This window comes from Drosophila hydei, unplaced genomic scaffold (genome assembly GCF_003285905.1).
Source record: "Drosophila hydei strain 15085-1641.00,03,60 unplaced genomic scaffold, DhydRS2 tig00000063-arrow-pilon, whole genome shotgun sequence".
NCBI lineage: Eukaryota > Metazoa > Arthropoda > Insecta > Diptera > Drosophilidae > Drosophila > Drosophila hydei.
The window spans coordinates 5,305,786-5,594,143 of NW_022045657.1; the positions used below are offsets into that span (position 1 = coordinate 5,305,786).

At 37.9% G+C, this 288,358-nt stretch overlaps 25 protein-coding genes across 47 annotated transcripts; 14 read left to right on the forward strand and 11 right to left on the reverse strand.

Annotated features, from left to right (window-relative positions):
* The first annotated feature begins 15,551 nt into the window (after positions 1-15,551).
* LOC111593594 (39S ribosomal protein L40, mitochondrial) lies at positions 15,552-16,469 on the forward strand. Its single transcript, XM_023306450.2, has 3 exons — positions 15,552-15,658; positions 15,727-15,957; positions 16,023-16,469. The coding sequence occupies exons 1-3, from the start codon at positions 15,633-15,635 to the stop codon at positions 16,333-16,335; spliced, it is 570 nt and encodes a 189-aa protein (XP_023162218.1). The 5' UTR covers positions 15,552-15,632; the 3' UTR covers positions 16,336-16,469.
* Positions 16,470-16,623: 154 nt separating this feature from the next.
* On the reverse strand, positions 16,624-17,719 carry LOC111593593 (prefoldin subunit 3). Its single transcript, XM_023306449.2, has 3 exons — positions 17,514-17,719; positions 16,992-17,386; positions 16,624-16,932 (listed from the first exon to the last, which is right to left on the reverse strand). The coding sequence occupies exons 1-3, from the start codon at positions 17,598-17,600 to the stop codon at positions 16,827-16,829; spliced, it is 588 nt and encodes a 195-aa protein (XP_023162217.1). The 5' UTR covers positions 17,601-17,719; the 3' UTR covers positions 16,624-16,826.
* Positions 17,720-17,920: 201 nt separating this feature from the next.
* Positions 17,921-21,715, forward strand: LOC111593609 (importin-9). The gene is made up of 5 exons (XM_030222812.1): positions 17,921-18,268; positions 18,336-18,977; positions 19,035-19,453; positions 19,696-21,033; positions 21,101-21,715. Exons 1-5 carry the CDS (start codon positions 18,115-18,117, stop codon positions 21,617-21,619), a joined length of 3,072 nt encoding a protein of 1,023 aa, XP_030078672.1. The 5' UTR covers positions 17,921-18,114; the 3' UTR covers positions 21,620-21,715.
* Positions 21,716-21,756: 41 nt separating this feature from the next.
* On the reverse strand, positions 21,757-24,220 carry LOC111599419 (sodium-coupled monocarboxylate transporter 1). The gene is made up of 8 exons (XM_023315069.2): positions 23,815-24,220; positions 23,549-23,614; positions 23,215-23,489; positions 22,908-23,157; positions 22,460-22,840; positions 22,206-22,402; positions 21,944-22,127; positions 21,757-21,893 (listed from the first exon to the last, which is right to left on the reverse strand). Exons 1-8 carry the CDS (start codon positions 24,172-24,174, stop codon positions 21,843-21,845), a joined length of 1,764 nt encoding a protein of 587 aa, XP_023170837.1. The 5' UTR covers positions 24,175-24,220; the 3' UTR covers positions 21,757-21,842.
* A 968-nt stretch (positions 24,221-25,188) lies between these two features.
* LOC111599417 (peptidyl-prolyl cis-trans isomerase-like 1) lies at positions 25,189-25,990 on the forward strand. The gene is made up of 3 exons (XM_023315067.2): positions 25,189-25,371; positions 25,431-25,479; positions 25,535-25,990. The coding sequence occupies exons 1-3, from the start codon at positions 25,298-25,300 to the stop codon at positions 25,931-25,933; spliced, it is 522 nt and encodes a 173-aa protein (XP_023170835.1). The 5' UTR covers positions 25,189-25,297; the 3' UTR covers positions 25,934-25,990.
* Positions 25,977-28,200, reverse strand: LOC111599416 (neither inactivation nor afterpotential protein G). Of its 2 annotated transcripts, none has more exons than XM_023315066.2 (5): positions 28,032-28,200; positions 27,844-27,903; positions 26,516-27,786; positions 26,235-26,446; positions 25,977-26,175 (listed from the first exon to the last, which is right to left on the reverse strand). In XM_023315066.2, exons 1-5 carry the CDS (start codon positions 28,048-28,050, stop codon positions 26,034-26,036), a joined length of 1,704 nt encoding a protein of 567 aa, XP_023170834.2. In that variant the 5' UTR covers positions 28,051-28,200; the 3' UTR covers positions 25,977-26,033. The 2 variants fall into 2 exon arrangements, with proteins under 2 accessions (XP_023170834.2, XP_023170833.2); XM_023315065.2 differs by having other exon boundaries at positions 27,844-27,978.
* Positions 28,201-28,663: 463 nt separating this feature from the next.
* On the forward strand, positions 28,664-36,442 carry LOC111599418 (zinc finger FYVE domain-containing protein 26 homolog). 2 transcript variants are annotated; one of them, XM_030222841.1, is made up of 8 exons: positions 28,664-29,033; positions 29,121-29,204; positions 29,262-31,082; positions 31,149-32,457; positions 32,523-34,210; positions 34,269-34,527; positions 34,585-35,812; positions 35,873-36,442. In XM_030222841.1, the coding sequence occupies exons 2-8, from the start codon at positions 29,130-29,132 to the stop codon at positions 36,315-36,317; spliced, it is 6,825 nt and encodes a 2,274-aa protein (XP_030078701.1). In that variant the 5' UTR covers positions 28,664-29,033; positions 29,121-29,129; the 3' UTR covers positions 36,318-36,442. The 2 variants fall into 2 exon arrangements, with proteins under 2 accessions (XP_030078701.1, XP_030078700.1); XM_030222840.1 differs by having other exon boundaries at positions 28,664-29,204.
* A 183-nt stretch (positions 36,443-36,625) lies between these two features.
* LOC111601447 (D-aminoacyl-tRNA deacylase) lies at positions 36,626-37,373 on the forward strand. Of its 3 annotated transcripts, XM_023318022.2 has the most exons (5): positions 36,626-36,636; positions 36,699-36,753; positions 36,807-36,897; positions 36,954-37,186; positions 37,249-37,373. In XM_023318022.2, the coding sequence occupies exons 2-5, from the start codon at positions 36,711-36,713 to the stop codon at positions 37,356-37,358; spliced, it is 477 nt and encodes a 158-aa protein (XP_023173790.2). In that variant the 5' UTR covers positions 36,626-36,636; positions 36,699-36,710; the 3' UTR covers positions 37,359-37,373. The 3 variants fall into 3 exon arrangements, with proteins under 3 accessions (XP_023173790.2, XP_030078716.1, XP_023173791.1); XM_030222856.1 differs by lacking the exon at positions 36,626-36,636 and having other exon boundaries at positions 36,651-36,753; XM_023318023.1 differs by lacking the exons at positions 36,626-36,636; positions 37,249-37,373 and having other exon boundaries at positions 36,651-36,753; positions 36,807-36,901; positions 36,954-37,028.
* Positions 37,374-37,401: 28 nt separating this feature from the next.
* On the reverse strand, positions 37,402-38,229 carry LOC111601446 (probable ribosome biogenesis protein RLP24). The gene is made up of 2 exons (XM_023318021.2): positions 38,060-38,229; positions 37,402-37,965 (listed from the first exon to the last, which is right to left on the reverse strand). Exons 1-2 carry the CDS (start codon positions 38,138-38,140, stop codon positions 37,471-37,473), a joined length of 576 nt encoding a protein of 191 aa, XP_023173789.2. The 5' UTR covers positions 38,141-38,229; the 3' UTR covers positions 37,402-37,470.
* A 197-nt stretch (positions 38,230-38,426) lies between these two features.
* Positions 38,427-42,732, reverse strand: LOC111601484. Its single transcript, XM_023318072.2, has 5 exons — positions 41,279-42,732; positions 40,425-41,108; positions 40,234-40,366; positions 38,777-40,176; positions 38,427-38,716 (listed from the first exon to the last, which is right to left on the reverse strand). The coding sequence occupies exons 1-5, from the start codon at positions 42,504-42,506 to the stop codon at positions 38,532-38,534; spliced, it is 3,630 nt and encodes a 1,209-aa protein (XP_023173840.2). The 5' UTR covers positions 42,507-42,732; the 3' UTR covers positions 38,427-38,531.
* Positions 42,733-48,558: 5,826 nt separating this feature from the next.
* Positions 48,559-51,917, forward strand: LOC111601481. The gene is made up of 3 exons (XM_023318070.2): positions 48,559-48,815; positions 48,916-49,069; positions 51,254-51,917. The coding sequence occupies exons 1-3, from the start codon at positions 48,670-48,672 to the stop codon at positions 51,614-51,616; spliced, it is 663 nt and encodes a 220-aa protein (XP_023173838.1). The 5' UTR covers positions 48,559-48,669; the 3' UTR covers positions 51,617-51,917.
* A 2,313-nt stretch (positions 51,918-54,230) lies between these two features.
* On the forward strand, positions 54,231-56,331 carry LOC111601400 (beta-catenin-like protein 1). The gene is made up of 4 exons (XM_023317943.2): positions 54,231-54,328; positions 54,396-55,844; positions 55,978-56,173; positions 56,231-56,331. The coding sequence occupies exons 1-4, from the start codon at positions 54,299-54,301 to the stop codon at positions 56,314-56,316; spliced, it is 1,761 nt and encodes a 586-aa protein (XP_023173711.1). The 5' UTR covers positions 54,231-54,298; the 3' UTR covers positions 56,317-56,331.
* Positions 56,250-60,604, reverse strand: LOC111601401 (succinate--CoA ligase [ADP-forming] subunit beta, mitochondrial). Of its 5 annotated transcripts, XM_023317945.2 has the most exons (12): positions 60,526-60,600; positions 60,388-60,463; positions 59,729-59,832; positions 58,989-59,141; positions 58,766-58,928; positions 58,426-58,693; positions 58,291-58,293; positions 57,700-58,124; positions 57,466-57,635; positions 56,703-56,811; positions 56,400-56,648; positions 56,250-56,331 (listed from the first exon to the last, which is right to left on the reverse strand). In XM_023317945.2, the coding sequence occupies exons 2-10, from the start codon at positions 60,454-60,456 to the stop codon at positions 56,766-56,768; spliced, it is 1,401 nt and encodes a 466-aa protein (XP_023173713.1). In that variant the 5' UTR covers positions 60,457-60,463; positions 60,526-60,600; the 3' UTR covers positions 56,250-56,331; positions 56,400-56,648; positions 56,703-56,765. The 5 variants fall into 5 exon arrangements, with proteins under 5 accessions (XP_023173713.1, XP_023173715.1, XP_023173714.1 ...); XM_023317947.2 differs by lacking the exon at positions 58,291-58,293; XM_023317946.2 differs by lacking the exon at positions 60,526-60,600 and having other exon boundaries at positions 60,388-60,478.
* On the forward strand, positions 60,601-62,075 carry LOC111601402. Its single transcript, XM_023317950.2, has 5 exons — positions 60,601-60,677; positions 60,729-60,940; positions 61,006-61,567; positions 61,616-61,868; positions 61,936-62,075. Exons 3-5 carry the CDS (start codon positions 61,034-61,036, stop codon positions 62,052-62,054), a joined length of 906 nt encoding a protein of 301 aa, XP_023173718.2. The 5' UTR covers positions 60,601-60,677; positions 60,729-60,940; positions 61,006-61,033; the 3' UTR covers positions 62,055-62,075.
* Positions 62,076-63,300: 1,225 nt separating this feature from the next.
* On the reverse strand, positions 63,301-66,836 carry LOC111601507 (maternal effect protein oskar). Its single transcript, XM_023318101.2, has 5 exons — positions 66,286-66,836; positions 65,465-65,900; positions 64,558-64,943; positions 64,098-64,479; positions 63,301-63,718 (listed from the first exon to the last, which is right to left on the reverse strand). Exons 1-5 carry the CDS (start codon positions 66,812-66,814, stop codon positions 63,613-63,615), a joined length of 1,839 nt encoding a protein of 612 aa, XP_023173869.2. The 5' UTR covers positions 66,815-66,836; the 3' UTR covers positions 63,301-63,612.
* A 4,901-nt stretch (positions 66,837-71,737) lies between these two features.
* LOC111601416 (tight junction protein ZO-1) lies at positions 71,738-175,348 on the forward strand. Of its 14 annotated transcripts, XM_023317979.2 has the most exons (15): positions 71,738-72,328; positions 112,650-112,725; positions 129,865-130,402; positions 158,377-158,546; positions 161,184-162,737; positions 162,803-163,442; positions 166,440-166,673; positions 166,918-167,540; positions 167,991-168,142; positions 168,211-168,310; positions 169,292-169,526; positions 169,593-169,914; positions 169,973-170,105; positions 171,364-173,525; positions 174,810-175,348. In XM_023317979.2, the coding sequence occupies exons 1-15, from the start codon at positions 71,779-71,781 to the stop codon at positions 175,031-175,033; spliced, it is 7,713 nt and encodes a 2,570-aa protein (XP_023173747.2). In that variant the 5' UTR covers positions 71,738-71,778; the 3' UTR covers positions 175,034-175,348. The 14 variants fall into 14 exon arrangements, with proteins under 14 accessions (XP_023173747.2, XP_023173749.2, XP_023173755.2 ...); XM_023317981.2 differs by lacking the exon at positions 166,440-166,673; XM_023317987.2 differs by lacking the exon at positions 171,364-173,525 and having other exon boundaries at positions 174,810-174,884.
* Positions 175,349-176,079: 731 nt separating this feature from the next.
* LOC111601505 (armadillo-like helical domain-containing protein 3) lies at positions 176,080-178,758 on the reverse strand. The gene is given in 5 exon segments (XM_030222903.1): positions 176,080-176,690; positions 176,747-177,327; positions 177,387-177,761; positions 177,857-178,575; positions 178,626-178,758. Coding segments are annotated over 5 exon segments (2,139 nt in total). The 5' UTR covers positions 178,680-178,758; the 3' UTR covers positions 176,080-176,280.
* Positions 178,759-178,894: 136 nt separating this feature from the next.
* On the forward strand, positions 178,895-179,895 carry LOC111601506 (ubiquitin-conjugating enzyme E2 N). The gene has a single exon (XM_023318100.2). It carries the CDS (start codon positions 179,153-179,155, stop codon positions 179,606-179,608), a length of 456 nt encoding a protein of 151 aa, XP_023173868.1. The 5' UTR covers positions 178,895-179,152; the 3' UTR covers positions 179,609-179,895.
* A 358-nt stretch (positions 179,896-180,253) lies between these two features.
* On the forward strand, positions 180,254-181,475 carry LOC111601418 (iron-sulfur cluster assembly scaffold protein IscU). Its single transcript, XM_023317994.1, has 3 exons — positions 180,254-180,439; positions 180,618-181,125; positions 181,185-181,475. Exons 1-2 carry the CDS (start codon positions 180,353-180,355, stop codon positions 180,993-180,995), a joined length of 465 nt encoding a protein of 154 aa, XP_023173762.1. The 5' UTR covers positions 180,254-180,352; the 3' UTR covers positions 180,996-181,125; positions 181,185-181,475.
* LOC111601419 (vasotab) lies at positions 181,470-182,530 on the reverse strand. The gene is made up of 3 exons (XM_023317995.2): positions 182,383-182,530; positions 181,675-181,869; positions 181,470-181,617 (listed from the first exon to the last, which is right to left on the reverse strand). Exons 1-3 carry the CDS (start codon positions 182,408-182,410, stop codon positions 181,559-181,561), a joined length of 282 nt encoding a protein of 93 aa, XP_023173763.1. The 5' UTR covers positions 182,411-182,530; the 3' UTR covers positions 181,470-181,558.
* A 1,260-nt stretch (positions 182,531-183,790) lies between these two features.
* LOC115482795 lies at positions 183,791-185,631 on the forward strand. 2 transcript variants are annotated; one of them, XR_003944132.1, is made up of 3 exons: positions 183,791-184,561; positions 184,640-185,153; positions 185,232-185,631. XR_003944132.1 is itself a non-coding variant. In XM_030222874.1 (2 exons), exons 1-2 carry the CDS (start codon positions 183,991-183,993, stop codon positions 184,882-184,884), a joined length of 816 nt encoding a protein of 271 aa, XP_030078734.1. In that variant the 5' UTR covers positions 183,791-183,990; the 3' UTR covers positions 184,885-185,631. The 2 variants fall into 2 exon arrangements, 1 of the variants encoding a protein (XP_030078734.1); XM_030222874.1 differs by having other exon boundaries at positions 184,640-185,631.
* Positions 185,632-185,676: 45 nt separating this feature from the next.
* Positions 185,677-186,771, reverse strand: LOC111601472 (S-formylglutathione hydrolase). The gene has a single exon (XM_023318057.2). It carries the CDS (start codon positions 186,652-186,654, stop codon positions 185,797-185,799), a length of 858 nt encoding a protein of 285 aa, XP_023173825.2. The 5' UTR covers positions 186,655-186,771; the 3' UTR covers positions 185,677-185,796.
* Positions 186,772-186,850: 79 nt separating this feature from the next.
* LOC111601470 (E3 ubiquitin-protein ligase RNF113A) lies at positions 186,851-188,243 on the forward strand. The gene is made up of 3 exons (XM_023318056.2): positions 186,851-187,086; positions 187,153-187,888; positions 187,965-188,243. Exons 1-3 carry the CDS (start codon positions 186,978-186,980, stop codon positions 188,203-188,205), a joined length of 1,086 nt encoding a protein of 361 aa, XP_023173824.2. The 5' UTR covers positions 186,851-186,977; the 3' UTR covers positions 188,206-188,243.
* A 23,885-nt stretch (positions 188,244-212,128) lies between these two features.
* Positions 212,129-213,528, reverse strand: LOC111601545 (opsin Rh3). The gene has a single exon (XM_023318181.2). The coding sequence runs from the start codon at positions 213,491-213,493 to the stop codon at positions 212,351-212,353; it is 1,143 nt and encodes a 380-aa protein (XP_023173949.1). The 5' UTR covers positions 213,494-213,528; the 3' UTR covers positions 212,129-212,350.
* Positions 213,529-221,506: 7,978 nt separating this feature from the next.
* Positions 221,507-223,008, forward strand: LOC111601448 (another transcription unit protein). Its single transcript, XM_023318024.2, has 2 exons — positions 221,507-221,559; positions 221,614-223,008. The coding sequence occupies exon 2, from the start codon at positions 221,659-221,661 to the stop codon at positions 222,991-222,993; it is 1,335 nt and encodes a 444-aa protein (XP_023173792.2). The 5' UTR covers positions 221,507-221,559; positions 221,614-221,658; the 3' UTR covers positions 222,994-223,008.
* Positions 223,009-288,358: the final 65,350 nt, after the last annotated feature.

Below are 288,358 nucleotides of genomic sequence, written 5' to 3' on the forward strand. Positions count from 1 at the left end.
CACAACAACAACAACATTCATCAAAGCATGCAAACACATAATATACCAAAATCCAAATGGAAAAAAATATATCAACCAAATATTCCTCAAAACAAAACAACTTTTCGAAAAACAGACAAATTTCGGCCCATCATGTGCTTCGAGGCGCTCATCAGCTGGCATTAGAGCCCAGCCACCGATTCCCTTCACGCCCCTAACGCCCACTCGCTTAGATTTTGGCCGGAACTTAGAGATTAGAGTCGGAAGAGCACCGCTTTATATAGAACTACTACATAATGCAAAACTTTTGGCAAACCCAATGATTAAGCAAAATTTTAACAATAGTCGAATTTTAGCTAAAGCAAAATTAAATCGAACCAACCATTTTGTAGGCAAATGGCCATATATATATATATATATATATATATATGTGTGTATGTGGCAATTGCCCAACAGAATCGTATGCAATTCGGCGAAATTATCACAAAATTAAACACGTATAAACGGTGAGTTTCCTAATCTAATACAAAAAATAAAAAGAAAAATTGAAATTAAATTCTTTATTGATATCGAAATTCAAATTGAAATTTTATAAAAAAAAAATTAAGATGAAAATTAAAATTCATATTTAGATTAACAAAGCGTACAAACATAAAATTGATTACATTGGCTAAAACAAAAAAATACGAAAATAAATGTACTTTTATTTGAATTATTTTGTTTTCGTTTCTTTTAAGGTTTTCATTTCACACTTGCTGCAAGAACACAAAAATCGAAATTGAAAATTGAAAACTGAAAATTGAAAAAAGCTCGTTGATTGTTAATGCCTTTACAAAATTTATTAAACGAAAATGAGTAAACTTTTTGGCACTGAAGTTGACTTAAAAAATTTATTTAAATACAATTGTAACTGATTTTGTGATAAGACAAACAAAAAAAACTAAAAGAAACAAATCGAAGAAGGAGAAACATTGAACTACATTATTGTTTCGGGAAAACCCAATATGGCGGCAGTGTGTGGACAGTGGCCACGCCCACTGGCCAAGCATGCCGCCATACGAAATTATTGATTGTAGAAATAGTTAATCTAATCGAAATTGAAAATTTTTAACAATCCTTTTAGGCAATTTAAGGCGTATTAACAATAAACAAATGCTGCAAACAAAAAACTTTCGGCTAACAAAAAAACCAAAAACTTTAGGCAAAATTTTTATAAATTAAGCAAGTCGAAATACAACAACAAAGGTTAAAAAATTACCTCGAGATGAAAACCAAAAGCCAAAAAAAAAAAAAAAAAAAAAAACAAAAAACTCAAAATTGAAAACGAGAAACAAATTTTATATATTTGCAAAGTTAAAATTCTGTTTCCATTTCAGTTTGTCAGTTTATTTACTTGAAAAATAGATCGGTTTGTGACAATATTTCAAAAGCGGCATCAATGGTTTTATATAGTTTGAGCCATTTTGCCAGCCCATTTGCTTGCGTACCAGTAAGAACAACAACAGCACATACACACAAATACAAGCATACAACTACAACTATACAAATACTATATATAAATTGACATACAAACATACATACATATTTCATACATTTATACTTACATACATAATTATACTATAAGTGAACAAAAAACAAAAGGCATATTAATAATTGGTTAATAAACAAAAGTCATTGAGAAAAAAACGAACACAAAAAAAGAAAAAAAATATCGCTTGCTTTTTCTTTACAAAATTCCTTCAAAGTTTGGCGATTTTTTTATTTTAATTTTTTGTTGCATTTGCAATTTTCGGCATTTTATGAAAGCAACGGAATTGATTGGCCTTTACCAACACTACAACAACACCACAAACCAAAAACCAACTCACAAACCACAACTAAACGGTAAGCGAATCATTATCATACAAAACTATTATCGCAGCTCAAGCGGGCGTTCAAAAAAGCAGGAGACAAGCCTTTCAAAGCAACTTCACAACTCTTTGGCAGCAAATCTTTCGAAGCGCTCAAATTGCGTTTTGTTTACTTACACACACACACAGGCATATAGGTAATTGTGTCTAGGTGCTGAAGATTTTGGTGTTTAAAATTCTAAAAGAAATATATATAAGCAAAGAATAACGAAAGCCATAGCCTAGAGAAAAGTTTTAAATCATTTGTAACTGCTTTTTTGAGCCTGCACAGTACACATATCAAGTACAGTTTACAACCTGGGTAAAGGGAGAGGCCAGGACATTAGCAATACATAAGCATCGACAACAAACACATAACCAGCCAGCCAGCCAAAGCCAGCCAGCCAACGACTACAAAACTACAAAACACGCACTGATAGCAGCCCCGTGGCGGCATCAGAAACGAATAAAATATATGAAAAATCAGCCAACCAGACAGGTAACAGGTAACCAGGTAACCAATAACCAATCAAACAGCGATAAGCCTAGCTGGCCGCACAGTGTTGGTAAACGCACTGTGCGTCAGCAGCGACAGTGCTGCAAAGCAGCGCATTCACAGACCGAAAACGAACAAGCGAAACAATTTTATTTACTGATTAACTGCATGAAGCACAGCAAAATAAACTTAAAGCATAATGAAAAGAAAAAACTACACGTAATCTAAATACAAAAACAAAACAAATATATAAAAACCAAAACAAAAACAAAACAAAAATATACTTACTACACGTAAACGAAATAACAAAATATAAATGCAGATGCAGCCATATGCAATTTTAACTAGATTTTAAAGCATTATTACCGCAAAATACCAAAATACCGCAAAATATCGAAATACCGCATATACTGAAATGAATGAAAAGACAATTGGACAACTTTGTATATAAAAAGCAAAAGAAAAAAGCAAATCACATTTAAAAATACAACTACATACACGTAATTAAATATTACTACAGTTTAAGCATAAGCAAACCTAAAGCTGAACCTTAACAGCATAGTAATACATACCCGACCCCCCTAAGTCCCCATGCCCCACACAAATACCAAAATCAAACTCAGCCTCGGGCAAAAGGCAATTCTTAAACACAGAGCTTTAATGCATTGAAAATGCGCGCAAATGAAATTTTTCTTTTTTTTGTTTCGAGTTTCATGAGAACATGTGCCAAAGTAACCAACAAAAGATACAGATACAGATAACAGATACAGATACAGATACAGATACATCGAGCAGCAGATACAAAAGTATCTTCTACTACAGACTTATATGTATATCAAATAACACTTTGGCCAACAGGAAGAGCGAATGAAATTCCAAATCATAACGATAATGATATGTAATTGCATTCTATTTAGGTAAGTTGATTAAACATCCTTGTTTTGGAAAACATCTGATCACAAAATATAATGAACACAGAAAATGAAAAATTATACAAATTTGCAGTTTAGGTAAAATCAAGCTAAAACCAAAAAAAAAAAACAAAAACAAAAACGATAAAAATCAAAACGAAAACGAAAACGAAATACTTAAAACGATTGCGTTTTTTTAGTAGCGAACGCGATTCACAAAATTCTAAACCCCATTTTGACCGAAAGCAAAAACCAAAAAGAAAACAAAAAGTTTTGAGAACACCATAAAAAAGAGTTTTTATCACTTATTTGGCGTAGAGTATCAGAGAATACCAATTTATAGGCGCAACGCGCCGATTTTTTAGTTCCCAACTGCAATAGAGCAGCACAGCTGGTGCATACTTTTGGCGCACACTGTGCTGCAACAAACGGATTAAGTTTAAATGAACAAAATTTTTGCAATTACCAAAAAATAAAAAACGAAAAGAAAATTTGAAACAAATTTAAGCATCCTAAGTTAACGAAGTTTATGAAAAAATGATGTTAAAACTTTTGGCTTATCATAAAACAATGAAAACAACAACAAGAACAACAAAGTTAAAATTCAAAATTCGATTGATATATATATTACACACACACACTAACACACACACCTACACACCCATTGCTGCACATGTGATGCAAACAACAAACAAAAGAAAGTATAAAAATATATAAAAGTTGCATAACATTGAATAACACAATAATCTTAATAAACAACAGAGAATAAACTGAAACAATTTCAAAAAATTACAAATAAATAAAAACAACATTTAGTTTTAACAGCCAACAATAGCCAGGGAAACATACACAACTCGTATGTGATATTTTTGAGTTAATCTCTCATTTATTTTTACTGTAACGCATATACAACAACAACAAGCCCAATTCAATTGTGACAATATAAACGAACAACCAAATATAATTAATAACAATAAAAATAATAACAACAAACACACACAGCACTTCCAGCAGCAACTTCTTTTGGGTTGTCTACACATATCAAAAAAAAAAACGATAAAATAAAATAAAAAAAAAAACAGAAAAAGAACTCACTAAACAAGCCCAATAAGAAATCGTGTTGTTTCCTTCAGTTTCTTACAATATCTTTTAAGCCATCCTCAGTTCAAATTCAAACGTGAATCAAATGATATTTACCCAATATAACATATATATATACACATAAAATATAAAATATAAAATATATAAATATTAAGTGTTTATATAGTTGAATTTTCAATGACGAATTTTATGCCACAGTTTCATTTGCAATAGTCAAAACGTGCCAAGCGCGCGTACCGGGATAATTTATAGTACAATGCAACAAACCAACAAACAAACAAACAAACAAATACATACCAATAAATTTTTATAAAACTATTTATATTTTTATACTAAAAAAGAATGAAAAACAAAAATCGAATATCGAATCAAACATAACAACAACAAGAACAAGAACAACAACAATAGCCAATTAGCATAATAAGCCAAAACTTTTAGTTCACAATTGACAGCAACTATTTTTCGTTCACAATTTAACAACAGCAACATTTATGTTTTTAGTTGAAAATGAAGAAGAATAAGATGAGCTGACTGGCCAGCTGGTCCAGCGAGAGGCACAAACCATAAAAACTTGCTGCATGCCACATAAGGCAGTCGCAGAGCAGAGCCCCAGCCCAAGCACAAGCACATGCCACACATGAAATTTACAATAGAAACTAGAAGAAAGCCAATCGAAGACTGAAAGACTGCAAGACCCAAAAGATATGCCTGCCTGCTAACAACAATTCAAATACGAAATATACAATAACAAAACACATTTGCCTAGCCCGTGTGCTTGTGCCACTCAAGGCGCTCGGCGCTCGGTGCAGTGCGACTGCGTGGCAGCCTGTTTGCGTTTGCGTCTGCCTCTTGCCCACTGGCCCAGCAGCGAAAATATACAACAAAATAAGTGATAAAAAGAAGAAAACAAAACAAAGAAAAACCTTTTGTTTGACAATTCTCTTACGAAAAACTGAATCAATCAATTGATATGAACCACAAGCATTGCGTGCGTTGAACTGTTGTTGATTTCTGACAAGACACGAGTACAGGAAGAAGCAGAAGAATGTGGCGCCAGCAACAGAAGATAAGTTTCTGCAAAACAGCAAGCTCCTTTGGTTTACTCTCTCTCACACAAATACACAGCAAACAGCGAACAGCTAACAATAAACAATAAACAAGCGATAAATTGAACAAGCAATTCGATATGTGCGCCACAGCGAGCCACAGACAATAGCCCAGTAATATTATTCTTATTTTCTCAAATGGTCGTCCACTTTCTAATTCCCCGAGAATTAAAGTGGCGCCAAAAACCAAGCCGTATCAACAGACAGTACAACCAAAACAAAAGCAACTCACCATTGGCCACCACGAATCGAACAAATGATTGAAACTTGCGAAACGACCTTCTGTTGCCCATTCACAATAGTAACGAACAGTTATCCATGTCTATATGTCTATATGGATGCTATATTGTAGCGCCGCCACTGTCAGAAATCGCCTCAGACGTTTGTCAAAATTCTACAATAATTTTTTGTAAAAACTGTAGGAGCAAACGAAAAACGCAATTTTATCAAATGATATCCATACGATATATATGTATATATATATATGTTTATATATATATATATATATATAATTTATGATAAACAAATTTTCAGTTTCTTCTATGCTTTTCCGTTCTTGTTTTTCTTTCGCTTTTCACTTTTGACAAAAGCGAAAAACGTAGCCGACACGCCCACTTGGGCGTGTGTAAAATATGTATAAAAAAGAAGAAGAAAACGAAAAACATAATAATAAAGCAACAAACAAAGAAAATAAGTATAAAGTAAAAACAAAAGAAAACAACAATATTTATACAGAGACTGCAAACAAATGTGATCAGATATTTTATAATAATATAAGTTTACAAGCAACCGCTACAACAAGTAATAAGAAAGCCAAACAAAAAAACCAAAAAATATCTCTAGTATTTACTGCAATAGCGAAACGAATCAAAACAAAGTCGAGAAGAAACAAAACATCCACTAAACACAACAACAAATCGCAACCTTGTAAGCAAAATGTAAGTCAATATTAAAAACGTAAGTGAAACAAAACAAAAGCGAAACAAAAAATATTTATAATAATATTTTTTACAATAGCATATACAAAAACAAAAAAACAGAAAATAAAAACCAAAAAAAAAATCAAAGACAAAAACAATCTCTAAATATATAGCAAACGACAAACAAACCGAGCGAGAGCCGCGGCCCAAGCGCAAGCCTGGGCAGCCAAGCTACTTGCGCAACAGTTGCCTTTCACAGAAACAATTTACCGTTTAAGTTAAAAATAGTGAAATAGACAAAACCAGAGTGGCAGCGCCAGCGACAGCGATGCCACATTTTCAAACCAGCTTTCAGTTCACCTCGTTTCCTTCAATACAACAACAGCAGCAGCAGCGGCAAAGGCAGCGCCAGAACCACGGCTGTTGCTGTTCTCTTAGTTAACGGTTCATACAAAGATTATATTTAGTTGTTCAGTAGGAGTGGAGAAGCCAAGCAAGCGAGTATAGAGTACAGAATAATGATTAATTAGTGGGAAGCACAAAAAGCAGCAACGAAGCAAAACAGAAACAAAAACAATTTAAATCTATAAACTTGAGATAGAAAGAATATCAAAAAAAAAAAACAAAAATATGTAAGAAAAAACTAGAAACTTTTTATGAAATTTCGTATCTGTTCTATGAGTTAGATTCTGTTAGCTGAGTATACATCAAATATATTCCGTTAATACAACAACAACAACAATTTTTGGCCAACATTTGACTATGATTTTGCGCGTTATCTACAAATTCAAATGACTTTTAGTTCTGAACAATAGTGCCGGTAATATTAATGATATAAGTAACTATATACATATATACGAAAGATATATATATATATAAATAATACTATAGATGTTGTAAAATGTATTTCAGCATAGCTAACTAATGTTCTAAATGTACACTGAACAAACACAATGATATGCAACACACAAAGAAGAAAATAGAATCCATTTGCGCTCAGTTTTCATTTTCTCGAATAAAAGCATTTCACAGGCAAGTGATTAAAGATCGCCCCATGCCCTACAGCTGCCCAGGCCCTACACACCCACCCACACACACACGTACCCACACTACATGTATTCCCCACATATAAGCATCATGCCCTACATGTCCTATAAATATATATAACTTATTAACTATATAAGATGAGTAAACCAAAACAAAACCATTAAAAATAATACTATTGGTAGTTGCTATTTTAAATATGTATTACAACAGATAAACTAAAGAAACAAAAGTCAGCGATCATCACATATGCAGAAAAGTATGCTATGAATGATGAGCAGGAACCATAAGCCAATCAGACCCACAGCGACAACAGAAATAGAAACAGCAACAGTCAGAAATGTTCCAAAACAAAAACAAACTTAAACTAAATATGATATTTCTATGCTTTTTTATATGAAACACGTATACACGAAACGTATACGAAAACCAAATGAAAACACAATTGATATATATCTCAAATCGGGCAAATAGAACAGGCGCCGCCTTTAGGTTTAATTTTTTGCACATACACACACAGCAGTAAAAACCAAAAAAATCAATGTATGAAGAACTAAGCGTACTTAATTAAAATTACATAACTACAAGATAAACAAATAATACAAAAACAAAAACAAAATAAGATGAAGAAGAAGAAAAGAAAGCAGAATAGCAATGCAAAACAAAAAAAAAACGAAAAACAAAACCAAAAATCAAACATAAATTTCTACTCATAGTTTAGCAGTCGTAACTCATTTATTTTTCAATTAACTAAGCCAATGGACACAAAGCAAATTGCATATAGGACATAACTTACATAGTTCGCCAAAGGAAAACCGACTAAAACTAAACTAACACTAGCTCACTAACTACAGCAAATAGACATTTTCGCCAGCCAACAACAACAACAGCAACTACAATAACAACAACAACAACAACAGCAACAACAACCGAATGCCGTTCAATCAACAACAGCTAACAACAACTACTACAAGAAATCAGTTATCAATTAGCCAAGTTATAATTTGTTCAAGCTACTCACATACATAACATACTCCAAACACTATACAACGAAACGAACAACCCAAAAACCCACAAAACAAAAACCAACATAAAAAGAAATTCATTTTAAAGCATACTTTTAACGGGTATACACGTAATACTGTAGAAACTACTTAAATATTTAGAGTCTTTGTATCAAATTTCGATCAGAGGCAATTTCAGCAACAAGAACACATATTTGAGTACGATATAATAATAATATATATATATATCTATATAAATATGAATATAAAATATTAAAATTTCGATGGGAGGAGCTTTTCGGCAATATGCTCAAGTGGTATCGATGATTAGATGAATCCCTTCTAGGAAACAGTTTCGACCAACAATATTTCGGCTTTACCAAGACGACAACAACAACAACAAAAACACAAACACACACAAAATATCGAAGAGCAGACGACTTTCGGCATTAGTGCAGAAGAAGACGAAGAAGAAGAAAACTTAAATATACAAAAAATAGTTCCAGGGGGAACAAAACTCTCGGCAAAGACTTTGGCGTATGTTTCGGAACAACAGAAGACGCAAAAACAAAACTCTAAAATGACAAATGACAATTGACAAAATACGCGCTGCGAGTGCTTTGAACGCCTGCCAAACACATAAAGTTTTCTGGCCAACAAAAAAATTAAGCTTTAGGTATAAGTGTAAAATTAAATATAAAGATATTTCGGTAATGTTCCTATATATGCATACTAATATATAACCATATATATATATGTGTATATATTACAAGGTAATGAACAAATTGACAATTTTGGACAAACACAGAAATTCAGCATTTAGCATTTTGGAATATAAACAAATAAAAGCAAAAACAAATTCGGCGACAGGAAAACCTTTGTATTTGGCAGGCCTTTGCAACACTGGCAAGAAAAGAAGAAGAAATATAAAAAGGATATAAAAAAGAAACCCAATAAAAAATAAATAAGAACTTAAATAGTTTACAGGCAGCATTTTATAAAGCAAAAAAAACTTGTTAGTTTTCGTTTCGAGTTATGTTCGACAATTTCTTATTTGACAACTAACAACAAATTCAAATTTGTACTTTTCAACGACAACAACACAACAACAATGAATAACGCGTTAAGACCCAACAACAACAACAAAATGAAACAACAACAAAAACAAATGATAATGACAAAAACAAAAAACATTTAAAAAAGGAAATGAAACGAACAAAATTATAAACTCTCGGCCATGTTTGGATAATTCTCTCTCGGTGTAAAAGTTCAGGACAACAAACAAAAACAAAAAAGAAACAAACAAAAACAAAAAGAAAAAACAAAAGCTTAAGCAAAAAAATAAAGATTCTTTAGACTTTAGGCAAATGATAAAAAAAAACTCAAAATCCAAAAATTATATGCAAAATTACAAAATTTTGGAAAACAAAATTTCGTAAATCTAAATCTAAATCGTAAGTAAACTAGCAGACGGAATCAACAGAAATTGAAAACGGGAAACACGTGAACACACTAAATTCACAATCTGGAAAAAGACAACAAATTGAAGACGATTTCGAAAACGTGTTGGAAAATATCAAGAAAAAAGTACAAGCTTATTTTAAGCACCTTCGCGCCTTATCTTTAAGAACATAAAAGAAAAACAAAATAACAAAAAGCAAAAAAAAAAACCAAACGCAACTTTAACGACATAAACTTATATTTAAATACATTTAACAAACAAAAAAAAAATCGAAAAAAAAAAACAAAAAGAAATGAAAAACTGTAAATTTTATATAGCAAAACAAGCGAACGCAACTTTCGATACAACTCCTGGTAGTTATTGCATGAATTAATTTAAGTCTGATATCAAAGAGTGCGCATTAAGTCGAATTTTAAATTTTCAGTTTCAATCTTCTGTTTCCCATTTTCGTTTCGTGGAAAATCTGCCTTAAATTATGTAAGCAAATAAAAGAAAACAAACGAAAGCAAGACAAGTCGAAGAAGTCGGCAAATGCAAATTGGCATTTGCTCATGACATGAACAACTAAATTAAATTACCAAAAATACAAAAGAAAAAAAAAACAATGTACTAAAAAACACGATGAAAAACAGCAAAATTCAAAATCGTCGTCAAAAGGCGCTGCAGATTTCAAAATTCAAAAACCAAAAACAAAAATCAAATAAATTTAACAAAATTACGGTTTGAAGCTCAGATGAAATTGCAGAACAACCAAATCACAGAACCACAAAAAAAAAAGCAAAAACAAAAATTAGAAAAGGTTTTCTCTACTTTATTATGCCCAAGCAAAACAAAAAAAGACAAAATAAGAAAAAAAACCAAAAGTAAAATGCTTAAAATCTTGTGTTATTGAACCCTTTGTAAATGTTTAGGTGTATAAAAAGGAAATATAAAGAAAATCATGGACAGTACTTAAGTTAGATGTTGATGAGGCAAAAATTTATAAGAACGTAAGAAATCTCTATGTAAAAATTGTAGACAAGAAAATTATAAAAAAAAAAATCGAAAATCGAAATTCAGTCCCTAACAATTAGTTCTAATAATGCGTATGTATATCCACTTAGACATATGTAATATATGTATCTATTAACGAATATAAAGTGTGCCCACGTTTCGAATATTTCCGTTGATTAACTTTGTGAAGAACTCTTGGGACTTGTGCTCGATATTCCTGTACTTATATATCAGTTAGGCAAACCGGTTTTAAGTTCTTATAGACGTTTCATCGGCCTTTTCTTCGGTTACTTCCGTTACAGCATGGCAATAAAAAATTTAAATAATTCACTTATCTACCCGCAATCCGCAGTACAGAGACAGAGATTTCATTTGTATAGCAGGCCAAAGTCTGAGCAGCTCTCAAGCCTGAAATAAAACCAAAAGTGCAAGGCAGTAGCCCGAAGAAAATTAAAAAAAAGGGGCTCAGCAGCCTGCACATCCTGGACATCCATGACCGATTTGCAACCAATAGCACTGAAGGCAATACAAAATTCAATACAAGCAAAAATGGTAAAAGGCAACAGATGCAGATGCAGAAGCAGAGCAAAAGACAAGGCTAAGAAGACAAGTTTCGAATCAAGGAATTTCGGTAACATTTCGAACCAATCTTTCGGCGAGTTTCGAACAACTTTCGATTACTTAAGCTTTTGTTGTTAATTTGTTATTTTGCGACTACGTCTCCACGCACACAACCACAAGGAAAACACCAATCAAGATCAACAACAACAGAAACAGAAAGTGATAACGAGTTAAGCAAAAGTTAAAAGCAATTTTTGATATGGGGCCACAACGTCCGATCTAAAGTGCCTTCATGTAACAAAAGTAAAAACCAAAAAAAAAAAAAAAACAAAAAAACCAAAAAAACAAACTGTTAATTTTTTATGTAACTAAAAAACAAAGGAACAAAAACCAAAAATGAAATTACTAATAAAATTGTATAAAAAAGAAAATTGTAAAAAGATAAAACAAATTTAAAAATCTAAGCGAAAAACAAACAAAATGAAAAGGCTCCAAATAGACCAGCATTCAAGCAAATACCAAAGCTGTTCAACATACTTGGCCTGACTACAAAGTCTCTCGGGCAATGCGGAACGAACGAACAACCAACCAACCAACCGACCGACCTATTTACTCAGCAAAAATAAGTATTTTTATTTAATCAACGACAAAATTCGACAAGGAATATCGAAGCGCAAATCCTAAGTTCCGTCATAAACAAAATTCCCCATTAGCAAGTTGAGATTGATTATCTAAGTAAGCGATATACATACAAGTACATAAACGTGTATTTAGTTATAGTATGTAAACGAAAACAAAAACCAAAATTAACACGAAAAACGAAAATAAGTATGAAATTAATGATTTAGTGTTTAGAAATGAAAAGGTTTGGATATACATTGACTACTCTTACGAGGCATATACCTAACACATATAGCGCTGAGTTGCTCATTAATAAATGTATTACTTTCTATCCCACACGTACACACACACACGTACACAAGACACTGTACTACATTTAGTTTAGATCTTAGGTGGATATAAAAACAAAAACAAAAAAATACATACATATTTAAAACGAAAGTTAAGCTAAACGAACGATTGCAAGAGAACTAAGAACGGCATACTTAAAGAGGCGGCAATAAGCTATAATGCAACTAAATTTAAGCTAAAACTCAACTACCGATACGCAAAAACAAAAACAAAAACAAAAAACCAAAAAAACATATGATAAAAATAATATGAATGGAGAAATTGAATATTTGCATATGTGTGCATATAAGCAAAAAGACGCATCTACATATATTCATATATAGAAGGTAGAGGCAAGCAGTGCGAACAGCAAGCAGTGCGGAGCAAGCAGTTCACTGAGAACAAAACTAAAAGACTAAAAGGAAACCAATTAAATATACGAGTGTCCCTTTTGTGCTTCTTTCGCCCATTTCACACACACATACACATATACACATACACACACATATATATATATTTGCATTATTCAGTTTAGAATATTGAGTTGTGAGTTAAAACATACTTCGAAACATTTTTAAGAAAAAACAACTAGCGAAAATTAGCAAAATTTAAAATTTACAATTTATGAACATTAATTATTATTAATTTATGAATATGCATTCATTTAAAAGTGTTTACACGCACACACACTATGTATATATAAGTATGTATGAATACTCATTTATCGATTATGAATTACGAATTACGATTCACAATTTCGGAGCTCAACACAAAAATTAACAAACAACCAACATTAAATTTCTTCTTTTTTACATTGCGTATACGTAATGTGAATGGATCGGAAGCAGGAACGGAAGTAAATGTGCATGGGTTTTGCTTAGAACCACTTTAAATGTATTTACCATTTTCGGCAACCATTTCGACATTCCAAATTTCCAACCTTTGGGCAAAAGTGAGACGCATCGTTTTCGATTGATAGATGCCAAAGTCTAAAATTTATAACTTCAGAGCCAAGTCAAACGAAATCCAACTGCAAAAATAACTTTTATTTAAGTTTTACAAAATGAAAACCAAAAGCTAAGTCAAAAATCAAACATCTTGAGTTATACAGCAATAGACCGGAATTATTTCCAAGAAATAGTACAAACAACTTTAGAAATAACTTTTACAATGTAATTATAAAATAAGCGGTAATTAAAGCGCTCAAAAATTGCCAAAAAAAAAACTAAGTGCTGAGGGCTTCAAAAGAAACCAAATTAAATATTTGAAACCAAACAGAAAATTCAATTTTTCAATATGAAATTGGCAGATTAGAGCGCTGTTAAATAAAAAAAAACAAGACCCTCGAAAACATATACGATTATATTATATTTTAATTTCAATTTAAGCACACAATTTGTTGTTTTTGTATTTTGATTATTACTAAGCGGAATTGAAAGCCAACAAAACATAAAAAATAACAACAACAAAGCCTGGCACTAATAATATATTTTCTAAATTCCAACTTGACAGAAAACACTAACAACTATACAATTATTGTATTTCATTTTGAAATTTCGAACATCATTTCAAATGAATTGACAAACTTAACGTACATACACACATATGTAAAACTTACTTTCAACACAACGTGGAAAGGCAACACACAAAAAAAAAGAGATCTGAAATATAAAAAAACTAATGGCAAACAATTTACATTTATAAGTATATGTAATAACAATAGACGACATAACCCTCTATGAGACCCTCCTCCCTACAAAGAGCAGAAATACACACACCCACACTCACACACACAATAACTATTTACCACAATGGAAAACAAAATAATTATGAATGTAATACGCAAGATGCATAAATGAAAATCGAAAGTTTCACAATTCAATGATGATAATGACTGCGTATAATGCATCAATCATGCTATATATTAAATTTAATATGATTAACTCATTTCGAAAGCAAAAATCGGAAATCACAAATATCTATATATGTTTATATATATATATATATATATATATATATATATATATATGTACGTATATGGTATGATTTCGATTTCGGTTTCAGTTGATATTCGCTTCCGTTTCTTACTCTATTTTACTCACTTTTGGTGTACATTTTGAAATCTTCGAAACGTTTGTCTGGACCGTAATGCAGGAACGATCATTCATGCAGACTCGCACAAAATTTGTAATTTTCTCGTAAGACAAAAATCGACAATTTGGTTTTTTATTTCGAGACAACATTTAGAATAAACAAAACATTAAAAAATATAAAAAAAATTAACAAAAAAAACCATAGAACGTAACGCAGCATTAACTGAAAAAAAGTGTAAGAGAAAAATTTAAATATTTGGTATATAAGCAAATATGATTACATAAATTTATATTTATGCAACAATGTAAGGAATGAAAAACAAAAAAAAAACAAACAAACAAAGAAATAAATGCATGAGGGGAAGGCAAAACAACAACAAACACTAAACTATAATATAACATTTTTAATCGAAAAACCAAAACCAAAAAAAAACTACTTATTTTATTGAAAATTATGTAAAATTTACTAAAACAACAAAAACACATAATAAAAGTATATTGTTTATTTTCATCTTTAAAAATAAAGTTTTAAAATCGTATAAAAATAGTAAAAAAAATTTCGTTGTTTTATTTGATACGGAGAAGTTATGGAACGTAATATTTTCCATTAAATGTGAGATGCGAAACTAAATAAAATACTTAAAGTTAAAAGAATCGCTAATATATTGCAATGTAGATTATAATTATACCCTGATCCCATTGAAAATTGGAAATCAGGGTATAATGGTTTTGTTTTTTAATTTAGAATTCTGTTCGTGGAAATGTACTAAAATATTTGTGGTTTTCTAAAAAAAAAACAAATATTTATGTTAATACTTCAACAGACTAGTAAAAATGCGGAAATCAATACTTATTATTGTCTACAGTAGACTACATTTCTACATTTCTACAAAAATAGTCGGCTTCAAATATTCACATGCGCCAGACTTAGATAACCACCGTTATTTCAAATATAAAAGCGAAATGGGTGGAAACCCTTCACGTTACCCAAGCGTTGCAGCCCTGATCATATGTTGGTATATCGATAGTCGATAAAACAAATACTCGGTTGAACACCATACGGGAAGAAGCAGCACATTACGCAAACAGTGTTTCGGCTTTAAGCTTAATTGTTTATGAAAAATGTCGCTTGTCAGCGTACTTTCCAGGTAATTAAACAACACTCTCAGTAACCAGCTTTATTTATAAAATAGACATACATTTCATTCACAAACAGGCTGACTTTACAGAGCAGCGGTGTTGCCTCACGTTTCCTGCACACAACTCCAGTGCTTTGCGCCGAGCCCTTGAAGAAAAAGAAAAAGCTCGACCCACAGATCATAAAGCAGAGAGAAGACCGTAAAAAAAAGAAAATCGAGAAGCAGATACGCAGGCTAGAGAAGAATGCGCGACAACTAAAACCGGTAGAAGAGCTAGAGGTGCCTTTAGAATTAATCGACAACAAGGCGTAAGTTGATTGATTCCGTGCGCACATGTTCCAGTGAGTAATCATTTGGCTTTTTGGTTTTATAGTCAACGGGAACGAAAGTTAACACCCTTGGGCGCTGCGCAGCTGGAGCAGCGTGCACTGCTGAAGAAACAATGGGCCCACTACAAACACGAAGAGAAGGTGGCAGATTTTCAAATCATTGACCGCTTGGTCCAATCACAAAACAAAGCGCTGGAGGAGCTGCGTCTTGAGTCCGAAGAGCTTTACCAAGCGGCCATACAAGTGGACCTGAAGCTACTACCAGTATATGTAAAAGGGCCAGTCGCAACGCCTCCTATCAAAGACTATGTAAGCCCTGACGGCGACTACATACACCAGGCAATGAAGTGGGAATAAATAATTTACTTATTTAGGTAAAAAGAACATTTGTTATTTTAATTAAAAAAGAAAACCGAATTAAATGTGTAGTAATTTTTAAAATGAATAAATGACGGCAAAGGCTAGTCGAAGTCAACAAATCCTGCTCCTGATTCCATCATCTGCCTTTTTGTGGAATCTCAAGAGGCACATCACGAAACATTTAAATATAGAATGTTTCCACGTTCATTAAATACTAAAGCTTAATTTCTGCATTGAATGTATTTATTATAATCGAGAACAAGAATTAAACAAGTGAAAAATGCAATTGCGTCTCCTTTGTGATTTGTAATATAATTTTGAAAGCACTGCGAGCTGATTATATCTTTTTAAGTGTTTTGTGTTTTCATCGGGCATCAGATATCAAAATTATATATTTTTCAATAAATAAATAATATATAAGGGACAACACCCGATTTACCTTGTGTAAGTTCTTGCTTAATTTTTTTAAAGTTTTTTTTTAGAGTTATCTAGGAAGGCGTATTACTGGCGTTAGTTTTAGCTTCGGCCTGCCGCTTTTTAACGCCCCAGTTGTAAACTCGCGCCATGTTAACCTCGGTTGTGGTTATTTGATCTCTGTGGAGAGGAAAAAATATATCAGTGCATTGCACGACAAATAGTATTAATCAACGCACCTGAGAAAGTCCTGGTCGTGCTCGACAGACTTAAGATTGCCCACAGCGGATGTAATATTTTGCTTTAACAACGATTCCGCTTCGTCTAGGGGATATTCCAACATAACGCTAGCGCCCAACCAAAGATAAACCGTTTTTGTTGGCGGCACTAACGTTTTGATGAAGACCTGATCACTGAGCAGAAATTGCGTTTCGCGCTCCTCGTCCTCTTTGCGCAGCACATTGACCATTTCCAACGAACGCTCCAGATCGGGTATTTGAGATTTTAGCTTGTGACGGCGCGCCTCTAAGTTGTAGGCCATGAATCGATATTTGCCATGCTGTTCGTCTAGTCGTTGCAACACTTTCTCACAATTTTCGTTCTCGGGCTGTGTCATAAATGTATCAATTTCCTCCTGCAAAGTGAACACGATTGATGATTAATATGGAATATTTTCTACAGCTGTTTTTGGCTGAACGCAAACTAGGTTAGAATTTCAATTGGCCCATCAATGGCCGACGATGCCTGCAATTTTTACTTACTAAAAATATTGCTTCTGGTATCCCCGCGAAAGTTTTTTGGTTTTCCGGTAATTTTGGCATTTCTACTGTATCCATAATACCCGTCATATTGCTTTTATTTCCTATTTATTCTTATAAATTGTAATAAATTTACAGCAGGTCAAAGGCGGCAGCAGCAGAGCAATACGATGATTATAAGAAATAGTGCTGTACAACGACTGTAAAACACACTTATACGGAAAGTATTCTATAGTTACTACTGATATCACATGCTGCAGAACTAAAATAAATTTAGCATATATAGTCGAAGATGAAAATTTCTATACTACTAGTAAATTTTTATAGTTACAAGTATAATTATAGTGACTCACCATTTACCAATATTCGATTTCAATTTGTGACAACGATAACAGGAAACCGGTGCTGTTCTTTTTTTAGTTAGAAAGTCACTGTGACTATAAAATCATCGCAATATTCAACTTTAATAATGACAGTGTTATAAAACAAACCAAAAAGGTTTAAACAGAACTTACAGCAGTTCACATGTGCTGCGATCTTCTGCGGCTAATATCATTGCAACGCTTCTGTGCATTCTCCGTATATTTGAATTTGATACTTTATCATGTCGAACAGCGAAGTTGGCGTCGGTGCGGTACGCGGTGGCGGCGATTCTGTAAAACAAGCAATAATCGAAGAGTTGCAGAATCTTTTAAGCTCGGATACAACTGTTTTGCAACAGGCGGAAAAGCGTAACAAGCAATTGCAATATACTGAAGGTATGCATGCAAATTGGCGGGCAAATGAAGGCGTTGTCTACCTGATGCTAATAGTTTTAAATTTCAGGGTATGGAGTCTACTTGTCAGAGATAATAATGAATCAATCCCATGAGTTACCATTGCGCCAAATAGCTATTATAATGCTGACGCGATATGTGGAAAACCATTGGACAGATCTGGAAGAAACGGATAAAGCGAGTGGACATATGGCCACCGAACAAGCCAAGCGCACAATTCGAAATATATTGCCAAATGGCCTGTACGATCCCAACTCTAAAATACGCTCATCGGTGGCACACACGATATCCACAATTGCGGCCACAGACTATCCACATTGCTGGGCAGAGCTGTTTGACATTATAGTCAAATGTCTGGGAGGCAATGAGGATTCCATACATGGAGCTATGCAAGTACTGCAAGACTTTACCTACGATGTAGAACAAATCAAGGAGCTAGGTCCTGTGGTCATACCCGAGGTATATCGCATTTTCGATTCGGAGCAGAATTATTCCATTAAGACGCGAGTTTCTGCGATACGAACGTTGAAGCAACTTTTCATGTCTATCTCAGCGCTGATAACTGACAAGCAAGAGCAAAGCTCCATGATGAGCTCAATTCTGTCAAATTTTATGGACAAGCTCGTCCACTATCTCAGCATGAATTGCGGCGCTGGATCCAGCTTTCTGCTGCGTTCCGAAATCATAAAAGGTAAATCATCTTTTAATAATGTTTCATATATAAATTATATCATTTACTTATTTGCAGTATTCACTTATCTGGTGACTGATATGCCGAAGTATATAAATCCATTTATGGAACGCATATTGCCAATTATTTGGCAGTTGCTTACACAAATAGCGGAAACTTATGTAAAAGTATCTGTCAATCAGACGGAAGCAAATCCCTTAGCAACCAGCGACTATGAAGAAGAAGATGAGCAGACCAATTTCCAAACGCTGATAATACAAATTCTTGAGTTCATTAACTGCATTGTCACCTGCGGCAAGCTGCGTGGCAATATTAAAAATGTTCTTGCGGATTTAATTTACATAACTATCGTGTATATTCAGCTCGGCGAGGAGCAGCTCGAGGACTGGCAAGAGGATCCAGAGAAGTTTGTTGACGACGAAGACGATGGCGGCGTCGAGCTAACTGTACGCATGTGTGGCCGTGATGTTCTGCTGGTAAGTCTCCTTTATCCATTAATATGTAATAATATCATTAATAACAAACAATGATTGTAATATCAGAAGGTGCATGTTTATAGTAAATGATGTCTTTAATATGTCTAGAGGTATATTCATTCGAATTGTTTGTTTGTTTAACAAACAAAACTATAAAATTAAGTATATGATGCTATAAATATTTGACTCGACTGGTTGGTAACTTGATAGCTAATATATTTATACCATCTAAACTATTCCAGGCCATTAATGACGAATTCGGTGTGAAAGCCATACAACCGTTGCAGGAAGCTCTGGGGCGCCACTTTAGTGTAGCAGAGGCGGAGAAAGAAGCAAACAATCCAAATTGGTGGAAAATTCATGAAGCTTGCATGGATGCTGTTCACGGTTTTCGCGACATAATACTCGAGGGGGATTCCAAATTTGATTTGCTTAACTATCTGACAATTGTGCGAAATTTGTTGGTACATCAAGAATCGCCTCATCTGGTCGGCCGCGCCCTCTGGACCCTCAGCACGTACTCCAAGTCGGATCTGTATAATCCGCAGATGATAATTGAGATTTTAGATGTAACGCTGTGCAGTCTATCGCCGGATAAGTCACACATTTTACGCATCAGCGCTGTTCGCGCCTTGCACGGGTTTCTTCAAGCCAATGAAAATGTTGAGGGGGAGAAACGCACACTGCTCGTCTCCAAGCTGCCTGGTTTTCTAGACGGTATCATGACCCTAGTGCCTGGCTGCAAGGCGACTGTTCTAGCGCTGATAATGGAGGCTCTTACGATGATGGTCAAGTTTGATGCGGACTTTGCATATGCGGCGCATCCTAAAATCACACCATTGACCATCGCAGCATTTCTTAAGTATGCAGAGGATCCCTTTGTTTTGGAAAATGTTCAAGATCTGATCAAAGCGCTTTGCCAACGCAAAGAGTGTCTGGGACCGCTGCAAGAGAAATTCATACCGACCATTGTTAGCATACTTGCGTTGCAAGGTGAGCAATGTGGCGAGAAGCAGGATATTGCTCTGGATGTGCTTAACACAATTGTCCGGTACACGGAGCCGCCGTTGCCCAATGCTCTGCTGGAAAGTGCATTTCCCGCCATGATCAACTGTGTCCTGCATACGGACGATCACACCGTAATGGTTGCCGGCGGGGAGTGCCTGCGTAGCTTTATCAATGTTTCGCCGGAGCAGATTTGCAACTACAAAAACGGCGAGGGTGTCAACTATGTGATGCAGGTTGCAACGGTTTTGCTAAATCCCATGAATGCCGAGATGACGGCTGGTGGCCAGATCGGTCGACTGATTATCACCATAATCACTAAAATGGGCAGCATGCTGGGCCAAACAGTCGATATGCTTCTAAAGGCAGTCATTAGCAAGATGCAGAACCTCGAGTGCCTGAAGGTCATTATGAATTTGGTGCTCATATTCGCTCATCTCTTCCTTACCCAAATGGATGCGGTGCTTAACTTTTTGTCTACGGTTCCCGGACCCAATGGCGAGCCTGCTTTGCAATTTGTTCTTACCAATTGGCTGTCACGTCAAAATTCCTTCTTTGGGGCATACGAGCGCAAAGTATGTTCACAAATAATCATCATAAGCTGGAAATGAAGTCTAATAACATTTTTATGATATTCCTCAGGTTACCACCATGGCGCTCTGCAAGCTTTTTGAATATGGCGTTGCCACGCAGGATAATCGTCTGACGTCCATAACGTACAAGGAACTAGTAGAGGAACCGAGCGGCGATCGCATTCGCACTCGCTCAGTTGCGTCGAGCTATCAAAAATGGGTTACAATTCCCGCACTTGTAAAGATTTTTAAAGTTCTCATTTCCGAGTATCAGCACTTTCAAGAAGGTAAAACAGATGCGCCACTTACAGACTCTGAGGATGAAGTAACCGAAGAAGATGACGCTCCTGGCAATGCCAGCAAACCGCGCTACATTTCTGACTTGTGTTTTGATTTCGACGAGGACAATGTCGAGGATGAGCAAGTGCTGCAAGTGCTGCTGAAAGAGTGCAACTACACGGGCGACATTGGCGAAAATTTACAAAAGTTTCTCACCAACTTTACTCAAAACGAACACTTTCCCACGTTTTACGAGCATCTCAATGAATCCGAACGGCTCATTCTGCTGACTAAGGCACAGCAAAAGTAAATTAACAGTCTCCAACGCAGCTATATGAATTCTAAAGCGCATGTCTTACAGCCCATTGTGTTAATCGTATTTAATATTTGTTATAAAGCATTTAATAAAAAACCTTTATATTTGTAACGTATATCTGATTTGCTTAGACAATATATTTTCACTTAGGTATGTATACAATGTATGTATATATTCTTTATATGTATTATATTAGATTCGATCCAAATTGAATTTACTAAAGAGCGACCTCGTCGCTGCGCAGCTTGTGTTGAAGAGGAATTTCGATCTAAAATTAAATAATTATTTCCTGTTTTTAACGGAAAAATTTGTAGTTACCTTTTGCTTGTCAGGATTACACTTAAAGAACTTTCGAATACAAGGCGTAAGCAATACTGGATCAACTTTATTAGGATTATTAGTGCCAAAGACTAGAGTGCTGAGCAGTGAAACGATTATGGTAACCGAGGCGCCTAGAGTTGTATACCACATATATGATATTCTATACAAGGGAAATATATCCCTGAAATGAAAGAAGTATTGCAGAAGAGCTGTATAGCAACACAGCATAAAAAACCATCAGTACTTAAGAGCCACTTACTCTGCTGTGGGGCCATGGATATGGGTGGCATTGGCAGCGCTGGAAACCAAAGCAGCTGCATTGAAGCTGTAGCTGCACTGATCAACGTTTAATGGTTTTGTTTGATAACGAATGGCGCCCGATGCAATGGCCCACTGAGCATTTAGGCTGACCCAAGACATGACAAAAACTCCAACGCAGCCGCCGAGAATAGCGCTCTAGAAGAATATAACCTGCTTTGAAGACGTCAATCAATTGAAATCAATTATACACACATTTCCATTGATCCAGGGCATAAGTATGCCAATTGTGAAGATGCCAAATAGAGGTCCATTAGTTATTGACTCCAGGCTCATGGTGAGCTGCAGCACAGTTCCCATATGTTCAACCACATAGACGAGGGCCACACAAAGCACTCCAATGCCCACGACCACCAGGCGCATGATCCAGTTGGTGGCTCGACTTGATAACGGTTTCTTAACATAAGGTTTCACAAAGTCCTCGAGGACAACAGCGGACATGGAGTTCAGACACGTGGAGAGCGAGCTCAAAGCTGCACTAAAGACACCCGCAATAAATAGACCCGTCATTCCAGGCAACTCGCCCAGCGTGTCCATCACAAAAAGAGGCAAAAGTTGATCACGTGCCTTTGCCAACTGTGGACAGAGGTAAATGGACGATAAAAATAATTTCGCGCAAGCAAATCTAGAATGAAGTACGTGCTTTGGTGGTAAGTGGATCACAGTTTTGATATGTGGCATATATGAGCAATCCGTTGTAGCCACACAAGGCCATCAGAATCAAAACTCCAACACAAAAGATGACCAGAGCCTTGCGAGCATCTGCTAAGGTAGGCAGTGAGAGATAGCGCTGAATCATGTTCTGGGACACGGCATTGGTCTGCGTCCAGTAGACAATGCCACCAACAAATAAGCACCAGAATGTATGACGCACTGTGGGATCAATGCTGAGACTACAAGCAATTTTATATTCTACTGGAAACCTTTTAGCTTAACTTATTTCAACTCACTCTGGGGCCTCCAGTCTATTTGAATGCCAAGCGCGTTCTACTACAACACCAGCTCCGCCAATATCCATGCTTCCTTTGATGGCCACAAGAGCAAGGGCGCCCAACATGGACACCGCCTGCACCACATCCGTCCACACAACAGCCTTCAGCCCACCCATGCTGGTGTAGAATACACAAATGATGCAGACAATCGGAGTAATGGTGTGCACTCCTATTCCAGTTACCTGGTTAAATGCAAGTGCCGGCACATAGATCACAATGGGCAGATATGCTACCTATAAAATAATTTGGATTAGATTTAGTTTGTTAGTAAGAGTTTTCCTCTGATACTCACATTCATAATAGCAAACATAATAGAACCAAATAAACGAAGGCGACGATCGAAACGTACCTCCAAATACTACAAGAAAAATAATTGAAAGAAAAGTTCGTTAATTTTTTATTATTATTAAATGAGTGATAAAAATTAAGTGGTGGTAGTAGTTGGGATGGAAATGAATGGGTGTAAAAGTATATTTACAAAGTACGGATGCTTAAGCCGGAATAGCTTTATTCTCTGATATTCTCTATCTGATGTCTTTTATAGATATTTTTGCTTACCTCATAGGTGGACGTAATGTTCAGGTCATGGAAAACGGGCAAGTAAAAGACACCCATTACAATGCCCATGCCAACCACTCCGAAAGATACATATAGATACTGCGTACCGTACGAGTACACCTCGGTGGGCAGTCCAAGTAAGGTTATGCCAGAGATGAAGCTGGCCACCAGTGAGAAAGCAATGGGCACTACCAGCATTTTGCGGCCACCTAGCATATAATCATCCTCGGACACGGATTTCTTCATGAAACCAAAGTAAATGCCAATGCCAATGCATAGCAGAAACATCGCCACAAAAGCGACATAGTCTTGCCATGCGAATCGCTGCAGCTCTCCCAGAATGTTTTCAATGTTATGCATTTTGCGATTCGAGTTCCCGAGTCCGGTCAGACGTCTGATCTTCCGCAGTGACAATGTGGACTAAGTCGAATTGTGATTACATCTGTTTGTCTGTGATTCACTGAATCAGAGGGTTCCATTACTAGCAGTAGCTGTGGGCGCTAGTCGGCGGCTCTGTGATTCAATTCAATTTTGCTCAATTGTCAATTGTGGGGTAATTTAGGTTCCGGGCAGAGCACAAAATCCACACATATGAGTTTATTTTAGCTAATCAGTTGGCGTGTTTTATACTTAGAGAGCGTTGCGACACTGTAGCGTCCAGTTTCAATATTTTAGCTCTGACCTTACATTCAAGTGATTTAGCTTTATTTCTGGATAAAAAAGTGTTGACCCCCAAATTCTATAAGAAATTTGCATAATGTCTATTTCTCGGTTCCCAAACAATCAGAAGGTGCAGTATACATATATATTTTTATTAAATAAATTAAGTTATGAGAATATTTATTTAAATTTATTTTTATTAGTAGAATATACAGCTAATGACATTTCGTTATACTAAGTATTTATTTTAAATGACCTGGGACAATTTCAATTTTCAACGTGATAAAAAAACTGTTTGAAATAAGAACTCGAAAATTAACCAAAGCTACAAAAATGTGTGTGTGCCTGATGCTCATAAGCTGTACATAAGGAATACATCAACATCAATAATTTACTGCACGAGCTCAAAAATCCGACGAGAGACGGGAGCTTAGTATAGTGCACTCTGCGTTATTCATATCTGTGTGCGAATCAGAGATTTAGTGATTTCATTCCCTTTATTTGATTGTTAGCTGCTCTGTGATCAATTTGACGACTAATTTGACTGTGAGGAATACATAATATTCACACACCTGTACTAAATTAAGCATGTACTGGAATTCAGCTTGAAAATCTTCATAATATACTAATAAAATACTATAATAATAGCAATACATTTCGTACTTAACGGAATTTCGTTCCCAGTCCCACAAAACTATTATCGATAAGCATATTCTAATTGCATATTATCGACAACATATCAGTTTACCGCCACAAACTCAAGAGAGCTGCAGAAAAAATATTTATTTCCTTTCTTTAACAACTAATATAGTTATAGCTTATAATGTTAGCCAATCCTTCAGGTGGCAGCGTGCCCGACAAGGCGTGGCAACCACATTTCGTAACTCTTGAAACATCGTGAGTATTGATCACCAATAACCGGCAAACGTTTATGGCACATTGGTTCTAATTTTTAGCATGGGCGAAATAACCGTGGAGCTGTACTGGAAACATGCACCAAACACAGTATGATATTTTGGCATCAATTTATTCATGAATTAATGACTTTTTATAACTATAGTGCTATAACTTTGCGGAGCTGTCCCGGCGCGGATATTATAACAATGTAGTGTTCCATCGCATTATTCGCGATTTCATGATACAAGGCGGCGATCCAACGGGTACTGGCCGTGGCGGCACCTCAGTTTATGGAGGAGAATTCGCAGATGAGTTGCATAGTGACCTTAAGCACACTGGTGCTGGAATATTGTCAATGGCGAACTCTGGCCCAGACACAAATGGTTCACAGTTCTTCATTACGCTGGCTCCCACGCAGTGGCTGGATAATAAGCACACAATTTTTGGACGTGTTTACACTGGTATGGAGGTAGTGAAGCGTATTGGTATGGTGGAAACTGATAAGAATGATCGACCCGTGGATCCGCTTCGAATTATTAAGGCCAAAGTAGAAAAACTGTAACACAATACTACCGAATATTCAATAAATATTAAATTAAGGCATTGTAATAACAAATTTGGAAATAACCATTAGCTAGTATTCACAAAGATATTTTTTTAATTCAATCATTTTGGAGCTCGCTTTTTAGTATCCACGACGCTGCGCGCATGGCAATAGCCGCAATGACAGTATTTGGATTTCCGGAAATTGGCCGAGGCAATACACTAGCATCGACAACACGTACGTTGGATATTCCATGCAACCTGGTTTTATTGATATTAAACATTAAGACCTATTAGATAATCTTATGTAAAGAAATTACCTTAATTGCGAGTCGACGACTCCGCCTAGAGCACAACTGCCGCCTGGATGATGTGAGCCCAGACCTATGTGACGCATAAGACATTCCAGATAATTGTCCGATGGTTGGTGTTCAAGAAAATCTCTCTTGAATGGTCCAAAGTTAGCACACTCCTGCAGTTTGGGCCAATGAATATGAGGTCTTAATTTACTAAAAGCGGAGGATGTCACAACCTAAAAAAAGTTACGAAATATCTTAGCAGCTTACAACTTGTAACTTGTAAGTTGTAAACGAGTTGTCACCTTTACAGCATTTCTTATGGCTGCGATGGTACAAGCCACATCATGATCGTTGCTTAAATAATTCGGATCAATTAGGGGATTCCTTCGCATCGTTTTATGAAGCAGTGAAACAGAGCCCCTAGATCTCGGTTGCAAACAGCTGGAGATGACAACAAAACCTTCTTGAGAAGCATTATGATAGCGTGGGAAAAGTGCCCGAAATGCCGAACGCTTGAAGTTCGAAATAGACATGAGTGCAGTTTCGTCTATGGCGCCAGCGCCAAAGAAGGTAATGCCAAAAGGCGTCGGTTCCTCGTAGCCAGCTACATGTCCAAGAACTCCAAAATTCCCAAAGGAACCAGTGCCTGAATTCAAATAGTTAAACAGGTTAATGGGACTAAGCAGCGAGCGCTGATTAAGAGTAGGTCCGATAATGCCTATAGAAACAAATAGGGGCACATTAAAATGATCGTGTAATCCCTGACCCACCAATGGCAAGTGATGTTCCACGGGTAGTCCCACTTGCTTCAACATTTTGGTGTCACCGATCCCAGAGGCCAAAAGCAGTTGCGGACTTTGGTACGCACCCGCACAGAGCAACAACTCACGTCGAACTTTTATAGTAAACTCGCGCTCTTTGTTGTGCTCATCTTTGATGCCCACTAGAACGGAGCTGGCTTTTGGATTGGACGCTGATGACAGCTTTATACGCTTTACTAGTGCCTGGGGAAGCAGACGAAGATTTGCGTTATTGATTACGGGAAAAAGAAATTGTTGTAGCACCGAATGGCGCAGGCCGTTCTTTATGTTGTAAACAGAGCGTCGAAATTGCCAAGGTTCATGAATCAATTCCATCGCTGCTTCGTCCAAAGCTTCCGATAACAAGGAGTATGTGCGCGGTATTTCAAAAAGCTCTTCCTTCTTAGATTTGGCAGCAATCATAAAAGGTTTCACGTCTGTCCAGCTCCAATCACTTATGTTGTGCAGCTTATGCCATGAATCAAAGTCCGGACCATGTCCATCGAAATGTAACATATAATTTAGATTGGCTGATCCACCCAAGCCCTTGCCCCTTGGCAAACACTGACGTTGCTCAAGCAATCCTTTGGACGAGTGCTTCTGAGGCACCGAAAGAAAAGACCAGTCATTGATGCCCTTTTGTTGAAATGTTGTTAGCAGAGGGATTCGACTGAGATAGCCGAAGGAGCCACCAGCCTCGATAAGCAGCACACTTTTATTGCTATGCTTGGCCAGCAGAGAGGTAAGTGTAGAACCAGCTGTGCCAGCGCCAACTAGAAGAGTGTATTTTGTAGCGTATATTCCACTGCTCCGACGAATTCACAACTTACCAATAACATAATCAAACGCAAGTTCAATCCTCTCAAGTTTTAATACATTTGGAATGTTTTCTTCATGTAATTTACAAACAATAAACAACAATGCCGAGAAACAGCCAATGACAATGGCGCCAACACAAAAAAGTTCTATAATATTAAACTTATATATAAATGAGATCAAAGAATAATAGAAAACTTACTTTGAAAATGCATTCCCATGTCGTGCTAGTGCAACAATATGATGAAATAGCACTATCTAGTTAGCAAAGCGCACACAGAAGACTGAAAGTTAGCCGCCACAGACTAATCCAATTATAGTCCATTTGTGGGTGCAGAAATGACCAGCTAACAATTTGAATTCAAGCGCGATTGCTGTTACTTATCGATTTATCGGTGTGGCTCTTTTTCGCTCGTACACAATTAATAATGAAATTCATGACTTGAATCATTTTATTTACTTAAGTGCATTTACAGATGGTGCTTAAATTAATTTATGTTTTCTTTAAATTAATGTTTAAGTTACATTGATTTAAGTTGGCATACTATTTGATTAACAGATACACTTTTTATATTTCAAAACTAAACCGGAATATAATAAAACGGCTTCTAATATTCAAAATGTATGGTCAGTTTTCATGTAACAGTATATCTTACTTTTGTTGCTACTTCTAAGCCCAATACCGTGCAACCTAAAGTTAAAAATGGATATTTGTGCGAAATTTTATAATATGCGTGTTTTGCGAATATCAAACTATTAGAAAATGGACTATGAGTAGTTTCAACTATCTGTATAACGGCTAAGATGCTGAAGTTAAAAAATTGGTTATCAGTCGGAGTTTTGTGTGAATGACAAAGTGTTAGCAAATTGTGTTAATTGCAAACAGTTGTTCAATGTTCATAATATTATTTGTTTGTGATTGTGTGAATACATATTGAGCTGTTTATCGCTTTCCATTGTTATTGAGCGCTCTAAGCAGCGCTTTATTGAATCAGCGCTGACCACGGTAAAAATATGCAGGCGTCGCTTATCTCTTGTTATGGTACCGCCAGCGAAAATCAACTTCTCACCCCCAACAACAGCAACAACAACAACAAGAGGACAGCAGCTGTTGCTGGTGTAATAAAAACAAAAGTGGCTCATCGAACAATAGGCAGATACAATCAGCGAATGATTCGTTGACAGATGTACATAGAAGCTTGAAGTAGGCAGTCGCCAGTGTGCAATGAACTCTGTTTAATGCATTGCCTTAAATACATTAAAACAGCCCTTTCAAACACTCAATCAACAGGTAGCCACAATGTCACTCCAGCAGCAAACGGAGCTGCAGCAGCTACTTGAACTACTGCCCAGCGAAGAGGAAGAACTGATACAGGTGCAAATGCGCTTAACAACATTCTATTCATGTTTATTAATCATTACGTCTTTATAGTCCTTCATCAAATGTCTTGGTGGAAGTGGTGCCCAGTTGCATCAGGAGCGCTTGCAGAGTCTGCTAGTAATCTCTCCATATCCGATACTTCAAATACTACACTTGCTATATAATCAGTCCAAATTCTACGTGGGACGCATTGTTAGTGGGGCGTTGAAGCATATGCTGGATGATAATAACACATTCATCTCAACTTCAGCTTCGACTCGTTTCTTCAGCGTACTGGCAAACGTTCCGCAACAAATATTGGAGACGACGCAATCTGATCAGAATTTGATAGAACATATTCTGAATGATTCCTTATGCAACAATGAGTACTTGATGTTGGCATTATTGGCTCGTCAAGATCCACAGTTGATAAACACAGTTTTGCACAAGCTACAACAGCAACTGGAAATTGTGTGTACCAATTCAGCGCCAACAAGTCTGCTTGTGCTGCACCTGGCACTCAAACATCGGGAGCACTTTGTACCCAGGGTGTGTCAGCAGCTAAAAAATTTTGAATGCATTCGTGATCGCACATTGCGAAATAATTTACTCATTCTCCGTTTGGCCAATGAGTTTGCACTGAGCACACAGACATTGGATGAGCTGGCTCAGCTGGATCAATCACTAGCTGCTTTCGATGTAGCTGCAGTGCCTGCTGAGTTGCAGCCTGTGCATCAATTCTTCTTTGCAGACTTCCAACGAATCGGTTTGCTGCTTAAGTTTTTGCAACAGCAGCAGGATGGGAATGCCTTCAAGACGATCAAGGTTAATGCACTGCTTCAAGCACCGGGCGTGCTATCGTTGATCTATGAGCATGGCATAGAGTGTGATAAGGAACAAGTGATTCAGCTCATTGAGCACACTTACAAATGGCAACAGCAAACACCAGCGCTCAAGAACGTACGCGTTGAGGAGCTGGAAATCTGGAGCTACTATACCGCTTTATGTCATGTCTACAATGTGATATTGGAGCTACACGATACCACGGTGAGGGATCAATTACTGTTGCTCTCCACTCAGCTGCGTCAGCTACGTGAACTGGTAACACTCTCCTCACTCCTAGAGGACATATTCCAACTAGTTTTCCTGCGATGGGAGCAGCTACAAAATACAAAGCACACTGAATGCGACGACGACGACGATGAAGATAACGATGATGATGAGCAGTATGTGGACGACGATGCGACGCCAGCACGCACGCCTAATGTCAGCAGTGCGCAGAAACGTCGCTACGGTTTCATCTGTCGGGGTCCAGCTTTGTATGCACTGTTCAGCTATCTGAAAGGATTCGTGACTAAGAAGCTACACACACAGGACTTCAAGTACGCCACAGAGGAACAACAGCGGCGATTTCAACGTCTAGTGGATGCCATCAGTGAGGCACTTTGGAAGTTCAGTGTTCTACAAAAGATTGATCAATCACTGATGAAAACAAGTCCAGCTTCAGGCTGCCTCTTTGAACACGAACAGATGTTTCAGCTGATTCAATTGCATAGTCATTCACGAGAGAAGGCATCCAGCGATGATGAAAGCAGGGAGCGCAGCTTTCACGCATCCAGTCTAACAAGACGGAAGTCACGTAAGCAAAGACGCGCGGCCAGCTTTAGTGGAGCGGCTGGTAGCTTATCAACTGAGGTGCTAACTCTTGAGCAGTGTCGCGCTCGTGCTCAACAGCTGCTGTTGAGCGGAGGTGCAAGCAACAAAGAACCGCAGCATGCTGCGAAACAGTCATTAGAACGCTCCATCATACCAAAAATGCTAAGTACGCCTGAACAGTTGGCTATTATGGCGTTGGCGCTGAAGAACTTTAATGATGTTAAATACATTATAGAGGTAAGTTAAGTCGAGTGCTTGAAGTTAAGTTATACAACAACTAGAATTGTTTTACTCTGTTTATAGACCTTTCATCTGCAACACACTCAGCTGAGTCGCGAGCTACAATTCATGGAGCATCAACAGCTAATTAAACAAAAACTGGCCAATATCTATGCAAACTACGAAACATTGGCTGGCGAAGCCAATGCTACCAGCAGCAACGCTGCCACCACAGTCGAACAAATCAAAAGTGTGGCTGCTAAGGGCTTTGAGCTATCCAAAATTATCAGCGTGGTGGACAATTTTGCACAGTCGCAAAAGTTGCAACACAGCGCCGAATTGAAGGCACTTTTACAACGTCACTGCGCAAATGGTCAATATGGCTTCCTCCAACAGTTTCAGGAGCGCAATCTCAACGCCCTGATTGTCTTTGATTTGATTATAAATCTGCGCTTCAATCGCGAAATTACTGGCAATCTGCTGCTGGTTATACGACGACAGCAGCAGCAGCAACAGCAGCAGCAGCAATCTGCGACTAATAGATCTCGTGAACCCAGTCCGAGAGAGATGGGCGCCATGTACTTATTGGGAAATCTCTGTGAGTGCATGCGTCTGCTCGAGCACGCTGGTCGTCAATCGGCACTTAATGAGCTACTTTGCCGGCACAGCTATGCACTGAGGCCAGTAGCGTTGGCCTTGCAGCTACAGCGGGAGGCCGTCTTTACAACACTCTATCAAAAGGCCTCGGCAGATTATGCGCATTCTCAGGAGCTGCGCGCCCATTCAGCGCTCTTTCAGCAGCTTAAATCGCGACAGAATTACTACACACGCTTTTGCAGTTACGTGCAGCAGCTGTCGCGTCTTCTCCAGTTGCGCGATCCCAATCTAGAGTATCACAACACTCAGCTGATGCGTCATGATCCCTACCAAGTCATTGGCGAGCTGATTTACGAGTGCAACATCACTCCACTTGAGATTGAAAGCAATGTCGCAGCACTTCATCTGAATCTTGTGCATGTCATAGCTCTAAACATTTGTCCACAGTTGTTGGATGGCGGGGGCAAAAGGTTATCACGTTCGGTGTCGCCTCAAAAACAGGAATCAATTCACAACTACATTTCACAACACAACCAGTTGCTGGCACAATTACTGCAGGCAGTGCAGCTGAGTGCACTTCCAGTAATTAACGAATCCGAAGCGGGCTTGACCTTTAACTGTCTGCGGCAGTTGATGAAACTGCCCGAAATAGAGACGCTTGCGCATATGCATCAAGACAATCTTGTTATGGCTGCTCTGCATGCCTACAAAGTAGACAGCGCTACATTGGCGCAATTGGAATGCGGCAAGGAACTACAGCTGCGAATTCTTTTGCTAGGCATTGGCGGACAAGCTGGTGAGTCGGGAATGCATTTAGTATTTATAGTGGCAGCAAGACTTTAACTCTTTTTCATTATTCAGAACCAGCGGACAGGTTGAAGACACGCATAGATAGTTTAATTAGTGAACTGATTGCAGAAGATGCTCGACACATACAGTTAGCTTCGTATATGCAGGATTTGGGACAGCGAGCTCAGCTGCTGCAGCAGCATTTCACCAAAATATCTAGCAGTCAATTAGCAAAAGAGCTAATCGAGCACACGCTTCAGCATCGATCGGCGGCACTTGCTATTCCTCTACAGTTGCGCACTCAACTGGAGCACACGCTGTCGGATATTACGATATATGCTAGAGTATCGGCGCTCCTGGAATTTGAGAGTTGGCCACAGGCCTACGATTTTGGTCGTCAAACACCAAACGTCATCTTTGAGCAGCTGCTGCAGGGGCGACACTATGAGCTGTGCTATGAGTGGTGCCGCATGGTGCAGTTGACGAATGCAGTTGGCCAGCAGCGTGTCTGCCTCCTCACACTGTTGGATTCATTCCTAGAGCTGGGCGATGATGATGATTTGGATACACATTTGATACGCATAGCGGAGTTATTTCCAGCTACGGTTCTGGTCAACTTTCTGGACACCCATAAAGATAAGATGCGTTCTCTACCACTCTTGCAGTGGTTGGTTGACTATTTAGAGGTAAACGCACGCGACTCGCGTCCTTATCTCAATTATCAATTCTCGCTGGAGCTACTACGGCAAATGCCTAACGGAGAGCGCCACCATTTCTGGCCTCTCTTGCGATATCCGTTGCTCATTATCGAGCAGCTGGTCATGAATACGCGCTTTGAACTGCTCACCAAGCTGCTGGAATCGGCACGTGCAAAGCTGCTGCAGCGCATGCCTTTGGGACCCTGTGTCTATTGCTTTGAAAAGCGTGGTCATGCTTACGATGTCCATAGCACTGGTGCCACCGTCGGTAAAAGTGGAGACAAGATACGCTTTCAGCTGGGTCAGACGAATTCGGAGGCTTTCATACTGCTCAATTTCAATTCATATCAGCAAGATCATGTGGTCAGCAATGATTGCCTAGATTTGTTGTTGCGAATTTATGCCAGCAAGGCATTGGACTACCAGATAGCCAATGTGCGCAGTGGAGTGGCTTCAGAACCGGGCTCCTTGGGTACTGACGTCCACAATTCTTTAGACTCGCTGTGTGGCGCCTTTCAAATGCCTCAACAGGCGCCAACTCGCGACCAGTGGATACCTGATGAAAATGCCACCCACTGCATGTGCTGTCGCCGTTCCGCTTTTACAATGCTGATGCGTCGCCATCATTGTCGTCGCTGTGGTCGTGTTGTTTGCTATGCCTGCTCCACTCAACGTATGGCCATTCCAGAGCTATATGGGGATGTGGAGGTACGCGTTTGTAATGAATGCTATAAACCAGTAATTGCCGAGAAACCGATAAACGTCCAACACGAAACGCATGCAGTCATTCCACGTCCTGCCATAGGCTCATCGGACGTCTATAAGTGGTGTCTAAGCGGCATCATTACACATGACAAATTATTGCGCGAGGAGTTCTGCTATGAGCATGCGCCCAGCGTGGCACTCAGTCTGTCCATATTGAGACATCATTTGGATCAGCGGCAATGTGTGGACCTGTTGCTATTTCACTGTCGGAAGCTGGAGAAACTTATTGTGCCGAATCCAGAGGTCGACTACGAGCTTGTAGCTAAAATGATGAACCGCCTGGCATTGGCAGCGAAGGTAACTCGCAAAATATCACATAATTTCGATTTAGTCCATGATTGTATTGCTTTCGAAGATCCTCGGTGCTCCTGCTGAATTTGAGACCATTCGTGAACATTCGGAAATCATCATGGCCGTGGTACAGCAGGGCTGCGAGTCGCTAATACCAGCAGGACCACTGAATAATCATAGCCTACGACAATTGGGCGACGCTCTTATCGAGTCAGAGCACTGGAAGCTAGCGTTGGATGTGCACTTAAAGTGGGGCTTTGCTACCACTGGTGTGATGGCTGCCCACGGGTTGGCCTCATTACGTGCCGGTTGCTATGATGCAGGTGACCAAATCTAGTTGTCTCCTTTAACTACTCACTCCATAATCAGATATTTTTCAGCACGTGAAAAGTTTGCGCATTGTATGACCCGGTTGTCCACCGATGAGCAAAACAGTTGCATATACAAACATATTTTCGGAAAGGACTTGAAGGCAGCAGCATCGTTACCATTTGCCAAAACCAAAAAGCGTCCGCAGCGAGGACCTGCTCTACTACAGGAGATTCTCCAGCTAATTGCATCAATGCCTCAAGCACAGCCACAGCCGGAGACTCTGCAGCGTGCATCGCTCATACGTAATTCAAATACCTCACTGGCCTCGCTATTCTCGCGGCGCCGAGAACCGTACGTGGCGCAGACTCCATTGCGGGAACCAGCACTAAATGTGATTAACGCATTGGCCAATCTGAAACACATAGCCAAGGGTCAATATGGTGAGCCGACTGTACAGAATTCCACCGAGGATAATCGTCATTCACGCGCATTTGAAGAATCTCTTCATTACGTGTTTACTTATGGCAGCCACACAGACATTCTTCAATTCTTAATGCAGCGCGACGAGCTACGCTCAGCTCTACGCTACTGGCAGCTTCAGCAGTTGGAATCGGAACTCTTCATACAACATATATTCCAGGTATCACTGGCCGGTGGTCGTTTACCGGCGCTGATTGAAGAACTACAGTGGTTGGATTCCGATACTCATTTAAGTGCTTGGCGCGTACCGCTATTGCAGACATGCCGATACTTGGAACAGCAGCAACAGCTCAATTCCCTGTACCAATTGCAGCTACTATTAAAGGATGCTGTTCGCGCGAGCATGACTTGCGTAAAGTTCTATCCTCTGCATTGCGATAACTTTCAAAAGTTGCATGCAAATGCGCAACATTTGATGTCAGCACACATGCACCTGCAGGGTGAACTGGACCTAGCCCAGTGGGAGCACCTTCAGCGTGAGCAGCAATTAGCTGGGAGCAGACGTACCAGCGTTGTCAGCTGTAATGCGAGCACCACTTGTTTTGCTATGCAATTAGATGCACGTACTCTAAATGGCCACATTAATACGATACGACGACAAATAGAATTGGTTAAGTTTTTGGCGCAGTGCGAACGAGAGCAACCGCCAGTTGGTGGTATGCTGTGCACATTACAAATATTGAAACAGATTCGACCAGAGGCACCTCGCGGTACATTGCCCACATTGTTTGATGGCTCTGCCGAGAAGATTCAGCTGTGCATTTTGGTACTGTTATGTGGCAAGAACATAGACGAGGGTTTTGGCCTAGCCTACGGGTAAGTAGATATTTTATTCTAATTAACCATCGATTGCATAGTTTATCTTTTCTTTCGCAGCATCATGCAAGACTTCAAGTTGGCGCACATGAAAGTGTTTGGCGCAACTGCCAAATATTTGTCAAAAAATCAACGCCTGAGCGAGGTAGATCGTCTGTTGGACTGCATAACTAGCAACAACGGCAACAGCAGTAGCAGTGCTTCGGATTCGGATGAGCTGCTCTCGATTGCCGTCAATGCTGCTGTGAACAGCAACGAGCCAGAGACCAAGCATATATTGGACAAATTGATCAAGCGCATTGGGAAAGTGGAGCTGCGCATATCGTCATACATTTATATTGGTCAACTTAAGTCAGCTTACTTGTTAGCCAACAAACACGATCGCCTGACAGACATACGTAAGATCTTAAGACAGGCGGAGATGACGAACCAAATACATATTAAGAAACTGTGTGAGAAAAAACTGAATATAAATTCAACTCCAATGTCGCCAACGCCACTGTGATAAAAAAATTTAATTTGGCAATATATAAAGTCTAATTTTGGTAGATAAATATTATAAAACTAATTGTAAAAGAATTGATTTTAAATCGTTCCGTAAACCAATGCGTTGGTCAAGTATTTCTTAACCCATTGCTCAAAGACTTACAAAGTACCAATTTATATTCTTATATTTATATATATTGCCAATTTATTGTCTTTACCAATTTATTGTAATAGTATTTAATTTTTATTGTTTATTAAATATAAATATTGTTATTCAACCAAACCGCCAAGTGAATTCATCGATAAACTATATCGATAAATGGGACAGCTGAGTGCCAGTAACTATAGACCATATTGGCATATAAAGTTTAAGAAGTTTTTATATATTCAACTTTTAAAGATTTGAAGCTTGATGCGTGCTGTAATCCAACGTGTTAGGGCCGCCAAAGTCACGGGTAAAGATACATTTCCATCGATTTAATTTAAGTCTAATCTGGACAACTTATAGTTCTGGATGACCTGGTATCTAATATTGGACCTGGACTCTGTGTGCTTGTGGGCATCAAGTCCAGCGATACGCTAACAGATGTAGAATATCTGTAGGTAAATATATCTTAATGAGACATTAAGTGGCGATTTTTGATTGAGACTTTAGCGTGCGTAAGATTCTCGCACTGCGGCTGTTCGAGAATGAAGGAAAACGTTGGCAAATGTCTGTCAAGGACTTACAGCTGGAAGTTCTGTGTGTATCCCAATTCACATTATATCATCTATTGAAGGGCAACAAACCAGACTTCTCTGCGGCCATGAAAGGAGATGATGCAGAGCAGCTCTATAATCATTTTTTGAATCGACTGCGTCAGTCATACGATTCCAGCAAAATCCAAGGTAATATTAGTAGTTTATAAAAATATTCGCATTTTAAATTTGAATTTGTTTTGTTATGGTAGATGGAAAGTTTGGTGCTTATATGCAAGTACACATAGAGAATGATGGCCCCGTTACCATTGAATTGGAGTCACCACAACCGAAGCAGTCCGAAGAATGTGTAGATAAATAGAAATGGTAGTTGTTATTAAATCGATTTCTACAAATATGTGCTACGGCATATTTTGTACATTTATTTTCCGCAGTAAACTTAAAACTAAAACTATATCAAATGTTTTGAATTCTTAAGACTCTAGCATTTCTAGGTCCGCCTCTGTCATACCCTCCTCGAGTCTCTTTTCTAGCTCGCGTGCATCTACGTAAGTAATCTTCTCTTCGGGCAGATCTTCGTCCATGAGGGCGTCCTCTTCAGCCTCTTCCTTGGCACGACGTTCCCTCAAGCCAGCGGCTGGTGAACGTATAAGCGACATATTTCGTTGCACGTCCTTAACGTCCATTTGGATCTCAACTTGGCGGCCCTTACGCAGACGTTCCATGACAAAGTGCTTCTCGCGACGCTCCTTAATCTCTGTAACCTTCTTGATTGCTGTAATTGCCTTCTGCCAGGTATCCCGATTGTATTTGATGGGCACATTGCGGCGTTTCTCGAACTCGAAACTAGGATCAATAGTTAACTCCTTTCCGGCCGCCTTACGATGTGCCTTTGTCCATGCTACCTTACGTGGGTTCTTCTTCTTCTTAAAGGCCTTATGACATTTTCCTCGACAAAATTTGAAGATCTAGAAAAAGCAAAAGCATATGGTAAGAATTATATATTGTATGTTTACGCTCATTCGAATGCGTCTAGATAAACCGATTTTAATTGTTACTTACTTTGCAATCATTGCGGACAAAGTGTACCCCATGTCCAGGATATATTTTGCTTGAACAAAAGTAGCACGTATCTATGCGCATTTTTACAAATTAAACAAATAACTTGTAAAAATAAATCGCACAACTATCAACACGTGTGTTGCTAACGAAGAGTAGACGCAGAGCTGCACTCGATTGTTCCCACAATTTTCGATAGTTGTCGAGCGCAATCGACATCCAAAAATACTTTCGATAGCTCCACAGCTGTTTTAATTTTATTTATTTATCATAGCTTTGACAAGGGAGTTAATTAATTTAAATATTGTTTTTGAGTCATACGACTTTAAGCCCTTACATCCCAATTCTATACTACATAAACATCTTTCTGGTTTTCAAACAAAGCATTGTTATTTTATTCATATTTATATTCATATTCTGATAACATTTAGATGGTTTTTAAGGTACATTTTTACTTAAAATTGTCATTTTTAGTTCACGCTTGCGCAACATCGGTTGACGGTTCTTGATTCTTTAATGCTTGCTTCATATTAGCCACCTTGTTAAGATTAGCAAGACGTTTTAATGTTTCCAGCTCCTTTATAAACGTTGCCATGGCCTCTTTCGTTGTTGACATATTTGCATCTTTTAAATCGGGCAAGGTGTCTTCCTTTTCCAGCTCTAAAAGATAAAGAAATCATTTTAAATAAATATCGAGATTTATCAACAGGAAGTAGCTACCATCCATTTCTCCTTCGATCTCATTAAGACGATTCATTAACAACGACTGCTGTATCTTAACGTGTTCTATTAAACGGTATTGGCACTCTTCTGGGTCGATTGCAGCTTCCGGTTGCGGCACATGCGGCCAGTCTGGCTGTTCGGCCTTTGGACGCTTGACAGGAGTGGTTGAGTTCTCAGCCTGATCTTCGTCCCACTTCTTGGCCCACAGATATAGTTTGGGGTGGTAACGATTGCGAGCAATATTGATTTTTACTAACAGAGAATGCATGGAACGCTTAGCATCTAGCAAATTGCCCGTAAGCGTGTGTGACCGTTTTAACAACTCGAACTTCTTAGATGTCTGAGGGTTCGGCGTATGATACCCAGCAACAGGCAGTTTGCCTTCGAAAAGCCAGTCCTGATCATGCTTGAAACGCATCGATTCGCGTACTCGCTGCGGATTGCGGCAAATGTAGCAGACATATTTATCCGGTACGTCCGATTCTTTAACAATGCCATTACAAGCACCATGCTGCCAACAAAGGCATAGTTCACATTGTATCATGAGACCATCCTCTTCGCCATATTCACAAATGCAATTTATGATTTCTTCCTGCCTCATGCGCACTATACGTATTAACTCGCCGTTCTCCTTAATGTACTGTGGCGTATGGCTGGTCAACTGGGGCGGCGGTGGCGCCAATGCTGCATTTATATCCACCAGATCGTTAGAGGATGGTGTTGACATAGCATCGATTATAGGCGAGCTAGCCGGCGTTCCAGAGAGAGCTACACGGCGTTTCTTGGCATCATTACGAACATCTGGTGTGGGCGTAGTAAACGACTGTCGGGTATCTTCGTAATCTCCTCCAGAGGCTGGTGAGTTAAGCGCAGTATTTGCCGTAGGCATATTGTCATGCGCGACATTTGCATAACGACGTTGTGTGCGTTGTCGGCTGCTTTTACGGGAGCCAGACGAGCGCTTGCTGGATGATGGACGCGAACGTTTGGCGGAGCGGTTTGTTGCGACTGGTGTAGTCACTTTAGTCGACTCCAGTGCTGCTGGAAGAGGCGAAACGTCTACATTCGGTGGAGGTACAACATTTGCAGCAGCTTCCGGAGTGCCACTTGTTGGTTGTGGCGTACTTTTTGGTGTCGTTGGCGTCTCCGTTTTAGGCGATGACAACCGGTTGCTAGGCGAAACAATTGGCGAGCCGTCACGAATTGTTGGCGATGTTTCCGTAACAGCTGGTTGACGTCGAAAGGATCGGGATTGCTGTAAATCTTGTTGGTGCATCTTATTAAAGAACTGTTGATTCGGTATTTGATTCTTCGGCGTCTGATCATTCTGTTCAATCGAAGACGGATGAGTGCGTTTAACAGCCAGTTCCTGCATCTTCGGGCAGTGACTGAAGTGTCTATAAAAATACAACAATAAAAGTATATAAATATTTTATAATTAACCTGTAACTTACTGTGCTAGTTCCTTATGATAATGTCGTATGTGTATTTGCAGAAAGTCCTCTTTGCGGCAAGTTTTACCGCAGCCTTCACTGGGGCACACAAACAAATTATCGGTTATCTGTACCTTCAATCCGCCAATAAATACTGAAATACAGAAAATTAATTAGCCAGAATTCGCTTTGTTTTTGCACAGTTTACGCACCGTAACCGTCTTCAAGTAAGGTGCCTTGCTCATCGACGGGTAGCACAGGGGTTGCATCGACTGATTCAGCTGCATGAGCCGGTGCTTCATTATCTGGGGCACGTGGCGACGGTGACATCAATTCCGCAGGAGGTATCAGCGAGGCAACCGGTGTTTCCATATACTGACTGTCCTCGCCTGCCCCACGACGTGTGCTCAATGGTGATATAGGCGTTGATGAGGACGCAGCTGTCGATAGCTTGTTGTTGCTAAGTTCCTGTGACTCTGTTTTTGATGTGTCCAGGGACACGTCCATTGGCTTCGGCTTTGCTGGCTGTTGTGGACTGTAGTCATGCGTATAGACGTAGGCATTAATGTCTTTCGCTCGCCGGCGATGAATACTAAAATCGTACACATCCGGATTATAGACCAGACCCTGTGACTCCAAAAACGCCTTTAAATCAGATTTGGAGCGAAAACGTTTGCCGCTGGGCGACACTAAAATGACATCCCATTTTCCGAGCACATTTGAGCGTTGGTACATATGTTTGATCCAACCAGGCGGCAATCGCCAGTCGTTCACAATGACCGTCGGCTTCTGGTGCTCGCCGACAATCAGAAAACCTTCTGAGCCAATTGGCTGATCATTCACCCAATGGCATGTCCATTCCCCATCAAGTGGTATTTCCGGCAATCCCAAAGCCGCTGCACAGTTTAAAAGAAATATAATGGTGTTAAGATAAAGGTTAATAGATATACATAAACTTGTTTTCTTTGTTACAATTCAGAGCAACCTCAGAAACGTAACTGGCTCAGAGCACGAAGCTTACACATAGTTAAAGGAAAGCGTTGTGCGCCAGAATGTGTCTACATACCCAAGTCCAAATTAGACATGTCTAGCAGTGGCCAGTCCTTGCGTTGAGGAGTCACCTTGGCTTTCTTGTTGCTGCTAGAGGCACTAGTACTGGGCCTTTTTACAGTAACTGTAGCTGAAGCAGAGTCTGTTGATTGCGTCTCAACATCTGGTTCTATGTTGGCCGAGAGTTGGCGTGGCAATTTATTCATGTGCACTGCACGAACATTCTTTGTGTACCCATCATCGAATAGCACCTCATAAGTGTCATTGCCCAGAAGCTTTTTGATGGTTCCCGGAAATTTTCGAGGTCCCGACCAGCGCGCCATGCACTTCTCCTCCAGCTCGAAAATGGGAAGAACCCGCGAACTGATACGCTGTCGTAAGCGGTCCGATTTAAAGGCGATCCATTCTTGATAGCTGCCGCTTGTCGACGGTGATACCTTTAGCTTGTTGTTGCGTTCGAATCGTATCAGTAGCGTTTGCTCCGTTTCATTAACTTCGACAATGCGTGCTGGCAGCCAAGCGCCATCGACGCTCAACGCCTCTAGACGAGCTCCAATTGTCAGGTTTGTGGGTGAGCCGTATTTCGGTGGCGTATTTGAAAGGGGCGAAGACGCGTTGCTGGCAGCAATAACTGTTTCATTGGCCGAATCAGTTGAAGCGGTTGTTACCTCGGATACAACAGCTGTGCTCTCTGTAGATGGCGCAACAACAGCGGTGTCGACGGCGGCTTCCTTTGCTGATTCTTTTTGACTGCCTTCAGACTCTGCTTCAGCTTCAGCCTTAGCGGCAGCCTCTGCTGCTGCAGCCGCTGCAGCATTACGTTCCGCTGTCTCTGCTAATATTTGGGCAACAATCTGGTCAACAGTTGCCTTAATGACGTCTTCGTTATTGGCGCTGTTCGCGGCACCGCTTACACCAGCACCATCCACCGTCGCCTGTTGCAAGGCCCGATGATCAGCCTCTATCTCAGCGGGCTCCATCTTACCCCACGGAAATACAGTGGGAAAGACGCGCGGCTTCAACAAGTACTTTCCATTGCGTATAGTATTAAAGTCGAGGCGTCGAAAATGACGTGAGCATACAAGCACACTTTTTGTGATTTGCCGGTCCAGACTTATGCGGGAGTTCTTGATCCAAATGGCACGAATGACGGCGTCCATCGGGAATGAGTGGTAGGTCACGCCATGGTGCTCAAAGAGACGCGACGTAGAGGGGCATTCAGCAACGCAGCAGCGGCGCCCCATTATAACTCTGGTTTTACTTGCAGGTTTGATTCGTTGGTATATGAACCACAAACTTTACACCAATACTGTTTTTTCTCACGTTTATTTCAGCGAAATGCGCAATATTAACAAGCGTGTTCTGACGCTTTTGTTTTTCAATCTTGACTAGCTTACTGCGATTATGCCTGAATGATACGTACAGTTTTATTAGTATTATCCTGATTGTGCTCTTAATATATTTTTAAACGCATTATTTGAAATATATGCATGAATTGTGTTTGCAAGCGATCAGTTTCTCATCTTTATAATAGATGTTAATTATGATTACTTTATTAAACAAAGTAATAACCAATTGAAAGTGTTATTCCATTATAATGATGTACAACATGGTTGTTATTCGATTGTTTGTGGAGGTCGGCTAATTAATTCAGAGGTGAAGTGCCATAGCAATAAGCTTTGCCAAGACTGCTGTTGTGGCATACAATTTTAAATTTGTATTTGCCTAAACTATATCTATGTTTATATTAGTTTACATTTTTAGTTTATGGTAATACTAATTACAATTTGAAATGCTCTCAAATGCATGCACTGTATTTTCGCACAAAATAAGTGATTCGCCAATGATAATTGGCTGTAAAAGGTGCAACTAATCGGCACTTGTATGCACTGCTGCATATTAAAAGTCTCATAAATATGTGTGCCACATAAGAAATCACATGAACCAAGGAGCATTGTGCAGCGGCAAGGCTATTGATCACCTATTTGAAATGCAATTATAGTTCGAATTTGGGCTATCATACGTCCACGTCCGCATTGAGGTGACGCATTGCAAACCTTTGGAATAAAAAGAATTACTCAATTCTGTAGTCTAAGGAGCCACTCACCTATACATATCCATTTACATACATAAGCAATACGTTTATACATGTATAAATATACATATATATATATACATATGGGTAAACATACAGATATACATATGCATATACCAATGAGCAGACATTGTCTGTGATAAACATATTTTTTATAATATTTAATTGTTCGCTGTAATTAAAACAGTGCCAATAGCCATTACTATGCATAACACAGATATGCATAGGCTTGTATGTGTGTATGTATATTAATATGTACAGTAACGCGCAAAGTTTTTGAGTCGGTGGCGCCCGCTGCTGTTGGGCGTTGGTCAGGTGCCAAAAAGTTCACGCATAAAGTTGACACACACACATACAACAGACAGCCTTGGCCTCCAAAATAATATAAGTACATAAAGAGATACATATATAATAGAGACATATCTACATATATATTTCGCATATGATACATATATTTATATAAACTAAATATATTATATATATAAACAATTTCATATTTATTGATCGAAAAATGGTCAGAAATTTTTTAAAAATTTATTTATTTCATAATATACTTCGGATAAAAATTTAAGCTCGTTAAGGATGGCATTTAGATCTCAAGTTCATATTTAATGAACTAGTTTAAGATCTTAAAATCTACCTGGTAGAGTTTCTTCAGTCTCGCCGATCGTTTAAGAATCATCCAAACCTCACTTAACTATTAGCAAATATTGTAAATAAAAAAAATTTAATTTGTCAAAATATTTACACTCGTGCTTTAAGATCTTTGAAGTGCACAGAGCTGTATACAAATCAGACCCAGAAATTCGTGTCTAATGTCAGGTATTTTATAGAGCTAAGGTCGTAGAGCCATTGAATCATGCGCCAACCTACATTGTATGAGTTCCCCAAATCGAAATTAGCATAAGCTCAATGAGGTTTATAGAAGAGCCAAGAATAAATACTAAAGGCTCCGAATCAATTACTACATACAAACGTACATACATATATATATATATATATAAGCATTATATTTAAAGTCCCATCACGGTGTGAACATAAAGCAAACTTTAATTATTATTTCTTTATAGGCATATGTCGCTGACATAAATAATAAGTAATGGCAATTGACGCTGTTGTTGTTGGATCTATGGCCCATTCCGGCTGTATCAAATATGTGACATTGACGGGGCCACGAGTTGGCCAAACAGACAAGCCAATTGAGGAAAATCCAAAGGTGGGCTCATTATATTTTTACATAATAATTTCACCAGTTATGAGAAATGAATTGAGCGCCCCGGCACGCAGCACCCGGCATCTGGCACCTGGCATTTCTTTAAATATTGACGCAAACTATTCACAGATCTCAAAAATAGGTTGGCTGCACCTGTCGTACTCTCTTTTTGCGCAAATAACTGGCAGGTAGCAGCACACAGACAGCAATAATTAAACACTATGCAAGCTGTGCAAAATATTTTTAATTTCGATAAAAAAAATTAAATATCTTAATAAAACAACGCGACGGCTTCACTTTCTCCTTTAACAAGTACATATTTACATTTAGCCAACTCTTTGGTAAATTGGCCAACCCCAGATCACTGGGACGACAGTCCGGAACCCATTGCGTAAACATGAGGTAATTTTTTATAGTAAGCAAGCAAGCAAGCCCAGCCTCTCGATCTGCACAACATTCAAATGGAATACAGAAAGATTTGAAGACAACCAACTCTTAGCCACAACAGTAAACGTTACTATTGCTATTTATTATAATAATTTGAAGTTTTCTTCTGTTAGCTATAGTATAATCGCTGCTGACCCAACCGAGCAATTAAAATAAATATCATGTAATTAAGTTGTTTGTGGGCAAACTTGAACTTGTTGAAAACACAACTGAAAACTTCCGAAAAGCGTAAAGCAAATGGGAAATACGAAGCTTAAATACTCTCTTTAGCTTTATAGCATACGATATAGCATATCGCTCTATACAGATCAACTATTGCCATCAGCTGGAACTTTCTGAACTACTGAATATCGTGAGGCTATAAAAAGTTTATATAATAACAATATTTATTTTGGCCAGCTCAGTGACAAATGTCAGATACCGTTAGAATTATAATGTATTAGGCATCGCTTACAAAAAATTCGGTCAGTCGGTTGGGAAAAGACACGGCGACGTGCTCACAATGAGCGGCATTGCCTAAGTTCAAAAGCAGCCCATCGCACGTACAATTTGATATTACAATACTCTCCGAATTTCTCAATACAAACATAGATGTTTTTATGAGCTCACACATAGATGCAAAAGTTTTCAAACAAAACGGAAAATCGATCCGAGACCTTGCATAAATTAGAAAAACAAATTTAAAAAAGTAAAATTACATAATAAATAATATAATAATAATAAACTATAAAATAAATAAAAAATAATAATATTATTAAAAGTATTAACTTCCCATTATTTATTTACTATTCAAGAAATATGTTTATTTGGCAACTTATTTATTTTTTACTCATTTCCTTAACAATTTCTCCGAAAAATGTAATGTCAAAACAACTCAACTCATAAGATGTAAAAAAAAAAATAAAATTCGAAATTTGGGGTTTGCCCCTTGTACGATGCTGTGTAGTTACATTTCGAATACGTTTAAACATATTCAAACATGGGCGAGGCATTCACTCTCACGTATTAAGCGATGATTCGGAGATATTTGTAGCTGAGCACCTGCCGGTCGCCTTTGGCAGCTGATGCAACTGTGTTGTCCAGATCTGCAATGCTGATATATTAGATTGCCAAAAGGTAGTCCACATGCTCTACGGCACGTGAAGCAGAACATGTAAAAATGCCAAATCGTTTCCTACCTTTTACTATACCCTGTAGACATTATACGAGCATAAGCAAAGGTATTTTCGTCGCCTTTCACTCATTTATTGACTATATATATTTTGTTGCAAACTCTCTGATTAGATGAACTTCTCAATTTCCATAAACTAGACTATAAAAGCTAGAAGTAAAGCCATAAATCTTATTAACCAATCAATTCATTGTAATACTCAATCAATGTAAAATGAAATCGATAAATATCGATAGGGGTTTCGATACTTTTAAGACCTACAGGCAGACTTGCAGACAGATTAAAGGTATCTCATAAGCGGCTACATGCATTTCCTGGCTGGACACTCCCTTACTGGAGCGCTCTTACTTGTGTATTTAGTTGTTCAGAAAAGACGTGAATACGTCCAAAAATGTGGCTCACAGCGGGGCTGGGTCTGTGTGTGTTCAATTTTGGCCTTTTGCTTTCGGCTTTCGGCTGGTGAAATTTCGCCATTGATGTACTCGTCGTGGCTGTCGTTATTTTCTTTGCCGCCTCACTGACCTTGATCTGGCGATGGAGAGACGCGACTTGGACCTCTGATGAGCTGTGGACCCGAGCCCAAAATACTGCAGTTGCCTGCGTCATTTTTTTATGCTTATGCAATATCACGTGCACACATAAATATGTAAATCTTCTGGTTGTTTATGGCCATTATGCAATGGCCAAAAACACTTGTTGGCCCGTTAAGTTAATTCGACTGGGAGGAGCATGGGCGCATGCCCCAGACGTCAGTCGAACCTCAACATCTCTTATCAGCATTGATATTGTATTAAGATATATTTATCATTTTTAATACTCGCTAATAAAGCTGTCCTGTTCTTGCTGTCCTTTTGTCCTTCTGTATAGAAGGCAAAGAATTTTGCTGCTATTTAAACGAAAGACTTGGCGCATAGAGAACTAAAAAAGTTACGCACGTTTTTACAGTTGACAAACCAGATAGATGGCTGGAAAAAATATATAGATGTTATAACTGCTACTATCAGGATTGTGACCTATAGCTTTAAAATGCTTAGTATAAATTCCATTACAGTTTGGGATTTTTTGAAGTGAGACTCCAAATTTTAAAAATATACAGAAACGTAAAGAACTATGCCACATAACAGAGCCTATTGGAGTTATGATCATTCAATTTTCCAAGGTGTCCATTGATGATTTCCTACAGTTTCAAAATGCAGTGCATTTCGTAACGATCTTCCAAATATTTTTCATGGAATATTTTTATACTTCATGTCAACATATTAAGAAATTAAATAAAATATTAGAAAACAAAATAAATATATTATTTTTATATTAATTGCTTAACACTTATTATTAAATGCCCAAGTTAATTAATTATTATATTTATTAATTTATTATTATATTTTATGTGCTAATGTTAAATGTGAAAATATTTGTATAAATTATGCTACGATATAGATAATAGTAATATAATAATAATAATAATAAATCATTTCTAATAAAGGATTGTTGACAACTTTATAAATAAAATGGAGGCTGAATAATTTCATAACAACTCTCCCGTAGTTTCTTAAGCGCGTGGCTTCATTTCATATTTTTATAGATATCCATAAATAAGCGAGCCATTTAGCAGTTGGCTTCCTAATTGGAAAATGGCAAGGCCTGCGAGCTCGTGTGCTCAAGACTGTAAGCCAAACGTGTCACCTGTGACTTTCAGTGGAATAAATTTGGACAGCTATTTGGGTTATGTAATGGCCGCAGCAAATACAAGCCAATAGCAGAAAAAAGTACACCAAAATCTATGCCAGCAAATATACTTTTGAAACAAATACAAAAGTCGAGCAGCTAAAGCAGAAAAAAACAAAAAAAAAATGCATTAAATAATGTAAAGTGAGAAAAAATAACGCAAAGTCAAGATATATGTATGTGTGTATGTATGCACATGGGCGAAATTGTCGTGCGTTTGATGGATTTTCAAGACGTGGTCGTGGCTTATTTGTGTAGCTAATTATGTAGATGTGCTGGTTGAGGCGTCGAGTAAATAACGAAAATTGGCCAATGCGCGTATTCGCACCGCTAAGTGGTGCAAAATGATGGGCGCAAACGCATCTATTATGGAACTCCGTCTCTGACTACATACGATCCCCGTCTGGTGGAGTCCGAAAATATTTGTCAATGCAATCGACAGGTAGCCGGCCACTTAAAATTCAGCATCGTAAGCGAGGCACCTCCAAAAACATTTTCATATATGAAAAACCCCGCACAAAGTGAGAAAACAAAACAAAAGTGAAGAGCCGAAGTCAGAGCCGAAGCCGCAGTCGCTGCCGAAGCTGCCGCTCGCTCATATATAAGACCGGGTGTTACCGAAATATTTGTGTCATTGCAGTTTCATATAGTCGATCGGTCGGTTGTTGGTTTGTTCGTCGCGAATAATATCGAAAAATTGGAAAACGAAAGTGCGTGGGTGCGAGTGCAACAGTTGAGATCAGAGACATATTAAAAATGAAAGCGTTCATTGTCGCCGGTGTTTGTTTGTTTGGCCTGTTGAGCCTTGGCTCGGCCCAGTTCCAAAATGGACGTCTAGAGCCGCCAAATCCGCAGCTGTGCGCCCAGCGCATCATACACGAGAAGACACCCGATGGCAAAGGGTGAGTCGATCACTTGATTCCCAAACGCATAATCTCTGTCCATAGCTCTACGCAGTGAATTGGTATTAATCTCAATCATATTTTGTACCCACTTCTTTAGCTACTTCTTCTCGTGGCGTGACCCGCAACTGAAGGGCGTGGAGGAGGATTGGTTAACTGCCAGAAATTATTGTCGCAGACGCTGCATGGACTCTGTATCGCTGGAGACCAGTCTGGAGAATGAATGGATCAAGCAACGTGTTGTGGGCGAAAATGTAAGTGAAAATGACAAAAATGACACAACTTAAATGTTCCTTAAAACAAAAAACTTAGGCAACAAACTTGAGTGATGTTTTACATGATCTTTATTAAGACATCACAGTTATTGAGACTTGTTACACTCAACTCAACTTGCATAGTCCTTAATACAAAAAACTTAGGCAACGAACTTGAGTGATGTTTTACATTATCGATACTAAGGCATTGCTCCAGCTGTTGAACTTTAGTTGATTCAGTCATTTACATATATACATAAATGCAACTCATTGTTCAGGCTGACAATAAGAAACATATAAATATATATAGATTACAAGCGAATGTCTAAATATCTCAACGGCTATACATATGAATATTTCTTTTTGTTACGCCGCCACGACTGTATATCAATTGACACCTTTAATTTAACATATTGCCCACAACTCCGTCAGACAAGTCAAAGAAATTGGCAACAATTTACGATGATTGCTTTATGCGTATCAGCTGAAGTTAAAGTCTTTTGTCTGAGTTATGTCATTTTGGGTTTTGACAATTCGCACGCTTTCGCAGTGGGGCAGACACATGCTAATGTTGTTGAGCGACGTTTAGATGTCGCCAAATCGTATTATAAATGTAGATTTCATTACTACTTTGAGATTACAAACAAATCGACTTGTGCTGACCAAGTTCAATGCAAAGTCATTTGGCAAACTTTCTCAGCGATTCATCAAACTTTGCAGTCTCTTTTGCAGCTGGCAATTTTGTTGTTGTTTTTGTTGTTATGCTTGTCTTACGCAACCAAAAGACAGACAGGTAGACAAGTGTCAAATTAAAGAGCTGTCTGTAACTCTGCGGCTGCTGACCAGCGGCCGGCCGGCAGCGTCTCCGGCAGACTTACGTGAGAAAATTGAAATTGTAATGAAAACGAAAGTAAGTGTAAGGAAACAGCAAAGGAAATACAATATAGCAGTAAAAACAAACCAAACAAAATCAATATGCATTGTAAAGAGGAAGTGCTGTGGTTAAATGTTTCCATTGCCAATGCCAAACAAAAGACTTAGGCAACAAACTTGTAGCAATTTGTGAACCATTAATTGTATTTGTGGTAGACAGTGGTTAAGCGACAATAGACAATATATCTATATATATATATCTATAATATATATATATATATATATATATTACCTAGCTCTTCGATTTGGGTCTTCTTTGTTTTTGAGAAAGTTCTTCTGATAATGTTCAGTTATCTGATCGGATTACAATTGAGAAGACTTTATGGCCTTTCTTTTTATGACTTTTCGTGGCTGATAAGCCATGTAGGTTTCCAACGCTTGCTCCACTTTTACTTTTTATCAGATATTTCGAGCCAAACATTTCCCGTCACAAATTCAAATGAGGTAAGTGCATCTGTCGGCTTCCGCAATGTTGCAATTGATCGATTGAACCTTTTACAATTACAATGCTGGCGCGGCCCGCAGCAACACAATGCAACAACAATTCGATGCCCATTAATTTGTAGCTTTCCGCTCAGTGGACTTTTCCAAAGGGCAGCATTAAGCACTCCACGGCAACAGGTGTGTGTCTGTGTAAATACATGTATTTGTATACTATATAAAATAAACAGTTTTATGGCCATTCGGGTGAAAGTGACTGATGAACATTGCTGTTGCTGTCGCTGCCTGTGGCTCTCTTGTAACTGATGACAGCCGCGAACGAAACCAGCCAACGGGTGCGGCCACAAAGGGCGCGACTTGGAATGAGCTCGCTTTCAATAGCACCATAATAGCTGATCACTGCCTCACTGGCTGGCTGGCTGGCTGACTGGCTGACTGCCTGGCTGGCTGACTGGCTGACTGCCTGGCTGGCTGACTGGCTGGCTGGCTGACTGGCTGTCTGACTATTGTTACTGAGCTCAAGCCCCTGTCGATGCTTAAATTTCTACCAGCTGTAATTGGTGCCAACGCATTTTCGTGCGTACCGCAAAAACAAACTAACGGAAATCTGATATGGGCTGGTGCAATGAACTTGAACTAGCTGAATCGAGACCTATAACTAATTGAAATCTATGTCTAGCTTTATAGTACCTCAACTACTTATAGGTCATATAAAGTCTATAATTCCAAATCCTTTTTTTGCATTCCAAAGTTATTTCTTGTACACCTGTTGCCGCTTCCACTAAATGCAAATGCTTTGATTTCTTGCAGGTGAAATATATTTGGACCAGCGGTCGCTTGTGCGATTTCAAGGGCTGTGACCGTCCCGATCTGCAGCCCACAAACATCAATGGTTGGTTCTGGACCGCCACGCTGCAGAAGTTGGCTCCGACCACAGAGCGCAACCAGGGCGACTGGTCGCCCACCGGCGGCATTGGCTTGCCCCAGCCCGACAACCGTGAATTCAAACAGAACGGCGCACCCGAAAACTGTTTAGCCTTGTTGAATCAATTCTACAACGACGGTGTCAACTGGCATGATGTGGCCTGCCACCACAAGAAGTCCTTCGTCTGCGAGGAGAACGATGCTCTGCTGAAGTATGTGCGCTATACGAATCCCAATCTGCGCATCTAAAACGCTCAAGCTCAGGCGGAAGTAGCAGCTGGAATGACGTGTGGAGTTGGAGCCTCGAGCAGCGACTTCAAATAAACCAAAAATGATATTTTTATGTAGCTACCACATATGTCCATATGTATTTGCATGCATATATACATGCATACGTATGTGTATGCAAATGTATGTGCTGCTGTGCGAAATGATTGTTCGCTTTGGTGCTGCTCATGTACTCTTTGTTAGTTACTCTTTGAGTGTCTTTTAAACTTCCGGCTATCCTAAATGTCTTACGTATTTGTTGTAACATCTTTTCCAGTTTCTGCGCTCTTTCTCATCAATTAGTTTAATTATTAACTTTGTATTAATTTATGATTTTCTTTAATTATAATATAACATTCAAAACGACGAGTAAAACTCACAATGTCTTTAAATGGTAATAATTTAATAGTGATTTTGAAAAGAAAGTCAGACCAAGCAGTTAGCGTTACTGCTTTACAAATGTCTTATGATATTAAATTATGTTCTGGAATTATTTGGAGTTCAATTTACTATTATATAGATAAGGCTTAAATTATTAAATTTTAGTTTAGGTAAGTAAAAAGTTTTAAGAATACAATATAAACAAGTGTAATTGGGTTTGTGTGTAAGAGCATTTTATATATTTTGAAAAAGTTGCGCCATTACTTGGTCCTATATCGATAAGTTTTGATTGATTTAGATTGTCAGCTTGCCAGTATATTTTAGTTTTTTTATTAACCTTAAAAAACAATAACTCAACGAACTATTTCGATGTAGGTGCGATTGCTTAACAGATTCTGGCTGGGCAGCTTATGTTCAGCAAGGAGAGTGCAATCCGGGACTCTATTGCGTACGTTGTTGTGGTTGTAAAACAGAGTCCGTTGATCGCGACTCGGATCCCCGAACGTAATGAGATGCGGCCGTTGTACTTGGATTTCAGTGCCGTTATCCACCTGGATCCTTGCGGACCCGTCGTTAAGAATGATGATTCCATCATCTACGTGGGTGATTATTTCCAGGTTGCTCGGCTGGATTTCACAGGTTGCTGCCGTGCCACCTGCATGGAGCTCTTTGGCACATGAACTCTCTAATGCCAGACGACCAAAAGGTGGCTCCAGGTGAAGCGGTTGCAAACTCTGCAGTGTGTGGGTTTTTCCATCGCATTCGGCTATGACGTTGTCAGGCAATCGCAATATGAAATTCTTGTGAATGACGGATAAATCGTAATTTTTCTGCAAGCTTGTTTAATATGATTTAAATCCAAAAAAAAAAAAAATTTTTTTTTTTTTTTTTTTTTTTTTGTTTTTTTTTTTTACGTTGGCGCCAATTAATATGTTGCTGGTCCAGCGATGAACTAGGCGCAGGTCCAGCGTTGATCGGGTATTTATAGTCTTAATCAATAAGTTGCTGGTCCAGCTATGAGCTAGGCGTCGGTGGCAGGTCCAGCGTTGATCGGGTAATTATAATCTTCTTATGATGATTATGTTGGAGGGTTTGACTTCACCCCCTTTTCTATTAACTGGCCTTGTGGCTCAGCAATGATCAGAAATATAACAATTTGATTACGGCGGTGTGCCGGAGTAGTGCGGGTTTATTCTTCAAACTTCAATGCAAAACTGATTTTTAGCTACATAGAATATTTCACTTAAGCTAAGCCAAAACTCGCATCACACCACAATGTCATGGTCGGCAAGCCGACTCAGCAATCTTAGGCAATAACGGAAACTCTTGCAGTAAACAAAAGTATCTGGTTACCGCCGCTGACCATTGCAGTTATAGCGCGCTGATACAAAGTATGCAGTGTCGCAATTGCGAGGGCTGTTTCTTAACTTACGAAACACGCGATAGCGAGGGTTGGTTATAAACTTATGAAATACCCTATATTAAATGTTATGTGTTAACTTACATGCATACGTATGTGTATGCAAATGTATGTGCTGCTGTGCGAAATGATTGTTCGCTTTGGTGCTGCTCATGTACTCTTTGTTAGTTACTCTTTGAGTGTCTTTTAAACTTCCGGCTATCCTAAATGTCTTACGTATTTGTTGTAACATCTTTTCCAGTTTCTGCGCTCTTTCTCATCAATTAGTTTAATTATTAACTTTGTATTAATTTATGATTTTCTTTAATTATAATATAACATTCAAAACGACGAGTAAAACTCACAATGTCTTTAAATGGTAATAATTTAATAGTGATTTTGAAAAGAAAGTCAGACCAAGCAGTTAGCGTTACTGCTTTACAAATGTCTTATGATATTAAATTATGTTCTGGAATTATTTGGAGTTCAATTTACTATTATATAGATAAGGCTTAAATTATTAAATTTTAGTTTAGGTAAGTAAAAAGTTTTAAGAATACAATATAAACAAGTGTAATTGGGTTTGTGTGTAAGAGCATTTTATATATTTTGAAAAAGTTGCGCCATTACTTGGTCCTATATCGATAAGTTTTGATTGATTTAGATTGTCAGCTTGCCAGTATATTTTAGTTTTTTTATTAACCTTAAAAAACAATAACTCAACGAACTATTTCGATGTAGGTGCGATTGCTTAACAGATTTTCTATCGATTACACCCAACGATATATTTGGGTATTTAGAAAATACTTTTGACATCGATACATTGTACTATCGATGTGAATTGCACGCATAGCGTTGATGTTTATTGAATTTGCTGGTTGAATATGGATATTGGCGAACTGTTGGCGTTTAAGGTAAGTACGTGCAATAAGAGGATACATGATGCACTAACGAGTCCCTTATGCTTGTAAATAACATCAGCCCGAGCAGACACCAAAGCGACCACATGAGGACGACGATGATTTCGCGCTGCCCGAGCCGGCGCCTAACGATATTGGAAAACGGGGCGGCGGCGGCGATGAAAAGGCCAAGCGAATGCGTCGCATTGCGGATGCCAAGGAAACAGCCAACTACAAAAAGCTACATGAGGGAAATTCGGGCTCAGGGTCAGCCGGCAGTACATTTGAATTTGATCCTGAGTTGACGGAGGAGGAACGCCTCAACATACTGAAATATGTGGAGAACGAAGATGCAGAAGGCGATGTACTGGACGAGCAAGGCCTTAAAAAGTTAATACTCGTGTTTGAAAAGCGTAACCTGAAGAACCAAGAAATGCGTATAAAGTTTTCTGACAATCCAGAGAAATTCATGGAGTCTGAACTTGATTTGCACACAGTCATACAGGAGCTGAAAGCAGTGGCAACAGTACCAGATCTTTATCCCTTGTTGGTAGAGCTACACGGCCTGCACAGTCTCCTAGAGCTGCTGGCACATCAGAACACAGACATTGCCGTTGCTGTTGTCGATCTGCTGCAAGAAGTCACAGACGTCGATATTCTGGGCGAGAGCAGTGATGGAGCAGAGTCATTAATTGATGCCTTACGAAAGGAACAAATCTGTGCATTGTTAGTTCAGAATCTGGAACGCCTTAACGAGCAGGTGAAAGAGGAATCTGATGGCGTACACAATACGCTGGCTATTGTAGAGAATTTGACCGAAATTGATGGCGAGTTTGTGCGCGAGGCGGCCACACAGGGTCTGCTGGCCTGGATACTTAAGCGACTCAAGGGCAAGTCGCCCTTTGATCCGAACAAATTATACTGCAGCGAGATATTGTCCATACTAATACAAACGGAAAACGAGAATCGTCTCCTGCTTGGTACACTGGACGGTGTCGATGTTCTGCTGCAGCAGCTAGCTATATACAAACGTCACGATCCCGCCAGCAATGAGGAACAGGAGTATATGTCGAATCTGTTCAATTGCCTGTGCTCAGCGCTGATGGCACGAGAAAATCGTGATCGTTTCCTGAATGGTGAGGGTTTGCAGCTAATGAATCTGATGCTGCGCGAAAAGAAGATGTCGCGCAATGGCTCACTTAAGGTGCTCGATCATGCCATGGCCGGTCCAGACGGGCGAGAGAACTGCAACAAGTTTGTTGAGATTCTTGGCCTACGCACCATATTTCCGCTGTTTATGAAAACTCCCAAGCGCAACAAACAGCGCTTGCTATCCGTCGACGAGCACGAGGAACATGTTTGCTCTGTGATTGCATCAATGCTGCGCAACTGCAAGGGTACACAGCGCCAACGTATGTTGGCCAAATTCACGGAGAACGATCACGAGAAGGTAGATCGTCTGCTGGAGCTCCATCTCAAGTATTTGGCCAAGGTGGAAGCCATCGACAAAGAAATAGATCAACAACCAAAGGTTAGTGGCTTATTCTAATTATTATTAGCAAGATCAATTTTATTTTGAATCAAGTGGGAAGGCAAAAAGTTAGAATTTTGAATAATTTCATGTTGTGCAAAAGAAAAATTCAATTTATAAATAATATTTTCAGGATGCCGCCATAGATGAAGATGAGGAGGCGGAGAACAACTATATAAAGCGCTTAACTGGAGGTCTGTTCACCCTGCAGCGTATCGACTACATCCTGCTAGAGGTCAGCGCCACCACTGAATCGGTGAAGCAGCGTGTCCTACAAATCTTAAACTTACGAGGTGCCTCCATGAAGACTATTCGAAGCATAATGCGAGGTAAGAAATAATTAATATAATATATATAAATATGTTAAAATCCCAATATCATTGTAGAATATGCTGGTAATTTGGGCGACGGCGACACTGAATGGCGAGAACAGGAGCAGACGCATATACTTTCATTAGTCGATCGATTCTGATGTAACTCTCTCCCTCTACATTGACCAGAGTATATGATAACATTAACTAAATAAAAAAATGTCCGTTCTAATATTTTTCTTACATTTTTAGTTTTAAAATTTAGACAACGCGTGCAGGGCTTCAGAAGTTGAGCGTGTTTTGATTGCATGCTCTCGCCTCAAGCTAATTTTCCATGTTCGTACAGATTATAGTCACATTATGGTTTCGGCTTTGAGTTTGTATGTGATATATTCCTTTCAATCGCTGACTTTTTACTTCTACGTGCTGTGTATGGTAAGCATTTTTTTAGTCTTGCATTGCCAACTACTTGCGCAGAATTCCATCTTGATAGCTTTTAAGTAAAAATTGACTTAAATTGACGATATTCGGTTAAATGTTTTCTAACCTTTTTAAATTAATTTTGACATCGAAATATTAATTGGGTATTTAAGTGACAGAGTGGTTCTGTTTATTTCTTTTTGCATATTTGGCCGCCTTTACCCCCCTCCTTTTCCCTGAAGAAACGTATATTAGTTGATTCAAAATATAAATAAGATAAAAGTTAAGCGATCTACAAATACAAATTATGAGTTAAGATTTTAAACAGCCGAATTACCAAATAAAGTTCTACTGTTTTGTAATATTGCATTTTAATTTAAAGCGAATTAATTTAAATTGCGTAATACACGACTCACTACTTTTTAAGCAGTTCGTAGATAAATAAATGAAATCTGTTTTGCAAAAATCACGTTCAACGTTAGGATCAACAGATCAGCTGATGCTGCTGGATTACTAATATATATTTAACTTTCGTGCAAATATCAATACATTTTTTAACGCTCTGTTTTATAGGTGCAAAAATTGTAGCTCTTAGGATTATTCGAAGTAACATAATATTATGACGTTGGTTGTTGAAAATTCGCAACAATGACGAGACAAGAGCTTATTTTCATCTTATGTGTAATAACGATTTTTGCAAAATTGTTCAATTCTTTTAATTCGATCAATCGAAATTAAATATTACTAGCTACTAAGCGTTGGGTAATAGTAGTAGTTTATAGAAATTGTGTCTAATTTGTTGAGATGTGTTTTTGTGTTCGTGTTGTCGTTCTTGTTTGTGTTCTACGTGGGCTGTATGGTTGACTTAGCCTTGTATTGGAAGGATTTACTTCTGTGCATCAGGAATCTCAAAGTTAACATCCATATTCATTTCACGAGCCAAGGAAACAATTTGTGCCATATGCACAGCCATGTCGGCGGCCTTGTCCAAATCATCTCGGGCCAAGATCTTCAATCCTGAATTACGGATCAATTCACGAGCCTCCTTTACTTTAGTACCCTACAAGCAGACATCAGTTAGTTAGAGCATATAATTGTGTCTTATGTAAACCTGTAGAACTCACCTGCAAGCGCACTACAATAGGTAAGTTAAGGTTCAGATCTTTTGCAGCGGATATAATACCCTCTGCAATAACATCGCAACGCATAATGCCACCGAAAATATTAACCAACAAGCACATGACCTTCTTGTCTGAAGTAATAATCTTGAATGCCGCCTTAACAGCCTCAGCTGTGGCGCCACCGCCAACATCAAGGAAGTTGGCGGGTTCACCACCATACAATTTAATAATGTCCATGGTGGCCATGGCCAAGCCAGCACCGTTAACCATGCAGCCGATGGTGCCATCTAGGGCAATGTAATTCAGATTGTATTTGGCAGCTTCCACCTCTTTGGGATCCTCCTGGGTCCAGTCCCGCATGCTGAATAGCTCCTTTTGACGGAATTCCGCGTTGTCATCAAAACGCAATTTGGCATCCAGGGCAAAGACTACAATTGACAATTGACATTAAACAATTGATTTCAAATTTGATTACGATTTGTATTTAACAATGGATATTTTTCAAAATTGTTTTAGTAAAATTAGTAATTTGGTAGGTTAGATATTATGTAGTGTGATTTCAAGTGACACCACATATATAAAGTTAGTACTTACAGCCTTTATAAGCCAACATCATGCAGCATTATTGAGGTAATCATGATATAGATGAATTATGAGTTAGTCAAGGAGAGATGGCAATGTTTTAGCAGAGTTAGTTAAAAGTGAAAGTTAGGCAAACCAACTACTTACAGCCAGTCATGGCATCTTCAGCATAGGGATTAATCTCAACCAAGAGTGCATCCTTCTGCACAAACAGCTTATAGAGGTTAAGGAGCATTTCGACGTGTTCGCCAGAAGATTCACCGCCTAGACCGACCTTTTCGATGATACGGCAGGCCTGCTCTTTGGTGAGTCCCTTAACAATATCAATGGGCTCATAAAGAATGGCATCGGGATTCTCTTTGGCAACTTCTTCGATATCAACACCACCCTCCTTGGACGCGATTAGTACGGGCCCCTGGTGGCAATGAAAATTAACAATAAATCGGACTTAATGCAAATTTGTGTATGAAGTGATTTTGGAACTTACGTTGAAAGCGCGCTCCATCATGACAGCGAAATAGAATTCACGACGTGGAAACTTTCTCTCGGCAACCATTACCTTCTTACAGATCCGACCAGCTTCGCCGGTTTGCTTTGTGATTAACAGCTGATCGATCATTTTCGAGGCAATTTCCTCTGCTGACTTCGGACTGGACAATAGACAAATATTATTAGTACAAGCTTTGACAAGTTATAATTATTGCACTTACTTGAAAACAACACGAACACCGCCCTTAAGGCCATTCTTAAATGTGCCTTTACCACGTCCGCCAGCAAGAACTTGGGCCTTAAGCACCAGATTATCTGTCTTCAGTTTTTTGGCTATATCATGGGCTTCTTTGCCATTCTTCGCAACAGCGAAACTGAAAAAAAAAAAAAAAAACAAAAATGAATCATCAGCAATCAGAAAGGTTATTGTACCCAAAACATAGCTAATGATGTCTACGTCAACGATGCTTATCAGAGCAATAATTCAAAGTCCATATTGTATAAAAATGAAGTGCGAATATAATCTACATAAGTATTTGTTACCTCAAAGTTTTTTTTTTCAGAAAAGTATATTTTAAAAATATAACTTTTGCCTATTAATTTTTAAATAGATTAAAATATTAAACAAGTCTCAAGAACTCTCATTGCATTAACAGCTATATTAATATTTATTGAGTACCTAATTTAATTTTAATATTTTAAAGTATAAAAACCCAGGTTGTAAAATGTATTTACTAAATTTGACCATATTTTCTTATCAACAATTCATGAGCTTTCGGTTTATACTAGAGTTTGCATTAAATCAAATGCAAATCATAATCTTATTTGATTTTTTATATATGTAAAAATAAATGATTGGAATGCAAAAGGCAAAGTCCGTGAAACAGTTGCCGGAACATTTGTTTGTACTTTGTACCTCATTTTATATTATTTATATATTTTATTTTTGCTTTGCACTTACCGAGGCGTCGGGATGTTATTTTCGTTGAGCAGCGTATATGAGACATGTTCCTGAACATTTAGGTTCCTCATCTGCTGCAGCCCAACTGGAGTGTATTTGACGATCTGCAAGTGAGAGGAAGAATATTACGGTATTAGGTAGAAAGTCACGAGTTTCTGAAAACAAAACGGGTTCATAGCATGACGCATGAAACAAACTTGAAATTATGTCTGTAGATCATAAACAAAATCCAATTTTCGCAAGCAAAGTTTAAGTTGAGGGAGACGCGACATTAACGGCAGTTGTTGATGTTAATCAGATCTAATTCGCATAGATTAAGTTTTTAATTAGTGGGCTCGGCAGCGATAGCAACAGTTGTCAAATATACCCACTGTTCATTGATAAAAACAAATTCATTGTAGATTTGTCGTTCAAGGTCTAATTATTATCTTAAACCGAGGTGACCATTGCGTCACACACATACACACGCAGATTTTCTTACGCATAAAAAAAAAACAAATTGATCGCAAAGACCGTCAGTCAGGTGGCTTTTTGTGCAGCACTCTCACGAGAGCAGTGTTCACCTTGTCAATTTGTTGTTGGATTTTACTGCTCTTTTTTGCAATTATGTAAAAGTACCACGACTAATTGTGCATTTGTCAGCGCATTAGTACACTTACCTTTGCCACTGTTTTGGGGCCTAATGTTTCAACTAAGGTACCCCCTGCACGCGCCAAAATAAAAGCCATTTTTCGTCTAAAATGTATAAAACTAATATAAATTTGTTGCCACTTATTCCAACACAATCAACTACTCACTTCGGTCGCCTTCTAATATGTATTCATTTATTTAACTTGTTATCGATTTTATTTTTAGTATATTTTATACGGGCACACAACTGTAATATATCGTCTTGTCGATAGACAGTTAAGTCGTTACTCGACTGATGCAAATCGAGTAACTTGTTAATGTGAGTATAGGTGATTTTAAATAATTCTATAGCTAACAAAATAATTTGCAGTTTTTGTGTGTAAAGAGTTCTTGTTATAACCGACGTTTTTATTATGCTGCGCTATTAGCGAATACCGTCAAATTCAGTGTCGCCTATCGGATGTATCGATATTAAGCTCGTGATTGTGTTCGTACTGACGCGCGAAATTATCAAATATAAACACAGATATCACTTCATATAGATGGCATACGGCTCAACGCATTAAGCAATTTAGTTTTTATGTACGATAACGTAACTTAATAATATTTTGTATTCACGTTTTGATAATAACGAATAATTGAATTAGATACAACTCGACTAGATGTGGACAAAATATGGATCATCAGATTTGTCAATCCTACTATATGACTTACAATCTACTGTCGCAAATGCCATATCACAGCAATTCCTCGAACTATGCGATTGCGAACTTGAGTGGATATGCAAATTTGACATCAAGTCAAAATGTACAGCATAATGTACAAAAAGAAGGACTTATTATTGAAAACCTACTTGCCCATATGGGTATGCTGAAATATCAATTGAAGTGTGAGCAGGATGCAAGAAGTGAGCAAGCATTTCAGCTGAAGAGAGTTTTACAACAACAGCACAACTCGCTTGAATATAACAAAAAGCTGACTGATATGTTGAAATCTACCATGCATGAGCTTTCTGAGCTCAAATTACAGTTGAAATCTGCAAAATTGGAAGAAACAACACAGCTGAAAGCTGTTTTACAAAATGAAAAGAATTTGATTGCGGCTAACCGAAAGCTGCTTGCTGAGAATGCTATGCTAACGGAGTCACTGAAAGATAACAAAATACAGCTATCCAGTGATAAATTAAAGCCACAACCACAAATTTCAAGGGTAAGAGCACAGATGAATTCACTTTATTATTCATTAATATTTTTTTAGCTGAAAGACAATCTAAGCCGAGCCGATTCTGAACTGCAGCAGTGCCAGGCGCAAGTGAATGCATTAACTGCAATCAACGAAATGCTAATTGCTGGCAATGAAAAACGCGACGAAAGAATTGCAGATTATAAGCGAAAACTGCAAAATTACATCAACCTCAGCCCATCATTGGTCTCTGAAACTGTGTTGGCAGACAATGCCATCGCTCAGATAAGTAGCCCATGCACTGCTCTAGGAGCTGAGAACTGTTTGGGTGGGTGACCAAGGTGATGAATGTTTTTATTCAGAAATATTTATATATTGTTTTTTTTTTTTTGAAGGCACCTGGCTGTGCGTGTCCTGTGGCACCAATGCATCAACTGTTCATAATCAAACTTATGCCGAGTTTCGCCGCCGCTTATGTGAAGTTCATAAGGAATCTATTGACCTGAATCTGTGAAAAGCATTAAAAATGAACCTATCTGGAATACTGTTTAATGAATATTTATTATATATATCTATAATATATATATATATATATATATGTATATCTATATATATAAAATTAGACTTATGCCTAAAAAGCTCTTCATCCAAAGATCTCTACAAAATTTTGATTAATTAATTGTAAACTAAAGTAATTGTGCAGATCCTTAAAGAAAATTTTATTATTAATTAAATATTGTTTGTTGTTAAAGTCTACAACTACACAAATTATAAACTAATTGTTCCCGAGCCAGCCAGAAAATTAAACAGATAATCGAAAGAGCATTAAAACTGTAACTAGTGAATTCCTTATAAATTCCTCTACACTTCGATTACATTTATCAAAACTGAATTAGTTTTGTTTGTTGGGTCGTTCACTGAGAACCTTCTCTATAGATACGTTTATAATCGCGTGATTATATAGATATATGTCTAAACCTGCGTCGGTTGAGCCCGACTGCCAAATTGTTTGTTATTGAATTTTTTATTTTTGTTTACTTTTTATTTATTCTTTTTTTTTGGATTTTACATTGCTTGTTATGGTTGGACATACAAAAAAAAAAGGTTACATCATCACATACATTTAACATACATACAAGAGAATAAATTAGTTTAATAATTGTAGTAATTATACAAATGAGCATAAGTTATTAGCTGAGTTCTCAATATGTTTAAAGTACACTGAAAGAAAGCACGCCGCATTAGCGCGCACTTCGTTTGGCGTGCTTCATATAGAGTGTACGTAATTATTTAAACTTGAAGGACGAAATTACGAAAATTGGGCAAATGCTTCACTTGAATTGGCTTTGACATAAATATGAAATCAACCGCGGTATTGATTCGCTGCCAGCCATCGAGTGAAGCAAATGCATTTTCATGACACCGACAGGGCGCATGGCTCAGATGTATAGATCCCGACCCTGTAGCACAGTGTAGGATCAGTACTAATACATGAGCATGGGCTATGTCAGCCTGATATACAGATAGAATACAATATAAATATATTTATAACATTGCAATGCTTTAGGTTTACATTTTCCATTGAACTCTGTGCGGAAAACACAATGAAAAATGTCGATAGAAAAAGAAATTTTCAGAAAATTTACAAATGCAGCTCGAAATCAAGTTGGTTATATAGCGAATGTTTGGCCAAGCTTTTGGGATAGAGTCAAAAGCAAAGAACCAAGCATTCGATATATAACAAAACAAATTGATTTCAAACCTTACGAACTTGATGATGTTGTGGGAATCACATATAACGAACAAACGTACGAACATACACTAAACACTTAACACATATTTATCACATAGATTTACGAACTAAGACAAAGACTAACACGGAACGAAACGAACATAAAACACATTAAAAACTAACATTCGAAATTTCATTTCTGTTTTAAAAACAAAAAACTGCATGCCGTCGATTGAAATGAATGTAAAACTTGAGCCTGGTGCCAGACCGGCGCTTCCCTTAGCTCAGCTCCTCCGCTCTCCAGCTCTCCAGCTCTCCAGCTCTCCAGCTCTTCAGCTCTTCAATAATACTCCAAATTCTCTTCAATCATCTGCAGCACACGCTGCCGTCCGATTTTGTTCCAGAATACATGTGGCTCGGCTGAGCCCGTCACGCTACGTGGCCCGCTATAAAATGAATATTGCAAATTGATTAGATTTTCAGATTTTATGAGAGGGTTGTTTAACAAATTTCTAGCAGCTCAAAAAACTATTTATATTAATTTTAATAAATTAATAATAATTCATGCTATAAAATTCCTGTTGCAATTTATAAGATTCTAGACGTTGTGCGAGGGTCGTCTAAAAAGTTTCTAGGCTAATAATAAATATACCAAATATATTTCGATTTATGTCTTTGTATCTTTCTTACGTTATAAGATAAATATAGAAAATTTATGAAGTTTTGTGATATTTACGTGGACAGTATCAAGAGAAGTCAACCCGACATAAATTTGATACGGACAAATATTCATTTAAACATAGCTCAAGTTAGATTCACACTTACTTCTGGAAGCAATCGAATCGTACGATGCCATTCTCGTTGATCAGACAGGAATGTATATCAATAACTTTGAGGTGTCGCCCCTCGTTGCGTATAAACTTGTTGAAGCGCGACACCTTGTCGCATGTCTGCTTGTCGTGGCGATAGTTGGCCAGCGGTGCCAGCGTGGTCAGCACAGGTACAAATCTCCGGCTATGCATCTCCTTCACCAGCTGACGGAAATCGTGCTCGATCTGCACTAACGGCCTGCCACGCATTATATCCACGGAGCCGATATTGACGATGATTTGCGTCATCTCCGGCAGCTCAACCAGTCGCAGACGTTGCCTCGCCGCATTGATCGTCTGTCCAGAGATGCAGAGTCCAGACTGCAGCACCTTCTCGTCTATTTATGGGTCGATGCGAAACCAAACACATGAGCACTCAAATATCAATACCAAGGTACAATCCATGTTACACTTACACTTCTTGAAACGGCACTTCAGCTCCATGCGTGCCAGATACAACAAGAAGTCGTCGCCCAACAGTGGAAAGTCCAATAGATATGCATCATAGTCCGAGTTGATGGTGAACATGGAGTCATGTTGCGATGGACATGACAACGTTGTTGGCGTGGGTGTAAAATCAGTTCGCCTCTTGTGTGTATACTCCTCCAGGTGTTTCAACTGCTGAACTGCTTGATGTTGCTGTTGCTGCTGCTGTTGCTGTTGTTGTTGTTGCTGCTGATGCTCTGCCGGCGAAGCTGCCTGTAACTGTGCAGGATTCAGAGTATTCGAGTAGATGTTGTGGTTGTTGTTGCTGTTGCTGTTCTTGAGAGCATTGAGCTGCGGTAGCTGATACTGATTGTTGCTGCAAATGCAAAATGAGTTGAATTAAATCAGATGAATATATAGATATATAAAAGCAATGGGAACTTATCATATTGAATTGGAATGTAACTATGTAACTATGTGTCTATGTTTTATGATTATACAATAATTATCTATTGACAATATATGTGACAGGCAGAAGGAGGCGTGGCAGATTACATGGAGCATATATGTGTTTATAAAGGAAGATCGATATAACAGCTATGCGCAGCATTAAGGGTATATCATAGTCGGGCACTCCCGACCTTTTATGCTATTGGCAAAGTTAATTTTATTTTCTATGGCAAATTTCCAAATGATTATAAGTATTTTTATTAATTTTTATACAATACTATCAGCTATAGCTAAGGTTATTATTTAAGAAATCCCTTTGAATCTTACTTCCACTGAAGTGTGATTATAAATGCAAATTGGACATATACAATTAATTGCATGATCAAAGGATTTTATATATATTATGCCCATTTGGAGTTGCTTTAGTTGCTCCTACAGTTCACTTACAGATGTTTCCAGTTGTCCTGATAGACACCGTTGGGCGCCAATGCAGCAGCCGTGGCCAGGGGCTGCAGCGTGGCCATCTTGACAGCTGGCGGCTTCTCACTCGAGTTGAGATTTGCATTGAAGTTCGACGACATTCGCCGATTGTAATGTGAGCGCCACAGACGTGGCGGCTCCAGTGAGTGCACCATGTTGTTGTTGTGGTTGTTGTTGTAGTTGTTGTTGTTGTTGTTGTTGTTGTTGTAGCTATTTCGACTTTCACGTTGGCGCTGCTGCAATATCATCTCGTGAAGATGGCGGGTCTCCTCAGTGGGCTTGATGTTAAAGATGCGCTTACCGGACTCACAGCATTCGGCCGTGACGTGGGGTATGGTTAGCAGAAAGTCTGTGATGTTGTCGTGCACCGGAAAAGCAGTGCCCGTCAATTGTCGATATTCATCTATATATATTATTAAATTAAATCATATCAAAAGATCTGATAAAAAAGGCAATAAATTTGGCTTATATATCCAAGACAAAAAAGTAAAGAAAATTTCTCTTAGAAATAAATTCTTCAACTGACTTAGTGAGCAAACGAATTTTTTCAGTTTCCACTAGACGCAGTGAAAAATGAGTGGAAAATACGTCCATTTCTAACTTTATAAAAGAAATATGTCCTAAATGGAAAATTCATTACTCCAACAGTTAAGTAACAACAAATAAAATTAGAAATGAACTATGGAGCTTAAGGTAATGTTATTCATAATAATTAATCATATATATTGAAAAAATATATATATAAAATATATGTATAGCTAAGATTTCTGGCTTGGATCGGAACTTACTTTTGATGCTCGATATCGTGATACCATTCTGGGCATTAGCCAGCAGTATGGCGCGTATTTCAGCATCAATATCGGGGTACTCGTCGCGCACCCCCAAATAGGTATTATCCATGATGGTCATGTCGGAGCCGATGGTACTCGATATTAAGGTCGATGAGAAGAGCCTCGCTACAATTTGCAGCTCCTGCTCTGCCGCTTCTGCCTCCTTCGAGCTGATGCGGACGCCAAGTGCCGACTGTGGCTGAGCTGCTGTCCGAGCACTCGCCAAAGCTTGGCGTGCTGTGAAAATCCTCTTGAACTTGCGCAAATAGGTAACTTCCTCGTGCTTAATGGAGCAGTCCGCGTGGACAAAATTGCATTGCCCAGGGCCACGTTGTTGTTTTTGCTGCTGGCGTTGGCGTTGGCGGTGGTGTTGGTGCAGTTTGATCAGCCAGTGCTGAAAACACGTGGTTAGCTTTTTTTTCAATGCCGTCAGGCGCTGGTTGTAAGTGTTCGGCACGCTGTTAAATTCACTTCTGAATGTCGCCATCGCTATGACGAAAATGAGTTCCTCCATTCTCTGCTGCTGCCATGTGCTGCACTCAATTATTCTCACGCTCTCTTTTCAGACATCTTCTTTTTTGGAGACTTTTTCGTTGTGCATGTATTGGTGGCGATCAATGTAATTTGGCAAGTGCGGGAATATATTTACTGTAACTCATGCTTTTGCTGATTTGTCCGTGCTGTAGGGTGCCTCACTAATTGAGTGCAATAAATTAAGTATTTAACTTTTGGCTTTTAGATGTACAAACATGAATGAAGAGTGTGTATGTAATAAATATGGTGTACCGCACTGTTTGATGTTAAATAATAGAGCAGTCATTTTTATATGGGAAAATTACCTACGCATATGTATGTACGTATTTATTTACCTATGCATATGCATGTACACATGTGTTAAATGTAGTACATACATATGTTTGTATGTATTAATCTAAAAGATTTTGCAAGTATGAGAATAGAAAAACTGAATTTGATCAGATTGAGTGCTTTGACTGCATTTAGCATGGGCGTGTCTCAGAATATGAAATTAAATAACATGGAGCCGTGGCATATATTTGACAAAAATACATATGTACATAAACAAGTACATATGTATGTAAGCATGTATTGCATACTGCACTGTTGGTGGCCTGTTTGCCTGTAGTAGGGAGCATCACTACATGAAATAAATTTGGAATATATTTGGTATATACATACATATGTATATACATATGTACGTGTAAGCTTATACCTCAAATTCTCTCCATTCATCTTTCGGCGTGTGCATGTTTTGGAGACTTTTGCGTGCTTTTGTTTGAATCAATCAGTGTGGACATGGAATAACTGTACTTCATCAGCATGCGTGCTTAAACTGTCTATTACTTGAGCTGGGGTGTCTCAACATTTATAATTAAGAATACTTTTTATACTTTTTTTCTATTTATTAATATTCTAGTAAAATAATTTTATAGTTTAAATAAACTTGAATACTACGTTAATAAGAATTTTTATATTTAATTTTAGTCATTTTTTAAGCTCAGAAAAGTTCTTAGAAATTAAATTTTTGCTTGTAAAACAGTTGAGGCACGTAGCTAGGCATGAATTTTTCAACATTTTGGTCGTAAAAACAAAATTACCTGGCAATTAAGTCATAAAAAAGCGGTAAACGGAAAATAGGCGAATATACAACAATTTTGGTCGATCATTTTTATGTTCCGCCAGATAGGCAAATTTTAAGCATTAGGAATATATCTTAAATACTTATTTTTAGTGTATTATCATTATTATTATGTGCGATAAGTCGCTATAATTGAAAGCAATTGCCACCTTTAGGCGTATAAAAAATTTGGATTCAGCTGCTTATGAAATGCGATGAGTTTTCTTCAAAACGCAACGAGATGTTTGGCAGCTGGTTTTTCCAGCTCTTCAAGCAGATAACGTTAAAAACATTAAGCAATTATGCTTTAATAAAAATACCACGTGCAGCGCCAATCTTGAAGTTGACTACCGTATAATAAGATACCCCTCTCTCTCCCTCCCTCTGTCTAACTCCACAGATGATTATCGAATAATTTCACCTGCTTGGCTGTGGAGGATACCAGACAGCTTTGATGGATGGTAGAGACACCCTCTCGGACAGTGGCTCACGAATCAGGAAAGAAAGGAAATACATTGGACGTCAGGGAGAGAAAGATAGAGGGGGGGGGGGGGGGTGGGGTAGCGGGCTCTTGCTTTAAGCCCATCTACCAAATCTCTTAATTGCAAAGGAAGCTGCAGCGACGTGCCAAGCGATAACGAAATGGGCATGGCACAGGAGCTGGACCATTTTCACATGTTTGCTTTTCGACTTCGATTGGTATTTGGCAATGTAATCCCCCTTCAATCTATGTGGCGTAAGGGGAAATTTATGCACTCAATTCGCTTGAGGTGTAAATCAGGAAAATGTTCAAGGAAAGTTTCGTATTGCTCACAAATATTTTGATGGCTGTAAAGTGGATTAGTTGTGCTCGGATTGAGAGGCAGGTGAAAGCTTTCGGAAATAGAGCCTTCTCTGAGGAATATATCCTATACATTTGAATCATACAGAAACATATTTGATATTATTATTCATAGCTATCAAACATGTCAATCCATCATCCATCATCACTTAAGTAAGCAGTCGGTTAGTTAATTAGCTTGACAATGTATGAGTTTTTCAATCATTCATCAAATGAATCAGTCAGTCAATCACCTAATTAGAGCATTCATTCTTGAGACATTCTTAACTAGTAAATCAAGCAGATATTTAGTCATACTATAGCCTAGACGTTTGTCTTAATTTATAAGTCAATTGATCAGTTGGCGAGTCAGGCAATCAATCATTCACTCACAGAGTCAATCATTTGAAAAGCTATCACTTAATCGTTCGGCTAGTCACGTGGGCAGTCAATTAGACTATTAGCTAGTTAGTCAACACGTTATTTAGTTGCTCATCAACCAGTCAAACTGTTATCAAGCAATTAATTACTCGATCGATTGAGTCAATCAATGGATCATTTAGTCAATCACTCAGTTCCTCATTCAATCAGTTTCTTTGTTGCTAAAGACCATCATTCAATCAAACAAGCATCAATGGCTCGCTCAATCAATCAGTCATGGAATCAATCAATTGCTCACTTAGTCGGTCAATCACTTAATTAATCATTCAATCTGTTATTCAGTTGGTCAAGAACATCAGTCAGTCAAAAAATCATCAATCAGTTACTGGGTCAATCAACTGATCAGTTAGTCTGTCAATCACTCAGTTCCTCATTGAATCAGTTGTTAACTTGCTCAAGATCATCAATCAGTCAAAACATCATCCAGCAGATGCCACTCAGCCGCTACGTCATTCAGCTGTTCAAGACCATCAGACAATCAGTCAGACCGTAACTCAGTCAATCAATCAGTTAGTCAATTACTAATTCAGTCAATCTGTCAATCACTACGTTGCTGTTCTGATAGAAGATTTGTTTGGTTGACAGATTTGCGGGAGTGCGTTGTAGCTTTATTCGTTTGCCGCCTCGACGCATGGGCGACACTTGCACGATTCAGCAAATTCGCATAAATTATGCAGCTACCCGACCATAGGGGGCGGCACTCACAAATATCCAAATAGTTGCAATTACTTAACTCAATTTATGCAAACGAACTTTGTTATTGGAATGTCGGAATGTTGGAATGTTGTGGGTGGCCGACACCTGCTGTCGCCTGTTGCGTTCGAAAGTATTTGAAATATTTCGAAAAATTTTAAATTAAATTGATTTCTATCTATTTGTTAACTGGAAAAACAGCACTTTGAAATACGATATTCGAATATATCCGCCAATTCGATATGCTAGAAACGTGCCAAATTTAAAATTTCATTTTCTCAATGGATTTGAACGTGACGATTTAATAGCAGTTTATCTAATAATATTTTTTTTTAGATTATTTGAAAAAATAGCATATTTTGAGTACTCATTTCAAATTATTTTAAATTATTTGTCATTTGTTTTTATTTTCTTTTTATTAAAAATATTATATTTTATTTATTCTCTTTTATACTTATTTTTATTTTAAAAACATTATATTACACATGTTATACATTATTATAAAATACCATGAAATTTAATTTTTTTTTTTATTTTGTGAACTATTATTTTTCTTTATGCCCCAATTAGACTTAAGAGATTTTCTGCTTTCAATTGTTGTTGTGTGGTTCAATCGTCTGTTTCCTTCAGTTATCCTTAGTCGTTTACTTTGCGGCTGCAGCAACATCTGTTACTTAAATACATGTAATTAGAGTTATTTGTGCTCATTGGCCAAGGGATTATTTTTGCTGTAAATTTCCGATAAATTCTTTACCATGTTAAACGCTTCCTGCAATTAATTATGTAGTTGCTACCATATTAACAGTTGTATATACTAAAAATTGTATATTCATAATATATGAATTTGATAGAATTACTCTGTAAACTTGCTTTAACTGTCAAACAAACCATATATAGTTTACGTGATTGCCATACGATATTCGATAGACATGCTGCTTAATAGCGCAAAGACAATTTCTTTGCGTTCCCAAAAGACAGAGAGTGAGAGATGCAAAGCAAATGCAATTACGTTTTGTTTGACTTTGTTGTTTCACACTCGCACGCTCATACACATCGCTACAACACATACTACAACAATACACTGTTATCGCTTGCAATTGCAGCTGCAGGGCAATGCAAGAGAAACAACCACAATTGCAAGCAACGAACAGTGGTTCCATAAACTGAAATGCAATTCAAAATATTAAGTTTTGAAAATTATTACAAGAAAGTATTAAAACATATTAAATATAGGTATATATAAGTTTCTATATAATTTTCCATAATTGTTTTTGTTTTAGTAAATGCATTTAAATATTCAACAATTATTATTATGCTGTAACTTTTTACTTAATTTTATCATATTTAATTATAATTATAAATCAAAAATATTTATCATATATGTATATACTGCTGCCAGTAGAATTTTAAATTTGTCAGCAGAGCTCGAACAATGTTTCACTGTGCATTATTCTCTCCGTATTGTGCGGGCGTTTTGTGCTCACTCTCTCGCTCATTCGTGCTCTCCGAGGTCTGTGTGAGACACTGTGTCGCTGTTTCAAGCTGAGCCGGTTTTTCAGTTACTTTCTGACTTTGTTGAACGAACGTTGTGCGAGCGGAGCAACGAATAAAACGGCGTAAGCGCCAATAAATGGCGCGCGTTTGTGTGTTTTTGCGTTTCGAATAATAACAAACATTATACATAATAATTTACAAATTTCAATAATAATCAAACGAATATGCATGCTAAATAGCAACAACAACACCAACAACAGTGAGTGAGTGTGTGTAAAAGTGTTAAAGTGCAATAAATAAAAGTGCATTGCAAACAACAACAACAAATAAGAAGAATAGAAAAAGGCAAATCAAACAAAACGTCAAAATGACGCGCGAAGAAGAGGAAGAAGTGCGCTTGTTACTGTCGCGTCACCAGGAGCGCATTATGCTCGATCTGGGCAGCACCGATCTAATAGCGGTGCTCGTCAAAAACTCTGTTCTCAGCCAGTCTGAGGAGGACCTGCTGCTGAAGACCGCCACCGAACCGGGCAGCGCGCCATCGAGCGTGGGTGCCTTGACGAAGCGCAAGCTCAGCGCTGTCGCCAGCAGTAGCAGCGGCAGTGGCAGCGGCGGCAGCGCCAGCGTCAGTGGCGTAGGCGGCGATTATAGCTCCAGCTTGGCTGGCTCCTCACGCAGCGCCAGTGTCAATGGCGATCATGCCCAGAGTGACAACCGCTCACTAACGCCATCTGTCGGTGGTGGCGGCGCAGCTCCCGAAGCCCTCAACGATGCGGAAATTGTGCGCGTGCAATGCGCCAATCTCATCGAAATTATTGCCAAAAGCGGCTTCGAGAAGTTCAAACAGTTCTGCTATGCCATCGAATGCGAGTGTCCGCAGCTGATTGAGGATTTAATTAACGATCGTCTTAAAAGTGGTAAGTGACTAAATTTCTAATATCCACATCCCACGCCCCACAGCCCCTCCGTTGACTTCTCCATGGCCCAAAACGTGGAACCTGTTCGGCAAACGCGTTGGCTGCTTCGCCAATCGTGATATTATTGCCTCTGAATTATGCACGTAATTCCGCTCGATCGATTCTGAAAATTTCTCGTCTCGGCTAATTGGTATTTGCGTTTTTTCGCTTCATACGGAATGCTGAATTGTAGGCGTGGCCCCGTTACGTGGGCGTGCTGTTAATAATTGATAATATCTACGATTATACGACTTTTTCGCTTTGGTTCTATGCTAATTTTGTTTATGAAGTGAGACAGGTGACACTAGAAAGCCTTCTATAGAGATCGTAGCTACCTGACTTTTAATGCTTTTTTAATCCATCATAAATTCGTAGCTTAAAAAGTCAGCATAAAATACGAAAGATTTTAATCGTTATTTTTTACTTTTCTTTAAATACATTTTTTTTACATAGAACTTTTTGAAAATCTGACGAATTAAAATAAGTTTTATTCTTTTGATTTATTTGAATATTTATCTAGTTTCTTTTAAATACAAAAAGTACAAAAGTAAAAATTTAAGATAAACTTCTCTTATTACATATATTAGTATATGAAACAAAAATGTTGTTAAAGATACTTCAGAAACTGAAATTCTTATAGAAATTCTAGAAAACAATTATGAATCCGTTTGTTTGTTTTCGGATAGTTAAACAAAAAAAATCTGCTTTTTTGTATGATAAACCGTTTTCCTTGAACGGAATGATAAAAAAACAGAGAACGTGACGCCTAGTGATAACAGACACGTTAAGATTAGTCATAAAACAAAGGGGAATAGAAATTTATAAGCGAAGTCTGTGAAGCATTACAGAAAAATGAATTTTCTTTCTATTATCTGTCTTAATAAGTTTTTCCGAGTTCCAAATTTTCTGGTAATACGTATTTTCGTTGCTATATTGGAGTCTAAGAACATATTATTTTGTGGTTAAGCACAATGAAGTTAACTTAATAATTTAATTAGCTAAAATAATTTTACAAAACTTCTAGCTAATCAGATCGCTTGTAAGCTGATACCGAGCCTTTCGAGGTAGTTCATAGATTATAGTTCTCTTCTCCACAACGTTTTCGTGTTGATCAAAAATTTGCACAGCTGTTAAACGGAAACATCGACGCGCTGATTCATTGATTCATTGACCCACAACCGAGTTTAGTTGAGACAAGGGAACGAAACGATTCCAGACCTCAATACAACATGTTCGGTTCGCATGTAAATTTCTCTTAAGAATTGTAAATTATGCCAACGTTGGCAGGGAACAGTGAAGTGAAGAACAAGGGAAGAGATGGCAGGGACCACGGAATAAAACAAAATTGAGACTGAATCGCGCAGCTAGAATAACAAAAACAACCTCATGTTAGTAGCCAGGCAAAATATAAACTATTGTTCCTTTTCTCTCTCTGCCTTTGTTGTTGTTGTTGTAGCTGTGCATGTGTATTTCCCTAATGAAAAAGCTGTTAGCTCGTACAGAAAAAAAAAAAAAAAAAACCAAAACAAAAATAATCAGACTACATACTACACGATACGTGTTCAAGAAAAAAGAAGTAAAAAAAAAAGAAATAAACCAAACAAGATCAAAAACGAACTGAGACTGTTGCAGGATAAAATGCTAGACGTGCAGATACCCTATACTTGATATTAGAGTAAATGGTTGAATAGTATTTTAATGATCTATATGGAGGTTACATATATAGATATTATTTAAGTTTAATTATATATAAAAATACATTCTCACACAAAAGTGTTTAGAAGATAATAATTTATAATTTACTTTTCCTTCTCCTAATCTGCACTACTTGCAAAACTATCTATATATACCCTAACTTTATCCCATTTTCTGTGTACTGAGTATTAAAAGTGGCAACATAACGACAAAAACAACAAAAGTTTCTGCTAAAGCCCATGGTCAATATATTGTACATAAGGCACTCGATCACGTTTTACGATTCTGGCCACGATTACAAGAAACGCGTTACGCGTGGTCCCAATGTCCATGGAGCCAACGTCAGTATGAATGTATATGTGTGAGTGAGTCTACGTTTGTACAACTGCCACAGGGTTCGTTTTTTTTTTTTTCGTTTTTCATCTATGTACATGTTTACGCTACACGTCTGACTCTGCCTGCTGGCCATTCATCATTATGATCAGCCGCCTAGCTTCATAATCATAATACTTGTGCCTGGGAGTTGTGTGCGAGCGGGGTTGACGTTTCGCTTTTCCTTCTCTTCTTCTGTTTGCTAATTTCTCGTACGTGCTCTTCTTGTTTGCTATTGCGCTGTGTCGTTGCTGCTGCTGCTGTTGCTGCTGCTTCTTATTTTGCCTCTACTTTAGGTTCTTTAGCTCTTTGCCACTGCCGCTCCCTCAGGTAGAAAGATGATGCAGAGCCAGTTCCCTGTTCGTAAATTACAATTATTTACAGCGCGTAATGCTTACCTGAGCGTTCTCTCTTCCTCTTTACGCTCTTATGCTCTCGCTGCTCGTTTCATCTGTCGGCGCTCCCTTTTGGCACTGTCTTTTGCATTTGATAATTTATGCAGCATAATCTGCTCGATGACGTTTATCGTTTGCCATTTCCCCCGCTCTCACTCTGTATTCTTCCCCTTCCTCTTCCTCCCTCTCTCTATCTATCACTATCTTCTGCTGCTGCTGTGTTGTATTCGCCCCGCCGCTTAGTCGATTCGCTTAACGTTTCCCCTGCTTTCTGTGCCGCTCTTATCGTTCTTGTACGTTGCTTCTTGTGTGTGCGTGTATCTACTCTGAAATACGTTTCCTTTTATGTTTATTTGTTGATTTCTTTGATTTCGCTTTTTTATGTGTATTTATTCTACCTCCACTCAACTTCATTATGATGTTCACGTTCACCTTTTGCTTTCTGTTTTGCTGTTGCGCATGCGCATCCTGTTTTTATGGCCGCCTTCGTTTTGTATTGTTGATGTCGCAGTCCTACTTATTTGTGCCTGCTCCCGCTCTCGCTCTATCTCTCGCGAAGTAGGTTTTCATGACGCGTTTTATTTTGCTACGCTGTTAACTTGGATTTTCCGATCGACGTCTCTTTCGTTCCAGTTACAAACTCAGGATGTGTCTGGCGCCATTAAAGTATTGGCTTTATGCTCACTGGCCGGGCCAAATAGTAGGTCGTCGTGCCCGTCCACTTGCTAGTGGTTTTTATTGTTATTGTTTCTGCTCTTGTTGTTGCTGAACTTCATTCGACAGCTTGGCTTCAGCTGTTGCCTACTCCTCTTTCTCAGTAGTTTGCAACAAGGTTGATTGGCTTGTAAACACTCTACAAACGGGTTATGAACTTTTTTCTTCTGTTATTTATGGAAATGTGCTAAAATGTTGCTGATTGCTTTAGTTTAATGGGTCTGCTGCGATATGACAGTTTTTATAACCTGAATACATTGAAAATGGCAATTCAGGGTATATTGCTGTATGCATATATATATACATATATATATATATTCATGATTAGATTTGATCTGAGAAACTTTAAATTTTCCATGTATATGCTTGTATGTAAGTGTTTATCATATGGAAAATATTCGATAATTTTTCTTGTTTTTAAGCGTAACTTGAATTCCACAAAACCTGAAGAATTTTTTGGGGATTTTTCTGTGGTTTTGCTTACCACTTACCCCAAAATTGCTTACCCCAAATTGGAAAACGCCTTTTTAAATAAAAAGAATTAAGATTTGTTAGATAGATACATTTAAACGTCTTTTATATTATCTGAAAATTGCATTCAGGAAATGCATCTCAAAGTTATTTATAAATTTCTCATATATATATCTAAATATCTATATATATATATATATATAATTTCTTGTTGTTGCTTATTATGCATAAAAGAAACATAAACGATTGGAATATAATCTCTGCACAGGTATATCCTAGTCGGGCACTTCTGTCTAGATCATTCTGACTTGTTTTTTATGTCTTATCCATTTACAACAGAATTGGTTGAAGCTGTTGTGTTTCCAGATAAGAGGAGCACAGTAAAAATGCTAATCATTTATCTGTCACATAAAGATATTATTCTATAAAAGGAGTAATAATATTGATTTAAACTCCAGCTGCTTCTGGGTGGTAAGTGGATCATTTTCATATAAATAGACCAGTCGCCTGATTACGACTTAACTTCATTAGGGCCAGTCTTGGCAAGATCTTTATTAATTTCGGTAGCCGTCAAAGCTAAAGCCTTATTCCCTCTTCCTTTGACATGAATTGTGGGCATTAACTTTAACTTTCAACTTGCAACTTCCAACTTGCAACGACGGATGATCGCGTAAGCCGCTTACCCACACAACTGTCACGCCATTGGCGTTTCCCTTGCGTTCTCCCATTTAACTTGTTTGCGTCTCTTTTACCGATTGCTCGTTTCTACGCTCTTTCGTTACAACAAATCCCCCGAAAGGTGTGACTCATGCAAAGTAACAACGATTCGGTTCTGTAGTCGATCGGCTGGGCTCGTTCCCCCAGTGCAGACTCACTGCTCACTTGATCCCAGACTGGCGTCTGTTCCAAGCAACAACTGTTCTGTGGTTGTTTTTGTTATACCCTGTAACAAAAAGGGGTTGATTGGGTGTATATGTGGTAAATTTAAGATTAATGCATCTGACTGAAAATGTACATAACTTGATGAAAGATTAGACTTATGAAACTTAAAAATAATATATTGGTATATTAGCGAAAATATGGCTTGCCTTTTTCGGATAGAATCCACAAGTTAAAAGATCAATAATTTATTTATAATATATTAGAAAACAAAATTAGCTTGATAACATTTAGATTTGCTATTTAACAACTTCTTTATTATTTTTTTTATTGTTTATTGTATAAATGTACCATTTTAAACCCATTTTACATGCTATCCCTGTAACTATTTGCACTATTAAAATGCTTACATTTACTACAGGGTATCTAATGTCTCATCATATATGCATTAACAGCGGACTTTTTAAATTTGGTTTTTTATGCTGCCTGCTGCTGCTGCTGGTGCAGCTGATAAACTTGGCACAAGTCGTTAGCCTTTCGCCAGTTGGCTGATGTTGCAGACCCGTCAGATGCAGACTTGCAGCCGCTCTAACTGTTTCGGTTTCCACTGAATAACAGCAAAAGCAGCAGCAACAGCAACAACAACGAGAACAACAGCAATAACAACAGCAAATCCGTTGTATTTACTGCATTTTGACCTGCCTGAGGAGTGAGAGAGAGAGAGAGGCAGAGAGAGAGACAGAGGTAAAGGAAAGAGATAATGCAGAAAAAACTCATCTGCGCTCACCGCATGGCGTGTAAATGCAACCTCCTGACGACATGAAATGTTATCTGTGTTTTTTCATTTTTTTTTAGTTTTTTTACATGATTTTTCTGTTATTTTTACAAGTCATTAGCTTTAATTTACACACACACACGCACACGCACGCACAGCCGGTAAGCATTTCATTCATAGTTTCGATGACGGCGTTCTGCCTCATAAAGCGCAGCTGGCGGTGCATAAAGTTGCACTTAAAAAACTACTTCTACCTCTCCTTCTTCTTCTTTCCCCTATAACTTCTTCTACTTCATTGGTCAGATACTTGATTATTGATCGTTGGATTGATCGCTTTCCGTTACGTTTTAGGCATTATTATAATTCGCTTTCAAGCTTGGTGGCATCTCTTGATATCTCTCCCTCTCCGTCTCTCTCTTTCTCACTTGTTGAAAATGATGATTGATTGGTTTGATCAAAGACTGACCCCAAATATATTGTGTATATGTTGAGCAAATGTTTGATTTAACGCTTCATTATGTTGATGCATTAAAAGTAAATAAATTCTTCAAGAGTTTCCCATAGTATTCAGAATGCATTTCAGTTAGATAATTGCAGTTCGTGATCTCAAATATACTTGATAGTAAAACAACTCAATCCATTTCTTGTTTAATATGGTTTTTTCTTTCGTTTTATTACTTGTTTTGATTTGTATAGCTTTAGCTTTGTGAAATACGTTTTTTTCTGTTTGGGCGTTTAATAGATCTGGCCTTGGTTTTAATGATATATTCAAATGAATGTTAGCCGTAACCAAAGTTTGTTTCTGTTGCTAGTTTCAGCAATTGTTTTTTTTTTTTTGTGAGTTTCGATTTTCGCTACAGTTTTCGCCATTTGGTGGGCCGTTCAGTCATTATCATCTCAAGATCGGTGCTTCAAAAGCCCACCAACATGTCTATATTGTTTTTTTTGCGAAGGTAATTGAAGAAAAGAAAGTTTGCAACAAAAAGTTGTTACTGAAATTGCTAAAAGCGAGTAACATTGCGCTCATTGTCTAGGCCCGTCCAGGTTCGTCTTTTAATGCGTGCTTTACATGGTCAAACGTAGCTGCGCTTCAATGTTGGAAAATCGCCAAATAATGATCGCCCGGCCAAGGGGAAAGTGCATGTAATTTGAAAATAATTGGAGCGTTTTCAGCTGGAAAATGGAGCAACTTAAAATTCTTGCTATGAACCGAGTATTTTACGAGTTCAAATTGTGCTTATCAGATCTTCAGCTAAACAATATGTGAAAGCTATGTAAGACATGGTAAGCTTGATGGCTTAAACCAACTTTACTCTTGACTTAATTGTCAGAAGTTCATTCTGTACACCTAACCTTGTTAGCCACATTCCTCTTCTATACCATGTATACTGACCGAAATTAGCTGGACTTTCAAGTAGAATGTGAATAATTAACTATATGAATCTTATTTTTAAATTTAGAGAAAGACATAGAGAGAGAGCAAAAATGTTGAAACAATATCTTCTTCTACCTTATCCAAAAGTATAGAAAGCAGTAGAGGTGGCATTATGATTTACCTATCTACAAATAAAAATTTATAATGATTTTCTGATCTTAACTGTTAAACAAAGAATTGCATAAAATTTAAAATCTATGAAAACTGCTTTTTGCTTTGCCGAATCTCTCCTCCCTGAAGTCCCTCTCTCAGCAGTATTATTTTCTGCAATTTCTAAATATTTATTTAAAATATGTTTTCTAAACCTTATCTACAAACCAACTGACACATGTCACATTCAGTTATTGCTAAAACGGGGATTCACAATTAACAGTACGAATATTCAAGACAGATTGAACGTTTGTTTTTTTTATTATAAATCTTTCAAATCTTCAAAAGAATATTTTTTAAACAACATTTCGAATTATTTTAATATTCAACCTTCAAGCACTAAACAAATATTATCTGACAAAAAGCAATCAGGAAAAGCAAATAAAATGCTTTTAATAAGCAATTAAAATCTTTATTGAACGCCATAAAGTTCGAAAAATTCTATAAAATCGACCGCCCATGAAAGTAACGCGATCTCTCGTTATCAGAAATTTATTTACTTTTAATGAAATCAAAGCACAAATTAAACATGGCTTTTGCTGTTTGGGTTCGTTAGGCAAACAAAGGGCGCCAGCGGGCTAAGTTGTGATCACACACACACACGTACAGATATGTATATATATATATATATATAAATGTATGTAAATGTATATGTATACCCTCACTGTTTGTGTGTGTGGTCATTGATGTTTTATTGTTTTGATATCTAAGATGCTCTTTGACACGACAGCTGTTGCCTGAAGCTAGTTGTCATACATATTCGATGTTTGAAATTGTATTCGCATAGAGGCGCACAGTGGGGCAATGTCCTACATTTCGTGAAACATCTTTGACAGCTACAACACCAATAAACCGTTTTTTACTTTAGATGACTTTAATGGAAGAAACTAAAATCTCTTCGAGTTTGAAGAACATAAAAACATTAAATAAAATTAATTTTTTAGAAATGTTGACAATTCTAAAAATATTTAATTAAATAGTTAACTCCGTTGATGAAGCTAATCAAAATAGTAAATATTTTAAATTATATGGGGAAAATATAATGAATATTTTAATGATTTTTGGACTATATAATCTAAGCTTAAAATCAGTTTAAATATTAAACTAAATAACTGCCTAAGAAATTGCTAAAAAATTAATTTTATTACATCGTTGAATTAAGTTTTTAAATTTTAAATGATAACGACAAAAATTTTAAACATTTTCTGAGAATTTAATCTGAGAACTTGACTTAATTTTAGCTTCAACTTGACAGCCTACGCATCACAGTTTTAAGTGCCTTGCCATAAATCATATAAATTGAAATCAATATGAACTGAAAGCGAGTTCGATTGACTTTGTTCGCAGAGTACTTAATTTTGTGCAGGTAATCGAATCGGAGTATGTGATCTAAGCACATTTATCTTATTCAGATAGAAGGCGTCTCAACAACTAGGGCCATAAATTTCTTTAATATGCTACGATTTAAAATTTATAGAAAATTCAAATTGTTGCTATGAATATACGCGCCATCGGACAGATCATGAACACTTCATGTGGGACGGGATGCGGCAGAGGGCGCCAGTGTGCGCACAGCTTCCAGCAAATCGTGTGCTCCTGCTCTGCTCGCATGCGAACGAGCACACATATCCAGCACATGTGCGACGTGCACTGTTTATCTCAATCATCGACAGCAATTCCAGCATGTCCATGGCAATCAGCAGACCAATGGACACTGGACGCTAGCGAGTGAGCAGGATAGAGAGGGGAGAGTGGGCAGAGGGGCGTGGCTCGCACTCTCTCTTTCTGTGCCGTCTCCTCTGGTCTGGCTGCTGACTTTTAATGAAATTTCTTAATTGAAGCTGCTTCAGTTGCCCACCAGACGCCGGCCGGACGGTAAAAATATCCGCAGACATCTTTTATGCCTTTTTGTTCTGCCTGTTGTTGTAGTTGTTGTTGTAGTTGTTGTTGTTGTTGTTGTTGTTGCTGTTGCTTTTGATTTGATCTATATTAATCAAGATCAGGCTGGCGTCTTATGCCTGGAATGGCGAATTGCCATTGTAGAAAGCGAAACGCTTGTCGCTTGTCTCAGCTGTTGTTGATTAAATTACTCAGATTTTTGTGTTTTATTTAAAAAAAACACATTTTTTTGCACTGCGATTTATTTTGGTCATGAACTCAGCTTATGCAAATTTATGGCGACTTTTTATATTTAGCTGAGCAAAATCTTGTGAATAGACTTTATTAAGTGAATGAATAAATATTTATGACTTTTTTAAATGAATAATATGTTTAAAAATAAATCTGTATATATGTTGAAATTATAATAAATATAAATGAATAAGAATAAATTTGTAAATACTTATAAATGTTTAAATTTCATCTGCTTTCAGTATTTCTTATTGCTTTTCTGTACTTTTGCATTCATAAGAATTATTTGCTTGCTAGGAAGTTGCAAATTTTAATTTATCTATAAACTCAATTTACATAATTCTGTTACAATCATAAAGATAAGTGTAACTAAATCATACTTGAAGCTTTTAATGTATAAAAGTTTTATTAAATAATTTTCGAAAATATTTTATTGGTTTGGCAGAAACTTTTGACCAAAGCAAACATTATTGAATAGGTGTACTCTTCTTGTTGTCTTTATAGTATCTATAATTAATTTAATTATGTTTTTCTCCTGTATTTGAAACTCAAAAGTGTTCAGAGTCACGTCTTAAAGCTTAATTGAGATTTGATTTGTTGAGATATGGATGATCGTTTGTAAATCGAAACTGTACAGAATTATTCAATTTAAAACATAATAAATTTATTTAAATTTTTAAATAGCTTTATTTATAATTTAAACTGATATATAATATATAAATTTAAATCTAATATATCAAGCTATTATACAAGCAGTCATTTAAGCCATTAGCTAAGTGCTTTCCATAAAGGCAGACAAAGTATTCAACTGATGCGAGTTAAGATTTTTATACATAGCATAAAATATTTATATAATTTTATATAATATTTAAATAGATTTCAGTTTGTATACACAATTCATTTGCAGATTCTAAAATGTTGTTGATCTACATTTTACAAACTAAATTAGGCAACATGCTGTTGCCTGCTTTACACACGCCCTGAATCGCAACGCTTCGTTGCGTCAGTAACAATTATTCAATGTCTACGCATGTTACCTGTCTGTTACTGCGCACCTGTGCTGGCCACAAAGTTCAGCTAACAACAGCGCGTTGATTGGCTGCTATTAGGCTTTTATACGCACACATATATACATTGTATATATGCATATAAACTAGCTAAATATATATATATTGATATAAATTGAGTTCAATTCGAGTCGTGTTTGAAATCGAAAACTAAATACAATGGCAAATTAGATATCATATTGTCAGTGATAGGGGCAGAGGCGGAGACGGGGTCGGAGGCGTTGGCTCAGGCAGAGGCGTGGCGTTGGCGTCACATTAGACGAGGTCACAGCCAGCCTCTGGCTGCTGCTCTGCCTGTGGCTCTAGCTCAGCTCACAGATAGTCGACGGCTTCAGCAACCGTGAGATATTCAAAGACTCTGCACGCATTCACGCCCTGGCCTCGCAGGAGGTGGAGGAGGTGGTAACTTGGCTGCCCGTAACTTTTGCGGCTGTGCAAATATTTTCTTTGCACGTGCCGGCCAGCGGAAATGCACAAATACAAATACAAATACAAATACAGACGCTGGCAAACTTCCGCTCAGTCGCTCGATACAAAATGCATTTTGGGGCGGATGCCGCTGGCTGTGCAATTATTGATGCAATTTTATGCGAAAGCAGACAAGCTGTTGGCTAGACAGGGGGCAGGGGTTAGGGCACAGGGCGTTGCCGACATACCCTCAACTTTCGAATCCTGTGGGAAAGTGCAATTTCTCTTAGTTCACATAATCCCCGGCATATAAATAATAATCATAATAATTTATTTATTGCGTGTCGCCTGACGTCTGCAATTGATAATTTAATTTCGCGCAATTACTGTAAATTATTTTGTCTGCTGCCGACCGCTCAGTCAATTGTTATTGCCAATTGACCACAGCTGAGCCGTCTGCACAGTGCATTGAAGGCGAGAATTTATTGCCATTATCTGGCCACTTTACGTGCTGAACAGTGTAAAGTAAAGAGTAGAAAAAGGCGACATTTGATGACAATTGCTGGACAAATAGCCATTCACCTACAATTATTGCTTAATTTATGAATGCCACCAGTGAATAAACTTATTTAAATTAAGTTAATATGTTGAAAATTTACTAAAAAGAATTCCGTTGAAGCTAAATGATCTTTTAATATAATTTAAAATAAATATTATTAAATTTTAAATCAATTTGTTCATAAAAATTAATAATTAATTAATTAATTTTTGTAACAACAATTTTTTAATACTGAGCTATATATTTTTAATTTAATATTGATATATTGTTTATGTAGTTAAAATAAATATTATTTATATAAATTTTTATTTTTCATTTTTATGAAAGATATTTCACTTTTATTACATTTTATTTGATTTATTTTTCAAAAATTGATTACTTTTATTTTTTTATCAAAAATGATAAAACTTAGTAATATATATTTGTGCGCTTTAATATAATGTCACATATATATATATTGTGTATTTAAAACAAATTTTCATTTCTTGAAATATTTATTATTTATATCAATAAAATAATACTCCATTTAATTTGTAGTTGACTCTGAGGTAAAAACATTTTTTAAAATTAAATTAAAATAGTTTTCAGAACAAAAAGCTAATAAACTGTGAGTAAACTCGTTAAAATGATTGAATATGTATTACAAGCTGTTCATTAATTACAACAAATTTAAGATTTTATGGCACAATAAACTTAAAGCGTCCCATTATGTCCAGCTTACAACTTCCGCCCACTCGCAGTTTAGTAGCCATAAGTCAAGTGTTTCCTCTATAAAGCAGCCAACATCTGCTCAACCTACGACCCAAACGCCGCGGCGTCCCATGTCAATGGTCAATTTACAGGGCTCAGACTAATGCGAGTTACATTTTCACGCCTCCCACGTGAATATCAGTTATAAAAATATAAAAACATGAAAATTAACTCCACTTGAGGAGTCAGCGCTTTGCCTCTGTTTCCATATTTGTGTATGTGTAACTACTGGCCATATTTTCCAATGCTCGCATTGTGATTGGCAGTTGTAAAGAGGTTCATTAAGGCGCTAATAACCTGCTATGCAACTAGCTCCGAATTACTCGCCAAAACAGAAATGGAAATGCTCGCAGGAAACGCCCACGCCGGCCACAAGTCGAAGTTGAGTGCCGTGTGTGGTGGCTGGCCTAACGAGCCGCAACAAGCATTTACAATTATTTATTTTTCTGTAAGAATGCAAGCAATTAGCGTATAATAACACAGAGAACAAGCAAGCATGGTAGACTGCTAGATACCCTATAGCTTAACTTACAGAGTTCTTATATAGCTCTAGTTACTTGCCTTTGCATATACATCGACAAAGAGTAAAGGGTATATCAGTGCTCCAACTACACTTCAGATAATCGATGTCTAGCTGGGTATACTTTACATATGTGTATCACTATACTTAATGAAATAATTTATCAACTAAATGTAACGGCGCCGAGAGCTATAGAAATTTTTCTCTCTTAGCAAATGTTGCGTGAAATCACAGTACAAGAAAAGCAACAGCAGCAACAGCAACGGCAACCACAATAAATATAAGCTCAAGTGTTGCATAAATTAATAAATTTGTATTTTCAACAAGAGTCGGAGAGGTATATATAGCAATAGGGGAGCTACCCTCAGCTAAATTTGCATATCAGCGGGCGTGGAATTGGAAATAATGCAGTCAAAGCAAGAAGGAAACTGCTATAAATTACATGCATCGCCTTTTCATGGCTCAGTTGACTTGGAAAACACTCGCCAAACTATAAAATTGATGAGCTAGCAGGATGGGCGCGACAAGGGGCGCGCCCCTTCAAGAGGAAGAAGAAGATGAGCCAACACGATGCATAAAAGTGATCAAAATTGTTAATTTGCGTTTTCAACGATATAAATACATAATTCGTTGGAAAGTTTTTAGCTAAGGATCGGTGGATGGGGTTCGTTTAAGGGTTAGTTAAAGGATCAATAGTTGTTGTTTATAAAAAATATAATATTTTTTTATTATATTATATGAATATGAATTTTACTCTAAAGCAAATTATTTAAATAAGTTGTGTTAAAGAAAGTTTAATTAGTTTAAAATATATGCAGTTTAAATAAACTCAATTATTTTATACAATGGATGCGATTCAAGACAAGAGAATTCTAGTTGCGATCATAATAAAAAAATTTGCCTCATCTGTAAGTATTTATGAATTTATGCAAAATAAACAATAAAGAAGCTTATTTTGTAGGGTATTTAGTAGTCGACTCTTTGGCATACATTGAAAACCCTTAAATACTTCTTGTTAATTACAACTTTATTGTGCTTAGCCTACTAATATTTTGCTGCCTGACACTTATCACTTCTGCTGCAGAAGTTGGGCGATTCTTTGATGCCCTGCAACCTATGCAAATTACAATTAGCTTGGAGGTATGCCGCGCCGCCTTCTGATGTCATTGCTGTCGGGAGACTGCGAGCAACAGATGTTCCAGTGATTGGGCGTCATCTTTGCTTGGCTGTGGGGCACGGCTTGTCGGGCTCATCAGCTAGCTGGACGGACAGGCAGCAGTCGGTGGGGCAGCTACTTGACTGCCACCTTCCGCTGTGCTGTGTGGCACCTTCGTTTAACATAATTTGTGGCTGCCAGTCATGTTTTTACGACACCCGCTCCAAATGGCAGTCACTGTGACTTGAACCAAGCGAGTGGTCAACACGACGATCCTCAGAGTTAGCCTCGGCCTTAGGCTCAGCTTCAATGTCCAGCTTCTGCGTCTGCTGTTGTATGTATCTAGATATTAATGTGAGTCCAATCAAACATATGTCAAATGTTGTTGTTGCTGTTGCGCCTTTTGTTGCCTTTGTTGCTGATGCTGTTACTCTGATGTTGCCTGTCGCCGCTGTCTGTGTTGACTGTGGCTGCCTGCATAATCATGGCTTCAATTCACTTTCGCTGCGTCATGTAAATGCACTCACCGACCACGCGGCTGCCCAAACCAACACACACACACACATACATCATATATATGTACATGTGTCTAGAAACGTAGATTTGTGTATTTAAACAACGTCAGCTGGTTGAGGCTGGAGCAGTCAGTGGCCATTTGCATGTCCCCATATGGGCGCACGTTGTTTGCCAGCACCGTCGTGTGGGCGGCTCTCGCCAATTTAGCCAAAAGCAGTCGAAAGAGACAGCAGACACACAAGCAAACACATATACTAAGTCACATGGGCGCAGGCCAACGCCAAAAGTCAAAACATTCGAACAGCCATTCATCCATTCTAGCATCGACATCGTTTGCGTTGTCATCGTGGACATACACATGTAGTTTGGCACCCACACTCGCTTTGCATATTCGATATCGATGGCGATGTGGATGTGGATGTGGATGTGGATGCCGAAAGAGTCAGGCAACAAGCTGCACTCAGCGTTAGCGGCAGGTCAGCACGTTTTTTGCGTGGTTTGATTTAGTGCGCACAGTGGTTTGAGTATCCATGAAAGTTATATAATGCGACAAATTTAATATTTAAATGAGCACAAGAAAATTGAGTTATCATTGGCAAACAATTTGTAGTTTGTAAATGCTGCAGTTGATTAACATATTCCATTTTTGATCACTTAGATCTATGCTCAAATTGATTGTGACAGAAAGACGAATCTATTTATCGTTGCTATATGATTGCTTGAAGGCTGAAGGCATTTAGCATTTAAAGAAACAAATGAAGTTTGCTTACATATGTACATATATATATATATATATATATATATCTGTATTATAAATTTCGATTCGAAATTCTATCTAGACTTCACTATTAATACTCCATTTTTTGCAGGCCTTATTATATGTAAGTTACTCCTAAATTTAAAGTATTTAATATCTTTAAAAGCAAGAATCTGAGTCATATATTTATAATAAATTGTATCGATATCAATAGAATCTAAAAAATCGATTGTTGTCGATTCTCTTGTATGCTGAGCCCATATTGCTTAGTCCTTGTCAATACTGAACAGCTGCTTAATTAAATCTTAATTGATGCCAAAACAAGTTAATATATATTTTGTTAAAAATATTTATTTTTGAAATATAATTAAAAACAAATTTCCAAATTGCCAGAAAGCCATAAATTGAGTTTTTAGTCAATCTTTAAATATTTCATTTTTGGCTATGAAAATCTAATTTGGAAAATTGCATTTCAACAACCAAAAAGTAGCCAGTGAATCCGTTTAAACTGTTAAATTGAATAATTAAATTTAGAGCAATTTTGAGAGGCGCTCACGCCACTGTGCAGCCTGCGGCAGTAGACATATTAAAACTCAATATTTTTTGCTACATTGAAGTGGACTGACGGAAATTCAGTTATTAAAAGTTGAGCAAAAATGATAGATAGGTTCGAAAAGTCAATTTGCAGCAAGTGGAAGCACAGAAATGGCGCTTAAATGGATGCTGCATCTCTGAGCTTTGCACGACTGCTGCTTTAAGATACATTCTCTTCGGCAGCTGACAGGCCACAAATTAAGCGCTATCACAATGGGAACTGGCAGCTTTCAGGTTGCTGCAACAGCAGCCGAAAATGGCTGAGAGAAAACGGAAAAGGAAATGTGCTAACGCCTGCACCTTTTGCCGCCCTCGTAACAAAACATTTTGTTTAGTTGGCATTTGTGCCAGGTCCTGGTAGCTTGCTAACGTCCTGCTGCTGGCTTGGGCGGTAACAAGTTGAAGCTTCCGCGCACGTGAGAGATAAAAATCCGGGGTCGACTTGGAAATGAATTAACATTTTGCATGTTACAACAAAAAGGTCCTGGCTCTGGCTACGGCTTCGGCTGTGGCCAGAATAAGCACACAGCCCAGCCACAACACAGCACAACAGACCACCGCCACAGCCCAGCCATATTTTAGCCACATCCTGTCTGTGCACTCGCCTTAACTCTTTTGGGCCAAAGTGTTTTAGTCCTTTTGTGTCTGTCGCATTTAGTATATAAAACATTTGCAGGCTCCAACTACACACAGCCATCCTCGCCATCTGGGCGGGGGTTAACGCCTCTTTGGCTTTAATGGCGCAACTTTAGCGTATAAGTGGTATAAATTGCAATGCACTCCAGTTCGCTCGCTTTCAGATGCATATCTATTTGGGCAGCAGTCAGGAGAAGAGCTGCGGTGCTCGTGCTAAGAAGTCGGCTTACAATTCCACATGCTGGTTACGTGTGCCATAATTTATAGTCAAACGAGCAACTGTATATGTCTGCATATATTACTGTGTATTCTTACAAGCTGTTAGCACAAGTTGTTAGTGTTCATGGTTTTACCATAAATTATAAACTGTTTGCTAAATGTTGCCTAAAAATCTAAACTTGCCCAAGTGCTTTTCAGATTTCTTGCAGAAGACGTAAATAAAGGAAACTTGGCTTATGCCTTCTGATCCATATATATCTGAATATTTATTTTTTAAATAATAAATATATTTATATTTAGCTAGAAAATAAAAATTTAATAATCTATGGCTAAAACCTATTTAAAAACCTAAATTATTAAGCTTGCAATTTGATATATTTTATAAGCTGAAAGTTTTTCATTTTCATTTATATATTAACATAGTAAGATCTCATTAAAATTTCCATGTTCGTGAGAAAATGTGGCTATGCGTGTCTCCTAATCAGCTGGAACTGGGTTTGGTATTTCACATAAATCAAGCAAATGTATCCAAATCAATCAAAATTAACTTCAAAGTGCCTACGCACTCCACATCCGTTCGACAGAGACCCAACCTTTTGTAACATTAGAGAGCAATTTGTAGAGTTTTGGGGAAATAGCCCCACAGAATGCACTCGCACACGGGCAGAGCGTAATTATTATTAATTTGTCAAGTATGTAAAACAGATGCCCTATGCACCAATGTGCCCAATGGGTCGTCCGTTGTGGGCAGCAGTCGGTGGTGCCGCGGAGGGAAAGGCGCGAGAGACAGCAGTTGCACTTACATATAGTCCAGATGCGGGCACAGCATGAAATGGTTGTTGTTGTTGCTGTTGTTGTGTTGCTGTTGTTGATGTTATTGCAGCCACGCGCCAGTTGGCAGGCTGCATCCCGTCCAAGGGCCGAGGGGAGAGTGAGCGGCAGCCCAGACAATTTTCAATGCAAATCAAAAATGGGCTTTGCGCTGGCATCTGTGCTTCGGCAGAGACAAGTGCAGACAACATCAATTCCCTACAGACTATGTACTCTATAAATATATGTGTGTATGTATGTATCTACAGATATCCAAGCGAACCAAATTTGTCTGCCGACTGCCTTTGGCTCTGCATTTGCCGCTGTCTCTATCTATTTTTATATCCATTAAATGCATTTGTGCACATTTCGAAATCGTGGCACATTTACATTTCTGCTTCGATCTTGTTTTTTATGTATTTATTTTTGGCTTGGTTTCTCGGCTGCTGTTTGGCTCGAAGTCGAATCCAATTGTATTTTGATTTTGTTTTTGCCGTTTGCACTGAGCAGACAGTTTTTTGAATGGAAGCGCTGAAATCTGGACGAAATGTTTGATTCGCTTCAGCAAAAGTTCAGCTGCGTTTGACACAGTGAAGGTTAGATGTATAGATATAGAATAGAAGTATATATATATATTTATGTAACTGTATATCTTAATCTTAATACTTACTTTAAAGCAGAATTGAACTTTGAATGTAGCAAAGGCAGCATAAAAGTAGTTCAGCCTATCGATAAGCTGCTTTGACTCTAATTAAATAACAAACTCAGCTACAGCTTGGACATCTGTTAGATTTTTTAGTCATATTAATTTTATCTTAATATCCAATGTGAAGCTCAACGGCTGGCGATCAATGTCAAGCCACATTGGCTTATCATTAATTGGCTTAGAAAATCTGCAAGTCTCGGCACCAATTACGTGGACTGCAGTCTTGCGGCTTATCTGATCTGCTTTTATGCTTATCTATGTGATTAAATTCAGAGTTATTTTTATGCCTGTGACTTTTAAGACAATTGCGCTGCATCCTTCATACATTTCAAGTGCAATTGGTGTCATTGTCCTTGTGCAACGTGGCGTGTTATTTGCCCAGTTAACCAGGAGCCAAGCCAACGAAGCCGCACACGTTGCCTTTGTTTTCAATTTATATATGTATATATATATATATACACCATACTATCTGTTACATACAGAATATATATTTTTAGACTGAAAAGTAAATAAATTTGCATAGAGTTAACGCTGTGTCGCAGTTGGTGTAGATAGCTGGCCCATGGCATTAAAGGATTACGAGGCTTTCGGCGAGTGCTTAAGCCGGAGGCCAACAATGGCTGCACATAATCCTGTTAGTTTATTTGCCCGGCACAGAGCGGAGCAGCGCAAATGTCAAGTGGGGGACAAACAATATGGTAAACATAGACGCTATAGACAATGCCAATGCCGATCCTAGACAATGCCCTGCCAGCTGCCAGCTGCCAGCAGACAAAATGGTAATGAAGATGAAGTCATACGAACGTACGACTGTCGTATATTATGTTATGTGAGAGTGTATGTGTGTGTGTGCTGGATAAGGACAAGTGACAAGTCATGTTTCGGGCGAGAACTCATTAAAAATTTTAAAAAATGAGACAAAAATTGTAGACAATTTACACACAGACTAGTCCAGGCCAGGCCATGGTGAATCCAAACAATCATGAATTTTCAAATGCCAGCAAAGGGCATCATATCCTGTGTCACAGCCAAGACCATTAATCTTGGCCATTGTTTGACCAGTTGCTGGTGTCAGAGTTTATGCATTATGCAGCCTTCTTGGCTGCTGTTCAGCACTTGAAAATCGATGCATATCGAGTAGCCCAGCCAGTCAGCCAGTCGGCCAGCCAGCACCACCGCCGGCACCACTAGCTTTCAACTTCAGCTGGCACTTACTCCAGCGAGAGCTGGGACGAGTGCAAAAATGCAACCAAGCGTAAAATCAAATAAAACGTCAACCTTCCCCGGCGACCGAGTGTCACTGAGTTGGTGGGATGTGCGAAGGGCCAAAAGGGCCAATGCCGCCGCCGCCTGTTTGACAGTTTACCATTTTACCAGCTTGTGCCGTCTGGCTGTCAGGCCCACCCGGCGGTGCGTTGGTGGTTTGTATAGCAACATCTATTGCTCGCTTGCCCGTTTGCCTGTTTGCCCTTGGCCCCTGGCCCCTGGTAGTGCCGCAGCCCACGTTGCACGTTGCACGTTGCACGTTCAAGTGTCAATTGGTTTGCTCGGTGGCCACTTTGTTGAGTGCTTACTGTGGCAGGCGCGGTCCGACGCGTGCTCTTTGTAGAGTACGCTTCAAACTGCTCTGACTCTCGTTCACTCCATTGCATCCACAACTTGGTACATTCCAAGTTATTTTAATATGCATAATGGCGGCTTAAGCGTACATTTCTAACTTGAGGTTTTGCGGTTCTTACCGGCTCCTTCATTCAGTAATTCGATAAGTGGGAAGCGTACTAAAAATACTTGACATATTAGTAAAGGTGGGCAATATTATACATTTTAGATTAATCTAAATTTTACGAACTGATTAATATATATTATATTATATAATATTATATTAATATATATAATATATATTATAATTGAACAGTTACTTACTGTTCACATTTCTGAAAATTCTATTCAACCTATTAGATACAAATTAATTCATAAATAGATCTTGCAGAAAATACATAAAAAATGAAATTTAAAAAACTAAAAATGATTATTTTTTAATAAAATGTTCTTCAAAATGTTAAAGCTTAAGTATTAAAATTCAATGAATTTTAATTTATTTTCTTAAAGCTAACTACAATTTTGAAAATATTAAAACTTTTTCTTTTCTTTGTGCAACTTGCAATATAATCTCCATTTTCCAACGATTCTCTAAACAGCTCTTCACATCAAGGCCATGTATTCTGAAGTGTATTTGGAGTTAGCTCGATTTACTGCTTTGTTTATAATATGAAGCTCAAGTGGCTTGAAGTATTTTATGGCATTTGGATGCACTTGGATTGCATTGTTTTCCAATGCATCGACTTATTTCTGGGTGCAAGTGCCGAAAAGCCACTTTATCGGCTGTGGAAAAGTGTTTTTTCTTCTTTCATATGGGAAACTGGGTCAATTGCCCTTGGCTATTTGGTTTTCTTCATTTATTTTTGGATACAAAAAGTTGTGTTTATGTTTTCACAGAACCTTTAAAATCAAAGCAATCCCAGGTAAAATGTTCATTGACAAGACACGGCAGCAGTTCCCATCGACACTCAATTCCGCTGGGAATCGAATGCGTTAACCCAATTTCCATATACATAAACACATATAAACGTTCTAATGCTTTTATATTTATTTTATATATTTTTTTGTTTATTTTCAGGTATGTATAGAGCTCGCTGGACGTTTACTTTAATGGGTGGGTGTGTGTGATTCTATGAGTAAGTAAAAATGTTGGCATTCAATTAGCATAAAGTTCTGGCAGCCACAAAATGTCAACAGCTCTATCAAAACGATCAACACGACAGCGACGCGCCGAGCTCCTAAGTTATGTGGCTCTCGGCCACAAATTGGCAGCTCGAGCCTGTGCTCGAGTCCAACTGTGTAGCCGGGTTCACCTGTTGCCAGTCGTCGTCGGGCGGCTTAACAAGTTTTCAATTTGTAAACGCGCGTGCTTTGAATACTGCCAAAGACAAACAATCAACCAAGGCAAGCCGTACCAAGCCGACCAAAGCCAGGCCATGTGGCAGGGGCAAACCACCCGAATCCCAATCCGAGTTTCAAGTCAACTCCAGGCCAAGTGAGGCACGCGCGCATGCGCATTTTGCACAAATATGGAGGTGGCAAGAGGCCAACCGCAAGACAGCAAACAACAAACATTTTTTCATTACGCACCTGATCGGCCAGTCCAACAATACTTATGAGCCGCTGTCCGTGCTGGACCTGTTCCTGGCTCCAGTTCAAGTATTTAGTGGCTACAGATACTCAATTATGCTGCCGGTATGGCAGCTGCTGCTGCCAATTCATTTACCATTTACCTTTAACTGCCAGATTTGGTTGATACCAAGCGATTTTCACATTTGCATGAACGCATTTAACGATCGCCTCAATATTTTGTTGCTCAACGCATCATACAAATAGAATTGAGATTGTGCCATATAAATTACGGGAGAGCCTCATTTGTAATGCCTCTGCGTCATGGCTAGTAAATCGTTAAAACATAGCCTCCCATTTTATGGCTGCACATCACGGCCGACGCATTAAATCCTTCTATTCCATTGGAGCTTATCAATAAGCGGACCTGCTGTTCTTTATGTGCGCAATATTCTCTGCGAACAGCCAATTAGCTGTCCACTTAAGATATGTGCTCATAAGATAAATTTTCAATATTGGTAAAACCTTGTTTATTGACTTTAATATAATTATTTAATATTTATTATTCGTATAATTTCAAAAAATAAATTTAAAAGAGAAATATATCAAACAAAATAATTTAAATAAAAATTAATTTATTTTATTTAGAATTAAATATATTTCGGTTAACATCGATTGTGTTTTCTGACAAAATATAATTTCGTAAATGTTTTTTTAAGTCACAAATTTCTTTTGACTTTATTTGTTCAAGTTTTTGTACTTGTTAAATAAAGATTCCTCTGTTAGATGAGTTAAAATAGTATTTGAAGAAAAGAAAACATTTTCTAAAATAGAACATATACTTGTGTTAATTATACATGTAATTTATTAAATTATCATTATCTATATATCTTTATTTATTGTTAGTTAAAGTTATCATTAAGATTAAGATTTCTTTATATGAAACAACTCTCTTACATCACTTAGTGCCATTACCATAACAATGACAGAAAAAGCTAGCAAATTGCTTGATCGAGCAGGTGCTCTCTGCCTTACAAGGCCTCGAATACGTCATAAAAATATCAATTTATGCCACAGTCATTTAGAATTCATATCGCAATACAGAAGTCAATTCAACTGCTTTAAATGGTTTTCATTTTTCAGATACTTTATCTGTGGGTTTGTTCTGGCACCTATTGTAAATGCCGGCAGCACGAGAAGCCCTGCCTGAAAGCCTCGAACAATTTGAGTCGCTATTGTTATTATTGTTACGTATAATTTGCATAGTTTGTAGACTGTAGACTGGACTGGAGTAGAGCTTTGGCCATTTTTAATTCAAAAAATTTATTTACGACTTGATTTATTGTAGTTGTTGCCGCTGATGTTGTATAGCTACTATTATTTTGTTGATTATTATTGTTGTTCTGGCTTTGTTTTCCTCATTACCAGCTTCATGTTATTGCTGCACGTGTTTGGCTTGAATAAAATTGTTTGAGGCAAGTCAAATATTTTGAGTTGTGGGCTGGCAAATGGCCAATTGGTCGCTATTGCTTTGAAGTCCATTTACGATGGCCTGACCGTGGCTCCAGCATTATTTGTACAGCCAAAGGTAAAAGTCATGAGAGAGTTTCGAATATTCAACTCAACATAAGCATCCGTTGCAAAAAAAAAATAGAAAATTTTTGTACCACAAATGTAATAATTACATAATTATTAATAATAACTTAATAATCATAATTACATACATTTTAGGCAGTTAGTTTCAGTTCAACTCAGGGACTTAGGGTCAAGCGTTCGATAGGCAGCTTTATATATTCAAAGAAATTCAAAATTTGAGTGCTGGACATATTTATTTTATATATATATTACAATTATTATTGAGAAAAAGTTTAAATTGGGCTCATATTGAAATATTTAACTTAAATAAAAATATAGCTACTGGATTACAGTGAAATATTTAGTCTCTGGCAGAAAGACTTTTGGAATTTCCATAATAACAACACAAAAGTTTTTTAAATATTGAAGAGAAATTTGTCATTTTTGGCTAAATATATTAATATATTAACTAAATGTTAGTATTCAAAAAATATTAAAAAGTAAAGAAAACTGATTTTTTTGAAAACAAAATTCTTTAAAAATTTTGAAAATGATTAGCTAAATATGTTTTAAAAATACTTCAATAATTTGCAAAAAAAAGTTATGTTAAATAATACCAAAAATTGCACAAAGAAAACTCAACTATTATTTAAGCTTGAATATTTATAAAGTTTGTGCCATTAGCAAGAAAAACCTCAACAAAATTCCATTACAAGTCGAGCGTAACTAATAACTATATCAAACTGCATGCCAGACATACAAGAAGTTGAAAATTCGAATTACAAATGGAGTTTCGCATGGGCTATAGTATTACACGGATCGTTTACAAATTGTTAAATAACAAATTGATTGCAGTGGCCATAGACAGCCGGGCAAGTCGACATAAACAACTGAGCACGTTAATAAATCATTTTTGACCAAAATGAGCCACCCTTTTCTCCAATGAGCTGCGCGTGCGACCATTTTTGGTGAAAACCAATCGATCAATAGACCAACTAGGGGCTGCCAATTGGTCAAGTTGCCAACTAGCCAAAAGCTGCCAAATATGCCAAAATGCAGGTGGCAAAATTAGACACAAAACACAACATCAATATAAAAAAGCAACAAAATTAAAAATATTGTGAAAATTGCGCAAAATGCAATAAAAATTGTTGATACTCGTTGACGAATTCTGAAGTGTATATTGGTTTTTGCAAAATACGACATGCTTTAAATCTGTATTTAAAGCTAAGGACTTGAAGTGTGGCATATACTCATATACTCATGTGTCGTCTTGTTTGATATAATGTTAAATTATTTTGAATCTCCACGATACGAGTATTCTGCAGTCGATTACGCCCGATTTATTTACTTGCACGTTTTCAATTGTATTTTTGTTTTTTTTTTCTTTTTTTGCTGTCCATTTTTGTGGCAAGCGACAAACAAACTGACAACGTCAGCAATTTGTTTGTTGCGTATGCGACGCAATGTTTTTCTGTCATCGATATTTACACAGTTTGCAATTTCGCATTGTGTGCCAGATTTAGTTTGCATTGTTGGCAAAAATAATTGAAAAGCCGGCGCCACAGAGTCTTGCCAAAAAATGTATTCAGCCAGAAAAGCGCAGGAAAAAATGATGGTCAATGTACGCTGGAAAAAAAGAGCAAAAGAATTAAAAACACATAATAAAATCATAAAATCGTATTTATTTATTTGCGTTAGTTTGGTTTTGTTTATTCTTAAATTTTATTTTCTTTTTTTGTGCGAATAAACAAATCAACTTCGTCTTCATTATGTCTAATGACTTCAGCGAATGACATCATCATCGCTTCGTATTTTGCTCATTGTTGTTTGGCTTTAAGTGGAAAACAATTTCGCTGGCCCATGTAAGGCCGCCGCAGTGCCCCGTCGTCTGCACAATATTAATCATGACGCCTGGCTGAAATGCAGCGATGCAAAACATTACGCAAACCCCTCGCCGATGCTCAGCCCTGCCGTGCTTTACCGTTCCATTATATACCAATTTGATAAATTTATCGCACCCGCGCCGGCGTGTGATTCGAATAATTGCTTTACAATTTGCCGTAGCTGTTGAGATGTTAATAAAAAAAATAAATTAAATAATATTATTGTGCCTGTGGCATACAAATTTGTTTGATGTATTACATTACACGCTCACATCTGTACAGATATGTTGGCCAGATATCAGGTGTGGCTACCAAGTATTTTGTTATACATATCAATCTGATATTCTGAGTTATGGCTATGCCCAGTCCAAAGTCAAAGCCAATGCCTTGCGGCACCGAGAACTAACACGACAGCAAAGCTATCTGAATGTGCCACGTTATATTTTATTCACTTTGTCTGCTGTAATAAAGCGAAGTTTAAGTTTCTACTCACGTTTGCAATTTTTGGGCATTTTCTGTGATTATTTATTTTTTTATTAATTTATGCCTGTTTAAATGCGACAATAATTTGTGTAAATAAATATTGAATAAATATTTCAACATGTAATAAAACAAAAGCAGCTACCACTAATATACTTAATTTAATTATAAATTAATTAATTTTTTTTGTATTCTGAACTAAAGGTAAAACTTTGTTGAAACTTTGTTTAATTAGCTAACAATTGGAAAATGTTTTATAATTTAAGCTAATTAATGGGTATTAAAATTTTGCGTGAAATGCTTTGAAAGGTGCTCACAATCCGATTATAGTTTTAAGCGCATTAGTTTGAGCTGTATTTAAATATTTCTTTTGATCAATATCATAATCATCAATCATTATTATGCCGCTTGCTTCTATTTTGTTTGATATTAAATCTAATATTATATCGAAATTCAACATGCAGCATGAACTCGTGGAAAATGGGTTTAAAATAAAATAAAATAAAATTTTGAAGATATATTTTTGTGCAGGAGCCGAGTATATATAGCTACAGACTGGCATGGCATGACTGCCATGGTTCATAGAAAATGAATCAATATACTAGGTAACAAAGGATAGGGATTTTGAATGGAATGTATATTATATTATTGTATACCATTTGCAGTTAGTTTTCTTCTGATTAAATATTATTATAATTTTCTGAAGCAGAATTTAAAGACCCAAAAATCTAGAGAAGTCAGTTGCCCTAATCTAAACTGAACTAAATTATATTTTTTTTAAATATATGGTATTCAAATCATTATTAGTTGTTGTTCGAAACACCACTGTTCGCATATATATATACATATATATTTTATTATATATATTTATTTTTATATATGTTTCTACAACGTTTGTTCCATGTAATAGTGCTTGATTATGATTTTATATAATCTTACAAGCAAGATTTAAATACCTGCCCGTATGCACATACATAACATATTTATTGACACTCCTCTCTTGGGGATTATGGGCACGTCATCTGCGATGCGCTGAGGCAATGCGCGACAACCAAAGATTTCTACAGCTTTGGATGAAGTCTTGAACTCATCGTTAAATTTTAAAATTTATTGTAATTTTGTGAAGGGCATAAAACAATTTGACACTTTCGCATCAAAGGCTTTTTTATTTATGACGCTGTCCGCAAACATTTTGTGTAAACTCAAGCGAAATTGAAAACTTGTCAATCCTGTTCATGCTGTCGGGTCATTAAGTGCGAGGCGGCTTGCGTGATTTCCAGCGAATTGGCTGAGCTTAGCATTTAGCTGAGATCCGTTTGCAATACATCGATCATAAAATTGGCTAAACTCGTCTTAATTAGTTGCCATTTGATTTTCGTATTCCAACCGTACACAAAGACATTATTTTGAGCAGAATACGAGCATTGTTTTATGTATATGGGCACGCGCAGCTCGAGTTCTGGGACTTTGAACCCTTAAATCTTAACACATAACAAAACACCTCATAAATTTTATGGGCCAAACAAGACAAGAGGCAAAGAGCTTAACGCTCGAAGCTAGCAGAAGAGCCACACTCATTAGTGGCTCAACAAAATACTGAATCAATTTTAAGAATCAAAACTAAAACCGAAACCAATGCCAAACCCAAATCCAGACCCAGCCAAGCCTCTCAAATTCGAGTCGTCGACTTCACAGTCGTTTGTTGTTTTGGTTATGCTGTGATTTTATTTCTCTTTGTGTGACCATACATATGAGACCATAAATGTGACCATTTGTGTATCCACAATACTCTTCTATATGTTTTTCAATTCTTGTGACACGCTACACTCTATTCAAACGTGACGGGCGTCGAGTCTCGAAGTCGACGGGCTGTCGCTAGAGAGCAATATTTAAAAATCAATTTTGGTCTGGCTCAGACAGCCGACAACTAGTGAGAGACGTAAGAGTGGCTTACTCGCAAGAGCTCGACTAGCAGTTACCCTGCCTTTCTATTAATATGAGTCAGTTTGTTTTTGTTTTAAGAAGTGAAATGAGAAGTTAAATCTACATTTATTAATACTGATATTAATAAAAAAGTCTAAGAACGAAACGTGTTCTGACTGTGGTTTAGAAGTTTGTTTTATGAAAGTTTTTAACATTTTATTGAGCCATCTGAGTAAAGCAGAACTGCCATGAAATCAGTCCAGTTCAGATATCAGATTTGCACTTGCTCAATAAAAATGTAAACAATTTCAATGCCTGCAGGGTATACATAAACAAAATACAAAGTAAGCACAGGGTCCAGTTGTCTGTCATAGAACTTCACCCACATAAATAAGTTCAGGTTTTCATGTCTTGATTTCCTTAGAGAATTGAAGTAGTTAAGCATGGTAATCGAGCCTGTTGCCAATACAAAAAAATAATGCCTTTGTTCGAGTCACAAATTGCGAGAGTAAAGTGGAGTACAAGTTGCAGCAGTAGAATATAATATAATATAAAGAAAATGAATGTACGAGCCATAAATAATTTACAGAAAAAATCTTGGAATATAACATAACTTCAGGCACATATAAATTCGTATTGTTAAGTGCTTCTTAAATAAGTTCAGCTTGATTTTTTTCTGCTTACTGTTTGAACTGTTTTAGCCATGTTAACGCAGCTTTTGATTGTTTTCAAAACTCGGCATAGTCAAGCTGTTTGCTCTGGCGCACCTTTCGGACAGCGCCACATACACTTTATAGATACAATGTACACACACGAGTCTTTAGATACATTCGTAGTTATGTGAAAAGCTCGCTCGTTGCTGAACTCGGTAGCCGCTGCTCGCTGGGCTGGGGCGAGTGGGCTGAGCGCCGAGATTAAATATGTTTAAATATTTATCAAATGTAGGAGCGTGCGAGACAAGTTTGTGAGTCAGCCGAAAGAACGAAGCGAATGTTGCCTATGAATGATAGTCAGGCAATGTCGGGGCAGCGCAGCTAAAGGGGGACTCGTTCTTCGAGTGTTAAATGAATGCTAAATATTTACGCTGATTTATTTGGTGCATTAGAACTGGCCAGTAAGTGGTATATAAATACTGAGAATGCTGCCATAACTCATTTACCTTTTTGGCTTTCAAGCCTTTTGTTTTTGGGTTGACTGATAGAGGAGCTGCATGTACAGATGATGCTTATCTGATTAAATTTTCTCTCTGCTGCGCATATTTCATAAAATAACCACAATAACCGCACCGGAAATGCGATATCCACAGAGAGAGAGAGAGACAGAGGCAGAGAGAGTCATGTGAATCTTTTCAGGCCATGAGACCGCACGAACTGTAAAGTGAGATCGGCCCCGATGTTGACATCAATCGCAGTCAATCAGTCAGTCACAGTATTCCAGCACACACTCATCATATTGACAAGCATGCTTCCTTTTGGCCGTGTTAGCTCTCTAATTGTCTCTACCTCTAAGCCTCTATGAAGCCAACTGTGCTACACTTTTCCCAATGCCAACTGTACAGGATGTGCGCGCCAATCTTAGCTGCCAAGCGTTGCAGAGTCTTGATATGGTTAGACTGTACACCCTGTCGTCGTCAGAGATCTGACATTCCATGTTGTTGTTGTTGTATTTCGCTTGTACAGCGCTTTCTGCAGATTTTTTAATTATTTATGCTTAAGACACGTTAATGATTTTCCCTGGAATTGCACAGATGCGTCTGCGACTGGAACTAACTCTGCTCTGCCAGTTGCTCCTGTTGCACCACTGGTTGTCTGGGCAAGTTCTAGAAATGCTCGCCCCACACATAGATACAGACGCAATTTTACGCTATGATTCGCAATGATTGCCTTTGTTTTATTGCACTGTTCGTCGCAGTTCGCAGTTCGCAGTTGACCTGTAAACCGATTTGCCGACTGTGCCAACTGTCAATTGCCAACTGACCCCGTTCAAATTGGAAAAACAAGTTCTTCTCCAGTCAGTTGTGCTGTTGACAAGTGTCTGAAACTGAAGATTTTTATCGGTTTGATTGAATGGAATGCTGCTGCGGTTCTTGTTAGCTCTTGCCAATGAACATTGAAATGCCAGCGTTATAATTGAGAGTTAATGGCCGTACACTTATAGTAGCTTAAATACGGATTGCGATTCCAAATGAAGATGTTGCGATTAGCTATTAAATGGTATCACAGATAGCTTATTAAATTGCAATCGGACTTTGTTTTAGCTCATTATTGTTACACAAACTAGAGTAAAACTGATTTTAATCTATAGATCGGATTACTTATAAACTATGAATGCATTTTAAAGAGTTTAGGATTTTATTTATAATTTTTTATTCATCCACTTTAAGTTCAATTGTTAAATTGAATTTGAATGCATGTGAAATTTTATGATTTATTGCATTTTATTTTATATTTCTTTTATAATGATTAATGCATGTGAAATTTTATTTGATTTATAATAATTATAATAATAACCAGAATTTAATAATATAGATTCCGACTACATTATAACGTATAGCCCAAACCAATCGGAGAAGCTTTAAGTCTTTTAATATAATCATAAAAATTAGTAATAATCTCTGAAAATCTTCAAATCTACAAGCACATAGCGTCGCCGAAAAAAAAGTGACAGAGGATAGTTTGAGTGAGTTGAAAAGTAGTCTTAATTTTGGGTAGTTCATAAATTTGATCAGTGTCATAGGGACGATAAAATGAGATAGCTTTTAAAGTTTTTCATATTAAAACGTTCACAGCAAAATGAATTTAGTTTACTCTCCTGTTCGACTTGATTACACATGTGAAATTCAATAATATATGTGACTAATTGAACTGACATAAGCTCTACAAATATTTTAAATGCAGTTGCTAATTGCACATTGAAATTCTATTGAAAATTAGCGACGTGATTAAGTAAGCATTTGTGGTGCAAAATCGAAATCAATAACCATTTGAACAGAGATGCCATTGTCAATGCAATCGAATTATAAAATCACATAAGTATATTGTGAATGCATAAATCGTAATACAAATTTACACACACGCACACACTCACACTTGTATGCAGCTTGTTAATGCGCTTATATAATGCATTTAATTTTTATTATTTTTTGTTGTTGCTCGTTCTGAAGCGACTTGCACTCAAACACGACTCATCATTTGGACAGTGAGCAGATGTCAGATGCTGTAGCTGTCATTGTCGATATGGTTGCATTTGTGGCAAGTTGTGTGCAACCTTCATGGGCTGCAGCAACGCGACGCGACGCGACACGACACGACACAACACTTGGTCTTGGCATCACAATTGAAATGCAATTAACCGGCCAAGCGCAATTAAGTCAACATTTACCGAGTCACCAAGTCACCAGCAGCAACAGCAGTAGCACCCAGTCAACTTTCATAATTGCCTTTAAATGCTTTGAGGTTTGTTTCGTTTGTTTATAGCTGTAACTGCCCAAAATACAGACTTGGGCAATGCTGTCGGCAGCTCTTACAAGTTGATTTAATTACAATCAGAAGCGGGCCAAGCTCGCGGCTGCGCAACAACTTGAACCCAAGTTCAATGGAGCTGTCAATGTGCCCGCCTCGACTGGCTCCAGTCCCAAAGCAAACGTACTTAGAATTTTATTTACTATCTCTTTCTCCCTCTCTCTCCTTCTCACTGTTCTTTGCGTTTCATTTGCGCTGCGTATCATAAATAAGCCCAATGCCTAATGTCCCTCGGGTCGGGCAACTGAAACGCTTTCTTCGCACGTTCCAGTTTGATGTCGGCGTTTGCGTCTCACATTTTCCCATTTTACCATTTCCCGGCTGCAGTGCGTCGCGCAATGCGACTGGGAATGGGCCAAATTAGCCTACGTGCAATTAGTGAGGAGAGCGAAAGGCGCTGCAACGAAATTTGCTTTTAATAGCAGCCAGCGCTCGCTATGATGATTTTTTTTCTTTCATTATTTTTTGTATTTTTGCTGTAGAAATATTTGCTTGCTTTTAAAAGTAGGTTAAGAATTGTCATAATTGGTTTGCACTTTTCAATTGTCGTAATAGAGAGATTGTAATTGCTGTGATGTAGCCAAGGAACTATTTTGCAACGTTAGAGAATTGTAAGAACAGAACAGGAGCTCGCATCAATAGCGTGAGAAATAAGGTAAATAATTTCTAAGGAATTTCACTCGTAGATAATGATAATGTCTTTAAGCATAAGCTCATTGGTGTAGTTTTACTTACTCGAGTAGGAATTTTCGCCTGATGGAGTGTTCGCTAAATAACGTATCTATTGATTTGTGTAAAATTTATTTGATATATAAAAATTAATTTATATATTTGAGCTTCTTGAATTTGATCGATTATTAAAAAATATATATTTAAAAAATATAAATTACGCTTTAAAATCTGAGAAAGAAATTTAAGAACGTTTAAAATTGTTTAACCATTTTTTAGAGTCGAGTTCTGTGCGCTTAAAGTACTACGTAAAGCTTAACTAATCTTTATTTATGAGCAAAATATCATCATGCAATGTAGTTTGATGAAGCTTTACTTAAATTCAGCAAGCTTTGCTTAACCTGCAATGAATCTATGCTATACAGAGAAGAGCTCAAGCTTTAGCTAATTATATTCCCTTAATTTGAGACGTTCACAATATTTGAGACGTTCACAGTATATAACTTAAAAGTAAGCACGATTTTAATGCATCATTTGATTTTTTTTTCGATTTCTCAGGAAGCTTATGGGCTATAATCTTAGTCGTTTCAGTGGAATCAATGAGTGACTGCGTGCACTCTGCTATTGCAGAGAAGCAATAAAATTGATGATGAATAACATTTTGCTTATGGCTTTCCGTTCTGTTGAACTAAACAATATTTTCAATAAAGCGTCCGGCAGGTCACTTGCAATTGCAGCAAATTTTATTTCTTCCGTTCGCATTTCAATTGAAGTGCAACTGAACATATGTAACACAAGTGTGTGTGTGTTCGTTTTTATTTATGTACATTTAACAGAAAGTACATGAGCTTAAGAAAATGGGCCAAAAGTCGAGCAGAATTAAATTTAAACAGAAATCGAAAAATTATGGCATCAGCGATTTAATTCGCTTTAGTCGTTGTCGTCGTTGTTTTCGACATCCTTTACGTTGGCTATTTATGCGGAATGAAATTTGAATGAGCCGACAAACGGAGACGTGGCCTCTGCCGGATCCCGTGTCCATGGGCTGGATGCACTGAAGCATGCAAGGCGACAGCTGCAGGCACCGAATTTCTGTCATAGAATATGAATACAAATTCGGTTTTTTCTTCTTTCTTTTTGGTAGAATTGCAAATTTTTAGCACTAAGCTGTAGGAAAAGGGATTATTTTGCGTCACATGTGAAAGAAGTTGCGTGCAACAAGACTTGGGTTGATAGCTGAAGGGTTGTTGGACACACATGTGCCACCAGCTCAAAGGGGTGTATCAAATTTCCTCAAAATCATTATGAAAACGGTATTTGCCATAGGGGAGCACGCGACCTGACGAGCTGATTGTATCCACGGAAGAGCAGCCGGAGTAGTGAGAGGTGCACATGTACATCTCATATGTACATATATTCATATATGAATCTATATACATATCAGATATAGTCAGGCACATTGCACATCGCACATGTCGCCTGACCCCGGGCTGTGTTAGGGTTGAAATTTAAGCCAGGCAAAGCAATTACAAGTACAAACACTTGTTGTAGTCAGCTGTCAATAGCACAAGTCTGTTGCCAATTGTTGGGGTTATCCCTGCAGTGACTATAGCACGAGCTACGCTCTTTGCTAAATCTGGAAATGGAATACAAATAAATGTGTGCAATTATGAGTGGCATGGAATTGAATGCTGTCAAATCAAATATGCTTAATTTCATTTCGAATTTGTAAGCCATATAATTGAATCAACCCATGGGCGGGACGTGCTTAAAAATAATTGTATACCTTAAATTTCTAACACAAAATCTATGGAAACATAAGTCAAAATTTAATACGTCCATTTAAGTAAGTCTTTTATCTGTCTTCTGAATAATTTTGTATTTGTGTTAGAAATTAAGAAGAACAATTAATAATTTAATTTCATTAAATGCAATTTAAGTTGTGGATTTATTTCAACTAAATTATCACTAAATTTTGAGATCTGCATTTTAGAAAAATACTTATATTAAATGGCTTTAAAATATTTTAAAAATTTATAAATGCCTTATAGAAAAATTGTTTATAATTGGTAGAAATAAAGAAGAATAATTAATAATTAATATTTTTATAAATAAATTTATAGTTATGAATATATTTGCTCTGACTGGATTTATGAGCCTTGGTTTCTACAAACTTGAATCGATGTTGTGGCTTAAACTTTGATTGTGATTTATTTATAAAAGTTTAATTAAATTTTTTTCATCCTTTGAACATTTTTTCATAATGTTCTAGTCGAACTTTAACATAAAATATAATTTGTTATTGAAATATTGTTTGTTAACCTTTTAGTACTTATAAATGTATAAAAATTTATGCTTTTATACTTAAGATATCTTTAGAAACTTCAGATGCTCTTACAATTGCAAAACAAATATGAAAAGTATTTTGTTTAACTCGACAATAGACTTGTGATATTTGATTTCCAATTCTAACTGTGAGCCCTTTGATGAACTTGAACGCTTAGAGGTATTGTAACTAGATGAGCTGGGTAAGATCAATGCTCATTTGCTAAAATTCTCAATCAAGTTATATAAGCAGAGTCAAGTCAAGACAATTTGCATTTATTGCTGTCAGAAGATTTATGCCTACGCTCAATTTGTGTGTAATAAATTAAAAATATTTGGTTTTTATGTCTATTTCCGTTTGCCTTTTTAGCTCTTCCTCATGTGCTCATGACAACAACTAACATAAGTACAATGATTTGAGACCCCTTCATATTTATATGCCTACAAATGGAAGTGCCATCGAAATAATCGCCACTTTTCGTGTTCGTTTTCGTTTTCGTTCCTCTTGATGAGCATCGAATCGAGGCCTATAATGGTCGCTAGCCCAGCAGCTGACCTTCAAAAACGTAATCGTCGGCAGACGGCAACAAAAAAGTTAAGAAAAATCAACTTTAAATAGCCGAAACCATTGGCAGAACAAATCAGCGTCGTCATTCACGAAGTCATGGCAGGCAGACGATGCCGAATTAAACGCTGCCAGCTCATTCATAATTCGACAATTTTGTTTCTATTTTGTATTTATTTCTGCTTCTGAGCTTTGATGAGTTGCCGCACTTGAGACTTGACTTTTGATGTTTTGAAATATGCTTGAAAAAGTGCTACAACACTCGTACTTACTCTTGTCCGACAGTTGAAGGCGGAACAGACAGAGTTAAAACTCCAAAAAAAATATGAAAAAGAATAACGAATCTCAAATGCTAATAAAATTGATTAACATGGGGTGCAGTGGCAAACGATTGATGACTGTCAGGGCTAGAGTACGCCCGCACACTCAATTTAAAACATATCAGCGACTACATCAATATATAAATATATATACGTTATTGTTGTTGCGTTAATCTCTCAGATACTTTTGGGGCAACAGCGACAGCTGGCGTTGCGACAGACTCTGACACTTCGACATTCGCTAAGCCCCGTTTAATCTATGACATTTTATTTTGTCGCCGCATTGCGACAAATTGTTGCCCATGTTTATTTGTTGCACATTGTTTTCGGGGGCATATTTAAAACTGAAATTTGACGGCCGCGAAAGCCGCTCATTATGGCTGTGATAAATGGTTGAAGCGTGTGGCCTGCACTTAATCCGTTCGGCTTTCACAGTTCAAAAGCTCGCAGCAAATTTATTGAATTCATAAATATTTCAAATATGCATATATATATATATATATATATATATATATATATATATATATAAGCTATGCGTGTCCACCTTGATATAAGGTTAAATATATTAATTGTGTTAACTGTGCATTTCATTAAATTGAAAAAGTCAGCACATTATAAATTTGAATACCCGTTATCATATCGTGGATATATGTTACAAAGTGAATTGATTTTAACATTGCGTGTTTGCTAATCGCATAATTTCCAGAGCTTTTTAGTTGTTAATGTTACATATGAATTATGTATAGGAAATATGGGCAGACAAATGGTTTGATAGAAAAATTATTATTATTGGAGGGATCTAGGGGAATGTCATTAGTAAATGTTAATTTCTTGTCGATTTGTTTATAAATGTGGCTTATCTTTGGTATTTTACTTTCTAAACTTTATCTAAATTTGTAATTAAAGCTAACACTATTCGTGATTAAAGTCATAAATTAATTTAATAATTAACATAATTTACTTTTTTTTTCATATTTTAAATATTATAATTCTTTAAAACTACATAATTATTTTTTTTTAATTTTTTCTATCTAATGATATTCACAAGCAAATTTATTTTTTTAGTTTTCTTTTAGAGTGAGACATTTAGTTTATAACTAATAATAACAATATATATTGAATATTTTCTTATATGTAATATAGAATTATGTATAATTAAAACATGTATTCATTTTTTTTATTTGTAATAATTTTGATCACTAATTTTATTAAATTTCACATTATTAAAATCTACATTTAACAAAACTTGAATTCTATCAAATTCAATATATAAATATTGCTTTCGTATTTGTTTAAAATGCATTTTTAAAGCTGTTAACACTTTAATTATCTACTTTTCAACACATTCCGAATCAAAAACATTTTGCTGTTGATTCGTCTCGCCTTTCACACTTCGTATCATATAACTCAAATGGTTTATCTCTGAATGGTGGGCCTTTTCGACACCGATAAGTCGTCTCTTTCACTAAATTGCACAATTCTTCTCTAATTGAAAAAAAAAACAATATATATATATATATATATAACATTCGAGTGCTTGCCGCCCGGCTGGGTCTGGTTTGGTCTGGCCGGGGGTTTTCATTTCTCTGGGGTGTCTGGGGGCTGTCTCTGTAAATCGCCTTAGCCTTTAAAAATTATGTCACTTGTGGCTTTTTAGATACCATTGTTGCCGCTGTCGCAGTGCTCACAGTAATTGTTGCAACAATTGCAAAGTATATTATTTTATTTCGATTTTCTTTATTTTTTTCGCCGTTGTGTTGCGGCTGTCTCGAGTAACTTGACACTCGAAGTAAAATCGGCGCGACAGTATCTGTCTGTGGGTCTGTCCCCACTGTCTGCTCCCCTACGACTGGGTCGCGCTGTGGGTCTGAACCCCAGTTAGTTTAAGTGGTATCATATTTGGACTCGACTGTTGATTGTTGTCATATGTTTATGTTGTTATTGTTGTCAGACATTCCTTTTTTTTTTGGCATTTTTATTTACACTTCGCATTTGTGTTTCAATTGAAAATTTATTTATAAGTCTGTCTGTCGCTCTGCTTCATTATCCCATTGTTGTGTCACATTGTGTAAAGTGTTTGTTCAGTTTAATTTGTTTAATAAGATTTATGATAGGTTTAACATAAATGCTTTTACCTCTCACTCGTTGCCATCAATAAAAAATTAGTATGTTTAAATATGTTTTTGAGCGTATAATATTTTCCCACGCTGATTATTTTGTAATCAAAGATATATAAACATATATATATATTTTTTTGCCATTTCGAATAGTAATTGTAAACTTGACCCATTCCGCTGAAAACCACAATACTTGGCTGCATTTTTTCTCAAAAACCTCTCGCATATTTTACCAGAGACGTTCCAGTCATTGTGTCTGGGAAAGGCGTTCTGCCAGCCGCTCGCATCTATCACTGCTGGGTGTCTCTCGTTACATGCACAGCTCTCAATTACAGCATCATACAAATGTATATATATACAAGCTTAAATATATATATATATATATACATGTGAATTACATATGTTGTCTGCTCGAGGGCCTAGCAACATTTGGGCACCAACGACTATTAAAACCGCAAATTGCCGTAACTTCGCTCAGATATTTCCGCTTCCGTTTGTCTCTTTTGCTGTGTGTGTCTGTCATTCACACTGCGGATAATTTATCTTTCTGGCTCTCGTCTATAGTTCTGCTGCTATACGGCTAGGCTCTGGCGTTAGCTTCCACTGCAGATTAACGTCGAGTTCTGTGGTTTTATTTGCATTTAACACATGATTGCCTTTAGGGCAACGCCAAGCAATTTCCAACTCTTTGCATTGTTCTTCGTCCTCTTTCTAAGCCATGTCTACCATTAAAAAGTGTTTAAATATGTTCATATTTATAATGGTTACCTGCTTCTCAATTACCTTATATCAAATATTTTTACGATCCGTGTTATCGTCATTTGATTTACCAATAAAAAAATCGTGTAATTATTACCATAATTTAGTTTAAAGATGTTTCAATAACTGTAATTTAATAATATTATTAATAACTGATATAAGAGGTATATAATTTACAATTTACTCTCTAAATAAAACATGAAACTATGCAACTATCCGCTGTCAAATAGACACCCAATAGAGCGGTATTGTGAACTCAAAGTTGGTAATCTCTGAGAAAAACACAACAATCGAAACTTAGTTTTTCTTGAATTCATAAAATATTCTATTATATTATTTTCATGTACGTATTAAAATATTATATATTAAATCAATCAAATAGTCGTCAACAAATTTTTTAGAGAACATAATTTTATATATACATATCTATATACATATATATATATATATATATTCGTACATAAGTGAAATATCATTTACACAAAGCTGAATTTTTTACACACAATTATTATTTTTAATGTGTATTGATTTGCCTATAAAAAGATTTATTTACAGTGTGGTTTTTGTGCCAAAAGATTCAGGGCTGTGTGAAGGCTATATCATATAAATTTTATTGTAAATTATTATTAACGAATTTTGACAGCTTTGGAATACTAAATTATTATAAGACATCATTTGCATAGGAATGCTTGAACAATTTATAGCTAAACTTCATTATATTAATTGAAATGAAAAATAAATTTTAATTAGTAATTTTTATTAGCTATGCTGCAGGCATTCAATCATTCGCATGATGAATGCATTTATTTTCCTTGATGATATTATAAACCGTTTGACAGCCCAAAGCAACGCAAGTAACTATTTAATCAGATGAGAATCGGTACAACTAGTTGTAAAAACTTAAACAACAAAAGCTATTTTCTTTTTTTGTTATACTTCAAACTGAAAGAGCAACAGCCTTAAAATGTGCTGACGACGCCTTCGGGCAGATTGGGTGGCAGAACATGCAAAGTTTGCGTTACATATTCCACACCAGCGCAGCCATCTTACTGGGTAATCCAACCTGGCAAGCACTTAACTATGCCGGCGCAATGTGCAGTGTGTAATTTAACCATGTTATATACCTTTGTATGTTGTTATGTTTAAACATAGCACGATACAAGTTCAAAATCAGCATGCTTACTACTGCCAACTGGCAACCGCCCTGCCTTTGCCTTTGCCTTTGCCTATACCTTTCGACAACTGCTGCAGTTCGCTGGCGGCGCATAAATTTGTTGCATGTTACAGACGACAACAACGCGGCCATAGTTGGGTGGATACTCCATCTTCTAGGCCACCACCCCACCACCTTTCCGGCAGTTGCCCAGTTGCTAAGTTGCTTGGCAAACCGTGTGTATCCGTGAGAAATTCTATGTTGATATTCTCACGCATGTCTCTAGGATATGCACGAGTGAGTTTCAGAGGCACAGACCACTTGGCGAGTCGCTTCCAATAATTGGTGCACTATTTTCCATGAGTTTATTTTAGTTAGTGATTTTTGCGCTACACTTCAGACTCAATTAGCATGCAACATGGGAACAGCTACGGCGACTTGTCCCAAGTGGAAAGCGTGGTCTGTGGTCCGTGGTTCGTGGTCCGTGCCCGCTGTGGCTACCACATCAGGGAGGGTGCCGTTAACACTGGCAGCTCACACAACAAGAACAACAACAAATTGCAACAGGTTCAAAAACTAATTTGCATGCATGAAATCGCTAAGTGAGCCAAGACACGACCGAGACACGTCGAGGCCCCTGACAGTCACTTTCCAGTCGTCATATGCTACGAAAACCCGTCCGAAACTAAACCAACTACCAACAGCTGGGCCCAGCCCCGTCGTCAGACATCAGTCTCAGACCTCCACATAGCCATTGTCTGTCTGGCCATGCGGTTGGTCTATTGCTCTCGTTGCTCATTTGATCTTTGGCCAGACAGCCGCTTTTCAATTGAACTTGAAGTGCTGGACCAGCACGTAAGCCGAAACAAACATTATTGATATAAACATTCAAAGCCATAGATACCAACATTCATTTTCTTGTACCACTTTGTTGGTAGTTGATGTGTGTGTGACGGTGTGTGGCAAGTTCTTGAGTGTCTGCTGTCTATGATTTCAGTTATTGATTTTACTTTGATCCACATGTCTTCTGATTAATGCTCTACTTTTTACCTACCTAGTCAGGTACTCGAACTATGGCACTTAATTGGTTGGGAATGTGATATAAATTGAGAAACCATATGATTTTAAAACGGAAACGAATTTAATAAGTACAGTATACTGAACAATTCCAATTAAATATAATTTTAATTTAAATTATGCAGTTTTGTATATACATAAAAAATATTTAGTGCACTACTATTTTTATGAACACAGTTTTAAATACTAAAAACAAAATTGTTGTTTTATTTGAAAGTTCATTTTTCATAGAGCTTTAAGTGTCAAATAAAGTTTCTTTTGTACTTTAACTTTAATTTTGCACAAAATTTTGTATTCGTAACAGAAAATATTCTTTTAGTATTCTCACTTTACTCTAATGTCAAAATCGCTAGCGTCTAAAAGTATAATAATGCAATTTATATACAATCTTTATTGGGTTCAAGTCATTGTCTATTTTATGTGATTTCAAACACATTGATCTGCTCATGCAGTGGCCCTTGTTCATATGTGCACAGATTGACATTTGTCGACGAATACGAGTAGAGTGCTCCATTTCAATGTGCACACATTCGCGTCAGAGTTAGAGATACAATTGCGTTGGCTGTGGCTCGATCGAATGTTGTGTCATAAATCAAGTTATGTACAATAATTTATATAGCCGATCGTAAGGTTAAATATTATTGTGGCCAGGCAGAATTTTGTTATTGTCGTCAATGGGTGCGTAATTTTCAATGCTTGTATTGCCAACTGATTTGCAATTCTAATGATTATTTGTAATGTAAGTATGTATGTGTATGTGTGTCTGCCTCTGTCTAGGCTGCTCTACTAATTATGATTTATAAGTCTTGGCAAAGTGCCAGGTGTGTTTACCGTTGTGAAAAAGCATTCGTGTAACTATTGCACTTTTATCATGTTTTTTTTGGTTAACAAGAAGCAAAGATAAATAATTAGTTATAATTTGTATTATGCTAATGAATAAATGTAACGCCCCATTCACTTTACTCAGTGATTTGTTTTGACTCAAGAAATTACTCATAACTATTAATAAATGTCTCTATGTTTCTTACAGATGCTGCAAATATTGAGAGTAGCCCCGGCGAGGAAAAAATCCAAAAGGAAATCGAAACGATCGACTACATAGACAAGTGAGTAAATGCGCAAAAAAAAGTTCAATTTACAAATAGAACCAGTAATTAAAGAGCAAAATACGGAACCCAAATAGGTGTCAATACAATTTAATTTAGATTCAAAACCAAATCGATTCGATCGCAACTTTGACAGCCAATTTAAGTTTACCAATGACCAAACTAGTGCAGTAATTTTCAATTGCGCTTTTTGTATTCTTTTTTCGAGCTGTTCGGGCTGTGGTAAACGCCCTTAAAAAAGCATAGGAATTAAATGAGACAGTCACCAGAGCTGCCGGCAATTACGAGTGGAATTAACTTGTAGCAATTTCCAAACCATAATTGTTTACTAATCTTGGCGTTGCTGCAGTTGCCGTTTGGCTATTTTGCCATTGCCGGAACGTTGTGCAAATTGTGTATACGCCACGTTTGACCAATCCTCAATTTGACAATGCTGCAGCGTTGAGTGCTGGGTGTTGCTGCTATGATTACTGTGCTTGTTGTTGTTGTTGTTATTGTCGCTGTAGTTGTTGGTACATGAACTACAATTACAATTTGTTAGTTGTTCGAATGTGTTTCTTTTATCTCTTGGGTGGGTGATTACAATTTTTCTTAGGATACGGCTAATGGGCGCTGTGAGTTATGGTATCACATGAATATCAATTTCTGAACAACAATTGTTTAATATTAGTTTATTTGTTTGGAAAATCAGCAGATATTTTAGTTAGTTTTTATATTTTGCTCAAACATTTATGAACATATTTTAGAACCTATAATTTATCGCATTTTAGCAAAGCAAAAATTACTCATTTAAGGCTCGTCTTAAGCTTTTGGCCAAAAAGGATACAAAAATATGAGTTAATCAGGCACGAAGACAAACGGCAAACGGATAAATAACTTTTGCTTAGATTCTTGGACAATGTGCTATAAAGATTGAATTTAAGAGTTTCATTCATTCATCTGCATGATCTGCCAAGAAGTACTAAATATTATATAAATATTCTATATAAATACAAATTAAGCATATATTATTGAAGCCTTTGAAGTTTGAGTCTTATAATATATATTCATATTTAATTTAAGTCAGGCAATTCACAGAAATCTTTCGCGGAAAATGTTGAACACCTTAAATAATTGTCAATCTCTTATAAAATTTATATAGCTTCAGTTTTTACACCTATCAAATGAAGAGTTTTTCTGGCGTTTCCGTCTATTAATTATTCTTTAATTTCAAATACCATTTCGATCAAATCGTAATGCAATTGTATTTAAATGAGTATTGTTCTATTTTTAGTTATTCTGCTTTATGTTCATAGTAAATAAAGTTTATATAGAAAGTTTCACCTGCTCTCAGTTTCTCTGCTTGCTCAACACAACGTATTAACCTGATTACACAGTCACTGAGTTAAGCTTATCTTTTTGTGTTAGTCATGGAAACCCGTTCGGATGTAAGTGTGAATTATGCAGCATGTTTTTGTTTTTTTTTTAAATTATTTTATTACTTGCGGTCATGAGCACATTTAAGCCATTTGTGGACGCCAATTGGACAACAACAACAAGAGCAACAACAAGCATCTCAATGATCGCCACAGTTGTTACCATTTATATGGCCAATGAACACGGGCGAGTTTTAACTCTCGCATGCACACACACACAAACACACACAACAGCAGATTGCGCAATATTTAATTCAGTTAAACAGCCGCCAAAATCGGCTGGTGTGGCAGATTTTGCAGTTTTTACTGACACCGGCAACTTGTTAACTTTTTTCCAACATTAAATGGTAATTTTTTTCCGTCTTTCGATCGTTCGTTCGACTTGTTGTTTTTTTTTTTTTTGTGGATCATGTAGCCCGTCGAATCGTTGATGTGTTTAATACATAATTTCCTTATCGTTGCGGTCATATTTTTTTTGAATTTTCGATATATATTTTTTTGTAGCTTACCAGCCTGTCCAGCCTCTTGATTTGTGGTCGAGATTTTGCTTCTTAAAGTTTAATGACTCTAAATAATTATGACATTCAAGTTGTAGTTGTAGTTGCAGTTGTAGTTGCAGTTGTTGCTGTGCCTGTTGTCTGTTTTGCTGCATGTGTGGACAACACTTTTTTGGTTTCTTGCTAGCACTTGTTGTTGTGCTGGAAACTTGTTTGTTAGCTGCAGACAGCACTTCTTGCATGAAAAATATTGCAATCCTATAGCCAGGCAACGACATTTAATTAACTTCCCATAAGATATTAATTACCCATGGGATAGCATTCAAAGCGTATACGGATACAGCCATGCAATTTCATTTTGCAGAACAAAAGACTTAGGCAACGAACTTCTGCGAGTATCATCATATCATATATAACCCGAATATGGATCGTAAAACTTATGAATACTTTCTAATGAAAGGTGCCTTGAATGGTTTCTTTTATGAATATTAACTCCATTTTAGTTTTCGCGCTTATCTAACACAGAATCGAATTTATAATTGAAAGCACAATGAAATATAATGACTACGTCCAGCTAATTAATGCTCACATATCTATATATGGGTAAATGAAATTAATTAATATTGCACCCACAATTTGGGAATGTCAAATTAATTAACAGTTATACGTTAACGAACACTAAGTCTCGACCATGTTTAGGTGTTGGATTTCTCTAATAAATTGGCCCATTTGTTGCTTCATAAAACTGATGTCTAATGTCACTATGTAAGGCTGTTAAATCCTGGCTTACACGTAAAGCCTTTTATTAGCCATCTATGAAAATGAGACAACAACTTTATTTAGTATTATCCCATTAACTGTGATGACAGCGCGTCGCCCACACACTTGATCCCTGTGCAAAACAGAATTCGGGTTAAGTGTCAGCTAACTGCTTAGCTGTTAATGCAAACGACTTGGCCATAAATAAAAACATCATCATCATTAACAAATGCATGCGCATAATTAGAATGTTATCAGCGGACTTATCCGAAATCCGAGCAAACAAATTGAACAAACTCATCCGAACTCCTACAACTTAATGAAGCAAATGAAACGCTTTCTTTTTGATTTCACTTTCGTAGGCGCCATATCAAAATCGGAGCTTGTTTTTGTGCGTGTTTACTGTTTCTACTTTTATTTAACCGTCATCTTCGCTTTGGACTAATCGGTAAAAAAAAGTGGCTCAGAGTGAAGCGGCTCACGTATGCAAATGAAGACGAAGAGTCAACAAACACACGGTTGGATGGCAATTTGTCGCATGGCTGCCGCAGTTGTTGTTGTTTTTTTTCAGCATATATTTACACACACTTACACACAAACACATAAGTTGTGTGAATATTGAACACTTTTTTTCTGTGCGATTTATTACGAAATTTCGTACGCAAAATCCATGTGCGAAAAGACTTTCACTGAAGTGAGTTTTTAATTGCTGATATTGAAAAGATTTCGTTGCAGTCAGGATTTAAATTGTTGTTATTTTGTTGTTGCTCGCTTGGGGTTTTCACTTTTTATTAGTTTTTTGGCCTGTCCCGCTGCGACTCTACTGCCAGTTATCAGTCGACCAAGCAAATATCAAAACTTTTGCAAATAATAAGTAGTTGGACACCAGTCGAAGTTGCAGTTGCAGTTGCAGTTGCTGCTGCATGCCTTAGCGTTTGATGAACTTTTGGCAAGAGGAAACATCTAGCTATACGGGTGTTGTGCGCGCTGGTGGCATATCATTACACGATGTAACAGCGTTCAGCGCGATGAAACAGGTGTAACCAGTGACGGCTATTACGTGACGTTCGACCTGCCAGCCGATTAAAATAACAATAAAAACGACAACCATTTAAATATAAAGAGGGGCTTTATTTGAGCTTGAGGTTCGTTTTTTCATATTTTTGTTTTGTTTTTTTTTTTTTTTGTTATTGTTCGCTTTTGGCAACTTCATTTGGTAACTGGCTAAGCTGGCGGCACGGTGTTAACTGAAAATATCAAACGGTCGTCTGCTTATGGATTTAACATAACAACAAAAATATATATAAAAAACTATCAAATGACGAACCAATAAATACAATTTATAAATAGCTTAAGGCTAAGCAACTAAAGAGCAAAGTTGTTGAGCATTGTCAAGCTTGAAGAAAAAATATCTAAGCAACTGCAAAACATACCTTATGCTGTACTAAATGTGGGAAAAGAAGCCGAGCTATGAACAATGAAAATTATTGACTAATTCGCGTCATATTTTGTAATATTATATGATATTATGTGATAGTATCTGATATTATATGATGTAATATATGATATCAAATGATATATTTCAACTTAAAATTTGATTTGTTGAATGGTTTTAAGGCCAATATTGGTTGAGCATAAGATATATGTATATTGAATCCCTAAGAGCAACTTTTTTGTATAGAATATTAATTAATTAAAAATTATTTGTCCGTTTATTAATTGAATTTCAGTTAGCGGAACTCTTAAGCAAATGCTGGCAAAATTGAATCTAATTATTAAATTTCTTAAGCAAATAAATGATGCGATCATTAATCACAACGGCCAGTTGAATGCGAACTGAATCTTTTCAATGCAATCAAGCGTAAACAAAAGCTTTTCTTTTATGAAAATGCATGGAGTAGCAGTCAATATAAAAAAAAAAATAAAAAAGAAAACCAAAAACAGCTGAACAAAGAAACAAGTTTGTCGCCTAAGTCTTTTGTTTTTTGTTTTGAAAGCCACGCGCGTTGACAAACTAAACGCAATAGCCGAACAATAAATACTGCACAATGATAAATTAATATGTGAAAAAGGCAATAAAAATGTTTTTCTTTTGTCTTTTCCTATTTTATGACTATTAAAAAATGCATTTAGCGCTCTAATTAAACGTTTATGTTTATCAGATTGCAGTTGCAACAGCGAAACGCCCCAAAAGCAAAATTGGGGAATAAAAAACTTTACCAAAGCTGAAGAAAACGCAAATGTTTCAGCGCGCTTTTAATGTGTTCAAGCGACTTGCTCAATTTGTGGGCGTATCGCCACTGCCTACTTTTATGTATTTTTTGGTATTTTAATACTCTTAACTGGGATACTATAGATTTGTTATGAAATGTGCTTAGATATTTACAGAATGATAGAAAAACTTGACTTAGTTTTATTTCTTTAATGAGCAGAGGTCATATGTTGGTGTGTGCATACGATCGCTATACATAGCTGAGTTATGATCAAACTGAGTGAAGATCACACTCCCTTAAGGCTTATCAGTTTGTCTTTACCACATAATGGAGCTTTGTGAAAAATAGACTTTATTGTGAACAGCAGAAATATTCGAGCTTATGTCTAACATTTGTCTTAAAAATAAGCTAAATATAGCTCAGACATCCTTCAGTTTCTCATTACTCCAGAACTTAGTTCCCTTTCAAGACATTGCTGGGAAGTTTTATTGCATAAAAAATGCTTTTATTTGAGCAGTTTTATCGGAAGCATATAAAACATACGCATTAAGCAGCAAGAGTAATAAATCTTCGGTGTCCAGTAAGTTATCTCTTTGGCCCACCTGCAGTCATTATGATCCATTAATAAATGCATTTTATGCCATTTTATTGGCAAAAGCGACTGCTGCGGTAGACTAGTTGAGTTCTGACTCGGCTTTCACAATAACAAAACGTCGCCTACGGGGGCAGCGCATGGCACGAGCCAGAGCCTTGGCCAAGTTGAGCCGAAATGCAAAATAGTCAAAATATGGGCGTTGACTTTACGGTTTCCAGCCGCAGTTCGTAAGCTCACTTGACACATAAATTACCGTATTTTCATTATTGAAATTGGGAGCAAGGCGCAAGCGGCGTCCGAACTCCATTGACCCCAAAACAAAACGAAAAATACAATTGGCCGAGCCTAAGAATGGGCCAACAGTCAAGCAGTACAGTAATATGGCAATGTCTTTTATAATAAGCCAAGCCAAATTGTTAGTTGCAGCATTTAAAATTCAGAGAGCGTTTGCCATGTGTGAAATTAGCATATGAGTAGGAAATGCACGTGGAGCATTTTGAAAAGCAGTCATGAAATCTGACCAAAACATTAGCATTTTCATCGGCAAACTCGCAGCGTACACAAAACTATATGGATTCATAATAGACGGCAAGAGGACAGCATAACTATGAGCCGCTGGCAGCATAGCCAGGCAGCCAAGCAACCGGGCAACTGCATGGAAATTAGCCGACATGCAACGCTCCAGCGTTAGGGACCACTGCAGATCTTTGCACCTTGCCCGCCTCCTCCATTCCCCAGTCGAGTGTAGTCAAATGCGAGCAAAGAAGGGGCTACACGATAGAGACTAACTGGCACGACAGCTGTTGGCGCTGCCTGTCAAGCGTTTTGGGAAGCGGACAGGACTTGCCACTGCATCGGGACTAAGACAGCTCTTAAAACAGGGGCAGGTAGAGGCAGACGCTGCCTGCCAAAACAGCTGAAAAGACAGATAAAAAAGTAGTGTGTGTGTAAACAGTTTTTTCGTTTTTTTTATTATTATTTATATATGCCAAAGACGTGCCAACTTTGAACCAGTTATAAACAAAGAAACGGCCGGGCAAAGCCAGGTAAACAAAGCTTGCAAGTTGTGAGCTGTATTCAGCGCTGAGTTATGGCGAAATTTGTATGCCTTCCACAAATTACAAATTGGATGGGCGCTACTGAAAATGACAGACTATAACGAAGGAGCATTCAAATCAATAGTCGTTTATGCATATCTGTGTGTAGATAATGTTAAGAAAATATTAATTTAAAAAAATATAATAAACTATGTACAGTATATTTGGCATGCTATACTAAGCTGCGCTTGTTTAATGGTTAAATTTATATATATATTATATTTTTTTGATAAATTTTTAAGTATATATTTGTTTTTTTTTTTATCGAATGAATACATTTTGTTTCATTCATGCATTTGCTTAAATTCTGTTTTTGGCTTATGTTCATCTTTTTTTCAAGTCAAGTCTTAGTTTAAAAATTTGTTTTAGACAGATGAGTTTAAGTTTTAAGTTAGAATTCTGATTTATGAATATTTTGCAGAGTAAATTATTCTATGATTTTCAAAAATCATCGCTATCAATATTAAAAAAGGGAACAATTTTGTAATTCATGTATTTTCTGCCATGACACTTCAGAAAAGGTCAATTGTAAATTAACCAAAGAAGAACAACAACAACTTAAAAGCTTGCAAATTTAAAAGGTAAATCTTTTATTTTATTTACTGTATACATATTCTTATGTAAATACTTATGTAAACTCTAGGTTTAGCTCCTTTTGCGTCGCAAATAAACGTTGAGGCTAAGATCTGTTATTGTTGATCTTCGTATGGGAAGGCAGCGCATTTGGGTAATAAGTCAAGCTGACACAAAAACAGGATTAACTGCATAAGGCAGCGAGTCAGAGCGGCAGCTGAGCTACAAATCTTGCAACTTGGCGGGGCACTCGCTCAAGATAAATTGGCAACACGCGCCGCAGATGCTCTGTTCCCGATGCCGTTGTTATAGTCTTTGCCTGCTGCCGGCGCAGCTGCTCTGCTTTGGCGTCTGCCATTGCTTCTTGGCTGCGTTCACTAATTGCGTTGGCCTCTGGTCCGAGCAGCAGAGTTCAAAATGTTTGCGGTTAATTGCCTTGCAATTGATTAACTCTGAACTTTTGCGTCATTAGACGAGACAATCGGCTAAAATCAGTAAAAAGCAAAATGAAACTATAAAAGAAAACGAAAAAGAGAGAAAAGAGAATCAAAATGCCGCACCCAGAGCGAAATAGACATCGAGCCCTAAAGCAGTGGCTAATTAGTCGAAACGGTTGACGAACCCCATAAGGCCCATAAGCTCTGAAATAATTACGATCCATTCGCTGTGCAAATTAAATTGCCACTGGTTTTTTATAGTGTGCGGCAAGCGGAGTGTGGCGATAGCTTCTAGTCTGGCTAGCGTGGCCTGGCCAACAGTTGCTTTTGGCAATTTCGTGATGGCCAAATCAAAAAACTGGGAACACTGATTGCTCCCATTGGAGTCACAGCGAAAACTTGAATCATAACTTTATGACTCAATCTCTGGGCTGTGCTGTGCTGAGCTGAGCTGTGTTAGCTCCAATTTGTCCATTTCCTGGTAGCTACACCCAAGAGCAGTCGCTAGTTGTAAAGCGCAGCATTTTTAATGCTACAATTGGGGCCAATTTCGCCTGCAAGCTGCACTAGCGCTCTAGCATTTGTGCAGCAAACTTTTTGATTTAGTAGTGTGTGCCCCCATTTGGCTGGTGTCTTGGTTAATTTCTTGGAATTCGCTCTTTATTATTTGCCAGCAATTACTTTTCGAGTGGCTCCAGGCCATATTTTATCTTCAAGCTACGAATTTTTGACCAAGAAACTTTGGCATGTGTGTGAAATTGTGGAACATTTTCAAAGAATTTTTTAAGTGAAGGAAAGGATTTTTGAATATGCATAAATATTTCAATTAGAAAGGAGAGTCTAATGATAAGAAAGATATATATATATATATATATATATATATATATATATATATATATATATATATGTATATATAAAGAGGCAAACAGAAGTGCCCACGTACTCCTCCACTCTTCTCTTCTTCGCCTGCTACTCTTGTGCTTGCTCTCTTTGCTATTTTATTTCGTGCTCTTTACTATTCCAATTAAATTCTGTTTATCAAACCACATCTTCTAAGTCTTGTAATATATTTTATACTCTTCTCAACTGCTTAAACAACTCGTTTTTTAACTGCCTATGAATACATAAGTAAGAAATAGACACTTAATTATATTTCTTAAAAGTTTTATCAATATTACCTCACGCAACAAACTGTCAGCTACATTGGTTGCAAATGCTGAAAGTTGTTTTTGGTTTTTATAACTTAAGTTAATACTTTTGACGTTTGCGTGTCAAGCGCATCGCAAAGTTTTCAGCACCTCAACTCGCAAATCTTCCTTTCCATTCCATTTGGTGTCTGATGTTTTAGCAGCTTTTTGCATGAGTTCGTCGTAACACACACTTAAATATTATATAAGAAAATTAATTTTTAAACTATGCACAAATGAAAAATTGGCATGTGCTTGTGAGAGCTTGTTTGATGGGACATTCCAAATGGAGAAATAACCTTGAGCTGCGCTGGTCCTAATGAATGCGGGTATGACTGATTGCCACATGAATGCACACTTAAAGTTGATGTCTATATTGAGCTTATGTTCTTTTCAGTTATTCTTCATTAGTATGACACCATCAAGACAAATCGGAGCTTAGCTTCGCGAGATACTTTCATTAATTGTTCACTTCTCAGAGTCTATTGAATACATTTTCAACTATTTCAATTCCGTATCAATTGCATTCACTTAAGTAATTTAAGGTACTCATATAATTATCGCACTCTATTATAGCCTGCTCGCAGACAGAGACGCCGCGGGGCCTCCTACATGCAGAAACCTTTCATCAAAAACCTTTTTAAGTTTGTAATTTCAGCGCCCTCGGCAATGGAGCCCTTGAAAATTTTCTCATTATGTGAAATCAATACCAGCATTTATATATACATACACATATATATAGATAGATATAAACCTACGTATTCATTCGTTTGTTGGCCAGATCAATTGTTCAAAGTTGATGGGAAACTCGATAACTGAATAATCATAGCATCGTTGACTTTCATTTGAGCTTCAAAGCGTTCCATGTGAGAAAACCCTTGTTTCTATAGTCTCTTTTGAAGTGCTTAACAATTGAAAATGCTCTCACTCTCTCTCTTCAGTTGTATTTCGTAAGAATTATTAGCTGAGCTACGTGGAAGCTGCCTTGTCTAGTCTGCTTAGCTGTCTTCTCTCTTCTTCTCTTCTCTTCTCTTCTTTAATTTGTAGTTAAAGATGATATGATATTATATTATAATTATATATTATAATATAATTATAGCGTGAATTGTTTCATTATCAAATATATAAAGAATTCATCTTCACATATGTTTTTTGCACTGCTTTAGCTTGACATCTTTGCAGCACCTGCACTCGAATGGTTGCCAATAAAAAAGTTTTGCCTTTAGGTTAATTCACTCAGCTGATGATTAAATTCTAGCCTAAGACATCGTCAGCATAACTGGAATGCAACATAATTTAATGAACGATGTCAAATGGTTTTAACCTCTTAACACAAATTTGCAGTAGACGGAGACAAAAGACAAGCAGCAGCTGCAGATGCACTTGCAGTTGCAATTTGCAGTTGACTTTTATGAGCCAATTAATGAAATGACTCGAAACCTCGAAGCAGACGATGCAAATTTCCACTAAAAAAAGGGGAACACGAGCAAAAATTATTATTAATTTTGCAGAGCTGCAGATGCAATCGCATGCAGCAGACTCGCACGTAGGCCAGGGATAGTATTACAGTTCGTTTAGTTTGTTGACAGCATTTAATACTCACTGGCACGTGGCTCAATTGACACAATAATTGTGGGCAAATTTCGCTTCCTACAAAGATGATTAATGATCTTCAGAGTTGTAAAAGCAAGAGAAATGGCCGTTGACTCGGTCTACGACGTGAATGAGTTGCATGTAAAACTTGTTTGCTAAACCCATTTACAAAGGGTTTTTTTCAAATCTTGACTCGTCACTATGACTCATGCTATTCTTATTTACATGCTTATGGCTCAAATCTATTGAGTTATTGCCAAATCTAGTTTTGTTTATACAAAGTGTTTCCTAAATTTAATTTGCAGCCAAATTATCTATATATTAAGCTGACCCCGATGAATAAGGGAATTCAGATGTAACAGGCAGAAATATACGTGGCAGACTCCATAAAATATATATATATTCACTCATGGATCAGTACGATGAGCTGAGTCGAACTGGCCATGTATCAGTGATCTTGTAAATTACAAAAGCTACATACTTGAAATTTGTATTGGATATGCGTACAAGTTTATCTTTTTTTTCGATAGCTCATCCCTTTTCCTTATTAGCAATAAGAAACGATAAATTGGCTTCGTTTTCTAGTGTAAATCTTTAAGACTTCAAATGTACTACTGTGTAGCTTTTTTTTGAATACAAAGATTTTGTATATTTTTGATGCCTTTCCAAATTAATCAGAAATGTATTTCAAATACTAGAGACTTTTGCTATGGCAAATACAAGCATGTGGAGGCCATAATTATGCGCTTAAAATATTATTAAGAAAGGCCAAAATTTTCCAACAATGGCAATGTGCTTACAACAGGATTGTAAAATTATTGGAATGTCACCGCTTCGCAGGGCTCGAAATATCTCCTAGTAGAGCCACCACGACTAAATGCTTTTCTTTCATACTAGAATACAAGAATTGTGGGAGAAACTATATATATATATATATATATATATATAACAGGTTAATGCACCATTTTTCTATATATAAAGGATCTTGAGATACTTATTGAGGCACAATGTAACAAATTCTTCAAACTAAGCGAACCGCCTTCAACCATTTCCCTAACATAAATCATGGCTATAACGGCAATAAATCAACTGTAGACAACACTTATGAAACTAAAATGTTCCAAAAACAAAAAACTATATATATACATAAAAATAAATATTTTGGAAATGTGTTTTAATAATGCGGCCAATGCTGTTGCGCCTGTCTGTTTGGTTGGAGCATCACTAAGAGATTCTGGCCATTAAAATTGCTCTGGCAGCCAAAACATGGTCTAGGTATGTGAAAGGGGGCAGGGGCCCTAACAACAAACACATTGCCCTGCATCTGTCACTATAAATAACATCAACGACCAAAATTAATAATCATAAAATAAAGAAGCACAACAACAGCAACAACTAAGTACTGCTCTTTATTATTAGCAACCCTTTCACAGCTGCCAAAACGTGCAGCTGAGTGAGAAAATTCTCGTAAATGAATGGAGCAAAAAAAATCACACGCAGTGGAAAATCCGCCAGACAATGACAGACACAGAGAGCGTGAGAGAGAGGGAGAGAAGGAGAGACGAGTGTCAAGCGCTAAGCTGTGGCTATAATTATGGTGACAAGCAGTTGGTGCCACAATAAAAATAAATATTTCGTCTTGCCTCTTGGCGCTAGTTTTTATTTTTTTCGGCTTTTTGTTTTTGCCGGCACGAGCCTAGGCCAAAGAGACTTTTTTAACTTTATTTTCTTGGTATGTCAGCTAATTACAATTCGCCGAGCATAAATCACAGTTCGCGAAATTGCCCTAAACTGCGAAAGGTAGCGACTGTGAAACTGTTCGAGTCTGACATTTATAGCTATGGCTAAAGACTTGTGTCGATCGGCGAGAAAATTAAATGATTTAATATAATTAATTGATGTATTTATTTTTTTTAATTATAAGAAATTAAGTGTGCGTAATGGCATGGCAGCAAATATTCAATGAAACTTAGGGCTCATGCGAGAACTATAATATTTTGAGCTGTATTGTTCTGCAATTCTAACCAGGATCTCTTTGAGGTGCTTAACAACACTTTTTATGAAATTAAATGGAAATTTTTTACTTTGTGTCCAAAACTTGACACTAATAAGCGGTTTCATGGTCTTTGTGGATTAACTTTGTTTTTCAATTTTAAAAGGTATTGATTGATTAAGTGATTAAAATTAAAAATAAAATGGTTTAAAGAATATAAAATTTCAAAATAGTTAAAATACCATTATATTTAATTTAATATATAAATTAAATTAAATATAAATTGCATACATAAATATATTAAATAAACATATATGATATTTTTGTGTACGCAACTTTAATTTACAAAATATTTTTAAAATCCATTTGTTTTTATTTTAATCAGTTCTTCTATTACTTTTGACTATACATCACAGGTACACATAACGGTTTTTTCATTTAATTTATTTTTAGAGCAATTCTTGACAGAATCATCTAAATATATGTTCATATGCTTGACATTTGGAATGCCTATTATTAGTAAAGCTAATTCTAGGGTATTGCAATGTTCTCTGCACGCAACTGTAGCCCAACTGCTTGTTCTCTCAAACCCTAGCAAGTCAAACTGTGCACATGTCTGTATATAGAGTGTGCAGACAGACACACATACCTAGCGTCGCATGGTTTAATCTGGAAGATCTCTTCCCATTGCTTCAATTAATTTTTATGTTATTCGCAACCCATATAAGCGCCACGCCTTCCGGTTAGTCGTCCGACAGCCAGCCAGCCAGCCAGCCAGCATGGCATGAGTATAAAGAACAGAACAGAAGTGAATAGCAACAGAAATTGGCTTCAGTGAACGCCCGTTTAGAACTGATTTAATTGCAATTGTGCGCCGGCATCGCCGACATGCAATTGTTATCAAATACACATCGTCACCCTGCAACGGCTAAAATAGCATTGGGCTGTTCAAGATGCGGGTTAATCCCTGGCCGTGCCGCATCGAGCTGTTAATTAACAAGTGTAATTGATAATGCAACCGCAGCAGCCGAGAGGCGCTTGAATGGCTTTGGCAGTTGGTTGCACTTCTGATTAATCACACCAATTGCCAACTGGCTGCAGGCAAACAGATGTCAATAAACCATGCCACACCATGGCACATATTCCTGAACAACAGCAAATGTGGGCAACGGGCGAGTGTATGCGTGACAAGTGGAAATTGTCGCTACTCTTCGCCCTGGAGGAGTAGGCGGCGTGTTTATTTTTAAGCAAGCGCAAACATATTTTTAAAGAGTCACGGCAATTTCATGCTCCCAAGACAAGCAGGCAACACACACAGAGAGAACGAGAGAGTGAGAGAGAGACAGACAGAGCGCAGAGCAACTGTAACGTTTGACATTTATTTCGCATGACATTTCACACACGCACACAAAAAACACTCATGCGCCTAGTTATCCAGTCAAATTGTCTCAAATGCCATTTGCAATTTGGTTCCACATTTCGTTTTTGTTTATTTTTGTCCGAAATCTTTTGGGCAATTTCGTCGGCAACATTGTCTGCGTTCTCTTTCAGGCGCATTTGCCACTTCACGCCGTGCCCCGTGCGCCGCATCGTAAGGCATGAGTCTGTCGCGCATGTCGTCTCCGGGGGTGTGTGCCGCCGCTCTTCAGCTCTTCCCAGCTACAAAATTTCTTTCTGTTCAGTTTCAAAATTGCCGGCGGTCAGCGCATTTATTCTAGTCGAGCAGCTCGATAGGACAAAACAAAAAAAAACAAAAATCGTGAATAATTCGAGAAATTAGCTTCGCCTTTTATGCCGCCTATTTTTGTGGTTTGTTAGTTGAATGGATGAACGAATTGTTGTCCAAGTTTGTGTAAAAATTAGTGAAAATTAAAGCATGCATATATATATATAAATATATATACATATGCATATATATATAAATATGTATATTTAATATGCAATCAAACAATTAGTGAGCGATTCCTAAATTTAAAATAAAACATAAACTAGATTCATTTTGTTTAAGTGTTGATTGAATAAATATTTGTTGACCAATTATTAGAAAAATAAATATGTGACTAAGAATCAAATAAAAAAATAAAGATAAATACATTTACAAATATATATATAAACTAATTTTATAAAATGCATTTTGTGTAGTTGAATGTTAGCCTAAAATTGCATCATCTTTATAAATATACAGATTGTGGATCATCAAATGTGTTTTTTGGTTTTCCTGCTTCATTTTGTGGATTGAAATCTAGAACAATCAAGAGAATAATTAAAGAGAGACTTAAGGACAGTTGGGAAATGCAGTTAAAAATGTCTATGAGTCCCCATCAGTCATGATGACAAGAAGAGTGTAAAGTGCCAAAGAATAATTAATGCTTTCATAGCATCATTAAAGCGGTTCCAGCTCTTTTCCGGTCTGCAACTATCTCCCTTTTTTTATACAGTTTTATATTAATCAAGCCCATTTGTCAATATGCAGCTCTATTCATTTGCGCAAATTTTAAAATAATTGCGACAATAAAATCACCATAAACACACAGCACACTAACAACAACAACAACAATAACAGGAGCAGCAGCAATCCCTTGTAATCTTGCCATATCCGGCTGGCTGCGTGTCTACCATGTCGCCTGTCTGCCAACACCATCTGTCGCCGCATTTGCCCAGTGCTTGCATTCTGGCTCTGTGGCTCGCTGTCACTGGCGGCGCTTTTTGCATCATCATTATTATGAAAAACTCTTTGCCATGTTCATGATGGCCAGCCCGTTCACTCCCAAGTGGATAGAGGGAGCAGGGGCAAGCCCAGAGCTGAAGCCGGCAACGACGCTGGCTGTGACTCGTTTGGTCGTTTGACATCTTAATTGCTTTGTTGATGGATTTCACTGTTGACACTTTTGCTTTCTTATAAATTCTTAATGAACTCGGCCGCAGTTCAAATGTGTTTCCCAGTTACCATTTAGCACGTTGCTTGCTGCTCCAAAGTGGAGCGTTAAGTGGTTAGGCTTATTCAACTGTCAATATGTTTACACTAAGAAAAGCTTTAATAAGGTGGAAGAAAAGCAGGAAAGTTAAGTTTTGCTGCGTTTTCTGCAGAGTTAAACAATCAAAAATTAAGAACTGTAATAAATGTAACACTGCAAGAAGAAAGAAAAGGGATTGAAGATATAGCAGGCGAGGCTTACGATAATTTGATTTGCATTGGAATTTCAGCTTTAAACTATTAAACTATAATTTGTAAGTAATTAAATTAAATTAGTAAATACATAATTCCACGCCTGATAACTTAAAAATCTGGAATTATGTATTTGTTGTTCATTTAAAATGTGAGCGATTTGTCCTGCAAGAACCTTTTTTAGACATAAATTTATCCACAAATTTGATTCATTTAAATTATTTAAGGTTTAAAATAAGAGTTTTTCCAATAAAATGTTTCCCAATATAATTTCAATTTCAATGCAACTATACTAAGCAAGTATTTTTGACTTCTTTATTGATTAATTTAAATGCAACTAGTTTTAACATTAAATCAACTAAATTTAACATAAAAATGATTTTAAAGAATTGTTGCTTTAGATAAACTCAGAAAGTAATTGCATAGCTCTTTATTATCTCTCCGTCGAATAATTAGTGGCGTCAGACTAAAGTTGAACTTTGACTTGGTAAATTAAGCCTATTTTCTTTGTTCACTTAAGGGGGCTGTTTCAGAAGTTGCCAACGTGGACCCTTTTCAAACAGTTAAACATCTCAACTAGGCTAGACAATTGCTGTGTTCTTCCGTTCGCCACCTCATTAAGGCAACTTTTCGAGCACAAAACGACTTTTAATTGCGCCCACTGGACACAGTTTTTGACTAGCATAGAACGAAATAGAGTGAAGCTCGGTGTCTGCGGCAACTGGAAAAGAGTTTAGGGGTAGCCGACTTGACACATGATGAATGCGTGGGGCAGTCCAAGCTGTCTCAGCAGTCTCAGCAGCTTGAAGTCAGTCGAGCACGAAATGTGTCGGAACAAGCTTGTAGAGTAATTACCTACATGTGTACCAAACAACGTGAAATTGTCATTTAACATTTGTCAAAGGCAGAAAAAAAAAAAAAAAACAAAAACAATTCAAGAAACACGAAAAACAAAGAATCAAAATCAAATGAAAAAGTCGTGAACTAATTAAAAATCTTTGAAAGACAATAAGAAATAAAACTTTGCCGTGAGAAACGGGCGATGCGAGAAACGAGACGTGCGATAAAAGTGCCAAAAATTTGTAAACTATTCGAGAGCAATGTCACAGATCGATTATACCTGCTATACGGTGCCGGAGTGCTCCAGCGATGATGATGATGATGAAGATGTGGTGCATCGAAATGGCAATGGCAATGGTAATGACAATGGTAATGATGATGACGGAGATGAGTCGAGCGATGGCACGCTCGAGAATGTTTTGCAGTCTGATTGCACGCTGGATTCGGATGCCACAACCACATCCTCCATAGAGCACCATATCTATCGCAAGCACCAGCAGCACCAGCAACGGCACAAACGCTATGCACCACAGCGAGTTTCGATGCCAGCTTTGCGTGCCGGCAGCCACTCCAGGGAGCTGACACCACAGCTGGGCATCTATCATGATGGGCCAGAGGCGGCACCACAGTGGGGCTATTTTGTGCCATTGGCGCCCAACTGCTTCTTCAGTCCGCCCATGCAACGGCGACGTTTTAGGTGGGCCGTGTCCTCAGCTCTGCCTCACGAACTTCCCGCTCATAATCTAACAAAATGCTTTTCGTTTTTTATTGCAGAGAAAAGGAGAACGATCGCAACCGTCGTGCGGTTAGCTATGGCGGCGGCAATTCGCCGACCCACTGTGCCACCATACCGCGTGCTGCACCGCGTCGTGTGGCGCTCATGAAGGAGCCACCGCCGCCGCCGCCGCCCAAGCCCCAGCTAACGTCGAAGGCATCGCTGCAGTCGACAGATTCCTCGCATGCGTCCAGCATCATAGCCAGCAAGTATCCGCACTCTGAGTACAATCTCATACAGAAGATCGACTCGAACAGCACGCTGACTGCACCGGCTCAGTACCAGCCGCAGAATTTCTATGCCAACACCGGCACCATATCCTCTACCAATGGTGGCTATTCGTCCCTGCTGTGTCATGCCAGCTCCACGGCCAGTCCGCTTGCAGTGCGCAAGCGGGACAAGCTGCTCCATCGTTTTAGCGATGCGGCCACATTGGGGCGCAAGCTCAAGAAGAAGAAGAACACGAATCGCACCTGCCGCTCCATGACCGAAGCCATTGAGATGCTCGCCGATCCGGTCATCGAGGATGAGTTTTTTGTAAGTAAACGAAGCCATTTCTTATCAATTCCTAGATACACATACATATGTACAAACGTACTTATATGAGCAGTAAATAAGTTAGAAAACAGATCGGATCCATGCTTGGCTGAATGCTTTATTTCTCCTGTTTAATTAATGGAAATAGCCTTTGCAACTCCGTTAATCATCGATCTGTTGCCCCGAATACGTCCAAATTACACGCATGTGAAATTAGCTATGAATTGCATATATAAAATATATCTAATATGCCATAGATATAAGATATAAACATAATAGAATTACATAATAAATATATTCCTTTGGCTATTAATAGCTCTAATATCTAATTGTAGAAGATGTTTAAAGAACTTTGAAAGATTCGTGATCTGATCTACCCAAGTTCAGCTGACAAAGTATATGCTACTGAGCCTCTCAGAGAGCTGAGCACATTTTTATTCATATATAAGTTATATTTACGATTCCTTGATCAATTTGCATATATATTAATAGGCATATCTTAAGTGTGCTTAAAAGAATTGCCTATGGAAGAGCTTTTGTCTCTCTCTCTCTCTTCCTCTCATCTCTTTCATAATAGGGGGTGTATCTATATAAGCAACATAGTATATAGAAGTTCACGTTCTTTACAAAAACAAATCCGAATTCTTATCGCTATTCGTTTTGTTCATTTTTGTGTGGCTTTTGTGGCTGGAAGTTATCTCTGGGTTTATCTTCGGAATGAATGACCATTGGAACACATTCGCCCGTAGATTGCCTCTCAAATGCATGCATTCAGTATAAGTTCGTTAGTCGGGGCGTATCGAGCGACTATTCCATTTCAATATTGCGTGGACGGAAGCATAAAGCTGAAAAAAAGTTACTTAAAAGGTGATAAGGTTGCATAAAATAGAGCAAAAGAAAACTAAGAAAAGCCGAGCAAGACTTTCAGAGTGTGTTTAGTAATATATATATATATATATATATATATCTATATATATATATATATGTCTATTTACTTAACTGTGTCATGAAAATTTGTGAATGTGAAATTCCTCAAGTGACTTGGACCATTCCATTGCTCAGGCAACCTTGAAAAGGCTCTGTGAAAATTACAATTGAAATTGAACTGAACTCAATTCCATTTATTTGTATCAAATGGGGGGCGTCAAATTGAATTACGTGTTTTTTTTCAATTCTTTTTAGTGGCCCGCGCATTTTGTCATCTAATCGCTAAATTTTGAATTGGGGCCACGACGAGTGTGTTGACTGGCACTAAGCCAATAATTTCGCAAATCTAGCTTAATTAGCCAACTCAAGTTGACAGATTAGCACAGAATTCGGACGGACTTTTAGCTCTTGCCTTCGATAACGCTTTTCCTATGATGGACAGTATTCAGGAAGACGAGTCAAACCAACAAAATAGCTAACAACTGTGTCAATACTTTAGTCAGTTACCTTGCCGCAGCCAAGAGGCATTCCGGGCGAGGCGGGGCAGTGCACAGTGTTCTCGGGTTCAGGTCTGTCAGTCTGTGACGAGTCACTCGCTAATTGGATTAGCTGCGTACCTTTCCAGCAAATAATAGAAAAAGTTGTTGCAATAAAATTCAAACAATTTCAGTGAAAAATCGAACGTGCAATGTTGTGAACGTATCGTGCGCGTCGCTCGGCTATAATTCAAAATTCGCCAAACTCACAATTCCACTTGCTGCAACGGGTAACTCGAAAATTAAAAAAAAAATAATACTCTAAATATATCTACATACACATGTATGTAGTGTGTCAAGCTTAAATGACAATTATCCATTGATTTAAAAACCGCGCGCCCGAAACTTAAGTGTTACTTTCCCTTGGCTAACCACTTGAAAACACATTATTTCCTATGATTTTTGTTATTGTGCAAATTACCTCAAGGGAAATTTTCTCAACAATATATTTCCCACAGATATGCCTACATGTCATAGAATATTTTTGAAATTATAATTTCCTAGGACATTTTTGTTACATATCTCTTAGGTAATTTATATTTCCCTTAATGACAATATTGGACATTTTTGTATTTGGGGCCCGTAAAAGTATGCAACATTAAAAGTGAACTAATGCTAGGAAATTATCAGCACTAATAATCGTTGCATACTTTTGTGCTTAGCTGGTTTTAGAAATTCGTTGCATACTCTTGGGCAGCTAGCAAAATGAAGCCGTCGTCGCGACGCCGTAGTTTTAAAACGAAACAACTTCAACCCAAAGCCAATTTATATAATCCTCTCGTGCGGCATCGACCCACCGCGTATGTAAGGAATGGCATCATCGGTGGTGGCAACGGTCCGGGCACCGATGGCCTTTACCAGATTGATGATCGCGTCTATACGACCAGCAGAATGTTTATGCGTGACGGCTACATGTATCCACGCCAGCCCGGGCAGCCAATGGATCCGCGTTTTCCACTCGAACTGCACGAATTTCCGGAACAGCTGGGTGCCACTGGCCTGCAATTGGTCAGCACTCCCAAGGTGCACATTGCAGGCGAATATTTGGCAAGCGAACAGCCGTTGGAAACGGATCCGGAGCCGCAAGCAGCGGTTATGCGTCGTTGCGCTCGCCAGGCTGCTGCGGCAGACATCAATCTGGTCAATCAGGCGTACTGCTTGGGCAAGCAGCGCATACGTTCGCGCTCCCGCTCCCGCAGCAACAGTCTCGGCAGCAAAAGCATTGCCAGCTGCATGGGCGGTGGCGGTGGCGGTGGCGGTGACGTCACAGAGCCAGATCGAGAGCGTAAAAGACCCTTTATACGTAATGTGGACGATTTGCTGCATTCGCTGGGCAAACGCGATGCCAGCGTAGATAATCAGCTCGAGACCGCCTCGATGCACTCCTCCACGCAGCAGCAGCAGCAACGGCGGCGCTTCAAAAAGGTGAGTGAATGAGCCCGGGTGATCAATCAAATGGAGCAAAGGAATTTGTCAGGTCTTGCCACCATTGCAACATTTCCATTTACCTTAATTGCGATTCGAGTGTCGACTCAAATGTTGACATACTCGCCACGATTCAACTGCCGCCCCATCACTCATGCCACTGTCCAGAACGCAGCGAAGCCTATACCAAGCCCTCTCGGTTAGCCCCCAAGGCACGTCTGCGCAAAAATTAAAATTAATGATGTTCCAAATGCTGCCAGCGGCTCTCGGCGAAATGGAAAAGAACACAGACCACAGACCAGACAGTAGCTGCTAATTTAAGGCAGACACACACAAACCCGCACACACCAATGCACCTGTCAGGTGAACTCCTTGAGCCTAGCTGCAGCGCTGTTTGCTGTGGATACTTTGTGGCGGCCTTCATGGCCTTTCAGTGCGGTCAGAGCTCCATCAGCTCCAAAAATCAGCCCTTTTTCGACTTTATTATTTATGCAGTCGTTGCGGCCACAGTTTCGTTCATTCATTTCAGTTATTTTATCCAGTCTTATTTTTTTTCGACTCGTAGCATCATTAGTAAATCAAAAAAACAATTTTTAGTCTTGTTTTACGCCATTTTTTCAACTCGCTGCGGGCTGCGGCTTAGGCGTTTCCTTTTCGCTTTATTGAAGAGTAATTTGAGTTTTTGAGCTTGAGAAATTGGAATGCCCGATTTTTTTTAACTACAGTGTGTCCTGCCGCAATCAGACATATTAATATCAATTATTTGCTTATTCATATTGTTGCTAAATATTAGAGAAAATTAATAAAAAAAATTAAAATGGATAAATAATAATAATTATAATTAACTTAAAATCTTTTGTATTTAAATTAATTATGATTTACTCTTTTATTGTTTTTCAAATTAATTATAATTATTATTTTTTAGTATTTTTAGTAACATTTATAATTTATATTCATTTGTTTCATTTTCTTTATATTAAATATGCGTTTAAAACATTTTAAAAATTAATTTTACTTATGGTTTGTCTGGTGAACATTTAATTTTTTTTAATAATTAATTTATTAAAAAATAAAAAAATATATTCATGAATAAATAAATATTTATATGGCAAGGCTTAAATAAAATTATTTTTGTGCAGTCTTTAAAACATATTTTATTTAAAAAATCAATTCAATAAACTATTGAAAATAAGTTTTTGAATTATTAAATCTTTAAAACTAATATGCAAATAAATATAAGCTCGCTTTTATACTGAAAATTAAGTATATCCTAACTGAAAACTTTGTATATGACTCCCATTGCATATCTTGATCTCCTATATTACTTTTATTTTGAAAATATATTTTATGTAAATTGATATAATTTTTTAAAGTATATATATATATTACACATATATTATGACAATAATTATTATTGCAAATGTTTTTATTTTGATTTGATTCAAGAATTTCTATAAATATTCTGAGGGTAAATGAACTTTAAATTTAGACTTATTAAATCTGCATTTTATGGCAGGTGCAACGCCTTAAAATTTTGCAAAGAATTAGGTGTGAAACTCTGTCTAAAAGTTTAAAGCTTCAAGGCATATTTTGGGGATTGTGCAGCCTAAACTTTATAGAGTAAAGACTTCGACAGAATCGTTATATAAGATATACAGAGTCATAGTTTTGTTTTCGATTAATTAAGCACAAATGTAAGGAAATGTTTTTGAGTTTATCATAAATTCATTTACCTGATTCTTTCTTTAGATACACAATATAAGAGTACATTTACTCATATTGCCTGAAGCTTAAACTTTGAACCTAATCCAACCGAGTTTCCAGCAGTTTAGGGCCACTGTGCCAAATGACTCAACTTCCGTTGCGCAGAATTCCATTTAGAGTTATGCTCGAATCAACTCAAAATCAAATAAATGAAAAACGAATGAAGGAAACTTGCTAACTCATTCAATTGCTGAGGCCAGAGGCTAGAGACTTGGGCTTGAGGGTGCGAGCAGCAGCTCGGCCTGTAAGCTCTTGAAATACGAGCAATGCATTGGAATTTAAGCCAACATGTGAAATGAATTTCTTGGCAGCACGCAGAACGCTGCAGAGACAAATGCCTGGCCAGGGTTCAGCTAGAGGAAAACTGTGCGGCATATCCGTGTGGGCAGACAACGACAGTTTTCCCTGTTTTATGCAAAACTCGCAATGCAGTTGCGCTGCGTTGCCTTGCGCTGGGCAGGAGTGAACACCTCTGCGCTGCAGTTGGTCGTAAATTGAATAAACACGCAGGGCAAATCCACGCTGGCATGTGTTATGCCATTTTGCAGTGGGGAGCCGAACGACTGGCGAGAGCAAAAAGTTGTTAACTGAATTGCACAGCATTTCTAATACCCTGTACACAGTGTTATTGGGTATTATATATTGGAGATGAGGAGAGTATTGTCGATAGCATGAAGCATCACTCTGTCTGTTTATATTCCATTAGATTTCTTAATTTTAAATCATTGTTCGTCGTAATCGATAACTATCGATTTACTCTTTCTGTTTTTCTTAACATAATTCAGAAAAAATGATCATAGCATCCATACAGTTTATAGTCAGCACGGGGTATCTTCTAGTCAAGCACCATACATTTTGCTTGATTCTTCTGCTCAGCTTGCCATATTTTGTTGTATTTGCACGTAGTCACGTGCCAACGAAAAATCTGCAGCGCTTTTTTTCTTCTTCAGATACAAAATGTGTTTTTTTTCGAGGTCTTGCGGCTGCTTATTCTGAATGCAAGTCAAGAATTCCTGTTTTTTTGGATCAATCAGTGAAATAACATACAGAGTAACACATAATTGAAATTTTATATTGGGTCTCAGTTGAGACTGAGCTGTGCAGCTGAAGACGATTGTGAAGAACTTCAGAAATTGCAGCTGGAATTTGGAAACAAATTTTTTAATTAAATATTAAAAAATTTTTAATTTTATATTTTTTTTATTTATTGATAATACAATGAATAAAGGTTTTTGTTAAAAAAAATAGTTGTTAAATATATAAAATAAATATAAAATTTTAAAATGTAAAATATAAAAATATAATTTTAAAATGTAAAATAATTTGAGTCGTGTTGAGTTAGGCACGCTTTATTTTTAGAATGAATTGCAATTTGTAATTTTCAAGTGGCTTAAGAATTTTGTATGACAAATTGTGAGCAATGCATTTTAAACTATAATTCACTAATCATATATACCAATATTTACTTGGGCACTCCTAAAGCTAAAATAGTATAGCACACTCTGACAAGACAAACTCTAAATACCCTTTTACACATCAGCTCTATTGTTGATCGTGTATTAGTCATGTAATATAGTAACATTGTCGCACAGAGTTTAAAGCTTTGTTTGCTTAAAACTATATTTTCAAAATATTATTTCTGATCAACTATAGATATATAGTATATATGGCAGCAATCTTTAATGCCTAATGCCGATCTTCCCTGTTTATTATTCCACTTTATTGTATATATATTCCTGCTCTATGTGTTACACTCTCAATGTCTTTATTAGAGTAGCTCGCTGAAAGGGTATATAAAAGCGGCGTGGCTCATAAAGCTGAAAGCTAGGCAATGTTCGTGTACAAATCAAATTACCCAAGCGGCCCAAAGGCCCCAGAAACTTGTGGTCTAATGACCATTAGGCAGCTGGCTCAGACTCTGTCATATCGTAAATCCCCTGCCCACCGCCCATTTAGGCAATAATTGTGTCAAAAACGAATTGCCGCCAGTTTGAAATGTTGCACGTGCTCATTGCTGCTGCTGTTGCTGCTGTTGTTGTTGTTGTGGGCAATCATAAAAAGTAGATAAAACAATTGTTGCTCAGTACAGAAAAAGTGCATTAGGTCGCATAAAGCATTTGGCATTGGCCGTAAATAAGGTACTTAGTATAATATACGTGCTATATAAAATTAAGTTTGACTACTCCATTTTTAGATAACTTCGATTCAAGTCTCCGATAACAGCGCAGATTTTAATTGAAAATTCCGTTAATTAATGAGGAGAAAGGAGCAGAAGAGAAGAAATCAATTGCAATGCGTAAACAGCCAGAGCTAAGGCTAAAACCATTGACAATCCATGGAAAAGTTTTGTTAGATGTTGGCTTTGCTGTCCAATCACGCTGCAGGCGATTGCGTGAAGCATTTCAAATGTCTTAACAACAATGCGTCTGGCTATTGGGCTAGGCCAAGTCCGTGCGTTCACTTCTAAATAGTTTGCGGACTCGATTCGTTGCTGACTTGTTGAGCTTATAGAAATGCTTTGCTATTAAAGAAGCGGACACTGATGCTTATAGGTGCATAGGCATAAATAAATATATATATATATTTCTATATTTGATTAGCAGCTCAGCTGACTTTTAACTCTGCCAAACTCTAAAATGGACAATGAAAATAATGAATTTATCAGTCAAATTTCTAGAACAGAGTTGAATCCCAATATTTTATGCTGCGCAGTCGTTAATTACGAGTGAAAACTGTGCTGCTATCTCAGGCACTTAAAGTATCTAAAGTATTGTCGCTGGCGCACAGCAAATTCAATTGCGATAGGTTATGTGACGTGGACGTTGAGCATTTAACGCCCTTGCGGGCCGCAACCACTTGACCAGCCGCACTGACTGACTCATGGACTCATGGCAATGCATTGCAGTGGCTATAGCCAACTGTTAGGCATGTTGCTGTTGCAGTTGCTCATTGCAAATGCACAACAGCAGCAGCAGCAGCAGCCGCAGCAATGGCAAGCGAGCAACAAAGGGAGCCACATTCCTATAAATACCAATTCACACTGCTTATGCTGGCAAGTTTTTCTTTTATCTTTGATTGCAAACTTGAACACGCCACAGAGAGGCAACAACAAACACTCCTTCAACTAGCTCCTGCTGCCAGGACAACAACAGCAACAACAACATGAATCAAAATCAAAACTCGTTGCCAGTGCTGCCCATTTGGTTACTGTTGCTTTGTCGCTCAGCGCCAAACTCTACAAAGGCAGCATACACACATACATTAGGTATATGTGAGTATATCTGTGTGTGCATATTGTGAGGGCCGCCAAACCGGGTCTCCGTTTGGCCCATGTTTCAAAAAGTTGCTCGGCAACATTTTTGCCAGCATCGCGCGCATGTTGCCAGCAACAAGTTTTGTCCGTCGTCTACCTGACACATGTGTCTGTGTGCCTGAGAGTGTGTGTGTATGTGTAAAAGGTGCGCGCTGCTTACCTGCGCCCATACATACGTGTGTAGGTGTGTGTGTGTGTGTTGGGTATTTTTGAGCACATTTTACGTTTTCCACGTACGACGTTCGGCGACGGCGGCTTTTGCTTTCTTGAGCGCTCGGCGTCCATTTCAAAAGTCGACAACGTTTGCTGGCGAATGGACGCGATTAACGGATGAAATTCGCTGCTGTCGCTGTTAGCCCGTGTTTCGTTTAATATTTTTTTGTTGGCTCCGAGATCTAGCCGTCGTCGTCGTCGTGCGCTTTGATTTTTCGCTGCATTGCGGCGGCGCCTGTACTTTTCCAGCCTAACAGCAGCTCGCCCGCCCGTCTGCCATCTCCCTCGCACGCACTGGGTCATTGGCGAACGTGCCCCGTTAGCAATTGTTGTTGCGGTGTGTTATTTCGTGTCCAAATTGTTTGTCGCGCGCGTGTCTAGCGACCTGCCAAACGCCAACCGTCGCGCCGCCCGCCCCTTGGCCCAACGAAGTGCAAGCAAATTTATGCAAAAGTGCATAAAGCTAAGAAATGTGCATATTTAATATTAAACAAAAAGAAAAAAGAGAATTGCTTAACTAATTAAACAAAAGTTTTATGACACACACACACATAATTGCTAAGTTATTGGGAAATTGTTGTGCATTTTTTGGTTTTGTGTAAATTGAACGGCGCATGCGCAACGCCTGCATTTAGTTTGTGCAACATGTTATTGCCACACTAAGCAACACACACGCACACACACACAACATAAAGGAAAAAAGCCCCAACCACACTCACTCACAGTATTTTCGGCTGTTGCTGCTGTTAACATGGATATCGTCGGAACGGCAACGGGCAATCAGCACGTTCTGCCAAACAATCATTATCGACATGAATCATTGTTGCAACAGGTAAATACGATAATTATTGCTGCAAAGAGAGTGTCGATTGGCAACTTGTAAGAAAGCTGAAACAGCCAAATTGAATCTGATGAACTCCACAATTGTTTGGGGGCAAATACACTGCTTAGCAAAGGCGAACGATAGATTTATGAATGAAACTCTGAAAAGCCTTTCTTTACAATTTATTCTTGCAAGCGATAAAGAATTGTTATTAAGCATTTTTTAAATGAAATTGAAATATTTACATAAATTACATATAAATAATGAAATTTTAGTATTTTTGAAATATTTATTGAACATTTATTTAATTAAATTGTAATATTTACTGGAAAAATTCTTGAACTTACTGAAATTGCAATATTTACGAAATATTTTGAAAAATGTATTTCGTCTTTTTCAAAATTTTTAGAGTAAAAAATTGCTTTCTTAGTTAAACCAATATTAGGTTTCTGTAGAGAATACAGCTATAAATACAGCTCTTATCATATATGTTTAAATGTTAAATAAACAATCAAAACAGTTTTTATAATTAACTAAATTAATTTTAAAATAGTAAAAAGAGCGATTTTGTTTAAAAACGGATTTGTTCAAATTTTCAAATTCAACAAATTTAAGTTTCTTATTTTTTATTTTATTTAAGTTTTAAATATTAAATTACTAAATTATCCTTTTAACACTGATTTCATATATTAATTACATTAATATTATTTTTTCTCAAACTCCATATATAAAATGTCAAAAACAAATCGAATGTCAATAGGCATGGTTATTATGTTAACATAAACATTTAACTATATTTATTACTGAACAAAGAAAAACATTTAAATTTATTAAATCTTATAATGTAATTTTGCTTCAATGCTTGAACCGAGTAGTCAAGATAAGCTCTCTAAATTATGATTTTAAACTTGATAAAAAAAGGATAAAAAAACTTGATAAAAAGGAGTTGATTATCAGCATAATTTTATTTAATTGGTAAAGCTAATTAAATAACTTCTGGAATATTAACGATTTTATTTGTATGGCAATACTCTCACCTCTTAATTAAGTGTTGCTTATATGGAAAAAATATTCAAGAAGACGAAGAAGAGGAAGATAAATACCAACATCGACACGCGTTGCATGACAAAAATGTCAAGTTGCATTTTGCAGCTGTTTGCAGTTAAGTGAAACTTCAATGGGAGAAACAAAAAACACAGGCAGCAAAAACGACTTTTATGGTAGCTGCTTAAAGCCATAAAGGTTGGCAAAGAGGCACGAAAACCACATGAAAATCACTAATTGAATTTAATGCGACAAATTGTTGAGTTTGTTTCGACAAATGGCACAGCCCCAAGATTTGATTTGATTGGGCGCCAGCCTCGATATGAAACTATCAAAACAGAGACAATTTCGAATGCGATGCCAAAGGTTTGATAACCTCGCAATGTGAAGAGCTCTTTCGCTCTCTCTCACTCTGGCTGTCTCTTAGCCAGGCCTTCCACAGGCATCAATCACAATTTCACTGATAACATCGTAAACAAGCACGAAACCCCATAAAAAAAGAAAATGAAAAGCAGCCACTTTGGAGCGCTGCCAATTAACATAAAGTGTATAATTTAACAAATATGCTCAGCACATGGAAAACCAAAAAAGCGCAAAAAAACACTAAAATTATATAAAAAGTCATTGCAACTAGGCGCATGTGCAGCTGGACTGTCATTAAAAACTTTTTGGCGTTACGACTCGCGAATTACATGGACCTGTCAGCCAGCCACTGTAGCCGAGACCTCTCCACATGCCCTCCTATTACCCTGACCCACAACTTGGCTGTCGAGTAACTGCAACTTGTGCCAATAAACTCAATAAACTTGTGAAAGTGAAACTTTTTGGCGTTGACGTTTCCCAAATATATGGCTAATAATAATCAGCTACGATCTTGAGATCAATAGAGAAAAGTCTGCTGTCAATGCTAATGAAGCAGCACAAATGATGGGAAAGCATACATATTTATTAACTTATAGTTTTTAACGGACGAAAGTACTCAAAATAACTCTCACAGAATTTTATAGCGAAAGATAAGTCAGACTCGCCTTTGTAAGTCCCCAACTAGACAGGTAAACGACTGTGAGTGAGACTCAAAGATCAGTTTAACTAGTAATTATACTCTTATCTGAAGTCTAATTAAATCAAATACTTCAACTATACAAAAACAATAAACTACTTTCTGACTCATATTTGTGCTGTGTTTCTTGCAGCTCCAACAAATTGAAATGGTCTTAAGTCATTGCTTAAGTTCTCGTTTACACAATATTCGATAGCAAAGATTCTTAACTATAGACAATTGCTTACATAAATACAGCTTGTTGAAAGAAAAAATCTGGTTTGTCCAGTACGTAGAGCAATAGCTCCCCTGCAGACACTTTTAACTAGAGAAACTTGACATTGCCTGAACAAACTTGGTTCTAAAGCTGGCATTCACTTTTTATCGCTAACTCGACTCGAGCGCCACTTTATCGATAAAAAAGAACAACAACAATCCTTATGTCACATTTTAAATAATTCATATGGCTAATAATATAATGGCTATAAATTCTGTGATCATCAGCACATTCCAAGACGATTTTTATGGTCACTTTTAAATATTTTATGGGTATTAAGAAATATTTCAAAACAAAATAATTATGATAGGATTTAGCGTCCATAAACCCCGAAGTTAGAGAGCATGTTAAATTTGCTTTTAAATATAAAATCATAAATCTAGTTTATTTATGAACTTAAAACTAAAATTTCATAAAGAGTGTTAGATAATATGAATTTATTTTGAAACAAATTATAAAAGCTAGGCGATTTGTTTTTTTTTACAAAATAGTTTTGGCTTTAGCTAAAGATGCAAGCATTCGACCATTTATTCATTAATTAGCTTTTTTATTAAGTGTATTATTATATATATTTTAGTACGAACTCAGAACGCCAGAAAGCTAAAGCCTCATTTAATATGTGTAAATTTCATCTCATATATGTGCACAAATCTTACAGATAAAATGTATTTTTAACTATCTAGAATCCACAAATAGTGCAGAAATGATTTTCCTGCGACTAGATCATGCCATCGATTATGTGTCTGTCATTGTTAGGCTTATATATATTTTGCCATATTTATGAAGACATTTTGAAGCACCTTAAGCTGCAATTTATGCGCACAAATGCGCCACACAAATCCTTTAAACCGATTTCTGGAAGAGCAGTTGAGGCAGCCAACAAAAAAAAAACGAAAGAAAGAAACCGAGATAAAGCAACAATTTAAGGCAAATACAAGCGCAGAGTCCCCCATAAAGAATCTCTACACATAAAGAAACTGGTTTCACATGCTACAAGCCATAAAAGAAGGTTCGATCCGCTCGAGGAGCAGCTACAGACACACAAATATAACACACAAACACGAATTGTGTGTTTTAATGTCACTCTAAAAAAAGAAGAAAAAACAACACATTGAGCAGTCTCTTTGGCTGGAGCCAAGTTGAGTTGCACTCAAAGATAAAAGGTTTGAGAGAGCAGCGAAAAAATAAAAGAAAAGATAAATAGAAGAGAAACCAACTCACTTTGAAAGAAAGAAAAAGTCTTAAGAATCAAGTCAAGTTGTTCAACTGGTTTTCCAGGGTATAAACGATCTTTTTAAACCGGCCTCAGGCTCGACTCTCTGGCGGCTCGCCCTTTGCTCCAACCGCTCTTTGGAGACTCCCCCTCTCCGGCTGCCGTTTGAGTGGATTTTGGGCTCTCTGAGCACAGAGATGCGGGTGTTTGTTGTTGCTGTTCTGCGGTGCTCACAAGTTCGTTTGGGCACATTGATTTATATTCGTAATTTAACACCAGTATTTTGCAGCTGGCACGGCTCTCGATTCGAAAGTTATCTAACAGGCCTGGCTGCAACTGCAACGATCAAACAATTGAAGTCCCAAACCCTCTATGAACTCAGCCCTTTCCAAGCTCCATTCAAGCCGTACTGATTGGGCTTGGCCATGAAAGGGCGCCCGACCCCAGCCGGTTGCCATGTTATAATCTTCATAATTGTTTGGCATGCTTTCAAACCCCTTGCCAGCGCCTCGATTGAGCTATAAAATTGTTAATTTAGCTACTGAGTTAGTTAGTCACGTGAACACAAATTGCTTTTTCTCTTTACCCTTTAATGGTATATTTTTCTGTAGCGCAATTAAGTCTCCTATTGTTAATGGAGTTTTATAAAATTGTTATATAAAACAAACAAAAAAACGTTGATTAACTTTTTGATATGAATCAAAGTTTAAACGGAAAGAAATCATGAGTTTGTGATTTCAAAAGTTTTCAGCTGAGAAAAACTACAAAAAATTTAAATTAAATTTTCATTTTAAATTTATCAACTTTTAAAATATAATAAAATTAAATATACTACAAATCATATTATAATAAAAAAATAAATTTATTATATAAAATATATAAGATTTGTTTAACAAATATATATACATATATATATATAGCAAAACCTGGAAAATATTTCAATATATGCTAAAGAGCTTGTTTCTTACATCTTCTACTCAAGAAATATAGTGTTACGCTCAATAACAATAGTATTTTATTTGAAAAAAAAAAACATATGCCTATAAATAGCTTAAAGCAACTGCATTAAAAATAAACAATAAACAGTTGATATAGATATGATTTCACCTTCAAGCCTGTTGCTGAGGAAAAATGTCGTTTGACTTGTACCACTTCTCAGGCCTGAAAGACACTTTAGCAAGCCGCCATTCACAAATATTCACACAATAAGTATTTACTGAAACGAGCTTATTAACAACGATTTATTAACATTTTGAAATGGAAATCGAAATCTAAAGCGACAATCTTGATTAACTCTAACTGGAAACGTAACTGAAACTGAAACTGAAACTCAAATAGAAACTGGGCCTTACTAAACGGTAAAAACAAAAGCAAAACTCAACTGAACTGAGCTGTGCTCCATTTAGCCAGTTTTCAACTGCTGCTTGCATAGTTTAGCTGCATTAACAAGCGACAAGATGCAAGATACGACTTGGTGTAAAATACGCTTGAGCTGCATTTGCTTGCACTTGATTTGCAATAGTTTAGCAGAGAGATTGATAAGAATATATATATCTAAATTAGAGTTTAATAGGCAGGACCTTGAATAATCAAATGAGAGCAATCTTGGTCTCGGCACTCAATGTTAAGCTGGCTTAACTATATATTTTATAGCTGGCATAAGAAGAGTATTCAATGTTCGTTAAGATGCAGCTTTTAAGGTCTTCTTCTTGTTTCTACTGGCAAGGAAAAATGTGGTCGACGTATGGTATGGAATTTTAGTGTGACTACTGAGCTGCCAAAAAGCAAGACTCGTTTGCTTACGAAATCACCGACAAACACCAACAGGCAAACCGAGTTACTAGCACAGCGGACACATAAAGATAGATAAACACCAACAACAAACAACGCATTTTAGCCAACAACAACAACGACATATTTTGTGTGCAATTGATTAGGAAATGAGCTGCAGCATTGTCGAAGTCATGTGTATCTCTGAGATAGCAACGACTCCAACCTGCATCCACATATGAATAACATACATATATGCATAGGCTTGCCGCACCCAGTTAATAAAGCCGCAAATTCCAGACAATTGATTCATCCGATGCAGAAACAGGTTTCTGCGTAACGTCCACAAATATTTGCATAACAATTCACAAAATTCTCATATCACTTTGAAGTGCTACCAGTTCGCATCAAATCAAGCAGAACCATCAGAACATACCAGAGTTCTTATTTTTTTATGGCATCCAATCACCTGGCAGCGCATTGACGTCTTCTGCTTTAACTACTCACTTTTTATTCATTTGCATTCATTAAATGACGCTTCTGCATGATTCAAAGTTTTTATGCAATATTTTCTTTGCTTTTGTTTTGATTTTTTTTTAATTTACTCAAATTTCATTCTTTGTCGTCGCGGGGTTTTTTAATTATAATTTTTTTTGCGTGCTTTGATTACATTTATTTTTCCACTTTACTGTCCAACGTAAACAGCAATTGGCAGACGATGCGTAGCTGCCATTGTGTTGACTGTTTACTCAGTGAAAAGAAATTTCATTTCCAGCAAAAATTATAACAAAAAACTTAATTGAACTCTATTGTATTTAAGTGGCACAGTTATTGTAGAAAAGGTCTGAGCTATTCCAACTTAAGTTCAATTTGAAGTGTCATATACTCTTTAAGCATATGAATATTGAGACTATGAAAGTTTTAAAACAAGAGTCTGGCAAGGCGAGCTTAGATCTTGTTATACAATTCATATTTAAATTGATAAGAGTTTTATTTTATTAAATAAAAATACATAAATTGATAAATTAGTAAATAGACACACAGCTGTGTGCAACTGAGAATTAGATGTTTTATAACAGAATTTACATACAAACATACTTTTATTAATTTACAAGCTGTTTGCCTTAAGCTTAGGAACTGAGCACTATTGAGCTAGAGAAAGACAAATTAAGAACATTTAGTAGTTCATAATAATAGTAGGGGCTACTTAAAACATTAAAAAAAATGTTTATAATTATAAATATTATATTCTTAATATATCATAATGTCATTAGATTTGCACTTTCTTTTACTAAGCGCAAAATTAAAAAAAAAATCATTTATATATTTGTATACCAAAAATATATGTGTATATATTTATATATTTTTATCAATTAGAGTCGATATTTATATTTACATCCATATTTTTATTTTAAAATATCGAAAAATATCGTTTTTAAACATTGTTGGCTATCAATCATGAAATTAGATTAGACATTCAATATATGAATATATAATATAGACCTATATTTCATTTTAAAAATATTTGTTTCATAATACCGTTGATATGCGATATTCTAATTATATAATTATATGCACAGTTACTCTAGTTGGAACTAATAAAAGATATTAATGGACATACATAGATAGAGTTTGCTTGCTGAGAGCTGTGTTGAGTGCATCTCCAATTTGAGCACTTTTCGCTTGATCACTCTTAATGGTTTCTTCATTTTCATTTTATATCAGCTTAAGCGTTTGTATTATTCCAATTTTAGATGAGTTTTTCGTTATTTGCTTCACATAACACGTCAATTAGGCTTCATTGTTTTTTCCATGGCATCATTGGGGAAATCTCGTTATTCACACCTTCAAAGTTGTTAAAAAATTCAATTTTGATGTGTTTGCGTAGGCTGTTGGCCGCCTGCGATCAACTTTTATGACACACTTTTCCACTGAAATGTCAAAGTTAATCGTGTTTACTTTTGATGCTTTAGACTTCAACTGCTTAGCTACGTTTAGGTCTTGAATGCATTTTATATCAATTCTATGCACATAATATTGAATTTAAAATCAAAATCAATTGAGCTGCGAGGTTGAGGCTTTCAACCTTTCACTCTCGCACGTGAAAGTTTTTGGGGAACCCAACTGGAAAGCAGCTAACAAGCAATTTTATATGCAAATCAAAGAGACCCTGAATAAAACATTAGCCAGTCATCCAGCAGAACAGACCTTAAACGCAATTTAGACCCAAAACTCTGAGAAGATTCGCTGCGCTAATTCTGCGAATCCAAATTTATATGTACAATGTATGTATGTTGCTTTATTTATGTCGCTCTTATTCGCATACTAATTGAGACTCTTGTGAATTTCATTTTACATATGAGATACCGATTTCTGGCCGAACCTCTTATAGAACAACATTTGAATACAATGATTGAATGCCAAAGCTGTTTATGATTCATCAGCAACAGGCGGACAAAATACAGAGCCTTAAGAATGATTTTTAAAAAAAAGCTGACATTCAACAACGTGCTCGAGCTGAATTCAGAGCTGAAAATATAAGCACGAATAAACCCTGAATCGCAAACGTTGTCATACACTTTCATCGGGTATTTTGACCTAAGTGAAATATAAGACTAGAAATGTATATATATATAAAGTATAGTGTATATATAGCTGTACTGTAATATCTAATAAAAATCAAATATTCACATGAAGTTATAAGAAAAAGAATTTGCAAATATAATTAAATGTTTAGGTTTCTCTTTCATATTCACATTCATTGTTTGAGATATCGGAATAAATAATATTATTTTTCAAATAATTCTATATGCATAGTAAGGGCATTCACTCTTTGGCAATCAGAAAATATTTAACTCTTTCCCCTTTCCTTAATGAATTAATTAAAGGCGACCGCATTCTTTGGCATATTTTATTTATAAACCTTGAAATTTTTTATGTTTATTATTATTGCTTGAAATATTTTTTCCTAATAATGTAATTATTTAATTTTGCTTCTGTTTCTTCTGTTTTGCAGGTGAGTTAAACGTTCCATTTAAATAAATCGCTTGCCCCTGGGGCATATTCGTGAGTATGAAATCTTCATTCGAACAGCGCCTAATTGGCCTGGCCCTAAGTGCCAAGCCAGCGCTTGGACATGTGCTCCATTAGGGGCCATAATAGGCAAAAACAATTTCGAACAGACCAAATGACCAACCCGTCCAACCTGACAGCTCTGCTAGGGCTTCATATAGAGTACACTGTACTCAAACCATCTGTAGCTAAGCCCACACACTCTATTCTGTTGACTTTATATAGCAGTTTTTTCATTTTCCAGTCGAATGGATGGCAACATTTATGTAACATGGCACTTAATTGCAAACGAGCACGTTATGTAGACCTCTGTACACAGGGAATCATTGATGCGTCGACAAGTTCTCTCCTCTCACTCTCTCTGTCTCTCTGTGTCTCTCTCTCGCTCTGTTTCTATCTAATCACATAATGATAGTTGTTGAACTCCAAGGTCTATTGCTCATTTGACTATCTGGCCAACTATTTGCACCGAGCGATATCAATTATTTATTTTGCCTAAGTGACACTGCACTCATGCAAATTGAGCTTGAATCGATGTGTGGGCATTTAATGGAGCTGCAGTCGTTGCCACATAGTTTGCAGCTATTACGAATGCAAACACCATATTTTTCTTCACATTCTTCAGCTTTTTATTATTGTTATTATTATTGATCGAGTGCTATAAAGATAATCACAGACGTGGGTTTCTCTAATAATCGAAGCAACTTTGCTTCAGCAAAAACTCTTCTCTCTGTCTTTCTGTAATTAACTATCTAAGGCATGCATAATTTTAAAACCAATTAAATTTGTTATTAATACAATTAACTTAAATGTCAATCGCTATCCAGGTCATATTGCGTAGCAAACAAATTCTTAGCTGAGTCCTTTCTTCTTTTTCATCACATTAAAGGTAAAACACAAAAATTGCCTTCTTTAGTTTATTATTAGTGTATAATAATTAAAAGAATATTTTGTTGTTGCTAGTATTTTATAAAGTCGAAAATGAAGTTTTTAAGTCACGTTTAAATCACCTTGTAGGCTACTATCTAAATTTATATTAATATTTATTCATTTTATTCTATATAAATATTCACACAGCTCAACAGCATTTCGAACTATACTGCTTCAGAGCCTTTTCCTCCTGAATTTAAAATTTATATATCTCTAGCTTAAAGTGGAAGCTACCTCAATCGAACCTTATCTTACCTTACTAATCCTTTGACATCAAACAAACTTTGAAAAATATTGCTAAATTTGAAACTAAAATAGAGAGAGAGAGAGAGAGAGAGAGATAAGTCTGCAAGCTCTTTTTTTCAGATTGGCTTGATAGAATATAGTTAGTTAAGATTTAGAGAAGTATAATATATTGATAACTTGTGTATGCCTTCTACTATTAAACCCTAACCATCTCATTTCAAGACAATACATAGTCTGCTTATTTGTTGGCAATGTAATAACTCATCTACATCATTCGTCCACACATTTCTAATACTCAAAATAACATGTATAGCACGTGTTAGTTTATTCGAAACACATGTGTCTAGCTTGTAAAGTTTAACTGGAGAAGGAACCACTGAATTGTGTCGCACCACATTTTTCATGTTTTACGGTGCATTTCAGATGCTGCTCGTCATGTTTCAAGCTTGCTCCCATTTTCATTTCCTCATTTTTAGTCCTTTGCCTTTGTTGCTGTTTGCATTGGAAAATTACACAGTCATTTGAAAATGTTTACTTTTGCATAGAAGTGTGTACTAGAAACGTGTTCCGTAGCCCGAAGCATGCATCCCGTTTCCTGTTTACATTGTGCCCATATTTCCATCGCTATCAGGTGGCCCTCAAATGGAGTGTTTGCTCGCTGCGATGGTTGCATTCTGGAGCAGCTCATGTGCAGTGCACAACACGTCGTGACAAGTGAAAGGATACTGTGGACACTTTTAAGTGAGTTTTTCATTTGTCCTGTCAACGCTAAGGCAAGCCACTCAGCTGTCTTCTAAGGGCAATGCCTGTGAAAGTTGTTGACATAGGCTTAAAGCTGCTAAGCAAAGAGCTGCAAAGATGGGTTAATACAACAGAGTTAAGCATATATTAACGAGTTAATTGACAGGGCTAAAGTGTTAGTCTGTCGGAAGCACAGTACATTAATAATACTAAAGTCAGATTAACTCAATAAATTTGTCATTGATTTTATGAAGACTGAAAGGATACAGACGAAGTTATATAGGCAAGAACTTACATCAATTTTACAGCCATTCATCATATATAAATCTAACTATATCTTTGGTGATATAGAAAAATATTTGTAGAGTTTATCTTTCTCTAATCTACAATTTTATGCTATGCAGCTAGATAATTACAAAATGCTTTCAAAGTTGCTGTTTCTAGTAGACATTTCTCGTAGCTTCATAAATCATTTTTAATCACTTTTAAACTACTTCGTCTAATATGTTACTCTTTCCATTATCACTGCGATTACTCATCATATTTCAAGACGTCGCACTTGGGCCAGTCCGGCCTAATCCTGGCTGAACTGAAGTCAGATTGACCTTAAGAATGATAAGTTTGAAATGCCATTACCTACTCGCAGCTGAGGCCTATCTATTGTCTCTCTGGCTGCTTAGGAAACGAGACAGCGCAGTTGAGAGCCTCGGCAGACGACTCGAAGTACTTAAGGTACTTTGGCCGTGCCGCTGCACGCATGCGCACCATAACTCAAACACATGAGCCCGACGGCCAACCCGACTTGAGGCTTTTCAATTTTCACTCCACTGCACTTGGAAATGTGACCCAGCAGTGTCGGCGGCATCGTCATCGCCGACGTCGTCGTCTTTGGCCCCTTGACGCATGCCTCAGTGCACAGTGTGGCATTCGTCTACAGTTTCTTTGCCTCTTTGCCTAATTTATGAAATCTGAAAATCTAGAGTTTGGTAGTTCAAGCACGTACCACGCATGAAGTAGCAAACACTCGACACAGAAATGGGCATAGAAATTCTTTTCGAATGCCAGCAAATGTTCAAATCGCTATCTGTCTACTCTATCTGCCACACACACATGCACACACAGAATTTTCCTTTAAAAGCTCCACGTTTCATGCATATTGCAAGGACTTTTTTGGCAGGACATAACATTAACACGTCGCGACAACATAAAACTCATTAAATGCTATTAAATTGGCAGCAGCAGTAGCAGCCGCAGCTGCCACTCGGCCGCAACTTGCAATATGCAACATGCGACATGCGACACTTGCCTGCTAGCTGTTAGAGGACGTGCCAATCGACAATATGCTAATGCTGGCCTCACGGCCAAATTTGCCCAATATCACTTTAGCAGCCATCGCCTCGCTCCATTTGCCTTCGACTTGTTAATCGTTGCAGACAGACTCGTCTGTCATACATGAGCGATGGAACATGGAAAACTCATCCCAACTGACGTTCTTCCCCCTGCATTAGCCACAAGCGTTGTGTCCTGCCTGCTATTGATGTTAATGTCATCGAGAAGGCAGGCACACGTGAAAAGTTTTGGTTACACTCTGCCTCACCTGATGTGCATGCAAATGTGGCAGCAATAACCAATGCTTCAAATCTCACATTGGGGTGTTTCAATCTGGGAAATTTCAATAAAATAAATAAAAACTAGGCAACAAACAGAATAAAAACTAAACAATAAAATAAAAAAAAAAAAAACAATAAACGTACTATTTTTATTTTATATAAAAAGTAAAATAAAAAATACTTAAAAAGTAGCAAAAAAAATATATATATACATAATATACATAAATACAATAATTACAAATTTATTTTATAATAATCTTATTAGCAAAGGAGAAATAACTAAATTAAAAACGAAATAACAAGAAACAATTTTGCATTCACAACAAACAAAATACATAAATTTAAAAAATTCAGAACTTTTAAGAATAATTTAACACTTATCTTATAATTCTCTGGTAATTTATCTGATTTAATTAAAATAAACTACAAACAAATTTATATATCGCAAATATTTGCATAGATGCGTATTCTATAGCGCCATAAATTATCTAATTTTGTATATGTATTTATCTTTAAAAATGCTTAGCTTTTGAACTTTGACAATGATTTAATATGAGGAATAAAATAGCAGAGCGAGAGAGAGGCAGAACTTTTGACATTTAGCAAACACAACTTTGCTCACTTTTTGTACTCTGTTTTCATGTGGCCAACGGGCATATAAAAATAACAGTTGATAATTTTGATTATATTTAATACACACATGTATGTTTATTCACATAGACATGTTATTTTATTAACAAAAAGTATGCATGTTCTGCTCTGGATTCAACAAATGTTAATCCCTGCTGAAAACAGAGTATCTTAAAGTTATTAACCAATTTTTTCAGCACTTGTGCAGTGTTTAAAAGCCCGATTCGATTGAACAACCCTTGGTAGAAGGGAACCATTTGCACACAAAATGTTAACGCTTGATTGCATTTCAGTGTTGTGCGCCAAAGTCAATTGTTTATCAATTGGTCCGCATGGAAGCAAGCACTTCCTCCCAGGGCATGCCAACTGGTGTGTGTGAGTGTTTGTGGAACGTGTTGCATTGATTGTAATCCACTGTTGTGCATGTCTAGACATGTTCGTGTTTGGCCGTGTTGCTACCTGCGAGGGCCCAGCCAGAGGTACCCTAGGGCAGGCAGGCCTTTTTTCTCGTTTCGTACCTGCCTAGGGCGTCTCCTTGAACATGCCTGGGAAAAGCGTACAGCCACTAAAACGAAATAGATTAAAAAATCATTAGAATGCTGATAAATTGCATGGCGCGACGGTAAACAACGAACAGAAAAGGTTAAATCTCGGCAGGAGGTGTTGGGCAAATTAAATAGATCGTTTAAGAGCGCGCTTCTGACTTGGGTGCGGCATACCAATGATTGGGTTTAGACTGACCTCACACATTTTGACGATAACAGAGCTCTTCATGCAGCTCAAATGTCTTAGAAATAGGTATATATTGTATAGGAAGAAATTTGATAAATTAAAAGCAATCAAAATATATTTTGTACAGTTACTAAGCTTCAATTTCAATTGAAACATCTAATATTAATAGAACTAAAATTTGTAATATATTGCAATGCAGCACAGAGATGGGTTATTCTATTCAACTCCTAGATGTTCTTGCCTTGTCAATGAATGTTTTTGCTATTCAATCATACAGCAAATTCAATATCCATTAATGCAATTCAATATTCACAATTCCAGCCATATTTGTCTATTGTTTTAGCTGACTGACTGTCAGACTGACTGAGAGTGTGTGTGTGCTTGTATCTGAGCATCGCTTTTATTTTTGGCATGAAAACAAACGCTCTAGTGAACGCAGCTTCACACCAACGGCGAGGAACAACAATAAGAACTACAATAATATGAATTTCTACTTTATAGAAATTCCAGAGAGTCTCGGTATATTCATTGTTAGCACAATAGTTGATATTGGCGTAGGAAATGGCATCGAGTCGCTTACATTTTACATGAAAAACGTTCGACGTCGTCGTTGTCGTTGTCGTTTGTGTTGATGGAGTAGCTCCATTTAGGAGTGGCAACTGGCTTCACGATTCGCTTTTCATTTTGCATAAATATGCGCGACTGTCAGTTGCAGTCGCTGTCAGCGAGCCCCCTTGCTGATGATGACGATGATCATGGTGATGATGATGATGGTGATGCGGTGACGACTGTCAAGAGCTAGTAAATGAATATCTGTGCATTTATTATACTCACACACACACACACAGAAAGCACTCACACACATGCTCACTGAGTCTTTAATTCATGAAAGTTTTGCATAGTTTGCACATTTTCATTTTCGTCTAAAATTTAATTCATGGAATGCTAGCTCTGCTTACTTCACACACACACACATACATACATGTATGTGTGTTTGTGTTTGTGTACTGAAAGTGCAACTGCAATTGCAATTGCTGTTCTCTTGTTTCGTAATGGAGATCTTGAGCTTTGTCTGCTTGTCACTTGAAACGTTTAATAAGCACTCGCTTGATTGAATTAAGATTCCATTGTGTTCGGATCGGTGCGGGCGTTTAATTGAATTGAAGTTGCCATTTAATGCGCATCAAGCTGTGAACTTTTCAACTTTTGCCTCTTCAATTGCTTGACATGTAATCTCAGAAAAGCATACATACATATATATAAATATATCTTCTTCATTCATCTAATGTATCTGTGTCTGTATGTAGTATGACCTGTCGGAGAATAAGAAGAGTAGGAATCAATAAACTGCATTTCACTTTGTGATGAAACTCAATATTCCAACTTCAAATCCGAAGAGGAAACACCAAAAAACTGGCTCAGCTATCTTTTGCTTTGTTTCTTCAGTATTTCACAAGGAACTTCTTTTTGAAAAGCATTCCTTATGAATTCCAAACTCGTAGCCACACAAGTTCCACAGCATTATGTTCCACAGCACGTCAGGCCAACAATCGGAACATCTCTTTCATACACACTTTTATCAAATATTGCTATTTACTTTCGTCGGTTTGTTTACATTTTTGGCTTCGCTGCCGCTTTCCGGCCTCAATGAGAGCCACACACAAGCAAACACACAACAGGCATACAGAGAAACTCACGCACGCATACACATTCATTAGCTTCCACACACAGTTAGTAATGCAACTATAGATAGGGCAGCAGCCACAACTTCGCCAAATACGTGTCGAGTCTGTTGAGCAGCAGCAGCAGCTACTGCACGCCGCTCGCTTTATCTTTGCCTTTATTCGCTTGTTTGTTTTGTGCTTTGCCTTCGTCATCGTCGTCTGTTGCTGCGCCTCGGTTCGTTTCGCTCTCCGGTTTTGGATCTTGTGACTCTGGTCGACGGCGACTGCCATCCACAATTGTAAAATAGTTTCAAAGCGTGTTTCAAGCCGTCAACGTCAACGTTAGCCGCGAGCGGACTGCGACGGCGCGATTGACAACGACGCGAAGTATCTTTAAGATACTACGTACGAGCGAATACCTAACATATGTGCAATGTAAATGTTAATTAGTTGGCCAGCTGCCCAAAAAGCAACTCCAACAGTTCAAATATAAAATCCAAGCAAAAATGCTAATGCTAATCGATAGGCAAAGCCACTGATTCACTTAGGCACTCGTGTTGCTCTTGGATTGCGGCAGTGACCAGTGAAGCGCAGCAGCAAGGCGCAACCATTTCACTTTCGGTGCATCCAATAGTTACAGTTGCGCTCCAAATTTGCAGCTCGCTCGGTCATTGACTTCTTTTCGTGTTGTGCCCAAGAGGACAGTGCAATTGCAATTCAACAATTGTTTGGCTCTGAGTGCGATCGCAATTGAGATACTTTCGATACTAAAGTATCTTAAAGTGCGTGTGCCAAGCAATTAGCATGTAAATTCGTGTGTGCGTGCTAATTAAAGTCACCTTGCTCAGCCACAAAACAACACCCCTAAAACGCAAATTACCAAAAAAAGAAAACAAATTAATAAAAACCAAAAAATATGTTAAACAGCCGCCAACAACAATTCGGTCCGTGTCCGTGCGCTACCGGATGACGCGTATTGATAGATATTTGCCATACAGCAATATGCAAATTCGCGTCGCTTTGCCGGTTTGCCATATGCTGCTGAAATTCCTCGATAACTTTCGACTGGAAACTCAAATCTGACCTGAGCTGCAGCTAAACTCAGGATTATTTATAAATCATTAGCTCAGCGTCAAAGTGCACTTAATTATGCAACATTTTGTACCTGTGTAAATAACAATTGAAAGTGACATCAGCGGCGGTTCGCACTCTCCACAAATTCGATTTTATTATTTACCTTTTTTCATTTATTTTTATAATTACTTTATTTTTTTTTAAATTATTTATAACTCGTTGCGCGTTTGGCATATTTGTTCACTTTTTGTGGCTTTGTGTGTTGAAGTGTTTTCATATCTTGGCTTTTATCGTTAGGTAAACAAGTGAAACATAAGCTAGAAAGAGAGAAAATCCATATAAATATGTCGTACAAGTAAATTAAATGCTAAATTTAATTACTTTGACTGGCTCAAAGTTCGTACGTTGTATGAGAAACAATTTCATTTTCGTTCATTCAACATTCAAGCAAACATCAACTGAAACATTGTTACAATGAAGTTTCCGGATTATGTGCCTAACAACATGTTGGTAAGCTACAACAACAAGTGTTTTGCCCAAGGGTGTGTCTATCGCTGTGTGTGTAGTTTTTCCTTATAATTATAAGCGTTAGGCCGCATTAAATGCTCTATAAATCAAGTTGTAGCGACTTAAATTATGAATAAATCTTAGCCTTTACCCAGATAAACCATCTAAATTGGACGACAAGAAATATTTTTTATGAAGGTTGAGTTACACAAAACTTGACGCTTAGGAATTTCTCAAGTGCTCCAAACAGGTAGAACTCCCTACTCAAATAAAAAATAGAAAAAAAGCAAACAAAAAAAAAATCATCATAATATTATTTATGGGAAGTTAAAAGCGGCTTTTAGTTGTTGATCAATCTGAACATTGTGATTATAATTTGGATTTGGATCAGGTTATATATTAGGTCACTGCAAAGAAGATATTCAGCATATGACATAGTATGTACAGATATAATGTATCTTGGAAGATCTTTAACAATTCCTTTTGAGCTATTTAGCTATGAGTTGTTGAGAGCTTTAAGATATGGTGGAAATACAGAAGACTTAGCTTCGAGAGAAACTTAAATATGGAAACATAATTAATTTTAACTCATGAATATATAATCCATTAAAAATATGCCATATTACATCATATAAAGTATTCCAAAGATTTTTTTAAATATTTTTCAAACATCTTTTTGATGTTTATTTAAATCCATTTAAAAAATATTATTTTAGATCTTTTATTTTTAAATATTTAAAGCAATATAAATATATTATATATTATATATACATATTTATAAGGTTACTTCCAGTTGTCATCTAAGCCAAACAATATCAAAAGTCGGTTCATTAGAGCAAATGATATGTGTATGATAAACAAAGTTGTATGCATTGCTCGCTATCCGCCCAATTAAATTCCGAACATAAACAATAAAAACTACAAAGAAAGTCTGATTCGCCCTCGCAGCTGTTGGAGTTTTCCGCACGCCTTCACTTTGGAGCACATCATTAAACTTCAGGCTAATTTCACTTGCAATTAACTTAATTATAATTTTATCGCCCCGCTCCGCCTGAAGCGGAACTCGGTCACCATGTGTGCTGCGCACCTAACATATATAAATCTATATAAATCTTTTGTTTAGCGTCTTAGTCAAGCGGACCATAACATAAGAAAACCTAAAAAAGATGGAAAATTAAAAAGCAAAATTTACAACAAATGCGTCTTATGCTAATTTAAGGATAGGTCCCGTTGCCCACAATTTCTACACCTGCAAACGTGAAACAAAAATAAATATTTATAACTTTTGCATGTGGCCCCCACGCAAGCGCAACAAATTCTTTTTTTTTAGTTAATTTTTTATATGTGGCTTGAGGTATTTTATTTTTAATTTAGGCACACGTCGCGCACAGCCCACGTGAAATTTGTATTTTTTTTTTGATTTTGGTTTTTGTTCAGTTGCAAATGGTTTCGAAATTGGATGCGTCGCGACTACTCGTAACACTATTTATTTCTTGGCGCCCACCACTGAGTCTTGTGCATGGCTTTCGCTTTGCTTGGAATGGGGGATTGGCTCTACGAGAGTCGGTGCAGTGAATCACAGCGAATGCAGCTGAATGGGATTTATTTTTAATTGATTTATTTTCGTATTATTGGATTTATCTACTGATTGAGATCTAATTAACTTTCTGATGGATTTCAGGGTTCAGGTTCGCACATCGAATCGTAAAAAGGAAAAAATAGCCAGAATACCACCCGCAGTGAAAGTAAATGAGATTTACGAGTCATGGAATTAAAATCAGTTAATTGACAATATAGACAATATAGAAATATATTAAAGATATTTATTCTATAATAGCTTAGTTGAATCTAACACAATCGAGTTTCTATGCAGCGAAAGTCTAGAATTGTCAATTGATGTTGCTGTGGTGAAAGTCTTCGAGCAACTTGATTTTAACTTCTATATTTAATAAGAAACATTTGCTGCTTTTCAAAAACTTTTTGCCTTTCTAGCCACACTTACTCATTCATAACGTAATCGCGCTTACTCCGAAACCTATAAAAATATTTACTATGAACTCCATTATTTTTTAGTAATTTTTCTATTGGCCATTAAATGAGTTGGGGCATAAAATTGGAAAACGTTTCGACTGGGGTTAAGCAAGTGTAGTTAGTATGTAAATTGTAAAACGGAAGTCACATTTCTGAGCACTTCCGTCTCGTTGCCATGGTGGGCGCCCATCCTTAATAACTTTCAATTAAAATATATTGAAATAAATTGAAGAAACAAACACACAACCACTCAGAGAGAGAGAGAGAATGAGAGTTGTAAGCAAATTCGTCATTTCTCTTTTACACTCACACACACCAGCAACAAATATATATGTATATAATTTTTGATTCATTACAATACCTTTTCAATGGGTTTTTTTTTGTTGCTTGCAGGGCGATCGCACCACATGGGAGTATCACACAGTTTCGGTGACTCGAGTGCCCGGCTACGGGTTTGGCATTGCCGTTTCCGGTGGACGTGATAATCCCCACTTTGCCAACGGCGATCCCTCGATTGCAGTCAGCGATGTGCTCAAAGGTGGACCAGCCGAGGATCGTTTGCAGTAAGTACAAATTAATATATGCATTTTAGCCCCTGTTCAACGACCTCAACGATCCAACGACTCCCTAGAGCCCCAGTCCCAATGACTTGGCAAATATACAGCGCATAGACCCATCCAGCTGCTGTTAATGACGCAGAATATAATAATTCTGAATCCGATTCAGCTTCTGATGTGTCAGCTGTTGTCGCTCTCGAGGCAGGAAGTTAATTGTTGCGTTTGAAATGTTTTAGCTGCAGTTTCTTTGCTCTCTTAATGTGCCCTCATGAGATGGTACTCCCGCGATCTTAAGTCCATTTTAGTCTTTGTTTAGCGCATACAAACGCAAACTTTGCATTTCCTATTCGGCGAGCTCTTATCGAAATTAGTACAGCGCAGCTGGAGACAGTTTTATAGTTTGAAGATTGTACTGCTTTGATTCAGAAAAAAGTTATTAGCTTTTCGGATGCAACTGAAACTGATCTAGTAAAAACTCTTATTCCCGTTAAGCCAGCCAATCTGATGGCCTTTGGTGTATAAAAAATTGATGTATTTATTTGAAAGCCGCTTTCCTCTTTTCATTGATCGTTCGTGGAGTCTTTAAGCTGAAGCAAACCCCTTTGTTATGGAAATATCTAATTTAGTATGCTCAGCACGCTCTGACAGCCTGAGTTCATAAGTCCGGCTATTGACAGAGCATCACATCTGACATCGTTAATCTTGTGCTTAGGACTTTAAATAAAACCCAAAAAGATACAGGTAAATAAAAAAAGAGGCGAACGCTTGAAAACTTCAGATCACGTAGCTGGAGCCTTCGAATAATTAAACCAACGCCTCAACGACGGTTTTCTGGGACTGGGCTGGGGCACAACTCCTCTGTGTCGGTCTCTGCTGATAATAAAAATTCCAAAGCGTTTTTCAATAGACGCGGGGCGACCTACCCAATGCCATTTCGTGCTCGTGTGATTAAAAACTTGTCATAATCTTTCCAAAGAAACTATTTACTCTGCAGAGAACAATTTTAGTTTGCCTACCTGCCAGACGGCTGGGCTGGTGGCTGGCTGGCTCTTTGGCTGTCTGGCTGGCAATGTCAAAAGGAAAATGAAAAATCCCAAGAATAGAGCTGGAAAATATTTGTACGGCGGCGACAAGTGTAAATTAGCTGCAACATAAAAGGCCGCCCGGCCGGTACTTCAGTTCAGTGCTGAGCAGCTGCCAAAACATGTGAGCTAAGTTGGATGAAAGCTGTAGCTCAAGTCGAAGTTTCACTGTTATTTCAACTGGAATGTTTGCCCAGCGAATACCTGGCCAACTGGCTGCCTCGACTGCTTATTCTGCTTCTGCAACTACTTTTTTGCCGCATATTTGAGCAGCTTAATTGCTTAGCTGAAGGCTAGCTGGACTGTCAACGGAAAGTAAAACGCGGCACAGATCCTCTAGCTTTACTCCACATTGGCTGTTCATGCGCTCTTAGACATGTTAATTATATCGGCGCAGACATGCAATTTTCAACATTATCTTTATCACACACACAGCTATATATATACTATTTATTTTATTTTTACTTTTTCCACGTCATCCTCTTGTGTTCCGTTCCAAGAACAGTTTGTAATTGTTCAACAGGTATAGAATTGAAGTACCTTGTATATATATCTATATATGTATATATGTATATTTATATATGTGTATATATATGTGTGTATATAGATAGACCCGTACAGTCCCATTGAAATACGCTTAGACGCCCCTATATCACTCTCTCCCTCTCTCTCTCTCTCTCTGCTCTCGTGCTCATTTCGCCGCATCGCCTCATTTCACGCTCTATTCTATCCAAGCATAAACCCCTTGAGTTGCTCGTCATGTTGGGCACAGACAATTGGCTGTCTATTAGCGTATAACTCCGATCCGAGCACAACCTGATTTCTCTCTATGGCCAGCATGTAAACAGATATTTAAGTATTTACCATTGACGATCGCTACGCTCTGCACTCTCGGCCAGTCACACGTATTGACCAGCTAACCTTTTATGCTTTAAAGCGTTTTTAGCTTTGGCTACTGTGTATTTCGTTAATTACTGCTGCTAGACTAATGATTGCATAAATTTCCATTTCCAATTTCAATTCCAATACCACAAGGTCGCCTCCCCGTGACCTGCATCTGTGGGCAGTGGCTCAAAACCGATTATCAAAGTCCGGTCACGACGTCGACTTGAGTCGGTCCAAAGGTTTGACACATATTTTAATTAGAATCACGGTTGCCTTAGCCACGAAGTGACTGGAGTCAGTTGATAATAATAATCATAAAAAATATGATATGTTGATCGATAGTTTATTCCTTGCCATGAAATCGATATGCCACTTAGTTGGGCCAATTTTCTATTTCGAGCTACAGCTATTAAATTTAGTATATAGATTCATCAAAAGGGTATATAAAAATATCGTGCTTAAATATTTCTGACTGGTATAATTTACAATCTGTATTTGGTATGGAATAGTTTCCATAGAAGTCTTAAGAACATATTTAATAATTTTATTGTTTGATTGAAATATTTTCGTTTTGTATAGCGATCCTCTTTATGCTCACCATGAGTTCGCGTGAAAGTTTTGTATATAATAAGCCTTAAATCTTAACTAATTTTTCTTCATTCTCTGTTATTTGCAGTGTCAATGATCGCATTATCACAGTCAATGGCGTCTCGCTGGAGAACGTGGAATATGCCACCGCCGTGCAGGTGTTGCGCGACAGCGGCAATACGGTCACACTGGTCGTGAAGCGTCGCGTGCCACTGAATGTGGCGGCCACGAATCCCGCACAGCATCAGCACTCGCACAGCATGAGCTCCGTGGGCCTAGGCCTAACCAATGGCAGTGGCAGTGGCATGATTGGCAGCCAGGCGCCTAGCGCCGCGATGTCCAGCATGAGCCAGCCGAACTCGTTGAACTCCTCGCTGGTGCAGAGCGCGAGCAACGGCACACAGCCCATCAAGGTGACACTGAGCAAGGGCAGCAAGAAGGATGACTACGGCATTGTGCTGGGCTGTCGGCTGTTCGTCAAGGAGATCTCGACGAAGGCGCGCGATCAGTTGGCCGCCAATGGCTACTCGTTGCAAGAGGGCGACGTCATAACGCGCATACACAACACCAACTGCGCGGACACCATGAGCCTTAAGGAGGCCAAGAAGATCATCGATGGCTGCAAGGAGCGTCTCAACTTGGTCGTGCTCCGTGACATCACCAACCAGGCGGCTGTCAATCAGCTGAACAACTCAGGCCATCAGCAGGTCAATGCTAATATATATGCCACGCACCAGGCGCAGGTGTCCAGCTGCAGCAATAATCTGGATGACGCCTATCTGCCCGGTGGCGCCAGCTACTCCTCACAGAATCTCTACGTGCAGCCGCCAACGCGCACCTCCAACGGGCCGAGCATCAATGGCAATGGCCTCAGTGAGGAGAAGAGTAATCTCACGCCACGTGGACGCTCTCGCGGTCCACTCATGGACGGAGTATCGCTGCAGCAGCTGGACCGACCCGTTACGCCTACAAATGGAGGGCGTGGACGTGTGGATGAACCACCAAGGCCACCACCGCCGCGTGCCGCCCAGGAAGACTTTTATAGCTCGCGACGACAGCTGTACGAGGAGCGTCAGAGTGCCGAGCCGCGATTCATCTCATTCCAAAAGGAGGGCAGCGTCGGCATCCGGCTGACGGGCGGCAATGAGGCGGGCATCTTCGTGACTGCCGTGCAGCCCGGTTCTCCAGCTTCGCTGCAGGGCCTCATGCCTGGCGACAAGATACTCAAAGTAAACGACATGGACATGCATGGAGTGACGCGCGAGGAGGCGGTGCTGTTTCTGCTAAGCCTGCAGGATCGCATCGATCTGATAGTGCAGTACTGCAAGGAGGAGTACGACGAGGTGGTGACCAACCAGCGCGGCGACTCTTTCCATATCAAGACCCACTTTCACTGCGACAACCCCTCCAAGGGCGAGATGGCCTTCAAGGCGGGCGACGTATTCCGTGTGATCGACACGCTCCACAATGGCGTCGTCGGCTCGTGGCAGGTGCTCAAGATCGGGCGTGGCCACCAGGAAATGCAGCGCGGTGTCATACCCAACAAATCCCGCGCCGAGGAGCTGGCCACAGCTCAATTTAATGCCACCAAAAAGGAAATGAATGCCAATGAATCACGCGGCAATTTCTTCAGACGTCGTCGGTAAGTGGCTCATTGTCAACTCTCCAGATTAATTCCACTAATGAGAATCCTTTTTTGATTTGTAGCTCCACACATCGACGCTCCAAGAGCCTCTCGCGCGAGAACTGGGATGATGTTGTCTTCTCGGACAGCATATCCAAGTTTCCTGCCTACGAACGCGTCGTTCTACGCCATCCTGGCTTCGTGCGACCCCTCGTGCTGTTCGGTCCCGTCTCCGATCTGGCCAGAGAGAAACTAGCCAAAGACTATCCCGACAAGTTCTGCACTCCGCTGCAGGACGACGACAAGACCAGCAATGGCAATGGCAGCAGCAGCGCCAACGGCAACGGCAATGGCAACGCCAACGGCAAATGCCGCATCGTCCGCCTCTCCCACATACGGGACATCATGGATCGCGGCAAGCATGCGCTCCTGGACATAACGCCCAACGCTGTGGACCGGCTCAACTATGCACAATTCTATCCCATTGTTATATTCCTCAAGACAGACAGCAAGCACGTGATCAAGCAGCTACGCCATGGCCTGCCCAAGGCGGCGCACAAGAGCTCCAAGAAACTGCTCGAGCAGTGCCAGAAGCTGGATCGTGTCTGGTCGCACATCTTCAGCACGCAACTGATGCTGAACGACGAGGAGTCCTGGTACCGCAAGCTGCGCGACTCGATCGATCTGCAGCAGAGCGGCGCCGTCTGGATGTCCGAGTCCAAGGTGAGTTCGATTTGCCAATGCCCCTTCCCCACTCAACTAGTAATCAGTGCATAAACAACTTCTTGTTGTCTAGTGTCTTGTGCACACGTAGTCCCTAGTCTAGTCATAAGTTCAGTAGCATTCATAGTGTCGATGTCGATGTCGTTGTCGTGAAACTCTAATCATATTTACATACTTACGCAACATGATAACAGAAACTACTGACGTTACGCGATGTGTGTTAGCTTGTCGACAATGGTGATGGAGCCGAAACTCTCTCTGTTTAGAAAACTTCATTAGCTGAACAGAAACAGGATTCTATTCAGACTGAATAAGGCCCTTAGACTTGGGTCCTTCTAATACAGATAAAAATGTCATCTACATAAGAATATGTATATATAGAAGTCTTTACCTTACTTTCAGTTCCTCTTAAGCAAACTTGATTTAAAATTTATTTTTCTTTAGTTTCAAATTATATTTTTTTTTAACATGGCAAAAATAATTTGCATAATCACAAACTTCTATGAAGTATTTATTAGACTAGCTCGAAAACAAAATATTTATTAGAAGACAAACTTTTTTACTGATCTATAGTACAGTGAACTCTCGAAAAAAACAAGTCTACTCAATAACTAAAATCTTTTGAAGTGAATTTTCTGCTGAATTGATAATTTCCAGATCAGATCAGATCAGACTTAGATTTTTATAGTTTTATAACTTCCGAGAGTTCACTGTAATCTGATCCTACACAGACACAAGCTTAGCTAACTTAAACTCTACTTTAACTAATTTGTATTTATTTAATAACTCTTTGATTCTTATTCTACAACTGGTTTTGGTCAATATTCTAATTTGATTTTCTAACATTTTTTTCCCCTTGAAACACCAAACACAAACACCTCACATGCCCCACCCGATACATTCATGTATATATAAATATTGTTGAATAACAACTCATGTGTGGGAAGCAGCTTCCCGAATCCCCCACTGAAATGCTATTCCCTCCCTACATAGCTCAGCCCTGCAAGTTAGCTTGCTGTCGCCCCACTTCGGTCTCGGTGCCACGCTATAATGCGACTCGTCTTAGGCGCAACTCCTTTTCGCTAATCCCTCTTAACGATTGCACGCTAACACCGCCGCCACGCCCTCCGCCCATTGGCTACGATCCCGGGCAGTATATGCACGGCAGCCTTGGCTGCGCTGAGCGAGAGCCGCGTAGTCGCCAGTCCTATCCGATGGTGCCCATTCTGAAGCCCGCCTCCTCCATGCCGGGCAGCAATGGCCACCTGCTGGATGGCGGCGGCATTGATGGTGCCTCTGTCGACGAGGATGCCAACTCGCAGTACCACAGCTCGCAGCCCAATCTACTGAGCAGCAGCAGCAACAACAGCTATCACTGCCACCTGAACGGCAATGCGTTGCGAACAGCTGCCCTCCATAGCGAGCGCAGCTGCCAACGTGCCTCGGCAGGGGCCGCCTGCTTGGGTCGTCGTGCCGTCTCCATAGAGCGACGAACCACGCCCTACTACTACCACGAGCTGCTGCAAAAAAATGTTTTCGATTCGAGTCTGAATCTGCTGCAGGAGAAGGAGAAGAACAGCAACCTAAAGCTAGACGCGGCCAGCTCATCCACAAAGACGCTGCCTGGCAGCAGCCTAGCCGCTGTGGGCGGCAAGCAGGCCACGATGCCCGTTGCCAGGCCACAGCAGCGGCTGGCCAGCAGCAGTGCCAAACTGGCAGCTGCCTATGGTGGCTTTGCATCCACGAGCGATTTGCTGAGCAATGGCAACAGCAGCAGCGCTGGCACCTTGGTTGACGATGGGGCGATGGACGAGGCGGGCTTTGGGGTGACGCCAGCTGCTAGATCTTTAAACTTGGCCTTCAATAATCTTTCCAATCAGATTGCCAATTTGAATAACTTGAATAGCAACAGCAACATTAACAACAACAGCAACAACAATAACAATGCCGACACCAACAACAACAACAACAACAATGTGGGCCGCAGCAACGAGTGCAATGCATGAGAGTAGAAAACTATATATAAATCAAGTTGCCATTGCTATTGCATGTAGTTGTTTTTACTAAATATAATTTATAAACTAAATGTTGCTTTGATGTGTGAATAGATGTGTGTGTGTGCGTGTGTGCGTATGTGTGTGTGTGTTTGTACATATGCATTTGTGTGTAGTTGAAGCATGTTCAAACAGTAGAAACCGTCACTCGACGCAAGCCCATTCCACATCAACACATAGCTAAACCTATATATATATATTAATGTATCACATGTATCTTGTATCTTCACAATATTAGCTTAAGTCAATGCAAAAAGAATCGCTCAGTTTATAGCTGGAGTGATGTGTTTTTGCTAAACCATATACCAAATATTTGATATCAAGTTGCTAACTAAATGTTAATCGTTTTCATTTGTTTCTTTTATTTACATACAAAACAAACCAAAACAAAACAAAAAAAATATATAAAATATATACAATACATCATCATGGTCATTTCCTGCTTAATCATCCCGTTAAATACGATGCATATTAATAAAAAAAAATAAAAAAAAAACCAATTACCAAAAATCCTCAACACAACATCAAAAACGATCAACAAAAATAACGAAATAATCAAAAATTGTCCTCGTCCAAAACTAAAATCAAAAACATATATATTATTATCTTGTGTTCGTCCAACAACAAAAAATATATTATTATTATGTATTCAATATGCTTGGCAATTCGTACGAATTTCTATCAATCGATCAATCATACAATTTGTTATGTTCCATTTACGTTTCTTGTTGCTGTTTTACAAACAAAAAACGACACAAAACGTTGTTTGCTATTTCCCGATACTTCCGATTACCGATAACCGATTACCGATAACCGATAACAATCTCGCGCTAAATTTTGCAAAATCTCAAATATCGCTAAAAACAAATAAAATTATTTAAATCAAATTAACTTGCCTCTGCTCCTAACGTGCCTACATTTAACTAAAATCAACAAACCCCAGCCCGTCGAATCCCTCTCCGATGATTTCCTATTCCCCATGACCACATCCCGTTTATCGTATGCATCAAGTCCCGAGTCTGACTTGGAGCTAAGTCCCGGGCCATCCGCATCATTGTCGCTTGGCAATTTGCCGCAATTGGTTAAAGCGAGCTCAGATCCATCGATTGCCACTAACCAGGATAACTTGGATAGGGATAGAGACATAATTGGTGAAGGACTACCACCTCCATATACGGTAAGAGGCCCAACCAAAGTATAGACTAAACAAATAAAAGAAAAACCAAATGTTCAAGCCCATTAAAACACGACGAGCATGCGCCCTACTAAACCCACAACTCGCGCCCCGCTCAGGGCATAACATACATAGACCAAATACATACATACATACATAATCATCATCATCATCATCATGTTGATCACAATGTGTGCTAATCTATTCCGCTACCCTTCACTGCACACCTGCTATGCACTGCCAACAGGTACCCTACGATCATGGCGTACAGCAGCCGCCGAGTCGTCGTCAGACCCTCGACTCCAGCAAGTACAGCATCTACGGCACCAATGTGCCACAACAACAGCAACAGCAGCAGTCCCAACAGCAGCCGGGTGATCCCTCAGCGGGCCTAGCACGTCCACAGTCCCTGTATGGCATCAATGCACCGGATCTGCCGCCGCGCATCGATCGCCAGTCCAAGCCTGGTGACCTGCCACTCAATACATCAGGCAGCTCCTCGCGCAACGGCAGCTCTGGCGGCACTCTGGGCCGCAGCGCTCAGGAGCGGCTCTTTGGCAAGGCTGTGCTGCAGGACGATGTCCAGGCCGAGTACGTAACGCGTAATGCTTTAGTCGGCGCCGGCGGCGATACCATTGAGCGTCAGCAGCAACAGCAACAGCAGCAGGCCTCGCTGGAGCGACAGGCGCGCATGAATGCGGCCATGAGCAGTCCGGCTCAGCTGAAGGCTAACGGCAACGGAGGCCCTGCCTCCACCTACGACAGCGTCTCCAGCTACGACTCGTACAACAACACGCAACTGGCCATGCAGAACCTCGGCCGACTGGGCCCCAATGCGCCCGATGATCTCAAATCAGTGCCAAATGCAAGGTAAGCTTTTGAGCTGGATGTTAATATATAGTATTATCGGGAAACTAATCAATGCAGATCAGATCAAATTCTTAGTAAAAGAGACTAACGACTGACCACCTATCAGGACTTCATTCATCAACTAGTTTGGAGCTCGAGCCATTGAGAACTGAGAATCTTAGACAGCTCATCATCATCTGATTTTTTGAAGGTCTTTAGACTAAGCGTGGCTAGCATATTTCTTAGGCTGGGCTGATATTTGCCTGTCTTTGATATTGGATATGTGATCGTGACATTTGTTCTTAGATCTGTCATTTAAATTCGGACAACTTTAGGGTGGTTAAGACTTTGGTACTAGGGCTCCTCTCTCTTATAAAAAACGTACTTCAGCATACCAATCATAGCATTGAATTATTATTTTATTTTTCCATTTCATTAATTATAATAATAATTTGAATACACATTTTTCAGTGGTCGTCCTTTGCCACCGGTGGGTCAGCCACATGACTATGGCCGCTCCGCACCGCACGATCATCGCGCTTTCGCGGCGGCCAATGATCTGAATCGGCAAAGCAGTCCCGGCAGGCCGCTCTATCACGATATGAATGCATCCCGTAATATTGGTAAGAGTATGAGCGTATGCCATATTAATCCCACGTCTATTTAACTGATCAATTTATGCACTCTGCAGATCCACGCAATGGTGCGCCACAGCGTCCTTCGAATTTGGGCTTGGACAGCAGTCCACGCAAGCCTTTGGTGGAAACCAAAACCGATTATGGCAAATACAGGTATGTTTATTTGAGAGAACTATAGGACTCTATATCGCGCTCTCCTTAATCCTGCGTGAAATCATAAATGCAATTTTTACTTTCTCTTTCTCTAATTTTTACGCCATTTGAAACGAATCGCATGCAATTTGAAACGTTTCGTAAATATGCAAATCTTTTGTATCAATTCTATTGTCGAAATTCGCTTTTTGCCCGTCGTTGTTCAATAAACCTGTCCCTGTACCCGATCATGTCCACATAGAGGCTACCATCTGCATAGTCCCCATGCACATCAATTGCATTTCAAATACACATCGCATCGCATACAGACGCCCACGGCCCTGCAGATCAGCAGCTTAGCGCGTCTCGGCGCCTTGGATGCAACTGCAACTGCAACGGGCTTGGGCTTCTGGACTCGTAGACCCATTGCAGCGCCTCGCCTGAACATGTCGCCCATGTTGCCAATTGTCTCAGCCTACGATACACTCGTTTAGAGCGCTCACAACGAAATCAATTTCAACGAAATATTGCATCCACAGTCAATGTCCAACATAGCCACATAGAGTTTCAACGAAAGTCTGTTTATATAGAACTTTAGATCCTGACAATCGCCTGCATTTACATTTTTCCTCTACCTCTATTCGTAGTCCATTAAATCCATATCATATTCCACTGTGTATATAGAGAATACTCCACAAATTCAAAGTCTATTGTGCAATAAACGACAGCTGTATTAAAAAGGATCGTATTAGATTGCGTTTTAGTTAATTTCATAAAATATCTATTTGCATACATATCTTTATATACAATCATCAGCTAAGTTTATCATTGTTTATCACACGTCCTATAATTATGTGAACTTTTTCTCTTTCTCGCTTCTGTTTGTGCCCATCAACACGATTCATGCAATTTGTTTACACACACATATACACACACACTTGAACTATTTGTGCAAAATACCATATTCTATCACAACCCACAACCACTGCACCACAAATGCAGCCGGAACAATTCCGTTTCGGCCGCCGACTACAGCAAGCTTCCAAAAAATCCGCACGGCGTTGTGCAGCCCAGCAATGCTAACAATGGCGGCCAGCTGAATGGCAGTGCCACGCCCAGCAGCAATGGCAGCGGGCCATTCAAGCCGGTGCCGCCACCGAAGCCTAAGAACTACCGACCACCCGTCCAGAGCGGCGGCAGCAGTGGCAGCGGCGGCACCACGCCCTGGGAGAATGGCGTAAGTAGTCCAGCAATCAAATCATCTGAGAACTGTTCCGTTTACTGAATTCCTTTCGCATTGCAGGACTCTGGCTCTCCGCGTTCGCCCAATGGCTTCTATTATCCGCCCACGCCGTCCCATCATCATTATGGCCAACAGACGCCGGCGCCCGGCTCGCCGCACCAGGGCCAGCCCAGCAACGGGCACATGCAGCCGCCCACCTACGGCGCCAACAATGGAACCTACGGCCAGGCACCGCCGCCGCAGCAGCAGCCGCAACAGCAGCAGCAACATCCACAGCAATATAATCAGGCCAATGGCTACAATGGCAACAGTCACCACTATAACGGTGGCAGTGGCACCGGCCCCTACATAGCGCCACACCGTGGCATGCCACCGCCAATTGGTGAGTCGATCATATTTAGGGCATGCCTTGAGCGGGATTCTAATATCTGTTTGTACAGGTAATATACCGCCACATACACCTGAACGCCATGCTCTCGATCTGGCTGGCAGTCGGGAGCAGCGAGGCTCGGCCTTTGAATTGTATCGGAAGCCACAGATTGGCGCCGCCGTGGGGCACCATCACAACATGAGGTAAGTGCAGGTGCCGTGTGTGGCAAAATACATTGAATATTTCCAACCCAAAAAGAAACCGAGCCACAAAACAGATTGAGAATTTTTACAGCCAGTTTGGCAAGCTGTGTGTGTGTGTGTGTGTGTCAGAGTCTGTGTATGTGTGTGTGTGTATGAGTGTGGAGATTTCTTCTTCTAGTTCAATACAAAACTTTACACACCTGTTCAACAGCTCCACATTTCTGTTAACGAAAAATGTTTTTATTTTTGTTATGTCATTTTGTAATTTACAATTTTTACCACAATCAATCAATCAATCAGTCAGTCAAAGCTCTCATACTGCCAATATATATTCATAATCATGCGGTTGCTGGTCATTATGTTTAAAAGCAAACGTTAAAAAAATGAAAAAACAATTCGCAATTTTTCACAAAACGCACAGAAAACTCGCATAAATCTGAAAGATAAATTCGAATTCGATTGAAACTAGAGACGCATAAATAATTATTGTATTTTGCAATAACCAAAATTATTAACCAAAAATTCCAAGATTAAATCACATTTGCTGATTCAAAGAGAAACTTAAAAAATATTTAAAAAATAAAAATAAAAAATAACGAAAATAAAACATTTTTCGGGTTAACTTTTTACCAAATACAGTTCTACCTAGTATCCACTATCTCACGCTAGACATTTTTCTCTCTTCACATACACTTTATCATAATCTATGCTCATGCTGCGAGTATTTTTCCATTTCTGAACTATTTTCTTTAGAGTTTCAAGAAGGTTTTGGGTTCAAATAATTAAATACCATATAATTATGATTACACTTAAACAAAAAACAAAAAACTAACACCCAAAAACGACTAATTGACTTCTAGTACTCTCATAAATGTTGCTTGAGTTGAATACTTAAACATGGTAAATGGTTACATTTTTTTCATATAGCTAAAAGTTTGGTTATTTTGCAAAATCTAATAAGTATTTACTCTACTTATTTTTATTGATAATATTTGTAAACCTTTTGATATGCGCTTGTGTGTGTTTTTTGCGAAAGATTTGCAGAAAGTCGCGAGACAGTTTGCAGGGCATTTGGAATATTTATAGAAACTTTTATAGAAATGCTGGTGCAATAGCTAAAAGCAAATGCTTTACGGGCCAGTTCGAAAGAGAACTGTTGTCTTTGAACGATTCTTTAGTGTCCATGTACAGGTTTCCCTCAAATAATAAAACTTATTGCTAACCAAAAAAAAAACACACACACATTCAAAAACTCTAGCGAAATGGAGCCATACGATGCGCGCTATGATGATTATTATGCCATGCCGCCACCAGCAGCACCGGTTCATCCTCACCCCCATGCTCAGCCCTATCCGCATCAAATGCAACGTTCTCGATCCGCGCCTCGATATCCCAATGAGCGGCCTCCGCACGCGCAAGATCCCAACTACTATAGCCACTATGGTACAGGCAGTCGTGGCTACAGAGGCCACGAGGTGCAGCCTTACTATGATGAGCAGGGCATGGAGCTGGCGCAGCCGCCGCCACTGCCGCCGCACAAGAAAAAGAAGTCGGTGTTAAAGAGTCCGCTGGCCGCACTGAAGAATGCGCTGATCAAGACAACGCGACCATTGCGTCGCATGAACAGCATGGTGGAGCCGGAACGCAAGCCGAAGGGTCTGCGGCGCCAGCAGTCGATGCTGGAACGTGGCGTACAGCGGCCTTACTATCCGGACGAGTATCCCACTTATCCGGCTGGCTTCGAGGAGCGACCACCGCTACCGCCGCCCGGCGATCCATACTATCGCACGCACTATCCACAGCAGGAGATGATGAACAGCACGTATCAGAATCTGGAGAGTGAGGATATCTATGGCAATATTGCCGGCACAGTACCACGCATGCCACAGCCACCAGACAACGGCTACGGCAGCTATGAACAGTACGATCTGTATGCGAATCGCGCCTGCATAGATCTGGAACGTCGCCAAGCTGAGGCCGCAGTCGGTGGCCGTAGTGGACGACGCATTGTGCGTCGGCACAGCACCACAACGGCAGACCGTGGTGGTGCAGCACCAGCCGGCCGACGTCACATGCCACAGCATCCCGGCAACGGCTACGACCAGCAGCAGGCGCACGACATATATCAGACCCGCCAGGGTGCCTATATGATGCCCGAGCAGCGGCGGGCGCCGAACTCAGAGGTCATGACACGACGTCGCTTCTACCCTGGCGCCGCCAATGAGCAGGGCGAGGAGGCTGGGGAGCCCATGTATCAATCGCGCCGTGAAATGCAGCGCGAAATGCAGCGCAATCATCTGTACCAGTCGAAGCGAGAGATGCAGGAGCGCATCATTCAGGGCAAGCGGGATATGGAGCGGGAGTTGAGTGCGCAAAGCAGCAGCCAATCCGAGCGCAGCGACGATCGCTCTGAGCGATCCGGTGATGGCAATTACCATTCGAGGCGGGAGGCGACGCGCAGCCAGCTACGTGAACAGATCTATCAGACGCGTCGCGAGGCATTGGACAGCATGGCTGAGCCAATCTATGTGACCAAGCGGGATATGGGCAGGCCGGCGCCCATCTATGAGACGCGCGAGGAGAGCATACTGCAATCCCGTGAGAACGAAACGGATGAGAAGAAGGAGAAAGAATGTAAGACGGAGCAGGTGCAGGTCGAGATTAACGCACAGCCCGAAGAGGCGCCGGACAGCACGTTGAGTCGCTCGGACTTGCAAAAGTCCTCGGACACAGTCATTGAGAACACATTGACTGCCGCAACGGGCCAAGCGCCGCTGGTGCAAGACGAAATCGATGCAGATGAGGAGTCGCATGGGGCAGATTCCTCCGTGGAGCCAACAGAGCAGCAAACAGCTATTGAGAACAACAAGCACAACGAGGGCATGTTGGCCAGCGAGACGCAACAAAACATCTCGGATGATGTGTTCGAGGCCACCGATAAGGTTACTCCACTGCCCCAGACGACGGACCACACGGCCATCAGTACCGCCTCGCCGCGAGCCCTCCGCGCGCCCTTTCACATTTCCAATATCTTGAAGAGAACAGCGCCGCCGCCCAGTTCGCCCAGAGCCGACAGCTGCACCTCCATTGAGACGCAGTACACCTCGCAGGCCAGTCTGCCAGTGGGGCCTCCAAATGCCACCAGCACACCATTTAGCAGCAGCATGTCGCTTCCAATTGCAGGCCCAGTGCCAGCCGCTGCCAATGCGGGTCCATTTCCCAGTCTGCCGCGTGAGCCGAGCACCACGCGCGGCTTCTTCGATGCCAGCGGTGGCACTCTGGCGGACAAGCTGTGGCATGTCTCGCTCCAGATACCGCCCGGTGCCATTCCCGCTGGAGTACGTCAAGAGATTTACTTCACAGTCAGCGATCCCCGCATGGGACAGGCCGTTGGCGGACCGCCGCTCGACATGGAAAATGGTTGGTCTAACTAGCTTTTCTACACTCTCGTATTGCTCGTATTGTTCGTATTGTGTTGTTCCTCCTCCACTACCACCTATTGCATCTACAGCAACAACAGTAAGCAACAGCAACAGCAACAACAACAACAGCAACTACAGCTACAACCAGCAACAACTTTTTACTAAAGCAAATTCACAAGTTTATATTTTTTTATTTTCGTATTTTGTTTGCAAATCTTTTATTTCTTATAAATTTAATAATATATACCCATATATGCCTATTATGCAGTTATTTATTCCCTTCTAACTGGAAGAGTTTATGCTGTATCTATATAGCTATATATTTAATATTATTTAGCTTTTTATATATTTTATATGTACGTAAAGCTCACTCTGTAGTTGCTTGCATTAACTCTCATTTATTGTTATTTGTTTATACTAATTGGTGAAAAGAAACTTTGATAAACAGTTAATATATGTAAAATAGATTAACTTCTTTATACTTACTTCTCGACCTTCTCTCTGAACATTCTACATATTCATTTCATTAATCGACGAACAGTTTTGATTAAAACAATTTAATCTAAATATATCTATATGCTATTATATTAAATATATATTTTATTAAATATTTTCATATACTATATATCCTAAATAAAATAAAATAGAATTTCCCAATAATATAAAATATAATACAAATAATATAAGAACAACAAAATACAATAAAAAAAAATAGAAAAATATTTCAAGAAAAGGGAAATCGTAAAATGATTTAATTTTTTTTTAAGAATCGGATCTAAATTTGAGTCTCAAATATTTTTAATTTGCTATACATTCCATATTTTAATTACTAGAAAAATCAGTCAGATTAATCATTTTTGATATAATTTATTTTTCATAAGATATTCAAATCGATCTTATTTATAATTATTTTTCCATACAATATTTATTTTCTATTACTTTTACAAGATTCAAACAATTTCATACAGTTTTCAATATAGAAAATTCCTAAATATATATAATGGAATATATAATATGTAAAAATATAGAAATGCATGCATTGTTGATGTTTATTCAGCTAATTTCTATCTATCTAAATTGCATCTACTCCTAGTAATAAATGCTACGCCTCACTCTACTGTATATGCCTCTTACTACACTACATATAGCCCTATAACACTTATATTATTTCGCTGCTTCACAAAGGCAATTACCCACACCAACACAAGCATCTACGTGCAATCAGCTTTTATCTCGCATGCAGTTTGAATTAATGCTAATCAATATTTGATATTCTTCGCAGGTGAAACGATGCTATCGCCACTTGTCATGTGCGGGCCGCAGGGCCTTGAGTTTCTGGTGCCCGTGACGCTTAATATACCCCACTGTGCCGGACGCACTGCATCATTGGGTCTGGCGCTGAAGGCGACGGACAGCGAGAAGAACCTACATACCGAATGGGATAATATTGATTTGCCCAGCAATGCGGCTGCCCACACAGTGTCCGTCAAGGTGGACCACTTCTAGACAGTTTTACATAGCTATAGCACATTACGCATCCTCATTAACCACCCACATGCATATATACACATGGAATGAGCCGAACTATAATCACATACAATATTCTCAATTGTAAATAAAATCATCTAAATTACATTTAAGCCACAATTCCAAGACAAGCGCGCAACAAATAAATGAAACTTAGGCATTGATTAGAAAAAAAGGTTAATTTAATTGAAATTTTATTTGTTAATTGTGCCTTTAAGTGATCGAATGCTTCGTAACCAAGTGTCGTATAAATAACATAAGAAAACGAGCTAAATTTAATCAACAAAAAAAGATGAAAACTGTATAAAAATATTAGCTTATAGTTTCATAAAAACAATGTATATTTTAATGAAACTTATTTACTCTACTATTGTATTTTACAAGTTTACCTTATTGTAATCAAATTTTGATATTTTATTCGATGTAATTTGCGAATTGTTTTTTATCAGCGATCCGTTTTAATGCATTGCAAATGTTGTATACAAAAGAAATAATTTTATATAAACCACATAGCTACGTTTAGACTAAGGAAATGCCTATATAGCCGACAACATTAATATATGTATTAATATATATAAACAAAATTACTTTTTGTATGCAAAAAAAGATAAAAACACTTAGAAGCTTGGGAATAAATAAAGGAGCCACGACAAATATAAACAATAAACTCTTTAAAATTATTTCTGACAATCTTTGATTTTCCAGGAATAGAACCAAATAAGTAAGTATTAATTGAATTATTTTAACTATAACTTCTAATTCCTATCATCTTTAATAAACTTAAATGGATTTCTTTTAGACATTGTGTATGATTAAACGAGTTCTTTTATTTAGTATTTGTTTACTAAATTTTGAAGAATAAAAACGAAAGCGCAAATGACATTGTTGAAAATGTAGACAAATATGCGAAATATATTTTTAATAAATTTATAATGATAAATAGTAGCGCTAGGCATATATATATATGTATTCTGCAAATATATATACAAATGCATATATAAAGATTTATTTATTTTGTATTAGTTTTATATATTTTTATGTATAAGTGTATAATTTGATGTATAAGTGCACTGCTCGACAACGAAAATTAACAAAAGCTCGCAAAAGCACTTTTAATCTTATAGATTACATAGAGTGTATGCTTCCAGAGATTGAAAAATTAGGTTTTACTATTACATAACTAAACGCCAGGAAACAATCATAACAGTCTTGGAGTCCATGGGCTCCTACGTGGATGGCGTGGTCGTTGGCGTTGATGCGGTAACAGCAGTTGTCAGCAGCACCTCCTGTTCGGGTATAATGGATACAGCCTCCTTAACGTAGCCATAGATATGTTTGCGCGTATCATTAACCACATCGCGCACCATGGCCTGAAAGAAACTGCTGTGCAGCGGTGCCTCAGCGTAGCGCTCGTACTGATCGAGCGAGTCCTGTAGTTTTAATGTCAGATCATAGTTCTTGCGAACAACATCAAGTATTTGCTCTTCCGTCGGCGTGGACAAGCCCTGCTCGGCCAGCCATTCTTTAATTTTGTTTTGGAAGTGCTTCACAATGGCGAGTATATTCACAAGAGCATTCAGTAGCTTGATAACGTCGTCCTTATATTCGCACTCCGGCATTGTTGTATAGCGCAGAACTGAAACGAATAATAGATATTACTGTTTTAGACTACAATAACCTGTCTTCACTTACCCATGGCATGGATTTCTGTGAACACTTTTTCCTCGCGATTTAGCTCGTAATAGAGCTCGTCGTAGCTATTCGTTGTAGCCAGGAATGTGTCGCCGTACGTAATGAACAAATTGAAAATGTTGATTACTTGCAACGACAAGTGGAATATATTGCACTTTTTGACAAGCGTCTGCTCCTGGTTAACCAGAAAGCGCAAAAGTCCAATCAACGCCGACCACAACTCCTTCCAAGGATAATTAAGGCGAACGCGGCATCGTTTCTGATAACAAAGAATGCGATGTATGACACCAATACATAGCAAATACAGCTCCATGGGGAATTTCTTCATTAAATGCGACACGATGAACTCGACCAGCAAATCGAGTAACGTGGCAGCCAGAGGCTGCGATTTGCCCACGCGATCTACATTTAGTTTGCGATGACGCATTTGGGCGCGATGCAGCATCACCTTAAAAGTTAAGTTGCTGTCGTGCATCATTGAGTTTGCGTACTGATCCTCCGATATGCAGGTGAGTATTAGAAAGCAAAGCTTTAGATTTGCAATGCTCGACTCGTTTTTGTTGTCCTGCATAACAATCGAACTGTAAAAGTAAAGCAGAAACATTAGCCGCAATTACTTATAGATAGAAGTTTGACCTACCAATACTGAAAAACGGCAACGAGCAGGTTTGTCGGATACTGTGTCATGTCTATGATGGGTGCATTGGCCAAGTCAGGCGTTGGCTGCGTCAGACTCAATGTGTTGCTCGGCGATGGCGGTGCACTCGATTCCGTCTGAGGATGAGCCAGCGTTGTGATGAAATTACGATTGAGATGCACTGCCTCATAGAGGGCGAGCAATAGGCCGTTGTTAGCCTTGATCTGCTGTACACGCTCACACCCCTCGTCGGAGACAAACATGTTGCCAACCATGCTTGAAAGCGACGAAAACCATGAAGAGGATTGCACATTGTTTAAACTCTGTATGTACTGGCGGCAAAAATCAATCAGCGACTGCGAGATCATTTGACCATATCTAAAAAAAATAGATAACAAGCCATTATATTTGGCATTCCTTATCGAGCACACTCCAATAGTTATCTATGTGTAAAGCAGTAATTCATTTTTTACCCATTCAATGCCAGCTCGTCAGCCAAAATGGAGAGCTGCACCACATACGGATTGGTTGCCTCGTGCTTGCGATAATTCACCAGGATGGTAAGTAGTATAACAATATCGTGGCCATGTTGGGCACGAAACGTGGGGTCGCTTAACAGACGCACAAACGCATCGAACACGCTGTGCATCATGAGGTACTCGAAGAGCACATTCTGCCCAACATCCGTGCCAGTCACCAGCACCAGCAATAATTTAAGGCACATGAACCGAGCGTTCTCTGTGACGTCACCAAGCAAAATGCGATTGCAATATTGCATTAGCAGCTTCAGCCATTCATCCATTGTCTCGTGGCCAAAGATCTCGTTCAGTATGTTTGAGCTGGCATCTGTATTGCACTTTTTGAATATGCCATAAAAGAGCGAGCATAATGTTTGGAGACTGTTACACAGACGCTTGGGATGATCCTCTACAGAAGTTGAAGAGGAATTTATAAAGCTATTAATTTAAGTATTGGAAGTCTTACTTCTTGAGGTGTCGAGCATTTCAATGCATTTTTGGAAAAGCGTATTCAGATTCGGTTTAACCAATTGCAGCTGTTCGTTATTTAGTTTGCTGATTTGGTCCTCTAGGGATTCGAAGTTCGGTTGCAGCAGAAAGAACTCATTCCAGAACTCTGGGCTATCAGCGCTGGGATCCTCACCTCGACACAGCAACTCATAAATGTAAACAACCTACAAAATGAAAATATCAAAGATGTCCGGTATAACATTGTCGTGCAAACCTTTTCTTTTGGACGTTTTGTGGAACCACTGCCGCTCCGTTTTCGTGACGTCATGGTAACTGTGGAATAATTAAACAATTCGTTGTGGGTGTCAACAAGGAGTGAATATCAGGCTTTTGTTGCTACTTTTACTGATAGTTCGACATCAGCACCGTCACTTAATACACGTTCATGCCAATGAGCTAGATTGAAACGTGTAGGCAATGATGATTTTTATTAACACTTGCCAACACTGCTCGGCCAGCTGTTGTGCAAGTTGACTCCATTTTCGGAACCAGTTTTTTGTTCAAGTTTTAGGGACACAGGCTAGTTTGCTTTTATAAAACGCTCGATCAAACTAATAAATAATAATTTTACAGTTGAACACCGTAATACTCCTATGTTCAGCTTAACTATTCGTAGTTAGACAGGTACAAAATAGTATACTTTTTGCTGAACACGCAGACCAAAAAGACATCAGCTTGTCATTCTCAAAAACAGTAGCAGCAGCAACAACTTGGACAAAAAAAAGAAAAGAAGGTAAAAACATGTCCAGTCTGCCACGTCGCATCATAAAGGAGACGCAGCGCTTGATGCAAGAGCCTGTGCCCGGAATCAATGCGATTCCAGATGAAAATAATGCGCGCTATTTCCATGTAGTTGTCGCCGGTCCCAACGATTCGCCCTTCGAAGGTGGCGTGTTCAAGTTGGAACTGTTCCTACCCGAGGATTATCCCATGTCGGCACCCAAGGTGCGTTTCATTACAAAGATCTACCATCCCAATATCGATCGCCTTGGCCGCATTTGCCTGGATGTGCTCAAGGACAAATGGAGCCCGGCTCTGCAAATTCGTACCATACTTTTGTCGATTCAGGCGCTGCTCAGCGCGCCCAATCCCGACGATCCCCTGGCCAACGATGTGGCTGAGCTGTGGAAGGTGAACGAAGCCGAGGCCATACGCAATGCACGCGAATGGACGCAGAAATATGCTGTGGAAGACTGAAGCATCGCCCGCTCAACGTGCTCTCAAATCTTACATGCTGGGTGCCGGTAGAAAGGGAGGCGTAAAGGCCAACTTTTTTTTTTGATGACCAATTCGTCCATCGTCCCACACACAACGCAAAGCAAAGCAAAGCTAAACAACAACAAAACCGGTAAAAATAAAAGAGTATAAAAATTTTTTATAACACATTTTTTTGTATATTTAAATAAGTCAGTGTCGAAGATATGGAGATGGCGATAACAGTGAAGATATAATGATAATGCTATAATAAACTAAATAATACAAAATTCTATGTAAAACAATGCGTTTTATTTTTTAGCCTTATTAATAAATTGTATTAATGAATAACTTCCTTTTTTTCATCATAAGGGAGCTGGCAAATCTAAAAGTGCCCACAATAGGAAAGTACAATTAATATGGCACCTGAATAAAACCATTAACTAAAGGCCAAGCAAGAATTCATTAAATATCAAATAACTGGTATATGTACATACAAACATGCTTACTTAAGCACATATATACGCATACATTTATGCACGGAAGGAAAAATATTTTGGTTCTAGGAACCATGTACAAATAAAGCTTTTCCACAGTTCACGATTATTACAGGAGTTCATTGAACTAGTTCGATAGAAATTGCGTAGCAATCAGTGTGCTTAAGTTTTGTTCCTGTTCGTGCTGCTATTTCACAACAAGTTGTATTAAACTCGGTTGCTTCGTATAAAGTATATTTTTGAAATAAATATGTCTTTCATTAAAAAATCCTCGCGTCTTCTGCAATCTCAGCTGCGTCGAGTGCAGAGCGTGCCAATTGCTTTGTACCATGAAAATGTAAGTTTAAATACAATTTTTAGCCGCACGCAATTTCCTTTCGTAATATGTTTTATATTATACTCACACATACATACATATGCATTCACATTAACGATTTGTTTTCATTTTCTTTCGCACGCGGAAAGATAACAATTACGTGCTGATAACTAACCTGGCGCTTCTGTTGTACTTACAGGTAGTCGAGCACTACGAGAACCCACGAAACGTGGGCTCGTTGGACAAGAAGGACGTAAGCGTTGGCACTGGACTAGTGGGTGCACCTGCCTGTGGGGATGTTATGAAACTGCAGATCAAAGTCGATAAAAATGGCAAAATCATTGATGCCAAGTTTAAGACATTTGGCTGCGGCTCGGCCATCGCCAGCAGCTCGCTGGCCACGGAGTGGGTAAAGGGAAAATCCATCGATGAGGCGGGCAAGCTAAAGAATACAGATATTGCCAAGGAGCTGCGTCTGCCGCCTGTCAAGTTGCATTGCTCAATGCTCGCTGAGGACGCCATCAAAGCTGCCCTAGCGGACTACAAAGTCAAGCAGCAGAAGAATGAGGCGAACTAAAAATATATACTCAAGTTACATACAAATATTAGCTATGATAACCAACTAAGAGTTATCAATATTAGAAAAAACTATATACATATATACAATTATTTTGCATTGACTTTTAGATTATTAGAAATGTGGCTGTGTAAGTAGTTATATAAGTGTTTGCGGCATTCAGATTACAGTAAAGATCTTGTTTTACAGTTTGTGAGATTTGGGATGCAGGAACTGAACAATAAGGAGTAGCTGGAACTGATCCTAATTGAACGATCTGTGAATGTGTGTGAGTGCGCTTTGGAATAACTGGATCCCATCTGAACGATCATTGAATATGTGTTTGCTTAGAGGGTAGCTGACTACTATTAGCTACTTATCTATATTTTTTTTTGTGAATGGACAATATGCTTGCTGCGTGAATGAAGGCCAATTAAAATTTGTAGCTGTGCGAAATTCAAGCTTAATCAATAATCAATTAAATGTTTTAAACGATCTGAATATAAAATGTGTTTATTGATCTTGTTAATATATATTATAAGCTATTTTTCCAGTGTCGGTTGAAGGTTCGTTCGTCGCAATTCTTATGATAGACGTACGCTGACCCCGCCGCCGCACTCGCCCTTTGACTTGACCTCGAATGCTGCAAGTGAAAAGTGCACTTTAAATTCCATTTAAGATTAATTTTAAACCAACTCACGATCGTCGGCGTGCTGGCAGTTGTAATTGGCCATAACGCAGGAACTGCCGAAAGTTAAGAGACGCTCCTTGCTGCTGTTCTTGGCCCTAGCACAAACGGGCTCGTAGTCATCTCCGCAGGCGCGGGCACAGCTATTGACCACCTTCTTGGAGTCCTTGGCGGGGTTGGCAAGTACAAATGCCAACAGGCACAGAGCTTATTATCAGAAACATAAAATATATTATTATAAATGATGCCCTACTGCTTTAACGGACTTAGTTTCAAACTCATTCCTCGAATTGTCTATATGTATACGAAAACTGTTTTTGCTTATCTCTAAAGTTAGGAAGGTCAGTTTACTGTGAACTGCAATCTATATATGGGTTACTGAATTAGCGCTTATAAATGAAATTCGCTGGCCGATTTAGTCATCATTTAAAAATGTGCAGCAGTATTACCTGTAGTACTCTGGAATGACCATATAATTACAAAAGAATTCTTTTTATATTTGATTGCCTACAGAAGCATCCGCTGATTGTTATTTTAGTACAAACTCCACGCTTCTCTAACGTTTTACCAATACAGTAGAGACTCACAAATCTGGACGCAGCTGCGACTTTAAAAAATTTAAATTTTTTGCTATATACTATAATATATCTATCTAGTATATTAATTATAATTGTAGTGAGTCTAGCGATTAGCGAGGCTACACAGTAAATCGTAACTTACCCAGAATGGTAAACAGAGCAAAACGCATTTTTATATTTCCAGTATTCCAGAAGCTTTCAAACAATAAATAAGCAAAATTTGACACAAACCGGCTTTGAGTCGAGCTAGAATAGAACTGAATTCGAGACTGTGAGATTTATCACCTTTATATACAAGTCAAGCTCTGAACGTAGCTGTTGAACAATAGCCGTCACACACACACCTGCACATGTTGATAGGCATAAATATACATGTATGCATGCATGTGTGTGGGACTTAGACGACATCGCGATGATGGGAATCACTCATCCCACACTTAAATTACAGTGTATTAAAAAGTAGACAAGCTTTGAAGTGCATTTTCATTTGTATGGGTAGGTGAAAATGGCAATGGACGGGGACAACGACTGCGCCCGGGTCGATGAGAACAAATGGGAATTGGAATGGGAATGGGCAGCGTAAATGCGACACGCGTCGGATGGTGTCATTTAGTTTGAGGCGGTTATGGTGACATTTGCCTCCACCCCCTTGCTCTGAAGCTTCTATATAAACACTGTTACAAAAAATGTGGGCAATTATCAAATTAGCGAATTTAACAAATATGGCAAAAAAGACGTTTAGTTAAAATTATCTATATTTAACATCTTTAATCGTAAGCAGCATTAATAGAATACTTATACATACACGTATGTAAAGGCCATTTGAATTTTAATACCTAAAATGCAAACCTGTGAAGACGCAGTTTTGAGATCTACATTTTACAACTCTGGATTAAACCAATTTATACACATTTGCATGCTTATCGTGTGCAATGAACGGGAATCTGCCCCTCTGATCTAGTTCACGTGACGTTTCTACGCACCATAAGCAAATAAGCCCCTGCCTTTCATCTGCTTGAACTTAATGGATTTGTTTATCAAAAAGCTCTGATTGTCATTAAGATCGGTTTAAATTCAGTGATGTCATACCAGTCATTAAACTTTATAATGTCAAGATGGATTAAATCATAATATAGGACAATTAAAATGCATCATTTCCTTTTTCCTTATATAATAAATTTTATTACATTTTTAAGATTTATTTACTCATTTCAATAAGCCATTAAAAATTATATAATTTTGTTAAAAAGTCGATCAATGTTTTATTATTACTTGAGCTGTAAATTTGTTGAGTAAGCGTAGATTCTGAAAGAAAATAAGTTAAAAATTGTATGGTTAAAAAGAACAGAAAATGCATCATAACTTAATATATATATTAAAGTAGACATTTAAAATAAAACTGATATGAATCGTGAGTAACTATAAAATATTTGAAAAAGGCTCATTTTATTCAAATGAAATGGCCCCCAAGACGTATTCGGAAAATCGAACTATCGATACCAAGTATCGATATAAATAATGTGAGGTAAACGATGTTTTTCACATCTCTAGTTTTCGCAAACCCGATGCGTCATTTATGGTATTAAACGTTTGCGATTTCACAACAGAAAAGAAAGTTTATTTTTGTTTAATTATAAATTGATAGTCCTTATTGAAATATTTATAAAAGGTAACGTACAAGTCAAGGATCTAACGAGAAATTGAGCACATAATAGTAAACATTTTACCTGCTTGCAAAAAACTCAAAATAATGGAGGAATATATGAAATTGGTCGCCCAATACAAATGCGATATAAATGCTAATGTTGATGTAAGCAGCTCCGAGAGCGACACCGACTCGTACATATCGACGGAGCAAGCGGAGCGCCGTATTGCTGTTAGACAAACAAAATATGTTAACGAGGAGAGCGGAAAGCGCAAGTCCGGAACAGTACGGCTGCCCACTAGACGACCTGATCCCAACGTATACAACAGAAATGCATTGCTTGCCCGTGAAAATCGTCGCAAAAAGAAAGCGCACATGGAGGCAGTCGAGAAGGAGCTGAATGAAACGCGGATCACAAACAAATCGTTGCTGAAAGCGCTTAAAAAACAATTGAAACTAACGCAGAAGCTTGAAAAAGAGTGCCAATACTTAAAGGACACATTGGGTAACTACAAAGAAAACAAAAATGTAGCAACTCAACTAAATATGGGCATTTCATCACCGAATAACCGAGCTGTGTCGCCGGAGGGCTCCCTGGTATCAACGTATTCAAGCAGCAGCTACGAGCCAACCATGGAGACCGACTCCTACCCAGGCTTCCTGAGCGTCGACAATGGTAGTGTAGCCGCAGAACAATTTATAAACGAGCCGCCATCAAGTTCATGGAATGATTTTATTGATGGTTTATTAACAGATTATCAGCCTACACCAGCCTACGAAGATGAGAGCACCGCCCGATTCGTGGAGCAAAGCAGCCTTGACCTTCAGGAATGCCAGCCACTGGCAATTACGGACGAGCATAGTTATTTCAATAAGTTTGCGGAAATAGGTTACATCCCAGCCTGTGAGTGGAGTCCCAGTCGCACTCCGCCATCGCAGCTGCTGCAAGATGACGAATTTTTTATCAACACAGACAGCGGATGCATTGCAAGTCTATAGTTTAATTATTATTTTTTATTAACTACCTTAAGAAGTTTTAAACATAATTAGATTAAGGCACTCGAGCGCGTTCTATTTGTGAATCGATATAATTCTTTCCATATTGACAATTTTAAAACTTTATTAGCATAGCCCGTGGAGTTTATGATAGAACACCAGCCCACTGCAGCAGCCCTTTGGCTTCGACGTTTAAAATTTGTTTCACATTTTCAGGCCTGTGTGGAGGCGAGTTGGATATTTCATCCAGCACGCAAATGATTAATTTGAAGGTGGGTTTCTTCACAGGATCTGCAAATAGTAAAAGTTCCAATTGAGACTATGATCATCTTTTTGTGCCACTTTTTCAGTTGCGGCCAGAATTTAGGACGAAACTCGAAATCTAACGGATTTCCTCAATATATTTTGTTTCATGGCTGAGCCCTAAAGGAAGGAGAAGAGTTGCAGGCGTCAAGTGTATTAAATACAAGCAGGCGTTTTTTTTTATCTAATTAAAAAAGTGTCAAAATTATACTAATTTATTTGGATTCTGAAATGTTTCAGATATTTGTTATCACACAGTCAATGTAAGATTCCATTGATTTTAGTGGACAGTGAGGCATGAAACACCGGTATGTACTTCTATCATAACTCCTTAACGGCATATATTTTGTATACCTTGAATTATTATTATTTGTTGATTTTGGAAAGAATTATCGATACGATTTCATTAATATGCATTTGTTATTGAGCCCAAATAAAGCTATGACTACACAATATTTGTGATTATGAAAAAGGTGGTTTTTTTTAATAAATATTCTTATTGGGGGAATAAGGGGAATAGTCAAATCAAAGATTTGTTCAGGTATGCAGGTTTATATACAGAGTTTATTGTGAATACAAATTGTGTTTTACAAACGAAACTCAGAAACACATTTAAGCCTTTAGCAATTTGGCATGATATTCAACATGCTCGGCCACAAAGGTAGCTATATAGAAATAACTATGGTCGTATCCCTCCCGTTGCTTGAATATGGTCTGGATGTGATCGTTGGGAGCAGCTGCTGCTAACAGCTTTTCTGGCAGCAGTTGTTGGCCAGCGAGAAAGTTATCGGCCGATCCTTGATCTATGAAGAGCTCTTGTGGTGTGCTGGCGTATTTGGAGACCAAGCTAGTGGCATCCCACTGCGCCCAGTCGTCCCTGTTGGCACCCAAGTACCCAGCGAAGGCCTTTTGTCCCCATGGGCACTCTGATGGGTTTGCAATTGGTGCAAATGCAGATACGGATTGATACAAGCCGGGATTCTTTAGAGCGCAAATCAAGGCGCCATGTCCGCCCATGCTATGGCCGAAAATGCCTTTCTTTCCAGGCAGAACCGAGAAATTGGCATTGACCAACTCAGGCAATTCCTGCGTGACGTAGCTATACATCTTGTAGTGCTTGGACCATGGGGCTTCAGTTGCATCAACATAGAAACCGGCACCGCTGCCAAAATCGTAAGCATCATCCTGGCCGGGTAGTTCCACTCCACGTGGCGAAGTATCGGGGTTTACCACAATGAGGCCTTGGCTGGCTGCGGTTCGTTGGAAGCCGCTCTTTTGTACGAAGTTTTCGTGAGTGCATGTCAAGCCGCTCAAAAAGTAGAGCACTGGACACTCAGCTTTATCTTCAATTGCAGCTGGTGGTAGGAAGACACCAAAGGTCATATCACAGTCCAACACGCTGGAGTGATGTTTATAGACACGTTGCTCGCCTTCGAAGCATTTTGTGGTCGACACAAGTTCTAGCTTCATGTTCTGCAACCAAAACAGCTATAGTAACTGGAGTATAAATGAAGCAATATATTTACTTATGAAGATTGTATTAAAAAAACAAGTTTGTTCTCGGTAGGAATCAATGAGAAATGAACCAGTAATAATTGCTTGTTCTATACCGGTACGAGGGGTGAAAACTGGTTCCATATTACGCTGTGCAGCCCTGAAATTATATTTTGCACTTAGCTGTGCTGTAAAACGCCATTATATGCAAGAGTAAAGTTTTAGCAATATGCTAAACGTATATAAGCCGGCAACAATTTGAGTATATACAACAAATAGTTGATATTAGATGCAATATAATGTCTGAAGAGGCACCCAGTACCTCTAGCTTTGGCTTTAAGAAGCGATATGTTAATAGAAGCGCCGGCATGCGCCGAAAGAAAATCAGCAGCAGCAGCAACGATTCAGGTGAGTACAAAATTGGCGCAAAAATGAAAGGGAAATAAATTTCTAATAAAATGATACTTCGCACAGCAAAGAATAGCGACGAGGAGTCACAAAGTAAAGTCAGTGCCTTAGTTCGAGCGGAAAATCGTCGAAAACGTACAAATCCTAACTTTCAGAGCACCAAGACACTAGCCAAACGAAGAACGGATGCGGGCGGTGCTGGAAATTTATCTGACAGTGATACAGACTCTGCGGGCGATGCCAATGAAGTGCTGGTTGCATATAAATCGAAACGCGAAGGTATTCCCAATGGACCGCAAGATCAGGGCGCAACTTCCATAAACGAAGTAGACACGGAGCTGGACCGTGATGCCCAGGCAATCCACGCACGATCTGTCAAAATTAATGAAGAACTTGAAGGAAAGGCGGACGATAAGATATACCGTGGTCTCAATAATTATGCGCAATACTACAAGAAGAAGGACACGGCTGCTGGCAACGCCAGTTCCGGCATGGTACGAAGTGGACCCATACGAGCACCAGCCCACCTGCGTGCCACTGTTCGTTGGGACTATCAGCCCGACATATGCAAGGATTACAAGGAGACGGGCTACTGTGGATTTGGCGACAGCTGCAAGTTTTTGCATGATCGCAGCGACTACAAAGCCGGCTGGCAGCTCGAAATGGATCACGAGGCGCAAAAGAAGGGCGAATGTGATTCGGATGGGGATGATACTAAATACGAGATCCATTCGGATGAGGAGTCCTTGCCATTCAGATGTTACATATGCCGAAAAAGCTTTGTCAATCCTGTAGTTACCAAGTAAGCATTTACAAATATTATAATATGCGTATGCTGATTAATCTAATTTTCTTTTCTTTTCTTTCTACTATTTCAGGTGCAAGCATTACTTTTGTGAGAAATGTGCTTTGGCTCAGTACAAAAAGTCGCAGCGCTGCATCATTTGCTCACAGCAAACCAATGGCATTTTTAATCCTGCCAAGGAGCTGATAGCTCGTCTCAAAACTGAACCCATGGAGGAGCTCGAAGGTGATGATGAAGATATCGACAACAGTCATCATGACAATAATAGAGCGCAGGAGGTGAATGTATCCTCCAGTAGCGATAGTGACTCATAAGGTTGTTTTTAAAAGTTGTTAAATTCAAGTTGTGTAAACCTAGAATTAAGTATAATCGAGTTGCTCGTATTCGGATTTGTTGATAAATATAATAATAACTGTTTAGAAATAAATAATAAAATAATAAATAATAACTTTTTTAATTTGATTTGTTGTCTTATTACTCCAAATTACAAAATTATTTCTTCTTTCTTTTTTTTTTCTGTTGATTGTTGCTCTTTTTATTCCATTTGTTTTTTACCTTTCCTTTTGCTCCATTTTGCCTTCGCGCTCCTTTTTTATAGCGTCATTCGCTTGAGCCGCAACAAAGTTGAATTATACGATTACCTGATTCTCATCTGGTTGCTTGTCTTCCTCTACTGAAACCATCTTTAATGCATAGCGCTTAAACATTAGCCCAAGGTCTAACTACAAAACAAAGTGTAATTTAACGTTCATTATTCAATCGGCAAAAGTTTCAGTAATGCTCCTTGTCGCCTCGTCAGTCCGTTGGGAACTGAACCTGCTGGGGCTGATTGCATATTTGGCTGCTTTTCGGCCGCAACAGTTGAGTAGGAAAAACAAGTTGTGCTTGAAAAGAATTCCTTTGCCATTAAGGACAGCAATCAGAAAGCTTTGTAAACTTGTTTGCCTTTCATTGTTCAGCGCATAAAACCAAAATATTGCCAATATTCGTTGCGTGGCGAGCAGAGGCTAGGCCACAAATTCTGCCTGCTCGACGCACGCAACATACGAGAGCGCATAAGTCGCAAAAACAAAGCCAGCAAAAGGAAAATCTATGCTTACACTCTGCTCGATGCACACACACAAATCACTTTGAGCTGCCCCAAACGTCAAGCATGGTCCGCTCAACCCGACGTTAGTTCAATGAATTTGCAAGCAAAGTTTGTGGAATAGTTGCAACTTCTGAATAGCTAATTGCCAAGTCTTTTGGAAGCTTCGAGAGTGAGATGAAGTGCAAATAGAAAATAATTAAAAGATCATACAACTAATTGACAGTCATTGAGATGAGCTGTACAAATTTCCTGTAAGATATAAGAGCACGCCCTAGAAGTGCTAAAAAGTATGCTATAATAAATTGAAAATATATTTTTATTTGAATGAATGCGAACTTAGTAGCGTAACAATATGTAATTCTGGCCTGATTACCTAAGCTTTAAATATTCTAATTTGTCTTTAGTTTTAGCTGCAATGCCCTAAGGTTTTACGACTTCAGCCAATTGCCTGCTTTGATCGCCAGCTTTGTTTGAATGCTGATTTTGGTTAAAACTTTGTTGCTTTCTGTGTTTTCAAAATTTAACTAATATCTTTACACAACATTTACAACAGCAGATATAATTATATATTTACATATTATATAAGATTTAAGCAGATTTTAGTTGCTTATTGAATCAAGTTTTGAATGAATTCAAGGCTTACTTCAGACTGCATTTTTGATATTTTAATGACGCTGAGTCCATCCTTAATAATGATTTGTGTTAGTTTTTGAAAATTGAAACTAATCTGATGTTGAAGAATAATTATTAAAGTATTTAATCATAGTCTTGCACCAATATGATCTAGAATTTCGCACTGCTCGCATAATTAATAAAATTCTGAATCAGAACAGCTCAACTTGAGACGAGCCACAAATAGAAAACAAAAATAAGCCACAAAATGTACAAGTCACGTCCTCTCACTTCTTGTCACTATATTGGCTGCCAGGTAGAGAATAATTGAATGACAAAGTCGTGCATGACAAACGAAAGGAAATTGAATGGGCAGAAGATTTCTAAGCGTCGACAGCTCCAATATAATTGACGACAAATCAGTTTTAATTATTTTAATAAACTCGCACACGTGTTGACTGACATTTAATATCGCAGTTATTGGGTAAGATGTCATTAAACAGCTCGCACACGTACTCAACTACAGCATCAACAACCAGAGCAGAAGCTATTTTAATAGTCTCACTTCAAATTGCTGTTCAATTAGCAAGTGGAATGTAGTACAATGTCCTTTCGTTTTCTCTTCTTATTGGCCTTTTCGGTTAATCAAGTGTTCTAGAAATGCCATTTGACAGCTCCAAAGGCAGCAGCTCTCATTGTCATATTTAAGCTAATTATTCAGAAAACTGTTAATTGAGTAAAACATTGCAAATTAGGAGTATAAAAATTAATTTTCAAACAATAAGCCTTTGGCTGTTGACTGATTCAATTAAAATTATAATTTAATGAAATTTCTGGAAATTCACAAAATATACAGGCGTTGCAATTTGTATACCCTCTTATAATGGATAAGCAGGCTAGTTTGATTTTTTGTAAGTAACAGGCAGAGGGAGGTGTGGCAGGCTGTGGCCTGACCTGGTATATCAGGACAGTCGATTTGGGCTCTCGCTTCGCTTGCTTCCTCAGTGCGAATGCATAAGCTCGTCGATTTCAGAAGGTAAAAAAATCTTTGAATTTTTTGATAAAAGTGGAGTACTTAACTTTTAGGTTAACTCCATTGCTCAAGCCTGAACAAGTAGATTACGATTACGAGTATAGGAACATAAGAAGCCGACTGTGGAGTATAGTCGGCTTCTTATGTTCCTAAATACCATGAGAGACTGTAGCAATAGAAATAAATTATTATGGGATGTTTATTTGGAAGAAGAAAGTTCTCAGTTGATAAGATATATAAGATATAAATAAAACAACGAGCAATTAAAAAAAATATTTGTAACTCAAACACTATCAAACCATTAAGAGAAAAGCAATTGACATTTCTCTTCTCTTTATATTTGATATATAACTTAATAAAACTTCTTCAATATTTATATATACATTATTTTATTTTTTTGTAGGACATTGAAAGCACACCTCGTCCACTTCCATATAAGACCAACTGATGCTACGTAAATACATTCTCGTTGCGTATACTCCGCATGGCCCGGTCATTCCAAATAGTATTTGTGTTTGTTCTCTTATTTATTGGCTTCTAATGTCATTGGCTTTTATCCCATGGCCAATGTCCGATGGCGTTTCCATCGACTGAAACAGCTCAGAAGCTCAGCAGCTCAACTTGTCGTTTATTCTGTCAATTATCATTAATTTCGAAATGCTCCTGTCTTCGCCAAGGCTGTCGCACCTTTTGCACGCCTCCCAGCGACGGGCAAAATTCACAGATCTTCCTGATTTATATTCATTGTGTTTTAATGGCGCTTCTTGTTTCATTACACTGACATGTATTTAGATTTCTGAAATACATATTTTAAATAAACAATAAAAATTAAATGGCATTTTTAAATGTATACAATCTCATACGATAAAAATCCACAACTTAACTTGGTTTTTTAAGCATAGCTTGCATACCGTAAAAGCTAGAATTTTCAGATTATCTATGTGAGTCCGTGAGATATGTAGATTTCGGATTATGGATACATCTCCCTTCCTTTCCAAATCTACCATGTCTTATCAATCCTAGAGACTTGGAAAATATCATACAGATGACATTACTACACTTAAAAAATTACAACAATTAATTTCTCATAGTATGTGGAAATATACGGAAAAATCCGCATTTGCATATACATGATGTATGATATGATCGACCTCGACAAAAATCAGATTCCAGGTTACTAAGTATTTGATTTGGGTGATTGTTTCTGATGCTTTAATTGCACAAGAAACTATTCCGAGCATTGGATATGTGTGAATATAGCTTAGCAGAAAACATAATGCCACAACTGGTCTAAATAAAAGTGAGTGGGTCGATAAAAAACAGTTACTAAGCCGAGGTGACAGAAGTTTGGCCACACAATCATAAAGTGCACGAAAAGTTTGTGAAAATAGGCGAACCGAAAGAAAAGAAAGGCAAGTCGAAATGAGAGCAGCGCAGAATGGAAATCGACAAACATCAATAACAAAATTGGCGTAAACGGAAGAGTAATTTTATTTCCCTTTCTTTTTCGTTTTCTTTTTTTTTGAGTATTTTTCTTTGCTGTTTTCTCTGTCCAGTTGCTGCAGCTGTATTTGCATTGCGGCTAACCAGAGACAAGAATTTTTGTGGTTTGTTTTGAAGAAAACTTTGAAAAGTTTCTCTACTTGATGTTGGCTTTGTTACAGCTGTAAGTGAAGCGATTCATCCTTTTCTACTTCTACTTCTACTACTTCTACTTCTACTACTACTTCATCTTAATGTTGTTGGCTTTGTAAGCGCAGCGAGCTCTGCTTTGCCTGCACTTCCTGCACATCCTGCTCTTCCTCTTGGCCGTCTGCCAAAATAATAGTCGGAGCGCAAGTGTCAGAGAGTCTGACCAACCTTTTGGCTCAGCATTGCGAATGTTGTTATAAATGAAAGGCTCCGCCAGTAGCTGCGTGGCCCGGGCTATTGGGAACTCTTATCAAGCAAATTGTAAAAACGCAACTTTTCGCATAACTTTTGCCATCGCTCGGCAGCACAGAGCTCTCTTTTATCGCGCTCCCTGGAGCTGATGGATCAATTTCGTATGTATTTGCCCCGTGGGAAACTTTGCTCTCAGCTCGTTTGTCACGCAGCACAATTTATAATTTAATTTTTGTGTTTTTATTTTCCCAAACATATAGTATTTTTTGTCGCTCTCTTGATTTTTTAGCTTTAATTGCCAGACATGCCTATATAAATAGCATATATATGCACAGAATAAAGCCTGTGTGGATAATTGTTTGGCACTATTAAGTATAAGATTAATGTTTTTTGATTGCGGCGGATTAATTTGTTGCATTTTGTGTACGCATAGTTGACCATTCGGGTTAATTTATAAAATAATTATACAATTATGTGCTCAAAGCCAGCCAATAAATTGCAATATAATTGGAATGTCGCTTATGCCAGAGCACTTTAAATTGATCAGCAAAATATAATGGGCTTAAATTTGCAATATTTACTTAAAGAGAATGTGTTTCATTTTATTTGCCTTTAAGCACTCTCCTTTTGTTTTCCTTATGCCTGGAACTCATTTTTCCAGAAAGTTGAATTTAAAAATATCATTAACTAGAAATTTGAATTATGAAACATATTTAGTCAATGATGTGATTTTATACTCGTTCATTATGTAAAAAGAGTATTTTGGATCTTTACAATAAACACATTTCACTAGAGACTTGAATTTTAAAATATATTTAAGTAACGATGTGATTTTATACTCGTTTATATTGAGTATAACTAAAATATATATACACATATAATTATGATATTCGGATGAAAGGCGTCAACAAATATTTATTGTTAGTCGCAATTTATTTGTACTTGACTAATTGGGAGTGACGAGTAAAAAGATGTTAAGTGAAAACTATAATTATTTATTTATGACAATTTTAATAGTTTATCAAACCAAACATGGACTCAACCTGCCGTTTGCAATGAACTGTCAAAACAGACAGGCATAGCGCCTCAAATTGCCTTCACAATAAACTTATATAATTCCAGAGGGGAGTAATTTAGTTAAGGCAGACTTAAACTTAAACTTAATACTAACAGCATAAATTGTTTGCCTTTAAGTCACATGGTATCCATTACAAGTCGAGCGAAGCCAACAAAGTATATGCAAATATGCCAGAGCACATACTGAAAAGAGGCTGTGCAGGCGAAGAAAAGAGACCTGAACAGGCCACCTAATGGGGAGACAAAAACGACTTCTGGTCAATCGCACAAATGAGCAACAGAAACATTCACATTCTCATTCACATTCACAGACGAAATGTAAGGGAACAATAGGCACACTCAGTGAATGCAATAAACAGACAACAGAAACAAAGTAGGCGTGTTGCTCTTTAGTGTCTGGCTTGCCATTTGTCGGGTCGAGGGCTCTAAAAGTTTCAATAAGGAAATATGTGCAAATAAAATAAATGAAAAGTGTGGAAAATTTTATTTTAATAAGCTCAAAAGAGTGTACAACAAAACACACAGTGTGTGTGGGTGTGTGTGCGTGCTGAGAGCATTGTAGTTGTCAGACAACAACAAGTTGGCATTGCTATTTGCCCCACTTGGCCGCACTAAGCTGAAAATATTTTCATTATAAACTTTACGACAGGTTTCGCAGCGCAAAGGCAACGGAAGTGCGCCATTAACTGGCAACTCAAGCTTATTAGCTGCAATAAAAAATAATAAGCTGCAAAGTTATGTTGCAATTGTGGCGTGCTACTGCTACTTCTCTCGGCTGCTGCTACCAACCAGTCATTCGAAAGGAATCACGAACACAGGACACAACAGGACTTCAGAAATGTCAGTCTGTCTCTCTCCCACTCACCCTCTCTATGTTGGCAGAATCTAAACTTGAAACTCAACTTACAGCTAAGAACTTTTTCTGCTGCCTTGCCACGTCCTACATCGTCTCATGTGTGTGTGAGCGTGTGTCTGTGGCTGACGTCCAAGGACACGCAGCGCAAGCTCACTATATATAATTCAACTTAATTTTATTTTAAAAATTGTGCCACAATATGTTCCCCATCGCCAGAATGACCAACATTTTAGCTGCGGGCTAGCAAAGCATCGCGTACAACAAAGTGCGAGCTTGACAAATTAAGAATACGTAGAATTATTTGCTATCGAAGCTGGATGTTTATGGGTTTTATCATCATGTTTCACCATGCAGTACAGGGGAAACTTAAAGGGCTATAAAATGCATGAAGTTAACGAGATTGAACATGACCTAAAAACATTTCACACAGTTTACAACTATATATTTATTTTTTTATTTTTCTAAATTATTATTATTTATTATGTAGTTGAATATTTCATACTAAAAGACAAATCTAGATGCTTAGGCTATAAATACACTGAATGGAGTCTAACATTTCTATGTGTCTAGCCTTGCAGTAAAAAGATATCATTGAAGAAATTCGCATGACACAGAATGTTAATTTCATAGCATCTAAAAGACCTCAGAGTGTTTATAATAACGAAATATATTCAAATTTCTCATGGGCTCACACGTTCTATGTTTGTTTTCCTTGGAAAGGTTGACACAGTTGCATATTTAATCGCAGGTGGTGGTATCTCATTATGCTTATGTAATTTTCCAATTTATGATTAATTTGCGTTTTTTATATGCGAAAACTTTAAGCCAAGCTAATCAAAACTTGCCCAAAGAATCATTGAAAGCTGACTCTAAATACATTAAAAGTGGAAATTTAAGCACCCGCTGGTCGTTCCCTGGTCGATGGCCCAAAGATAACAAACAAAGGCAAGGGCCGAGCGACAGGTGAGGGGGACAATGTACATAAATAATTTCAATAATGTGCTGCTAATACCGTCAGCAACAGCAGCAGCAGCAGCGGCAGCATCAGAGGCAGCAATAACAATAACTGCCACCACATTGCCGATAAGTTCTGGCCCCACGTTGCGGTCAAAACATTTGCTTAGGGGCGAATCTTTCAATCATGGCAACGACAGAGCAAAGTTCCCATTAGGTTTACGAGCCTTGTGCGAGCTAATGGTCGAGTCGCGGATTTCAAAAAAATAAAAAAAAAAACAAAAAGCAAGAAACTTTTCTTGGGCTCGACTTGGCTGGCATCATCAGGTAGCATCAACAGGTGGCTCGCCGCGTTCACTCAGGGCATAAAGCAGCTTCAATACCCATTTGGATGTAATTTTGAATTATGTTTTGTTGTTTACAGTTCAGCGCGAGCGCCATCAAGGAATTAAGCAGGTCAGCAAACTGGCCCACCTTCAAGTAACTCAAGTCGAAAAGATTCTCGTCAAACTTTAAGCGAGTCTGCCCGTTTCTTTTGGCACTTTCTTGAATATATTTCCTCAGCATTGTTTCTTTTTTGTGTAGTTGTTTTAATTGAATATTAACACAAATTGAATTTTGTTAACTATCTCAAATTTGCTAAAGCTAATTCAACTCAAGAGACTTAAATTTATATGTGAGAGGAGTTTTTAGAGATGTTGCCTGTCACGTACATTTAAAGCTATAATACAGAGTACACAAAGCTTAAATGGGTCATCTGAAATAAAAACATTACCGGCATCAACATCGTATGTGCCTGAGTCTCATCTATGAGACTTGACGATCATTAGATAATCGAGGCTGTTCTCAGCTCCCACAATACTCATTTTTGGCCTCTCCTAAAGTGTCGATATGCAGTAGTGCATAAAAATTTAAGTTCTTATACTTATTTTTAATTCAGAGAATTTTTTGAGCTCGAGCCCGACCCTTGCTGCCTGCTGAATTTAAAATATCCCAACTCACTCAAATTTGCATATATTTCTTTGTATGATGCTTAGTGTTTTTCTTGGAACATATCACAATATGCTTGCAAGTATTAATAATACAGCACAAAAGGCTTTGTCCTTAGTTCATATCATAAACATGGCTTTGAAGTCGCCTCAGTCGGATGTTGCTATTGATATGCTTCAGTAAAAGAAAAGGCAACATTCCATTTCTTTCATATTTTGTGGTAATTATAATATTAAAGCGAAATCTTTTCGTTTATTCAAGGACTTTATTTGTTCGTAACAATCATATTTATCAAAGAAAGTAAAAATGATTGTTAAAGAGTTAAAAGAACACAAGAAATCTGATAGAGCCCCCTGCAAGCAGCGTGGCTATAATTTCCAACTGTGGTTTTAATGCGGAATGTGCATTTTACGACTTTTTAAGTGTCGGGACAAAGAAAAGTTTTGCGCCAAGTCGCTGGAGCCGCGACTCTGCCAACTGCCAACTGCCAACTGCGGGCAACGCAGCAGCTGCTGCTGCTACGTTTTCTTATTGTTATTTTTTGTTGTTATTGTTGCTGTTGCTGCTTCAGGAGCACCTATAGTCAACGAAGTCAAGGCTTATGACGACGCCAACCTTATTTTCGTTTAACAAAATAAACTTTAGTCTTGCAATATTTTGAGGCAAAAGCGCACGAAAACTTAATTTTATTCTTAAAGCAAACATACACATAAATATATATATATATATATATATATATATATATATATATATATATATATATATATATATATATATGTTTATGTATATATATTTATATATATATATATTTTCTTACGCTCACTCATGCAGTTGGAAACTCTCACACATGGCGCAAATATATCTACACGAGGCATTTCCGTTTCTGTCTCGTGCCGCTCTACAACCTTCTCTCTCTCTCTCTCTCTCTCTCTCTCTCTCTCTGCACGCAGTGCGTTAAGTTATCGTCTTTATTGTTTGTCACATACATGACCTCACAATTGTGTTCCGCTGCTTGGCATTGCCCATTGTGGTGCACAGCACAGGTCGTCGGAAACGGAAATGGCATAAGTTGTTGTCGCCTAGAAGTTCACACGAAAAGCCCGTTCAATGAACAATAAAATGCCATGGCTAAGAGTATGACTGCGACCACGAATGCAACTGCAACTGCCACGGCGCTTGTTGCGAGGCTGCACAATAGAAACCCATGAAGAAAACATTGCTAAATTTTTTTTCGAAATTTCTAAAATATATAATTATGTAATCATTTGAGAAATTTGAATTAACAACTACAATTGAGCTAGCCTAACATATTTTATCTAAAGTTCTATCTATTTTTTTAGAATTATATAAGTTGAAATCATAATAAAACACAGAAATATAGTTTTGATATCAATGAGACGAGCTTTAAGGTGTTCGTGAAGTGTAGCTGAGAAATGGACAGGGAAGTGTGTCATAAGTCCAAGTTGAATGGAAAATTGCAGCTGCAAAATATTTGCTGCCACGCTCAATCTGCTGCACGTTCTTCTTGTGGTTCTTCTTCTGCTTTTATTCAAAGTTATTGTGAGGCTATCGGAAAGTTTTTTGCCATCACCTATGGCATTGTCCGGTGGCAGAATGCCACGATGCTACTGCAGCAAGCCAAAATCCAATAATGGCCTTTGGCTTGGAGTTGCCGCAGATTTACGCACACTTCCAGACACACACACACAGTCACACACACATTGAATTGCTTTCAAATACTAATCTACGCGCCATAATTGAAAAACTAACGGTTTCTGTAACGAGTTTTTCGTGCTTCTACTGCAAGTGTTCCTCTTTTTCGATGCGTCTTTAGTTGGGTGTGCATGTGTATGTGTGTGTTTGTGTGTGTGTGTGTCTGTGAGTGTCCGTGCCATACTTTCTCTTTCACACGCAGCTGCTGGGCATTTTGTGCTCCTGTTTTACTCTGGCCCTTTTGTGCCATAAAGCAGCAACAAGCATTTTTTCCTCATCAAACACGCGCTCATATTTTTGCTGACTTTTCTGCGAATCGCAGAGAGAGGCAGCAGTGAACTCTACACCATTTTGTTTCAGGCATATCAGACTATATTCAAAGTATTTCATAATTGATTATGTATATTATTATATATTAATCACTCTAATCCCTTTTGTTTGTTATGCATATTTCGAACTGAATCGAAATGAAAATTTTCGTAATTATTAAAATATTTGTGAGAATTTTCTCGATTGCTAGTAGACTCTACGATGCTAGACCTCACCGAAGCCATGAGAAACGTAACCGAATGCACATTTTTCACAGCGAGCAAAAACACAAATAAAAAATCCGCATGAAATTGAAAAAATATGATGACACCTTCATTGCGAGTGAAACAATAACAATGGCAGTTTGAAAGCAAGGTCTGAACTGAAATGGACAGTAGCTGTGAATTTGAGTGGGTGGACGTGGGGCTGACCGTGGGTTAGGGCGTGGCTATAAAAGTGTTTGCTTTTGTGAGCTCGCTGACTTTAACAATTTAGCTGGGGCACTTTTTGGCCAGATTTCTCGGTGCGAAGCATAAAAACGATCATTTCGAATTTCGTTTTAAAAAAATGCCACGTCTTTGCGTGAAACGCAGTCAGATTTGTATACCCTTACCCTAAAATCACAGTGGCTATATTGGATTTCCTAACTGCCGACAAGAGCTAATTTGTATACCAAAGCGTCAGGTAATCATTAACGAAAATTATGAAATTATTTTTCTGAATATAAATTACACTTGAAAATATTTATAATATATATGTATATATAATATAATATATATGTATGCGTGAAACGCAGTCAGATTTGTATACCCTTACCCTAAAATCACAGTGGCTATATTGGATTTCCTAACTGCCGACAAGAGCTAATTTGTATACCAAAGCGTCAGGTAATCATTAACGAAAATTATGAAATTATTTTTCTGAATATAAATTACACTTGAAAATATTTATAATATATATGTATATATATATATATATATATATATATATATATACATATATATTATAAATATTTTCAAGTGTAATTTATATTCAGAAAAATAATTTCATAATTTTCGTTAATGATTACCTGACGCTTTGGTATACAAATTAGCTCTTGTCGGCAGTTAGGAAATCCAATATAGCCACTGTGATTTTAGGGTAAGGGTATACAAATCTGACTGCGTTTCACGCAAATTATATATATATATATATATATATATATATATATATATATATATATATATTTATATATACATATATATATATATATATAACAACCAAAGTATCGAAAATATTGTGGTAATAAATGTATATATATTTTAGATTAAATTTAGATTTGGAGCCAAACAATTTAAATAAAGTTGAAGAAAATTTTATTTTCCGCTTTTGGTGAAATATTTTTACCAAGTGTTTGTTCCATGAAAATAATAATTATATTAGAATAATTAATAATTATTTGCTTGAGACTGGTTTCACTTTTTTTAAATAAAAATGAAAAAAAAAAATAAATAAATAAAAATGACAATATTAAGAGAAATGTAGATTTTAAAAATAGGCTTGTTTAAAAAAATCTAAAAAGATTTAAAATTAATGTTAATAGTTAGGGTCAGAATGTTGGCTGGAAACATACACACAAACATACACACGTTAGTTGAGAGATTTTTGCTTTTTTGTCACGATCTAAGCCGCGGTTTTTCTGATTGACTGCATTGTGTGCGGCATGTGTATTGGGATTCTTGGCGTTCTGATGTGGATTTATTTGTTTGTTCCAGGCTCATATTGGCGCATAGCTGAGGTGAAGCGAATTTTCTGCGAGTGTAGCGTGTGCTCATAGCTCAAATTACCTGCCCAAGTGGCGAGCATTAAATTAAATACCTTTTGTCTGTGGCCATTAAATGAAACGACTGCGTCGAGCTGGCAGCCGACCGAAAGGGGCAAAGGAAAACCAACATGGGCCATTTTTTTGGGACGGCTGGCGGTAGAAGGACAAGTGCGGCGGCGCCTTCGTTCTGCTCGAAACAAAATGGCGTCGCTGAAATTCAATCAATTCGCACGTGACATGATTATTTTATGCTTTTTTATTTATTTATTGTGCATGTATTTTATTATTTTGTTTTTACCGTTCACTCTCCCGCACTTGGAAAGGGCTCACGGCGCAACGGGCTGTCTGTAAAAATTCGTGATCGAACCGAAAGTTTTTCGCAGTCTGAGATAACCCAAAAAAATTAAGTGAATCATTGTGACTTTAACATAGGCGACACCTTAAATGAGCTTCATGGCAATGAGTGCCAACGGAAAAGGCTTAAATGAATATAATGGACATTTAAATGTTAATATAATTGCTTAGTACATTTTTTAATTTGTTATAGGATCTCTATAACAAAATAAAAATAATAAATAAATTTTAAATTAAAAAATAAAAAGAAGTATTTCAATAAAAATAATATTAGAAAAATAATATATATAAAATATTATATAATACTATTATATGAGAAAAATTTTTAAAATAAAATAGAAATTAGCTAAAAATATTATGCATCGAATTAGTTGAAATATAATTGACTCTATTTAGAGCATCGATTTTCAAAAAAAACATCCATCGATTATACGCAGCAGATCTTCTAAGATTTATAAGCTAACATTGGGTTATTTTTTATGCCCAAAATACTGTACTTTAAATACACTTTAAGATTTAGAGAACAAACCTTTTTTTTATCAATAACTTAATTCAGTCAAGTTAATTCTGGGAATGCTTAAATTTATGTCTGCCGCTTGACATACGCCAACCCAAACAATATGCCCTTCAATATTTTGGGTGTGGCAGTACAGAAAGATAAAAAAAACAAACAAACAATAAGGACGGCCAAGAGAACCGACTACAGCAGCGACAGCACATTGGAAACTTGTTAGTTACACTTAACGAGCCAAAAACCGTATTTAAGTCGAATGGTAGTAGGGACAGGGTCCTTGGACGGGACGGACGCACAGAGACGCCGTTTGTTGATGTTGGTGTCAAAGTAAATACAATCAATTTGATTGCGTTGCCTTTTTGGGCCTGACCCAACGGCCCATAGATTGATAATTTCATTCAATCGCTGTTGTCATTAAAATTGGCTATCGGGGCATTTGGGCCCCTTACGTGGCCAGCAGCAACAAAATGTCTATTTGCACTAAAGCGAACGAACAGGCACGTCGCCAATTTTTCACAGATAACCAATCAATATACATATGCAAGCCGTCGGCTCGTTGTTTACTTCACACAGGAATAAACTTTGCTTTGTCCGACGAACTTTAACAAAATTGACAAATTGTTTACAAAAAAAATTATATTTCGTCACGTTTGGCACTTGTTAGCATTTGTTTTTTGAAATAGTTAAGCTAAGCTTGCTGAACATATATTTAAAATGGCAAAGACTAGTTACTACATTAATTTGTAGAGCATAAACTATACCCGTAAGGGAAATTGATATTTAACTGTTTTGTTTTTGAAAATCATTTCAATCACAAAACTTTTTGAATATGCAATGAATTCTTATTTATTATTAATTATTTATTTATATTTTCTTCAATTTAAAAACAATGCATATTAAATAAAAATGTTATTTTATAGCTATCTTTTTTGTATCACTTTAATCAATTAAATTTTGTGTAAAAGTAAAAAAAAAGTAATACAAATCTTATATTAAAAATAATAAGAGAATAAGTAAAAGCTATTATATATAAACAGTCATACCTATTGACCTATAAATATTACCGAATCTTCGAACAATCTTTGTATAAATTATGTAAGCTAATTTTCCATTAAATTGTATTTCAAATTGGTCATTTGGGACATTATTTGAAGATAAGTAAGAAACAAATGTTATAAAGGATTACATTTGCAAGAGCTAGGTAAACAATAAATGTAGCCTTTTAGTGGGCAAGAATACATAGAGAAACCCACAACCTTCTGCAAGCCAAGGACCGAGGACCAAGGACCACGGACCACGAACCCATAACTGGGCACGTTCGCATCCGTGTGATTTGCATTCGTTTGCTGCTGCTTCTGCTGCGGCAGAAGGACGCTTCGATTGTTATCTTCTAGTCCCTTTTTGCGGCTGGATTGACAGGCGTGTGGCTGGAGCGGAAACAGCGGCTCCACTGGCAGCAGCATTCGCTGATATGTCGTGCTACTCACGCCCTGTGGCGGCTTTTTTGTTGGCTATCTGCAGACATGTTGCACAGCTGGGGGATTTCGGTGCGCGTCTCAACTTGTCGGCTTGTGCGCTTCTCGTGTGTGCCTCTATCAAATGGCCTTATCTTTCGAATGACAACAGATCCGTTCGCCAGACCTGCCGCAGCCGCTTGACTTATGGGCGGACCAAAGCTACGCTCAAGTGCCGCCTGGCTTAGTCAATGTTTCTCAATGGCTGCTTATTGAAATCATTTTCATACGCTCGCAGACAACAGGCGGACACAAATCCCCGAATTTAACAGCTAGCGTTTGTCTGATCGAACTCGGATATATATGTAATATTTATTTTCCGATGCTGAAGGACCAACAATAGAGAGCACTAGGAAAAACCCTTAATAGTCTCAGCTCTAATAATATTTAAGAACTAAAAACTTAATTAATAGTTGGCATCAAATATAATATGCAAAAAATAGCAAAAAAAAACAATAAACTAAATTTAAATAATTGCAATAAAATTGGTTAACAAAATATTTTCCTTATAATGTTTTGTAAATGGTTTTAAACTATGAATTAGAAATCTATTTAAATAAGTGGACTTTTTTTTGGGCTTATTCAAATGCAACTTTTAACAAACAAAAATTAAAAAAAATGTTGTTTAACTAATTTTTGATATTTAGCTCGAAGTAACATCTAAAAACGTTATGTAGAAACTGAAAAAATAATAAAATATAAGGAGAAAAGTATTAATTTATTTAATTCATTTTGAGATTATTAACTTAAATATTTTCTACATCTCGAAAGCTAACAGACTGCATATATATTTATATAATAGCTAAGATGTTCAGATGATATGCCTGGAAGGCATAGTACATCGAGCAGAACGTTCTCAGATTATATTCATTTCTATAGTAATTTAGATTATTATTATTGAAATGCTTCGACATTTTAATGCAACCGCAACGGTCGGACTTGTAAGACAAAGTCTTTTAGGAGACTGCAATGCATTTGTTTTCGTCAAATTGATTTTTATACAATAGATTGCCAACGCTACCATTGGTGACTTGAGAACTTGTTGACATGCAATCGCATCCGCATACGCATTCGCCTCAGAATCCGATTCGAAATCAGCGCAACGCATCCCATCGCATCACATCGCAGCGCATCAGTTGTCACATGTGCAGTTGGGAACGTGTCTCCAATGCGGTGGCAACTGCCTGCGACCATGACTCCAATTGTGATTGCGGCACTGACTCCGATTGCGGCAACACTTACTGAGATTCAGACTAACAGAATTCAGAACGGCATCGGGACCAGGAAACAGAACCCGCTTCTGTCAGTTCGTCAGTCTGGCAGCCCGCAGAATGGATGCGACTCTTTGGAGCGTATGCAAATTTTAATTTCAAACATAGACACATAAAAATAAATTGTTTTTGCTCAACGTTGGCAACACTTGCCAGCATATGCACAACTTTTGACACACATACACACACACCCATGGGTCTGAGTGTGTGTGAGCTACACATGCAGGCATTGTATCTGCAGCCTTTGAATTTGCAGAGTTTTTCCAGCTTTGCCCTGTCGTTTATCGCCTTAGTGCAAAAATTACGCCAGCTTTTATGCAATGCAGCATATTGATTTTTGATGCTTCCTTTTCCCCACTTTGCTGTTGCATTTCCCTTTATGGAGATGGCCAAATTTCGCACAGAATCTTATTGATTGTTTTCCTTTTGCGGTACCATGGTATCCAAATATGTACATTGTACACAAGCTTTCGACAGCTCAGTAATAGATAAAACAAATTAAAAAAGGAGAAAATATTTATAAATATTCTGCAAGCAAACGATTTGTTGCCATGGGAACTACAAAAAGTCCTTGTCCAGGCTGTGGAAATCTTATTTTGTTTGCATTTCTAAAGCGCTTAACATATTGATAAAAGCAATATTGAGTTTCATAAATACATAAATATTGTATGCATTTTGTTGAAAAAAAAAGACAGTCTTACAAGTCTTTTGATATTTAGTTGAAAATATTGTTTTTCTTTTGTGATTCCCAATGAGTTTCATATGTAAGATATTTTGCAATTGTATTGATTCGGGCTTTAATGTTTTCTTTATAAATTAAAGAAAATTAGTTTTAGATCTTTAAATAATACTCACAGTAGCCAACGAAAATGTTAGTCTTGACTTTAACTCTGTTTGTAATAGCTTCTATGTTAAATCTGAAATAGTTAACTGCAAATAAAGTCTAAATCCATTCAACGCAAAGCTTAATATAATTAGTTTAAGAAAATGACAATATGAATGCATAGTTATCAACATTTAACACCTGTCCACTTGTCCCTCAAACTCCACGTTGCAATTTCTATTTAGGATTTGTCGATTGGTATTATATTGCACTAAAGGACTAGTGTGAGTTAATGGAATCCGTTCAGCATTCTCCATTGGAATCAATTAAGCTTTCCCCATTGTCATCGTTGACAAAATAACTCATGGAGGATAAGCTATTGTCTAGGGCTTAGCTACGTTGGAAGTCTATAGTCAGTGTGAGGGAATTCTTGTTGTTGCCCGTGGGACGTTCTGTGCCAGGTTATCAGTCATATGCCACGTTATGCAGTTTCAATAATATGCTTAAGATTTGCTAATGCCAATGCCATGTTGTACATTCTAATTGAAATGCGATATTTAAGGCTATCTTCGGCAGTGCCATGTGCACGTATATTCCGCAAACGCCTTGTGGTATCGTATAGCCTACACACTGCAATCTCGTAGATAAATTCTCAAATGCTTTCATAAATTACAGCGTCTCTTGTGAAAGCCGCAAATTGTTTGGCTATATATCACTCATACGCCATGCTCCACATACAGTTTGACTATCTTTAAGTCAATTTGTATAACATTGATGTCGCATGCTCAGTTAAAAAGCTTAAATGAGACTTAAGGTGTAATGTCACGAATACAAAATGATTCAGGCTTCACGTTGTACGTGGGGGCGGGCTGATTGGCTCCTTGGGCGTATATCGCTCATACGCCACGTTGTATTTATTTGTTCGTACCCTTTTGAATGGCTGCGCCACTGCAACTGCAACTCGTTAGTGATGGTCGTAAAAATCAAATGGCTCAACCGTCAACTCCTTCAGCCCCATCGCCCAGCGGCATCCGACACCGCCAACGGAGGCCCTGCCTTGGTTGACGTTGTTAAAAGTTGTCCTTGGGCGGCAGTTTTACGAGCTCAAGTTGTAGCAGTGGCTGCCATTTGCCGCTTGTTAGTAGTTAGCAGTTAGCAGTTGTCAGAGTTTCCAGTTGACAATGCTGGCAGCTGCATTAGGCAAACATCGGGGCTTGTTATACTGCCAGCTGAAGAGGAAGTTTTGCAACCTGAGCAAGCCTTTGATTTCAATCGTGTCATATTCAACGTGATTTATTTCCATTTCCATTTCCATGTTGATTTCCATTTCGATTTCAAGTTCGGCTTGTTAAAGAATTTTAAGCTTCGAGCTTCAAAAAGTTTTATTGCGTTTTCTGTTCTCTGTTGTTTTTTGCTTTTCTTTTTTTGGATTTTTTGCTTCTATAGCCAATTTGTTTTTGCTTGTTTGGGAATTGCCTCGGGACACTTTTCAATTTTCCGTGCGCAGCCATTTTAAAATGTTTTATATTTTAAGCGTCTTGTTATAGTTGCACTCAAATCCATAATACAAAAAGTTATATCCCGGCGAGCTTATTGGCGAGTTCATCCTGGCGAAGCAAACATAAATATATAAAAATGTATACGGAAATATAATAGGAAATTGATTTGTTATGACAAAAACTTGCCCCGAGCGGCATAGAAACAAAATCGAGGCTTTTGTTAAAGTCAGCCAATACATTTTCTCATTCAAGCAAGAATTTTTTATTCTTAACTCGTATCAGTCATAAAATATTAGTCAATGTAAATGCTTAATAAAAAATTTTTTTTTGTGTTTGTAACATACATAACTTTAATTAAAACCTAAAGGAAAAACTCATAGTCAAAAATTGAGAATTCGGATTCATATTCGTTAATTGTAGAACAAATTTTTTTCTGTTGTTTTGTGTTTCATGTTCTTGCCTTGGTTGTAATATATATCAATTGTTTAGGTCTTTATGTGACAAAAGAAAACCTCAATTTGAAGCCCTGTTTACAAATCATCTACATCATGCTGAAAATAGAACAACTTATTGCCTTTAAACAAACTTTAAATACTCACGAACAGTTGCAAATTTGAACATAAGTAGCAGCTAATAATTCAAAACAATTTAATCGGAATTTCGATTCTTCGAATAGAAAAGAATACACGCATTTGAATGTATGTGTGCACACATATAGGAAAAATGCGTGTGCGTGGCGCTGCTGACATTTCCTTTTGCAAATTGACCAAACGTTTTGTTTAATAACTTCTGTTCCACTTAATGGATTTTAATAAATTTTTTAGCATATGCTCAACATATCCTATTGGCTTCGTAGAGATGCAAACGCCACACATATAGGAAAAATGCGTTCACGTGGCGCTGCTGACATTTCCTTTTGCAAATTGGCCAAACGTTTTGTTTAATAACTTATGTTTTACTTAATGGATTTTAATGAAATTTTCAGCATATGCTCTACATATCCAATTGGCTTCGTAGAGATGCTAACGCCCTCACAAAATGGCCCTACTTCCAACTGAACTAAAATTTTAAGAATTTGGGGAAATTTGGAGCCGGTATCCAAAATCCAACAAAAGTCCAAATTGCATAAAATATATATAAAACTAAATACAAAATTTGGACGCTCTAGCTTTTAAGACGTCTGAGATTTAATTTATTAACTGCATTTCAATCATGTTTTTATTCGATAACAATTAAATGAGAATAGTTATATTTGAAACAAACTCGCGTTCACACATACGGACAGACAGACAGACGGACCGGGCTCGATCTACTCGGCTTGTCGTCCTGATCAAGAATATATATACTTTATGGGGTCTGCCACGCCTCCTTCTGCCTGTTACATACATTTGCACAAAACCATTATACCCTGATTTCCCATTTTCAATGGGATCAGGGTATAACAACACGGCATATCACACCACGTACCTGACGGGTGTTGTATGCTCGTAAACTCATTTTCTGCTACATTTATCTAATTTGGAAAGTTTGGCTTAAGTATTTATGTGCTTTCGAGTATGTTAATGAATTGCATGAAAGCATGGTCATATTTAATAATTCTACGCGGAACTTGGGCTCAAGTCGATTGCGTGCATAAATTAAAAAGTTAAAGTATCAGTTAAAAGTGAAATGAGCATCTTCTGCATAGTTTGGGTTGTTGTGCACACTGTTTGATAGGGTTGCCAGCGTTTGTTACGGCTCATGTCCTTAAAGTCAAATTTGGTTGGCTTTGCCTCGACTTATGTTTGACTTAGTTGGCAGACGAAGGAAAATGGATATGTTTATGTGTTGGGTTGCGCAATTGTTGGCCGCCAGCCAAGTGCCTACTGCCTTAGACAGCAGAGGCCGACACTTTGGCCCATTGTTTTGTTGACACACAAAAGCAAAAAAACATAAGACAAAAACTTAACAGCAAGTACAAATTCTCGAACAAATAGTTTTTGACGCGCCCGAACCGCAATGCAGTTGGTGTCACTCTGAACAGATATCAGGCGACCAGAAGGCTAGCAGGCCACGAAGCTAAGAGGCAGCAGGAGGCCGGCTCCTGTAAAATTTTAATGCAATTATTTGCATGCGGGCGGCCCTTTCACAAGCATTTAAAATACACACACAGCCCAGTTTAAGCTGTTTAACATCCGCAAGCAAACATTTTCAACATTCTTGACTTAAATTTGGAGTTTGAATAAAAATAAACGAAGGTCTTGGTATTTAAGTTATTTAATAAGTAAATAAATTATTTAATTATAAATTATTGTCATAGTTGGAAGGCATTGTGTACACTTCTATTGTGCAGACACAAAACTTAATTTCTGATCTGTCAAAGCGTGCACCTATCAAGGTATTTCAAGGAATTTCCAGGCATTTCTGACTTATATGTATAATTTGAATTTGATAATTATAAATTTAAAGTAAGAGAACAAAATTTGTGGCATGACATATCGAACTAAATTTTGTTTCAACAGAGGAAACTAAACATATATTAAATTTAGTAAATTGTTAAAGTTCGAGCATAGCTAACAGACTGCACAGCAGTTCACTTAGCCACTTCCACTCAGCTCCTCCTACTCCATTTAAGTTTTCTTAATTAAATAAATATTTAAACTTTGTTTTTTTATTAAAGTATATATATTTAACTGATTGTCATATAAGTTTCTATAATACACAAAGAAATCAACGCTTGGATTTTAATAATATAATTTATATAATTTTATTTTGTAGTTCACACAGTATTTCTTTCATCAAAAACATAAAAAAGTATGAAAATAAAACCTTTTTATTGGCAGCTAAATTTAAACTACATTAATACTGTCTCTCTTTCTTTCTCTACCGAAGCATAAATATTTTATGAAACTAATTGCATAAAGCGATTAAGAATTAACTTTTAGTTTATTCTGTTGGAGAGCTCAAAACCAATTTGGATCGGTTGCATATTGGTTGCCAGTGAAGTTTATTAAAATTCAAAGCAGCTGCACTTTTGATAGCTCATAAAAAACACCAGCGAAATTAGTTATAAATCAGCAAAGCGGTACCGAGAGCTATATATACATATATCTGTATATACAGGATTGACTCAGCTGGCGCAACTTTTTAAGCTAAAATGAAGCCATAAATTATACGAACTAATAATTATATGCCATCAAATTGTTGTAAGCCAAAGCAAAAGCAAAAGCAAAAGCAAAAGCTAAAGCCAAAGCCAAGCCAAGCCAAGCAGCCAGCCAGTTTAACGGCCAACATAAATTATAGACATTTAAAATGAGGCAAGCGACGTGGCGTAGAATATGCGATTTTTATCACAGTTTATGCACTGCACACAAAGTTAACATAATAAGGTCAACACGCACAGGATGTGGCAAAAAGGGAGTGCTTGCGCCTGATAAGGGCGTGGCGCGTGGGCGTCGCTTTAATTAAACGGCAAACAGAGCCCAGCATCTCGTGTTCGCATCAGAGAGCAAAGTTCGAGGTCAGGCCGTATGGTCGCGAGGCCGTGTGGCCGTGAGGCCGTGAGGCACAGCAATTTCGATCCTCTTTTTTACAGTCGAGCAATTTGCAACAAAATTAGCTCCAGCCAGGCCGTGCTCATCGAGAATTAGCCAGCCAGCCAGCGGCCAATGTGGCAGCGTAAACAAAAGATTGGGTTAAGGCTGAGTCTTGTCTGAGTGTGGCATTGTCTGTCTTAGTGTGTTGCAGCTTGGTATGGAATGACATTTGTCAAAGTATCTATGGCATTCTAAGTGACTCGCCAATGGGCTTTGTCGCTCTGACAAATGCGCTATTGCTGCCGATTTTAATATCGGTTGCTTCCAGTGTGGGCTCCTGCTGGTCGTAAAGTGTGAGCGCGCTCAACGCACTTAGCAACAACAGCAAAAAAAGCATTTAAATTTTGTAATTTAAATGCAAATTGACAGGCAAATGACAAGCATTGCAATTAACGAGGGACTAGCGGGCGTATACGCAATGCGGCACTGCACAGAGCACGAAGCACAGACTGCCGAAAACATGGCACATAACCACAGAAGATTACTGAAAGTATAACTGCTGTGCACCACATTATTTAAGCATTGCCGAATGCTCTTTCTGCCACACCGAGCAACATAACAAGAATCATGCAAATCTCAATTAGTTGCAGGAAAAGACGGTAAATTCATCATTAACAGCAAAAGGCGGAAAAAAGCGTAAGTTTTTCAACTTTGATTAGTTTCTACTGATGCTCCCTCTCCACACTCTCCTTAATTGTACTTCCTTTAACGAACTCAGCTTGTGCAACGAATTTAGAATATCTTAACAAACCTGTCCGTCGCTGGCGCTTGTCTGGAGCTGATGATTCGGGTTGTTCACATTATTCAGTTTTACAATAATTAAATCTGGACATACTTAAGTTTTTTTCAAGATGTATGCTTGCTTAAAAAACCTTATATAATTATTATTTTTATAAGAAAAATACATTTTTTGTTTGCAGCGTTGCTCGCCCTCTGTTCGTAGTCTAAGATGCTCGCCTACACAAGCGCAATGCTAACACGTAAGCTGAAAGGAAATGGGTGTGTGGAGCTGTCCAACCGTGTGCTAAGGCCACTCATTAGAGACTTCAAGTGCCCACGCAAACTGTTCGAAATTGCAGTTCGGGTCTAAGACTATTATGAGTGCTGTTCCTTGAGCTTCGAACTGTCACTTAATAAGCGACGTCGACGTCGGCCTTCGACTGAGTCCGTCCGGCTGGTGTTTCGTTTGGTGGTTGCCATTTTGCAGGTTGAACTCTGAAGGCGTCGAAAAGGCCTAATTATCTTAATTAATGAGTGCGAAAGTGAAATTCGTGGAAGACAAATGTGCCGGGACTGCTTCTCGGTTGTCGTTTGTCGGCTGTCGCTTGTTCGTCCTGGCGGCAGTCACTCATTGGCGTGCACCGCAAGGACGTTTGTGGCTGCCGTTTTAATTGTCTCGCTTTGTCAGTGTGTGTGAGAAGAGGGCGTGTGAGTGTGTGTGTGTATATGTTTGTGGGTGATTTTCATTAATTTTGCTTCGTTTTTGTTGCTGCGGAAGGTTTTGGTTTATGTGCTGCGCCACTCGCTGCTGCTGTTGCTGCTGTCCGCCCGCGGTTTTTTGGGCTTGCCGCAAAGCGAAGCAGGAAAAGCACTGGCAAGGCTGCTGCCCTTGGGGGACTGACTGCAGGAGGAGCAAAACACAAAAATTTGTTGCAATCGGGTGCTACCGACTGTGACATACTCAGCCGAACGAAGGGTCTGTGAACACACAACAGAAAATATTTATTGCAATTTTATTTTCCGATCTGATAAAATTAGCCACATAGTGTCTAATAGCATACATTACATATTTCATGTGAAAACCGATATACTCGTTCACTTGAAAAGCTAAATGCCATAACAAGGCGCCATATGAACAGACGACGGGTCTTAAAAAAAATCTTCTGGAGCATGCCGCAGCTGAACACAGCATAGGCGTCTAGGCGCCTTCTATGAAGAGGAGGAATATATATATGTGTAAAAGAGTTTGTGGATTCTTTGTAGATGCTAAGTGCCAAAGCCTTATTTAAGTAAAGAGAAATGATAAATGTTGTGTGGAGCGCATGTGGGCATCAAATATGCCCACATGCTGTTATCAGTCTGTGGATGCCAAGCTCTGATAGCAAACATTCCACTTGTTCCACTTGAGTCTCATTGCGAGAGCGTTTCACGTCGATTGCGCAAGCGCAGTCCAGTGAGAGCGACAGCAAGCACGAGAGACTGGATTTGATTGAGTGTGGATTTTATTGTGGACTGTATGCTATAGTCGGAAACTAGCACAACATATTTAACATTCACGCATTGTGTTTTACCCAATTTTCTTTTGCTTTCTCAGCTTTCGACTGGTAGGGAAGAGGGTGACTGACAACAGGGTGTTTGCTTCTCATTGCTTGCATTAATTAATTATTTATTTTTGAAGAGCATGATGCTACAGATGAAACTAAAGATATATAATAAATATTATTGTTTGCACATTTTTGTTTCGGTTGAGTTGCTGTTATAGAAGTTTCCTGGCGATTAGTATTACGAGATTGGCTTAGTTGAGTTCGATTCTTTTTGTCAGGCATTCTACAGCAGTAAAGTTGAGGATTTGTAGAGCAGTCGAGCTCTACGCCGCTGTCGTTTGCTGCTGCTCCTGCGTGGTCGTTGTAGAGGCCACCGTGGTGGACTCGGGGTCCTTTTCGCTAATGGCCAGCCAAGGGCACCGCTTTTGTAGTTCCATGCGGTATCTGGGATGGCTGATCGCATACACAAATGGATCTATGCAGGCTACCATCTTGCACGTGCAAGCCGGTATCATGGTGGCACCCGGCGTCAACAAGCTCTTGTCCCCAAATGCCCCAATCAGCGACATTACGCCGTAGGGTGTCCAGGAAACGAAGAATAGGAAGCAAATGGTAATCGCTGCCTTGGCAATGCGTATCTCGGCCGTCTCTTTGCTTTTGTCCACATTGGAGCGCAGCGACTCGACATTCATCTTCTTGGCCTGGTCGCGCAGTGCCTTCTCGTGACTGAAAACATGGCTGACAATCTGACTGTAGTAGTACAGAATCATGGTGGTGGGGCAGAAGAAGCTGAAGAAGAAGATGGTTGCTACAAACATGCGCGTGTCGAAGTTGTCCGTCAGATAGTCGAACGTGCACGAGGTCAAATAGCCCTCAGGCACAAATCGACCCCACGATTCCGTGTAGCAGGCCACTACAAAGGGCGTTGCATACATATAGATGAAAATTATCATTGCTATTGCCTTGCCGTGCGTCATTTTGCCCTCCATGGGTCGCGTGATCACATTGTAGCGATCGTAGGCGATAAACGCATTCGTTGCGCCGGCACCGATGCCCGTGTAAGAGCCAATGATGCCGTAGATCTGGCAACCTAGGTTGCCGAGCGCAAAGCCCTGGTTAAAGCTGTTGTAGATAAAGATGGGCGTCTTGCTCATCATCAGAAAGTCACAGATGGCCAAGTTGATCACCAGTATGTTCGAAGGCGTTCGCAGCGACTTGGCTGCCGAGAAGACCCAAATGACTAGGCCATTGCCTATCAGCGACATACCCGTAAAGAATATGTAGAGTGTGCCCAGCAGATAGTTCATGGACTCTGGCGGCTCCGGATATGTCAGCCAGTGCTCGGGTATGTGTCGCAGCTCATCCGGCGGCACATTCCAACCCAGCAATCGTGTCTCCGCCGACAGACGCGCCTCCGGTCGCAGCACCGTCGACACATTCCCGATGCCACTGATATTGTACTCCATGACGCACAGTCGGGCGCCTAGCTGGGCTCCGTCGTTGCCCCAAGACAAAATCAAAGTGCGCTCTGTTCGCTGCTTTATATGCTCGCTCGCAATTGGATTAGCCCCATATCTGCATCAGCATTTGTGGATTACAATGCGGATTCGACTAATCTCTTAACCAAATTTGCTGAATTAGCTATTTTGCATTGATTTTCTGTAGATTTGCTTGGCCGACCTTCTACAGTTTAATCTATTGTCTTTGCGTCTGGTATTTTGTGAATTTAAATATATTTTATAGTTATTCCAACATTTTGCCTGTGGCATGATTATATTTATTTCCATTTGTTATTTAATACATAAAAATAATTGTGGATTTGTTCAAACTGCTGATTTAATGAAACAAAGCTACATGAAAAGCTTCCAGTATAAAAGTTTTAATTGTTAAAATGTTAGAAAGGACATTTAAATAATGTCAACAAGTTCAACATTGTGGTACACTAAATGAATGCATAACATAAATGAAATGGATTTGCATATTTAGTTTTAGAAACACATTGGCTCCAGCACAACCGATAAATGTGAAAATAAATAAATAAATAAAATAAAATCTGATAGTTCGATTCAACAAAGTTCAATTGAAAAAAGGGAAATCTCAAACATAAATAATTTACATTCATTCCTTTCTGTCTAGTAAATTGAAGAAAATAATTTACTTTACAGAAATTGTGTTAAATGGAAAATCATATTTATATTAATTTTTTTTAAATTTTAGTTTTTGGATTTAAGATTGGAAGTGAATTTGTATTTTGTCTGTAATAAACATGTCAATTTGATATGATAGAATTTTTATTTATTTTTAAGTTTTTCACTTTACACTTCTCTTTTTACTTTTGAAAATAAAGACTGCCATTTTTAAGAGAGTGCGATTAAAACCTAACATACGGATATACAATTTATATATATTTAAATATTTTTGTTCAAAACAAACATGAATTGAACCGGAAAACAATATTTTTACATGCATATTTTTTACATACCCACATATTTCTATATATATATATATATATTTATATGGCTATCATTAATATGAACGAATGTTTATCTGCCACGCCCCTTATTATCTCATAAAACAAAAGTGTAGCATACTTTCATGCGCTCCCATGGCACTAACGCACACAGAGGCAAACACACAGATGTGCAGATATGCGTGTGTGTGTGCAAGTAATTATGTGACGCTGGTGTGTGCACCTACAATTTGGGTCATAAATCATATGGAAAAAGTCCACAAAGGCATGCAAATATTCCCCTGCAGCCCCGTTTGTTAGCGCACACACGCACATAGTCCATACTCAAATTCATAATTCCAATAGCAACAAATCGCTATGTGTGTGGGAATGCACGAATGTGCGTATATGTGTGGGGGCTGTATGTATACATATGCCTACCAATATGTTGAAAGTACCTACAAAGATTGATTTCCCTTTGTTTGCCTTTTAGCGCTGCGATGTGTTCACCTCAATTCTGTACACCCAGCCACCCAACCACACCTTATCGCACCTAACCACCTAGCCAACCATCATGGCCCGTAAAGCACACATTGCAAGCTGCGTGAGGTCGTGAACATGCCTCTGCTAAAATAATAACCACGGGTATGGTAAACGAGTATTCAGTTGCTGGATTCGAATGCCGCGAATGTTGAGGTTTTTTTTTGGAACAGGGTGAATGACTCCATTGGGAGCAAAGACTTCCCAAAGGAGCAGCCAAGTGCCGTGGAGGTTGCATTTCCAAGTAATTAAGTATAGCTGTTTGCGGCATGTGAAGCCCCCCGTGGCGTCCAGATGTTCCAACTTGATTAGAGCTAGCATAAATTGAACATGCTTTCATCCCTCTCTCTCTCTCACACTCTCTATATGCATTGCTACTAATTGTCCTTGGAGTCTGGAGCACTGATTAAAGGATTTCATTAGACAACTGCGGAAGTGGCGAACCACAATTGATAGCAACCGGAAATTGCTGCCAATGCAATACAAAGTGTTTCGAATCATTTCTCACCTGCACTTTCAATCAAAGGCCATTAGAGAGCGAGATTACATTCTATTAAGGTAAAATGAACCTTAAATTTAACTTTCCCTTAAATACCATTCATATAATTTACACGTTTAATTCTTAAAGTTTCTCGTTTCCTTTTGAACTTTTAATTCAATTTAATTGTAATTATATTTATATACATTTCGTATGCAAGCTGCAGATGTATTAGTTGATCAACTTGCAACTACTCTAAGGTTTAAGGTCTAAGGTTTAAGGTCTAAGGTCTAAGGTCTAAGGTCTAAGGTCTAAGGTCTAAGGTCTAAGGTCTAAGGTCTAAGGTCTAAGGTCTAAGGTCTAAGGTCTAAGGTCTAAGGTCTAAGGTCTAAGGTCTAAGGTCTAAGGTCTAAGGTCTAAGGTCTAAGGTCTAAGGTCTAAGGTCTAAGGTCTAAGGTCTAAGGTCTAAGGTCTAAGGTCTAAGGTCTAAGGTCTAAGGTCTAAGGTCTAAGGTCTAAGGTCTAAGGTCTAAGGTCTAAGGTCTAAGGTCTAAGGTCTAAGGTATAAGGTCTAAGGTCTAAGGCCTAAGGCCTAAGGTCTAAGGTCTAAGGTCTAAGCTCTAAGGTCTAGGAAATAGGAAATAGGGTCTTGCCTCTAGTGCCGTGGCACACTTAAGTTATTGGATAATTAAAAAGTTATTATTATTTTTTCATAAATTAAGTTTTGACAGCTGTTGCTAGTCTCTTTTGTTCTTCTTGGGTAACCAACTGTTTCTATTTAGAACTTAATTGCACAGCCAGGTGAAAGCTAACTATGGCTAAAGGTAATTGTTTATTATTACTGTTGCAGCTGCGACATAGTGTTGGTCGTTGGTGTTTGCTTGAAATTATGTATTTGTATTCATTAACATTATTGTTGCAGGGCTTGTTGTTGTTGTGATTGGTGCTACAAAAACAACAATAAGCATGGCTGCGTCTTGACTGCATTGTATTGCATTGCATTTTATGGATTGCAGTAACGGCAGCAAAGGTAACAGTAACACACTGCAAAACAACAACAACGACAACAAGCAGGCCCCAGGGTATAATTCCAATTTCAACACTTTACAAACACGCCACAGTTGCGTCATTAACTATAAACTTTGCATGCAAAACGCGTCTGCCAAAGCCAAGTTGTATTGGTGTGCATGCTACAGCGACTCTGTGTTTGTGGCTGTGTGTGTGTGTGTCTGTGTTTTGGGTGGCACTTAGTGCGCTCTCTGACGGAAATGGCCGGCAGCAACATTGCCATAGACAGAGCTAAGAGTTCAACGCAACGTCAGGTGCAGCAGCTACTGCTGCGACGCCAGCAGCCATCAGCAACCAGCAGAACAACAATGGCGACTTGTGCAACTTGCAACTAGTAAGTACAACACGGCCAGGACACTAGTTACCCTACTGTTTGTTGTTTCATAAAACTTTATTGTTACATGTTTTGCAGTTTGTGCAATGCTTCAAGCTTCAAGCTCCGCAAGTCCCACAGTCAGTAACAATCAACAAATACCACTGAATGATACTGACGTTTAGCAGCACAATTGCAACAAGTCTGGGCAGCCTCTGCATGTGGCTTTGTTGCTTTTGTCATTCAGCTTCCTTCGCTTTACAACGCTTTTCACACTTTGCTCGACAAGTCTAAGTCGCAAGCATTTTTTATATCATTTTTATATTCATGATCGCATTGACGCCGTCAATTTTTATAGACGTCGTCATTTTAATTGGCATTTGGCTGGGTTCAAAGAAATTGTCATTAATTTCAATACATAAATATGAAATATAAACTTGTTTACTACGTGTGTCAAATCAGTTTTTCGTTTTTCATTTTCTCGCACTTCTTTTATTTTCTCTCAAACATTAAATAAATTTATATTATTAGTGAAAATTTCACAGAAGAGCAATAACTGTATATTTTTATATTTAATATTTTATTTTATGTTTTTGTTATCTTTTACTTTACGTAAAAAGGCCAAATATACACATATAGAAGCTTGTCATGTTCTTTTTAATTTTTGGAAATTCGTGACGTTAAGTTCAAGTGTCAACAGATAGTGTGCAGTAATTTGGAGCCACAAAAAAAAAAAAAAAAACAATAAATTAATCTTTTGCAATTGCGTGCAATAGCTCAGAAGTTCGCAGGCAATATAAAGTCGTCGAAGATTACTTCTTTAGTGAATCTTGTCAATTACTAACTATTTATTTTACGTTACTATGAATAAAAATTTAGAAAACCATTTATTATATTTTTTAATTTAAATAAGTGGCAAGTTTTATATTTTAAAAATATTTATTTAGCAGTTGGGAGAAAATATTCATTTGCGATTCCTAAATTTAAAGAATTGGGGATTAGTGTCTTACAATTACTAATAAAATATCTGAAGGTCAACAAATTATTTTGATTTTGCTTTATTTAATCAAATTAGTTTCAGAATCTTTTCATATATTATTTATGATTATAAAAAAATGTATTCAAGGCAATTTAGAAACGCACGAGGATATTTATTTTCGATATTATCTTTCTCAGCAGACTACATTAAATTTTATTTATGAAACTAAGTAAGTTTTTACTAAAGGTTGCAAGAGTTTTGCTCTTTTGCCATGTTTGCAGAACTTTATTGAATTCCACGACAGCAGACTCAGTTGTGTGTGTGTGTGTCTGTGTGCAGGTGTGCAAGTGTTGCTAGTTCTTAGATGCACTCTGTCTTGCCCAGTTTTTCTTGCCACCAGCAGCCGCTCACCAAGACACATAGTTGCTCAGGCTTCGTGATATTTGCTTTGCTCTATCGAAAGAAAAATGCAAAAACCGTTGCATACTTTGAGGCGAAGCCAGCCGCAAAGTGGATTCCTTTATCAACAGACGCCAACTTCCGTTTGGGGCAATCTCGATGCGGATATATTAAACTTATTTTTACAGCAACTCTCTCCGCCTTCTCTCTCTCTCTCTCTTCCACTTTCTGTTCCTTCATCTTTGTTTCTCTCTTTTGTAGCGACTCTGTCGGTCGTCTTTCAGCCGCTCATTACTTCATATATACTTGTATTACTTTCAGCTGCGCTTTTGCTACCGTCTTCGCCTTTGCTGTACTAGTCTGGTTTTGGCATCACTTCCGGCCCGTGGCGCAGATTTAGTGAGCGCGATAAACTTGCCACCCCAGGGCGCTTTTCAACACTGGCAGACATAGCCTGGGCAGAGGACACTGTGCGGGCTGGCAAGGCATGGATGTGAGCTTAATATTTCTCAACTTGAGGCGCTTGCCACTTCCGCACATGCTTCATAAGAAAGTATATACACACCCACACCCACAAACACAGCCACAGCCACACACCTACCCACACACACACACACATCCATACACATACACACGCAGACAGACAGAGTAGGGTTTTTCGTTTTATTGCTCAGCATTTTATTGCACAAATTTTAATATTTATTTTAGATGTTGGTTTATTTTTCACTCTGCCCTCAGGCAATGCCAAATACGACCCACTATATGTACGCTGGTCTTTGCGTGTTTCTGCATGGCTATGTATATACATATGTGTGTGCATATGTTTTCATTGCTTGTGCAATGTTTAGTTCAGTTTTTCTCTAAAAAGCAGCTACATTCTAATGTCTAACAAAGTTGAATGGCGCGTTTCAAGGCAGCCGAACAAACACAAATATTAATATACATACAACATACACATACACACACCCATATATATATATATATATATATATATATATATATATATATATATATATATATATATATATTCTTTTATTTGCCTTAATTTTTCTTTATTTTGGGTAAAAACTTTGTGGAAATTATTTTAAATAGTTAAAAGGGCTTTTACCTTAGCTTCCATTTTGAGTGGAGATTGTTTTTATCTCGCTTACCATGAAAAGGAAATATTTTAAGATTTATGTTGCACTGCGACGTGTTTCCCACTTCTGTGCGTATCTAATTGAAAGCTTGGCTAAAATAGGCAAGCATTTTTTCCACTCCGCTAAATAAAACAAAGTTTAAAGATTTATTGAAGTATTAAATACTTGCAAATACAAATACATATAATCAGATTACTATGTATGATTATTATGTAATAATATTGATATAGTTGAGTGTCATACCATCAGTTATTCAAAGCTCCTAACATTGATGGACATATGCACTTAACAGTTGCAAAGATTACATATGCACTTATATATATATACAGATAACATTTATAATATTTAAAACCTAAAATCAACAATTTATTTATGATTTTATCTGTATTTCGAATATTACATCAATCATATGAAGAGAATTGTCAATGTTATTTTTTTGTTTTCTCCAGCATCGGTTATTGCATTCGATTTATTATTTTAAAGAATTTTATATTTATGTGTATGTATTTATATATGAATGTTTGACCAACAGATTCATAAAATTATTACTTTTGAAGACGCACAACTATCATGAAATTACGCAAATTGCTCTGCCGCTGCCAATTGATGGGCGATGAATTGAACTTTCAACGAATGCCACGCTCTCTGACAGTTGCATTTAATTTCTGAATTATTAATTGACATTTTCATCTAAAAGCTTTAAGCTTGATGTCATTAAGACCTCATTATCACTGACTCACTTGGATACTCTGTACCACTCTGAACCACATAAAATAGGCATTCGAATGCAGTGTGAACATTTATGTGTGGCTGTCGACTATCGGTTTGTATCGTAGTTATGAAATGTAATGCTTAATTATATCAGCTCTGTAAAATAAGACTTAAGGCTTATAAGAAAGAAATTGAATTTACTTAATTAGCTTTGCTTATACCGGTAACTGGCTATAAAGTATCTGCTCGTCGAGCACTTTGAAATGGAACCCTCCTGCTGATTAATACTCAATCATTTGCGGGCTTACATGTGCATTTTTACGGACTTGGCATACGCTGAATTCATGAATAAATCATTTGTCATTACCTCGTCGCCATCATAGATAATATTTCTGATGCGAAAACTCGACGCACAGGTGCTGACTGACAGCGATTTTTAATTAATCGAGAACTCATAATGGGTTTAAATATAAAAAGGAAGAAGAAAAAATGTAAAGCGTATGTAGATCCAAAAATATTATTGTACGGAGAGCACTCGACTAGACTTACCCTACATGACTTACTGACTATACACAAATGTTAAATAACTTATAAAACAAAGTATTAAGTCCAGCTCAAATACCAAGTGAATGGAAACACATATGAATGTCTCCCATATTTGTGTATAGCAATTGATTTTCAATGCAGGGTATCTAAAAATGAGTCATTAATTACTATTCAGATTGCTCTGCATAAGTATGTTCGTTGGCAGTTGTTAAATTAATTTCGAGTTTAATTACGCATATTATTTTTTCCTTTTGGTGGCGTTTGTTTTTCTGGACGTGGGCTACGGGCGAAACTTTCTGTGCGAGGCCGGTGTTCACTTTACATTTATTCATAGTTCGCAAATTGTAAACATGTGTGTATGCCGGCTTATAGTAGTATGTAAAAGCCACAGCTTCTAACCGGCTTGGAATTTCGGAGCAATAACAAACTATTTAAAAACTATTTAAACAACTTTAGCTGTACCCAAAAAACTAAAATTTATTTTTCATGCGAAATAGAACATTTTCCATATTAATAGAACATATGTCTTTATTCACATTAGGAATTTAGTGTAAACATGCAAACGGAATTTTGATCCGGGTATTACTCTTGGTTTAAGTTAGTCGCACGATAAAATCGCCCAGTAAAATCCGTGAATCCGTGTCTGAGACCACATCCCGACCCTCACTGTAGCGTCAAGATAAGTTTTATAATATTAATTTTAATATTTAATATTTATTTTATTATATTTTATTACAGTAAGTTACTTACAGTGAGTTGTAAGAGTTCTAAGAGGACGCGAGAAAGAAATGCGACATGTGGAAACGGTGCGTTCATAGAGTTGACACAGAGTCTTAGACAGTTGTTGGCTTTGTATCAGTTGTACGTTCAGTGAGAAAAAGACAAGCAACTCTACTGTCAGCTGTCAATGAGTAATATACAAAGATTGAAATCAAATTATTCTTTCATATCTAAATCTCATTCAGATACAACTGCTATCATAAGCATTCAAGCTAGATTTTGATGCTTAAATGGGCGAGAATATGAAGAAATCTCCAATACAGGATCTAAATGAAGATGCGTCCTCCAGCAGCAGCGAGGACAATGGCAGCAGAAGCAGTGGGAGCAGCAGCAATGGCGGAAGCAGTAGCGAAAATAGCTCCAGCAGTGCCTCGGGGGTCGAAAGGCCATCCACTTCAGTGAAAGTGGAGAATGCAAGTGCCAATGGCTCAGGCGCAGGCAGCTCGTTCGCCCAGCCTGCTGACACTGAAGAGAATGATCTCGATGTAAAGCTTGACGAGCTGGTGGATCAAGTGGAACGGTTTTGTAAGACCAAGTATAAGAACAGGCTGTGCGCCGAATTCAAGACTGAGCTGCCACCGATAGATGTTCACTTTTTGGGTGGCCTCGAGAGATTCTTGCGCATGCCGCATTTTATGCCTGTTGAGCCGGAAGCCTACGAGGCGCATACATTCCAAAATGCTCTCCGTCCGGAAGACCTTAACGACAAGGAGTCCCGTGATGCTTTCATCACGAAACTTAAGACAACTGTCCGCTGGCGCGAGTGCCAGGATAAGTCGACGGGCGAGCTGTACAAAGAGTCGAATGCTCGCATTGTGCGCTGGTCCGATGGTTCGGAAACCTTTCACGTTGGTGCAGAGGCCTTTGATGTGGTCAAACATCCCATGCCCATGGGTCAGAACCAGCTGTATGTGCGTCAGGGTAGCTACTATTATAGGCAAGGCCCCATCAAGGATAAAATGACACTGCGCCCCAAACTGGAGTCGAACTTTGGGCAAAGCCACGTGCAGGGCCTGCGCAAACGTGCCTTTTATAAGCCGCTCAACAGCTGTGTGAAGGTATTAATGGATCTCAGCACCAATCCGGTGCTGGATCGCGAGCGCAAGGTAAAAGAGGAGCAGGCCCAGGAGCGGAAGGAAAAGTCGGACAAGCGGCGTGAGCAGAAAAATCAACGCAAGCCTCGTGTGAAGCCCATGCGACATTGCACAGCCGACGATATTGATGCCGAACTACCAATCCATCAAAGTGAGCTTGAAACTGATCGCTACCCGCTGACTGATGATCAGGATTGGAGTCAGCATCAGAATGCAAACACTGCGACTGTATTTCCGGAAGTCAAACGAACGCCAGGCATTCGCACCAATCGCAACACGGAAATGAAGCCAATGAAGTATGAAGAGGAGAGCGATGATTATGAGGGGGAGAATGACAATTTCAGCCCATATAGCAAAGCGGATGCTGTAGAGCAACCCAAACATAAGCCAGACCTTAATGCAAAATCGAATTCAAAGCAAACGAAGCTCAAACACAGACGCAAGCAAGCCATTCTCAGTGATTCTGAATAAACTTGACACAAGTCTGCAATTCACAATGTTCAAATGCGGTTTCTCTAATTACAATTACGTTTGGGGTCAGCTGTCGAGTTGTAGTTGAGTAGTTGAGCTGCTAAGCAGTTGAGCAGGTATTTGGGAGGCTCTCGAGTCTGCTTCTCATTTGCAGTTAATTAATTAACACCAATTGCATTTGATGCAAACGTGCTCTGCATTTTGTCACCTTTGCCCCAATTAGTGACTACCATCCGACCATTTCGAGGCTCTATTCGTACACGATTTTGCTCATATTATTAAGGACACCAAGATTCCTACGATATATATAGATATTAATGCAACCTTAGAATGCCTTTGTTCCAAACCGGATGTCAAGTATGCAATATTGTTGCGACTCAAAGCCTATACAGCGCTTGGGTGCAGAGAGGGTAGAATTGAAGGTTGTTACCGGAACTCAAATTTAATTTGTAATTAGTATATCGTTCGAGGAAAACTTAAGTTGTATGAGTTTTGATAAACCATGGTTTAAGCTTGAAATTTATATTGATGGCCCTGCGAATAGCTGATAATTTCATCATTCTACATGTTATACTTCTACACATACATGACAAATAATTCATGCACACACAGCTAATGCTTAGGCAGTATGAACTTTACTATTGGAAAGAAATACATGCGTATTAATTTTAAAGTGTTAATCTCTAGTTTATGTGGCTTAAAAGATAGTTACATTCATACGAACGGAGAGGCGGATATGCCTAGATGGACTTCGTTCATTATCCTGATCAAGAATATATATACATTATGGTAAGCCCACTTCTTTTAAAAAATTTTGAATGAAACTGTTTAAAAAAATTTGCTTATATATTTAATTGAGCTCTGGTTGAAGCTCAGGTGTCTAAATATATTTTTATTATTAAAAGGGAAATTGTTGAAATATGATACTTTAAACGAGTATATAAACATGAAATATTCTTTGTCAATTCCCACCTTTCACGTAAATAATTTTCAGTAAATTTCCCTTATATGTATAAAGCACAATTTGTTGTTGTTGCTGTAGGTGCAGTTGTTGCGGTCAATTATCCGAATGTAATGCAGATAGGTCTTAACTTGTAACAGACCATAAACAAAACTGTCACAAATTTATGTTCCTATTATGTTGGGTCTGAGGGATAGTTCTCAATTATTCGTACTTGAGTTTGTCGACAAGTTTGCCAGCAATCCTGCTGGCTGGTGGCTAGCTCAGCCACCCACTATTACGGATTGCACAGGTTGGGCTGCCTGCTAATGCAAGTTGGTGGTTTCTGCAGCTAATTAAGCTTGATTATGTGTTTATTGAACACCAATGTAGACAGAGCCCTGCTATTGTCGATTTATTGCGTGCATTGCAGTCGATATTAAAAAGGGTAGGTTTGTGAGGGGACAATTTACAGTAATTTACATATTACCCAAGAAGTGCACACTGCGAACGGTTTATTTAGAATAAATTGTTCATAGATTTATCAATTTATTTGCCGAAATATGTTAGGGTATATTAATTAATATTGCTTTCAAAAGAGTCGATGAAACTTTGCCCCTATGCAACCAGTAACCTGTATGATTATGTGCTGTATAAGTTCTTAAAATTAGTATAAATAAATATAAATATAAATATACATTTAAGTGAATTGCGACTTGAATAATATAAGATATTTATTAAAATTATTAGAAGTGAGATAAATTGACTGAAAATCTAATTAAAATATGTGTAATTTGGGTTTTTAATAAAATAAGGCATAACTCATAGTGTTTCCTACATAGTTACACAAGCTTAAATCATAATAATATAAGGAACTAAATTTTGCATATCAATAAAAGAGATTTTATTGCGTAGAAAATATTTTGACATTAACATATAAAAATAATATTGGCTTTGTGGCCAAACACCAATTTTGAAATCATCACAATTAATGATCATTATCGTCATAAAATGTACTACAAGTTTGAAGAACAGAAAATTATGTGGATAAGAATTTACAAACGTTTCTTTGTGTTAATCTATCCTTATTAAATGTCAAACTAAACTCTATAAAAATCAACTATTTGCTGATAAATGGTTTATTAAATAAAGTGTGTACCCAACAGAAAGTTAAAGGCCTCTAAAAACTTTTAAAAACTTTTGAGCATGTTTAGTCGTTACTTCACTTAAAGAACTTTAAGAGTTTATATATTATATATTCTTAAAAAGCTTACTTTACCAAAGTGAATATTAATATTTGTGTATAACACATAAAAACTACTTTTAAAATAAGCTTGGAACGAGCGAAAGCCTGCCTTAAATTCCGTTTTTTATGATGGCTCAGCTTGCTGTTTCAGCAGCTTTCCGAAACAGCATTAGCAATATCAATTAAAGTCTACGTTTATGAAACTACTCAGAGTTGGGAAAAACTCTTAGCTAGCTTATGTTAAGCGTCAGTTTTATGTGTTGGTACAGGAGTATTTGCAATGTTATTGGTTAACTTGATGACTCTAAGGGTTATATGTTGCAAATAAGTGGCACTCATTAACCCATCACACACACACAGGCACGCAGCAACTCATGTGTGTTTGTGTGAACATCATCATTTTCACAGGCCAAAGCATATCTAGTGTCCGTCCATGCGTGCATGTGTGTATATTATGGAATACATGTTAAGCTAACTTTATTCACAGTTTACATACCTAACAGGCATTTAATATTTATGAACAGAGAAGCATGTAATAAAATTACAGGCAACTGCCGCAAGCACAAACGGTTTTGGAATCCAAGCAATTAAAACGGAAAATTACATTAAATTTGCAGGCGAGCCCAGTGGCCAAGTAATTAAAGGCTATAATAAAGCTAACCTAACAGGAATGTGTCGCAGGACACGACAAGTGGGTGGCGTCTATAAGATGCTGCAATAAAATAGATGCTTGGGCAAACCACGTGTCAGCTGTCAACGCTGCAATTTGACACAAACATCGGCAAACAAGCCAAAGAAAGAACCACAAAGCGAAATATTGCGTGTCCATGTCCCTTGAACAATTATATATATATTATGCGTGGCTATGTAGGTGTGCATATGTGTGTCTGTGTGTGGTGCGCCCAAATCCTTGACTTGTCCTTAGCACTTGGGCTTTGTAGCGTTTTATATCCTGCGGCTTGCATTATAAAATTAGTGACATGACAGTCACAAAATCATCTAATTGTGCCACATCTTTCAGGGTACTCTCTTTCTGTCTATGTCTTTCTCTCTCTCTGCGTCTCTTCCTGTCTCTCTGGCTCGTGCAATGTTTTTGGCTTTGCCTTCTCGTCTGTTTATGACAGTTGTCAAATTTCAACTGCCTTCCGTTGACAATATACAATTACGTAACAGTTTTGCTGATGTGTGTGTGTTTTAAGCTAATATTTGCTTAAGTGGATGATGCTTAACTCAGAGAATCAGTCATGTACACTGCGGCCTTTGGACATATTCAATTAAATTTGTTACTCAATGGTTTATTTTTCTTAGCTTGTAGAATTTTTTTTTCTCAAATACTAAATATTTTCAAATTCAATAAGAGGTAAGCTTGTCAGCTTATATGTGTGAGATTGATTACAAATACTTAGTTATTCAATTCTTTTTAAAGCTGAGCTGGGTGTATATGTAATTTGTATTCAGAAATTACCTTTTGGCTGAATGATTGCTTGTGCCGATAAATAATAAATAACTCTCTAATAACTTGCAGGCGGAGAAATTAGAAATTGGTAATCCACACAATATTTTGAAGCCACCATGGTAAAACCATCGTAAAAGTTTTTGCTTCAATGCCCAATTACTGTGTAATTAATTCGAGGAAAATGGCAAAACTAATTGATTTAATAGAAGAAATTTATTTAGTCCGTAGAAAATTCGATTTATTAATAAAATATTTATAATGATTTATTATGCTTAGTGCTAGTTGCTGGCGAGATAATGCATTTTACTAATTGAGCTAATTCAATGAAAAAACGATAAATTGCCAATTTAATTGTAGCTCACATCTAACAATGCAGCTGCTTGAATTATAAGTAACCAAAACTTGTTCGAGTTTATATTTAAGAGTCAATGTAATCACCTGCTGAAGGGAAATAAGTTACGGTGAAGTAGGAAACAGTTCAAGTTAAAGCTTGATGAATGTCTGATGTGTTATAAAATAACTCATTCACTAGATAGGGCTATTTTGGCTTCAGTTTTGGATCCAGACTACTTCATGCTGATGCCTGGCTACAAAAGTTTCATCAAATTTTGTTGCTCTCTCTTTATTATTACTTTCTTTTGTCTGCTACCAATTGTAACTTCGACTCACGATGAGCTTAACTTTGCCAGTAGGCTTGAGATGATTGGTTTCATGGGAATTTTTAAATAAGCTTTGGTAAATGTATTGCCCCAACTCATATAGGCAGTCATTCATCAGCTGGACACACGCACACAGCCATACTTATATTTCGATTTTTGGATAGTTTCACACTTAAGCAAAGAGCTGCTGAACGTAGAAGACTATCCCGCCGCCAACTTGTTCTCTTTTTTTCGAGTGTATTCTACTTAGGCGGCAACTGTGCAACTGTTCAACTGTTCAGTTGTAGTTTTTGTTCCAGTTACAGCTGCAGTTGGTGGAGAGTGGTAAATGCATTTTGCACAGTTTGTTGTTGACATTTTCGCAGGCAGTGTGGGCAAATTAGGGAAACACAGCAACGCAAGTTGCCGTTGCTGTTGCCGCTGATGATGATGACGGTCAACTGTCCGAGGTCGGGTCCTGTCAAAGAGTGCATGTGTGTGTGCTTGTTTACGTGTGCAGCTATTCGGACTGTTTGCTTAGCGCCAGCATAAACAGTTGTAACAGTTGGCAGTACAAGCCTCGAGAACTGGCCTTTTGCCCGTTGCTGTTTCCGTTCCGGCCCAGTGCCTGATCTCTGTTAAGCGCCGCAAATATCAGCGGTAATTACATAACAAAAGTGAACACAAACCAATGCTGCGAAGCAGGCTAAGAGGCAGACAGTCAGCAAATGAGTTATACAAATAATCATGCTCTGATTATTCGCTCAGCCACGTACACTGCATTCATTCATTGGATTTGTGAATAGAAAGCCTTGATAATGAAGGCCTTGATATTATTTAGCAGCTTGAACCCCGAACTTTATTTAATGAAAAGCTTTTCAAGTTGGACGTGAAAAATGAAGTGAAAGACCAAAGAAAATGATTTAATATACAAGGCCAATTACTAATCAGATTCCTCATAAGCCAAAGCTTCATTCGATACTCATTCAATAGAACAGATTACTGCATATAATTCGTCATGCATTTTTTATCTTAATTGCGATAATTCTAAATTTTCTGTCATATAAATAAAAATGCAAAAAGGTTTGCTATAAAATATAAAATATTATATAATATAAAATGTACCTCAAATATAATATAGTTGAAGGCATCCGTCTGTCACTCGGCATACCAAGTCGATGCCTATGCAATATTTATCAATTTAAGCTGCTCTTCACTTAATCTGATTAAGTGCCACAGTGAAATTAAGGAAACGCATTTAGACAATCAGTTAAGCTCGTATTTGTTTGCCTATTATGTTCGAATCCTTTGACGGCTGGGTTGCTTTTATTTAAATGTGCTAAATTGAATTTATGGATTATTGATATATATATCAAATATATGTATATATATATAATCATCTAAGAAAATTGCGTATACGTCCTATGGTGACGACTTGAAACCGCATTTCTACGTCAATAAATAATTATTGCAATTTATTATAGCTTAAACACACATACACACACGCACATTCAACGAAATACACACACAAGCACACGCACACGTATTGACACACAGCTCGTCTTGGCTTGGAAAGGGGATCTTAGTCATGGGCGAACGCGTGTGATTTATAACTAATTGATGAACACAATCTCATGCAATGCCAGGCAGTCGTTGAGTGCTGATGAGTGGGCGTGGCGTACAATAAAAATTTTCCGCAGGCCAAACTTCGTGTCGAGTTGAGTTGAGTTGAGTACAGTTCCGCACAAGGTCACAGCCAGCTGGGTGCCATGGAAGCCATCGTCGCCTTTGCCTTGGGCGCTGCTGTCAAATTGATTCATTCAAGCGTTTCCCTTGAATAATTTGAGCCATAACCGAATTTATTATGTTCAACAGGGCAAAGGGTCTGCGGCGCAGCATTAACTTGTTTGCGCACAATGCAGCCGGCAAAGGGTGGTCAAAGGGTGGCGAGGCGAGAGTGGCTGATGGTGTTGAAGGTTGCGTGAATGGCGCGCACGCATTTCCGTTTCCGCTCGTAATCAATTTAAGTTCTCTTCTCTCTTTTTTTTGTAGCTTTGCTGTTGTTTAGCATTTGTTTTTAATTGATGAATAAATTTAATTGAACCTAATGGATTTTGTTGCACTGTGTGGGTGTAAAAGCCATTAGGCTGCACACCAACGCACAAACACATACAGCAGTATGCTTAACCCTTGCCCCTAAAAGGCAAACTCTTCGAATTAGTATTTGTGCGCATTCCCAACAATACAGACAACAACAACAACAGCATAAGCAACAACTTCGCTGTAACAACTGCCGTCGCATTTTAATTGAATTTCAATTGATTGCAGAAATGTTCCATTTGATACCGCAGCCAAATTTCATTTTAATTAATTAAAATTGATAACAATAACGGTTTTGTTTGAATAATAAACGTCCTAATTGTAGTTGTTTAATATTGAAAATGCTTTAAAAGCCATTAAGGAACTTTAACTGTTAGAAATTCCATCAAATCCATGTCTATATTTGCATGGATATTTTTGAATACCTTCTATATCCGCCGTTGTTATCAAATACGCTACTTTTGCCATATACTACTTTGGCAGAAAGCTTAAAACACAATCATAGGGCCAGACAAGTATGCGAAATAAAAATCTGAAATGCCAGCACAATAAAATATGTTGAGCAAATGCAATCTAAGCGACATAGCACAAATTTCACAGATTTTTGCACATTAAAAATATGTTTGCTACTTTCCCTCGCCGCTACTGCCGCGCCTCCTTCAAAAACGAGGGCTTGCCAAAAAATGCTTAAGGAAAAGGGCATAAAAAAATGTCTACATACACGAAAACTCACCCGCGAGCACGCCTCCTTTGAGAGCATTCGTATGTGTGCGTGTGCGGCAGGACATGCAGAATGGCTTTGTGGCCAACGCTGCGGTGCTATGCAAAATGGCGGCGCCGGCAATGCAGCGCTGAATTTGATAATCAATTACCGTGCTAGAAAGAGAGTCTAACAGAAGGGCAGAGAGGGGCTGCGAAGTGGCAAGGGCGGGCAGGAGCAGACACGAGAGCCTCGCGTCTGGGCCACATATGGACCACATTTACTGCAGGCAACTGCATAAAAAGCAATGGCAATGGCAATGGCAATGGCCACATGGCTAACACTTAAACAGTTAGGCACACACACACACACATAGATTCACTTGGGGGCAATCACATTGACACTCGACAGCAAATGCAAATAGCAAGCGGCAAAAGAATACACTTGACTTTCCACTCAGGTCAGGTGAGAGTCACGTGTATGTGTGTGTACAGGTAGCAACGCGCATAAATATCAAATTCTCTCACTTTTGTTGACATTTTTCATAACAGATTGCAAATTGGTTGTCTACTTTGTGCAGCTGCCGCCTTCCATTTACATATGCATATAGTTCTGTTACATCTGCTTCTGTATCCTTATCCTTGGCTATATCTCTTTCTCTGCAAGCCAATTAATAAATTGCAAGCCACAAATGCTAAACTGCAGTGCCAACAACAAATTATATTTATGTACACATGTGGCCAATACGTGGTTGGCAACAGCATCTAGATTTATGGCCACGTTCCAGCACTATAATAAGAACAATGAGTGAGCGTGAGAGTAAGCGACTCCGCCTAATGGAGCTATTTATATTATTGTTGAGGCTATATATCAGATAAAGAAACTGGCAGAGCAGGTAATGCTTGATAAGCTGTGAACTGCTGCTTCTTTTTTATTAAATAGTTTTGAAAATTTATGTCATGTTGATGAAATGAAAAATTGTTGGTCAGTTTGCTGTGGATGTGTCTGCAACGAACTTAAACTAATGTTGGCATGAGGAACTTTGATAAAGAAATGTTCATTCAATTTCTGGCTAACTCACAATTTTATATACATATATATTTATACAAATATTTTACACAACGTAAGTTGCAAATTTTCTTGTTACGTATAAAAGCACTCAATAAGGAACATTTAATTAAATTCAATAAAATTGACATTTTATTTGTTACAGCCAGAATTTTATAGAACATCAGTTGGCTGCCCAGCCCATCATTTATAGCGCACATCACTTAAGTACTCTAATGCCGGTTTACAAAACTTTGTGCCATGCGTATTGACGTTCAGCATTCATTTGGTTTATTTCTATTCGCAAGGCCAATAAACCCAAATAAAATAAAAACATGATGTTTGAATGCCCTAGCAAAAGGGTATTACAGTTTGTCCAGTAAATGGAAGTTTCTTGACTTCTATTAAATTTGATTTTAACTTAACTGAACTTAACAATCTAGTAACATTGATTAAAGAAACGTATTTTATTCTTGACTCATTCTGCACTCTGATATGGTTGATAAATTTATTTTTAAGGGTATTTAGGTGTCGTCCCTTTGGAACTAACAGTTTCAGCTCGTTTTTTATAACCAAGTGTCCGCTGATGGTGACCAACCACATCATTACCAAGGGCAGTGGAAACTTTGGCATTGCTGATGAGCCACAGCCGGAAAGACAATGGCGGATAGAACCTACTCAGAGTTAATCAAATTAAGTTTCGGCTGCCATTGTGAAGGAAACTGCGCCAACAAAGCCACATTCCTGGAACAGGGCCAGTCAGCGCGAAGACGAATGAACAATTGGCTGCGTAAATTAATCATCTTTTCTTTTTATTGGTCTTTTTTATACGTAGTCTTTGCATTACTTGAGCTCTGCTCAAGCTTTGTCCTCTTCTATTTTCATTCTTTTCTGTGAGCAGTTACTTAAGCTGTGAAGATTTTTTACTCTAGTTGCCAACTTCTTTTTAGCACGATTTTATTAAGTTTTGTTATTAAGATTTGTTGCTCCAGTCGGTAGCTTTTTGTTCTTTCATGACTTCAGTTTTTCATTTGCTTTTCAAGAATGAGTTAACATTGCAATTTAAGCAGTTAGTTAAAGCTGTGAAGAGACTGTTAATGAAATTAAAAATGTATTTTTAAAGAAATCTTTTACCAGAGCTGTGGGATTGAATGTTTATTTCAAAACAAACTTATATTATGTAAAGAAATATTTGTATTCAATTTAGCCATGAATCGTTTAACTAATAGAAGCGGAATTATAGAGATCTTTAAATATACATCACTAAAATAGTTCTGAATTTGAAGTCCTTTTCGTCTAACTATTTCTGGCCAATGATTCTTTGAGTGCGATGATGTCCTGGAAAATAACGCAGCTTTGTATAATCAGCATTGACATACATGTATATACTAATATTTCATTTTTATCATGTTTTCCTGGTATAAATTGATCTTAAAGGTTATTAGTTACTTTTCATTTTTGAACTTTATAGTTATATAATCAGTTCACTTGGCACTTGACATCTTATGCCATGGATATAAAAACTTAATGCACAAAAAACAGTAGTTACCTGTACTTTAAGTTTCCTTTTACATTATTTTATAATCTGAAAGTACTTATTAAATTAACTTTCTGGTCAACCGCATTTTCTGCTCCTTTCAGAGGTCGCTGGGAAACTTTTCAGACAGGCGTTTTTTCTGTCTGCTGCGGTTCCTTTTTTTCGATGGTCGTGAGATAACAGTTTCGTTTTTTTAAACACCGTTTCTTGTGTTATTTATGCTCTTGCGGCTTATTTAGATCCTGGGCAATGTTTGGAGTCCGGCAAAACTTATTACGGAACTTATTAACAAAGTCAACACGCTGCTGTCCCCTGCACTGGGACCAGAAAGTTTATTATGCCAAACAGCGTTTTCCATTAGGAGCTCGCCAGCGTTAACCCCTTGACGCTGCCGTGCCGCAAATGTTGTTATACTTGTTGTTGCTGCTGTTGGCTTTGTTATTGTTGCCGTGGCGCTGGTCACATTGTAATGGTCGTTGCCACTTTTCGGCACTTTGACGGAAATGTTGTGCATTATGGGAAACTTGCTCAGATTTCCGTCGCTTCCGGTGTGACATTTATTCATTATGATTTGCTCATTTTTCGCAACTTTTTCATGTTTCTATTCTCTCTCGCTCTCGCTTCCTCTCTCTCTCTCTCTCTGTATCTCTCACTTTTTCTGCTACTCTGTCTTTCTCCTTTGGTGTAGAACTTTGTGGCAGCAGCGTTAATTGGAAGAGTTTTGGGTGCCTTTATTTGCAAATAATTAAAAACTCTCTGCAGGTTGGGCGTTTCGATAAACGCGAGTTGTTATTGACCCATCTCACACTGCTCGCATAATTTCATTACTGTGAATAGAAAGTTTTGTGGCTTTGTTTGTGTATGTGTGTGCGTGTGTGTGTGTGTGTCGGCGGGCTTCCATAATCATTTGGGTGACCCGCATTGGGATTTTTTGTGCCTCAAATTGTATTGACTCAGCAATTTCGTCTGCTGATTTGGGTAGCAATGGAATCTTGTGTTACGCTTGGTTAATTAAGCAGGACGTTCGACCTCAATAATTGTGCAGAATGAAAGGATTCGGCCCGCTTTTTACCATATTTGCCAACTCACGAACTCACATCCTATATTAACTTAAGTATATTGGAAATAGTGAAATTTATTACTTCATTATAAAAGGGTCTTCGGTGTCTACAGCTAAATAAGTCTTATATGGTATGAGCTTAACTATATGCTACACTATTCGATGCCTTTAGTCGAATCGCATCTTTTTGTAGTAAGCATGGGATAATTATTAAATTGGATTTTCGTTTTATTTATTAACATAATACAGCTTATATCCGTTATACGATAATTCGTATTAAACGCCCTGAAACTGCACTTAAATTGAGGCGTTTCGAGCGGCAGCCGTCGATTAGGCGTTCTCATAGCCCTAAACCTATTTGGTCCTTGCTAACAATTTGCCCAAATATGTTGGGAAAAAAGAAGCAAAGGAACAAAATGAAAAGAACAAACACAAATATCTAATAAATATTTATGGCAAAAAAATAATAGCCAAAGCCATAAAATTGTTTGTTCTGTCGACACACACACCCATACATACAAAGGCAATCCGTGTATATAATTGCATACACATACATGCGCACACAAAAGCTATACAGCTGTATCTGTGTGAGTGTGTATGGGTGAAGTTTCAATTGCAATTTGTATGAAGCCCAAACATTTTTAATAGAAAGCCACAATTGCTGAGAGAGAGAGAGAGAGAGAGAGATAGAGAGTGGGAGTAGGAGAGAGAGAGAAAGAGTGTGTGCGTGTGTGTGGGTGTTTGCAGTCCAATATGGCCTCTATGACATTAGAGTCAAGTCAGCTTCGAGTTTGTATAGATGACTTCACAATTAAGTTCGTTTTTGGGCTCAACTGTTGCAACAAAATTGAAAAAAAATGTGAGTAGAAAATAAACTGTTTGGGAATACCTCAATTTTCGCATTTAAATGGCAACATGGTTGCCCAGGTGCCAGATATTTTTGTAAATATAAATAAAGTATTTGTTGACTTACTTAATTTCCTGCACGTTGCATGCAACATTTTGCCGCATGCAGACTGTAGTTAGGTACTGATTTGATTAATTTGCTTCTGTGAGCTCACCTGAAAAATTTCAGATTATCTTCTTGTAAATTGCGACTAAATTATTGTGAAAGTCATGCTCGCATAGTTGCAAATTTGTCTTAGTTTATTTTTCAATAATTGAATTCTGTGAAGATGAAATTTTATTTCCCAAATCAAAAGTAAAATCAATTCGAAGGGTTTATTAGAGTTGATTGCAGTTAGAATTCAATGAGAGAGGCCGCATCCTGAATGCTGTTCATTTCGGCATTCTCTTCTTACAGCTCTGTGACAATTATAACTAGAGTCGTCCTTGTCAGGCAAGGATAACAAGCAACCGAGTTATTTTAGTATTAATTTGTTGTGCATTGCAGTTAGGCATGACTAAACTCGTAACTTATTTTGCCGTTCAGAAAAGTCTTAAGAACCAGTCTCTGCATATGAAACCTTTGTGAATGCCAAACTCAATGATAACTTAGCAGTTATGTTCACTTATAAATTGATGTAATTAGAATGTAGAAGCTACACATATTTATTATTTTTTCTACCTTGTTTTAATAAAGTACTTTACAATGTACACAAATAAGGGCTAGTGTTTATTTTAAATCTCAATTTCTTCTGCTAAACCGAATGGCGTAAGACAATCGAAATAGGAGCAGCAAACCAGGCGAAATAAAAATAATAAAAAATATTCTCAGCTTGTGCGAAACAAAATCACTTAAAATGCATGACATGTCGGGTAGGGGGCCAAACACTTAACCGTAGGCACATTGTACAAGTGCGAGTATCTTGTACTTTGGTCATAAATTAGCACTACGCGGGGCTCTCGGCAAAGGCTTTCGGTGAAAACCTCGGCTTTTTATTTATGTGCGACCGGGTCTACAGATTGCCACATGAGTGTGCAAATGTCTTTGTTTGTCTCTCTCTCTCTCTATCTCTCTCTATCTTTATGTATGTGTGCAATAAACGAGGCCAGCCTGGCAACAACTTGTAAATGTATCTCTGCTGCTGCCACATCCAGATCCACATTTACCACATCCATGGCTACTTCCGGCTTTCGGCTCGACTCGATTCATTTTCATGGCTCGCTTTCTGTATTGCGCTTTTACGGCCTGAGCGTTTTCTTACAGCTTCAATTTATGCTCCAATTATAAGCAGACAGCGCTCAAGCGTATCCTGTTCAAACAAGAAACGGAGTACAGAACTCGAGTCCAACTCTCTGCGCTTCATTCTCCTATGGAGCCATCCCTTTTCGTTTGCGATTAACTCTTAGTTTGTTGATTTTGTTTGTTTATATCTGCTAAATTAATGGCGTCCAATGCTGACACTTCCGCTACACTCTCTCAATGCTCTGCTGAGTGTGTTTAATAAAGTCGTGGCTAGTTCTTACGGCTCTCAACTCTGCAGCAACCAAGTTGCGTGCAGCTGGTTGAGCAACTCTACACTGGCTGCCCCGCTTCTCTTCTAGCCCACTCAGTGCTGTTGTTAATCAACATTTTGCCATTATCCTTTTACACGCGCCTCTGATTATGAACATCATTAGTTACTGCTCGGTGATTCTGTGTGGCCGCCTCTAAGATTTATGGCTCTGCAACAGTGCCGTCTCCTTTTGCTCCTGCGCCTGCCGCTGCCCAGCCCCTGATTCTATTACAATCTGTAGTTACAGTTAATTTGACATGCATAATTGTGGGTGTGGCTGCCACTTAGAACGTCCTTCAACTTGTGGCTTACTTACAGTTCCTGCTGTCGCCATGAGTGTTATACGTCGATGTCGTTAAGCGCACTCAACAGGTTGAAAAGGCACCGAAATAAGACCTCAAAATGTACTTGCTTTACACGTAAAGTGCTACGAGCTGCGATTAGTTATGTGAATTAAGGAGAAATCACTTCAATTCTAAATTTAGATATATTTTTATTTATAGGTTAGAAGATTCTTTTTGTTTATAATCTACTTGATACTTCATTACTTTTTGTTAGTTAAATGCAGCAAAGTAAAACAAATATCTATTACTAATTGCTACATAGATTCAAAATATTATTTAAAGATTTAACTATTGTGCCAAAATACCAAATCTGAGAAGCTTAAGTTACAAGCTTAGTATTTAGTATTTGTTGAACGAACATCAAGAGTGAAGTTTCTCTAGGATAAAGTTCAGTTTGATTGTTCTCTGATGGAGTCTGCTTGCTTATTTTCAACAGTGAAATATTGGGTGACAGAGCTTAAGCAGCGACGAAGGTGAGTGTCGTGTTTGCTCGCAACAGAGAGGAGTTCAGTTCACACATACTAGTCGTCATGGTAATAATACAGGTATTCAAATTCCAATTGGTTCTCGCACAGTTTTTCTAGTCACAGACTAACTTCGTTAAAGGCTCTGCCAACAATAACTAAGCAAAATCTGTAGTGGCTATGTGAAACTAGTTCTAGGCTCGAACCAGAAAATGGCAATATAATTGTTTTTCATAGAGTTTCAGCTTTGGCATTCACAATTGCCAAAAGAAATGCTGAGAAGAGCGTGTAAAAACATTTGTAAATCTGTTTGGATTTGTATTTAAGTGTTTTTAGCCAATTTGGACGAATTTTCTGATATCTTGTTGGTTAGTAGTCGATTTACCATTCATTAAAATCCAAGTTGTGTACAAGTCTTGAGGCTCTCTTGACTTAAAGCTTCTTCGTCATATTGGATTTCTCGGAATTAAGCTTGTGAAGAGAAAACTGAAAAAATGGTAACTCACACACATGCAAGGTGTGTACTGTGTACACTGTATGTTGCCCATGCAGGAGTCTGAGAGTGGGTAGCGAGTGAGTCAGGGCAACAACAACTGGCAGCAATTTGTAGAGCAATAACTTTGTAACGTTTTATATGCTTGAGGCCTTTTTTAGACGATTGCAAGTGTTGTTGTTATTGTGCTGGAGCATAAGTGTCAAGAGTATAACTGACCCCATTGGCTTGGACGTTGCCCTGCCCCATCTCCTTAGGCAATTCCGTTCCGTCAATTGACGCCAACTGTGCCTGGCTACGCAACGTGTCGCTTAATTGATAACGACGTCAACAAAATTGACGCCATGGACGCAATTTCAACACAGCAACGGCACCAAGACCAACAACAGTTGGGGCATTCAAAAGGACATCAACAACAACAACAGCGCCAGCCAACAAACAAAAAACAAAAATTGTTTTCAGTTGACATCAAAAGCATGCACATGGCGAAAACAATATGCCAACCAGGCTGTGTGTGCATGTGTGTGTGCGTGTGTGGCTCAATGAATGGCTGCCGAAGCCGGAAGTAACAAACACGAAGCACACGAAACACGATTCTCAGTGGAGCAGTTATGTTTCCCAGGAGAATATGCCGATGTATTTTTAAGAGCCAAGCAAATATTATTATTTCTGTGCTCGATTTACAGATTACTTGTATCCTCTCTGTAACACTGGACACTTTGCAGCTAAGCCAAGCTAAATGTCTTATATATTTTGTTATGCTCTTTTCCAGCACATAGTTAATAATCCACATCGCTTACATTAGTATTTCTGCAAGGGAGTAAATAGATTTGCATATCTTTGATAGAATAAATAATATTCGATTGTTGCAACTACAACAATTTGCAAATAAATTCCATATTTTTCAATACACACCAAATCTGATTCTGTTCTGATATAATTTTTTTCTTTTTGAATATATCAAGATGTGAACGAAATAGCAGAAGATCGTAATCTTCTTTAAGCAAAATACTTATTAAATTTCAGATTTTATATACAAACAAAATGCTAATGGTGGTCGATTTGGTTAGAAGTAAACAGATTGAGTTCCTCTTAAATGTTGGATCTACTTTACGGTATTTGTTTTTAAGGTATAACAAGTATGGATACTGTATAATAAATAAGTGCACAGATAAGTTGAAAGACTGAGATAGTTTAAAAAAAAAAACAATTTATAAGAAAATATTATAAATGCTACTTTTATTTTGTCAATCTACTCAAGTAGAAAGTAAATAAAATCAAAATGAAATACCGAGGCGTAAGTACAGGGCATCTGTAAGTTGAGTGAGCTTCTCACATTTGCTTTTTATTCGCTGTTTTGCATTTTTACGCGTTCTGGCGTGAAATTTTTATGAATTTCGCAAAATGTATTCCATATCAAGCCTCAATACATATATCCAAAGCGCCCTTTTCGGATTTTCCATGAAATTAATATAAACACACACACAAACAATATACAATATATGATATATATGCAACGGTCTACCATAATAACGAAGACTTGTTGATGTACGAGTATTTGAGCGATATTTCAACACAAGCGCTTTAAATTTATGATTTTAATTGGTTCGGTCAAGCGGAAATTTCAAACGCATTTTAATACTACATCTTTGGGCTGTGCCAATAAAGGCCATCGATTTCTTGATGGCTCTGTAGCGTTTTTAATATTGCTTTGTATTCAGCGAGGCTTGCATTTCGTTTGATTGATTTATTCAACTGGAAAACTGTTGTGAACATAAGCAAAAAATAGCTTTTGACTTTTTTGACGTTGCTAATTTGCAGTAAAGCCTGAAAATAGTTAAAGCGTGCTCATATTTGCATAAAAGTGCATAATAAAATAATTTAAAAAATCAACTTTATTTATACTTTATTTATGTGCAAACGAAACGCTTGACATTTAATTTATTATATGAGTCAATTTTTTTAAAAGTAATTTTTTATTAATATATTCAATTTTGCCTTTTGCACTCAATTTTCCTGTTTGTAAATGCTGATGAATTTAATGATTTTTATGTAGCTATAAGATTGTTAAAAAATTGTAAACATACAGCTATTTGTTAACGTAAAATCGGTAGGTCATTATATGGAATCGGTTCAGCATAATTCCTCCTGCGAAGAAGCGCTCGAGTATTTACATTTTAAATTAAAAAAATTTTTTTTTGTAAATTATGCAACAGATAGAATATGTTACGCATTGAAATAAATGTTATAATTTAATTTCTTTCGAGCATTCAGTTATTCATATTCATTAAGTTATTCAATTTATTGTGCTTTTATCGTTTTTAATTGCGAGTCATATTAATGCAACCTAAGAGACTATCATATCAAATGAATGCAGCGCAGCCATATAAGGCATAAAAGGCATATTAAGACCAGTTCTGCGAATAGTTTATCTCATTGTAATCTATGGGAAGATGCACACACTCATTTACATAGTTATGCCAATATAAAAGTCATTGCTGCACATTACATATACCCCCGAGTGTGTTAATGCCTTTTCATGACTCTTATTGTGCACTTTTTGGTTTTTATTACCAAAGTGCGCGTCGTTCCCAATGACTATGAAAAGTGTTATTCGAGATGGACACGTGTGAGTGGGAGTGTTTTGTTGTTGCTGCTCCTGTTGCTGTTGCTGTTGCTGTTGATGATGTTCGGCAGTGTGAGAATACAAAGCTGTAAAACAAGAATGACGAACACAAAGGAGTCGTACGGATCCATAAAAGCGTGATGACAAAGGCGTAAACTGTTAAAAAATATAAAATAAAAGTAGTGTATACATGTACACACACACACAGAAGCCGACACAGAGAGAGGCAGATCGAACAGCAAACACAGCCGAAGCAATGACGTTGCTTCCACATTAACAATCGTCCATTTATGGCTGCATTTTGTCATGATTTAAATTGAAACGCCACGAAATGATTTTGCAGTCGAGTGCTAAGGGGTCCTGAACGGGCCGAGCATACAAATTGAATTTTATTTATATAAATATAAATTAAATTAATTTTGAAGTATTTATACTCTGCTCATTGCTGCTCATTATTCCCATACCGTTGTATAAGCCCAGATAAGAGCTCTACTGTTTTAACCACGCGAAAAATTAAATTTCTTTTGTACTTTTTTAGAAGCTAAATTTCTCCGAGTGCATCCTTTGATAGAAAGTTCTTAGTTCAACTATTTTGCTTTGCATGCATGTGAAAATTCCTTCTTTGCTTTTTCATTTTAGTTCGAGCTTTTCACACAAGCAAATATAAAATTAATTTACTTTCGCTGCCTTTTAAATAAATAAAACCAATAGCAATAAAAGTCCTGATGCGCGCTTTAAAAATCAACAGCACAAAATACAAATGGACACACACACACATGTGTACATTGCCACACGCTCGCAAACACATACATCTACATATACATATATATATGCAAGCGAATAATCGAATGAGATGGAACCGAAAATGGCCTTTGATTTTTCAGCAATTTTTCGGCATTTTTCAGGGCATTAAAGTTTTTATATTCGCATTAATAGCCCTGTGTATGTGTGGGCGAGTGTGAGCGTGAGAGCTGCTTGAAAAGTACATTGACTTGTTAGCGCCCACGCGTCAATAAAATTACCACGCGCCCTTTCTATATGCTGTCCTCGTCAGCGTCAAAAGCTGCGTAGCAGCTCAAAATAGAATCGTAAATTTAATTTATCCCCTCACACAAATGAACGCGGAGAACCTTAAGCTCATCTTTAACCGACTACAAAATACTCTATTTACTGTTAAAGGAAAGCTGCCCATAGTGAAAGTAAACTTCAATTTTGGATTTAGAATAAGATACATATATATAAAACTAAGCATACCATGCAATCAATGTGTATATACAGTCTTCTTACTGGGAGATATATAGCAGATATTGAAAATTGCTTTTCCTCATATACCTATCTTGTATAATATCTGCCAAAAGTATTCCAAAAAGTCACAATTTACTTTTATACTTCGTCAACAGACCGTAATCAAACGTGTCTGTGTGGCCTGACAAACCTAACCGATTGAGCATAAGATCAAGGCAATGTCCAAGTGACAGAACATACAAAATTCGTGCGGAATTAGTAAGTGAAACGGAATAGTTCAATGGAATCTAAAGCCGTTGAACGTTTTCAATTTGGTTTGTTTCCTCTTCAGCTCATATTAAAAATAAAATGTGACTGGATTGTCAAGGATAAACATAAATTTTAACGATGCTTGAAAGTAAGGCTAGACAGAAACCAGGAAATAAGTTTCTTTTATCTCACTATTCAATTTACTAAGCTAAAACATATTTAAATGAATTTTACTCTTAATTTAATGAGTTTAATTATGCCAATTGTTGATTAAATAAATCAAAGTTCACTAGATTGCTTGCCATTCCCTTGTCTAAATCACTGTGTGTTCCGTAGTGTTCATCCGTTTTCAACATAACAAAGCTATCAATTGCATGTCACGACTAATTCCGAAGGCATTCCGTGTATATGTTGACAGCGCTTTGATGATGCTCATTTAAAAGCCAATGAGCATTAGTGCACCGTTTAGTCAAGGGACTCAACTTGATGGTGTCTAAGATTGTTATTGCGTTTATTGTATTTAAATGATATATATATTTCATGTATTTATTAGAGCTCATGCTTTGTAGGCGGAAGTTCAAGACCAAAGGAAGAGGTTGATATGTGGTTGAAAAATAATTCACCTACTTTTTCTTCATATATAATAAAAATAAACAGCCAAATGTTTGTTTTAGAGCTCACAGCAGTGTTCAAGTGTTTGCCGTTGATTGGTAAATTTATCATATTTAAGTAATAAATAATAATTTATTTGAAAAATCAATAACAGTAAATTATCGTTATCATATAGTTATTAAGCAAGAGTAGCTATGTCATAACCAACATCTGGGCTTCTATGTAGAAAGCAAGTTCAAGATGATTATGATGTATACTAAATAAAATAAAATCATTTAATTCTAGTATAGATTAGCGACTGGTTTAAATGGTAAAAAAAAAGTATGTGGAGTTCAAATTCTGAACTGAATTTAATTTTATTTAATGAAAAGAATTTTCTAGATAATATATAATTATTAATAATAGAACGATAAGGATTATGAAATAGCTATGCAGACTTCCTGCTGATTTTCTGGGTGTTTATAACGTGATATTGTTGATTTGTTAAGATTATTTTTTAAATAGTAGAAAATCGTTACGATTTTATCAGTATGCATTACGATATGTGCTCAGACTTGTAATCTGATAAGAAACAGGTAATTGTTCGTAACAGTTTTGAAACACGTGTTTCGCTCTATTAATTGCCTTCAGAACAAGTATGAGCAGTGCTGACAGACGAAGCACCGACGCATAGATGGAATGTGAGAGCTATGTGGCAAGAATATCGCTTGTGAAAGTGGCAGTCATTGTGGCTTAACGATGTGCGTAAGTGCAACGGCAACGGCAGCGGCATTGGTGTCGATGGCGATGGCAATGTCGATGGTGAAGTCAGCCTTGGGACGCGCGCACGCTATTTGCCAATAGACGGACTGATTGATGGTGTAGCTGCGACTCATATATCAAATCAACATGTAAATATAAAGCAGGACTAACGGAGGAGACAGCGAGACAGCGGGACAACGAGAGAGAAAGCCAGACAGTCTGGGCACACGCAAGCAATTTAAAAGGCCATTTGTCTGCATAATGCGCCCAGATCTGAGGCGGGGCAAGACCCTCGTTTTTATTTTTGGACATGCTTCTGATATGGCTCAAGATAGTGGTACATTCGCAGCGCCACGCAGCTATAAAACTAATAAAAAAATGTAGGAAAACCATCGCTTACACACGCCACATTAGAAGATGGCCAACGACTCACTTCCTTCTTCCACGGGCTGCGTGTGAAATAACTCCATTTCCGTTCGGTCCGCCCTAGACGCGAGACTCTGTTCACATGCTTGTAACTATGCATGTCTGTGGGCTCTTTGGGGCGTTAGAAATTCAATTTACACAATTTTGAACGCAATTAAAAAGGAGCTGCTCCACCACTTCGTACAACCGATTCATTCAGTCCAAGACACACGCAACTCGAGGCTAGTTTTTATGTGTTCATAACTTGAGAGCTTGATGCGTGGTCCGTCCGCAACTTTTTATGTTTCCATTTTATGCATTAAGTACTCTGTTAAATTTTTTGTAGCCTGACCTCGGCTAAGCTGTTTTGCCATGAGCAACATGAGCATTTATGTAGATTCTCTTATTCTGTATGGTCGCTTGCACACACATAAATGTAAGTATAACTAGCCATTACCCAGAGTATTGGGATGCCAGGGCTTGTTTATTGTGTGGCTTCTTCCCGAGTTTATGGCGCGCTAGACAGGCCACTTTTATCGTCTATGCGTTGTATACGCGATATTTATTTGATATTGATGAAAGCAACCAACTAGACTCGTGCGCTCATGTTCCAGTCAGTGAATTGTAAGATTCTCTAGCTTTATAATGAGATAGTATATAAATGACTTTATTCAAAGTATAAAAAATTTATATATTTTTATTCATACAATATATTTGTATCTGTGTTATAAGTTCATACAAGTTGAACTTGATAGCAAAAATTCTTGAGGAACGTTATGTGATCTGAAAAATAATTGATAATCAAATTAAAAACTAAAAAAATAGTAATAAAATTAAAAAAATACAAATAAGTTTGATTGAAAACAAAAAAGTAATTTAAAAATTAATGGAATTTATTCAATAATCACATTTTGGGGAATACTTAAGTATTTCCATACATTAAAGCTTCAAATTAGTTGAGCAGCATTTCACGTGCTTAAAGATTGCTCGAAAATGTAGAGTACACATGAAACTGATTGTTAAACTATTGCTGTTGATGTTCTTGTTCTTGTTGTTGCTGCTCCTATTGTTTGACGTTGATGTTCGCAATGCTCTTAGATGACCTCAGAGGACAAACGAAATGGCGTGGCAGTTCAACGGAAATCGGCTTAAAATTTACTCTTCACATACAAGCAAGCCGGAAAGCATAGAAACACACACACAAACACACATGCACACACATCCACTCATACACTAACTCACACACGCGCTGGCTGATGCGGACAAAGCGTGCTTGATTTATGGTCTTCCAGCCGTGGATGGCGGCTCTCGCGGATGGCACAAACACTTTGTGGAGTCGCCCAAGCCAGAGCAGCGGGCGAGTCGACTTATGCAACTAATGCAACTGAAAGTTGCGAGCCAAGTTGGAAAAAGTTATTTACGGCAACTTTCCGTCAGCAAGTGGGGCAAGGAGGCGAGCTAGCACTAAGACGCCTATTGTAGGCCGTCAGCCTACCTGGCGCAGTTTTTAAATCATTTTTCTTAAATTTTCTGCTCATTTTTTCTCTTTCAACGAGCAGCGCGCAGCAAGTTGGCTTAAGATGGCAGCCATTTTGCATTTGGGAATGCTGCGTGGAATATATGTGGGCAAATGGCGTCGCGTTATTTGCAAATTATGTTACTTTAGTCAACTCGAATAAATCTTGGGGAAAGTGCGCTCTGCCGCTGTTGCCCACACACAAATCACAGGCAAATTAGTTGCGCCCTTTCGCCGCGCTGGCAACTCTGGCAAACTTGTTGAGCGCTGCAAGTGGGTAGCCCTTATGCACACGAGTATTGGGGTCTTCAAGCAGCCAAGTATATGGCCAAAACTTGCCGCTAATGAGTAAATGTGGCAAAAGTTTAAATTAATTTCTGAAATGTGTTGCTAGCATACACCAGCGACAGCGACAGCAACTTGGACTGGGACAGGGCCAAGAATTTCAATTTCCTTTATGGCGCCGGCTCTCTAATTACATTTTCGACACTTACTGACCCATGACTCCCTCACTGATATTTTGTCACACACACAAAGTCATGTGTTTATCAACTTTGCACCTCACTCAGGTGCAGGTCAAAGTTGACTGATGGCCGCCGTTTGAGGTCCGAAATTGTGGCCGGAAACCCATTGCTTATGCCTGATAGCACACTCTGACATATATATATGATTGGTATGAAAAAAATCATTTTAAAATTTGTTCTTTTTCTTCGTCAATGTCAGATGTGCTCACACTTAACGTTCGCTGCTTTCCTTTACTCTTGGCTTCTTTCTTTTATGCCATTTCTTACTGCTATTCATCTGATGGCAAATCAGATAAACAGGTTTTAACTTTTAATGTCTGGAGACATCACAAATACTTCATACAATTCAGAGAGTGTTTCGTCTGGTTTTTCCTGCTAACACAAAATTGTGCGAGAAGCAACTGCGTAAAGTCTGATGGCTTAACTAAGTACAATTTAATCCTGAACAATTTTAAGCTTGAGCAATTATCTATACTTTTGCTTAGATGTAGGGAAGGCTGTCATAAAGCAAGCTATGTTTTTGTCTTATTTTCAGACTAATTTTGAAGTTATTTTAATGCCTTGCTTAAAGCTTTTGCGCCTACTCTCAAAATGCTTCACAGTTCAGTTGCCATTTCGCAGTTTCAAAATCGAAATAACATGGCAAATAACACAAATGTTAAGCGAAATTTAATCAATCGTTAAATTAATTGTGTATGGCAGATGCATGTTAAATACGTACTCTGAATTGCTGTATTCCAGTAAATGCTCAAGCTCAAAATTATCCTTGTGAAAATATTTAGATCCAGCAAACTAACCAGGCATATCAAATTAAATTTCAGAAAAGCATGTGAACTATTTTGTAATGTATAATCAGTGCACATTTGATTAAAGGGCCAATCGGAAGACTGTTAAGAACGAGCTGTATTTAATTAATGCACAAGAGCGCTGAAGCACTGCATCGGCCATAAACTAAGTCCTCCAGGCATTTTCACTTTGTATTTGCAAATTATGACACAATATATGTAAGGCGAAGCTGATTTACTCTGATGGCACCTGGAGTAGTATCGATTAACTTGCACCGGCTGCTTAAACATAATTCTGATCAACTTATTTTAGCATAATTGAATATTAATTTGCACGCCTCGATTGCCATAGCTACGTACTTACTATATTGAACAATTCAGTTTCAGGTTGTGCCTTGGGCGTTTGGGCTTATGTAGCGCAGCATATACAAATGTGTCTGGCCGTGTGTGGTGGCATTTTGTTTATGTTGCGAATTTCCGGCTCAGCGTGTGCTGGGGGCTATTCATGCATCGTTGCGTCGCCTTGGCTGTCAATCACAACTGCTTGACAAATTGCTTTCGGACTTGCCTGGCATGTTGACAGCGGAGCGCGCAAGTGTCCAGCCACGGCTCGAATCCCTGTCCCACTCCAGAGCTACGATTCGCTTTTATGGCTGACACTTTTTGAAGTGGAAACGTCTTAGAAATGCATTTAAACTAAAGACCGAGCTTAAAATGTTTTCAGTTTTGATGACCTGACATTGACAGTGTTGCAAACAGCTAGCGCTGCTCCTGCTGCTGCTACTGCTGCTGCTCAACACTGGCTGGCGGGGCTGCTGGGAAAACTGAGACAAACACTCAGCCAAAGTGTAAAAACATTTCACGTAAAGTTTAATGTCATACGAAGCCAAGTGAAAGTTGCATTTGGGGTTTGCTATGCGGAATAAAAAAAATAGTGAAAAAGGTGAAATGAAAAGAGGCAAGCGACAGGAGACATAGTTAAAAAATTACTTTAACTTACTGTCATTGAAGGCTCCCCCAGGAGATAACCGAGTTTCAAGTTGCGAACACCGAGTTGCCTTAGCTGCTGCCAGTTTAGCGGTTAGTTTTGCCTTCTGTTGAGCAGCACAGAAACAGGTCAGGGACCAACCGGCTAATGCGCCACTCACATAGTCTCATATGCAGGAAAAGTTTTCACAGGTCAGCGAACTCATAAAACGACAATGCCATGATTGTGCTGTCACATTTCAATAAGTTTTTTGGCCATTGGAGATATGGAAATTGGCTAAAATACACAGTCAGTACAGTTAATGATATAATTTGATTTTTATTTAACTTTTTTGATCTTTGCATGTTTGTTAAATAGCTTTTACAAACTTCCATTATAAAGAATGGCAAATGATGTTAATGAATCTGTTAAGGGTATTTAGTAAACAATGCCTTTCCGGGAAGACGACTTCAAATGGCTCAGCGTTTGAATGGTCTTAGTGCCTGTCTTCACTCACACATAGACTGTTAGCTACAGGGCTTCAGGATGATTGTCTGTTGCGTGTGATGTCTTCATAAAATTTCTCAGAAATTTACTTATGCCTAAGTTATATGTCACACGATATTTCATTGCCTTGCATACTCCAGCTAGGAGCAGCTGGCAAGGCGAGTTAGGCCAGGCCAAAGCCAGATGAGGGCAGGTCAGAGCCTGGTCCTCCGGCTCAGCAGACTGTCGCCAAGCCGTCTGGCGGAGACTGTGACATAATGTGATAAATGATGATTTTATAATCGTTTGGTTGACATGTTTGTGTATCTGGGGCAACTCGTGCACTTGGTTAGCTAGTCCAAATCGGCCTATTCGGTCAGTGGCCAAACTTTGCTTTTGGCCATGTCCTGCAGACGTGTTTCTGTCAGGCTGATCCAAAGACAAACCTTGGACAGAGCCACTTTGCATGTTTAATATAGCCCAGGACCCTTTTGGCCATTTTCAATTCAAAAATTGTCTTGATTCGTCTCTCTCTATCTCTCTCCGTCTCCCTAGGTGTTGTTATCTTATATAGCAATTGTATTTCCTATATATACATATATATTTACATATGCATGTGTATGTGAGCATGATAAATTATCGTTTGTCTACTTTTGATGCAATATGATGTCGTTGTCGTCTTCGTCTTCGCCTGTTGTGGGCTTTGGCAACGAACGTTGATCCATGGCGCAACCTCTGCCGTTGCCTCAGTCGCTCCTGTCTTATGCTCTGCCCACGACTCATCCCATTTTTTGATTAATTGAATTTCAGTTTGAGACAAATAGAAATTTTCATTTCGTTCTGGCATGCAGACAACAGTTTGTTGTGACACTTTTGGTTAGGCTTATGCTCAAAATTGAATTATTACCAGGCAAATGTGATTTTAATTTAATTTACACAATTTAGAAATTGATTTAAGATTTTGAATTAAATAAATACAAGACGAAAACCAACAAATGAACGCAAATAATATGTGTAAATAAATAGTCAAAGTGAAGAAAGGCTCAATATTATAACTGAGGCTACGCTCGTATCGAGGAGACAACTGTTTAAGTATAAGTTGGATTAAAATTGCAGTCCAATGCAAACATTCGAAAAAAGGTAGAGTCAGAAATCAGTTTAATAGCAAAAAATTGAAATAAAATCTCAGAATGAGCTGCATTAAACGTCAATCAATGTCCATATCAGTTTCAGTAACAGCTCAGCCTCAGCATCAGCATCAGCATCGATAGCAGCATCGCCAGCATCCACATGAACATCAACAACAACTTCAATATAACTTCATTCTCGATGACGCGTCGTCAGCGTCGTCAACGTCAATGTCATTAAAGTGCATTTTAAAATAGAGTAATAAATATTTACTTAGCTGTATGGAATGGCGGAAGGCTGACATTGAGGGGCGTGCCCACTTGATTGCCATGCCATATCGTAATTGCAGATAAACTTTATGCCATTAACCTTAGCGCTGTCTAGTTGCCCGTCCGTCGTCTGCCGTCTGCCGTCTGCCATCTGCCGTCTGTAGCCGGGCAGGCAAACTGCAAAGTGCTTTTGAAACATTTCTTGATAAGCATTTGCCAACACGCCCCATCCCCGTGAGGAGTTCTACTCCTGCAATTGCCAAGCATCCTATAGAGCCGTGCAGCGGGCTGTGCTTTTTGCGCTTTCAACAACTTTACATTTGTGGCACATGTGAACGGAGCTGAGCTAACGAAGAATTATGTAGAATATCGAGCACCAATACCGCCCCCATCCCAGGCCCCACATCACTTAGGGGACCGCATGCGTTTGCCTTCATTAAACTTGTGCGCAAGCATCAGCAAAATGCATTAAACTTGGTAAATATCGTAAAAATTAATGACAACATTATCCGAGGATGAGTCCAAGCAGCAGCTCTTTGCCTGATTGGAGCTGTTTATGTGCATTTGCTCGGACAAAGTTCGACTATAAATTTTTGATCATTTTATAAGGGATTTTCGATCTGGATGCAAAAGGCGACACATGACATTTTCATTTCATCTAAAATATGCAAGCTTTGTAAATGTCCTCAGTAAATATAAGACCATTAAATTTTAAAGGCTCTCTTTGTCATTCAGCTGAATGCTTGACTATTTGTACAGATTGAATCTCAAATTAAAAATTAAATAGTTTTAGTTAGGCTGTTTTTTACATACTTTATGACTTGTCAATATTTGTTTTGGGTGTAAAGTTTTATACATTATCTGTCCATTTAGGTATACACAGGACTTATGGAATTGTTATATTTTCAATTATTATTTTTGTAGACTTTATGCCTTGTATAAGATGATCATAAGAGTTAAATGAATATATATAAATTTATTAAAATATTTCATTAAAGGTGCATACCATTTTATGTAAAATACAATAAGCGCCCTTAATATTTCAGCTGGATTTAATTTTTACAGTCCACCTCAGCTTCCAGCTGTTATGCCCAGAGGAAAATATTGTTGTCCTGCAAGTGCGCATTTATATATTCGTTAAGTGGGTTAAGTAACACGTGCTGAAGCCTATAAGCTATAAGTATGTTAAATAAGAATAATATTAATTAAAACAAGCAGGAAATCTCTACTGGGTCATTCTACGTCTCTTTTTAAATAACATTTGACTCTGGGCATTTAAACTATTTAACAATCTGAATGAATCTTACAGTTGTTTATTGTCGTCCACTGTAGTTGATTGTTTTCCACTGTAGTTTAAAGTATAAATCTTATCTTATATAAAAACCAATTTAATCAATATTCTATTTGCTGAAAGTATTTCAAGAAAAATTTCTTTGTTTTTTTCTTATGATATTTGAGATATTTATTCGATCATAAAATAAGAAACTATTTCAAATTTTAATTTGTCAATTTTTAAGCTAGCTCCAACACATTTATTGTGAACTTTCAATGATGTCTAAAAGTCAATAGGTTTCACTAACTTGTTGGTTAGAATTTTTCTTTAGGCGAATGAAGTGTAAAAATAAATAATAATATATATTTAGCAGTTCATACACGCATACATCATGTTCAAAGTATATATATATATATATATATATATATATATATATATATATATATATATGATATCTCAACTAGTATATTTGTAGCTCCTATGTTCAGCTGATGTCAAATTACTGTAATTAGTATAGTGCCACAAAGTTATGACAGTTATGTAACGTTACTTACGTTACGGAATAAAACTCGGCCATTTCTCATTTTAACGGCAACGGCTGTCGAAATGAACTTTCGTCACGTGATTTAGCAGCAGCCACGCAGCAGCCACATCAATAACTAATATTTCATAATTAGTGTGTCAGCTAGTCTAATGTGCCCTTTCAACCAACGGTATGTATATATATAGATATATATATATGTATATATATAGATATATATATGTATATGAATATATAACAATGTGTATTTGTACGTGTGTTGGGATTCTGTTGTAATGCACTATGTACGCATCGCAAGAATCTCGGCGCACGTTTTATATTCATTAGTGCACACGGCAGCAGATAGCCACCGGCTGGGTGGCTGTGGATGTGGGTGCCGTGTTATGTTCCATTGTTTTTCATTATGCCCATTACTTATTGTGTTTCATCCTGCGCAGTGGATGGCCGCAAGGAAATTAACCGTTTAATGCGTGCTGAGCATGTTTTGCGCTTGCAATTCCTTCCGGCTAGGAACATCAGCACCAGCGGAAACACACAAATATTCACAGCTAAATTGTAATCAGGGCTGCGATTATCCTAATAGTCATTGTTGCATTGCAGCCCGAGGACCTAAGGGATTACTCAGCATCTACTCGCACCATATGTGCTTGTAGTTTGCAGGCAACATGATATACCACTATTTAAGAACTATGAGATTATATGAATTTATATCAAAACAACTTCATTATTATAACTATTATTTCTTTAATACATATTTTACATATGATTTAAATTGAATTTTTATAAATATATATTTTATTTCGTAATGTAATAAAAATCTTTATATCTTTTGTAATTAAATAATTTAAATGCCAAGTATATTAATTATGTTGTTGTATATATAAAATATATATTATTTAGCTTAAATATAATTTATTTGCACATTTTTTTTAATTTATTCTCTTTCTCTTTGCATTCGAAAAAATGAGGATTCCGCGATGATTATGTAATTGCGGTTATAATGATGGGCGTTTGGCTGACTTCCTTCATGAGTGGCAGTGATGGCTCTTAAATGCCCCATAAATCACAACAATTTTCTTCAATGAAAGTCTATTATGGAAGGTCAAAGACCAGCAGATTATTGGCCTTGTGGATCAGAGATATATTAAATGATATTTGGCAAGTAAGTGACTGATTCACATTACAAAAGAACTTAATGAAATGCAAGGCAGAAGTAAATGAAGGATGGCTGTCAAGCCAGCAAAAAGTAACAAAATGAGCTTAAAAAGTAAATTCTATTTGGAAACATACAACTCTTTTGATTATCTATAATTAAGCCCACTAAGCATGTTAGTTAGCTGGGTTAGCTTTCGAGCAAATAAAGGGTATGTTGTGTTTGGCATGCAAGTTCCTTTTCAGTGAAAGGTATTAAATCAAAATGGATTGCTTTTAAATATTGCTTTGATCCCATTTGCCTGTGCGCAATTTGTGAAAACATTTTGCATTAATTAAGCCAATTTAATTTTAAGCTTCAGACGGACCAAGACAAATACAAAGGTGTCCAAGTTATCCTCTATCGTAGAGATGAAAAACCTCCGTCTGGTCGTGGTTGGCTTGGTAACCAAGCAACGTTCATTTATGAAAATGTCGCATGTTTCATTTAACAGGTTTTGTTGATTTTACTTAGAAAATAATTGAGTCAAGCAACTTAATTGAAATTTTCCCCATGTCAATGCTCATTTAATCTGTCCCATTTTGGCTTTCCTAGTCTCCCGTTCCACTGGCATTATCCTTTGAGGTGACAATTTAAGCACGCTGAATGCCATCAGATAATGACATTGATTGTGATGCTTCACGCTCCGTTCTCTACCGATTTGCCATCCATCAATGGCAGGCACGCTTCTCGACATGGAAACAGCAACAAAAACAAAGGCATGCCACATCATGTTGAGATGTTGCTTTTGTTCTCCACATCCTACCAGCTGAAGCAGAGCTCCTACTCATCCTGGCATCTTCTGTTCTCTGTTGCTCTGCCCCATCGCCCCATTGCCCCATTGCGGCCCCCGTTGCACTTTGCTCTGACATTTTGAGTTTATGACATATTTGCATGATAACTCTTACCCTTGTGCGTTGAGTGCAAGTCATAGTGGGAGGTGGACTAATGTCGAGCGTTCTGCATTCCGTTGCTGATGCTGGCTCAAATCCTTTAACTGGGCACTCCAGCTCGCTCAAAATGCCCTTTACTATGTGTGCCTTGCATGTTTCACTAGAACAGTGACATTGAGGTTGCCATGAATGCATAAGACCGAGTCCAGGGCCGAGCTCTGACATTTGAGTCTCAAATTGAATCCGGAGCTGGCTGTGAAAACAGTCCAGGCACCGAGCTGATGCAGCAGTTAACAAGGAAAATAACAATTATTGCTTGCATTGAAATTATGCTCAGCTTAGCAAGTGGAATGCATTTGATATGCGGGCTCCTAAGTAGAGCCCATCCTTAATTGGATAGCTTTGAATAAATTGCAGATCCAATTATATCCATATTGACCTCTATAAACTGATGCACGGCTAAGATTGATTTCACAGTTCATCTGTAAGAAGTACATGCTTGTTAATAAAATCATATAAACAGGGAAGTTTCTAAGCGTCATTTCCTTGTCAATGCATTCAAAAATATTTTTCAATTTTATTCGCATTAATTCCTTGAAGTCATTCACACTTTACGGACTTCAAGCAAATGTTAATGAAGATAGCTTAGTTTACAGATTTGCGAACGAAAGTAAAGCTAACAACTGATATAATTTGGATCAATTAGTATTAGTCAACTATTCAAGTTGCTTCAATAATACCATGCTTCTAACAGATAGTCAACAACGCCAACTTAGATAACTTTATTTTGTGGCAGTTTGTCAAATTCGCAATTATCAGTTCATTGGGTCTGGGCCACACAGTTCGGTGCTCAATTTGGCGATGAACGCAATATGCGCACTGCTGGTTGCAAAGGGTAGAGCGCAGTCTGTGGGTGCTATTGGCATGATCTCATTTCGGGACTGGCAATTGGTGACGCGTGTCCTCGGCTTGTTGACATGGCATTGACCGGGCAGCCATATGAGCTGTGACCTGCGGGCCTGTCCTGTCTATCGATTTCGCTGCGGTCGCTGGCCTTCGAGTCTGATAACACAATTTAGTAGGCAGTTGGCAGACGTGGGCGAGCTCGTTGATTTTCGCATTTCATAAGCCGACGGCCAAATCATTCTGCATGCCTTTGATGGCAGCCGGCAGGGGCTGGGATCAAAAAGTTGCGTTCATTAATTTGGTCAGTGGAAGTTGTAGCACCGCTGTCCATTGGCCCGCAGTCGGCACGGCCCTTGAATTAATTTATCTTATCGTCCGTTGCATTAGGGGGCCTCATGCATTGTTGACGTTCAAGTTCCACTTATCAACGACACAATGACAGCAACAGCAACAGCAGAGGCAGCAGCGGCAACAACAAGGACAGAAACAGCTGATGCCAATGCCCATGCCTGGGTATCAACATGATCTCATCAGCATCGCCATCAGCATCAGCTTCATCATTATGTGCATGATGAAGGACATCATGAGCTTCATTTGGGCGCATTCATTTTTATGACATGCGCTTTTCGCGCAACCCGTTTTTCTGCCCCATTTGCCGCTCAAGTGGGCGTCGGCCGGCAAAAAGTGTTGCATACTTAAGTGGGCTAAAATTCAATTTGCTGTTGTTGTTCCTTTAAGTTGGTTCTCCTTGTTCGTTTTGCTTGCCTCGCATGCCCTACGTTGAGGCAAGTCAATTATTTTGTTGTTTACCAAATTGCTACACATTCAGGCTTAGTGCAGAGCTGTTTGTTGTTGTTGATACATTGTCAAACTTTGTGCTGCTCTGCGATTTTCTTCATAGCACTTATAAACTACCAGTACGCCTTCATCATCATCATCATCATCATCAGAGTCAGCTTTAGCGTGGATTTCGTTAAAGTTTTCTTGCTTGTTTTCCCACTCATCTTTTAACTTCGGTGTTATGAGATTTGTTTAGTTAAGCAACATTAAGTTCATGTTTGCTATGCAAGCCTTACCTCCTGCACAAATCTGAAATCATAAAACAATATAGAACATTTGGTCCGCACACAGCTTAACAATTTGGCACTGACTGCAATAATATTTCAGCTGCTTTAAGTATTTCCTGTAAATCTGCCAAGCCTTTGACTTAATCAAAACGAGCGTGTAACAAGCTTTCCCATTTTTGGGGTAATGGTCAACAGTTACATCTACAAGGTTCTACCTCCCCTCCATACACACACGCGCACACCCCCACCCCCACCTCACTCATACAAGCACAAAGCTTGTACCAACAAGGCTGCTGCCACCGCAGCAGCGACATGGAGAGAAGCTCGACCCAAATATCATTTAACACGCGTGTAAACAAAATCGCTTAAATACAAGCGCCCAAACAGAACCGAGAACCGAAACTGACGGCCGGGAACGCCCTTAAGCAAACAGACTAGTTGGTCACAGGGGCGGTAGTAAAAACTGTGGGCCGGGCTGAAAGTTAAATGTGAAAACGAATTGGTGGCTGAGTGTTCCACCTAGACTGTGTGTTTATGTTGGCCAACCAATGCAAGCAGCGGCAGAGTAGTATCTGGGTAAACTTCTACCCGTGTAGACATAACTGTTTGCTTATTAGTAATTGATGAGCGAATTGGGTCGTCATAACAATTGGTAAGCATTTGCTTTATGTCTTGCTGGTAGATGCACAAATCTCCAATTTCTAATCAGCCCCCTCTGAATAATTAAGGTTAAAGCAGCGGAAATTACCTACTTTTAGAAGAAACTGCTTTAAGCCTAATATAGCTGGGATATGGAAACCCACTAACTGCTTAGTGTTTAGAAACTATCTCAACTCCATTTTGCTTTGCGAACTTGTGTAACAGAGATTGATTGCTTCTCTCTAATTCGAGCTGAATTTTAAGCCAAAATTGGCAATGGATGCAAAGCACTCTAAGCATGGCCAGAATAGCAAAGCCAGCAATGCATTCAGAATTTGATTCAGAATTCGAATTGGGGGAATAAGAACACAATTGAACAATAAAACAGCAGAAATTTTCGATTAACCAGAGGGTAGTCATTCAAACTGAAATACATGGAATTTGCCAAAATAAAATAAAGGCGCAGCTCTCATGCCAATGGCCAGGCCGTTTTGTAGACGCACTTGACCCACTTTATTTATTTTATTTTGCGCTTTGGTTAAACAACTTTGGCAGAAAATAAACACGCAGCAATTGCTGGAGCTCATTGGTTCATTGTTTTGGCTGAATGTTTTAGCTGTAAATAATTAAATGCAGTTTACGCTGCGTTCAACTATCTTGAAATTTGATGTAAATTCCATTTGAAAGTATAATCAAAATGCCAACAACCAAGTGGGCGCCTTGGCTAAAAAATTAAAATTATTTCTCGAGCACTTGAACAGATGCTGCTGCTTGGTCCGCTTTTATTTCTATAAACACAACAGCAACAAAAACAATTTGCTTGTCCATCTCTTCAGTGCTTTGGAGATTTCTTCACTTGGCCTGGCGCTCTCTCTCTCCCTCTGTCTCTCTCTGCCCATCAGTCCGTCTGCTAGTCAGTTTGGCCTGGGCTGCTTCGACGCTAGTGCTTGTGGCAGCTCCCGGATTCGCCGGATTCGCAGTCACAGTTGTGCCCATTGCAGAAGCTGTTTCCTCTGCAGCCGCCATTTTATTCTGCTTTTGCTTCTGATTCTGCTTCTGCCACTCGAATACTTTGCACTTTGCACATGGCTTGCATAATGAATGGATCCGTCGCGGGCTCGAGGCCGCAGCCCTTGCTGCATTCAGTTGAATTTTCCTTAGTTCTTAAGAGTTTTCATTTGCAATTACGATGCACAATAAAAGCACAATTTGCGGCCATTTTGTGCTCTGGATATTTTCAAACGATATTGGAGAAACGGAATGCGTTGCCCAGCTATATGGAAACTAGAATAGAAAACAGAAAATGAATACGACATTTATTCTTCTATATATGGCCTGATTACTTTTATCGAAATGCATTTGAAACAATGCCAAAACTGTTGCATGTTGCATCCATGTTGCATCCACATAATTATTACATTGCTTTTTTCTCAATTCCATACCGAACATTATAGAAACTAACGTTAGATTCACCATTCTTTACTCAGTTTCTGTCTGTATGTATACATCATATATATATATATATATATATATATATATATGTATTATAATTATAATTTATATATAATAATGAATTGTTTCAATTATATTTCACTGAGGTAATCTGTAAGCAAGAGAGCTTTAGTCTTTATGAGTAATTTTAGAAAGACCTCTTCGTGGAGCACAGTCGACACGTCGTCTATTCTTTTTTGTTCTAAATTTAAAGACATAAAACAACTACTTTGCTAATCTTATCACTTGAAGCTTGCGGGGTGACTTATTGCAACATTTAGTCTATGTATGTGTCGCCATTGTTGCTTTGTAGCAGCTGTTCACAATGGCAATGCACAACTTCCGACAAGCGGCAGCAGCGGAAATGTTAGATAAAAGCGACTTGCGGTAGGCATTGTCCGATTCCAAAGGATGCAGCTGGACGAAGTCCTGTGCCAAAGGACAACATTGGCTGGCACAGCTATTAATTCAAGTGCCAGAGTGGAAGCGTCGTTAGTATAGGTATTATCTTCAGAACTTGATCGCTAACACGTCGTGTATTATATAAATAACTAGCTCATATGGAAGAAAAAATAATGTTATAATATTTTGAAGACATTAGAGCTTAAATTTCATTATAAACATAAGCTAAGAGGGAAACTGTTTCCAGCAACTGCTGGAAAACTAGATGCGTCTGCCTTGACCAAAAACATTAGGAATTTGCTGGCATTCTTCCAGCTGCAAGCTAAGTAAAGTAGAATATTTCATTGAAATAAGATTATATATATAAATTTATCAAAATACAGTAATTAATTAACTTGGAAAATGCGATTTAATTAATAAATCGGATTCGTATTTAATATTGTCCATGATTTTATTTACATAACAAATTTAAATTGGCTTTTAAATTGTAATCCTTTAAGTCAGCTCAGCAATTCGCACATTTCATCAATTGCTGCAGACGGTGCACAGAGAAATCACTCATACGGCCCGTGTGTCATAACGAAGTGATTGGCAATCGCATTTGGAGTCAAGCAACGCACGCTTATGGCTGCAAATTTGCACAATTCCACAATTGTCGACAGTACTTGCTATGCAAATGGCTCGCATCACGTAGCTGAAGTAGGTGAGTTGGCCGTGTCGTGAGACCAACTTTAAAATGGCCTTAAAGTGCGCGGCAGATGTGACAGATTTGGCAGATGTAAATTTGAGTAAATTATGAGCCGTGCGTGCCCATCTGCATGTCAAGCAGCAGGAACCTTTTCTGTTTGGTCCTTTGTCCGCTCGGTTATCAGTCAGAGTCCTGCTGAACACTAAATTACACGCAAATGAGCAGCTGCCATTTTTTATGCTGCTGTGTTTTGCTTTTCTTATCAACATAATAAACGTTTGTGCATGGCCAAGCGAAGGGCAAGTTCATTGTGCTATGTCATTCTCTCTCCGTCTCCTTGGCTCTGTGTGAATTGGTGTTTGTCTTTGTGTGTGTCAAGGGCATCCGCTGACTGGCTGCGCCCTGGTCACATCCGCAGACGTGTGCGCCCAACGACTGACCTAACTAATTTTATGCCCATTTGCAGTGTGCTGTCAAGTTCTTTTTACATTTTCAGGCAGCGCAGCGACAGTGGAAGCAGCCTCTAAAGAAATGTGTTAACTTTATCTAAATTGTTAAAGCATTTACCAAATGACCTCACGTACCGAAATTTTGGCTTCCTGACCGCAGCCCGCTTCCAGCAAAGTATTTTGTGACCCAAGTTTCGGACAAGATGAGCGTGTGCGATGCCTATCGCTCGATCGGCTGGCGGAAGGTCCTGCGTCAACGTCCTAGGTCCTGTGTCCCGTCTCCCGTCTCCTGGTCGCTAGCACACATGAGTGTTCTTGTCTTCCTGAGACGTGACCCCCCTTTTTCGGACTCGTTCGCATTTGTATGAGTTGTTTCGCTGAGACGGCTGCAGTTCATTTATTTAGTTGTCGGTTTTCCTCTTTTCACTGTTGTCTACGCTTTATTGGTTCGCCAACATGTTCTATATGGCATTTTGATGCACGTTGCACGAGGGGTGGGCAACCCTTCTTATATTTTTTTTGGCACTCTGACGTTTATTATGCTTGTTTTGTCGAGCAGCACGTCCTCTGCGTATTAAGTACATGCGCCCTTTGACGTCGACTGTCAGTCAAATTGCCAGCGCTTTAACAAATTTAAATGCCCCAACAAGAAAAGGCTTAAGCATGCCTTCAGAGCCCCAGCCAACCAGCCGAGGCTAGGGTACAAATGAGCGCAGTTCATGTGTAAGCATTGTACATTTATTTGCGTATTCAAATTCCCTTAGGCAGCTTATCCTACAGCATTTTCCGCTTTAGAGCTGAATTCCCAAAACATATTCCATTCTATTTTAATACGAATTATACATTAAGCCAAGCTGAAAGAGCTCAAGAACTTAAATATTTTATTGCAAATTTATATATATGAATATTTCAATTCCATTGACTTAATATGTTTAATATGTTCATAATTAGCTTTGAGTGGCATTCAGAGCAAACCCTTTATTCATTAAACAAATAAAATACATGAGATATATATCTGTCGAGTTTCTATCCTGGAATTCTACTACACTCATACTGTCTGCCGAACTAAAAGCAAACATAAACACAAGTTTTTCACTTTTCACATTGTGTGGATGAGCGAGATTTTAAATATTTTATTACAATGGAAGCTTTTTACTTAATACATTTATTTCTATGTTAGAATATTCATTATTATTTTCTCGAAACGAACTCAGCTGCTACCTGAAAAGATGGCACACAAAAATATGCAAATTTGCCAATGATAAAGGATGCTCGACGTGCCCACAATCAGAGCAAAAATAGTTCAGATAGTTCAAATTTCATTCGTGTTTTGAATTCATGTTAATGCGAATTCCACTTGATAATTAATTTTTAAAAAGAGTTTCCGAATGTGTCTGTGTGCATTTGCGACTCTTTCATGTTGGCTGCTGTGTCAAGCATTAACAAAATGTTTCGCTCTGCTCCTGAAAGTATGTTATAAAAATATTTTATGACATGTAAAAACATCAATAAAAAGGTTTCAGCCCACATCCCTTTGCAACTGGGCAAGTTTCATCCTGTTTTTGTGGCTGTTGCTGTGGCTGATGTTTCCCGCCTCTGTTTATTGCCTGGGCTGTTGTTGTTGCTGCTGCTGCTGCTGCGGTCGCGCTTTATCCCTTGCCAGTCTCATTATTCATTTCGTTTTTGGGTTATGTTTCATGGCATTTGTTGTTCCTCTTTTCTTTTATTTTTTGTAATATTTTTGTTGTGTTTTGCTGGCCTTTCGGATGCCGTTTTACGGGAAATTACATTTAAGTACGTGTTAGAATTGGCGCCGTAACACGTTGTAAATAAAATTGTATTACATTTGACTTTATTTGAAACACACATACATTTGGCCCGATGTGTCTTGCATAACTTGACTGGCCATAAGGCGAGATCTGTTAAATTTGATCAAATTTTGACAACATATTGGCTTTATTGAAATGGAAAAAGAATGAAAAAGCTTTTATGTCCTATGCCAATGAATACCTTCGTTCGCTTCCCAATGAATTTTCCTGAATAATATTGCAGTTTTCTTACTATGATAATAAGTGGTAGATAAAAATAAATAAAAGATAGTGCTTTCATTATCTTATAAAACTGTTTTAAGAAAGATATATCTTTATAATCCAAGATCAAAGATGGATTAAATTTCATCGGCATTGAAGTTACGCAACCACAAAAAATTGTATGTTCACATAAAGTTAGCATCATATTTACATCAGAGGTCCAACAACAGTCATTTTTACTCACAGTTCCACAAATGAGATGATCGAAAAAACAACAAGTATTTCAGACATGTAATTAATCCGATTTTTCAGTGAACTGCTGGGCGAATGCAAAACGAAGCTCGTTAAAAGTTTGCAAATATATTTCATATACTCCAACGCACGGTTAATGTGATGAAGTAGGCGGGTAGGAGGTGAGGCAAAAAACGCATTTTGATAAGCGGCTTACGAGGCAGGCCACGCATTGCCAAGGGCGGCATGTGGGCGTGGCAGTCAGACTTTTGCCACAAATGGCAGAATTTGCGACAATTTTTCGGGGCAACTTTTGTGGCGATAAGGATTTTTATATCATTTTTCGTTACTTTTGCTAATTGTCAGCGCAAAGCCTCAGGCGACAGCAAACTTTTTTGCTTCTACTCGTTCGTTTTTGTGTGTTTCTCTGTATTTTTTTTTTGGCAACTTAAAAGTATAAATTAATTTCACTGTAAATGCGCATAATCAAGTGTGCGTGGGTGCGAAGGGCGAGAAAAAGAAGCGAGCAGAATGCAAAAAAGATGAAGGGATGCCCAAGTGCAGAAAAAGAGTAGACGAGTGGCATGGAATAGGCAGTCCATGTCCACCTAAAACACTCCATCAACGCCATACAAAAAGTTTTCCAGCAAACGGACAAAAAGATGAAGTGCTTCGGCACAGACTAACCGAGGGCGAGCCTCCGAGTCTTAATGAAAAGGCAATCCTGTCGGCGTGCCTTAGACATTTGACTGAAGGCATAAAATGAATGGAGAATTGGCTAACTGAAAACTAAGATTGGAAAAATGCTGCTTGACTGCAGGAGCTTAATCGAATGACTCGAAATTTTGGACGTAACTCAAGCGAGACTCGAGCAGAACTCTATGCAGATTACTCATACGCCATGTATACAAGCAAATTGTTGGGTGATTTAATACTTTTGTAACTTTTGTAAATTTGAGATTTGCTTACACTCAATTACTGTAACATTGTAAAACTGAATGGAAATTAAATTTAAACTGCACTTGTAGGACGCTTCTGGCAAATATTACCCATACGTCAAGCATTGCATTTCTATAGACTTGATTGGATAAATATAATGAAAAATAAGTAAGATAGTAAAAACTTATTAATTGTTCAATTTTAAGAATTGTGAGAAACATAATCCACACTCCATTCACTGACACTCTTTGGATTGTTGTCCGTTAAACTTGTAATCACATCAATTTTTCAATTTGAGCTTATATTTTTATAGTTGGTTAACTTTTTAACGAGGCCTTCAATTAAATTTGCGCAGCTTAATTTAAATAAATATTGTACTTTTTGTATTTTAGTTAGCTACTGCTTTTGCCAATGCAGAACTCGTCCATTTTAATCATGCCAATAAACTTTGCTGGAAACATATCCGCAACAACAATAATAAGCTCTTAATCATGCCAAACAATTGGTTTTTCCTGCCACTGGCTGCACAGTCGGACAGGAGCCTCCTCATAATCTATGCTAATTTTCGCTGCCTTTATGCCCAGCGAACTGTCGGACAGTTCTAATTTCTTTCGGCATAAAAAATAAAGGCAAACTGGAATTAAAATTAATGAGGTTGAGAGGGCGGGAAACAACTTCACGAGCACCAAACGTAGCCAGTTCTGAAATGCGAAAAATAAAGTAGAAAATCTTAATCGTGATCTTATTACGGGCGTTAATTACGAAACGCAGAAGCGGTAGCCAGAACAACATGGAATACACTCTTAAAAAAGTAGAGTATGCAAGAGATAGCGACTACGCAATACTCTATTCACAGCTAATTTGAGACGTCTTTAGACTGTCACTGCAGTGCAGATTGAAGATATGCAAGCTTACTTTCTCTAGAAGCCATTATGCTCATTCTCTCTTTGTGAACAGAGTATAAAACAGGAAAATGTAAGCGAGATTCCAACATGCCACAATATTCAACTCCAGCTCTGCTATATGCTGCAGCCTGGAAAATTAAGTTGTCCGCTTGTGCCAGATATCCAGTTGGAAGGGAGAGAGAGTGAGTAGCAAAGGAAAAACATAAAAGAAAGGCAACTAGCGAGATGGTGAAATTAAGAAAATAGACGGCGCATAGATAAGCAACTGCAATGTGCTGCATATTGCGGGATTTCCCCCTCGCCACTTGTTGTTGTTGTAGTTGTTGCAGCTGTACAAGTTTTATGACCCACCACGTAACAGTGCTGTAAGAGGCCATTTTTCATTAGAGCAAAACAAAGAACTGCATTTTACATGAGTTCAACTCAGATTAGGGATAACTGAGAGAACAACATACCAACAATAATAAACGAGTCAGCTTAATCAAGAGCTTAACAATAAAAAAAAGAAGTCTGCGTGCAGTACATGAGTGATAATGATAAGGATTATAATTGAATGAAACTGTTTCATACAAAACTTAAATAAACTCCAACATACAAATCAATCTACATGTGTCCATTCGTCTGTAAGACCTGCTGTATGTAACCTGTAAAATGAGTTCATGAAGCAACGCCTTGTTGATTTAATCAGTTATTTAAGATTCTCTCACATGATTTATTAGCTATAGACTAACTATACTATATGGATACATTAAAAAGTAAAGTATACAACAATGATAAATATTAAAATCTTTGCATTCGCATTTGGATGCTCGGAGGCGACTTAGCCTATCTTCTAGTATTAAGTATTACTATTAATGATATTTACATTAAGTTTCTCGAATGTGCAATGCAAAACTATTTTTCTGAGTATATAACTTAAACTATGTGTTTCTATGACTTCAATAATTTACAGATTTAATCTGTACTTTTTAAAAAATAAGCTTTTTATATAATTTCCCATTCCATTTTCAAATGTCAAATGTCGTCACTTTTTTTACCGAATGTAGGCTCTCATGGCTTGTGCAATATGGTATCCTTCGAATACTCCACCTGATTAACAACTTCTTCTGCATTTGTGGTCCTTTGGAGTACAGAGTAATTCCTAGACTTCCATCCTTAGTTAAGGTGAAGCAAAATCCAAATTGATTAATGAATAAGCAGACTCCATAAATAGAGCTATCCGAAAATACAAGAAGCATTAATAAGATTCAACTTTAAAATAAAACTTAAAAAAAAATTAAGCTGGACTATGAGCAACTAAATAATGGACTATTAATAACTTTGTTCCAAACTAAAAAGCAACAAAGGAATTTTGTACAAGAATTTGCTATTTTTTACTGTCCTTTCAGGCACTTCGTGTTTTTCATTATTCTCCACTTTGCGCTCCTTTCTAGATTTCAGAGCGAGCAAAATGATAGACAAAATAATTTATGGGCTGAAATTTGAGGAGTCGCTTTGAACCGGCTCATTAATTAGAGCTCGCTATGCAACTTGATTTCGACTGAAGGCTGACAGAGCGATTGGCATGAAATATGGCCAATGTAGATGGAAGTGGACGAGGATTTGTGGAAAGGCCACTTGTAGCGCTAAAAATATTTAAAAAAGGGAAAAAATAAAATAGGTAAAACAATTGACTGAATGTGTGGCATTGGTTGAGATCCGTAAATCCCCGGCCTGGGATTACATGAATAAGCCGCTTGTATTTTTGTTGCCTGCAACAGGCAATGTAACAAAGCCAAAAATAACAAAAGCATATATAAAAAAAGAAAGAGATTAGCCTTGCTGGCATTAAGGTCGCAACATTTCAAATATTTATATTCGCTGTTACTGGAGCAGAGCACATACATTTCGAGAGCCAACTAAGTCACGAGCAGTGAGCCGATGGAGTAGAGGAAAGGCTGCCATTTAACGTCCGGCACTGGACATAATTATAAATCACAGCCTGCTGTACCCTAGTCTGTGGTCAGCTGCGCATGGCCACGCTCAAATAACTTAACGCCAAGTTGCAACTGCGAGCACCGGATTTACTGCCAAGCAGACTTTGAAAAGCCATCAGGACTAAAGCAGCCGATATATATCGCCAAGACAGTGAACGACAAGTATAAATGCCGGCTCATCAATAGCAGAGTGCAGCAAACTGAAACTGACGTCGGCCAACTAGAGCGTGTGTGTGAGAGTATGTCTTTAAGATACACGCAGAATGAATGGAGAAAGAGTGCAGCTGGATGCGATGATGTGAATCACAAGCACATCTAATGCTTGTGGCCATGTCGAGTTGAGTAGAGCAGCAGCAAAAAAAATAAAAACAATACCAATATAATAGCAACAACTATGGGAACAGCAAAAACTCAAACAATTGATGCTGCGGTCAGCTGTAACTCGACCACATTTCCGGCACTGGTCAGGGCCAAACTTTTCTTTTTTGGCTCTTACTCGTATCAGGGAATTCAATTAGCATATGCTTTATGCATGAGACACGTAAAAACCCGTATACACACACATGCGCAGCTGTGTGCTGACTGCTGTGCGCTGTCCAACCTGTCTACGTTTCTTTTATAATTGCCAGAGCATTTGATGTTAAAAACTTTCCTATTTGTATTTATCTTTGGCAACATTTAGCTCTGCTCGTACACAAACACACATGGAGGGCACATAAGCATCTCTTTTACACACACACGCTTCTCGAGGGACGGGCACTGTGCGTGCCAGATGCTTGTGATTGCACCACGGGGCGTATGCGTAATTTTTCTTTTACTTGCCAGTGCAAATAAAATATTCTCGTAGCGTGTTGGTTTTACTTTACATTCTGCTTTTACATCTCAGCCCAGCCCCAAAACGAGGGCGTTGCAACTTTGTTGACTGGCAGTTTGAAACCGATCGAAATTTGTTTTTACCCGCATAAAAATTGGCTCCATGAGAGTGAACTTTTAGCTGCAAAATGGGAGAACAACAATTTTTAAAAATAATAAAACGAACTTTGATAGAGGAAAAAGTTCAGCAGAAATGAAAATATAATTTTTAACTGTTTGTTGGTTTAATAAGTCATTTGATAATTTTTAATAGAACCGGCAATGTTAGTTAAGTCTTATTTTTTTTATTATTTATTTTTGTCAGGCCTCAGAGGCATTAAAATTGTATTCGAGAGACTGGCGAGACCTTTAAGGTAAAAACTGTTGCCTCTAAACATCTTCCCTAGTACATAGGTCCCCTTTGGGGAGAAATCTAGTCTCAGCTTTGAAGCAGTCACAGTCAGATATGGGACACATTGTGAGAGAGCTTAAGAGCTTGAAGAGTTGGCAAATTAACTAATTTTCTTTCTTTCTTATGTAAAAGGAGCGGCTTTGGCAAGCGTATCTCCTATCGCCTGCAGAAATCCTATTGTCTTCGGCTAAGCCTAAGTGAAATAAACTATGAAAAGTTTTTGCATTTCTATGCAATAGTCAGAGATCTTTTGACTTGGCTTTGTACGTTTGACGAACTCTTTTGTGACATTCAAATATGCATTTCCATTGGTGAATAAATACATATATGTATATAAATATCTTTATATACTTATCGAAACTACAAACTAGAAAACTAGATATCCTATTCTATTTTGAAGCATCATACATTTTCGCAGAGTGAAAAATCAATTAGCCAAAACAATTGTCGTAAAATCTAGGCAATAAAAAGTATAAGCCGCATGACAGTTCATGGAATTCTGAAGGTATTCGAACCACTGTGCATAATTTGCAACTCAAAAGCAATCAAAGCACTGCCAGAATTATAAAAAATAAAATAAAACCAAATGCTGATAAAGTGAAGCAAAAAATTGTGTATTAAAAAAGGAAAACAAAATTTATGCGCATATTAAAACCTTAAAAAAAGGGAAAAGCGTCTGCACATTTTTGAATTCGCCAGTTGCTGGCTAGGAAATAGCAAAGCGCCAAAAAGTAAAAGGAAAAAACTTGGAAAAAATGGAAAAACATAATCAGAATTGTGCGTTTCACGCAGCTAGCTCTAGCGGCCTTTGCCAATGTCCTGCTGTTCACTTGATGAATGCGTTGCCATCGCTAGACCACAAATAACAGAATCTGAAACAACAACACCTACGGCAGCAAAAGCAACAGCGATGAGCACTGCGCAATGCACAATCAAAGATGGAGGCACACATAATGTAAACCTGCTGTGGACAGGACGCGTCGCTTATCCCAGCAATAAACACAGCCCGATACGTGGGTGCTGTGTGTGTGTGGGGGTGTGTGTATGTGGGTGCTGTGAGTGTGTGTTTGGGGCGGATAACTGGCAATTGTGATGCATGTAAACAATCAAATGAACAAATCAACATTTTATGATATATCGACAAGTGATATCAATCATTGCCCATGCTCAACTGTTCCTCCTCCTCACGCTGACCCCACATCGATCGACCAGTGGCCGCTCTGCCATGTGCCCCAGTGGTGTGAATTGGTGTGGACGAACGTTAAGTTTCAACACTGTTTTTGTGTTCAACTGCTGTTTGATTAGTCGTAAAGTTGTTAATGGCCTCAGAATAATAAATATACCTGCATAGATATCCATACAGATGGCCTCTACCTGCATATCCTATTCGTAACTATTTTCGGGATGTTGACAAATTTGTTTATCTCTTGTTGCTCTATTTTATTTCTGCAAATGCTTCGTTCTTGTTTCTCTATTTCATTCAGCTAATATACGCAATAGTGGGGGCTTCGGTACAGAATTTTAAATCATTGAATAACAACTTTTAGATATCGCAAAACAATTTGTTCACAGATTAAAACAAACTTAAGTTTGATTCACTTCATATGAAGGTTGTTTTTTAGAGGCTTAAACTGTGCGTTATCAATACTGTTTTACTTGACAATCTATTTAACCGTTGATAGTAGATTTTTGTTGAGTTTAGTTTGATATTTCACTATAGGTAGAGTTAGACTAGAGCAAAGCTTGTAAATATTTGCAACTTATTTTAAAAATAATTGCTCTGTTCGTCAAACTCATCATTCACAATGATGACGCCCCTTTTAAGTTGAATGATATGTAAATTATCATATATAATGAAGCCCCATTTATATTTATGTTTCATCGCTTAAATGGATACGTTTCCATTGACTGTTGACATTATCCAAAAATTGTTGATTATTCCGAAGCCTGACTAGGCTTCTAGGATTTTCAATTTTGACTAGGTGAAGGATTAGCAATTTTTATTGCATTTGCAAAGAGTTAAACGCTTAAATGGCGCTGCACATAAAGTTTGAATCGAACGGAAATTCATTGAAATATTTTGCGCATAATAATTACCAACTATTTTTGGCTATAACAACTTTCAACCCATTTAACACGCGCCAAATTTTCTGCTTGGCTACGCAAGTCGAAATAAAATTGTCAATAAAATTAAACACGTTTTATCCATTTATATTTGTTTTCATGTCGGCTGCAGACTTTTCCACTGATTGGACAGTGTTTTGTTAATTTTAATTGTGGTCAAATAATCTTTGGTTAATTAAGTAGCAATCCAGTTCTGGCCATGGTTATATTTTGGCAAAGTTTCCACTTTCATTTTGATTTGAAATTGAATTGCGTTCTCTATTAAAATATGTATTTATTTTCGGGCTGAGAGCGGCTCTACTCTACTCGTTAGAAGCGATTATTCCATTTAAAATAATAATCGAACGTTCGGAATATAGGAATTGAAATAATTTGCAACTTTTATTAATTATTAAAACAAATCGCATTGGAATAATTCAGAATACTCTCTGCAAATATGGAAATAGTTATCCACGCCAACGAAACAGACTGCACCTAAGTGTAAAATATGTGCAGTTGTTTAATTAATGAAAATTGTTGCAACACGACCAAAGACAAATTTAATACCTGTATGAATTTCATTCCGTATTCAGATATTGCTTTGGTTCGCAGCAATATTTTGCAAATATTACGTCAAAGTTCTGGCAGTTTATTGCTCTTTGCACTCATGTTGCGCATTTGCATAGCTCACAAGCAACAGCACACATAATTCCACACACTTGCACACTGACGTACACGCAGATGGCAGCACGCACACATGCAAATCAATTACTTCCGCTTGCGTTTTGTTTCCGTTTCGCAGACAGTGCGCAAACAGCGCACTGCAGAGACAACACTCTCTCACGAATTTGCCTTTCCCTTTCTCTCTCTCTGTCTCTCTTTCTCTCTGTCTCTCAGCCAGCTATTCGGAACATTCTGTCGCAGCTCTTCACCCACGTAACGCAATCGCAACTCTGTCGCTTTGTTTAATTTTATTTGTTTTGGCCGACGGCGCGTATACGCAACTCACTGCAATATTGAAAAATTCCTTTGTTGTCATTTGCGCTAGTCGTTGCTGTTGCCGTCGCCTCCCCTCTATTTATACACAAATTTCTTCCACGCTCTTTCTTCCTTTTCTCTCAGCTCACTTTGAGCTTGTGTGTCTGCAGCTGTGTGTGCGTGTTTGTTTGATTTCCTGTGTACGTTTGTTTTCATTCCAGCATTTTTTGTGTCAATTGCAATAAAGCCATTTGGTAACCGGCACACACTTCTGTTTGTGTTTGTGTTTGCATTTGCCAAGGTTGGTCTATATCTATATCTGTGTGTCCTGGCATCGAGCTTTATTGGTCCCCGGCAATTCTATTCAGTTCATGTTATTTGCGTTTATTTGGAAACGCATTAAGTGAAAACTGAATACCTAATTATTTTAATATGAATCCCAAATGCCTTTTCATAATAAATTTTCAATAATATTTATTCAAATATTATTATTTGATATCAATATCCAAAAGTGAACTAATATTTTCGCATTATTATTCAATATATTCGGAAATAAATATTCTAAAATAGAATATTCAATTTATAACGATATATCAAATACCTAAAACGAAATTTATTTCTATTTCTATTATATTTCTTATGTTCAAAAATAGCTTGCAAAGTTATACAACGAATGTTAGGCTACGCATCAAAGTTTGAGCAATGTTCATGTCATCGACCAAGATTTAATTGGGGATTACTTAAGGATTATATTAAATATAAGATTTCTTTAATAAGATTTCCATGATTAAAACTAATTTCATTTACTAATAACTTCTAAATTATCGACTAATGCTTTGAAGCGAACAAATCATTGAATGTGCAAAGCACATTCAACCAATTATGAGTTAGTACTAAGCAGCGGACGAGTCCAATTATGAGTGGAAATTAATTTAAATTTATGCAGATGATTTTGGGCAGTAAATATGTAATTTCGAATATTTATTGGAACCTTGGCGAACTGCAAATAAATTCTCAATGACGAGAAGCAGGCTGCCAGCTTGGCCAGCTCGGCCAAGTCGGCCTATTCACAATCATTAATCATGATAACCTGTAATTTATCTTGTGACTGAACTTTCGCTGCCTGCCCCAACTCCAATGGGGTGGGGCAGCGACACTTTTGGCTAGGGGCGCACACCTGCAGTGCCTTCGAAAACTTTCGCCTCGAGGGCTGGCTGCCTTGGAATACTTTATAAATACTTTTTTAATAGCTTAAGCGCATTTCCTGTTTTTATTAAACACCCAAGCGAAAAAGAAAAACATATGCCCAACAATTTTTTTTATTTTGCGCAAAACTTTGTCACCGCCAATGCAAAGTTTTTGGAGGCATTCCACTGCTGTGGCTCCTCCACCCAGTTACCACATAATATATAATGACAACGGCTCTCATGCTGACTTGCACCTGCAGCCGCTGAGAGATTGGGAGGAGAGTGCCCTGTCTTATGTAAATCTGCTAAATTAAGTGCCACGCGTCTCTCATACCAATCTAGTTGGCCATATAGACGCACACACACACCCCCAGCATATTGTCAGCTGCCAGCGTCTGGCCAGCTTTTTCTTTTATATTAATCGCTAAGCGGCTGCGTGTCACACAAAAATTTAATTTAAGTATTTTGTTGGTACTTTAGATAAATCGCCGTGTACAGCTACCGAATAATAGAAGGGACGTGTCTTATCCTCTATTGTCTTGCTGAATATTTCAAGGAATTTGGTAAGCACAACGTAATTATGAAATACTTAGTTAGATAATTCGGCATCTTCTCGAATTTATGAGAGTCTTCAATATAAGCTAAATAATAAATTTCAATTAAATACATTTTTTTTATTTCGCTTACAGTTCTAAACGCTTTGCATAACTTGAATATGGCTATATTAGTGCCATGGAATTGTTAACTGTATGTTAGCTCGATCTTTATTGATTGAATTTTCTTAACTTTGGACAAATTGGTCGAAAATGACAAAGGGTAAACGAGACTTTTTTGCAAAGATTAGCTCGACTTCAAAATAATCATAATTTCCTTTTGAAAATGGAAAAAAAAACCTTTATAATTTTTTTTTAAGTTAAACTTATTTACTCTGAGCCCATTTATTTATATTTAACAAGTATCGTGAATAGTGACACCTGTATACTACAAATATTATTGTTTATATAACTAAAGGATTTTATTCCGAATTTTGGTAAAATTTAGCTTATCCAATATGTAAATTTGACTCAATATTTAAGAGGCTCATAACCAAATTTCGTTTACAAGAATTTTAAGTATCGCACACTTCGGGCTTAATGACCAAGCCAGAGCGGATATGCAACAAATAAATATTGAAGCCAGTTTAATGCGCGGCACAGCAAAAGAAACAATGAAACTGAAATAAAGTTGTCACAGAGCCAGGCTTCGAGCGGGCTATGGACACACGGGCACACGCTCATTTACTTTGTCGCTTGCCAAATGCACCGCCAGGTCCTGCTAGAGTTACATTTAAAAGCAAAACAAAATGTCCACTCGCGGTGAAGGGTAGGTAGGACATGGCTGTGGATGAGCCAACCGGCGTTGCGCGTCATTAGGGCAACATGCACGGCTGAGCTGCAGGCGGCTCCAGTTGCATGGGACGTGGTAAAGTGAAAAATTTATTTCACAATTCCCTGTTAAAGGATTTCTATTTCCGCTATGGCCCGCAGACAGACCCTCCTCCCCCCAAAAAAAAATACCAAATCCAAATGTAAAGAAATAAAACCATAAGCACACAGTCCCATTCAGATATATAGATCCAAATGGGAACAACGAAATAAATAATATATATATAAATATATACATATAGGTATATATATATATATATATATATATATATATATATATATATATATATATATGTTTGCCTTTAGAATGGTTTGGTGTGTGGCGTCGCTGGCATTTTAATAGTTTTGTTAGTCATTTTTTTCTGCCCTCGGGCGACAGGAAGTAACTTTTATGCGCGGCCTTAAAAGGGACTTTCGGGCGAGAAGTTTGGAAAATGGCTTCGCCTGAAAGGCGTTGCCGCTGGCGGTGTCTGAATGGATTTTGTGGCTCTTTTTATTTGGTATGCGGATTCGGGCAGTGCAGTCACGATCCCCCTTCAGCGTGTCTCCCAACATTATAAGCCCCTTTTTGCCCATTGCCACTTCACTTGTTCGGTCTGAGTGTCCGCCGTCTGGCCGATAATGGAACGTAATGTTATTTGCCGCTGAGCTCCTTGCCGGGTGGCAGCCCTAGTGACTCTGCCAAGAAAAACACCAAAACCAAAGTCATGCCTAGTCCTGGTTTTTTGTGTGTTCTTTTTGTAGGGTAATTGTTACGGTCACAAAGAGTCTGTTGTAAATTGAAATGTCTCGGCAGTCCGTTTAGGTCTGGGCTTACTATTAACTTTTTGCTGCTCTTCAATCAGCTAAGCTTAGGCAAATGTGAAACAGATGGGAAAATACGTTAAGAGAACGGCAATGGGAATATTTTCCTTAATGCCTCAAATGCTTATTTCTACACCCGCACTTTGGTTTGAGGTCTAAGTGTAAGATGTTTCTAGTTGGAAAGGTATGAGGTCGCATGAGTATGGGAAGGATAATTATGTCATTTGTATTTATATATTAAAGCATGGAGCGTACTTGGGTCTATTGTGCCCATAACGTGAATTCAAATGATATATTAAACATACATAAACTCATTTCAGCATGACGTTTCACATCTGGTAATTAGCCTTCAAATACTACATTAATATCGGTTTACTTATTCATAGATATATATATAGATATATTTTTTATCCAATATAACTTCATTTGCGAATTGCTTGACAGCTCGTGTGCGACCAGCGACAAGATATCAGCCAGAAATGTCTTCACCCAGACAGACAGAATCCGTTACAATTTTGGGCTTGCAGACAAGAAAAGTCAACGTTCGCGGTCGTTAAGTACACACAAGAATAATTTGTTTATGTGTAGTATCAAAGGCAGGACGTGTGTATCTGGGACTTGAATTAGTTTCAACATGCGACAGACTCCACTCGAGGATACATTTGTAATGCACACGATTTTGAAGGCACTTAAAAGTTGTCGAGTATTCGCTCAACGAGGTTTCTGACTCGCCTGGGCAACAGTTTTCTAAGCGGCTTTTAATTAACAGCCATCAAGTGCAAGGATTTCAAGGATTTTCCAAGCAGCCGCACACATGGCTGAACGTAGACAGTGGCAGACACAGCCATGGCCTCTGCAAGCGGGACGAAGTTGCCCCTCGGTCTGACTGACGCCATATTGAAATTCATTAAGTAGGCATCCTTGTTGCCCTTGTCGCCAGCATCGTATTAATATGGCAAGTAAAATATTTATAGCATAATTCTAGGAGCTGCTACATCACAGCGTATTGTGCCACTCATTGTTGTGGTGCTCGAGCTCGCGTTAAAGAAATTAATTAATATTCTGCTATACGCTTTTGCTTTTGTCCCTTCACGCTCTGCGCACTAGCGCATACAAACGCACGCGAACGCACACACATGCATACACATATACTTATCAGTCTTTGGATGGGTTTAATAATGCTTCATGTGTGACGCGTTTTTTGTTGCGGCTTATACAAAGCCATTCGTTGCCAAGATACCAGCCCCTCGCCAACCAGTTCTTATCTCTGCACCATCACATAAATTACGCTTTACACCCCGCACCCTGCACTCAAAGATCTGAACTTATGTAAAAGTTTTTTCAGAACATGTACAAACCAGAAAACAACTATTTATGGAAACTATATTAAAGAAGAGAAAATATTTGCATTAAAATCATAGCAATGCTTATTATTAAAAATTCGACTGGGATTGAGAATTCGTTTGAAGTGCTTTAAGCTTGCCAAACTTAGCTATATATAAATATTATAAAATTTAAATAGTATGTATATATTTTATTTTATTTCATAAATATATAGAAATATATGTGCATTCCCGTATCATCAGCATAGATATATATATATATTGGTTGAGCTTATTAATTCATTAAAAACATATTTCTTTTAAAGTGATTTAATAATAAAAAATAAGTAGCCAACAAATTCATCATATAAAAGTAGTTTTGTTTAAGTAAGATTTATGACTATTTAAGATTTAAGCTTATTCATCAGATACTCATCTGTTTTTCTCTTGGGATATTAAAAAATATGATAATTTTTCTAGTTTACTATTCCAATGAAGCTCTTCACTTGATTTTATCAAATCCTGCTGTTTGAAAAAGGGTAAATACGTGTAATATACCCTAGAGGAGCCGTCAATGTAGATATACGATATTCTAGCGAATTTGTCAGGTTCTATGCATGCTTAGCCCGCTACACACCTGGCTTCTGCCAAAACAATGCTCCTCCTGTTGCTCTCTCCTTCGGCTGGTAGCACATTTTTGTGATAGGGGCCAAATGTAATTGCAGCTGCCTAGGGCCCGGCATAAAGGCAGGACTGAGCCCCTTGAAATATAAAATGCGCTGAGCCCCGTTCGCCGCTCGTCAGGCAGTTTAACTTAATTACAGGCTCTACTAACTGACGTCGGAGTCTCGACTCGTCGTCGACGTCACATCAGGCGTAAATGAACGGAAATGAATTCATAAAATGCGAGGCGCAAATGCGTTGCAAACTCAACGTGACGCAACGTTGCGCGTTCAAAAGTGTAAATAATATGTGTGCTTAGTTTGTCAAGTGCAGAGTACAAAGAGAGAGAGAGAGAGGGGGGAGGAGAGATTGTGTGTGCGGTCGGATGTATCTGTGTGTGTGTGTTTGTGTGGGCGTGGTTGCATTTGTAGCTTTTTGGAGTTGCTGAGTTAGCAGCTTAAAAACTCATCAGCAGCAGCCAGCGCTTTGAATGAAGGCAATATCAAAATGCATCATCAACAAACGCTCCACACAAAAGTTAGGAGGCGTAGCTGGGGCTTTGCCAGTCTCTATGCGCTGGCGGTGTCACCGAATTAAACAAATAAACTCTCTTTGGCAGCGGATGTCGCACTCAAAAGCGTTGACATTAAGTTCCACTAGTGCACTGCAAATAATCTGGCTCACGCGTATTTTTACACAGTTCCGGTTGCCCGCATCAAAACTGGAGTAGAAAATAAATGATATTAGTATTAAAGGCTTGAGTCTGTCAATTAAACACAATTAAATTTGTATGGCGATTCAAGGTTCTATTGTCGTAAACCCAACACAGATTATTAATACATAATTTTCCTTGAATAGAGCGGATATTTAACAGATCGTATATATAGCTATATATCTATTTTTTATGGTACTTCAAATACGATACGAAAATTGATCTGTATCTGTATCTTATATATAAGTTCCTTTTTACAGCCATCTCAAGACATGTTGGCTAGAAAACACTGTTAATAATACTTACTAGAAGGTCTTATCTCCATTCGGGTAATTTATCAAAAGTTTTCGCTATCGTCGCACTTCTTATGTTCTTCGCAAGTGGAAAAGTTCTCTTCTTATCTTTTGCTGGATACGTGCGGCTGTCAGTCTGGATTAGGCACATATCCTCGAATTCTTGTTGGGCTGTTGTTATTTTGTTGCCATTGTTTGCCGCTGAGCAAGGAACTTTGGCCCGAAGTTACCTTTTGACATACGCACACACACAAATGCGAAGGCGACGACGCGTGTAAAAGTTTCTGTTGTTGCATAAAATTAGGCGCAACAGCCCGAGGCCGAGGACCAGCCTCAGCTGCTTTAATCAGCGGCGTGAGCTCGTTTAACGCAAATTAAATTGCGTTGTATAAGAAAAGTCTCTCTCAACTCTACTCATGATTAACGCATTTTGCGTTTAATTTCCCTTAATGCACACACACACACACACAAATACACGCACACTCAGCCAGGCTTCTGCATTTGTTGATAAGATTTTAACACGCCGCGTGTGTTTTTCGCAACAAGCCCGAAAACTTTTGGGCCTTCGCCGCAAGCGCTTGCAGCATTTGCCCAGCAACAGCCCAACTTCGCAAGTTCCATGCGCCTTCAAAGGCGTCGAAGGTAAGCGGATGGACCTGCTGACGGCAAAGACGCACACAAGGATGAGGACAAGGGCGCTGACGACCCCAAAGCAGCAAGCAGCCTTTGGCGCACTTTGCAACTGTACGTAGCCGTACTCCGTGCAGAAACAAAGTCACACGCCCCTTTTGTTTATAGCATACCCTTACTTCAAAGGGGCATATCAGCTGTAAAAATGTTCAATGGCAATTCTAAAGTTATGAAGGGAGTTAACTTTCTAACTAAATATATAAGTGGTTTTATTTTGAATAATTGAAAATTAATTTGAATTTATTTATCATACGAATTGTTAAACAAATTGCTTTGAATAGTGAAACTTTAGTACAGCTAAGCAACTTTTCTATACCTTTTTCCAGTTACTTATCTTACTTTTTGAACTTTTTTTATGTTTTCAACGTTGTGTGGAAAAAATACTTAAGCTGTCTTAAAATTTTGTTCAGGAAACTTGGAGTGCAGCAAGAAAAAAAGGAAAATAAAAACATCTTCGTTTCCACTTTTTCCACGGCTTTTCTGGCCTGTCACATGAGCAGATCAACAGATTAAATGAAAGTTCTTGTTGTTTTCTTGTCGTTGCGCCTAATTCCCAGGCCGCAGCTTTGTCCAACACCTGCCGCATAAAGGATCGCTTATTGTTTGTCAAAATACGCGCAGATTGCGGTTAATGATGACTCCGTAGATAACCCTAAGCATTTTAGCTTCGCACAATCACAATCGTTTCGCATCTATGCATAGGACGCTTGAGCCGGAAGTCATGTGTTGCCTTAACAGTCAGTGCAGAGTTAAAGTGGCCAAAATATAATTAAGATACAGGTAAGCCCATTAATATAATCGCTAATGACACCTTCAAGATTAGAGCGTTGTCAAATTACTTTAGACTCAGATACCATTTGAGTATTTCATGAAGCTTTAAGTACACTGAATTTCTGCATTAAATAAAATATGTTTTGAATATTTTGCAGAAGCTGTTAAAGTGTCTGATATCAACTCGATTTCGATTCGTAATAGCAGCAAGTTATTTTGTTCCATATTCAATTTGATTTAGATACTGACAAATAGAATCACAAGTGTTAAGTGCTCTCATACTTTGGCCCATGCATATCACAGAAATAATTAGAGCTTATCTCGTCAATTGTCTAAACGAGAGCTGCTAATAAAAGCACAAGAGCAACAACAGCTACAACAGCAACAGCAACAACAATTTAGCCAAAGGCCGACACATGACAAGTGCACTTAATGTTTGCGTACATGTATCTGTGTCTAACATCGACATCGACAAGTGTATGAGTGTGTGTGTGTGTCTGTGTTGCCTGTATGTTGCGCTTAGCGAACTGACAGTTGCGTGAACAAGTGCGGTTGAAGTATGCCCCTTAGGCCATGCCTGTGCCATTGGCAGCACGAGAGCCGCTGGCATTGGCGAGTCGGCGTGAGAGCTGTCTGTTCTTGACATTTATTTGAATAGCACGCATCCGAATAAGCCATGCTACAAGCGCATGCAAAAATAGCCCAACGAGCAGCATTAATTTCGTTATTATCTTAACTCAAGGATGGCGTAATCAATAGGCTGGAATGCACGGAAGAAAAAAACAGGGCCGTGCGTGTGTGGCCCCAGACCCACCCAGATGATGATATAATTAAGGGGCTCATTTGACACTGAAATCCTTGACACCGAACGAGAGCGAAAGCACCGCACACTCAATCTTGAGCCTTTCCTGGATAGATTACCGCGATTTCCTCCTCGGTTAAGTAGATTTATCGCTTAAGCATAGAGGCAGCACAAATTTGAAGAGTCCTTAACTGAGCAGCAGGCAATCATAAAAGTAAGTATATATATGTGTATATATAAAGTATATGAGCAGATGTTGTCGTGGGAGATATATAAACAAAAATCACGTATACGTCGCATAAAACCATTAAGAACACAAGACGTCGCAACGTCTCAGTCCGGGAGGCAGGCAATGTTCGGTAATTGAAACTATTTGCTTTTTGGCATTTTCATTAACGCCAATTTCCGTAAAATTTAACGCACTTCCTGACAAATGTTGCCAACGTCTGAGATTGGCATCGCCACCATTTCAATATTGCCTGTCACAGCGACGCTTCAGCTGAGGGCTGAGGGCTGCGGGCTGTGTGAACACGTTACGAGGCAACAGCTGCTGGCCAAATGAGCGTCGACTTTAAAAGTGCTAATTACTCGAAAATCAATTGTCGCAATTCATTTCGCTCCTCTGCATATTACTGTGTGTGTGTTTGTGCAATTGCGTTCACAAAATTAAGTATGTTAATTTAAGTTTTACGTTCGAATGATTTTCATTCTCCGATTCCTCTTAGAGTCAGTTCTCTGGCAAGCAACTTTTTCATTTCCCAGGAAATGATTTTTGCAAATGGTCTTAATGAAGACCAGCAGGCGCCTGTCATCCTGTAATCAACGCCGACGAAGCTGAGGCCATCAAATAGGCAAAAGACGTAATTAGTGAGTAGAAAAAAGCATTTGTGGGTACATGGGCATGAGGTAGGGCACATCATTGAATGCTTGTTAAATGAAGCTGCAGTTTATAAATGATGTTAAACGGGCTTAATTTCTGAAGCAACTTGCGATTTCTAGAAGAAAGGACAATTTACTTCAAGTTCCCCAAGTGTTAAGAGAGATATCAACAAATTTGTTACATAATGAGAGCTTGGCTTAGAAGGTTTTCCGACACATGAATACGTTAAGGGCATATAATCAGTTGCTATTTAATACGGATACGGTGCATCACGCAGAGAACCCAATAGACAGTCCGAAAAGAATTGCACAACAAACTCAACTAAAAAAGTTTAAATGTAATTTAATGACCAACAAAGGAATACTTGCTAGCCCTTTCGCTGGTAGCTCTGGCAGAGCATACTTCACCTTCGCCTTCGCATTGCACACAAAATTGCATTTTCACAAAACGTAAAAAGTTTTCTTTGGCAATTTGTTTGTTTGCTTCTTGCTCCGTTCATTTTGTAAACAGCATGGAAAATTGCAAAAACTTTGACAGCAAAACAAAAGTTAAAGGTGCTCCACGTATTGAGTAAATCAGAATGATGCCCATTGTCCCAGCTTCTGTTCTGCCCGACCTGCATCGCAGGACGATACCAGCGGACCAACAGACTGAATTGAAAGCCACGCAAAGCAATGAAGTACGTTGGGTCAGCGCTCAGCAAGCAGCCAATCAATGATAGGTTTCGATATTTCCCTTATACCAATCAATGGTTTCCAATATTGCGATTGCTTTCATTCAAATCAAAGTTTCTTTATTGATCCTCCTATTCGCTTTGAAAAGACTTCATTCGCGACTAAGTATTTCCTCTGCCGAGTAATGAAATACTTAAATTGAATGCGCTGCATCAATATTCATTGAATTATCATTTATTTACTTAAGAAAAATCAATGCAAATTTATTTCTAAAAAAACAGAAAATCTTTCGTTCTATTCATTTATTTTTATGGTATAAACCTGTTCTCATAAATAGTTCAGTAGATAAAATAATAGTCTATTAGCATGTCTGAATGCAGAGTTTCTGGTTTCTAATTTGTATTATTCAGGAGCCACAGCACAGGTACCTCAAAAAACGCATACCAAAGCTAACCAAAAGAGAGCTGGAACTATGATAACTATAGCCAGAGAGCCAATGTGAGTAGCTAGTAAAATACACTTGCGTGTTGAAAGTTTATTTGTAAATCCATTAAGATTACGTCAAAGAAATGTGAAGGTTTATTTATCTGTATTTTCAAGAACTCTAAGATAAGGCAAGTCTCTGATCAATTTGTCAAATAACTTTGATGCATTAAAGATTTCTCATTGAAATTATTTAATCTTGATGATCAATCATAGTCGATTTGCCTCACTATCTATATCTCTTAACTATTATTTAATTGAATAAATCTGCGTTAAGTGTGCTTCTGTTTGTGAAGAAATAGATGGAAATTAGACTGCTTCAAAAAACAGCTTGCCTGGTGCTCAGGATATCTCCCAGTCGCGCGTTCTCCACTAGAGAATTCATAATGGTTTTTATTGGTGTGAGTCGCAATTTACAAAGCACTTAGTGCTGCCATCATCACGCAATACAAATGCATTTCGTTTTTATTGAAGATTGGCAAAAGCTTTCATTACAATTTTTTATGCACATTTACCATGAATTACAATTGTGCCAGAACCGCAGGCACTCACATTAAGATGACGCAGGTGTGGTTCCTAAGGGATGAGGGGGAGCGTGGGTGAGTGGCACTTAAGCCTTTGCAGAGAGCCTGCTTATTACACCGTCTTGCCTATGGGATGTGCAAAGACGGGAGGAGGTAGCAGAAGCGTTTATTTAATTTTCGTCCCTTAGCACTCGACTTCGCATACTTTGGACTGTAATCATTTCCGGCATATAAGAAAATTCACCTTAAACATGCAATTATTAAAAAAAAGGAAAATTCCATTTAACGCTATCAAGCTGATAAGAAATAAAAATTTACATCTGCCAACGGGCAGACAACAGAGAAGACACAGAGAACACGTGAGACAGGTACTTGTGGGCGGGGCAGTTGGCGCTCTTTATTGTAAACAACAATGTAGCCGACTAAGAGGCACCGGCAGATGGGCCGAAAATGAAAAATCCCTCAATATGCAATTTACCATAAATTTATAATTTACTGGCAAATTATTTTCATAAGCCATTTGCATTTATATGGCCCACACACATGCCTCTTCTCTCCTACGGCATTGGACACGCCCATTAGATACCTCGCAGTAAAGTGTAAGATAATTAAATATTTATAATAAATTTACATAAATTTATATACAATTTCGAATAAATTATTTACATTTTTATTAAAGGAAATGAATTATAAATGTAAATAAATGTTATTGTTTAATTCGCAGCTTGTAATCTTCCTCAAATTAAAGAGCAGGGTATAAAATCTACAGACGATACGCGTTTTCTTAACTCAAAACCTCTTCAGCCTTCATATCACGAGAAGAAAGTGAACAAAGCTTTCAGGTTTGACTTGGCCCTCGGTTCAATTTTTCGCTTCCTTGTGTGCGCGAAGTTATTGCAAAGCGAAAGTTGGCTTATAAAATATAAAATTGATTTTCACGCCAGTCATTAAGTTCTTTAAGGATCAGGAGCAGGCGCATTTTTAATGCACTTAGTGTGTTTTGCAAAGTGTATCGACCACGTTTAACAGGCATCAACTTAATCTCACGAAAATTATAAGACAGCGCACAGTGATGTTGAATAATTTAATAATAATATTCGTAAAAGTTTAATTTTTACAAAAGTTTTAAGATTTAATAATCATGATATTTGATTTTTAAAAGGGCAGAATTTCTGTTGCTTTAAGCGCATTTGTTAAGTAATTCATTTATTTTAACAGTGAATGTAGGAAAAAACGTCATTTAATTTTTCTCATTCAAATAAACTTTTTCAAACAATTTCATTGATTTCCCTCAGGGCTGGGGCACAACTCGGGAAAATAATTAAGAGCACTGCAGATAAATAAATGGAAATTTATATGCAAATTATTATTATTGAATTAAAAGACCTAAATATAGTTTGCATAACATTTGGAAAATAAAATGTAAATTGCAACTGTTCGCTAGAGACCTGAACTCGGTCATATATGGAAAACATATAGTCATCGTTTTATATGGATATCTAACAACTTGTGTATAAATAGTAAGAAAAGGGCACAAATCGAAAATTTAATCTATTTACCTGTGTACATATTATATGTGGCGTGGAAAGAGAGAAAGAAGAATAGAAATAAATTTAATTAGTTAGGCGAGTATGAATACGATATACGATATACAATATATGATAAACGAGACGCGATATAGGATTTACGATATACGACATACAATGTACAACATATGATGCACGATATACGATATACTCTATATTTTTACGATATTTATTTCTTATTTACGATACCCGACAAACGATAACGATAAACGGTTTACGATTCACGATATACGATATGTGATATACGAAGCATAATTTACGATATGTGATACAATACTTAAGATGCTTGCAATTATTTTTTTAGCTTTTATTTAAACTTTATCTGATATTTTTATTAGATACTGTCTACTTACTCTACAATAAATATGCGATATACGGTATACAATATACCATGAACTTACTAACGTTACATTTAAAGTTTGAAGCGCAATTTCTTCTTCAGCCTAAATTTTTTCATTCACATACAAAAAACATACATCATATACAAATTGCATTAGCTGAGTGTAAATACAAATGTTTATGAAGCAATTATAAAGTTATCATATCACAATATGAATTTCAAATAAGCTAAGAAATAAATATTATAGAAATCTTTTACAGTCTGCCCCCCTTTGAAATAGTTTTTTAAACTTGAAAAGAAATACAAGTTCTGCTTCTTCTTCACTCGTGATGCATTGAGCTATGCAAATACTTGCCACTTGCTTGGCATCAAGGACACTTCAGGCTCATTGAGCTCTGACAGTTTCTGGCTGTTGCTACCCTTAGAGCCAAGCCAATGCTGACAAATGCATTTGCACATATTTTGTGACCACATCTGTTTGACATCTGTCTCATAGAAGTTTTTTTGTAAATAATTTTCATATTTCGCAGCTGAATGAATCGTGCAGCCGAGTGTCTACACTTGCTTTTTTGGCATTGTTTCCTGTCTGCAGCACATGCACTTCCAGTTGCATAGCGTCTATGTCGAGCTTCTATTTCATTACACTTTCATTCCTGTTCAGTTGACAATGTGCTTTCTAAATAAAATTGACATCAAATTGGGAAAGCTAGCAAGACGAAAATTTAAATATTTTTTTTCTTATTTAATTTGTGTCTTAAAAAGTTTTATTCCTTTGCAGAAATCTATGTTTGTAGGTCAAAAAGACCTTTTCTCATTATATCCCGGCGTTATTTTCTTAATTAAATAAGTAATAGACTTTATGATTCAGGAAAAATCCTAATTAAAACTAACAAATCACTAGGTGGTATTTTTTTTGCAAGTAGAACTTGACATAGGCAAAACAGAAATGTAACGAGACTAAAGTGCCATGGAAAATTAATCAGCGGCTTCTACTATCGCCTACGAAATGTATTTAAGCGCTAAATGAGCATACGTAAGTGACAGCCGAGGGAAAAAACGTAAACGTAAACTCGCTCAGGCTGCGTGTCATTAAAGTTCAGCTGGAGGCAAAACAAAATTTCGTATACGCCGCGTGTACGAAAAACTCTTAAAAACGTGCAGTTAAAACGGAAAATGGTTGGCCCTCTTACTTTATCTCTTTTCCTCTCTCTCACTTTCTTTTTTCTAGCTCCATTTTTTGGTGCAAATTAACAAAAGGATACAATTTAAAACGTCTTCAAGCCCAAGGCAACACAGCTGGGCCATTCAAGTGAATTCAAGCCAGCAAAAAAAAAAACAAAAGAGTAACTGAAAATATTTACAGAAAGGTTACAAGATACTAAAGTTAAGAGCATTCCTGGAACGGCAACTAACGAAGAGAAGAGGAGAGACATATAAACAATTGTCTGATTAAACAATTGTCTCCTGGAAATGGAATAAGTCTTATTGCATAAGTCTTAGAGAATACTTCAGAAAGAAACCAAAGTACAAATATATGAATTGCAGCTTCTAAGTTAACTCTAAATATGTTTATTTTTGCAAATATTAAGATAAGCAATACATTCAATCAATCAATTATTTCTTCTGTTTTCCTTCCACTGCTTTGTTTCTGACACAATATAATTCAAGGTAATGAAATACGCAACCTGAAAGACTTTCTCAACACGTTTTATTACACTTTACAGTTTGCGAGAGCAGTTGAAAACAAACACGCGGCAGCAGTAGCAAACAGCGAAAATATGACAGACGTGGAAGGAGAGAAAAACTTGACGCTGACTGTTTGACTTTTCAATGTATTTCTTTAGGGTTTGCTCTTTTATTATTATTGTATATCCGGTTTACGTGGCGTATGATGAATACATTTATTGGTTGCGTGGCAATTTTTGATTTCCTAACGTCCTCACATGTTTCACTCCCAGTTGGGGGTGAAGGGAATTCCCGCTGGGTCCCATTCCATAGAGTTTATCTAGCTCTTATTGGGTATTGATATGTAAAGCCTATGTACACACACGCGCACATACACTTCAGCAGTCATCCTGAGCTTGTTATTTTTGCCAATTCAATGACATTAGAGCCTTACAAACCAATTGCCAACATTCCCAGTAAGGTCGCTTTGGCAACCAGCCGACTTTGATTTCGGGTCGCTCTGATATCTAAGATTCTTGGAAATTTACGGTCGTTTAGCTTAAATCTCGTAGAAAAACATTTTTGTTTTTTTTTTATAATAAATAAGCATTTATTTGGCACTTTAAATTACGTAGAAGCAACCCGTGTGAAGAGTCTAAATAAAACATAGATACGAAATAAAGCTAATAGCCATTCGCAAATAATAAATAAGAATAAACCTCTAAACTATTGCAACAATTTTGACTATTGCTTTATGGCAATTGTTTCGAAACCAGCTAATGGCAATTAGCGTAGAGTATTTAATTCCATTTATAGTTTATAATTTTGTTGCTAATATAAATGCATTTTTAATATAATCATATTTTATTTATAAAATTCATTTTTGATAGCTTTTATACATATATAAACCATAATTTAATTTACTTACATATTTGCCTTTACTATTAAAAATAAAATATAAAATGTATTGTATAAAAAATCAATCTAAGCGTGGTTTTTATCATTCACGCATGATATTAATAATATTTCTGAACAGTTAAAAAAGTATATAAGATAATTTGATCAAGAAGGCTTGCCATGTACTTATATAAAATTATATACAAATAAATAACAGCATATATATGGAATCTTAATTTAAACTTATTTTAATATATGCTCTCCCACTTCGATACGTTTATTTAAGCTGAATGCATAATCCCATTGGGCTTAGGGTAAAAAGGGGGTTCACAGAGGCATCGAAGATTTAGGGATAAGAGCAACGCACATGCCCTTCGACAGTCCCAGGCAGACGTCACATTAACGACACCGCGATAACTTCGATATTTCATTTTGGTGATTACAAGAAGCTCACGTTGTGCGCAATGCCGCCATTTCCGCTTCCGGTTGTCGCTGCGACGCACAAATACGCGCATAGATCACACACCTGAGTTACCTCTAGTTGGCTTCGACACTTGACAATTGTAACACGTCCTCAAGATTTTGGCTGTTTCAGTTGTTCGTATTGTTGGCCACGTTTTGGGCGCAGCTCAAGCACACACTCTAACACACACATTCATACACACTTGCACATGCCTGGGTGCCCTGGCCTAAGCTGCGACCGTAAAATATTCAAATTAAAAGGACTTATGTAGGCACTCAATGTTACCGCCATTATGTTACATTGTTGTCTGCTTCGGGTAGCGGGAGCGGAGTGGGAGAAGCCATGCTTTCGACCTCGAGACCACTGTGGGCTGCTTCCGGGGCTTTCAACGCTCAAGCTGCCATTTTTTTACACTTTAGTTGACAGCGGCAACCATTTGTGGCAACAGCCACGCCTTCCCGCCGTAACCCTGTTCCTGCTAGTTGTCCTTGTAGCCAGTGCGATATGCTCGCTCCTTATTGTTGTAGTTGCTGTTCCTGCTGCTGCTGCTCGTTTTACTGCTGCTGTTGTTGTTCCTGTATATGTCGCATTTTCCGGGTAATTTACATTCTCATCACAGCACACATACAGCAACACTCAAACACATAGAGACTGTTACCTGAGCAACATCAAAAATCGTGCAGATAGCAACAGCGCTGTCAACTGTCGCTCGTCTCTGGCTCCCGCCTATGCTGCTTCTCTCAATTTGAGACAATTTTAAAATAATAAAAAATAATCGTTTCTTATATCGTTGGCCCGTTATTCTTTTCTTTGTTTTAGTTGCCGTAGTTTACCATTTTGCCATCTTTATTATTTTTACCGTAGTTGCTGTGCATTTTATTACCGGTAAATTAGGCACATAAATTTCAGTCCCCACATTTTTGTCGTAGCCCAAGGAATTGCGAGAGTTTATTGAAATGGCTTGCATTATTTATTGCGTCGTGCCCTAATGAAGAAGTTGGGTTCATGAACTGAAAGAAACGAAAATTAAATATGAAAAAAATGTTTCTTTTATCCTTCGATCTTGATTTTTTATGAATTATATTCAAATTGTCTTCAAAAAATTCGGAGATGGACAAGCAAAGGAGGAAACAATAAATTTTTAAATTAATTTAATGTTACTTGGCTTCAATTTAATGTAAAGCGTATAAGTCAGGTACATCGGCGCTTGAACCATATGTACATAGAAGCTTAGCAGTTAGCTCAAATGAATAGTGTGAAGCTTTGGATATTCCACTGCCCAGAATTCTAGCTGTGTCGCTTTTGATCACCAACCAGAAAGTCAGTACATAAAATGGAAATCTTCGATTTTCTAGTCATAAATTTGTATTTTTAACGCTGCTTAATAAGTGGAGTCTCGCCTCCTGGCTGAGCTGGAAAACTAGCAAATCATCTTTGATTCATTATAAAAACAATTTCACAGTGCGTAGCTGAGGCTGACCTGAAAACGAAAGTCAACAAATGAAAGCAGAGCAGAGCAGATCAGAGCAGCGCGTGGGCCCACAAGTGTAACCGTTGCTAAGCGCATGCTTTTGCCCGGCTTTCTTCGCTCATATTCCTTTTGGATGGTCGCGTTGGTGAAGCGCACTCAAAAATTTACTGTCTGCAACTCGAGGTTCGACATGAATTTTATTTATTTGCATGTAAATCGGATTTGTGTGACCCCAAAGATTTTCGAGCGTGAAATATACGAGCAACAGTCGCAGTTGCTGCTTGGACTTGAGTGGATCCAGGCGGAGCGGTCCGACATTGCATCCTGGCGTTCTGGCCACGTGACCAGCCGGAAGGTAAAGACGCAAAGCTTGGCGCCTGAGCGAGCACAAAAAGGAATCGTGGGTCATTTTTTGTGTATGCCATTGGAATGGGACTTTTTCTTGTTTAGTTTGAATGTCAAGGCGTGGCTCAGCTTTTGGTCTGTTCGGTGTTTTGTGCTGTTTTCTTTTTGTTTCCCTGGTTTCTCGTTTTTATTTTCATGTCGACTCGGTTTATTGTTAGGCGCACAACCTTTTTGTGGCATTCCTTTATCATTTGAAATGTAGTCGGACATAGAGATGCCGCTGTTGTTATGCTTCCATGATTACCAGATCTGGTCTCTTGGTCCGTTGGCCTGCTCTTGGCCACTTTCAGCGTGTTTTATTAGCTATTATGGGTAAAATATGGCTTACGTCTCGTTTATTGTTATTTATAATGATTCATTTTGCACGTTTTTATGGCTGCCAAGCACTGAGTAGGGACCCGCAGCGGTCGTTGCAAATGTATTATCTTCACTCCTTGCAGATCCCCAGGTCAGGCAATATTTTATTTACGTTTATTCTAATACGCTTTACATGTACGCCCAAAAGTCAACAACACGTTTACCTAGTTATCGTTTTTAATCAACTCGACAAATATATTCGAATTCGATATAATATTGTCCTTATTGTTTTTGAGTATATGAGAACATGAATAAATCTGAGTCTAAGTCTAAGTCTAAGAAATATGTATTCTTTATGAAATTCGTAAATAAAAAATAATCTTAACATTCTTTTTATAAGAATTATCGAAAATATATATTTATTCTACAAATCAATATTTTAATATTATAATTTAAATTTGGAATTGCAGCTGAACTCTTAACTAATTCACAAAATACTATAATTTCGGCTTTCAAACTTTGAAAATAATGTATAATAAAATCTTACAAAGACATTTATGTTAAATATCTTTAGCTGGAAAGTGTTCCCATGACATGAAAGCATGTAAGCCATCGCCTTGCCACTGCAATCTCGCCCCCCCTGGGTCCCACTCTGCTCCACTGTGCGTATTATATATCATGGCTTATGTTTTGAATAATTTAGGACTCAGTTTCTTGAATTTTTTTTGCATTTTAAGAACGATTTTGCCAATGTAAACGTAAAACGTAAAATGCAAAAATGCCACCACCTGTCCCCGGCCCAGGCAATGAGAGTCACTTGCATGTTGCAGCTGCTGTTGCCCAACTCTAGTATGAGCAGCAGGAGAACATTCGAGAGTGTGGGCGTGAGCTAGTGAAATAGTCGCATAATGATGTCTACGATAAATTTTACAAATCCTCGAGCAACTTTATATCCCTAGCCTTCGTCTGCCTTGTCGTGTCCTGCTTTGGCAAGCGCTGCTGCTGCTGTCCTTACTTTTATTTCATTTA

Bases quoted from the DNA above. Each gene is read 5' to 3' on its own strand.
- LOC111593594 (XM_023306450.2), top strand. From the start codon at position 15,633: ATGTCGCTTGTCAGCGTACTTTCCAG. The intron at 15,659-15,726 runs GTAATTAAACAA...ATTCACAAACAG, and splicing joins CTTGTCAGCGTACTTTCCAG to GCTGACTTTACAGAGCAGCG. The intron at 15,958-16,022 runs GTAAGTTGATTG...TTGGTTTTATAG, and splicing joins GAATTAATCGACAACAAGGC to TCAACGGGAACGAAAGTTAA.
- LOC111593593 (XM_023306449.2), bottom strand. From the start codon at position 17,600: ATGACGGGTATTATGGATACAGTAGAAATGCCAAAATTACCGGAAAAC. The intron at 17,387-17,513 runs GTAAGTAAAAAT...TTCACTTTGCAG, and splicing joins TACCAGAAGCAATATTTTTA to GAGGAAATTGATACATTTAT. The intron at 16,933-16,991 runs GTGCGTTGATTA...TCCTCTCCACAG, and splicing joins CACGACCAGGACTTTCTCAG to AGATCAAATAACCACAACCG.
- LOC111593609 (XM_030222812.1), top strand. From the start codon at position 18,115: ATGTCGAACAGCGAAGTTGGCGTCGGTGCGGTACGCGGTGGCGGCGAT. The intron at 18,269-18,335 runs GTATGCATGCAA...TTTAAATTTCAG, and splicing joins GCAATTGCAATATACTGAAG to GGTATGGAGTCTACTTGTCA. The intron at 21,034-21,100 runs GTATGTTCACAA...GATATTCCTCAG, and splicing joins TTGGGGCATACGAGCGCAAA to GTTACCACCATGGCGCTCTG.
- LOC111599419 (XM_023315069.2), bottom strand. From the start codon at position 24,174: ATGCATAACATTGAAAACATTCTGGGAGAGCTGCAGCGATTCGCATGG. The intron at 23,615-23,814 runs GTAAGCAAAAAT...TTTTTCTTGTAG, and splicing joins ACATTACGTCCACCTATGAG to TATTTGGAGGTACGTTTCGA. The intron at 23,158-23,214 runs GTGAGTTGAAAT...AATTGCTTGTAG, and splicing joins AATAGACTGGAGGCCCCAGA to TCTCAGCATTGATCCCACAG.
- LOC111599417 (XM_023315067.2), top strand. From the start codon at position 25,298: ATGTTAGCCAATCCTTCAGGTGGCAGCGTGCCCGACAAGGCGTGGCAA. The intron at 25,372-25,430 runs GTGAGTATTGAT...TCTAATTTTTAG, and splicing joins TTCGTAACTCTTGAAACATC to CATGGGCGAAATAACCGTGG. The intron at 25,480-25,534 runs GTATGATATTTT...TTATAACTATAG, and splicing joins GGAAACATGCACCAAACACA to TGCTATAACTTTGCGGAGCT.
- LOC111599416 (XM_023315065.2), bottom strand. The intron at 26,447-26,515 runs GTGACAACTCGT...AACTTTTTTTAG, and splicing joins CCATAAGAAATGCTGTAAAG to GTTGTGACATCCTCCGCTTT. The intron at 26,176-26,234 runs GTAATTTCTTTA...CAATAAAACCAG, and splicing joins GTCGTCGACTCGCAATTAAG to GTTGCATGGAATATCCAACG.
- LOC111599418 (XM_030222840.1), top strand. From the start codon at position 29,130: ATGTCACTCCAGCAGCAAACGGAGCTGCAGCAGCTACTTGAACTACTG. The intron at 29,205-29,261 runs GTGCAAATGCGC...ACGTCTTTATAG, and splicing joins AAGAGGAAGAACTGATACAG to TCCTTCATCAAATGTCTTGG. The intron at 31,083-31,148 runs GTAAGTTAAGTC...CTCTGTTTATAG, and splicing joins ATGTTAAATACATTATAGAG to ACCTTTCATCTGCAACACAC.
- LOC111601447 (XM_023318022.2), top strand. From the start codon at position 36,711: ATGCGTGCTGTAATCCAACGTGTTAGGGCCGCCAAAGTCACGG. The intron at 36,754-36,806 runs GTAAAGATACAT...GACAACTTATAG, and splicing joins TAGGGCCGCCAAAGTCACGG to TTCTGGATGACCTGGTATCT. The intron at 37,187-37,248 runs GTAATATTAGTA...TTGTTATGGTAG, and splicing joins CGATTCCAGCAAAATCCAAG to ATGGAAAGTTTGGTGCTTAT.
- LOC111601446 (XM_023318021.2), bottom strand. From the start codon at position 38,140: ATGCGCATAGATACGTGCTACTTTTGTTCAAGCAAAATATATCCTGGA. The intron at 37,966-38,059 runs GTAAGTAACAAT...TGCTTTTTCTAG, and splicing joins TTGTCCGCAATGATTGCAAA to ATCTTCAAATTTTGTCGAGG.
- LOC111601484 (XM_023318072.2), bottom strand. From the start codon at position 42,506: ATGGGGCGCCGCTGCTGCGTTGCTGAATGCCCCTCTACGTCGCGTCTC. The intron at 41,109-41,278 runs GTATGTAGACAC...TAAACTGTGCAG, and splicing joins CATGTCTAATTTGGACTTGG to CGGCTTTGGGATTGCCGGAA. The intron at 38,717-38,776 runs GTAGCTACTTCC...TTTATCTTTTAG, and splicing joins GATCGAAGGAGAAATGGATG to AGCTGGAAAAGGAAGACACC.
- LOC111601481 (XM_023318070.2), top strand. From the start codon at position 48,670: ATGAAAGCGTTCATTGTCGCCGGTGTTTGTTTGTTTGGCCTGTTGAGC. The intron at 48,816-48,915 runs GTGAGTCGATCA...CCACTTCTTTAG, and splicing joins AAGACACCCGATGGCAAAGG to CTACTTCTTCTCGTGGCGTG. The intron at 49,070-51,253 runs GTAAGTGAAAAT...GATTTCTTGCAG, and splicing joins AACGTGTTGTGGGCGAAAAT to GTGAAATATATTTGGACCAG.
- LOC111601400 (XM_023317943.2), top strand. From the start codon at position 54,299: ATGGATATTGGCGAACTGTTGGCGTTTAAG. The intron at 54,329-54,395 runs GTAAGTACGTGC...AAATAACATCAG, and splicing joins GCGAACTGTTGGCGTTTAAG to CCCGAGCAGACACCAAAGCG. The intron at 56,174-56,230 runs GTAAGAAATAAT...ATATCATTGTAG, and splicing joins TATTCGAAGCATAATGCGAG to AATATGCTGGTAATTTGGGC.
- LOC111601401 (XM_023317945.2), bottom strand. From the start codon at position 60,456: ATGGCTTTTATTTTGGCGCGTGCAGGGGGTACCTTAGTTGAAACATTA. The intron at 59,833-60,387 runs GTAAGTGTACTA...TCTCACTTGCAG, and splicing joins GCCCCAAAACAGTGGCAAAG to ATCGTCAAATACACTCCAGT. The intron at 58,694-58,765 runs GTAAGTTCCAAA...CATTGCCACCAG, and splicing joins TGATGGAGCGCGCTTTCAAC to GGGCCCGTACTAATCGCGTC.
- LOC111601402 (XM_023317950.2), top strand. From the start codon at position 61,034: ATGGATCATCAGATTTGTCAATCCTACTATATGACTTACAATCTACTG. The intron at 61,568-61,615 runs GTAAGAGCACAG...ATATTTTTTTAG, and splicing joins CACAACCACAAATTTCAAGG to CTGAAAGACAATCTAAGCCG. The intron at 61,869-61,935 runs GTGGGTGACCAA...TTTTTTTTGAAG, and splicing joins AGGAGCTGAGAACTGTTTGG to GCACCTGGCTGTGCGTGTCC.
- LOC111601507 (XM_023318101.2), bottom strand. From the start codon at position 66,814: ATGGCGACATTCAGAAGTGAATTTAACAGCGTGCCGAACACTTACAAC. The intron at 65,901-66,285 runs GTAAGTTCCGAT...TAATATATATAG, and splicing joins CACGATATCGAGCATCAAAA to ATGAATATCGACAATTGACG. The intron at 64,480-64,557 runs GTAAGTGTAACA...ACCCATAAATAG, and splicing joins GAAGTGCCGTTTCAAGAAGT to ACGAGAAGGTGCTGCAGTCT.
- LOC111601416 (XM_023317979.2), top strand. From the start codon at position 71,779: ATGACGCGCGAAGAAGAGGAAGAAGTGCGCTTGTTACTGTCGCGTCAC. The intron at 166,674-166,917 runs GTAAGAGGCCCA...CACTGCCAACAG, and splicing joins GACTACCACCTCCATATACG to GTACCCTACGATCATGGCGT. The intron at 173,526-174,809 runs GTTGGTCTAACT...TATTCTTCGCAG, and splicing joins GCCGCTCGACATGGAAAATG to GTGAAACGATGCTATCGCCA.
- LOC111601506 (XM_023318100.2), top strand. From the start codon at position 179,153: ATGTCCAGTCTGCCACGTCGCATCATAAAGGAGACGCAGCGCTTGATG.
- LOC111601418 (XM_023317994.1), top strand. From the start codon at position 180,353: ATGTCTTTCATTAAAAAATCCTCGCGTCTTCTGCAATCTCAGCTGCGT. The intron at 180,440-180,617 runs GTAAGTTTAAAT...TTGTACTTACAG, and splicing joins TTGCTTTGTACCATGAAAAT to GTAGTCGAGCACTACGAGAA.
- LOC111601419 (XM_023317995.2), bottom strand. From the start codon at position 182,410: ATGCGTTTTGCTCTGTTTACCATTCTGG. The intron at 181,870-182,382 runs GTAAGTTACGAT...TCTGATAATAAG, and splicing joins TGCTCTGTTTACCATTCTGG to CTCTGTGCCTGTTGGCATTT. The intron at 181,618-181,674 runs GTGAGTTGGTTT...TTTCACTTGCAG, and splicing joins CTGCCAGCACGCCGACGATC to CATTCGAGGTCAAGTCAAAG.
- LOC115482795 (XM_030222874.1), top strand. From the start codon at position 183,991: ATGGAGGAATATATGAAATTGGTCGCCCAATACAAATGCGATATAAAT. The intron at 184,562-184,639 runs GTAGTGTAGCCG...GTTTATTAACAG, and splicing joins CTTCCTGAGCGTCGACAATG to ATTATCAGCCTACACCAGCC.
- LOC111601472 (XM_023318057.2), bottom strand. From the start codon at position 186,654: ATGAAGCTAGAACTTGTGTCGACCACAAAATGCTTCGAAGGCGAGCAA.
- LOC111601470 (XM_023318056.2), top strand. From the start codon at position 186,978: ATGTCTGAAGAGGCACCCAGTACCTCTAGCTTTGGCTTTAAGAAGCGA. The intron at 187,087-187,152 runs GTGAGTACAAAA...TACTTCGCACAG, and splicing joins CAGCAGCAGCAACGATTCAG to CAAAGAATAGCGACGAGGAG. The intron at 187,889-187,964 runs GTAAGCATTTAC...CTACTATTTCAG, and splicing joins GTCAATCCTGTAGTTACCAA to GTGCAAGCATTACTTTTGTG.
- LOC111601545 (XM_023318181.2), bottom strand. From the start codon at position 213,493: ATGGAGTACAATATCAGTGGCATCGGGAATGTGTCGACGGTGCTGCGA.
- LOC111601448 (XM_023318024.2), top strand. From the start codon at position 221,659: ATGGGCGAGAATATGAAGAAATCTCCAATACAGGATCTAAATGAAGAT.